The sequence below is a fragment of the Mustela erminea genome, chromosome 6 (assembly GCF_009829155.1).
Source record: "Mustela erminea isolate mMusErm1 chromosome 6, mMusErm1.Pri, whole genome shotgun sequence".
Lineage (NCBI taxonomy): Eukaryota > Metazoa > Chordata > Mammalia > Carnivora > Mustelidae > Mustela > Mustela erminea.
Window position 1 is genome coordinate 43,460,163 of NC_045619.1, and position 288,358 is coordinate 43,748,520.

A 288,358-nucleotide genomic window follows, 5' to 3' on the forward strand; every position below is an offset into this window, starting at 1 on the left:
TTAGAAAAAAGAAATAAAACTTAATGAAAAGCTGATTTAATGTTTCAACTATTCTAGTTAAGTTTTTATTGCCTCTGCTGCAGAGGACACATATTTTCGTTAGAGGGAAACTATTTTCCATTTAAAAATTATCAATAAAAACTACAGCATGGCCATTGTTTTACTATATCCCTGTTTCAGAATTTTAAATCTCTGAATTATCCAACCACATTTTTCTGGATGTCTGAATGAGATTTTGTTAACTTCATAGCATGGTTCTAATACATGTGCAGATACCAGTCAATTAATAAACAGGGGACCAGAGGAAAAGGCTCCTGAATTTTGGACAGCACTGTACTGCATTTATCAAACTGCCTTATAGACATCCTGTTAATCTAAATGTGTCTGGATTAAAGTACCAGCAATTTATTTCACCATTTCATCACTTGCGAAGTTTGCAGTTTATTTTAAATGCATAATTATTATCCTTGCTCCATGCTTTCTCACAGGACCTCTGAAGGACAGTAAAGTATTGCAATCATGTTTTTGGTACCAATTTTTTTCTCCCAATCATTCCCACAGCTGAAAATATACCATATGCAGTATATGAGAGTGCATGCAAGAGGAGGAGATCAGTTCTGAGTATTTAGATTAAATGCTTCTGTTTTATTAATATTTGCAATTAACTTCATTGGAAGTTTTCCTTCCACCTCTTTTGAGGAACCTCTATGAACCATTTCTGGTTGTGTCTTGAAGCAACATTGAGCACCTCAAGGCATGTATATCAGTGCAAACTCTGCCCTTTTCTCCCAGTATAATCCATGTAACAACTTATAACATATAGGTAAAGATTAACCTTTTAGAACTGCTCTGTATTTTAAATGAGTACCTTGCTAAGTCATTAAATAATATTAAATATCACTTTAGTTATATAGACAATATAGTAGTCCTTAAATACTTGTTTAATACACTTAAGAGAACAAACACATTGCCCACTTCTATGCTATCTTAAACATTCATTTTTTTTTAAACCTGGGGGCTAGTTATCTCTTACAATTAAAACTATGAATGAAAAGGGAAAGATCACCACTAACACCAAGGAAATAAAAACAATCATCAGAAATTATTATCAACAGTTATATGCCAGTAAGTTAAGCAACCTAGACAAAATGGATACATTCCTGGAAACCTATAAATTTCCAAAACTGAATCAGGAAGAAATTGACAACCTGAATAGACTAATATCTAGTAACAAGATTGAAGTAATGACCAAAAACCTCCCAAAAAAACAAGAGCCCAGGACCTGACAGATTCCCTGAAGAATTCTACCAAACATTCAGAGTAGAAATAATACCTATTCTCCTGAAGCTGTTTCAAAAAAATAGAAACAGAAGGAAAACTTCCAGACTCTTTTTATAAAGCCAACGTTACCCTGATCCCCAAACCAGGAAAATACCTGCCAAAAAGAAGAATTTCAGACCAATATTTCTGATGAATATGGATGCCACGATTCTCAACAAGATCCTAGTTAATAGGATCCAACAGTACATTAAAAACATTATCCACCATGACCAGGTGGGATTTATCCATGGGACGCAGGGGTGGTTCAACATTCGCAAATCAATCAATGTGATAGAACAAATCAATAAGAGAAGAGAAGAACCACATGGTCCTCTCAATTGATGCAGAAAAAGCATCTGACAAGATACAGCATCTGTTCCAATTAAAACGATTCAATGTATAGGGATAGAGGAAACATTCCTCAACTTCATAAAATCTATCTATGAAAACCCACAGCAAATATCATCCTCAATGGGAAAAAGCTAACAACCTCCCTTTTGAGATCAGGAACATGACAAGGCTGTCCACTCTCTCCACTCTTGTTCAACATAGTACTGGAAGTCCTAGCAAAAGCAATCAGACAACAAAAAGAAATAAAACGTATTCAAACTGGCAATAAAGAAGTCAAATTCTCTCTCTTCACAGATAACATGATATTTTATAAGGAAAACACAAAGACTGCACCCCGAAACTACTGAAACTCATACAGCAATTCAGTAATGTGGCAGGATACAAAATCAATGTACAGAAATCGGTTGCTTTCTTATACACTAACAATGAAAATACAGGAAGGGAAATTAGAGAATCAAATCCATTTACTACAGCACCAAGAAGCATAAGATATCTGGGAATAAACCTAACCCAAGAGGTAAAAAATCTATACTCGAGGAACTACAGAACACTTATGAAAGAAACTGAAGAAGGCACAAAAAGATGGAAGACCTTTCCATGCTCATAGATTGGAAGAATAAACACTGTAAACAAGATGGGATTGGGAGGGAGACAAACCATAAGTGACTCTTAATCTCACAAAACAAACTGAGGGTTGCTGGGGGGAGGGGGTTTGGGAGAAGGGGGTGGGATTATGGACATTGGGGAGGGTATGTGCTTTGGTGAGTGCTGTGAAGTGTGTAAACCTGGTGATTCACAGACCTGTACCCCTGGGGATAAAAATATATGTTTATAAAAAATAAAAAATTAAAAAAAAAATGTCTATACTGCCTAGAGCAATCTATACTTTCAACGTCGTCCCAATCAAAATCCCACTCGCATTTTTCAAAGAGCTGGAACAAACAATCCTAAAACTTGTATGGAACCAGGAGAGACCCCGAATTGCTAGGGAGATGTTGAAAAAGAAAAGCAAAATTGGGGGCATCATGTTGCCTGATTTCCAGCTGAGATCACCAAGACAGCATGGTACTGGCACAAAAACTGACATATAGACCAGTGGAACAGAGTGGAGAACCCAGATATGGACCCTCAACTCTATGGTCAAATAATCTTTGACAAGGCAGGAAAAAATATACAGTGGAAAAAAGACAGTCTCTTCAATAAATGGTGCTGGGAAAATTGGACAGCTATTTGAAATCCTAGTTAAAAAAAAAATATCCACTAAATTAAATTGATGCCTTGAATCAATTGGTTTTATCTTTATTTTTAAAAACATGTATGTATAAAATCCCTACTAACATCAGCAGATTAAAAACACTATAAAATAGCTCAGAAGGGAAGACTTATTAGTTTTCTTGGGATATCTAACCTTATTTATATTTTCTGTCTCTATATTGCCTAAGATTTATAGTATATACTTTAGAATGTCCTTTTCACATTATTTGTCCCAGGTCATTGTTAAGAGAAGGTTTGTTTTAATTGTGGTTTACATCCCTTTAGGAAAATGCCATATTCTTATTTGCACAGGGAAGGAGAATTACAAAACCAACCAAATAACTCAGTTTAGTATAAAAGAAGCTTTTAACAAAAATTAAATTAGATGAGCTCTTGTGTGGGGTAGAAGGTATTGATTCATCTTTTGCTTTTTGCTTCCAAACTAAGAATGTCCCTCATAAGTAATCCACTTCTCAACATTCAATATCCCTAATATAGTCCCTTTGTATTCATAATGACTTGTCTAATATCAAAGGAAAGGGAGAAAATTAAAGATGCCTCTTTTATGTATCTGTATTATAAAGGTGTGTATACTGAAGGTTGAAATGGAAAAAAGGCAAAAAATGCAACTATCACATATCTGTTAGTATAAAATCTGTATTTCTGAAAATGTCTTATTGAGATATGACTTTATTTATTTATCCTTAGACAACATATGGATATATTGAGAAGCTATGGTATCAGGCATTGTTCTAGATTCTAGAAAGTAAAACTGATAAAGTTCCTGGCTCACAGAGTTTGCTTTTCAGTGGGGGCAGATGCTGTGAAACACATGGTTCCATCCTCCAGGTGCTCACCTCCACTTCCATTCTGAAGGTACACATTCCCTAGTCCTCCATCAGTAGCTCTCTTCCCCCTACTTCACATTACATACTGACCAATCTCAATAGTAACTATCCATAGTTTAAAAATATGTTTTTAAACCTACAATTAACATCTGCACCACTCTGATATGCCTTATTTGATCATTTACTGAACAGTTGATTTGAATTTCCCATAGGTTATTGTAAGCAAAGTACAAAAGTACACATAAAGCATGAGGCAAGATTATTGGAACACGTGGATATATATATAAAATACTTCGTATTTTGTACACCTTCTCCTCTCATGTTAACCTGACTTTGTCAGTATCTTTAGCATACATGCACTTATTAAATCAACTGGTCTCTGAGTCTACCTACTCATCTGTTTTTCACCACCCTTGCTCTAGTTTTGGCCATGTCAACCAACAAAGCAAGTATAACATATAAAAAATAATAATATCATAATGTAAAAATAATATATGATACAATATAATACAAATGCAATAAATGAGCTTAACTCTAATCTCACTATAGCCTCCCACACTAAAACTAGTCCCATCCTGATTACTGAAAGAATTATCAATTGAAAATATCTATACCATAATAATACTTCTCTGCTTAAATCTTCCCATGGCTTCTGGTAAAAAGCTATATTGTTTAGCATGGCATAAAAGGCACTTCATATCTATCATCTACTTGTGTCATATTCTGCCACCTTCCTGTTTCCCTAGAAGGATACCAACAGTTTAATTTTATAGCTCTTCCATTTTCCTCATCTCTCACCTTGTTTGTCTAGAATTTTATTTCTGCATTTTTCTGAACATATTTTGTGTGTGTGTGCATGTGTGTATGTGTGTTTAGTTACTTGACTCTTTAAACAGCAATATGCTTTATAAAATTAATAATTTTTACTTTTCTTATTTTCTACAATATTTTCCTGATATATTTATTTTCTTATTCCTCCAAGAGTGTTGTTCTCAATGTGGGTCTTTGAGTGTATAATTTTCTGGGCTCTCATATATCTACCACTTAAATTAAATGCAACTGGATATATAATTCTAGGTTCAAAGTTATTTTCCATCAACCACTTTAAAATTACTACTCAATTTTTTTTTACATATCCGGTATTGCTATTGAGAATTCTGATGCCAGTCTGAGTCTTACTACCATGTAAGAGCTTTTCTGGAAGCTTTTATTTCATTTTGAGGTTATAAGGGTATATTAGTTTTTCTTTATGTAAAATGCATTGTACTCTATGAGTCATTTCCACCTGAGGTATTCAATCTTGCTTTAATTATCTGAAATTCATTGTCATTTTCTTAAATATCTCCTCCTATGAGTATGTATTTAAGCATATACCTGTGTCTGTATTTATTTTCTTTCTCTTCTTCAGTAACTTATGTTCTCTGTATAGTGCCCTCTAATTACTTTTGCTTCTATTCTATATATCTCTTATGCTTTATTTTTATATCATATATTTTTCAATCCTTTTCATTTGTCTTCTTGGAGAGTAATCTACAATGATCATCCTGCTTGCTAATTTTTCTTCTATCACATCTTTTGTTATTTTTTCAATCATTATAATGTATATAACTCGCATTTTACTTGTATATTTGAATGACTTCTTGTTCCTGTTTTGCTTTATGAGTATCCTCTCATGTCATTTTGAGAATATTTATTATAGTAAATACATTTGTCAACGTGTTCCAATAATCTTGCCTCATGCTTTATGTGTCATTCAAATAATTCTCTTTCTTTTAATGCATTTAAACTCTTATCCTGGGCCTTGCATCCTCAGATAAAAACTATTCTGGCGGCACCTGGGTGGCTCAGTTGGTTAAGCATCCAACTCTTGATCTCAGCTCAGGGTCTTGATCTCAGGGTCGTGAGTTTCAAGTCCTGAGTTGGGGTCCATGCCGGGTGTGAGGCTTACTGAAAAAACAGAACAAAAGAAACAAAACAATTGTTCTTTTTTTTTTCCCATTTTATTTTATTTTATTTTATTTCTTTTCAGCGCTCCAGCATTCATTGTTTATGCACTACACCTAGTGCTCCATGCAATATGTGCCTTCCAAAATAGTCACCATCAGGCTCACCCAACCTCCCATACCTCTCATACCTCCCCCTCCAAAACCCTCAGTTTGTTTCGCAGAGTCCACAGTCTCTCATGGTTTGCCTCCCCCTCCAATTTCAATTGTTTTTCCTGATAAGGGGTTACTGGGGAGACTACTGGGAAGGCAGTGGCAAAGAGAGATCCTCTGCTTGTATGGAACTTAAATCGTTTCTTTAAAAAAACATTTTATTGAGGAATGATAGACATATAAAAGGTATACACATTTAATGTATACAATTAAATGATGGAGGTAAATTTATATCTGTGATACCATCACCACAATCAATGCCATAAACATATAATTTGTCCTCAGAGAATGTAACCTTCAGAGAAAATTCAGAGTTTCATGCACTAGAAGTTCTGTGAGAAGGGAATGTACAAACCTAGAAGTAATATATGAAAATAATTTTCTAGTGAGATTATCTGGTGGATGACACAAATGTTACTTAGTTGTAATAAATTATTTAAATTTTAGAGACACATATTGCAGGTAAAAATAGCTAAATTCAATTATAGGTAATGTTAGGTCGTGAACATTTAGGATATTTTTGTTAAATTTTTACAAATCATATTATTCATTTCCTGGGGATTTTCAATCTCTAGTCAGTGGGAAAAGTTTTTATATAATTTTAATATATTCAGTCTGCACAAAAACCTTAATAAGAGGAATTTAGTTTATTTATTTTTCACCCTGTGTAAAACTGGGATTTTGCATGAACCTGTTAGCTTGTCACCAGACATTATTTTGATTCTTTATGGAGACTGCTTTTGAAATGGTTTGCTATTTCTAGCTGAAAATCAAACAAGGTTTAAAATGCAAGACCGAGTTAGGCAAATCTTAATAACTTCTGATGAAAAAGGATTACACCAATCTGGTAGAAAACATGCTCCTCCGCTGCTCCAGTTATAGTGAGAATTTTACTAAACGAGGTTGTAAATGTCCCTATGGGATAAAGCTGTGAGAATAACAACACCATTATTGTACAAAGGCTGCTTGGATTTTAGTCCCTTGAGAAGGTTTTGATTCTGTGTTGAAGAAGCAGCCATACAGAAAAAGATGTATCTGTCTTTTTAACAGGGAAGGCTAGGACATTGTAATACACAGGTCTCTCTCTCTCTCTCTCTCTCTCTCTCTCTCTCACACACACACACACACACACACACACAAGTAGATGTGGTGGAAATTTTTAGGTGCTGTCCAGATCCTCCAGCTGCTAGAATGTAGACATCCAAAGGCTTTTAGCTGAATCCCTTCCTGCAATTGGGAACAGCTTCGTCCAAGGTCATAACTCTTCGCTAGGAGTAGCCCACATACTATGATTGGTCCATGCTGGGGTATGAAATTGCCACCCCTTCTCTCTATTCATTACATTTCCACTGAGAACCCTTTCTGTTTCAGTGTACCCAGGGGATTGCGTGAGACTTCTGTCTCAGTTGTATCAGCGGTACAATTTCTCCAACTGCTCAATTCTTTTTCTTCTCTCCTTTCCAGGCGGTGTTCCTGAGAGCACATCCCCCCAAATTCCTGCATTCAGATTTGCATCTCATCAATTTATTTTGGAAAAACCTGACCTATATAGCACATTAAGTGATATTTCCCAGTGGAATTGTGTTTCTGCCATTGGAAATCTTAGGCTTTCTTCTGTGGTTCAATATTTCTTAGCCCTCATATCCTTCTGCAGTACCAAAGGTTATTGAAATTTATCTAACAGACAATGAGAATTACCTTCTATTACAGGAGAAAGATTACCCAGATATGTGGAATAATTTTTTAGGACTCTCCTCTCTTGATGTTTGTATTTATTACATATTGTTGTATATACTTCTCACTTTGTAACACAAATACTTTCTTCTGGCTAAAGGGATCTGTTGAACAATAATTTCACTGATTATATGGAAATTTATAGATCAATGCTCTGATACTAAAAAAGGCTTAAGAGGCCTCTGTGTGTGTGTGTGTGTGTGTGTGTGTGTGTGTGTATAAAGTGTAGTATTGCACATGTATGGTGAGATTGGTTCTTTCTCTTCATTCATTCATCTATTTTAGGACAGATTCCCTAAAAGTAGAATCAGACATGAGGAATTCTTGTACAAACAATTTATTTTGAGGGTGCTCTCTGGAAAAGGAAAGTAGGGAATCAGGTCAAAACAGGGAGAAATCTAAGCATGGTTGTAGCTGTCCTGGAGACTCACTTCAGTTTGATCCATGAGGGATCTTCAATAGCACAAACTGCACCATAGCATTAATCTTACCTTGAGGCAATTATTGCATACCTGTCAATCATTGGCCAAAGTCTGAGATTTGAAGGGCGTAGAAACAAATCAACAATTCTCAAGAGAAAGGGTAGCTAGGAAATGTTATCTGGGCCAACACTTTCAACAGTGTGAAATGGAAGCACTGTGGCATATCTTGTAAAGGAAGGCACAAAGGGAAATCACAACATCCACTGCATCATCAATCTATCATCTATCATCTATTCATCTATCCATACAAAAGATGTATTGAGTATATATCTTGCAAGTTTCTGGGAATAAAAAAAATGGGCCCTCGATCTGAAAGAACACACAGTATAGTAGAGGAGATAGATTAAAAGGCAATTAAAACTCAGAAAAATATGTTCTTTTATAGAAGTCTAACTAGGAGCTCTCTGCAAATTTGTCACTCCTTCTAATTTTTCTTGTATAAATGGGGTTATTGAAAGTTTCCTAAAAGATGTGGTTGTTAATAGTAATGACAAAAGGAGTTCATTAGTTACTAATAAGGATGAAGGAAGGTATAATGATTGGCAGAACAGAAGTTAGGTTATTCCTGCTCATTCTTGACAGGGGGAAGCCTAATCAAATTAAGTCTTTCTTTGGGCCTATTTTGTTATTTGGTGAGGAAGGGAAGTGTATGGGTATTTGTGAAGGAGTTGATACTAGATCAGAGGGTTCTTTTGTGTTCTCTTGGCTTAGAATTACTTGGTTAGACCTAAAGCTACTGAAAATGATCTTTAGGTTGATTAGCCAAGTAGGGGGAAAAAAAAACCCACATTTATTTGAAACCTAAATTCACTTTGTTAGACAAGACTTTGGGTGAAAATAATGTTGAGACTCTGTCATAAGAGGACTTACATGTCATTGTGTATATTAAAAATAGCACTGATATGATCTATCTCTCTTTTATTATAGCTCTGCATGAGGAGAGGATATAATAATATGAGGAGAGGATATAATAATATCCCTCTCTCTAAGTTAGAGAGAGGGATATTATTTAACTGTCCATTTCATTTCCATGACTGAACTCGAAATGATTCAGTTACCTTTCTATTTACAAATGGGGAGAGCAAAGTTGTTACTGCTCTGCCATCAATGGGTTTATTCCTGCCTTTTTTTTTTTTTTTTCTGTAGTGGACTCAAGTTAGTTTTGTCTTTCTATATTCCCTTTTGTTGATAAAACAACAACAACAACAACAACAACAACAACGACAAAAACACCACCAACAAAAAAAAAACACACCACACACACCAAAAAAAACAAAAAAACAAAAAAACACCTCAATTCTTTTCTCTGGGTATTCATTACTCCTTCATTCTAAATTCATGTATTGATGGTTTGGCTTGCAGGTCTGGTCAATTAGATTCTCAGTAACTGATTCAGGGATGTATGTGTGATCTGTTCCAAGCCAAGAATAATTAGCCTCAGGAATTTTGTAAGGCACTATCAGAAAAGAAACATGTTCTTTTTCTCTGAGTTTAACCAGTCACAAAATGCAAGTCTTTATTTGATATTGACTATCTTTGATACTTTGTCAGGGACAGCCTTCCCAGATTCAAGCCAATATGGAAGGAAACAGATGATGGGGAGATGTTATTTCTTAAAGACTTAGCTTTACAACCTCAATAGAACCATGTCTAAAGTCTATCTAGTCATAGAGTTTCTAGTATATGAAAATTTCTTTTGGTAAATAAGCCAGACTGAGTTGTGTTTCAGTTTCTTGTACTCAAAAGAGCTCTGATCCATAAACTTACTTTCCAATCAAAGCTCCAGACTGCCACATGTCTGTCCACATTTCTCTCAGAACATCATTGGCTTCTCATCTCTTCATTAGTAATTTTTCTTGTTTGGATGTAGTAGTATTATTTTGGGTTGATTACTTCAGCCCAAATCTGGAACTATTCGTGAGAAGTTGCACCATACAAAGTTCCATCATACAAAAGCTCCGATCATACAAAGCCATTTGAGGAATTGTCCAATTGTCTTGCAAATTCCACATCCCTCTCCAAGCTTCATTCTTGTACGAAGATGCAAAATTAGAGGAAACTCACAACAAGTTCTGTCATTAACTGATGAAGGCATGAACACAGATGATTTGAGAGTTCTTTAAGAGGCCACTGAATATTGGAAATGAAGGACAAGAGCAGAGTTTATAATGACTTTGGCCTTCTTTGGTACTTAGGTAAATAACAGTGCCATTAGGAAAAAGTCTTAGGGAAAGATAATATAATTCTGGATGTATGTCTTTTTGTCTCAGCTATCAGAAAACCAGTTTAATTTACTTCTCCATGTTTTATTACAATAATCTCATTGCTGGTTTCCTCACATCTACTCTTGTTCCCTGCCATCTAAAGGGCAGGGTGAATTTTCAAAATCCAAGTCTGGATATATAATCTGTTTTGCTTAACATGCTTTAAAGACTTTCAACACTTTCAAGGAGAAGCAAAAAAGAATCCTTAACATGAACTTCAGTTTCTAGGGAAATGCTGTTAACACTGTTCTAAAGGCACTACAGAGTTCACCATCATCAAAGAAATAAATTTAGTGACATCAAGGAAATTATGTAAATAGCAACTACCAGCACAATCTGGCACCCTCTTGCCTGTCAGCATCCTTCAGCCTACACTTTCCTCCTCTCCTAACTCACTGCTCCCAGGCAATCCCAGGTCCTCAGCACACCCAACACCCTCCATTCCTGGGCTTCTAAGCATGCCATCACTCTGCTGGAGAAACCCAGTCTCCCACATCTCATTTCCCAAGTTAATTTTACTTAGTTTCCTGACATCCCTCACTAGAGCAAATCCTCCTCTTAAACTGACTTTGTAATTTTTACTAGATCTGCAGTTCTGTGATGATTCATGTGATTATTTGATTATTAAATGCCTTTCTCACTGAACTGTGTGCTCCATGAAGGTAGAGACCATATAATTTTTAGTTTGCCATTATATTCAGTGTCTTGTTAATGTCTGGCTCATTATAAATCCCTCTTGTGTATTTATTTCTTAAAGAAATGAGTATTTTTTGAGAGGATATATATTTCTGTTAAAAACTGTTCTTCTTGGGACGCCTGGGTGGCTCAGTTGGTTAAGCAGCTGCCTTCGGCTCAGGTCATGATCCCAGCGTCCTGGGATCAAGTCCCACATCGGGCTCCTTGCTCAGCGGGGAGCCTGCTTCTCCCTCTGACTCTGCCTGCCATTCTGTCTGCCTGTGCTCGCTCTCTCCCCCTCTCTCTCTCTGGTAAATAAATAAAATCTTAAAAAAAAAAAAAAACTGTTCTTCTTGCTTGCCTTTGCATGTTTGAGTCCATACGGCTCAACATTTAAAAAATATATATTCTTCTCCCTCCTACAGCTCTGCCTTAGTTTCATTTTTATATATTACTGAGATGAATCCCTTCCTTTCTCCTTTGACAGGAAATGCTTATGCCAAATATTAGTTGGTAGGATTTTGAATCCTAAACATATTATGTAATGTTTGTGTGTAGTTCCATGGATGACATTGCTCTCAATTTAGGCAAGATTATTGATAACATTCCTTGGAAAAAGAATTAATTTTTCTCACTGCAATTTATTTACCCTGGAAATATCAGAAAACTCACTATTCAGAGGTTTCTTAATCTTTTGCCATTTAAAACGACAATTTATGTGGTAGGAATGGTGGCACAAAGGAATGTCATTTATTTCTGCAAGGTTTATGTAATGGACAGAGTGCAGACAGCAGATAAAGCTGAATATTTGTGCCTGGGATAGAGAATATTTTAATTGCAAATTCACCAGTAGAGGAATTCTTGTCACTACCTTAGAGGAGAATAAATAGATGATCTCCCTCTTACTTCCACATGCATACTTATGAACTTTATCGGAGAAATCAGGCTAGACATGACTGTGCTCTGTTTAACTATTTCTATTCCTGCAAGTGTTTTAGCTAACTTATTAGCTACAAAATATCTACTTTGGGGAGATCTCTGTAGAATTTGCTATTGATGACAGCTTTGCTAAACCAGGTTGCCCCGTTTGCACTACTGGGAAGTGATTTGAACAGAGAAAATAAACAGTGCATAAGATTATAAACACAAGCATTTCTCATGTTTTTGCTAATTGGATTTACAGGTATTCGTGTAAGATTTTTAATTTTCTAGATTATAGTGCTTATGACATTTTAGGTACTATTCCATACAAAATTAACTTAACAAATGGCCGTGAATTATTAGACATTATCATAACCCCTCAGAAAATGAAACTGAGACATAGGAAAGAGAACTTGCTTGAGGTCCAACAGCTAGTGAGTGCTGGCACCAGGACTGGATCTCAGACATCTGGTGTCAGAACCCAGGCCTTTCACCATCACCTAGCATTGCTTCTTGTTTATCATAGATTCATGTGTTTAGTTTTGCACTGATCTCTAAAATTCATGTTGGCTTCAACTCAGATTGAGAACAAAAGCCTGAAGAAAAGTACAATCCAGTTAATGTTCATTTTATCTGCATACATTTACTTTAAAAAACTACTTGAAAGTGCACTGCTTATTTCCTCTCTTTTTCTTAGTAAATCAGGCAGAGTGTATCCTCTAAAATAGTTGTAACTTACTCTCCTTTTTCATACATTCTTCATCCAATAGGATGTTGACAGTTTCTCCACGAGAATAAGTCTGATGTTGTCTCCCTTTGAGTCTGTGCTTTGGACATGTGCTTATAGTGAAAGTAACCAAAAAGAGGTCTTTAAAGATTATGTAACTTCTGCCTGTCATCCAGAGATGCCCGATCTTGGAGCCTTCACTATGTTGTGATAAAGCCCAGACCACATGAAGAGGACGCATGCCATTGTTCTGGTCTTCAACATCAGATGAGATCTCAGTCAACAGATAGCATCAGCCACAAGACATGTAGGTGAATGCTACTACATATGATTCCTGTCCCCAGTTTTTCAGTCTTTCCAGTTGAGACCTCAGCCATTGCAGGTCAGAAACAAATTATCCCTCTTGTTCTCTGTCTGACTTCTTGACTTAAAAGGTGTGGAGGATATTAAAGTTAATCATTTATGCCACTAAGGTTTTAGGTTGGTTTGTTCCTCAACAATAAATAACTGGAATAATAAAATAGGACTAATACCACTCACCTAGTATAAGGCATATAACTAATTAATATTTGAATTAGTGTAATTAGAAATTTTCATTATAGTCAAATCCTAGATGAACTTTAAAATTGCTTTAGATCAAGAACATCTAATTTTTTAAAAAAGTCAGAGTGAGAATTTAGATTTGACTTTTAGGGATAGGTTTTTTGCTTTAGCTGTATTGATTACTTGGTGTTTTTTGTATTAACTCTTCTTAAATGTTTTGTGTCTCATTATTTTTCTCTTTCAAATTCTCTGCTAAAGTCACGGTGTTTTTTATTATGATGATTACTCATAAACTTCTGCAAAGAACACTTGCTTGCATGGACAATCAAGTATATTTGAATGGTGAAGGCTTCACCATATGCTCTGATATGGCTACCAAACTCCAGTATGAAGAGGTAGATTCAAGGTCACGGGGAGCTAAGATTGAAACTAATTTTATTTCAAATATTATCACTGGAAATTGCCCTTCAATGAAGTATTTTTTCCCAGCAGTTTGGAGTATTCAATGGTAAATGTTCTGGGAGTGTGGAAGAGCAATAGTGCCAAAAGCAATTATCTGAGAGATTTTCATCTAAAAAAATCATGACAATAATGTGTGTGTGCGTGTGTGTATGTGTGTTTTGAGAGTGAATCTTCTTAAACAGAGTATCTAAATCTAAGGTTGTCCATGATTTAAAAAAATGAAATAATTCAAGCTTACTTGAGCTAAGTTTTAGTGCAATTTGTAAGGTTTTACTTGATTTATGTTAAGTACCTGATTAAGATACATGAATATTTTATTTTGATATTCTTTAAGGATGTTAAAGTTTTTCAGTGTGTTGACAATTTATGTGTTATATTCATATGCATTAATCTCTTAAATATATAAATCTCTTGACATTTTTAAAAATGTGAGATTTAAAAAAGAAAACAATCACAATATATATTTAAAGAGCTGTAATAATTTTTCTTCAATTCATCACTACAAAGTGGCAGATATCAAACATTCTAAACAAAAGCTAGCAAGAGAAAAGAAAGTGGAAGTGAGAAATGGTAAAACACATTAGGGAAAAAAAAAACTTCATTAGTGGATATGTTCAGGTAGATTTCAAAATAAATGGGTATATTAATTAAAAACCAACAACAATATAAAACAAGTAGTAATAGTTTTAAGAGAAATAGAAAATAGTATGTTTTCAGCACTTTGGTTAAACAAAGGGTACTAAATACTTACTTTGAAACAGTGATTGAGATAAACTTTGGGGACTCAAAGAGACCCTTGCCCTCAAAAAATTGAAGTTCTGGAGCACCTGGGTGGCTCAGAGGGTTAAGCCACTGCCTTCAGCTCAGGTCATGATCTCAAGGTCCTGGGACTGAGTCTCGCATGGGGCTCTCTGTTCAGCAGGGAGCCTGCTCCCCACCACCCCCCACCTGCCTCTCTGCCTACTTATGATCCGTCTCTCTGTCAAATAAATAAATAAATAATCTGAAAAAAAAATTGAAATTCTGGAGAGGGATACATTTGACACAAATGTAAGAACAACAATGATAATGACATAATGATACAATGACAATGTAAAGTGTAAGTTCACAGGTATTAACTACCATGGTGGGCACAAGTGTTCATAGACACAAAGGTTCTCTGAATGGGGATCTTCCAAACAATTCTAGAGGAAGAAGATCCTTCATGAAAACATTGAAGGTTTAATTAGAAGAGGATGGAAGAAAGAACATTCCAGAAAGAAGAAGCAGCCACATGAAATATAGTACTGACAGAATTACTTATGGAGAGATTAGAAACAATTTAGTCTGTTTGGAGCATAAAATATGAATCAGGCTGCATTGAGTGATAGTTTTGAGCCATATCAAGGATGATCCTACCATAAGGAGCTATGTCTTCTCAGACAGCATGGGGAATGAAGAGATGAGGAGAGTTCATGAGAAGGCAAGTGGTAGGATCAGATATTATTCAACAATTCTAGGTAGGTCACTGAAGCTTTGTAGAAACTGATTATAAATGAGAGATTTCTTTCAGTAAGCAAAGGCAGAGACCAAGCATCTAACTAGAGCAAGGAAGGCCAGAGGAGATCACATACTCAATAAATTTTGATTTGGTAAAGATATTATTGTTTGGTTAAAAACCTAGCAGATGGGGGATGAAAAAGAAGTAAAGAATAGCTTTCTGTTGTAAAACTTAAATTACATAAATGAAGCACAGCAGGCTTGACTGAATGGTGAAACTGAAGCCATTTAAAACAAGGTCTCATGTACCATGTAAACTATAAAACTTAAATTCCTTTTCTTAATCTCACAAAACAAACTGAGCGTTGCTGGGGGGAGGGGGGTTGGGAGAAGGGGGTGGGATTATGGACATTGGGGAGGGTATGTGCTTTGGTGAGTGCTGTGAAGTGTGTAAACCTGGTGATTCACAGACCTGTACCCCTGGGGATAAAAATATATGTTTATAAAAAATAAAAAATTAAAAAAAAAAAAAAGACCAAAAAAAAAAAAAAGAAAAGAAAAAAGGACTGTCAACCGACGGGTGAACAGAACAGCAATACACTGTATCCTGGGTGTATTTTGGTCTGTTTGTTAGAAGAAACTGCATCTTGTTGAAAAGAAAGAAGAAAAAAATTATGTATACACAAAAATAAAATTAAATACTTTGAAAGGATAGAATGAAAAAAAAAAAAAACTTAAATTCCTTTTCAATGATGGCACTCACTGAGGTAGAGAACTTAGGATGATCAATTTTGGTAAACAATTTTGTTGTTAGCAATGATAAATTAACAATTGTAAGATCAAATTTTGAGCCTCTTAGCAAGGCTCTTGTGTAAACAAAATGCAAAGTCAGAAATGCACTGAAGTTCAAGAAAGAAGAAATCAGGAATGGATATTCCAATTTTTGGAAGAGTCAACATGAAAATTTTAGTAAAATTCATTAGAATACTCATAGAAAGTGAATACAAAGAGAAAAGAAATTGTACAAATAGTAACTTTAGAGAATTTTAATAGTTTAACTCACTGATGTACTGGTAAATGTTTAACAGACTCTCTTAAAAAATGTGTCTATAAGTATATAAGGTCATTCTAAAATTTACAAAAAAGGATGTGTAACAGAGCTTTTAAATAATGATAAGATACACATTACTCATTCCTAAAAATTATAGTCAACCCATTCTCACAGAATGCTTTTGTTGATTTTTGCTGAACTCCTTGTATCCATAGCTAATCAGTGATAGCAACTGATAAAAGGTTATAGTTGCTACATAAATGCTGGTTGATACTCTCCTGAATTGATAAACTGAAAGTGGAACAATGAAGATGTATCTTAGAACTTCACTTGTGTCAATAATGTGAGAGTTCTTTGCTGAATCCGAAAGTAGTTTTTGAATATGGTAAAAATATTTTCTCCTTTTTTGTACTATTCACAATGTGATGGCTATAGACACACACACTTTTAAATTTAATATTATTAACATTTTCTCTAACACTTTTGAAAGTCTAGAAAATAAGCAAAACAAATAATCAAGACTTAATTGATAGTGGTTGCTGATTTCCACAGTTTAAGTACTCCTGTCATGCCCAGTTTCAAGAATCCCAACATACTGCCAATTAATGCAGAGCTTGGGAAAGATATGCAGTAGCACATTTTAAACATACAGATAAAATGCATGTAAATAACCCACAGAGCAAAATGGAGTAAAATCATTAGGAAGTAATGAATTGTGAGAACTTACTACATTTGTTTTTAATGTTGAAACATCCAACTGAGAAGTTAGAGGAAAGAATTCACAGAAGTCCACCTTCACCTCTGACACTAATTTTAAGTTTGAGAGGTTCAATTATTTGCAAGAAAGACTCACAGAACTCACTAAAGGCTGGTATACTTGCGGTTAAGGTTTATGAGAGGGAACAGATATAGATTAAGTCAGATAAGAGAAGAAATGCATAAGGCAGCATTTGGAAGAACAGCATATGCGGAACTTCCAGTTTTCCTCTTCTCATGGGAGTCAGGACAGCCTTCTCTCAGCACTGATGTATGAGAATACATGGCGAGTAGGGTCAAACACGAAGTTTCTACTGAGCTTAGATATCCAGGGTCTTTATAAGGGTTCTATCTAGTAGAAACAGTTAACTGCAGAAGAAACTGATCCTAATTTTCAGCCCCTCAAGGAGATCAAGATGGGTGATCCAAAGCACTCACTATCATCACATTATTGGTGTGACTCAGAACATACAGGTTAAATCACATTGGTGTGACTCAGAGCCCCCACCCTAAGTCAAACTTCCCCAAGGCAAACAAAGACATTCCCATCAGGCATGGCATTCCAAGGGCTTAGTTACCTTCCAGAAGCAAAAGGCAAAGACCAGATCTTCTTGAATAAAGTTAAAGTCTTTACTACTAAATAAATATAATTTATTTAATTGTAAGTTTATGTGACTTAATCTTTGATAATGACTATGTTTAACATCTGGTGTGCAAAATTCCTGAAAATTTTACAACAGCTCTTGTGAACTGGTATAAATTGCTTCCAGAATGGCACTAGTTAAAATGCAAACAGAAAGGAGACTCATGAAAGGAACAGAGATATAAAACAATACTAATGCAGAATATATTTGCAGGAAAAAAAAAAATTTAGAAGAGGAGATGTGATGCTTAAAAAGAACAAAATGGGTACCTGGGTGGCTCAGTCAGTTAAACATCTGGAATCAGATCATGATCCCAGGGTCCTGGAAACTAGCCCAGCATTGGGCTCTCTGCTCAGCGGAGAGCCTGCTTCTTCTTCCTCTTCCTGCCTCTCTGCCTACTTGTGCTCTCTTTCTCTGTCATATAAATAAATAAAATCTTTAACAAAAAAAGAACAAAATGATCAATAATTAAGTCCAAAAAATAAGGTCTCAAAACTGTCTTTTCTTCACAAATAATATGTTTTGTTGATCAAAGGACAAAAAGTTCATGCAAGATTGTTGTGGTAAAGGAGTGGTAGGAATAAGCTGGACATAAATGTTGCCTGTTTTTGTCTAATTTTCATAGGAAAAGTTTAATAACTTGGGCATAAGATGTATAAGAAAATCTAATGTAAATCTGACAGATGAAATGTATTGAAATCATGATTTTAAGAACTGTCCCAATGTAACTTATAAAGATCATAGGTTACCAAATGGAGGTAGTCATATTTAACTCCTTACATAAAGACATATTAAGTGATAAACTATATAATTTAAGGGGCCCAAACAGGTGCCAATGCCCACATCTCTTGTCCTCCAAGGTGAGAAATTCTTCTCTTAGGTGTTTATTCTTCTAGCATGTTTTTCTTTTTAAAGTAAGTCCTTTTCATGGGACTAACACAAGCTTTATAATGTTGACCCACAGAAGTAGAAACTATAGAAAATGAATAAAAGGAATAAAAGGAAATAGTGCCCCTGAAGGAAAAGAGAGAAAGGGACACTAAAATCAAAGTGTACTAAATGTTCTGATAAAGGATGATGGGAGTCTTCATTTGCACACCATTTTGTATACATGAAATTATTATTTTCATCATACATAAAATCAATGTGTCATACATTAGACTTTTCCCTCCATTGATTCTTGTCAAAAACCAATGAAGTCATATGCTTTTCATGTTTTGGTCTTGCTTTTACTTCATATTTTTGAACAAAATGAGTTGTTAAATAATTTGACAATTAAAAGTGCCATTTGTATTATTTATTGACAGAAATATGACCTATAGAGCCATGGAGACTAGGGTTAACAAGAGATTAAGCTTGAACTGGTGAATTACTTGATTTTGGTTATTTGATACTTCAATATACAATGAAGATATTAGGATTTGCATTATATCACTCAATATAATAATGCATATGAAAGCATTTTAACATTATTTTGACAGATACATGGCAGGTATGTGAATACATTAATGTAGAATATTATCTAGTTTTTCTATAATAATTCATTTTGTTTTCTCAGTTAGTGATTCTTCCTTCTTTGTTAATATGACAATTGAGGCACAGCTTTTTTCTATATAATTATCAAGGAATATCTGCATGTCTACAAGTGCAAACTTAGCTAAAACTACATATGGTAGGATCAGTAAAACCTCCTTTTGTAGAGTGTAGTATGGGGTCTTGTACATTTGGATATGTCCAAAGGTTTTCTTGGTAGCAATTCTTCAAATTATTTCTACTGTGAATTGATATTTAAGAGTGGAGTATATTCATTGAAGATAATGACACTGCTGTATATCCTATATACAGTCCCAGCATTGTCTAGTATATATTTAAGCATTTGGTTATCAATTAATATTTGATTTATTAAGATGAGATAGTATTTTGTAATCAGTATTTGGGAGTAAAATATATTCTATTCTATTTCTAAATTGCATGGCATGTGGCATAATGATGAATGAGGCCTCAAGTCCAGCTTGTCCCTTTAGTAGCCATAGGACATGATCTACTTACTCAGACTCTCTGGGTCACTGTTTCCTTATCTTTAGAATAGCAATAATACCTATTTCATGCAGCTATAAAGATTTATAAGAAGTTGTACATAAAAAGCTTATCACAACTCCTAACTTAAAGTTAGCTCTCAATAAATATTAATTCTCTCCTGGCCCATCATTCTTTAGAAGTTGAATTATATGCATTCACTATAAGCAAAGTAATTAATAGCTAGTGCTGCTAACATCTTAAAAGTGTTAGTTACAGGGACGTCTTATATTCTATAAATGCCAGAGGATAACAACAACATCTTTAAGGCAAATATGCTCAAATAACTTGTGACAGCAATCTTACTACCAGCAAATAAATTATAATAGTAGTAATTTCCCTATGAAATTGGAAACCTTTTCATAAGAGAACAGTTCTTTTATCTTTAACTTCATAAATCACAGTATATAATGTGCTCTCAACTTGAAAATAAAGATGTACTTTTGTAGACGTTGAAATTTATAACATTGTTACTTGCAGCACTAGAAAAAAATTCCACTTTAAGGAAATCTGACTGCAGTTTTTTTAGTGGGACTAACTATTTTTGCCTACATTAAAAAAAATGTGCAAATTATGTTATGAAATCTCTCTGGTATTTGGTTTTCAAGGAACTTTCTGACCTCAGCTGATCATTGGTGATGTCAATAGTGTTTTACTGTCTGTACATGGCATGCTTCTAAATAACTGAATAGTCCTTATGCTGTTCTTTTCATACCATTATTTCAAATAACTAGATCCCATACATGTCATTGATGCCAGAAGCTCTGTTCTGAGAATAAAATGTGCCATTGCATTCCACAGATTAAAAGGACTCTTTATTCTGGACAGGCCTCTGATAGACTGCTTATAATACTGGTCATGAATAGTGATTTTTATTTTATTTTATTTTATTTTTAAAGATTTTATTTATTCAAGAGAAGGAGAGAGAACAAGCAGGGGAGTGGCAGAGAGAGAGAGAGAGGGAATTCCAAGCAGACTCCGAGCTGAGCAGGGAGCCTGATGCAGGTCTTGATCTCCATACACCGAGATGGGGTACCTGGGTGGCTCAGTTGGTTAAGCCACTGCCTTCAGCTCAGGTCATGATCCTGGAGTCCTGGGATTGAGTCTCGCATCAGACTCTTGCTCAGCAGAGAGTCTGCTTCTCCCTCTGACCCTGCCCCCTCTTGTGCGTTCTTACTCTCTCTCTTTCAAATAAATAAATACATAAATCTTAAAAAAAAAATAAGACCCTGAGATAATGACTTAAGCCAAAGTCAGATACTTAATTAACTGAGCCATCCAGGCACCCCATGAATAGGGATTTTTAAATGATGATTTTGGAAAATATATACAATTTGAATATATTTTGAATTTCATATTTTTTTTCTATTTTACATTTTTTGGGATAACTTGAAAATGATGTTATTTGCTTGAAAGTATATTCATAAACTTTTTTTTTTAATTTGGTAGTAGTATCTTTCATATTTTAGATTATTCTATACAGTTTTGTGTCCTTATTATATATTTGTTTATAAAATTGTCCCTATTAAAACATCTCTCTTCTTATTTAACAACTTTATAAGAGAATTATTTTATTTATTTACAATGAATATTATAGAATCTAATTTTTTTCTGATCTTAAATACAGGGCATTTAGTCAGTGGTATACAAGTGCTCTTGTATATAATTTTTTTCTCAGGATAGACTTTTGTTGTACAACTGGGAAACTCTGAGTCATATTTCAAGTTCAATTTAATTCTATTTCTCCAAAAGAAAAGTATTTTCTGAATATACAAATAAAGGTGCAGCCATGGAAGTACATTGCTCAGATCTCCTGTAATGGAAACTGATGTAGTGAACTTGGGTGGAATGACAGCTTCTGCCCCTTTAGAACCACTACGGCATTTACACAGAAACCATGTTTCCCCAGGCTGCTCCTAGCCAATAACTGAGCATACTACCAGTGTTAAACGATTCTTACTCAATGTAGTATCTCTCAAATGCGCAATTTTACTAGGAGTTCTGGCTGAGACTTTTATTTTTTTAAGTATACTACAGTTTAAGGCTCTTCTTACCCATTTCTTATTTCCCTCTTTATTTTTATATCTCTCAGATCTGAGTCATGGTATAAAGACTCTGACTACTCCACCTCCCAACTGTTTATTCTTCATAAGTCTTTGCCCCAGTAAATTTCTTGTATCTTAGCATCCATTTTTCAGAGGACCCAAATAGATACAGGCCAGGAGTGGTCCAAGGAAATAGGCACTAAGACAATTGTTCTTGGTTCAAGGTGGTAGCCCAACTATTGAAAATTTCACCAGTAGTAAACTTGTTAAATAATCTGTTAGAGAGATAAACCACCCTAAGACAAAAGGAGTTCCCTGAAGTGCTGTGCCTCTCCTGGTTGCTAGGCCATTGGTAACATTAAACTTCAGCATATACCAGCGGGGGACCTCCTGGGACTAATGAGGAAATATAGAAATTACGCATCAAGGTATGCGCAAGAATTATATAGCATATACCATCAGGAGCCAGAGGACTATTCCTGGGATTGGATTTTGAGGGTGCTTGGTCAGAACATAAGATTGGAAAAGTATAAATGTGTTCAATCATGAGAACTTTCTTAGAACACAGAACTTAACAATCCATCAAGGACTTCAGGAATTGAGGCAAACTATTGTTAAGATATAGCCTATGTTGAGTGCAGGGGAAGAAGCACTGAGCAACTAAGCAGACAAAACAACTCAACCAGTTGACTTTAGCCAGTGTTCATAATAGGCCACTCTGGATCTTGCATCATGAGCACATGAATGAAGTGGCCAATGATGGCTGATAAAGAGGTCACACAAAGATTCAATATAACCGACTCCCATTCACCAAAGTCAATCAAGGCATAAATGACTAAAGGTACAATTTGCTAGCAATGGAGGTTAATGCTGAAACCCCTGGGTACTTTTCCATGAGGCGATAAATGAACTCCTCTGTCACAATTCTGCCACTTCCATCATAGAATACCAGTGGTTTGTCCTGATAGAAATATATACCTAGTATGAATTTGACTTTCCTGTCTACAGAATCTTAGCCAGCAACACAGTCTGGGAGATTACAAAATACCTTATTTATAGACATGGAATGCCTCTGCCTATTATATGGTCTGGGGATTCATTTTACAGTGAAAGGATTGTTTAAGAGTGCAACCTATGACCTGTGATAATGGGGTATGCTGGTGCTATCACAAATCACACTATCCAGAAGCAGTCAATCTCATAGATTACTGGAACGACACAGCTGAAACATTATTGTGGAGGCAATATGAAGGGATACCAGACTTCAGGAGGTAGGACATGTACTAAATCATGAACCTTTGAATGTGTTTGGTGGCCTTATTTAAAAGAATTTGTAGGTCCTGGAGTCAAAGGATGCACTATGGTCTAAATGTTTGTGTCTACCAATATTCATAAGTTGAAATCTTGAGCTTGTATCTTGTCTCTATCCCTACTGGACAAGGAGGTTCTAAGCTATCTGGTAATTAGTAATTGGCCTAACATAAAATCTAACATATATTATGTGAATAATACATGTTTGTTGAATAGAATTTTATTAAATTTATGTTCTTCACATGGCATGTCTATGTGAAATTTAGCATTTACCATACTGTACAATTATTGATAAGCCTCTCTCCAATCACACTATTAAGCTGTTAGCCATTTAGAGTAAAGATAATTCTCATTCATCTTTGTATTTCCAGCATATAAAGCCACACAGCAGAAACTAAACACTTTAAAAAGATAATTTCACTTACTTTAAGTGATAATAGCCCAAATGAAATAATATAAAATAATAGCATAAATTAATGATAAAGTGAGTATTTTATAATACTTGGGTATATATTAAATATAAAAAGCAAATAAAAAACCCAAAATAACCCAAATAACTCAATTTAAAAATGGGCAGAAGACAGGAACAGACATTTCTCCAAAGACATACAAATGGACAACAGACACATGAGAAGATGCTCAACATCATTCATCATCAGGGAAGTGCAAATCAAAACTATAATATCACCTCACAACATTCAGAATGGCTAAAATCAAAAGCACAAGAAACAATGGGTATTGGCAAGGATGTGGAGAAAATAAACCCTGGTGCACTGTTGGTGGGAATGCAAACTGGTTCAGCCACTGTGGAAAACAGTATGAAGGGTCCCCAAGAAGTTACAAATAGAACTACCATATGATCCAAGAATCATGCTATTGAGTATGTAATTGGGTATTGGTAATTCAAAGGGATACATTCACCCCTGTTTTTACTGCAACATTATTTACATTTACACTTACATTATTTACAATTGCCAAACTATGGAAGCAGCCCAAGTGTCCGTTGATACATGAATAGATAAAGAAGATGTGGTATATATATATATATATATACACAATGAAATATTATTGCTAAGCCATAAAAAAGAATGAAATTTTGCCATTTGCCAACAGAGATGGAGCTAGACAGTATAATGGTAAGCAAAACAAGTCAGAGAGATAAGTATCATATGATTTCACTCATATGTGGAGTTTATGAAACAAGAAATGAACAAAGGAAAAAGAGAGAGCAAGAAACAAACCAAGAAACAGACCCTTAAATGTAGAGAACAAACTGATGGTTACCAGAGGAGAGGTGGGTGGGGATGGGTTAAATAGGTGATGGGGATTAAGAGTATACTTATCATCACGAGCACTGAGTAATGTATAGAATTGTTGAATCAATGTATTATACACCTGAAACTAATACAACACTGTATGTTAACTATGCTGGAATTAAAATTAAAACTTAATTAAAAAACACAAGTTTTTAGAGCTTATTAAGTTGCATCTCCTGACATTTTAGGAAAAAAAAATCTTGAGAAGATAAAAAACAAGAATCCTTAATTGACTGAAATAAGAATAAAAGTACCAAAAACACATGGTTCATAAAAAAAATGGTGGTTCTTAAAAGGTTACCTATGTTCACTGGATGCACTTGAGGATTGCTTTAGGTAAAAGAAATAATTTCTTTATTGATTTAATTCATTCATCATATCCATATTGAGTATCTCCTAAATGCTAACCACTAAATTAAACACCATAATATATTCTAACAGTAGAACATAATTATTTATAATGGGTCACATTTAAACATTTATTTCTTTATTGATACTTCTTAATTTATTATATATTATTATTGAGGCTTCTTTATCATTATTTATTAATATATAGACACATATTTTGAAAAGACAATCTTTAGATGTTAACTTTACATATTAATATTTATTTTCTCTCTTTCTCTATTGGTTTCTTTTCTCATACAAACACAAAAAACAACAATAGAACAAAGAAACTAAAAAATAAAAAGGTCATAGCTCCCTTAAACAAGGACAAAATATTTTCTTTGATTTCTTTCTAACAAATTAACACCTTATTGCTCTCCTTGCTGTCACAATTAAGCTTTTTTACCTTACTGTCCTTAACTTTTCATAACTCTTTATTGATAAACTATCAATCGGGCAGCCATAATTCCACTGAAGTTGTTCTTTCGAAGATCAAAAAAAACTGCAGGGGGTAACTGGGTGGCTCAGTTGGTTAAAGGACTGCCTTCAGCTCAGGTCATGATCCTGGAGTCCCAGGATGGAGTCTGCATTGGGCTCCCTGCTCAGTGGGAACTCTGCTTCTCCCTCTGACCCTTCCCCACCCCATATACTCTTTCTCTCTCTTTTTCTGTCTCTCAAATAAATAAAATCTTAAAGTAAAAACAAAAACAAAAACAGCTTCTGGTAATTCCCAAAGAGTGTTTAGAATTTCCCAACATGAGACTCTGTGACTCAGGAACATGTGATCTATGAAGTGGGAGGAGGGAATATAATTGACTAGAGAATGTCTCAAAAAGAAGCCAAACATTTGAGAATAAAATAGACCAGGTTAAAGAAGGTAGAAAGTGAAAAAATAAGCTAAAAATGATTAAATTAGAGGATGTGACAATAGAAGCTAAGCTCTAACATCAGTATAGTAAACCCAATCCAGCTCTTACTAGACATCAATTTGAACAATAAATAAATAGAAAACATTTTTAAAAAGCGCCATCTCTGTGAGCAGGGTGTATTTAGCAGTAGTGTATAGAAACAACAAAAGCACTAGGTGTTATCCAAATACTACCTTTTCACTTCCTAGATTTGAAATGTCTCAGCTTAGTCTTTTGTCATTTTCATCACCTCTGATTAAATTCAGTACCTTTTGTGGGACATAGTTTGTTACCTTCCTAACCAGCCTTTTTGTTTCCAGATTTTTCCTCATCTAATACATTTTCAACCGTGTCATACAAGCTGACTTTCTAAATCTGATTATATTATTCCTCCTCTCAAAAATGTTCAAGTCAGTGTTTTGTTTTGTTTTTGTTTTTTTCCTTTGGGGTAAAAAATATCCAAATTCCTTAATACAGCTCTCAAGAATTGTATAATTCATTTTCAACCTGCATTTTCATCTTGACATCAGGTCATGTTTCTCTATTTTACATGCTGAGCTTGCTGTTTCTTTCCCAAATGCTCATTAATTCCTTCTCACTGTGGTTTAATCTATTCCATCTATCTGAACTCTCCTTCTTTTTCCTTGATTGTTTAGTGATCCATTACTTATCCTTCAACCACAGCTAGACTGTAGTTCCTCTGTGAAGACTATCTAGATTGATAGTATAACAGTATAACTAACTGGACTCTTGTAACCCAAGTACTGGTGGATGTTCTCAGGACCCTCAGAAGATGGTTCAAACTTAGGCTAAATGGTTATGCTTGAATCCCTTTTCCTAGCTCAGTGTCTGACAGAATTAACAATCAATGAATACGTATTAAGTTTTATTGAATACGTAGGTCTTTGTCTCATAAGACTATCTGTGGTTATCAACATCTGAGTATAGATTAATAAAATGTATAGCTTTGATTTTGTGAAACTCAAGCTGAAGACTGGGTTAAGGGAATGGTTAGAGCTACCAGAGAGGTCACATCTTTCTGTGGGGTAGGCTAACATATAAATGAGGTCTCAGGGCTGAATCTAGTAGACAAGGAAGACCACGGTCACATTCTTTCTGGAAGGTTTTTGAGCAACTATGCTTTCTATTTATACAAAGAAGTTGACCCAAACTTGCCACAAAGTGCCTACTGATATATACAGATTGGGAATGACAGAAACACAGATACCATGATTCTCATTAAGGTCAGAAAAAAAGGATCATCTCAAGAATCTTGGAGTCAATAAATGCACGGAATGGGATCCAGAAATAATGATTTTAGTCAGCAGTGAGGGTTGTAATAAAAAGAATTGTTTAATATAAGTATACAAAGGCTATTATTTCCTAAATCAGATAGGATTCAGTCAGGGAAAAAAGTCTTAACTGCATCTGTCCTGTATTCTCTAGGGTTTTATGTGTCCATTTGTCCATTGGGATTACTTAAGGGACACATGACAAATTCTAATGAAACACACGTAATGAAAACTAAGAAAACATTATATCTATTTGAAATAAGAGCTTTCTTCCTTTCTCCCGACCAGAAAAGTTAACCATTTTCAAAAACTTTAAATGATTAACATGATTTTTCTAAATGATTTTTATTTACTATTTATAAAAATAGTACAATCAACTTTTTCTTAAAGATAAAAGGTTAATGAACACCATATAAACTCATATAATTTAGAGAACAGAGTAACTTTAGAAATGGTTAAGTTTAACCCTCTCATTTTATAGTTATGAAAATTTTGCTAACTAGGGAAGATATTTTCCCTGGGCAGCTAGTATCAGAGATGGGTCTGGAACCCATGCTTTTTGTTCTCTTTCCATAACATAATTACATCAATTTTAATACCTTTTATTACTATCTAATGCAGGGGTTGGCAAGCTATAGACCATGAGCCAAATCTGGCTTGCTGCCTGATTTGGTAAAGTTTACTGGAACAAAGCTATGCTCATGTGTTTACATATTGTCTGTGGGTATTTCCATGTGACGACACAATTAAATGGTAACACAGAGACCATATAACCCTGGGAACCTAAAATATTTATTCTCTGGCTCTTTACCGAGAAAATTTGCCAACCTCTGATCTAAACCATTAGCCCTTTTGTGAGAACCTTACCTACTTTCCTCATTCCTCTCCCAGTTTATTTTCCTTGCAACTACCCACTCTCCAGCAGCATCCGCACTCTGTTATGGGACATGCACATGGGAAGGAAAGAAAGACCTTTATACTCCAGCAAAGATTGCCCACTTTTTAACCCAAACTAAATTTTCCTAAAGGAGATCGTTTTCAATACCTTGTTAATATTATTAATAAACATGATATACACTCTAAGTTGGACAATGGGTAGACATTGTAGACATCATTGCTATTGGCCTTAGTAGACACAAGCGGTGGCAAGAATAATTGATAATTTGAGCTCTGCTGCAAGAACTGGCTTTAAAGATTTTGTTAAAGGTCTGCAAACTAAGGCATATATATATAAGATTAGATAATTTTTTTGAATAATTTTATACGGATATCTTTTTGAATTATTTTTGGGATGACAATTTACAACCACAATTCTCTTGTGATGAGAATTCTGCTTGAGAGTCCTTTCTTGATGATCCATTCACCATCTGAGTTGATAATGGTGAACACATTGACTAAGACCAAAACAATGGCTTCACTGACCACCACCTCCTCCCAATCCCTCCCACCCCCCAGAAATAATGCTTGAATGGTACTTTGAAAGAAGAGAGTAATACTTGGTAGTGAACATTCAACTGGATAAGGAATGGGAGACTAAAATGAAATATGATGTTCAGATAGCAAGAAATGGGGTAATGAAGAAGGTAAGCTTCTTAGATTGTAGAGATAAAGATGATGGTAAGGAAAAGAGAAATAACACGGGAAAGACTAACCAGAATTATATGATAGCAGGAACTGAAAAAGATCATATTTATCTGAACCTCAAACCCTGTTGACAGTAGACAGAAAATGGTGAATTCAACCATAGCCTTGAGAGTGGGGAAAGCACTTGATGCTCAGTAGTGCTCTCTACTGTTCACCTGTTATTGAGGATATTACTGGCAATTCATGCTGTGCTCCCTTTTAAGCTACTGAGATTGAGGAATAGAAGAATATCAGGGTGTATATGCACCTACAAGGAAATTATTCCTGAGAGTCTGAACTTTGACCAGAGTATAAGAGGCTCACAGGTGCTTCCTCTTAATATTTTTTCAATAAGTGATTCAGTAGAGCAGGACGAAAGACCATTCACAGGACTATGGTCAAGAAATGCCATTGGGCTCCTGGGTGGCTCAGTCAGTTAAGTATCTGCCTTTGGCTCAGGTCATGATCCCAAGGTCCTAGGATCAAGCCCTGCATTGGGCTCCCTGCTTGGTAAGAACCTGCTTCTCCCTCCTCCTCTGGCCCTCTGTTCATGCTCTCTTTCTCTCTCTCTCAAATAAATAAATAAAATCTTGAAAAAAAAAAAAAAAGAAAGAAAGAAATGCCACAAAATTCTTTCAGCTGACAAAAGGCCAATGATAGCAATACATTTTATCAAGAATATCCAAATTGTTGGAGCTGGGAATCTAGACAAGTTCCACCAAGTTACTGCTCAAAGTCAGTGAAAGGCTTCTCAGAATCAGCACTGTAAAAAAGGCCCAGGTGATTCTGACTGATCAGCCAAGGTCTGTGAATCACTGAACACAGAGTTTAGATCAGTGAAAAATTCCAGTTTTTAGAGCTCTTAAATAATCTACAACTTACTTGATATGTCTAAGAAATGGCTTTTATATTTTATTTTACGTTAAAATTAACATGCTATTTGAATTCACTTAGAAATAACATCTTATCTAGACCCTTATATACAATGTTCTGAAGCCTGGGTTGGATCCAGCATGTCTCTGCATTAAGCTTCCCTTTTTTTATTCATACAGTGGGGACTGGCACATCTGGATCGCTTCATACTTTCAGAAAGCATTTCTTTTCTTTCACGAAAAGCTACAGATGTTTTCCTTGTTCCTCCTCATTTATTTCCTAAAATGATTTAAGAAGTTTCAACCCCTCTGTTCATGATCCTTACACAAGCTCACAAAGAGATTTTTGCAAGGTTACTGTCTCCTGGATTTATCTTTCTGCTTAGTTTCTATATTAACACAATTATCATTTTAAATTTAGATAGATGAGTTTATATCTAAGCACATTTGAGTAACTTATCAGTCTATATATAGTTTGGAACAGAGAAATTAAGGGTAAAATAAAATGATAAAGTGGAAACAGCAAGGAACTAATGCAGGAGTTAATCTTTTCTGAATGTTCAAAATAGGAAGGCACACTTGCTTTAAAAACTCTATTACATTGCCAATGGAAAGCGAATCTTATATCTGATTAATAATATACAATGTAAAAACAAAGAGCTTTAAGTTCTTAAAAAATATTATAGAAGCATTTAGTATTTAACCCCCTGCCTTTTAGTTATACAGTGAAATGGTTTTCTATCAACTAAATTTAAGTTGTGAGTGCTTCTTTTGGAACTTAGGTTTTTGTGGCTATTGCAACATGTGGTGTAGTGAACCTCTAGCTCCATAAGGTGGCATCAACCCACCAGAGTGAGCAAGGACATCACAGATCGTATTTCAGGTGACCTTGGACCTTCAGCTTGCATTTTTTCCTAAAGTTGTTTTATTCAAAAAAAAAAAAAAAAAAAAAAAGAGAGAAATTCAAGATATTTTAAAAGGTTCCTTCTGATCTATTATCCATTGACTTACAAAAAGAAAATCTCAAATGAATCCAAATCTGTGTTCGTCTTAAGAGCCTAAAGTTCAAGTGTACAGTTGAAGCTTATCTCAATCTCTAGTCTTCCCCAACTGGCATACTTGGGCTTGAAATCCTCCAGGAACTCTCTGCTTCTGGGATTTCTGACATTTCAACCTTCGGGTTATAGTCAAACATATAGTCACACATACCAAGTAGATAATGATTTTCTTAGTTATCTAATGCAGCAAGGAAATGTGGGATAGAGAAACATGTAAGATAGTTAGGATTTGATTTTTTTTTTTTGACTTTTTGCAGATTGAACTAAATCTTATTTAAAAATAAAAATAAATGGTGTTCTTTGAATTGTTTCTGTAGCAATATAAATGACTCAAAAATACAGAATTAAAATAATCAAATAAAAATGCAATTGAGCTGCATAATCCTCATGTGATAAAGGGGAGGATATAAACTAGCTTACTTATGATAAATGAAAGGGAGAAAGAAAAAAATACATTTGCTTCAACAATTGCTTATTAGTGAATGCTAATATTGTAATTTATTGTTGAACATTAACCAGCTCACATAACTAGAAAAACAAGTGATTATATTCCATATATCATTAAAATACCATGCACTACATTATGCCAATACAAATGCATTTACATACCCAGTTATTTCTAAAGGTCATTTTAGAGAACATTGTTACAATTAAAGATGAAGAAACCTGTTTGCTTCTCAACTTCTAGTACCAGTTATCTCTGAAGAGGTTCTTATAATATGAAAAATAAGGACCTAATATTGCACTAAGGGCAAGCCCTAAGCAGTTTTCTCAACTCTGCTTTTTACCAGTTTGGTGACATATAAGTCATTCAATCTCCCTACATGTAGATTCAGAACTGACTCCCCGTTCTTACTTTACAGCAATGTTAGGAGGATTAATTGGATAATGAATCTAAAGGCTCTAGGCTCAGTAAAGGGAGACACAAATGCAATGTATTATTTGCCAGTGAAAGAAGACAATGAGGAAGCACTTTCCTTACTAATCAAAAGTATTCCTGAGAAGAGAGTGAAAGTTAGCAAGTAAATCAAGACTATTTTTGATAAAGTTTCTAGTCTTAGATATCCTAGGGCAGCAAGCAGGGAGAGCAAACATGGCTCTCAGATAATTTAAATATATTTCTTCTATTAAGAAAATGGGGCCACTTCAAAGACAATAAAAAAGATTTCATAAAGCCATCAAAGCACAAACTTTGTGATAGTTGGACTAGACCTAAATAAAAGACATATGTTCAATAAATTAAAATAAACAGTAATTCAAATGAAGACGTTTTCTTGTATTCTTTTCCTGCTGTCTTCTTAGAACAAAGACCACACCATGGTGAATGATTTAAAAAATTAAGTAATAAAAATCAATCCTAGATGGTAGCAGCACAAAATATTATTCCCAGAATTCATGATAAATGTGAATACCGTTGAGTGTCTGTAAGAATTCAGAAATCAAGGAGTTGTTTAAATAGAACTGGATTGGGAATAAGATTACCCGAGACTGCCCTTTTTTGATGCTGTCTCCTTAGGATATTTTGCCCTTAAATTAAATTTTTGCAGTGAGAAGTCTGCATTATATCTAAGTTATTTTCCAGCTGAAAGATAAAGCAGTTACAAGTTTCATCTGTGTTTAAATCTCAGTAAGAGTTATTTTCCTGACTAATAAAAATAAAAGCAACTGATTTTGGTCCAGGTGTGGAATCTCCCAGCATGCCAGGTTTCCCTAAATTGAGAATGATGAGGATTAATAAATCCACCACTATATCAGAGTCATATCCACTCAGACTTGGTTTGAATAGCCATCTTCAGGTATGAAAACAGATTTGTGGCAGTATTTCTGATATTTGTTCTATGAAACCAAAAACTTATCTGGACAATCTTTTCACAATAGTTTGTGAAAATGGCTAGTGCATACAGAGAAGAGTTCTTAATACCCAATGCTATCTAACATTATCTTCAAATAGATCACCTAGTTTATGAATTTGAAGTGTTAGCAATCATTTGTCAACTTTCTTCCATCACTATGATCGATGACATTGTGGTTACCCTGTGTTCTTGTTTTGTTATTGGATTGTAGCAATTATCTTGGTCTTTTAATTATAAGTCCCAATCAAAAGATCTCATTTCTTCTGAGGAAACTCAAAGCCTTTTCTAGACAAGTAATTAATTTAGTTTTAGAACATACTAGATATACACTCAGAAAGCTGATGAACTGTGGTCATTAAGACAAAAAAAAATATGAACATACATATTGCAAATACTCTAATAAATTGTTATTTATCAACTAATAAATCTATATGAATAGTAATCAAATTAGCTAATAAACCAACCATGTATCATGTAGTTCATTATAATTGTGTATTTTAAAAACTGATGGTAAACTGTAATTTGTCTTACAATACATGTAATTTCTTATTATATTAATAGTTGTTCAGCAGCTATATCTAATTTAAAGTTTTCAGAAAGTAACCAATGAAATAGAGAAAGGTTTTGAATTAATTTCATGATATCACATACATTTTTGGGGGATTGAGATAATACTTTCCTTATTTTTTCCCAAGTTTAAGGTGTCAAACTATTTGTGGAAATAATAGGAAAAAAAGATTTATCATAAATTCTAATTTTAAATAAGATGATATTTTTTAGATCTCTACTGAACTCACTGAAAATTTATCTGTTTTTTATATGTAAATTATTATTCTTAAGAAGGTGGGAAACCCATTAATTCTTTGAAGACTGAATTATGTTACTTTGAAAAAGCTACCACAAGGTGGCAAGCCAAGAGAAGTTTTAAAACTGTAATCTTGGAACATAACTTGTGGGGTGAGAGCTCCAAGTCAGGTTCATTTGAGGAGTCACCATACACCTGACATGTCAGTAGCCAAATCAGTACATAAAAGTTGATGTACGCTCCAATTAAAAAAGCATGATTATCCATAAAGGAAAGGCAGCAGGCTATGAAGCCAAATGCTCTGGCATTGAGCCAGAGATCTTAGCTCTATCTTGGCTCTAACAGTGTAAGGACTGGCAATCACATTAACTCTTTGTGTCAAGACATTTTATTTCTTCGTGCCAACCTAGCAGTGATTTTGTATATAGTAATGAAAAATAGCTGTCTGTAGCATTTCAGTTCCAGCTACCTCCAGGAGTCTAGGGGAATAACCAATGCTAAAAGGAGCTTTCAGTTTAAAGCAATTCAATTCAATTTACCTCACCTAAACTCCACTCTCAGAGATCAGCCTGATAAGAACGTTGTGCTGGACACACTGAGGTATACACAGATAAACAAAATGCACATCTTTGGCCTCACGGAAACAAACAAAAGCACAGGATGCAAGGGAAAGCAATTTACAGAAATTTCATCACTAATAAAATTGAAAATGTACGCACATAAATACATAGAAATATCCAAATCTATTAGACTAGTTAATAAGTAACCTTTAACATTCATATATCTTGCATTTAATACAGACAAATTTAGTTTGGTAATAATTTATTAAAAAGTCCATAATATTGATATATTATCTATCATCTTTATTATAGCTTCCTCATTCAATGAAAACAGGACAGTATATATTTCTTTCTTTTACAGTTAGGGTTTTTTTTTTTTTTTATTTTTTTTTTTTTTATTTTTTTTTTTATTTTTTTTTTATTTTTTTTTATTTTTTTTTTATTTTTTTTTTTATTTATTTTTTTTTTTTTTATTTTTTATTTTATTTATTTATTTGACAGAGAGAGATCACAAGTAGGCAGAGAGGCAGGCAGAGAGAGAGAGAGGAGGAAGCAGGCTCCCTGCTGAGCAGAGAGCCCGATGCGGGACTCGATCCCAGGACCCTGAGATCATGACCTGAGCCGAAGGCAGCGGCTTAACCACTGAGCCACCCAGGCGCCCTAGGGTTTTTTTTTTAAATACTAAAGCCAATCTCAAAATTTTTGCTTGGAAAGTAAATTAATCCAGAACTAAACTTTAAACTCTGGTCTTCAACATACTGAAGGACAATGGTTTATTTGAAAACAAAGGTCACTTCTTCCATGTATGTATGTATGTATGTATGTATGTATGTATGTATTTCCAGTGTCCTGCAAATAGTGGGGGCCTGCTCAATGTTGCTTTTTATGCTTATGTCCTCTAGAGGGATTTAGTAATATGGATCAATAACTGGACAACTAGTGCACAGCTTTATGAGTTATTTCTATTACTTTAGGTGATTTCTGTTACTAATTTAGTAAGCCTCATTGCATTTTCTCAAGGAATAATTAAAAAAATATACATTTGAAATTCTCATTTGTAAGTTAAATGCCAAATTTTTAATCAGATTAATAGCTAAGAACTTTGCTTGTTTTATGTGTGCTAGAAACTGCAGTAGGGGCGCCTGGGTGGCTTTGTTGGGTAAGTGTCTGCCTTAGGCTCAGGTCATGATCCCAGGATCCTGGCATTGAGTCCTGTGTCAAACTCCTTGCTCAGTGGGGAGCCTGCTTCTCCCTCTCCCTCTCCTTGCTACTCTGCCTGCTTGTGCTCTCTCTCTCTGTGTCAAATAAATAAAAATTCTTAAAAAAGAAAAAGAAACTGCAGTAAATGTATGTTCAACATTTACTCAAACAACATCTCTTGTATCTGATAAATTCGTTTTTTTTTGCATACTCAAGTTATCCTTTTGTTATCTCTTTATCTCCTTTCTCATTTATAATTTATAATTGATCAAATGGACCCTATTTTGAAATCAGTTTTTATAGTAATGCAGACTTTCTTAGCTGTGGTTTGGTGATGTTATCTTTAGAAATTCTTAAGCAGGGACAATTTTGCAACGCAGGAGACATTCAGCAATGTCTGGAGACATTTTTATTGTCATTGTAGGGGAGGGAATTGCTCTTGGCATTTAGTAAATAGAAGCTGGAATGCTACAAAATAAAACATCCTACAATACACTAGACAGCCCCACACAACAAAGAATGTCAACAGTATTGAATTGAGAGATCCTGTCATTTTAAACCTTACAGTCAAAGTTGATATATGTACATGTACTTGCACTCTTTAAATGAAGAAAATCTATGGCTTTCGTCTATTATTAGAAGGATTCCTGAGATCAAAAACTACATTGAAAAGTTACACATGATTTTACTACGCAATTTATATTCTATTCAGTTTAGTTTTAAAACTGGCATTTATTGAGTCTCTTTGCTTAGCAATTAATAAGTCATAATTTTTGCACTGAGTTAATAAACAAGAAAATTATAACAAAAATGGCACAATAAAGCAATATATTAGTGATAATGGCAACTTTATACAAAAGGAGTGGGGGCATAAAGAGCTCTATATTTTCTGCTCATTTCTGTATATTGAAAACCGCTCTAAAAAAAAGCCTACTAATTAAAAAAAAAATGCAATGTGATATATGCAACAATAGCAATGAGACAAACAAGGACAAAACAGGAGGTGACCCCTGAGCACTTGAGCAGGCACAATTTGAAAGAGAGGCACTTCCAGACAGAGAAAAAAGATCACAAACATGTTCCCGTAATATAAATTATTCCTGTGAAACAGAACATTTTCTGGGGATTTTTCAACTGGTACAATTAATAGATACTTTAAGTCTGAGGCTTCTGGGTACTCACACACCCTGTTTTCCTTTCCAATTTCTGCCGCTGGATGGATCTTATATTTTTTTTCCTATGCATATTTGTGGTTCCTATACTGCCTTACTATATATCCTTTCCTTTGATAACAAATTCATCACTCTTTTTAAAAATTTTTTTGTTATTCTAACAAGACTTCCTATTTCTCTTGTTTCTTCCACCACCAACTCCATTTATAATGGTGGTTTGGATGGATGGAACTAGAGCGTATCATGCTTAGCGAAATAAGTCAAGCGGAGAAAGACAACTATCATATGATCTCCCTGATATGAAGAAGTGGTGATGTAACATGGGAGCTTAAGTGGGTAGAAGAATAAACGAAACAAGATGGGATCGGGAGGGAGACAAACCATAAGTGACTCTTAATCTCACAGAACAAACTGAGGGTTGCTGGGGGGAGGGGATTTGGGAGAAGGGGGTGGGGTTATGGACATTGGGGAGGGTATGTGCTTTGGTGAGTGCTGTGAAGTGTGTAAACCTGGCGATTCACAGACCTGTACCCCTGGGGATAAAAATATATGTTTATAAAAAATAAAAAATTAAAAAAAATAATAATGTTGGTTTGGAATATTCTCATTCCAGGAGTGGATAAAGGAGAATTTCAAAGGACCTATAAAAATCCAGTTACATTCTTCTCTCACTTCAAGAAATTTTTAAAAAATATTAGAATCATTCTTTGAATGATCTTCTTACTTTATAATACTCAAGATAGGCCCAGAACAAGAAATTTAAATCTGGCTTTAGCTTCTAGCCATTGCTCTTGTAGACTTGTATATCTTCTTTTCATTGTTGTTGATGTATTTAGGATTAACTTTTTTCTATTAATGAAGTACAAACATTTATGATTGTGGCTTTGGGTTTCCAGAAGAAAAGCAGGCAAAGCAGGCTTTGGCCTGTATTTATTCTTATCAATTCACCCTTTTACTCTAGAAAAAAGTAGTCCTACTTATACCCAGGTTCACTCCATGGATTTTAACACTGGAGTTTGGGGAGAAGTCTCAGATAGAGATGCAAGCCATCCTTGCCTTGCATTTCCTCCTAAAGATATTGTTGGAAACATAGAATTAAAAACAAAAACTCCCAACCCAGAAAAACTCTCCACAAAGGTAGAAGAGAAAAAAAAAAATTATTGAATAGGAATTCAAGCAGATGCAATGCACATCACAGACAATCTGTTAAAGAAATTTGAAATACAGAAAGAAATCTTACCTTTTACATAGCCAAGCAAATACAATTCATTGCAAACATATTTTCAAAATAATCAATAAACAAATAAACTAATCTTCAAGTAAGGGAATTGACATCACCTTTTGTCATATGTAGTTCAACCTAAATTCATTTCTTAATTGGGGCAGTCTCCTCTGTTTCCTAATTGCCTATATTTAAAAAATCTTATATCCTTATCAGCCCACAGGTAAGTTATCAATTTGGAGCCAAGACCTGGCTGAAGTCAGGCCCCCACACCCTCTGAAAAGTGGGAGATAAGGGTGATTCCTTCCTTGATTACATTTCAAAGAGATGGTTTCAATCCTCAGGAAATATTCCTGGTTTGCAAAACTGGCAAAAAGCTTATTAGCCTTTAAAAACATTTATATAGGAGCACCTAGGTGGCTCAAGGGTTAAAGCCTCTGCCTTTGGTTCAGGTCATGATCCCAGGATCCTGGAGTGGAGCCCCACATGGGGCTCTCTGCTCAGCAGGGAGCCTGCCTCCTTCCTCTCTCTCTCTGCCTGCCTCTCTGCCTACTTGTGATCTCTGTCAAATGAATAAATAAAATTAAAAAAAAAAAAAAAGAAAACGGTATATGCCTGTGTGTGTATGGGGGGGGGGCAGTGTGTGTGTCTCTTTTGCACCAAGGAAAATTAAACTTTTTCTATTTCGATTTGTACTTGACTTACAGCCTATGAATCACCTCTGATTTGAAAGTATACAGTATTCTATTGTGGGATTAACAGCTGATTCAAATTTTATTTTAGTATACAAATATGTGCTCACACATTTATGTTTATTTGTAATTATTAATCATGTCCAAATTTGATAAGTCTTACACCTGTTTATAAAAATTTCTGTAAGTTTTGTTATGTTTCTTAACTTCACATACTATAAAGAACCATTACCTACATGTTTGTAATAAAATTTATGTTAAACTCTCCGGATAGAGGGGCACCTGGGTGGCTCAGTGGGTTAAAGCCTCTGCTTTCTGCTCAGGTCATGATCCCAGGGTCCTGGGATCGAGCCCCATATCGGGCTCTCTGCTCAGCACGGAGCCTGCTTCCCCCCTCTCCTGCCTGTCTCTCTGCCTACTTGTGATCTCTCTCTGTCAAATAAATAAATAAAATCTTAAAAAAAAAAAAAAAACTCTCTGGATAGAAAAAAACCCCACTAAATTGTATTTCTTAAACTGAAAAATTAAAGAAGGGAAGAGTCAAAACAGATTTAAATGAAAAATTAGATCTTGCTTCCATACATAAATTGTTTTAAATGTATTTTTTTTCTTGTATTGGTATTGCCTGGAATACTGATGTTAGAATGAGAATCTCAGCATCTACTCCTAGTGTACTGATTCTAAATATAATTTTTAACAGGACTTCTACTTATACTTAAAAGTCCAAATCAAAAAGAAAAGAAAAAAGAAAGAAAAATCATGTCTGTTCCCTACATAATGTATTTAATCCCATGTACGATGAAAATCCACCCTACAGCTATGTATGATGGAAATCCAGTACTGAGAGTCCCAAAGTATCATTAATTGTTTCAAATCTCTGGGTGATATTCATTTCTCTTATTTAATCATCTCATTTTCATATTCCATAATGTATAAATTACATTTTAATACTAATTACTAACTCCTTATATAAAACAGAAGGGATAAGTAAAGGAAGAAGATAGCTAATATTAAGTATGCACACAAGTATGTGTGCATACACAGGAAAGAATAAGAAAGAAAGGTAAGTATATAATATCCTCTTTTTTGAATTAATTTGAAGGCCATGGGTCTTATTTATAATTTCCTTCCTTCAGTACTCCTTCCATATTCACTTTATTCCCATTCAGCATCTCAGATGGATGCTATTCTTTTCTTGAAATGATTCAAATTTTAATTCCTGGAGATTCTAACCCTTTGGTGATCCTGATCTTAGCCACATTCTTTTTCTGCAGTGTTTCATTAAATTTACCACCAGATATAATAATACTCTGAAGTGCTCCAGAGGATCTTCTGGGACCCAGGGATACAGGGGAACATCTATCTGCCTCCACTATTTAGCAGCAAACCTATTTCTCTTACCAGCTGGGATTATTTGCCACAATCATTTTGCTCTTGGTAAAGTAGCAATAAGAAGTCTTAAGTGATGAGATGGCAATGCAAATTCTTATTTAGTGAATAAAGACTAGGAGCATTCCTTTTTAAGAAATAAAGACTTCCACACCAGAAGAAACTAAAGAAATGGGACTTGGAAACTAGATTATTCTCAAGTAGGTCCCTTGTTTCCTAGACCCCTGTATCCCGGTTAGAAGAGAAACAAGGCTATAGGTTGACCACTGTTCCAAAGATATATCATGTGCTATAAGGCAATATCCTAATGTCCTAAGGTATCATTTACGAGCTAGTGCTGTAACTAAATTCTCTTTGTTTTTCTAAATCCAAAAACTAAGTTTTCAATAAGCCATTATAAAATTGTGCCTAGGCTGAAGTGTACATCTCAAGCACAATGAATCCAACAAATCCTCATTTGTTTTTCTATAAAGTTCATTTTTTTGGACAAGATGTAATGTGTAAATTATAGGATGTTAAATTAAGCATGCGTAACTCCAAGAAATTCCAATTCTTAAAGAAGTATTATATTCAGGACAGACAAATTTCAATCACTCTTTCAAATCACAACCCACTCCTTATTAGTAGGATGAGACTATTTTAATGAACTAAGCATCAGGTAACAAGAGCTAATCTTCATGATGGGCACTTTGGATACACAACAGTGACTACAGCCAGGTCTTCCTTGGAGAAGCAAAGTTTACCATTTCGAGACATTTGTTAATAATTTTCCCTATAAACACGGCTTTTTTCTCTGTGAGTCTCTTCCTTAATCCTAATATGTGCCATGTCCAATTTCCTTTTGACTTCAGCTCTGCTCAAATAATGTTACTTCAAACTGATAATGGGATGTTACTGCACATTGCTCAGCCTATGGCTGGAAAAATCAATAAATACCTGATTCATAAGTAGTTAAGATCTTGTAGTGACTGATGTCCCACTGAGTGGTGCCTCTGACCAAGACCCAGTAACAACCTAGGGTTTGCTGTTGAAAAGAAGAGTTCATTTTAATGGTGGATATGGAGGTACTCAAATTCTAGGGGCCTGCTCTGTGATTCTCTGATTGCGTTATTATAGGCAAAAGAAAACTCAAAGTAAAGGGAAAGTCAGAATTTTTTTGATTCTAAAAATTAATGCTGAAGATATGTATACAAAGATAAATGCTCATGAGGACATATACCCTAAGACTTCCTTTGTGTTCAATACCCTCCCACCATCCTGTTTTTAACCACTACTAAATTATCTATCATGTCAGGATGTAATAATTTCTTATTTTTTTCCTGTATGTAGCACTATACTTGGAGGGCAAAGATTATATCTTTATCTTCTTAAATCATTAGTGTCCAGCTGAGTGGTTGACAAATAGCATGTAATGACTAAATGAATTAATGAGTCACTTCTCATTCTATACCCCTGAAGAAACTCCAGGAAAAAAAAGGATTAAAAAAGAATTGAGGTGGTCCCTTGTAATCTTGGACAATTTTCTCAATTCTGGAGTTTATATCTGGAATTTAGTCTTGGATAGAAAACAATTCTTTGATGAATTTTACACACACTGTCTTCATACCTCACATGATTTTCCATCTTTCCATGTTTAAGTCATCTGAAATAGCAAACAAACAAACAAAAAACAAACAAACAAAAGCCCCAAAACCCAAACCTTCAGATTTGTGTGAATTTAGAGAATCCCAGGATGTAGCCACTTATCAAATTCTCTGGATGTCTGGAGATTTGGGTATCATTCTGACGACCAACTTTGTAAAGTTTTGAGATTGCTTTTTTTTTTTCTAAAATCTGAAAAAAGGTGAGTGAGCTCATGAGATTATGAGCTTTTGTAATTGTCAAAGAATAAGAAGTATTTATTTTTTGCTGGTGATAAGAGGTAGTCCAGCTAAAATTTTTCATCTCAGATTCAAACAGTCAAGAAATCAATATAACTCACATGATTCTTGCGTTTGAAATAAAGCTCAGTGAATATGTTAAATGGGTATTTGAAAGCTTTATGTTTACATTTCTAGCAAACTCCTTGCATCACAATGTATGGTCTATTTAAAAAATACTCCTTTCAAATGTAGAAACAAATATTTCTCTTTTGCTGCTTTAATTTTTTTTTTTTTCAAAAAAGTCTCAGGAAAGAAGTTTCAATAGGTTATAAAATTTCAGTCTCAACTAGGATCAAATTTGAGGCCATTATATTAGGATTCTACTTGATAAATGTTCAGGCGTCATCATGGTATGAAATGGATGACCATATATATATATTTTTAAAATATTTTATTTATTTATTTGATACAGAGAGAGACATAATACGTAGGCAGAGAGGCAGGCAGAGAGAGAGGGGGAAGCAGGCTCCCCGCTGAGCAGAGAGCCCGATGCGGGGCTCGATCCCAGGATCCTGAGATCATGACCTGAGTCGAAGGCAGAGGCTTAACCCACTGAGCCACCCAGACACCCCGGATGACCATATTTGAACCATATTGGAGAAGCTGGTATTTTTGGACATCACTCCCTATAAGTAAATGTAAATTAAAGCATTTGTTTCATATTAAATCAGTTAAAATATTTCACTGATGTAGGGAAAACTACATCAATATATTTTTCATAAAATTTATAAATATAAATTTAGACTTCTGTTTAAGCAGGTTACCACTGTTTACTTGCCCAACTCTTAGATCTCTGCACATTTGAAAGATTCTCTTTAGATTAAAAAATACTGTGCCTATTCCTATAAAACTTCATCATACAGATTAAGTGAAGGCTTCTTTTTAAAAGTTCATTGTATAAAGTATAACCTGAACATCTATTATAGGGTATTAGGTCTACTATAAATTTTGGCATCAATTTAGATTTCAAAATTCAATCAAATCTAATAATTCAGAAATTCCATTCCTGTAGTGAGGTATGAAAATTCCTCATTACATACCACTTCTCTGTATGTGATAATTTGAGAAATTGGCCCCAACTTTTCACTGTTCCTTCTCATACTGTTTGCCATGTGACATTGTATTCCTTTCAGGAAGTGGGGAAGAATATATTTTCCTACTACTTTCCTTTGGGTTCTGACATATATTTCACATGGGCCAATATCAGGAAATAGAAGTGACAAGTACCAATTCCCTTAAGAGACCATGTGTATTTCCACTTGTTACCTTGCACTCCTGCCACCACCATAAGAGGAACTTCCCCGGTAGCTACTATTTCCTCTGGCTTGATCCTAGAATAAATAGATAGAAGAGACATGACACTAAATCTCAGTGAGGAGAGTAGTCATGCTCAAATAAACCCATAGCTTGAAGCAAAACTATCCCCCAGTTAAATGCAACCAAGATCAGCTTGCTTCCAAAGCTGAGCTAATTAAATGCTTATTGTTGTATGCCACTGACATTGTGTAGCAATTGTATATGCAATATTACTCCTCCATGTACAGTTGAATATGTTTTATGATCTGAAATTACATATATCTTCATCTATTCCAGACTGGAACTATATCATTTTATTTGTCATCAACTGAATCAGAAATTAGGACTCGTAGTCCATAAAACTGACATTGTCTCCTTTCTTCAAGCTGCACTGATATAAGATGACATGGGTTTTAATAGGAAGGGAGTCTTTTGATAATCAACATCAAAGGAGACTTGTACATAGTTCCTAGATGAGTGATGGCTTTATAGTTGAAGGTGTGAAGTAGTGGCAAATAAGTCACGTTTTACTAGAAAGAAAAAGTATGGTACCACCACAAGATCAGTGTTTATATTTTAATTCAGTACAACATTGTCTGTAAAATGTTATGTAAAACAAAGTTCAGAATGATTAAAAAATTCAAGTGATTTGTTTGTGTATGTGTGTGTACTGCTGAGGGATAGGGAAGAAGATGAAAAAGTAGGAAATAGCTTCTTTGTAACCTCAAAATTCCATTCCTCTGGTACCACTTTCAGTGCCAGAATCTGTATTAGTCTGGTTTCTCTAGAGAAATAAAACTAATAGAATATATAAATAGATAGATTAAAAGAGATTATGATGGATTGGCTCACATGATTATGAAGGCTAAGAAGTATGTGCTTTCTGTAACCTGGAGGCTCAGGGAAACCAGCGGTGTAATTCTAGTCCAAACTCAAAGGCCTAAGAAGCCGGGAAGGCTTGAGGACATTAAAAGATGGATGTCCAGTTTAAGCAGAGAGAGTAAATTTGCCTTTCTACTGTCCTTTTTGTTCTCCCCATCCAAGGTTTACTGAGATATAATTGACCTATAATATTGTCTAAGATTAAAAAATCTAATGTGAGAACATTCAACATCTATTCTCTTAGCAACACTTAAGTATATAAAAAAGTATTGTTAACTATAGTCACCTTGCTGTATGTTAGATCCCTAGTCAGTGAACAGCTTTCCATTTTTTTCGGATCAGTCATTGGAGCTTTATAGTTTCCTTTGGTGATATACTTGTTTATTCATGATTCTTGTGGCCCTGCATTGGTTTCTGTGCCGTAGAAACTTTCTGAAGTTGTAGGCACATTTTCTAGACTTTGTAGATTGGCTTTGGCAGGGGGAGCCCTTTAGCCATCAGCAGAAAGGGTTTACACTGCACCCTGCCATTGACAACCACTCTCTAATCTGAATGGAAACATAGGTATAAAACAATGGGAAAAAATCATATTTAGAACTTACTTAAGATATTCAGTGGTAATTAAATTGAAAATGTCACATCTTGCACACTGAAAACAAGGATGATGGTGATTAGGTTGGCAAATAATCCAAAAGATAAGAAAAAAGCTATTGCCAGGATATTCATGGGATTATCATGTTTACTTTTTTTCTAAGAGAGAATTAAATTTATCAGGTGGGGAATTTTGTCTTTAGAAAAGTACAATGCTCTAAAATTATCATGTTGATTTCAGAAGAATAGTCTTGGAACTTTAAAAACTACATACTCTTCAGTAAATTCAATTGTTTTACTGGAAAAATAAGCTCTACTTTATATGTGCTAAGGCATGTAAATCTAAGACACCATAGTAAACATCCAGTAAATATTAATTGAGTAAAACTATTAGTATTAATTATGCCAATTCTAAAGGATATTACAGTGTGCAATATTGAGCATGTGTTTCCAAACTGTGCTAGACTTATTAAATGATAATATAATGTGTATAATTTTTAAGCTTTAAAATAAAATTTTTCATGCAATTAGGAATTACATGGTTTCAACAGTTTTAGCTACAGGAGTGAAGAGGCTGTATCTTTCAAAGAGAATTTATTAGTAATAAAAGAAAAAGCTTGTAAGATTACATGAACAGCAAATTCTAGTATTACAAGAATATCAATGTAATGGATGATTTTCCATATTTTTTAAATTTTATATTTAAAATAAAGACCCTTTTCACTTTCCTTTCTAAATGAAGAAGAATCTTAGGACACCTCCCACTCTGGGCAACTCAAACACAATTTCCGAAGAAGGGACCAGTAATCCCTTAGTAACAAGATAGAAACTGAGTTGGGTATCCAGGGGGCTTGTGAAGTAGAGAAAATTAGCTAGCTTCAAACTGACTCTTTTGTGATAAATTTCTGGATAGGAGAGGATATTGGGAATTGTGATACCATTTTGATAAGAGAAAATATGTTTACTGAGTTGAAAATATTTTTTCAAAAATTTATGTTTCTTACCCAGATTTGGTCAAGTTTAACCTTAAGAGTACAAAACTATTATGGGTTGAGGGAGATTTTATTAAAGATGGAGCAAAATAGTTATGTATGCAGTTATACTCTTAAAAATTATGTATTCAACTTCTATAATTTTTGTTTTCATACATTTTAAACAGGCATAATAGGACTAGGTAGGTTAGGAACTTTAATCAATAAACTAGAGAGAAAACTGAGAATTAAAATTAAGTATAATCAGATATATTAGAATAAAAGGAGTTATTTACTGGTGGTGTTAATTTGAATGAGAAAAATATTTTTTATCACTGAAATAATTACTGAGATTTAAATTTTGGAAATAATAGTATTTGCACTCAAATAGTAATGAAGGAATTTAAACAAGATTATTAAAATGAAAAGATTGTTTTTATCTAATTATCTGTATTTTCTATGAAAATGTATATGATTTTGTTAAGGGTAACAGGATATTTATAGGAAAGCTATTGGTGAGTATCTGATATATTGAAATTTAGCTGGACTATGTTTTCCTCATTCAATCAGTAAATAGGAGAATATAATATCTATATTTCTGATGTTCTTATATAATGGCTTTTTTAGCTTGACTTTAGCTATCATTTATGGTCTTTCAGGTTCAAGATAATATGTAGTCTGAAGGATATATGGACTTGAAGAGATTAAGCTTTAACTATTTGGGTAAGGAAAGTCCAACTGCAATTATCTTAATTCTTTCTTTTGAAATTTTAAATTACCTATCTAAAAAATTAAATTCAGAGGTAAGACTTCAATGGAAATTTTATTAGAAATTTTCTAGAGACATTCTAAACCTTTATTACTGTTTTTATCTAGGCTACTTTATCATCTCACAAAAACAAGAACTTTGGTCTGAGGCTGTCAGGATTGAGGACATACTTTTTTATAGTTGAGAAAAACTGGGTAGAACCTTTGGTATAGGGAAAGGATCACAGGGTAAAACAGTCACAGACAAATCAGATACGAAAAAAGGATGTGAATGGGGCATGTTTAGAAGATGGTAGGATAAAAGGAAATGAGAAAGATGATAAATAGTGAGATTGCAAAGAAGTAGTGGAACATTTTGGCTGATGTGGAAAGAGAAGTGCTGGTACAGAATTTTCAATATTCTAAAACTATTATCTCTGGTTTCCTTTAAAAAAGTTGATCTATATCGAATACATGGGGGCTTCAAGATGTGATGATGCTGGGAGTTTCACATATGTGTTCCACAATAGCTTTTCTCCACATTAAAAAAAAAAAAAAAAGATGCACTTGCACTTGCTTTGTTAATTTGACTTTTGCTTTCTGGCTGTAAGTGTTTTTACATCTGTATAACGTTATAAGTGGGATCACCAATCTTGAATATGATGCAATTAATTTTTAAGTATTTGTGGCAGGGTTAAAAGAAAAAAAAAAGAATATAAAATCACCATTCTGTTCTAATGCTTATGAATACTGTATACTTTATTTTTAGATAATTGTGAATCATGTTATCCTCCCCTGACGCTATACTAGGTTGGTAAGAAATAATACAGGTTGGGGATTTTGGAGGTTTCAACATAAAAAACACCAGACTTATGAGAGAAAAGAAATATTTTTATATATGAAACCAAAATACTTAATCTCTTCATTTTGGCAGTTACCTAACGAACAAAAGTGACTAAATGAGTTAATGAATAAAGAATGAGGAGTTGTTAAAGGAGATTGGAGGAATTGAAAGTGAATGAATCAAACATAAAACAACACAATGGATGACCACAAAACTCCAAGAAGAAAGGGCAAGTGGTAAGCTCCTCAACATCAGTCTTGGCAATGGTTTTTTGAATTTGACATCAAAAGCAAAGGTAAAAAAAGTGAAAATAAGCAAGTGGGACTACATCAAACTAAAAAGCTTCTGCATGGCAAAGGAAACCATCAACAAAATGAGAAAACAACCCATGGAATAGGAGAAAATATTTACAAAACATATATAAGGAGTTAATATCCAAAATATTTAAGAATTCATACAACCTGATAACAAACAAAGAGCCCCCACAACAATCTGAGGATTGTTGGGTAGAGGATCTGAATAGAAATTTTTCCAAAGAAGACATACAGATAGCTAATAGGTACACGAAAAATGCTTAACATCACTAATTACCAGGTAAATGCAAATCGAAACCACAATGACATATCACCTCACACCTGTTGATTGACTATTATCAAAGAGAAACAACAAGTGTTGGTGAGGATGTAGAGAAAAGGGAACCCTTGTTTACTGCTGGTGGAAATATAAAATGGCAGAGCTACTATGGAAAACAATATGAAGGTTTCTCAAAAAATTAAAAATAGAATTACCATATGATCCAGCAACTCTAATTCTGGTTATTTATGCAAAGAAATCAAAGGTACTAACTCAAAAAAATATATTCATCCCACTTTGCTGAAGTATTTACAATAGCCAAGATATGGGAACAACCTACCTGTCCAGCGAATGAATGAATGGATAAGGAAGATGTGGAAAATACAAAATGGAATATTATTTAGCCATTAAAAAAGAATGAAGTCTTGTCATTTGCTACAACCTGGATGGGCCCAGAGGGCATTATGCCAAATGAAATAGGCCAGACAGAGAAAGACAAATACTGTATTAATTCACTTATATATAGAATCCATTAAAAAAAAAAAAAAGCCACAGTTACAGAAAAAAATTGGTGGTTGGCAGAAGGGGGGCAATTGGGGTGGGTGTGGAGGGAAAAATGGGTGAAAGGAGTCAGAAGGTTCAAACTTTGAGTTATAAAATAAATAAAAGAGTTATAATGCATAGGATGGTAAGTATAGTTTATAATACAGTAGTATATATTTGAAAGCTCTTAGGAGAGTAAATCATAAAAATTCTCATAATAAGAAAAAATTCTGTAACTGTATGGTGACAGATGTTAACTAGACATGCTGTGGTGATCCTTTTGTTATATATACAAATATTGAATGTTGTATACCTGAAACTAATATAATTGTATGTCAATTATACCTCAATTAAAAAAAGAGGACAATTAAAAAAAAGTTTTTTTTTACTTTCTCCCATTTTTAGAAGAAGTAACTCCAATTTTCAGCTAAGTGCAAAATACCAAGTAATGAAATTGTTGAGCTATAAATTTACTAAAATAATTCTAATTACATGGCTTGGTTCTAACTTTACATATGGTATAAGATATTAAATAATATTATTAAATTATAAGTTTATAAAAAATATATCTAGATGATTTGGGTTTTATACTTTCTTTTGTGCATTTCTATAATGACTAAAACACCAGGACAAACACTGTCTAAACATGTTGGTTATTGCTGTCTTCATTTACAGTGAGACTGAACCAAGTAACTTGTTTAAGATGATATCTCAGGTAGGTTGGATGGCTAAAATCAAGGATTATAGGACCTCAAACCACTGTTTTTCCTATGCTACAATGGTCTCCTAGAGTTCAGTCAGGGAGGAGAGCTATGCTTGAAACATGCACACTACATTTATTTTATTACTGAACATGAGGATGGGAGTATAGAAGTGATATCGTTAGGTATTGTATTTGAGGGTGATTAGGGAGAGCCCTCTTGGATGAAGTAATGATGTAAGAGATCTAGGATAAATAAACCTTCCCTGAATATAAAGAGGGTAAAGAGGGGAACATTACCGGCAGAAAGAAGAAATATAAATGTCTTAAAGTGGAGGCTTGCTTGGTATGCCCAACTACATGCAAGGATGTCATTGTGGATGGATCTCAGTTATCAAGTATCCATGCCTGTATAAAACCAAGTGACAGTAGTTCAGGAAAAGGTTGGGCTGAGAAAATATTTTAAGGTATCAACATATCAATAATATTCAAAGGTATGGGAAAAGAGTAGATCACTAACAAAGTAAGGTAGCTGACAAGTGAGGAGGTCCAAAGACTGTACTTTGGAGCACTCCAAAATTTAAAAGTACAAAATAAAAATAGGGTCTGGAAAAAGAGTCTGAAAGGGGAGAAGCATAAAAATAAAACAAAACAAAACAAAAAAACAAAACAAAACATCAGGAAGTGTGTTGTTCCAGAGGAAAAGAGAAAAATATTACAAAAAAGGAGTGACCAGTTCTGTGGAATGCTGGTATTATAAGATGTTGGATAATTATTGATCATTGAGTTCGGCAATATAGAGCTCTCAGTGATAGAATGAAATTTGAATACAGTAGTGGAGATTGAAAATCTGTTTAGAGTGGACTTAGAAGAAAAATGAGGCAGTAGTATTACAGAGCAACGGAAAATCATTTTAGGTGCTTTGCAGAAAAGGAGAGTAGAGGTAAAGGTTACAGTTGCAGGAGGAATGTGTTACTATGTTGCATGATATATATCATATGTATTTATATTTATGTGTGCGTGTGTGCGTGTGTGTGTGCGTGTGTGTGTGTGTGTGTGTGTGTGTGTGTGTGTGTGTTTAAGTCCATAAGAGAAAAATTCTGATGAAGGAAAAGGGGGAAGTAAGGAATATTCTGAGCAAACTCCTCAGTCAGGTAAGAGGGCTGCTATTCAGTGCACGTGTATAGTTCTTTTAATTTGCTTTCTCCTTAAAGGAGAGCAAAGACAAAAGTTGACTCTATATAGTTTGTTTAGATGTTTCCTGTAAGCAAAAGTAAGTCAATAAACAGAACAGAATGGGAAAAAGGAAAAGCCAATAAAGGTTGCATTATTGCAGATTTCAGAGAGACCTCAGAGAAGAATACAAAATCCATGTAGAACTTCCTCTTCATTTTAGTCTACTATGTTCACAAATCCCACTCTTAGAGGGTTATCCTCAGGGACATTCATGATGATGATGATAACAGTATTTTTATACATAGAGTTGGACACAGCCTAGACTTGTAACTGATGAATTAATTCAATCACTGATGTAAAATAAATTTTCCTTCCGAAAGGAATTACCATGACATTGGCAACTCCATCCAGTTGCTGAAAATATTGAGCAGGATAGAAGAAGAGACATTTTTGTTTGGATGGAGGTGCCCATAGGGGCTCCATATATTTAGCAATTAAAAGAAACTTTTACTTCGTTGCACCTCTCTTGAAAATGACTTGGAATTAGGCTAGCCTGTTTCTGGATATACTTTACAAGAAAGAAAAAGCCTACATATTTCTATATCTAATAGGAGTAATTTCAAATTGTTAGTGTAAGAAGTATATTTATGGCCCTGTGTGTGGGCTCTTTAATAATGCCCATTTTCTTTGGTAGAGGCACACAGATATTGACTCATTCTGAATTAGTTAGCACCATTAGTCATAGAATCTCACAGTATGTCTATAGATTTGCTTTTGTCCTCACTTTTACTGAAGTACAAGGAGGTTAAGTGACTTGCCAATGAGCATCAAACATGTTGGTAAAGAAGCCAAGAATAGAACCTTAAGATCCTGACTCCAAGTTATTTGTCACTGTATTTATTGACTTTACTTTCTGCTTATCTTTTCTTTCATTTCTTGGGCACATTTACGATAAATATAATGAAAAGTGACACTCCAATGTTTTAAATAGAGGCTGTACTTTATACCCATGGCAGGATGGAAACAGAGTAAGTCTGTGAGACTTGTGCAGTGGGTTTTTTAATTCAAGTCTCATAATAACCCATTGGACCATCCATTTAATTTCCTAAGGCTGTAGTTTCCACAGTTTCCATATCTGTAATATTGATATAGTTCTTTCTTAAGTTCTTTTTAAGTCCCACATTCTATTTTTCTAGGAAATAATAATGGAGGATTTGGTCATTTTAACTTCATCTGTATGTTGAGTGACTTTACCATGTCAGACTCCTTAGTCTTCCTGATCTATTTTCAAGAATCCTTAAAGTACAATTCTTAGGGATTTTGCCGTTACAAGACTCCACTGAGCAGTCCATAGTTAGCCATGTCTTTTTTTTTTTTTTTAAGAATGTTAGCCAATTTTAATTTCTTTTTTTTTTAATTTTTTTAAACATTTTTATTTATTTATTTGACAGACAGAGATCACAGTAGGCAGAGAGGCAGGCAGAGAGAGAGAGAGGAGGAAGCAGGCTCCCCGCCAAGTAGAGAGCCTGATGCGGGGCTCAATCCCAGGACTCTGGGATCATGACCTGAGCCGAAGGCAGAGGCTTTAACCCACTGAGCCACCCAGGCGCCCCGCCAATTTTAATTTCTTAACATAGAATCAAAATAGTAGCTTCCCATTACTTCTGAAAAAAAAAAAAAAAAAAAGGAAAGAAAACATATGCCTGCTAGTTGACATGTGTCTACATATCTATCAAATGCTCTCTGAGAATTAAATCTCATGAAAATCCTGTTTTGCTCCCTACTATATTTATCTATAGCTACTGAGATAGTGTTTAGCACAAAGTAACTCAATAAAGACTTGTTTTATAAATGAATTTATTAGGTAAGAAAAGCTAGAATTCTGCCTCACAAAGTCTTAGAAATACCACTGACATAATGCCCATGGTAAAATTATAAAGCAAATTAATAGTTATTAAGTGACAACAAATATTTCTCATTGTACTCCTTTCACATCAAGTCCCAATCTTCAGGGTCTTTTTTTTTTTTTTTTTTTAGTTCCTATGAATGTTACAATTCTAATTAAAATGCATTGACTTCTTATTTTTGATGTCAGTTTCTATGCTTTGAAAAATTGGAAAATTGGTTCACTTACACTAGTTTGTACAACTGTATACTTTTCAGTTTTTTTATGACACTAAATTTTTAAGTTTTTTTCTCTGCTTATTTCCATTTATTCTTAAATCTGGATTTCTTGTTATTCCAAATTTAAATAGCTTTTTTTCCTTATCTTTGTTTCCTAAAATGAGGAAATTAATAACCTAATACTGCCCTTTGGCCCTTCTTGTTCTCTACACCCAGAGTTTTCTTAGCTATGTCATTCATTATAAAATATCCAGGTATGCAAGTTCTTTGTTGTGACTCAGCTCCACTTCTACACTCCTGAATATTTCTTTTATTAAAGTGAGATTCTAGTTATATTCTGCAATTGGAGGCAATTAATGGAAGGAGGAAGCAGTAAGATGTATTTTTCTACTTCTGGTAGTCTGCATGGTATACTTTTTTTCTAAGTGAGACTGATGTGAGGCTCAATCCCAGGACCCCAGAATCATGACCTGAGCCGAAGGCAGATGCTTAACAACTGAGCCACCCATGTGTCCCTTTTGTGGATATTTTCTTTTTCTACATCTTCATATATAGTGGGCTTCTATTCTGTGCTATCTAATCTGATGTTGAGTCCATTCAGTGGATCTTCGCTTGAGATACTGTAATTTCCATGTCTGGAATTCCATTTAGGTCTTTTTATAACTTCCATTTTTTACTCAGCTTGTTCATGTTTTCCTTTAAATAACTGTACTTAGTGATAGATCTTTTAATATCCTTGGCTCTCAATTCTATCATCCCTCTCCTTTCTAGGTCTGTTTTTTTTGACAATTTTTTCTTTGTCACATTTTTCTCCTCCTTGTTATAGATAGCATTCTTTTAAATTATGTGCTAAAGATTATGACTCTGTGTCTGTACTTTGTTTACTTTAAAGAATTTGGGGCTTTAAACATGTAGGCAATTAAATTACTAGTGATTCCATTTGCTACTTTGAGACTTGTTTTTAAAGTAGTTAGTGGTAGTGGTAGTAGTAGTAGTGGTGGACTTTTGGTAGCCTTTACTATGTAAACAATTTAGTTCCATTACTAAGGTGTGTTCTTTCTGTGGTCCCTACTGAATATCCCTAGTGGTCAATAAAGACTCTCCTCTCCGGTTGATTGGAATTTGAGTACTTCCATGTGTGGACTCTGGTTCAGCTCACAGTCCTTTGGTTGGTTCCTTAACCTTGTGGAGTTTCACCCATGCATATGCACTTAAGTAGTTGTGATGGTTAAGCTAATGGTTAAGTTATGTATTTATTTATTTATTCATTATTAATTAATTTATTTAAGCAGCACTAATTTAAATTTTGCTGTGAAAGTATTTTGTAGATGCAGGTAATATCTACAATCAGTTGACTTTAAGTAAAAACAAAAACAAAAACAAAAAGCTATAATTGATTACATAGGTGGGCCTCACCCAACTAAGTAGAGGCCTTAAGACCAAAGTCCAAGTCTTCTGGAGAAGAAGAAATTCTGCCTCAGGACAACAGCATCAACTCCAGCTTTAGATTACAACCTACAGTCTACCTTATAGTTTTCAGACTTGCCAGCCCCCAGAATTATGTGAGCTGATTCTTTGTAGTGTCTGTTTATCTTTATCTATCATCTATCTATCTATATATCTATCATCTATTTATCTATCATCTACCATCTATCATCATCTATTTCCTATTGATTATGCCTCTTTGGAGACCCCTGACTAATAGAGTAAACAATAAAGACTCAAGGGGCTGGGGCATGGGAATTTCTGGAACTTTTTTCATATACAACTCTCTCATCTCTGGAATTCAGGCCTGAAATTTATAGCTTCATCAGCACCCATGAAATCCAACCTCTGGCTTTTCAATTAATTAAGATAGCATGTTCTGCTTGCATTCTCTCTGTTCCTCAGTGTGTCCAGACAGAATTCTGGGGCAATCATAAAGTTCACTTCATTTATTTCTCTTCTTCCAGTGATCATGGTCCTGCTCTACAAGTTGTCCAGTGACTGAAAAATGTTTCACACACTTTGTCCATTTTTCTGTTTGTTTCCAATAAGGAGGTTAAATCCAGTCTTTCTCATTCCATAGTGACCAGAGCTTGTCCCTTGACTTTCTATATTAGTAAGGTAAGAATTCAATCAATTAGGAATTTCCATTAAAAAATTATATTGGAAGAAATTTATATTCATAAGGAAATATACATTCATTGTTCTGTTTTCAGTGAACTAGAAATACAGAAGTTTCATACATAGGCACTCTTCTTAGATGTTTGCATTGCAATTTATTTTCACACTGAGGTAGACTTCCATTTTGATCTCAGCAAGTGTATAATCAATCTTTTCCCTGTTTGAATACTGTTCTCATATGGAGTCTGAATAAATCATGGGTCCACTGAAAGGTCACAATAGGTTATTTGTTTAATATGTTATTTTATTTTTGTTTAGAATCATGATCTTTGGGAATTCTTGACAGATATAATAGACCTCTCTGCACTATGACTATGACTAGTCAGTTACCTCTTTTATAGATTTCTTTTATTGCTTTAGGGTATCAAGTTGCTATAAGAGTGAAAAAAAAATCCCATCTCTGAGCCTAGCAGTATAATTTCCATTCCCTCCTTTTCTTACCACTTTTCTGGGCTAATGAGTTTATTCAGAACTTTTTCTCCTGTGTTCACATACTGCTGCTTCTTTTCTTCCTTTATTGATTCATTTCAGGTCTGGTATAACTGGAAAATTACTCCTTTTACAGCATTAAATTTCTGTATTATTTTTTCCATTCCAGTAAAAATATGATGGATATAAGACTTAGTTTCCTTTCATATGTAATAATGATTGAGTTGCATATAATGGACAGATAGAAAATGTTTTATATAAAATGGCCTAATGGAAGCACTTTTCCTTGTTTAAAAAACACAGTATCTTCCATTTTTATGTCTATTTGAAGCTATTTCTCAACTCTCAATTTAGCTTTCCCTGGTGGGAGTCATCATTACTTGCTCTTGGCAAGCAGAAAGATTGCAACAAAGTCATTTAGTTTTCCCATTTCCTTTATCCCATATTTTTTAAGTCGCCCCTGTAATGAGATGGTTGTAAAGCTATTTTGTTTGCATTCTTTGAATATGTTTTTTTCTTTTTCTGAAGTATTATCCTTTGTACCTTATACTCCATTTGAATCCCAGGTTAAAACTCTGTGTGTGTGTGTGTGTTAGCCTTATGTACTCTCTGTCAGTCATGAGTAGCACAGTTATATTTTGACTAATATTTATGGGTCTTGAAGAATGTGGTTATTGTGACCATAATTTTTGTGACATTAATAATTTTGATAATTATGTTAATATTCCTACAGCATAAATAAACGAATCCATGGGATTGGATGTCATTATTATCTAATGTATTGTTTACTGTTTACTTTTAGTTTTGTGGTTATCTTATTAGACAAAATAAATTAGCAGAGAAAACTCAAAGTATATTACACGGATAATGTTTGTCCTTTTGTTCCCTTGTAGTATTAGCAATTAGTATTAGCAATCAATGAGATCATTTAAAACATTTTTAATAGTACGTTACAAATAGTTTGTTGTGATTTTAGCATACCATCATATTAACTAATAAATATTTTATAGTTAGAATTGTGGCATCCTCATGTTTTTTTCTCCTTTATAACCTATTTTACTTGGCTGACATTCTTTTTTTACACAAAATGTGGGACCATTTCTCTCTGAAACTTGTCAACATTAAATCTAGGAGTTTTACATATATTGCCTAAAATAAATACCTCACTTTTATAGGTATGTTCATTTTAATACGTGAGTTTTATTTTGAATCTTTTTGGTTTAAATCTTGCAATGATTGTATCATTTTAATAATATTTCAAATTATTTGGTAAAGAAATAATTGATTTTGATATTATTTACATAGCAGTATCTGAAATTACTGTTTAAACAGTTAAAATTCCAATTTTCTTCTTAATGCTGATTTTATAAGCATTTTTCTTCTGTGTTAAAAACTTCCTATAACCCTTTTCTGTTTTCCAAAGATGAAGAAAGCAAGGGCAGATAAGGAAGTGAGATCTGAAAAGATAAAATATCTAAAGAATGTCACCTTAGTCAAAGTTTTAAGAGAAATTTTCATATTATATTCTTCACCTTAAAAATATATTGAAATAGGGAGCCTCCATTAGCTTTTGATATGCTATGATTATTCCACACCTGTTATCTCATCTCTCACTTCCATAATTTCATATAAATCATACTTACTAAAAATCAAGAACAAATGCAGATATCAGTGGACCTTTGGAATTAATAATAAGACCACAATCTGAAGTGCCATCTTTGACTCAATAGAATTAACTATTATGTATATCATATAAAGGTAAATATTTGTAGCTGGGTTTGAAAAATTTCTGAAATCTGAAGAACAAAATGCAAATTAATACACTGCTTTCTGTTTATTTTTGAAGCATTTATTATATCAGTGTAAATATTAATTTCTACGTTAGTTTGTACTGTCAATATATAAAAACACTGATATATATCACTATTGTGAAATGCAAGAGTGGAAATGCCATTTACTTTACTTTGTTAATTCCCCTGGGCAAAATATTTCAAAACAAAACAGACTCAAGTGGAACATTTTGGCCATCTTCCTTACCTCATTTTACATTTTTTTGTCTTTCCTTATATGTTCCTATTGCTTATTTATCTTATGAATAACCGTTTATACTACTACTATTGCTACTGTTGCTAACAATACATATCATTAAGCACCTACATCCCAGTGCATTTTTAAAGAAACTTTAGGAAGTGGGTCTTGGTGTACTATTATTAACCTTTTTTGTATATGAGGGAAGTGAAAAACAGGGGAGATTATGTGATTTCACCAAGATCTTGCAGCCAGTAGAGGCAGCACTGGTTTATAAACAGTAATATGGTTGCAGAGCCCATGTTCTCTAGCATAATTTTGTAATTCTCAGACCACTATAACTCCAACTATACTATCATCTGTTCCAGTCTCACTTGTAGAATCAGTCCTAACAGAGCTTTAGCAAATACTGTGCTCTGTACAAAAGCAAGAGCACTTGACCTGGATTTCGACATATCTATGAGCAAAGTACAAATCCATCCTCCCCTCTGTGTCTTCAGGAGACCAGTGAGCTTGTCTGAGGCTTACTCTCCCCATGTGACCAAAGGAAATAATAAAATCAAATCTATCTAGGCCACAGCCTTAACTCAAAAGAAGAATGAGATAATTAATATAAGTTTTTGTAAATCAGTATATAAATTTAAGCAAGTATAAGGTATCTCATCTGCAATAACATTTGCTGTTATAATGCAAAGGAAGAGCTGGGCTAAATACAAGCTGGAGACAATTTATAACCTTGTGACCACTGGTTATCTTCTCAACCTCAATTTCATCAGGTGTAAAATGGAAATAAAAATTACTAACTTAAAAAAACTTCTAACTTTATAAGTTAAAGTATTTTAGGTTTTTATGAGAGGACATATGTATGGTGGGAGGCATATGTTAATTCTTCAATAAATGTGAATTCTCTCATGACTTTCTTAACTGCCCTAAGTAGAATTCAGTAACCCAAGACATGACTTCTGGCTGCTTTTTCCTGTTTATTTTTCCCAATTCTTTTCTTTTTTTTAGGCCCTGAATCCTGGATCTTTTGGCCAAGTTACAGTTTCTCTTTACCAATTTTGGTATAACTAAACTGGACTGATTTTTTACATGGTTCTTACTGCTTTGCTCTTCCTGATTACATAGCCCAGCTTTATCAGTTGTCTTTTGGGATATGATTCAACCCTGAATCTTTGCCCATTTCCTAGGGGCTCTGCATGCTCTTTTGCTTGCATGTGAGTATGTATGCCAATTTTAAATAGATGTTTATTTTTTTAGGACATGAATTTTACTTATTTTTAGCTTGCATGTAGTGCTGATCGAGTACATTTATGCCGTTGCTCTCCATTTACATAGTTTAAACATTCAGAGTACTACCAAATATCATTTTCCAAAATTGCCACTAACCTGGCTTGTTTGCTTATTAAGCTCTTTCAACAATGGCTAGAAAGTGGTTGCTACCTTTTTCATTTATTCTTCCATCATTGCAATATTAGTTCCAGAAGAAACAAACTTGGATGAAGATGAGCCATTTCCTGGGAGAGCATGGCATATTCGTCAATGCATGCCCTTTTCACTCTGGCATAGCTTTAGGGTATTGATGTTGCAGAGCTTCTCCAATTCTGCTCATGAAAACATTTTCTTTTTTAGGAATATGATTTGTCACCTACCTAATTAATTACTTTATTGGAATGGCCAAGAATTTTTGTCCTCTTTGTTGACCAAGTCTTGAAGTTTCTCATATTCCTCTGTATACTTTGCTGTGAAGGCACAGGATTTCAGGCAAAGGTGATTTGTGACTCTCTGCATGTCTGTTTGTCTCTTCCATTTGGGGACAGCAGTTTGTCATGTTATCTGAATACTAGTTGATTTTCACCTTATTCAGCATTTTTTCTTATTGTGAGGATGGGCATGATGACTTCCAAGCCCCATGTACTCCAGAAAGACAGTTTATTCCATTTCACTGGTAACTAGAATTCTGTGGTATAGATATACCACATCCTATTCAGCCATTCACCAGATGAATGACATCTGGGCTGTTTCTTGTTTGGGGCTATTATAAATAAACATGCTATAAATATTCATGCACAGGTTTTTGTGTGAATATAAGTTTTCATTTCTCTGGGACAAATGCCCAAGGAATGCAATTACTGGGTATTACTGTAGTTGCATATTTAATATTAAAACAAAAACACAAAAATAAAAAAAAAAATCCCTGCATACCATTTCTAAGAATAGTTGTGCTATTTTACATCTTTATCAGCAAAGTATGAGGGATTCAGTCTCTCCATATCCTCACCAATATTTGTTGTTTTCACTAATTTTTTTTAGCCATTCTGCAAGATGTTTAGGGATACTGTAGTGTGGCTTTGCTTTGCATTTTCCTAATGGCTAATGATATTAACATATTTTAATGTATTGATCTTTCATCTGTATAATCTCTTCAATGAAATGTTCTTCATGTCTTTAGCCCATTTGGTCATTATATTGTTTGTTTTTACATTGTTTACTTTGAGAGTTCTTTATATACTGTAGATACTAGTTCTTTGTCAAATATATGTTTACAAATCTCATTTGTATCTCTTTTATTTTTTAATTTTTAAAAATTTATTTGACACAGAGAAAGACAACAAGATCAGAAACATAAGCAGGGGGAATGGGAGAGGGAGAAACAGGCTTACCACCAAGCAGGGAGCATGATCTGGGGTTAGATCCCAGGACCCCGGGACCATGATCTGATCTGAAGGCAGACACTTAACTACTGAGACACCCAGGCTTCCCTGTACCTTGTCTTTTTATCCTCTTGACAGGGTCTTTGCAGAGCAAAAGCTTTCAATTATGAGAAAGTCCAATTCATCAATTGTCTTCCATTGGATTGTGTTTTTATTGTCAGGTCTCTGAACACTTTGCCTAGACCAAAACTCCCAAATTTTCTATTTCTGAGTTCTCAGTTCTTATCTACTGACATGCATCTATCCCTCTGTTGTACTGTAGTGACTTGATTACTTAAGCTATATAGTAAGACTTGGTATCAGGTAGAGTGATTCTGTCTACTTTATTCTTCTTTTGTCAAGATTGTTTATAATCTTTTTTTCAGTTACAAAAGTAACATTATGAAGGCACACTTGTAAAATTTTTTAAATGACATGTGTTTCATGTGTTTCTCAAAAGTGTATTTTGGTAACTTTTGGAGAAAAATCTCCCTTTTGAATCGCAGAGGTTATTGGTTTCCCAAATGTGCATTCTTCCTGATGGGCTTAAGACTAATGCTTCTAGCTATACATAATGGCTCAAAGGTCTAATGCTTTATGTCTTTTAGCAAAATATGGCCCTGGGTGAATTCTCACAATGTAGTGGTAGATATTGATAGGATCATGTTGCTTTGCTTTCATCACAGCAACTCAAGATGGCTGGAGGCCTAATCTTTTGTGTGGTATGACTAGAGAGAAGCTTGGAGCAATTTTGAAAAAGCAGCCTTGTATGCAATGTTATTCCCAGAGAGTTAGAGAGAGGATTAGCCTTATCCCCATATGCTTAGTTTCCCTGGTGTCAGAAAGGCTCATTTTAAGCTGATGTTGTCCACACAAATTTGGAGATAAAGTGATTAAGCAGAAATGTCTATGAGCTATTACTTCCAGAACTACATCAAATTATTCTACACAGGAAATTCCTGGTGCTAGGAAATAGGGCATCTGTCTCGAGCTGATTTCAAGCTGGAAGTGTGTCTTACTGCCTAAAGGGGATTAAAATGACCCTCTTCTGGTTTATATTCAGAACGTTTTGGCAGGAGGATTGCTTTAAGAGGTGTTGCATCCTAGAGTAGGGATCATTTTGTATAGTGGATGTTGGAGGAAAGCAGTCCTTTTATAGTAGTAATTTGGGCAGATTTTGTCGAAAAATACTGTTTTAGTAAAAGTCCAAATATATTTTCTCTGTTACATCATTTGGCTTGACAAATAGCATATGGAAAGACAAGAAAATACCTATTAGAGTAGAAAATGATGTAAAGGTAATATCAAAAGACTTAAATGTTAATTTTTTCTGCTATGTAATCTGTAGATAGAAAGAGGCTTGAGGAAGTTTGACTCCTGTTATCCAAAGTGGAATATTAGTGGAAAGATACCAATAGAATAGAATATAATTAACTTTATCATTTTGCTACCCTAAAATCCTCCTTCCACCACCCATTTCATTTAGGAGGATACTTCTCCCCTCATTCAAATCATGGAGTTCTGGTGAGGCTGATCACAATGCTCTTTCCCTTTATAGGTGGCCATGTGATCCACTTAGGCCAAGCACAGATTTTAAGTGCCTCGCCATAGCAATTGTTTCTATTATGGGCACATGTTCCAAACTAGTTTGATCAGATTTATTTTCTAGAATTTCTAGCTGACACTGATAGATGTCTGACAGGTAAGCATAAATACTTGGGAGTCAGTATGTTAGGTTCTAAGGGAATGTAAGCTTGAAAAAATGGTGAACAGAAATGAGATTTTTGGACCCATTTTCCCCTGAGTTCAGTCATAACTTGTTTTTTCTTCAGTTTGGTTAGTTGAGCTAATAAATGTTTACAAATATGCTTGTGTCTTTATCTTTTTTTTTTTTTTTCATTCTTTAAAAGTTTTGAGTTTACAACAAAATTGAGAGGAAGGTACAAAGATTTCTCATATACTCCTTGGACCCACACATTTCCCCCACTATCAACATTATTCACCAGAATGGTACATTTTCTCTAAGGATGAACTTACATTGACACATCTTAACAACCCAAAATCCATAATTTGCCTTAGGGTTCCATCCTGGTGTTGTATGTTCTAAGGGCTTGGGCAAATGTATAATGACATATATTAGTTATAATATTGCACTGAGTATTTTCACTGCCCTAATAATCCTCTGTGTTTTGCCTGTTTATCCCCCTCCCATCCTATAATCACTGATTTTTTTTTTTAATTATCTCCAGGTTTTGCACTTTCCGGAATGTCAAATAGTTGGAATTAGCAATATGCATTTAAGCTTCCTCCATGTCTTCTCATAGCTCAATAGCTGATTTATTCTTAGTGCTGGAAAATATCCCCATAGTCTTTTTGTACCACAGTGTATATAACCATTCACTTGCTGAAGAACATCTTGTTTGCTTCCAAGTTTTGGGAATTATACATAAAACAGCTATAAATAAGTATGTAAGTCTTTGTGTGCACTTAAGTTTTTAACTCTTATGGGTAAATACCAAGAAGTTTAGTTTTGTAAGAAATTGTCAAACTGTCTTCCAAAGTGGTTATAGAATTTTCTGTTCCCACCAGCAATGTATGAGTAGCTCTTGTTATTTCATGTCCTCATGAGGATTGTTGTTCTCAGTGTTCCAGATTTTGGACAACCTAGTAGGTGTGTAGTGGCATCTCATTGTTGTATTTCCCAGATGACATACAATATATAGGCTCTTTTTCATGTTGTTATTTTCCATCTGTGTATATTCTTTGGTGCGGTGTCTGGAATCTTTCACCCAATTTTTCATGGATTGTATTCTTAAGGTTGAGTTTGAAGAGCTCTTTGCATATTTTGGGAATTCTGTTGTTTACCAGACATGTCTTTTGAAAATATTTTCTTCTAGTCTGAGTTTGTCTTCAAATTATTTTGAACATTGTTTTGCACAGAGCAGAAGTTTTTAATTTTAATGAATTCCAGCTTATCAATTATTTCTTTCATTCATCATGACTTTGGTGTTGTATCTAAAATGTCATCTAAGTTTTCTCTTATATTATTTTCTAGGAGTTTTATAGTTTTGCCTTTTGTACTTACATCTATTATCCATTTTGAGTTAATTTTGGTGAAGAGTATAAGGTCTGTGTCTAGATTAAGTTTTTGTGTGTGGATGTTTAGTTGTTCCAGCACCATTTTTTTGCAGAGACTATCTTTCCTCTGCTGCACTGCATTTGCTCCTTTGTCAAAGATCAGTTGATTATATTTATGGGGGTATATTTCTTGGCTCCTTATTCTATTCTATTTATCTGTCTCTTCTTTCACCAATACTGCAGTGTCTTAATTACTGTAGCCTTACAGTGAGTCTTGAAATCAGGTAGCATCAGTCTTCTAAATTTGTTCTTCTTGAATACTGTTTGGTTATTCTGGCCTTTTGGCCCTTCATATAAATTTTAGAATCAGTTTATTGATATTCATATAATAAGTTACCGGAATTTTTATTGAGATTGTATCAAATTTGTAGATAAATTTGAGAAGAACTGACATCTTAACAATAGTGAGTCTTCCTCTCCATGAACATGGAATATGTATTATTTAGTTCTCCTTTGATTTCATTCATCAAAGTTTTGTAGTTTTCTTCATATAGATCTTATAAATATTTTTATGAGATTTCTACCTAAATGTTTCTCTTTGGGGGTGCTAATTAAAATGGTATTGTATTTCTAATTTCAAATTCCATTTGTTCACCATGGAAAGCAGTGGACTTCTGTCTATTATCCAAGTAACCTTGTTACCTTGCTATAGTCATGTATTAGTGACAGCAATTTTTTTTTTAAATTCTTTGGATTTTCTACATAGATGATAAATCATCTGTGAACAAAGAAAGCTTTATGAATTTCTTTCCAATCTGTTTTTTAATTGCATTTTCTTTCTTTTTTTTTTTTTTTTGCTTTTATGCAGTAGCAAGGACTCCCAGTATGATGTTGAAAAAGAGCAGTGAGAGAAGACACCCATGCATGTACACCATGATCTTAGTAGGGAAGTTTTGAATTCCTCACTATTAAGTATGATGTTTTCTGCAGGTTTTTCCTAAATAGTCTTTATCAAGTTGAGAGATTTCCCTCCTATTCCTAATTTTACTGATAGTTCTTAACCATGAATGGATGTTGCACTTTATCAAAAGCTTTTTCTGTGTCAATTGATGTGACCTTTCATTTGGCCTTTCATTTTAAATCTATTATAATAAATTACATTAGTTAATTTTCAAATGTAGAATCAGCCTTGCATACTGGGATAAATTTCATTTAATCATTGTGTATATTTCATTTTATACATTTTTGGATTTGGTTTGCTAATATTTTGTTGAGGATTTTAGCATCTATGTTCATAAAAGATATTAGTCTATAGTTTTCTTACAATGTCTTTGTCTAGTTTTGGTATTAGGGTAATGTTGACCTCATATAATGAGATAGGAAGTATTCCCCTTACTAACTTCTTCTGAAAGAGATCATAAAGAATTGGTATAATTTCTTAAATGTTTGGTAGAAATAGCCATTGAATCAATCTAGGTCTGATGCTCTGTTTGGAAATTTATTAATTATTGATTCAACTTCTTTAGTAGATACTGACTTATTCAGACCATTTCTTCTACTACGAGTTCTGGCAGGTTGTCTTTCAAGGAATTGGTTCATTTCATTTAAGTTATCAAATTTGTAGGCATAGTATTTCCTACAAAGATACTGTTTATTCCTAGTATTTTCATATTATACTGTTAATTTCTATGGCATCTGTAGTGATGCTTCTCTTTCATTTTTAGTGTTGGTAATTTGTGTCCACTCTCTTTTTTCTTAGTTAGCTGGCTAGAGAGTCATAAATTTTATTGATCTTTCAAAGAGTCAGCTTTTGCTGATTTTCTGTTTTTAATTTCATTGGTTTCTACTGTAATTCTTATTATTTCTCTTTTATATGCTTAATTGAATTTACTTTGCTGTTCCATTTCTAGTTTCCTAAGGTGACTAGAGCAAACCAATTCATCGTGCCTGACATATTTCTTGGACTAAGACAAGTTAAACATTGAAAGAGCAAGAAATTATTACAAATATAAAGGACAAAAGAAATGACATACCCATATGTGCATGTGTATGTACACACACATTTAGTGACTATTAAAAGATTTCCATTCCAAAATCAAAACTATTTTCTATTCTCCTTTGAAATGAGAATGTAAGAAATTCATGGAAGTATTTTTAAAAAGGGGGGAATTACTGGCAAAAATCAAAAAACAAAACAAAACAAAAAAGAGGTGGGGGTTGGTGGTGGGATTTCTGATTGCTCCCTTCAGTCCAGACCTCCTTGTTTAAAATTTGTCTAACCATATCTATTCTCAACTTCTGGTTTTCTTCTAATAGACAGATGTTGGAATTTTCAAGTCTGCTAACCAAGTGCTACTTTTATCATTCTATTATTATTTAGCACACTACTTTGGAATAATGCCTACATTGGATTTCACAGCCATTTAACTCACTACTCAAAAGAGTAGTATACAAAATTCATTTAATCTATTAAGATTTTTATTATGATTATTACTATTATTATTAATAGTTAATAGTTTTGTTTTATTTTCAGCTATCAAGCTTTATAATTCTATAAGGTTAACTTATTTATATACTCTTCCATATCTTTAAAAATATAAATTATGCTTATTCATTTTACTGACTTTTCCACATATTTTGTCATTTCTGTAGGTATGCTTGCATTGTTCACACCAGTTCCGGTATTTGAAAGGACCAGTCTCCACAAAGTGTGTTCTCATAGGCTTTTTTTTTTACTTAAAGATAAAAGATAGTAGAGTGAGAAAAAGAGAATGGCAGGTAGGTATCCGAGATCAAAGAGACATTCCATAAGTCCCTTTTTTAATACATGCATGGACCATGCTGAGTTTCTGGCCTGAACTGCAAATTCTTGTTTTAGGGAGTGCTCCTCAAAAAACTCTCACAATCCCTTTAAATAATCAAGCCACACTTGTCAAACAGGTTGGGCTTGTTGCTAACCAGCTGTCAAGACTGATCCTGTGGGTCACCAGGGAAGTTTCAGATTTAAACATCACATCATAAATCCCACTACTCTCAACTCTCCACAAGTCAAAAACCAGACATCCAGGAGTCCCAAGATATAAAGGCTGAACTTTCTCAGTCCAGCTGTTAATCAACTCTGGTTACACATCACTAATATTTTATTTTGAAAGGCTTTATCCAGTTTGTGCCTGTCATATCATTTTATGACAAACTATCTCTAGATCTTATAGAGAAAATGTGGAATGGACTACTGGACAGTGTATTTCAGTGTTAATTTTCTGGGTATAAGTCTTCCAATTTGTTTTCTCTTCCTTGACATTTAGAGCACTGTTCAGCATCTTAAATCTAGTAATCCACCTATACTATTTTACGTGGAAGTAGACAATATTTGTCTGTGGTCAGTATTTGCCTCAAGAAGCAGGGAACCAGGCTAGAGATGAGAGTGGTTGAGATTGGGACGAAGTTTATCTACCAAGCAGATACTAGTGTAACTTTACTGCCATGTTTTTTGCTCCTTATGCCAGCACATCAAGGCTCATAAACTTTATAACCTGAAGTTTCCCAACTTTACATCAGCTCTTTCATGAACAGATCTTAAAATACATTTTCTTTCTCTGGATTTGTCTCTGTCTTCATTGTTCCTCAGAATCCTTGGTCCAACTTGGTAACATTTTTGTTTACCATTCTTTTTCCTACTTTGGGATTTTTTTTTTCTTTTACAAATACATATTTGGAGTTCCAAAAGGTAAAAAAATGAAGGGAGGAAAGACAGTAATTCAAGAATTTTCTATTTTCTAGAATGGATTTTTTTAAATGAAATATGGTTGACATACAATGTTCTGTTAGTTTCAGATGTTCAACACAGTTAACAGTGCTATATATTAATCTATGCTCACCACAAGTGTAGTTACTATCTGTCACCATATAACATTATTACAGTATTATTCAGGATGTTCCATATGCTATACTTTTGTATCCACATGACTTATTTCATTTATTATAATACTGTCTATGTCCATTCATGTTTTTGTGAATGGCAAAATCTTATTCTTTTTTATGGCCAAATATTCATATATATATATATATATATATATGTGTGTGTGTGTGTGTGTGTGTGTGTGTGTGTAATATTCTTTATCCATTCATGTATTGATGGACACTTAAGTTGCTTCCATCCCTTTGCTATTGTAAATAATGCTGCAATAAACAGGGGTGCATATAGCTTTTTGAATTAGTTTTTTTTTTTTTTTTCTATTTTCTCAGGGTAAATAGCCAGTAGTGGAACTACAGAATCATATAGTATTTTTATTTTTAATTTTTCTCCAAATTCTTTCCACTACTTCATGTTTCTTTTCTTTTTTGATACTAGTCATTCTGATAAGTGTAAGGTGTAATATCTCATTGTGGGTTTTGATTTGCTTTTCCTTGATGATTAGTGATGTTAAGTATTTTTCATGTGTCTGTGGCTGTTTGTATGTCTTTTTGGAATACCTATTTTGGAAAAATGTCTAGTCAAGGTCTTCTGCCCATTTTCAAATCAGATTATTTATTCTTCTCATGTTGAATTATGCATTGTGTATAAGTTCTTCATATATTTTGGATATTATCCCCTTACTAGATATACCATTTGCAAATATCCTGCCCATTCACAGGTTGCTTTTTCATTTTGCTGATCATTTCCTTTGCTGTGCAAAGGCTTTTTTATTTTGGTGTAGTCAGTGCTTTGGGATTTTATATTTCTTATTATCTTTACCTTGGGTATGTCTTTTTAGACATCATTTTAACCTAGCTATGGCCTTATAGTTATTCACATCTTCTGGGGAAATCTTCCCTGATTCTTCACTCTGTGTTGGCTTACTTTTTTTTATTATCATATAGAACCTGAACGTAGCCTTCAAGAGTTAAAAAATTTCTTTCTCCTCTAGAGGATTTGTAGAGGAATCCATAATTCAATGTATTGTATCTGGTTTGGAAAATTCTCCAGTTTACCTCAAATATAGCTTTTGTCCCTCTTTCACTTTGGAGAGATTCCAGTTATACATATATTTTCATATTTTTTTCAATTGCCTCTTGCATTCTTTTTCTTTATTTTGCATCTCTTTCCCAATATGCACTTCAAAATTAATATTTCATACTCAAATTTCCAATTATGTCTGTTTTTTTATTGTGTCCAATATGCCACTGTTCATTATCCCAGAGACTTACCTCTAGGATTGTGTGCATTTTAAAAAATTGTTTTATTACATTCTAGTACTGCAAAATGCTGTAGACTCATCTTGTATATTTCCTGTGCCAGTCCTACAAATGGCCACTCCTTCAAGGGTCTTGGCTCCTTTTACTGGTTAATGGTATTAGACACCAAAAATTGGGTGGGAGGTGTGCTTATTGCTATGGAGGTCATAGACATCAGGAAAGAGATTGTTGCTTCCAAAGGATATAAGTCTTAATGGAAAGGCCAATGTTAACATTTCAGATATGTTGCATTATAAGGTATCAGTTGGAAAGTAATGTTTTAAAAACATGTAGTCAATCAATAGGGAAGAAAAAAATTAATTTGCTTTCTGGCTTCTTGATGAAATGATTCTAAGCGATGAGACATTGAAGGACATGTGATATTTGGGCTTATGGGACCCATTACAGGAAATTTCCCCAATTGTTTACTTTTGTTGTGATCTGAAAGGAGCATCAGTTTTTGTTCCCATTTGGCTTCTCTACTTCTATAGATTCTCTAAATTATCCATGAACAGTTCTCAATCAGTTTGGGGCTACAGTGTGTTAAATTTGAATTGCCTGATCTGTGAAATCTGATAATTTTGAGGTAGCACAAACTCTCATTGGAGCATTCTAGTTTTTGTGTTGAAACTGTACCTTAAAAACCTTGGAATATACAATCTTTTAAAGTTGAGTTTCACTTTACTTATTAAGAACAATAAAAAAGGTTATCTAACTTGTGATGTTGAAATTTAACAGAAGACATATAACATATTTCAGAAGGAAATTAATTGTTTTAGTTTTATCTTTTTATTTTTATTTTTTTAAATATTTTATTTGTTTATTTGACAGCTAGAGAGATAGCACAAGTAAGCAGAGTGGCAGGGAGAGGGGCAGAGAGAGAAGCAGGCTCTCTGCTGAGAGCCTGATGCGGGGCTCGATCCCAGGACCCTGGAATCATGACCCGAGCCGAAGGCAGCCGCTTAACCAACTGAGCCACCCGGGCGCCCCAGTTTTATCTTTTTAAAGAAATATATAAATGGAAAATCTAGAGATGCCTGAATAGCCCAGTCAGTTAAGTATCTGCCTTCGGCTCAGGTCATGATCCCAGGGTCCTGAGATTGAGTCCCATGTTGGGCCCTCTGCTCAGCGGGGAGCCTGTTTCTCCCTCTCCCTCTGCTGTTTGCCCTGCTTGTGCATGCGCTCCTTCTGGCAAATAAATAAATAATCTTTAAAAAAAAGTAAATTAAAAAAGAAAAAAGCAATCAAACAAAATCTGAACGCTTGGATACAAAGGATGGAGTGGTGGTTGCCAGAAGTAGGGGAAGGAAAAAAAGAAAGTGGGCAAAATGGGTGAAGTGAGTTAAAAATTAAAAGCATCCAGTTATAAAATAATGAAGTTATGGAATGTGATGTACAACATGGTGACTATAGTTAGTAATACAGTATTGCATATTTGCAAGCTTCAGCACAAGAAAAAAATGTATGTAATTGTGTATGGTAATGGATGTTAACTAGAATTGTTATGATCCTTCAAAAATACATACACATATCAAATAATATGCTTTGCTCTTGAAACTAATATAATGCCATGTCAATTACAGTTAAATTTTTGAAAACAGATAAAATAAAAATTAAAATGGGCTCCATTCATCTGTTGATGGACATCTAGGTTCTTTCCATAGTTTGGCTATTGTGGACATTGCTGAGAGACTATGGACTCTGAAAAACAATCTGAGGGTTTTGAAGGGACGGGGGGTGGGAGGTTGGGGTACCAGGTGGTGGGTATTATAGAGGGCACGGATTGCATGGAGCACGGGGTGTGGTGCAAAAATAATGAATACTGTTATGCTGGAAATAAAAAAAAAATAGTAAGATTAAAAAAAAAATTAAAATGGGCTAAATCAAAGTTGATAGAACAAGGAGATATATTTCTATATACTTACTTGTATATATACACAAATGTAACTATATTCTTTTATTTGTAACCATCTATGTATATTAATCAAAATGAGTTCATACTAATGACTCTGACTCTTCAGTCATTACCACATGGATCATTCTTGCCTCCTTCCATTGCCTATGTAAACTCTCCAAACCAGTAGAAAGAATTTCAGCTATCAACATATGCAATAATTTACTTAATTGATCAATTTCAGTGTTCAAACATCCTGGTTTCAGAATTGTTAACCATACCCCTGTGAAAAGTACTTTATCAACAACAGTACAGTGCTTATACAGTTTCTTTTGCTGCTATTCTTAACAAATTCCACTCAATTTCAGATTTAGTCAGCACCTTATTTCCCATCCATTGAGAAATTTTCTTTCATGAATTTTTAGTGTGCTTAGATTCTTTATCACTTTCTGGATTTCATCCTGGGAACTTCTAAGTCCTAAATAATGTTTGATAAATTTTCACACGTTAAGTTAACCCTTTTTGCTGTAAGCGTGAGTTCTGTGAAATGCTTAACATCTAATATTTAACATTACAATATCCTACAGAATAGTTTAACCTTCCTAAGAAGTCTCTGGTGTTTCAGGTACTCAGCATCACCCTCCCTGAACCCTTCCGTTGTTTTCTGTCTTTAAATAACTGTTTTTTCTAGAATGTCATATAATTGCAATCATATAGAATGTAGTTATTTTTGACTGGCTTTTTTCAATTAACGATAGGCATTTAAGATTCATCTTTGTTGTTTTGTGGTTTGACGCAGCTCATTTCTTTTTGCTCACAAATACATTCCATCATATGGATATACTGCAGCTTATTTTATCCATTCTATTGATAAACAGAGACTATTGGAACAGTCTCATTGCTTCTAGTTTGGGGCAATTATGAATGAAGGTATTATAAACATTCACATATGAATGATTTGTGTGGACATTTATTTTTAAATCAGTTGGGTCAGTACATGATTGCTGGATCTAATGGTAAAATTATGTTTAGTTTTGGAATAAACTACCAAAGTGTCTTACAAAGTGGCTTTACCATTTTGAATTACAACTAGCAATGGATTAAAGCTCCTGTTGCTCTGTACCTTTGTCAGCAGTTGGTACTGTCATGATTTTTTCTGTTTGGCTTTGGTTTTGGTTTTTTAGCCATTCTAATGGTTATATAGTGATATCTTATTGTGTGAATTTAAAATATTTTAATAACTCAAATGTTATTTGAGTTGAGCACCTTTTCATCTGCTGAAGCCACCTGGACATCCTTTCTGGTGAAACATGTGTTCAGATATTTTGCCTCTTTTAAATTGATCACTTTGTTCTCTTATTGCTATTTTAAAAGTTCTTTGTATATTTGGAACATAAGAATCTCTTCATTAGATAATGTGTTCTGCAAACTTTTTTTCCCCCAAGTCTGTGGCTTATCTTCTCATATTCTTAGGAGTCTCTTCTGCAGAGCAGAAGTTTTAATAAAGTTAATAAATTTCAGTTAACTGGTTTTTTCTTTCCTGAACTGTGCTATCAGTGTTGTATTCAGAAACTCATCATAAACCCACATCATACATTTTCTGTTTTCTTCAGAAATTTTATAGTTCGTATTTCACATTTAGTCCTGTTGTCAGTTCTGACTCAATTTTATGAAAGGTACAAGGGTTGTGTTTAAGTTAATTTTTTGTATATAAGCATCCAATTGTTCTGGCAGCATTTGCTGTAAAGATTTCCATTTCTCTATTGAATTGCCTTTTCTCCTTTTTCAAAAAGATAAGTTGACTATACCGGTTTGTGTGTGTTTCTAGGCTCTCTTCTGTTCTCTTGATCTGTGTGTGCATTCTTGCCCTCATAACACAACTACACAACTGTTTTGATTACTGTAATCTTACAACAAGTTTTAAAGTTAGGTAGTATTAGTGCTCTAACTTTTCTTCTTTACTATTGCATTGTATATTGTAGGTCTTTTGTCTTTTTATATCAACTTTAAAATTAGTTTGTTAATATCCACAAAATAACTTGCTGAAATTTTGATGGGGATTGCACTGAATCTATATGGGAAGAGTTCCTGTATTAACAATTTTGAGTTTTCTAATCTGTAGATACAGACTTTCCATTTACTTGGATCTTCTTTGATTTCTTTCATCATCGTAATATAGTTTTCTTTCATCAGTGTAATATAGTTTTGCTCTAGTAATCCCTCACGTTTTGTCAGATTTATATCTTTCTTTCCCTTTTTTTCTCCTCCCCCTCCCTCCCTCCTTCCTTTCTTCCTGCCTGCCTTCCTTCCTTCCCTTCTGCCTTCCTTGTTTGCATTGTTCATGGTATTGCTTTTCTGTATATTTCTAATTTCAGTTGTAAATCATTGGCATATAAAGAAACGATTGACTTTTATATGTTAACCTTGTGTTCAGTGACTCTGCTATAATTGTTTACCAATTGTAGGATTTTGTTATTGAAATTCTCTACCATCATGTGATATGTGTATAGAGATAGTCTTATTCCTTCTCCTCTCAATTTATATATCTGTACTTAATATCCTTGTATTGTAGTAATTCAAGTAAAACATTGAATAGGATTGGTGAGAAAGACCATCCTTGCCTTGTTCCTGACTCAAGGACAAAGACGTCTACTTTCTCATTATTGAGTATGATGTTTACTATATTTTTTTTCATGGTGTTTTCTGTCAAGATGAGGAAGTTTCTCTCTATACTTAGTTTCCTGAGTTTTCATCATCAACGAGGATTTGATTTTGTCAAATGCTTTTTCTGCATCTATTGATATGGTCACATAACCTTTCTTTAGCTTGTTGGAATAGTGGATTGCAATTATTAATTTTCAAGCATTGAAAATGTAGTTTTCTTTTTCTGTAATATCTTTATCTGGTATTGATGTTAGGGTAATTCTGGTAATTCTAGTTAGGAAGTATTCTGTCTGTCTCTATTTTTTTTTTTAGATGAGATTGTGGAGAACTGTGGCCATTTCTTTCTTACGTGTCTGCCACAGTCTACTAGTTAATTCATCTGAGCCTAGTAAGCTTTACTTAATGTTATTAATTACTCATTCAAATTCTTTAATATTTAAAAATCTTTTCTAATGATCTCTTTCTCCTTATTTGAGTTTTGACAGTTTGTTTCTTTTAAGGAATCAGTCAATTTCATCTAAATTATCTTATCATGGTGCTTAGTGTTATTATTTCTTTAATGCCCATGGGATAAGCAGTGATGAGCCCTTCTTCAATTTTAACATTTGCAGTTTTTCTTTTCTTTCCTGTTACCATAGTTAGACTTGTAAAGTCTATTAATCTGTTGATCTTTTTAAAGAATCAGCATTTGTTTCATTGATTTTTCTCTATTGTTTTTCTGTTTTCAGTTCATTAACTTGTGATGTAATTTTTGTTATTTCCTTTCTTCTGCTTCTTTTAGGCTTAAATTGTTCCTCTTCCTATAGTTTCCTCAAGATATTGATTTTCATCCTTTTTTTGTTCTAATAGATGCATTTCATGTGTACATTTCTCTCAAAATACTGTTTTTGCTGTATTCCACAATTTTTGATAATGTGTTTTCCCTTCATTAAATACACAATGTTTTTTTTACTTTGGAACTTCTTTGATTCTAATGGTATTTAGTGTTTGTTATTTTATTTCTAAAATTTATAGGTTTTCAGTTATCTTTTTGTTAGTTTTTTTCTAGCTTAATTCTGTTGTGATCTAAGAACATATTTTGTATGAGTTTTGTTCTAAATTTTGTGAGATATATTTTCTGGCCATAGAGCAGTCTGTCTTGGGGAACAATTTCAAGGATGTTTGAGAAGAATGTTAATTCTGGTGTTGCTGGATAGAGTATTCTGAAAATGTCAATCAACCCAGTTGATGGATAGTGTTGTTAAGGTCATCATATTCTTACTGAGTTTTCTCCTTACTTGATCTATCAACTACTAATGGAAGGGATTAAATGTTCAACCACAATAGTAGACTTGTCTATCTCTCTTCTCAGGTATATCAGTTTTTGCCTCATACATTTTGATGTGCAGTTGTTAAGGGCATACATATTTAGTTTTATTATGTTTTATAGGAGAATTTTTACTTTACTAGTATAGTGCCTCTACATCCCTGATAATTTTCATTTAAAAGTCAACTTTATTTAAGATTAATATAACTATTCACTTTTCTTTTGACTAGTGTTTATATGGCTTATCTTTACACATCCCTTTACTTTTAATCTATCTGTCATTAAACATAAAATAAATTTCTTTTTTTTTTTTTTTTCTTTTTTCAAATAAATTTCTTATAGACAACATATGTTATGGGACTTTTTAAAAATCTACTCTGACAATCTTTCTTTTATTTGGTGCATTTTGACCACTCACATGTAGTGATTATTGATTCAGTTCGGTTAATATCTGCAATGTTTATAACTGTTTATCCTTTCAATTCATTCTTTGTAATTTTTAATCTTCTTCTTCTGCTGTTTATGGTTTTAACTGAGCATTTTATGATTCCATTTCCTCTCCTCTCTTAGCATGGCAATTGTACTTCTGTTTTAAAAATTTTAGTGGCTGTTCTAGAATTTGCAGTACACATTTATAACTTGTCTAAATGCACTTTCAAATAACACTGCACTGCTTCATACATAGCATAGTTACTGTATAGCAAAGTATTCCCTGTTCCTTCCTCTAATCTCTTATGAGTTGTCTGTCATTCATTTTACCTATCTATATATGCTGTAATAACCCAGTTCATACTAACTACTATTAAAGTTATCTTTTATATTAAAGAAGAGTAATAGCAATAAAATATTTTGTTTAACTTTCATTTATTCCTTCTCTGCTGCTCCTTTTTAAAACAGATCCACATTCTGACCTATATAATTTTTCCTTCTTCCTTTAAAACTTTTGAAATTTCTTGCATGGTAGGTCTGCTGACAACAAATTCCTTGAGTTATTGCTTGTCTGAAAAGGTCTTTATTTGTTCACTTTGGAAATAAACTTTGGTGGGTATTTAATCCAAGGTTGATGTTTATTTTTTCCTTTCAAACTTTATTTTACTCCACTCTCTTCCTACATGAATGATTTCTCACAAGAAGACTACTATAATTCTTACTCTAGTTCCCCTATAGGTAAGATGGTTACTTCCTTGACTGCTTTCCAGATTTTGTCTTAATCTGTGTTTATACATGATATGCCTAGATATATTTTATTTTGTTCTATGTTGTTTGGATGTTTATCCTAACATTACAGCCCTTAATCACAGTTTTAAATTCCTTGTTTAAATTCCTAGATTTGTGGCGTTTCAGTCTGCTTCTGATGTTTGCTTTATGTCTTCAGACTTTTTTGTTTTGTTTTGTTTTGTTTTGCTTCACTTTGCCTTTTTGTACTTTTATGTCACTTTTTTGTTGTTGTTGCTGAAACCTGGACATTTGTCAGGTGACAAAGCTGAGGTAAATAGGCCTTGTGAGATTTTGTTAATGTGGCTCAGAGTTGGTCTGTGTTTAATATTTTCATAACTGCATTTGTGTGAGGTTTCAAATTACTTTAGTGTCCTTATTTGTGTATCCCCTTTGACTTTGGGTTTCTTTAAGTACTCCACCTAGGAAAAATTCTAAATCTTGTGAGTCTTTCAGCTGTAATCCACTATTAACCATAACTAAGCCCTGCTGGTATGGTAGAAAGGTGTGGGAAGGGGAAGTATTCTATAATCTTTTGATTAAATCTCTGTATTTTTGTGAGCTTGTGCCTCTGGGTTTTGACCTTCATAAGTGTTTCTCTAGTGTTATAGCTTTTTTATCTCCCTTCAATGAGATAGGCTAGTTAGAGGAGAGTGGAGTCTGAGTAAGTCACTCCCAGCAGCTGGGATAAGGGTATGATAATATTTTTTTTCCTTTCCTTCTGAGAATAGGCAGTATTTATGAAGAAAATTCTGGAAGTATTTGACAATAATTACACTTCCCCTTTACCTTTAAGAGGCACAACAGGATCATTCTAAAATATTTATCCTGAAAACAGTGGACTTGAAAAACATGGGGCTCTTTCTAAGACTACAGTCACCAGGGTTTTCTTTTTGTCATGCTAGTCCACACTGAGCTTCCAGCAATTCATCAAAATCACCATATAAGTATTCTTACACATTTATGGTTCCTGTGGCTCCTGCTCCAAGCAAGCAGTTCTTGACTGTGACTCTCTTGATTTGCCTGTCTCTCTGAATTTCAGGGTGGCAATTTGCCCTGTAATCTCAGTTATCTGATGGATTCAATAAAAGCCATTGATTTTCTTTTTTGTTCTGCTTTCCCTTGTTTTAAGGATAAGAGTGACAACTTTAAAGCTCTTCTATACATGTTGCAGCTGAAATCAGAAGTAGCAGCCATTGGGTCTTTAACACCTAGAATGTTAACCTGACTTCTTTTAAGAATTTGATGTTTATACTAATAGTCTTCATTTTTTTTCTATTCTTAGCAACACATTAACAATATATATTTTAAAGTTACTATCTGATTACTGTAGTATCTAAATAATCTATTTTTTCTTGTTTTTTGGTCATTGTTTTTGTTAAAGCATGCCTTTTAATTTTTAAATTTAATGCTAGATATTGTGTATGAAAAGTAAGAGAAGCTCTGAATGATGTCTTCTTCCTCTAAGGTGATTAAATACTTTTTTTCTCAAGGGCAAATAGAGGTTAGGGTGATTTCCTTGATTCCATGGGGAATTCATTTTAGTCTTTTTTTTTTTTTTTTCTTTCAAGCAGAACATGTTTGACTGTGGCTTTACTTCTAGATCATAGCCCTTATCTGTTGGCCGTGTTCCTCTGTGGTCTAACTATAACCTAGCAGTGTCTCCTAGTGTCCTTCATCTTGGCAGGTCTTGAACTCCCAATTCTGTCTCTAGTACTACACTGCTGATGAACTCTCTCAGCAGCTCTTTAGCTTCCCAGCTGCTAATTTCTGTATAAATCATTGCAGTAGCTCTCTGAGCATGTTCATCTGAGAAGCTCACAAATATCTTAAGGGAAATGGCATACTTGGGTTTACTTTTTGTGGTTCTCTCTTCCCTGAGACTTTTTTTTTTTTTTAAGATTTTTATTTATTTATTTGACAGAGAGAGGGAGAGAGATCACAAGTAGACAGAGAGGCAGGCAGAGAGAGAGGGGGAAGTAGGCTCCTTGCTGGGCAGAGAGCCTGAGGTGGGGCTTGATCCTAGGACCCTGGGATTACAACTGGAGCCAAAGGCAAAGGCTTAATCCACTGAGCCACCTAGGCACCTCTTCTCTGAGATTTTGTCCAACAAGTCCAATCACTTTGAAATTTACACAATCCAATCTCTGAATTATAAATATCAATTACATTAACTAGAGTCCTAAATGTCTCCATTATTTTTCATTGTCCTGAACTATATCAGTATACATCTATATTTTGAAATATATTCAACCAAATTGAGTAATTTTGGGGGGGTTTAAAAAACTTCATATCCAGGATGTTGAAAGTATAATTCAGTCTACACAAAAGTAATCAAGAGAAATATTTGCTTTCAAGTTTTATAATTTTTGAAGCATTTAAAATAAGAAATAAAGGATATCATCATTTATAAATAAATCCAACGACCTCGTGCTCTGTATTAATTCGGATTTACTTCAATCTTATACTATTTTGAGGATTTAATTTTTTTTTAAATGTAGTCATGGTAAACTGAGAAAATTGCCCTAAAAATATTGTAGGTATAGCAGCTATGAAATATAGACTATAAATCGAGAATTTTAAAACACTAATTTGCTTTACCATTTCTCATGTGAGATTATACAGTTATGTGTAGTGAAATGGCATACAATATGAAGGTAGCTGAGTGAAGAACAATGATAGTGCAACATTACTGATAATTACGTAGTTGTTCACATATTAAATGCATTTTCTTTCATTTAATTCCCCCAAAAGAAAAAAAAAAGCAGAATACATGAATCTGTTTTATATTTGGTTAACATTACATATTAAGCTTAATTTAGAACCCAATTTAAATTGTATCTCTAGTAATAAGACAAATTTAGTTGAGAAAGAATACACTTATTTCAATGGTTATCTAGTTTATTATAAATATATGAGTAGGGAGGAATGGAGGAAGGGGAAGAGAGAAGGGGAGCCAGGAGAGATAGAGAGAGAGAAGGAGAATGCATTTAGAAAGTGTGATTTAGCCACAACAACATGGCTAAAAAAAATCTGTTTTACCTAAAATAAATTCTTAGATTATATCTTCTCCATGGATAAAGTAAATTAAATCTCTTAAAATTTAGTGCTTGGAACCTGATTAATCTTTTCCTTAATTTCAAGATTTTATCTGCAAAAGGTATAGTACTGTTTATATACCTTATGTTGCCATGAAATTTAAACCAAATCACTTATTTAAAGCACTGGAGTCTAATAATCAGAAACAAAAAAGTCTTTACACATCCATGGCCAATTTGTCCAGATATTTATTTTAAATAAATGTTAGTCTAAATTTCTGATTTTATAGGTCTACAATGATTAGCTAATCCAAAAACTGCTACAATTTATTATTGAATGTTTTTACATACACAAAAGCACTCATGTGGACACACACATGCATAGACTTGAATTACTGCTTTTTTTTTTTTTTTTTTTTTTTTTTTTTGGTAACTGGGACACTTTCTGAAACAAAGAAGGCCAATATTTTGCCATAATTAGACTTTGTGAAGAGGAGTCTTAGATTTTTGCAATTTTAGCAGGCATGCTTTTTTGTTTCTTACTAGTTAATTGGAGATAATTGAAGAAAACAAAGAAATGTCCCTGGTGAGTGTTTTTGGTAGTACTGCTTTGTGAGAACGAAACTATAACTAGGGCAACATGAAACCTGCAAAAGAACAATGGTAAAAAAATTAAAGAATATTCTTTAGGAGTTCTAAGTGGAAACTAAAACGGCTAGAAACTAACACTCTGACGTGTCTGGAAATATTTCTTAGCTCACTTTGGTAATAACAAACTTAAAAAGAAGCTTAATTAAGGGCTTATCAGAGGTATTCTCTCTCTTTTTTCTTTTATTATAATTATTATTTTCTCTGTATTTTTTAAGTACTATATTCCAAAGCATAAAATTTACAAATAGAAAACTCACTTGACAGTGAGGGATTTTCACACAGACCTAAACACACACATATACACACAGAAAAATACAATGGACATCTTTGTACTCACCAACCAGAACCAACAACTTTATCATTATCATATTTGGTTCTTATGATATTTTTGCCTTGTTTTACTTAAAAATATAAAACATTCTATATGGTTAATTCTATTTGAATAATGTCTCCATTAAATGTATCTTAGGTACTATTTTGCTCCTGACTCCCTACAGGCAATAGATAACATGAACCTAGTATTTGCTTTCAATCTAATTTTGTTAATTTTTAAAAAATGATAGATTAGATTTCTATGTTCGATTTTTTGTAAATATAACAGAGTGTATCATTCCTCAGTTTATTATTTTACCAGACAATATATCTACCTGTATTCAGAGAGGGAATGAGAAAGAGAGAAAGAAAGATAGAGAGGCAGAGTTCTCTCTAGTTTTTCTGGTTATATAGTTTCTACTTTTATATTTCTAATCTACATTTATTATGTTGTGTTCTACGGATCCTGCTTTAACAGAATACAGCTGGAATTTATTTCATTAAAAATTTTGACTTAACAGGTTTTAGTTGGTGAGTAAATACGGTTTGCAAGATTACTTATTTCTTTCTTTTTAAATTTCCATGCTATCTGAGTTTTGGTTACAACATATTTCCTTTTGTTCATTTTCTTTTTCTACCTTTTAGCAAATTGGTTAAGTACGCTTTAGTTCATTTATTTTCTCTCTGTATTAGGAGCTAATTTATTCTATGCTTTCTCATTAAAGGCCTATGATGAAATATGTAATGTGTATTTTATACATGCATATATATATTTTTAAGTTAATTAATATTTAGCCTCTTTCTGGACACTTCAGGGACTTTACTATTGCCTAAATTTTCTAAAACTGTCTTCTACATTTTTATTAATCTCTTTTAGTTCTGTTTCTAAATTTAAAAATAAAAAGTTATTATTATGTATTCTACTCTGGCTACAATTATTTACTTACTTCTTTGCTCATCATTACAATTTGAATCCCAATTCCTTTCCCTAGGTACTTTTTTCCCTTGCCAAGGCCTTTATTTTCTCTGCATACTTAGACTTTAGTTTGGTATTGAATATTTGATTGACACTATTTTTAAAATACGCTTTGAAGGTATTGTTCTGTTTTCTTCATGTTATCTTATGCTTAGAAATATGCTTAATTTTGATTGTGTATACCTTTGGATGTACTTAGATTTCTAATCTGACAGCTTTTCACTTTTCTTTAAAAACTTTGAGTTTCCACAGTTTCATAAAAAATATACTTAGTATTTAATTTTAATTTTTTAATTTTTTTTTTAAAAAAGATTTTATCTACTTATTTGAGAAAGACAGAGAAAGAATTTGTGAGAGAGAGCATGATCATGGGCAGGGGCAGAGGGACAAGCAGACTCCCCACTGAGCAGTGAGCTCAATGCTGGGCTTGATCCTAGGATCCTGGGATCCTGATGTGAACTGAAGGCAGATGCTTAACAGACTGAGCTACCCAGGTGCCCCTAATATTTAATTTTTAATTCTAAAGTTTTAATATTTCCTTAGTTTTGGGAAATTCTCAGCTATCATTTCATTAAATAGTGCCTCTTTCACATTCTCTCATTCCATTTTTCTGCTCTTCTATTCACTATTCTGTGAATCCAAATAGATCTATATTGGATCTTTTACATCTACCGTGCTATTTACCTCTGAAAATTGATCAAGTCAGTTTACTTATTGAGGCATATTATATTATAATTTGCATTATTTTGCATTTTTTTCTTCGTTTGGTTCTCTTCAAATCTGCCTTTCTTGTTTCAAAATCTTTATCCTTTTTTGCAACGCATCTCTTATTTTACCTGTTTGAACATTTGGAACATACCAAATACTTAAGTTTCTTTAAAAATTTCCACTTCCTTGGCTTACAGTTCTCCCATTGTGGATCTGCCAGCAGTCTTCTTCCTTTGGACTTCATTGTGAATCTTACAATTTCATTTTGTAGACCATCCTCGAGGGTATATATCTGGACTCCTAAGAGTTCCAAGAATTTAAAGACTACTCTGTGGGACAGTTTTTTGGTACTACTACTATGTACTTATAGATTACACCAGCTTAGGACAAATCTTACAACAGTTTACATGCTTAGGGTCCTGGCCCTGAATAGCTTGTGTAAATATAGCCTTAAACTTACCATATGCAACCTTGGACACATGTCTGTCTGTTTCTGCACAGAGTCTGCTGCAGATAGCTTAAGTCTTACAGTAATGTGAAGCAAGCAGGTAAAAATATTTTGTTGCCATACTAAATGTTAGTGACTCTATATGTGGAGTCCAGGTGGCTCCTTTCTATCCTTACAGAAAGCTCCTTTCTATCAAGTACAAATTCTTCCACCACCAAATCCATGATTTATATCCCTTCAACCACTTTTGGTGCCAAAACCTATGGATAATTAGTTACATATGTCTGAACTGAAAGGAAGAATCATTATCAACCCAACCTGACAATTAAACAGAAGGTTCATAAAAATTTACTTTTTATATATTTTTTAAAGATTTTATTTATTTGAGAGAGAAAGAGGAATAGTGAGCACAAGTTGGGGAGTGAAGTTGGGGAGTAGAGCGGGAGACTCAGCAGGCAGTTTGACATGGGGCTCCATCCTGGGACTCTGGGATAATGACCTGAACAGACACTTAACTGACTGAGCCACCAGACGGCCCTACTTTTTATGTTTTCATTTGAACTAAATCTTTAGATGCTTAACTGACTGAGCCACCAGACGGCCCTACTTTTTATGTTTTCATTTGAACTAAATCTTTAGATTAAAAAAATTGCTTGGAAATATTTCTGTTCACAATGAACATATGTATTTCAGTTATATTTCAATCTCTGTATATATTATATAGATGCACTTTCAGAAGGTATTTTGGTAAAGAAAACTTATTTTTCCTTGAAATTCATATAGCATAAAAATAAATGTGGAAAGAAACTTAATGAGGACCTATGTTGAAAACCAAATTTACTCGTTTACTTATAACTTAGTATTTTAGATTTATTTCTATAATCAATGAGATAAAAAATGTTACTGTTATTTGAAAACTGGTTCTTGGATTAATAAGCCCATTTAAACCATGGAAACTAAGTCTGTTTGCTTCAGGGTCAGCCACATACATAATCTATCTTTGAACAAAAAGAAATATTGACTTTCTCATAGTAGTTATGATGAGAAGGATCATACTAAGCTCATTATTATCATGACATAGATGAAAAATCAGAGAAATCAATTCATTATATCTGTCCATAAATTAAATTTTAGTCAATTTTCACTATATAAAAGTATACATACTATGCCATGTGTTCATACCATTTCCCAATGTAAACTTAATCAATAGACTTAAAAGGTAAATTTAGTTAATTTTGTCTTTCAACATCATATTGAAAAGAGGAGAAAACCAAGTTTGGAAAAGTGTTTTGTTGTTAATATAGCTCACTTTGAACAGACCCTTTTTGAATTTTCAAATTTAGTTTCATGATTCACTGCAATGACCTTAAGGCATTGGTTCCGAAATAAACTACATATCATTTTTTTTTTGTAACAGTTGGGCAATTAGCATAGCTTAAGGATAAAAACAATCATGAAACATAATTCACACCGTAAGAATGCAGGAGATAAATAAATTTTCTATGTCCAAAACTTTTAAGAGTTAACAACTTTAAAGAATGTGTTGTTTTATACTATATTAACTTCATACATTTAAAACATTATACTTCCCCCATGTATATTAAATAAGTGATAAGATACTAATTACATATTATTTTGAATTCTCTTAAATACTTAAGGATTGAATTAAAAAGTTAAACCAATCAGGGCAGTAGACAAATATTTTTTGAGGAACTAGGATGTATGAGGTATATGTTATTAATTAGATATATAAATTTTTTTTAAAGATTTTATTTATTTATTTGACAGAGAGAGATCACAAGTAGGCAGAGAGGCAGGCAGAGAGATAGGAGGAAGCAGGCTCCCTGCCGAGCAGAGAGCCCGATGTGGGACTCGATCCCAGGACCCTGAGATCATGACCTGAGCCGAAGGCAGCGGCTTAATCCACTGAGCCACCCAGGCGCCCTAGATATATAAATTTTTAAGACATAATTCCTACCATCAATGAAATTAAACCTACTAGAAAGGAGCTCTCTGAGGAAGTATTAATAAATACGTATCATGAGCTTAAGTAAATAATTACTAGAATAAAATGAAGATATAAAAATACTAGTAATGAGATGACATGGGAAATGTGACTGTCTGTACAGGGGCATATGGATTGAGGAGGAATGAAGAAAAGGGAAAGAAGTATATATATTTTTTTTTAAGTTAAATTTTAGGTAGTGAACATACAGTGAAATATTGGTTTCTGGAGTAGAACGCAGTGATTCATTACTTCCATACTACACCAAGTGCTCATGATAACAAGTGCCCTCCTTAATAACTATTGCCCTTCTAGACCATCTTCCACCAACGTCCCTCCAACAAGCATCAGTTTGTTCTCTATTGTTAAGAGTCTCTTATAGCTTGGGAAAAGAAATATATAATTAAGAAAATGGGAAATGAAACTAAATAAAATAGAAATGAGACAAGGTACAGGGTAATAAAAAACAAATGAACAAACAATAAAAATGAAGAAAATGAGCCAGGCTTTTGGAACAGTCATTTATTCATTGAATTTTTTATTTTATTTATAATCTGAAGAATCCTTCTAATATGAGGATATCCTTAGCAAATTCATAAAGTACATTTTACTAATATTTTGGTAGAAAGAAATCATTATTATTTTGCAATACAACAGTCCATTTAGCATTGAGAATATTTGATGTACTATACTTTTATAGATGTAAAACTCTTCACAAATAGTACTATTTCTTTTGTCTTTCATAAAGGTTTTAATTCATAGTTGTAATTTGGGAGTAGCATATATATATTTTAAAAAAGCCATCTTTACATAAAAGCCTCCCCAAAAAAACCAAAACCAAAACCAAAACCAAAACAAAACAAAACAAAAAAAAACAACCAAAGAAAGTTAAGATATCTCAATAATCTGAGTTATGGGTTGGTTTTTGTTTTTGTTTTTTTGGAATCTGATAAAAATTATCAATCACAAACTTTTATTTCCTATGATAAAATATAGAACAATTTTCTCAAATCTTTTCTTGAAGACAATATTAAAGAATGAATAAAATATATGATAAAAAGCCACTGAAGAGAAAACATCTTAAAATATCAAAGAACTATCAAGACAGTGAATAAATTAAGTCCAAATTTAAGAGATGCTATGTAAGACTACAGAGAAGAGGTCCAGAACTCAAAATGCTTTCTCTAAGACATAAAAGTTTCTGATTTTTTTTACATACCATGTGCAGCAAGTGGTCAAAAATAAGAGCAAACAAGAAAAGACTAAGATAGCAAAACCAGGACAGAATTAGAAACAGATCTACAAAGACTTCAGTTTTAGATTTATCATCTACAGAGTAAACACACACACACACACACACACATTTTATCATACTCTTGGAGACTGAAAAAGATTTAAAGATTTAACAGGAAACCAGAAACTATAAAATGTGTCACAGATTTGTATATGAGCCAAATAGAAATTCTTGAAAAAAAAAAAAATCTATACATTAACCAGTAGTAAGAGCAAAAAGAAGATACTGCTAAGTAGTTTCCAAAAGCAGATTTTCTATCTAAGAGCAGGTTAGAAATACCTGGAGAACCAGCCAACTGGAAAATAGATCTGAAAAAGCACTTAAAATACAGCATTGAGAGATAAGAAGACTCAAATTAAAGAATAGGGGATAAGAAAACAGCAAATACAGTGAGACATTCTAAAATCCATATCACTAGAGTCTCAGAGGAAGTGGAGAGAAGGAATAGTTCAAAAGCAATATTTGAAGATAATGGTTGAGGATTTTCCAGAACTAATGAAGTCAACAGTCCAGAGTCAAGAAGCCCAGTAAACCATTAACATGAAAAATAAGATAAATACACTGGGAAAACTGTTTAGTATCTTCTCAAACTGAACATAAGCATACTCTATGGCCTACTGATTTTGTTACTAGTTTATACCACAAACATAAATGTATATGTATATAAAAATGTATAAAATATCTACATAAAATATGTATCAACCTTATTTATATTAGCCTTAAATTGGCAACAAACCAAATGTCTATCACAGGATGAGATAAGCATTGTATAGTTTTCAATGAATGGAAAATAGAAAATTATGCAGTGATGAGAAGGAACAAATTGCTGCTACCAGCAATAGCATAGGTATTATCTCATATAATGTTCTATAAGAGATGATGATCAGATGGGGTTATACACTGCAAGATTCCATTTACACAAATTTTAAAACCAGGAAAAAGAAAAAAAATGTGTTAGAAGTCAGAATAATTATGTTTTGGGGATGTTGAGAGGGAAGATACGAGAAATTTCTAGTGTGTCTAAGTTTTGATCTGGGTGATTAGATAGATAAACTTGTTTGGAAGATTTTATAAAGCTATATACTAAACATTTGTCCATTTTTTTACAAGTATGCTGTATTTCATCAAATAAACCTTCTTATTAAAAATGTTAAAGCTAGGGGCGTCTGGGTGGCTCAGTGCGTTAAGCCGCTGCCATCGGCTCAGGTCATGATCTCAGGGTCCTGGGATCGAGCCCCGCATCAGGCTCTCTGCTCAGCAGGGAGCCTGCTTCCCTCTCTGTCTCTCTCTGCCTGCCTCTCCATCTATTTGTGATTTCTCTCTGTAAAATAAATAAATAAAATCTTTAAAAAAAATGTTAAAGCTAGGGGGCCTGGGTGGCTCAGTGGGTTAAGCCACTGCCTTCGGCTCGGGTCATGATCTAAGGGTCCTGGGATCAAGCCCCACATCGGGTCTCTGCTCCGTGTGGAGCCTGCTTCCTCCTCTCTCTCTGCCTGTCTCTCTGCCTACTTGTGATCTCTGTCTGTCAAATAAATAAATTAAAAAAAATGTTAAAGCTATTGAGAAGAGGAAAAAAATAATATGTAACATCTTCATCAAGAGTGTGGATATGAAAAGCTTTCTTTCTTTTTTTTTTTTATTTGAATTTTATTTAATTTTTTTTCAGTGTTCCAGAATTCATTGTTTATGCACCATACCCAGTGCTCCATGCAATACATGCCCTCCATAATACCCACCACCAGGCTCACCCAACCCTCCCAACATCCTCTCCTCCAAAACCCTCCGTTTGTTTCTCAGAGCCTGAGTTATGGAAAGGTTTTTTAAGAAACATTAAGTACTAGGGTGCCTGGGTGGCTCAGTCAGTTAAGCAGCCAACTCTTGATTTCAGCTCAGGTCATGATCTCAAGGTCCTGGTATCAAGCCATGAGTAGGGCTTCCTGCTCAGTGGGAGTCTGCTTATCCCTTTGTCCCTCCCATCGCTAATGCACTCTCTCTCACTCAAATAAATTAAAATCTTAAAAAAAAAAAAAAAGAAATGTGAACACTTATGATGTAGAAAGAAACTGATAAACTGATAAATAAATAGGGAGCTTCTTTTCATCCAAAGTGATTGGTGAGCAATTCATATCCAGAATATATAAAATTCTACTTATCAATAAAGAAAAAATACCCAAAAACTCATTGAAAAAATTGGCAAAACTCTTGAATAAGAACTTCAAAACAAGAAAAAAATACAAATTACAATATCAGCATCATACAGAAAGGTGGGAAACATCTTTAATAACCATACAGAAAATCTAGCTACTCCATGTGTTGGAAAACTTATGGAACAATGGCAGTTTCCATACACTACTGGTTTGTGTATAAATTCTGATGCCATTTTGTAAAGCTGGAATTATCTGTTGTAGTTAAAAATACACACAACCAATGAACAAACAATTCTACTCTTGGAAGAACTGTAAGAGGCACACCAGGGCCCATGCATAGGGATGCTTGTAGCAGCTTTGATCATAATTGTCCTAAACTAGAAATGACTAGTCATTTCTTTTTTTCTTTTTTCATCTGCTATATTATACATCAAATACAGTTAATTTTTTATGTTTTCTATTACTGCCACTCTTCAGATACTTATAGTCTATTAATATTTTTCCTATTTCCAAAGCAGTGTCACATTTCTTCCCCCAGAACTTTATTCTGTTCAATGTAGATCTCTGTTGACACAAATATCAGTCCCACCATTTAGGCATACAACAACTGTAACAATTTCTGTGAAAAACAGGATGAAACAGCCAACTTGAGTTTTGCCTATATATTTCTATTAAAATGGGAGGGAACTCCAAAATGACTTCAGTCTAAGACTACCATAAATTTCTTAGAAAAAACTCTGGATTTATCAAGTGGGAGTTTGAAGGGAAAAAAAAGGTAAAATTTCTGGGGGCCTTTAATTTCACAGAGAACAGTGTAAATATCCAGTGTCTCCTTTACATGTTTTGATTCTTTTTCTCTTCCTCTCACTCTTCTTGCATGCTCACATTGGGTACCTAGCCCCACCTACACACACACTTCATGGAGAGAGTATAGAATTCAGGCCTTCAATTAGATTTTTAAACAGGAAAAGTATTCCATTTCCTTCTTTAACACACTTGAAGTTTTACTGCTTATAAAAAAAAGGAAAGATGACTAGCTTTACTCTCTACAAAATATACCTACGTTCTCTCTCAAGCAAAGCATTTGTAGAACATGAAAAGAAAGCATATTGTTGGGCACCTGGGTAGACCAGTCAGTTAAGCATCCAACTCCTGATTTTGACTCAGGGCATTATCTCAGGGTCCGTAGATCAGGTCTCTGTGCTCAGAAGGAAGTCTGCTTCAGATTCTCTCCCTCTGCCTCGGTCCCTCTCCCATGCATGCACTTCTTCTCTCACACTCTATATCCAAAATAAAATTATGGTTCATCGTCATAGTGCTTCATCAACTCTTCTTCCAAATGTCGAGTCCCAGAGAGTGAAAGGCTCTTAATTTTCAAAACCCCAGTAAGTACGGACTTCTGTTAAGTGCATTTGAAAGTGAAGTATGTAAAGGCAAACTACGGGAGAATTCTAGAAAAGGCCTGACGTAATTCAGTTTCCATCCAATGAAGATCTCTCCCCTGGCTCTGATGGGACGAGACTGTATGGTCAGCCATTTTGAAGGCATTTTTAACAACGCCTAGAAATGACTAGTCATTTCTAAATTAATTGTGTTGTATTTAAAAAATGTAACACTCCCGATCAAAGAAGCTAAAGAAACTAAGCTAAATCCAACACCACTGGTGAATCTTAAAAGAACAAAACAAAACCCAATATTGAGCAAAATAAACACACTAAATAATATGTTCAGGATGATTTTATTGCTAGAAGCTACATAAACAGGATAGACTGTTCTGCTGTGATGCATACATAAGAGGTAAAACTAGAAAGAAAATCATGGAAGTGATTATCATTAAAGTCGAGATAATATTAACCTCAAGTGCGGAGAGAGGAAATGTAATTGTCCAGAGACAGATGGAGTTGATAGAAATGTTACCTATATTAACCCAGATGCTCGTTACATTGGTGGTCATCTTATGATTATTCTATATCTGTATATTTATGTAGTTTTGCATATCTGACATTTTTCTCTTTCATAATAAAGTAAAAAGACCACAAACTCATATACATAATCAGTGACTGCAACTATCTGATGAACATTTGTACTGCCTAATTAATAAACTAAACCCAGTGGACAAAAGCTAAATTCTGTGTCATTATAACAACTGCCTCAACCTGACTATAGTAGTGAATCTAATTGTGCTGTTAATCAAGAAACATTTTGATTCTAAAATCATTTGACATAAACAAAAGCTGATTCAATTTCTTTGGTAAGATTTCAAAGTGCAGGCATGAAAAGAAAAGTCTTTCCAATTTAATTAGGTAAAGATTATGATTCTTGTGCTAAATATAAATATATACATTTTATTTGAAAAAGAAAAGCTACACACATAAAGCAGAATTAATTCAGAGAGAAAATACTCATTTTAGTCTCATTTTCTCTAAATTATTTACTTTGAACTCTGTTTCTAATTTTTTAACTACTCAAAATCTCTAATTAGGTTTACATTAAAAAAAGGCCTTCACCATTTGCAATATCAAGTATTTCTTCATTATATACACCCTGAATCTCTACCCTATGAACACTTTGGTATCTGTATTATTTTTTTTTAGGATTTTATTTATTTATTTGAGATAATAACAGTAAGAGAGAGGAGGTCTCTGGGATCATGATCTGAACCAAAGGTAGACGCTTAACCAACTGAGCCACCCAGGTGCCCCACATAGTTTTGACGTTATCAGTCGTCTGGAGGAGTTTGGGAAAAACCTGAGGGCCATCAAACCATATTCTGATAACCACTGTAGTATAATAATAGCTCTTTTGAAATGAATATCCTCATTCTCCTCTGATTTTTATATTCTTCAAGCAAGAAAGAAGATTTAAAATGTGGAAATATGAGAGAAATTTTTAGGATTATGAGAATATTCTAAAGCTGAATTATGGTGATGATTCCACAACTGTAAATTTACCAAAAATTCATTCAATTAAAAACCTACACTTGGTTAATGTTACAGTATGTAGATTATGCCTTAATAAGCCTGTAAAAATTGTGGAATATAATCTCATCTTTCCTTTGTAAAATCATCATGCAGTGATCTTGCTTTGTGATTTCACATTTATTGTAACTTGTGACTTATTTAAATGTTTTATTTTAGAAGAGGCAGGACAGTGTAGAGATTATAAAAACATGCTCTTGCTTGACCTTGAATTCACAGATTTAATTCCAAATACCTCTCTAGGTATTTTGTTTGTTTTCTTTTATTCTAAGTATTAACTGAGCTAATGTGTCTAGATGAATATAAAGTAGGGTCATTACCTGATAATCACTGTATAAGTGTTAGCGATTACGCTATATGCTAAATTAAGGAGCCATTTAAATGGTGAAATTAAAAATACAGAAGTAAAATAATAAAACTGATAGAGAAAATAGGAGAGAAGGGAAATAAAAAGGAATGTGTTAATCCTCTTAAAGTAAATAAAGCTTATCCTTGAGACAACACATAAGTAAGCAATGATTAAATTAATTCAAGTGTATTTGTAAGTGGTGGACTGCTGAATGATGATGTCAATAATTAGCAAGATGAAAGAAATTCGATTATTTTGGCTATATCTGTTATTGTTTTATAGTAAGTAAAATAATTTTAAGGAAAAGATGACCTGAAGTAATAAAGGTTGAAGAGTTTGAGATTATTAAAGACTTGCATAGGTACTGATGAGAAATGGAGACAGATGTTAAATAAGAATACCTAAAAGCAAAACCAAATGTAATTGGAATCTAGCTGAAGTTGTAGACTGTAACTTTAGAAAAAAAAATTTTTTTTAAAGATCTCATTTTTAAGTAATCTCTGCATCCAATGTGGGCTAGAACTTATAGCCTTGAAATCAAGGGTCATGTGCTTTACCAAATGGGTCAGCCAGGTGCCCCTAATTTTTTTCAATGTTAATGGCTGCATATTACTTTTACAATCTCAAGAGACAAAATGATGAAAGTACTTTACTAAAACTGATCCCCTTCTAAGTATTAAAATCAATTTTAGAGTGTACAATAACCATTATGATTAATAGTCATCTATTCTCTGTGAAATAATTGTTCTAAGTCAACCATGATAATTTCTTCAACCTTGCCAGTGTTTAGTTTAGAGATGGCCAAGTTTAACAACATTAGGAAATGAAATGCAAATGAATGTTCACTTTGGACTTTTAAGGAACTGAATTCAGCCTTTGCTGTGGGATATGAAAAAAGATACTTGTTTACCAGTTCTTGTTAGCAAACATTTTATGTTCATAAGAACCATCCTCAAGATGAATCTAGTTTGTGGTAGTAGAGCAGAGACAAAGAAATAACCTTGAGGTCTTTATAAAATCTGGTAAAAACCACATGAAATATCTCAGAAGACTGGCCTAAATCTAGATTGCCTATTATGTAAGTTCACATATTTTCTCATTTCTAAATACAATTTAAGTTGTGGTTTCCATTACTTAAACTGAAATAATTCAACCTAATACAAAAGAGGTATTTGGAAATACTCTTCAGACATTCATCATAAAGTATAATTAAGAAGGAAACTAAGAAGAAAAGATGCTATTTAATTAAAATAGGATTAATATTGTATTTACATATGTAATTGAATTTACATTTAATCCTCATTGTGTAATAATTTTATCTGGAAATCATGGTTTCCTCCCAAACTGAATATCCCAAAGGAGCTTCTTAGATATTAAACCTGTGGAATTCAAGCAACTGAGAAAAAATCAATTGTACAAGTTCATGTTTGACCAAAAGTAGTTCTTAGCATGTATATAGATCATAAAAGTGATGTAACTGAAACAATCTTACAAATAAAGGAATTAAAAATTTAGAAAGTATATTTGATAATGTGATAAGAAATTTGTATTTGCTTCTGTCCTATTTTTAGCATTGTTATCTAATAGAAATCCACCAAATAAAGCATTCAATTTGACTGTATTAGTATGAATTGTTGCAATGATATTATAAATGGCTTACAAATTACAGGAGAAGGTTTACATTCTCTTAACTGCATTTTATTTCTTTTATTTTTCTCTTGACTTATAGGCAATCTTCTTAGCATACTTCATTACATTATTCTCAGAGTACATTAATCTCACTACTTTTAAAAAATAAACACAGGCCAGACTTCTCACATTGATTGTACCTGAAGCAACTCTGCTGAAATTGTCCCTTTAAACATTTATTCTTGGGTAGGAGAAGAATAAATGAAACAAGATGGGATTGGGAGGGAGACAAACCATAAGTGACTCTTAATCTCACAAAACAAACTGAGGGTTGCTGGGGGGAGGGGGTTTGGGAGAAGGGGGTGGGATTATGGACATTGGGGAGGGTATGTGCTTTGGTGAGTGCTGTGAAGTGTGTAAACCTGGTGATTCACAGACCTGTACCCCTGGGGATAAAAATATATGTTTATAAAAAATAAAAAATTAATTAAAAAAAAAAAAGAAGAAAGAAAAAGTGAACGTAAAGCTAAATTCAGTTCTTATATTTTAATATAACAATCTCCAAGTACTCTAACATAAGTGTCCTTTAATTTCTTCTTAAATAAGTGATAAAAACTATACTAGAGCATATCAAATCTTTGCCAGCCAAATCTTTCATCCTCCCCTAAATATGTGCATGGGCTAGAAACATATTTATTAAATTCAGAACCCATCATAATGTTATTCCCTTAGAGAATGGAAAGGTGAAGTCTCACTCAGCAGTTCTACTAAGCTAAAAAAAAGAGAAAAAAAAAACATTAAATGCAATTTCTTCCAAAATCATATGATGCTCTTTCATTCTAGGAAATCATTCAGGCTTGACAGCAAGAAAACACTTCTAAATTGGAAAAGCTTTTAGTTTTCAAACTTTTCCTCTGGTTCTTATTTCCCTTTTACATTCTGAGGTCAGTAATGTTCCACTCAAGTACACTCCTCAGAGTTTTTGCACACCATTCTCCAGTGCTTATTTCCCACTTGAGTGCCATCTAGAAGGAACTGTTAATCTATCTCTACTTTAAAAAAACAAAATTTCCCCCTGATTGATACAAATTATTAGATTGAACTACATGAATTTGTCAACATTCATCCATTTTGATTTACAAAAACAGTATTTTCAGATGGACCAAACTAATATAATCAAAACACTGAGAATTTCAACACATCAGAAAAAGGTGATCTAATGCAATCAATAATAGAAGTTGATTTTCTTTCTAATTTGTAATGTTTCTGTAATTTTAACTTCCCAAGATTTAGACTTCTCTGCTGTATAGGATGAAGACTCATTACTTTGCACTCATATTGTTTCCCTCTTTGCTCATTTCAGGGACTATTTTAATCTGAATTTGGTTATGAAAATAGTACTATGAGGAGAGGAGTTTTAATATGAGGATTTAAGCTTATATATTTCTGACAGAAACTGGGGGAGTAAAAATAGATAAACCTAGAGCAAGAGCACTGGAAAAATTTATTAATGATGTTGGCTGAAGCATAGGCTAAGGAGGATGGGAAAGAAACCAAGGACCACAGGGACTTTTGACAAGCTTTCTTCTGTTTTCCCCAGAACTGAGAGTCAGAAAGGTGCTACTTTATGTCTGCATCTGTACCCATTATGTCTGACCTGTACTATGTTAGTGACAGTCACTTCACTTCTACTTTCCTAATTTTACTCAGCTTCCTCTTAATGAGAAACACTGACTTATGCTAAAAGAGTGAAGGGGATTCCATTGAAAGCATGTCTTAGCTTAGAAGGTAGTCATAGTAATTCCAAGATGTGGCTAATGATAATTTACCACAGATGTAGAGGCCTCAGATTCACGTAAGTGATCACTCAAAGATTTTCATATCCAGGGGACTACTACTTTTCCCTGAAAAAAAAAAAAAACCCTAATAATATAAACTTACCACTGTGATAATATGATATCCACAATATCTCTTTCCTTCTTTCTCTCCCTCTCCTTACCCCCACCCCCCGAACTCAAAGATTTTTCCAATAAATTAAGTGGAAATGCTTTTCCAAGATCTTTAGAACATATTGACCCTTTTTGGCTCACAGCCATAATTAGTTATCCATAGGAGCTAAAGCATATGGCAGGCTTAATAATAGAACATCTCTCTTGCACTCTGAAAGAAAGTTGGTCTACCTGATCAGCTTCTACATGAGTAATACACCTCTTATCCCTCTGTTCATTTGTGAGGTCCTCTACCCTTATTAGAAGATTAGGGAAGTATCCATGCATTAAATCTGTCCTCCATTAGAAAAGTCACCTAATCACCATTAATGTAAGTAAATACAAATGACTACGGAATTTAAAAAAAAAAAAAAAAAGGTTTTTTTCCAATGGAAACGTTCTTTCCAAAGAGCCAAGATCTTGTTTACAAAGTGGTTGACTATAATTTTTATACCAATTAGTTCTTATCACTTATAGAAAACTGGCTATTTGGGAAATGCATGAGAAATGTGTGAAATAAAAGTGTTCCTTATTGCGATTTCAAATATTTAAGGATAATAGTTTATTTCTTTAGAATTTTGTTTAAAAATAAGCTTGTCACCAATTTTTATATACCACGTATTATTTTCCTAGTGGATATCTTTTTTCTCTATTTCACAACCTTCAACAATAATTGTAGCTAATGGTAATCAGGGTTAAAGTGAAAGAATTGTGAATCTTGTAAATGTACCATCACTTGAGAAACAGGAAACCACAATACAGTAGAGAACTAATAGTGCCCATGAATGTAGTACTCATTCTAAATGTTAAAGATGTCTAACATTTTAATGTTACTGCAATATTACATGAAAAACATGAGAAAATGAGTTTGAGAAAAAGAGTAATTATCACCAGGCTGTGAGGGATGAGAATGATATTCAGATAGACAACAGAGATTGGGCAGGTAAGAAGATGGTATTGGAGGTAAAGGAAGGATCTTAGAACCTTGAAAACTGGCAAATAAATACAATGTCCTAGTTATTAAAGAAGGAAATGAGTTGATGGCTTTGAGGAACAGAGTCAAAGTTAAAGATAAAAGCTTATTTTTGCAATTCTACCTCAAACCCTTTTCATGTGTTTTTTCTGAGTACCTTTGTTTGCTAAAGTAGAAAAAGTAGAAAAGGAATACTTTGTCTATTTTATCTTTTTCATGTGAGAAAACTTGTTGGATTCCTTGAAATTTAAATTAACAAGATTTATTCCATAATGACTAATTTTGATTTTATAATTCTAACCAGAGACGGGTGTCCTTATAATAAGGAATTTCATCAGTTCCTAATAAGAGAATATATAATTTTTCATTTTCATTAAAATGGACTTACTTTAAAATATCTCAAGGTACTTTGATCTAAATGACAGTTTCTGTCAGTCTTGAAATAGAGAACTAGGTAGCTTACACTGTATTTAAAATTATAAATACCTGTACTTGAACATTTTTATTTTAGAATAGATTTAGATTTACAGAAAAGTTGCAGAGCTAATAAGTTGCTATATATTCTATACTGTTTCTCTTATTATTACTATTATATATTCATATATTTGTCATAATTAATAAACTGATGAGGATATATTACTATTAAATGGAGTCTATACTTTATTCATACTTTATTCCTATTGCATTGACCTAATCTTTTTCTTTTCCAGGATCCCATCTGAAATACTACATTACACTGAGTCATCATGTCTACCTAGGCTCCACTTGGCTTGTCACAGTTTCTTAGATGTTCTTTGTTTTTGATCGCATTGAAAGTTTTAAAGATTACTGGTCAGGTATTTTGTAGAATGTCCTTTAGTTTGGAATTGTTTGATGTTTTTCTCATGCAAAGACTAGGGTAGCATGTACTTGAATATTATACAGAAATAAATTTTAAAATTATCACTCGAAAATCATTATAATCTAGGAAATAAATGTAAATGTGTAGAGAAAGGAATGGAAAATTATATATATCAATATATACTATATAATAAATATCCAGTATCAAAATGTAGAGTCCAAAGAGCAGATTTTCAAACTTTTTGAAACCTTAATCCATAATACATATACTTTACTTTGTGCCTCAGGAAATATACACACACATAAAATTTTAAAAAAAAGGTCATATAGGTCATATAGTCATATTTTATTGTAATCCATTAAAATAATTATATAATCCACCAGTATACTATGACTTGTAGTTTAATAGATTGAGGAAATCAAATAGGGCCTTCTTTCTCATCTTTCTCCTTCCTAGCTTTAGAAAGCATTTGACTGAATGCTACCAAAGACAGAGGGAAAAAATGAGAAAAACAATATTAGAGAGATGATATAACATCTAACAATATAAAGTTCCCTAAAGAATTTCTTTACATATGTTGGTAACACAAAAAGGTAAGTGAGAAGAAAATAAATACATGTTTTGGTGATTTTCATAATGGCCATTATAGTTAAATTAGGTGAATCAAGAATAAAAAAGTTAATTGCATGGATAAAAGTTGTACAGTAAGTCAGCAGTAAAGAGGGAAATAAAAACCAGGCATCTGCTCCCTGCCGTCAGTATCACACACGTCCTGCAAACAGTTGATTTAGCAGTAGATTGCAATCTCTTTAATGCTTCTTATTACATAGGTCTGTGTTTTCACTATAAAAAAGAAAGTGAGTATAGGGAATTCAAAGCTATGTACAAATGATTTTGGTTCTCAATTTTACTTCTCTACTGAATATGAAAAAACTGCAGGAATCATGTAAAAATGTCCTGTTTCAAGTGACTTGCCCTATTGTAGTCCCCACGGCACATTCACACTCTTGAGCTAAAAGGTAATATTACAGGGATCATTTCTAAATGGGGATAAAATAAGAGAAGAATCTTTCATTCTGAGTCCCATGAGGAAGTGAGGCTCAGAAGCATGTTTTCTTACCACTTCTGATCGCATAAAGAGGTGGATACACATCTATGCAGCATTTTCAGAAATGGCTTATGTGGCAGGGGTGCAGTTAGTGGGTGGAGGATGGTCTAGACATGTGAGGAATTCTAATACGGGTATTTGGGGAATCTTATGAATTCAATTCTTGTTTAGGAGCCAAAAGAGTAGCTTGTTAGTAACATTTTTTAATGCCAGGGTTCAGTTCCCAGTGTCAGTAGCTACTTCTTCAGGCTATTTGGCACACATCATGTAGTAGGGGTTGCCTGAAAAAAGAAAACAAAAAAAAGCAAGAGGCCAGGAAGTATGACATATTGCTCATCAACAATTCGGCTAGTCAAGAAATGATCTGCATGTTGATGGGCCCTCTGATTAGCTATTCATGATGAAATGTACTGTTATAGTGCATGTATATGCATAAGGCAATAAGGGGTAAAGTTAAATGTAGGAAATAGATGGGCACAAACGCCCTTTGTACTTGGCCATTTCTAGGTAAACAAAGGGTGATTTATCTTGTCTAAATGCAGAGAAGAAATAATTACAGTTATTTTAAGCCACTAAATTATCTACTCTCTATTTGTTTAAACAAAATAAAGTCCTAATAAAAAACAACTTGGTTTGTTGACTTTTGCTTGGCTAATTTTTAAAAATGTTCTTTGGTTTAGTTATTACACTTTATTTTAAATTTACAGTGTTGGTAGCTTTAGATGTGACCTTGTATTCCTTCTAATGGTGATGACATTTCAATTTTTAAAAACATCTTGATGGTATTTTTCCACATTAAAACAAGCTTGTCAGAACAAAGTACTAGAATCTTTAAATGAGCCTTTATTATATTTATAAGCAACGTAAGAGCAAACAACAAGAGCATAAAAGGAAATTTTCAATAAAGCATGGCAGCATTCTGACCCATGACTAAAAGTGTGCTAGAGTCTGTGGTTTATAATTGTGATTTATTTATTTATTTATCTATCTATCTATTTATTTAATTAATTTTTTAAAGGTTTTATCAGGCTCGCTACTAAGCAGAGAACCTGATGTGGGACCTCAGGACCCTGAGATCATGATCTGAGCTGAAGGATTAACACACTGAAGCCCCCAAGTGCCCCAATATAATTGTGATTTAATAAATCCTTAAAGGAGACCTAAAGTTAAGTGCAAACTTGGACTAAATATGTATTTGTGCATTTTTTTCCTGCAGTAAAGGTACCTACTTCTTTTTATAACGTTTTTAAAGCTAAATGGATCATAACCAAAAGTAGCCAAATTTCCCCCTCCCTCCAAAGATGGTAGGTTCATGAGTCTTGCCAAACTTTAAAAAAACTAGATCATCTATATATTATGCAAATTGTTTCAGAAAATTAATATGAAGGAAACATATCCAACTTATTTAGGATGCCAATTTAAACTTGATACTATAATCAAATAAAGAGGGCATACATGAAAAGATAATTATAGACTAAGATTTCTTTAGATTCAATATCTAAAACAAAAGATCTCATCCTACAGTTCAATAGTATATAAATCAATATAATATTAACTTCTGTAATATTAGCTTCTATAATAGATAAAACCCCAAATCTCAGTTGTGTAACAGAGATTAATTAATTAATTGACTGATTATTTAAATTTATTTCTCTGATAAAGGTAGTGGTAGTGATAGAAGGTAGAGTGGTATTCTGTACAAGCAGTCATTAAGAGCCCAGGTCCTGCTATCAATAGGTAGCTTCTTCTAATGTCCTGGTGGGTGTGACTTCCAGCCAACATAAGGTGAAAATGAGAGTTTATAATTCAGTGGGGAAAGAGGGAAGTTGTTCAATGAATGATATTACAAAAATTTTTTATTAGTATGGAAAAATGAAATTCAATCCCTACAGACTACCTAAAGCAAAATCAATGATTAAGAGAATATTAGGAGTCTTTTAAATTAGATCACAGTTTCTTAACGTCTGAGTCGGGAAACTGGCACAGAAACCACTTCTACTGTATTCTATTGGTCAAGTGATCACAGAGACAAGATTCAAAAGCAAGGAGTACAGATCACTCACCTGGATGAAAGAAATGTCAGAGAATTTTGGCCCATATCTAAAAACTGCTACCAGTGTCTCCTGACATCTTGGGTTAAATTTTACTGTTTACAGGGAGGAACAGTACTTAAATGAGGGGAGACAGAAGAAAGCAACAAAAGAGTAAAGGTAAGGGTGTAGTATACAAAAAATGCAAACCTCATACTAATAACTATCTTCATCAAAACTTTTTTTGAAACTGTTTCCATATTTTACCTTTGAGAAAGATTTGAAATATTAGTCATACGTAGAACAGTATTGGCAAATCAGTCTAATGTACTTTGATAGAGTAATTTTTCACTTCTGATTGCTATGTTTTGTTTAAGATAAGTCACTTCAGCAAGAGTTCCACCAGTATGAATTCATAACAATATTTTTTTACCATTACAGATTAAATAAACAGATAATGAATTAATTTACATTTGAAACATGAAGTATATTAAACAGAGAATGTACCTTTTGTTACCCTGGGCAACATCTACCCTCTGCTTAGTTATTTATTTAGATTTGACAGCTACTTCAAATCAGAAACTTGATTTGAATATACACATGGAAGACAAAATATAGAGGAAAACTATTTCCTTATTTACCATTATATGCATGCTAAAGTAAGCATGCAAAACATTTTTAAAAAGAACAAAACAAAACAAAACAGCAGGCCACCCTTTGGTAAAACATTCTGAGCTGAAGAGATGGTCAATTGCATACTTATTCACAATGTACATAAAAATCTTAAGAATATGTAGATTCTAGTTTGCCTATAAAAAATAATTTATTTTCTGATAGAAAGGGGCATTGAAAAAATTTTGATTAATGACAGTGCTGAAAGAGAATTAAGCACTATTTTTCCCCCTGAGAAGTCATCTGAGTTTTATCTGTGTTATATAGGTACTATTTTTAACTAGGTTTTATCATCTATTCAAAAACTCATATAATCATTTATTAGACTTGTAAGTTGTCTGTTGAAAGTTTATGTGAGCTTCATAAATGATCTCCCACTTTTCTCCTGCATATTGAAATAGTTTGTGTACGGGTGTGTTTAAATTTTGGTAAAATTTGCCAGTGATGTCATCTGGTCATGAAATTAGCTTTGTGGGAATATTCTTAATTATTGATTCAAATTCTCTAATAATAAAAGTGTTCTGAAGTGTTTTGAAATGTTGAAGTGTTCCATGAATTTTCCCATTTCATTTCAATCTACAAATTTTTAGAAATAAAGTTGGTATAATATCCTTTCATTCCTTTTATAGTGCTTACAAAGTGTAATACCTATATGTAGCATTCATATATAGTATTGAATACTTGTGCTTTATATCTCTTTTCTCTTGATCAGCTTCACCAGCTGTTTACCAATTGTCAGAGAACCACCTTCTGACAATTTTAAGACCTTTAATCTTAAATTTCTCAGTCACAAAGCAGACAGGAGGGATCAGGATAAATATCTCTTTTAAGACTCAAAGACTCAAAATAATATGCTAAATTTGGGGTAGGCATATCTTAATCAAGTTCCATATTTTGGGTGAAATTTCCAAGATTTTTGTCCTCAATTGTACTCCAGACTTCTATTCTATTTTATTGTACACTGTGTAGATGGATTTTCACTGTTTGGGTTCATTTCTCTAGAGTTGGATGAATCTGCCTTTTAACTGTTTTCCGAATGCCACTTTAGAACATAGCCTAAGCACTTTTTACCCACAAAGATAATTTGTTTGGGGCAGCAGAATATGGTATCCAGAGAATATGTGACAAAAGACAGACACAGGTAAGTGGTTAGTATCCGACTTTACAAGAGGGATATCAGTGCATCACCAATAGTCAGGCCAATGGAGTGCAGTGATGAACAATATAGGAGCTGTCACTATTCAGAGATCCAGATAGATAAGCTAAAACAAAACAAACAAAAGGACATGAAGTAGCAGGGTGACAAACATTAGGAAACTAAATGCAGTCTCCAGAAGCTGGGAGTATAGGGACTGACAAGAGAGAAAAGTGCAGTTCAGGCTTGAGGGACTGGAGAATTTCTAAGACAGTTTAAGCAGGGACATTGGCACAGGAGACCAGGGACAATCTCCTGTTACAGAGCCATTCCCAGAAACAAAGCTGAAGCATAATTTCTTGATTTGGCCTGTATGGTCAGAGCCAGATTGGTAGTAATAACAACTTGTTGCTGACCATCTGGCAGTGAATTAAATCCTTGCTGGCAAGAAAGAGTTTTGGGTTTAGAAACAAGGTCAGGGTTGAACTTAATGCCAGGAAGTCTGGCAAAAGGGAGGTAGCAAGATTCTGATACCATGGACAGTTGGACTCTTTCATACATATTTCTTTTACTTGTTTTTAACTCTGTTTTAAATTAGGGACATTAGAACTTTCTAATAATAGATCTCCTATTATTAAGAATAACATATTATATGTAAAATACTCTGTTCCTTACCAAGCATTATTAACAATAAATTAAACCTAAGGCAATTTTGATTTCTCAAAGCTTATAATGTCTACCTCACAGGAAATTGCTACTAAAATGTTTATCCCAGTCATTTCAAATTGGGGGTCATATCTTCCAAATCAAGAAACCAAATTATCTTTAAACCTTGAAATATTGCTATTACTCAAACTTCATATTTAAAATGCTTCATTTATGGGGAAAAAAGAAACCTGTCAAAATTTGTTAAATATTATTTTCAAGAAATGTCATATTTCTCACTCCTTTACAGAGACCCTATTATTATTAAATCAGTCTGCCAAAGCACATTTCTACTTATTTTATTGTCTATTCCCAAATTAGTACAGATGTTGATGTCAACCCTTTCTTATACAACTCTATCTTCTGAGAAATTTTGGTAATTATTTCATAAATACTAATTTTAAAGTGTACACTATTCTTTTTTTATAATCTAGAATGCAAAACAGAGTGTTGGATAGGATGGGGGTAGTGACCAGAATATCATTTCTATTTCTATTCCTCAAAGCTCCTATTCCAAATAAGATGCTGCTTGTCTCTTTCAGTTTTTGTATGAGCCTGTTGACTTTGCAATCTGAAAGCTCTTGATCTTTAATGATCTGTAACACATCTGTATGCATAATACTGCCTTCCAAACTCCTCAACAATACAAAAACATTAGGCACGTATCATGGAGCTCTTTTAATACATTTTCCATGCAACAGTGCTTTTCCAAAATGCAGCCCATTTTTGCATAAAAAATAAGATTTTACTGTGTGAAGATAATCAGGTAGTTATGCTGAACTAATGAGCTTTTTCTCTTTCTGACAGTCCTCAGATATAGTAATTGGGGAATTTAGTCATTCGTTAGATCCAGGAATGATGAGTTTTCTATCTTTGGCCATCATGGAAGATTTCCTTACACTAGAATATCCTGGCCAGGCATTAACAAAGCAACACTCCAATCCATTGATTGCATTATATGAAATAATAGGTTGTCTGTCTATTCATTCATATAAAATCATTTGTTAAAACTGAGTCACTTTGCATATAATGTAAATTGATTGTGCCTACTTGCTACTGTTCTTTTATTACATTATGTATCTGAAAAGATATGTTATTTTTCTTCTTTACTATATAAAGCAAAATTTAAAAATTAAAAAAGATGAACACAGGGAAGTGATGATGTATTAGCTGGGATAACTTCACTTTATTTTGTTAGAGGAAATATGTTTTCTCTAATTTGGAACCATATTTTAAGAATTCTATTGTCATAATTTTTAGACATTCCATCTTTTTCTGTTTATCTCATATCCTGACTATGTTCCAGAATTCACTCTTGATGCTTCATAATCATACAAATCCCCTTTCTGCATTACGAAAGGAACATTCAATTCAAAAAGAGAGGAACAGCATATTTATTTAGCACCAAAGGGCAACATTCTCATTATGAAAATATGTTTTTTTTTCCCCCCAATATGACAAACAAGCTAGTGAGAAAGTGGCAAATCTTCTACCTTTGGCTATTTTTCTCTGAAGCTGTGTCCTATTTCTTACACTGTTGTGGAAATAGCCATCGCTTTCCCATTTCTTTCCCTCACTCAATTTCACTTCTTTCCATAGTTCTCTATATTCATGATCAAACAAATGAAAGCTTGAGGGTTTCCTGTGTGTACCCAACGTCAGAAATGCAAGGAAATGACTATGTCTTAAGGAGAGCATAAGCCTTGCCTTCAAATCTATGGTTATGAGATTTAAAAATTATTATTTTTAGGTATTTCTAATTCTGATAGAAGCATACTTGAAAAACAAAACAAAACACACAAAACTGTTGTGCCTTGTTTCTTATTCTCTCCATTGTCTGGCATGCTTGGTGCTCGCAGAAAATAAGATTAAACTGATAAAAAGCTTGGAGGAGGCAAGATTAACTTAAAGAGAAAAATTAACAAATGAAAACAGTGGTCTGCCTGTTTAGCAAGAGCCAACAAAAAAATCCAATGACCAAAAAAAGAAAGAAGAAAGTGTATCTAAAACATGTTTTCTGTAAGCTAAGTGTGCAAAAGGATAGCTTTTTAACAGCTATTGAATTCACTCTGGGACTGAACCATTAAATCATTCTAACCCCATCTGTCAGACAATCAGGAAATCTTTACATTTTAGCTGGATCTTTAACACAGGGATCTAGGTATTCACAGGTTGCTTTCTTGTAGTATAAAGTTTAATGTACTGTATAGCACATCGTTGAAAACTGGCCAAGACTGACACGGACTTGGCAGATACTTTCTGGGGCTCCTGGTGCCAACAAGATGTCTTTGCTAGGTGAAAACAAATGAGAACCAATTTTTTTTTCCAGCCTGCAGAGATAAAAGGTTCCTGGGAATTGCTGAGTGTTATATTGCTGTCCTAAAACCCTTCATTTTGTGCTCTTGTTCTGAGTTGTGTTTTTGTTGTAATTGGCTCCCTGCCTAGGGACTTGCTGTGCCTTGCTGGCTTAACCATGATGGGCAGGTGGTATGAGGAACCACCAGTAGCCCAGTGGAGTTTTGCATTACCTTTACCACAAGAAGGTAGTATAAATATTTGGAAGGCAAGATGGTATTTTATCCCCATCCCCTACTCTCTCTCCCCCACCTTGCTTCCCTGCTAAATTGATCTCTGTCTTCTCAGCTTTTCACTTCTCATCTTTCTGTACATACACATCCAAATGTAATTCTGTAAGCTTACTCTGCTGTGGCACTTTATCAGCTTCAAACATGTCAAAACAATCAACACAACCGTCCTGGGCAGGGCTGTTCACCAGAAGTTCAAGTCTTTATTGACCCTTTGGCAAACATTTAGAAAAGGTCTCCTTAAATCCCGTAGATAAGGCTATGGAATGTTTTATTAGCATTCAAGAGCTATGAAATGAAGGAAAAGGGATTAGCCAAAAGTAACTATTTATTCACAAATATATGTCATTAGAACTTGCAAGAATACTGTTATTTCATTTATAAATATTCTGTTGTGGAGATTTTTATTGAATCTCCACTATATCCCAAGCACTAAGGGTACAGCAGTGAACCAGAGACAAAGCCCTATTGTCATGGAACTAACAGTCTACGGCCATACCACCCTGAACGCGCCCGATCTCGTCTGTCATGGAACTAACAGATGAGTGGGAAAGATGAAAACTGAGTGAATTTATATATAATATAATTATAAGTATTAAGAAGGAATATAAATCAGGTTAAAGAGACATTCGGGGAAGAGGGTGGTGCTATTTAGGTAAGGTGATTAAGGCCCATCTGAATCAAATACAGAAGTGAGTTTATATAAATTGAATGGTGTCTATCCATTCATTCAACAAATATTGACTGCATAGAATAATGCAAAGCAATTGTTTTATTTAGTATCTATGCTATATTGTGCACATACTTCAGGCATTACTTGTTGCCATTCTGGCGTAACATAGAGATTAAGATTTTAGGTTACCTATGTTTCCATCTTACTGTAGTATGATATGTAATGGGAAATTAACTTCTCTAAATCTCAGTTTTCTCATGTATAAAATAACATCCATCCCAGTGACTTGCTATATGTATAATTGAAAAAGCAAAAGAGAAGGACCTAGCATAGTTCTTAAAACACAACTTGTAATTATTGGATACAGTTATTAAAATTGTTAAAAGCAATGCTTGGTCATATCTTTCAAGTTAAAAATAAAATATTGATTATATAACCATGGGAGCACTTATTTTACTAAAGCCTTCTGCTTATTTTAACGGCAGCATTTTAAAAATGAATAAAGTATGATACAAGAAAAATTATAGCAGCCATTACTTTTTTACAAATGAAAACAATTTAATTAAAAGGCCCCATTTTCAAACATTAGTTCAAAGTAACTCAATTACTTTCAGAATTCTCTCTCTATACCTCTTTCTACAGGTGACCTATGTTTAAGAGCAAGTCAGAATGCTATAGATCACCCTGCCACGAGGAAAGGGAAATTAGCATTCTGCCATTTTTGGTCACCAAGGTTCTCAGACTGAGTCCCTCTTGTCTCAGCTTTGGATACTCTTGATACTTTTGACCCCACCTTAGGCTAGACTGAAGCCTTCATCTGCTTTCCTTGCACTACCCAGGACTCTTTCCCAAACAGCTATCTTTAAATCATTCCTATCTTAAAATCACTTTTAGCTTAGACCAGTGGTTCTCAAGCATGCATTAAAATCACCTGGAGGGTTTATTAAGCCATAGATTGCAGAGTTCTATCCCTGGAGTTTCTGATTCAGTGGGTCCCAATGGAGCCTGATAACTTGCATTTCTCTTAAGTTTCCAGGTGATGTTGATGTTGTTGTTCCAGGACTGTACTTGGGAACCTACTGACCCAGATGAATACTTAATTCTTTTTGGGCTAGAAGATCATCATGTTGAATTTTCCATTCTTTATGTTTTATAATATAAATTGTATTTCTCAGTCTTTCAAAATTCACCCTCAACATTTAAGGCTGAACTTTTGGGATTCTAGAAAAACCTTTTTAGCTCTCATCAAAGTCTGGTTCTTACAAATCAAAAGTACTTTGTCTTTCAGGACGATGGTTTTCCTCTTCCTTAGTATATTTTGTATTTATTTCAAACTAAGATTAATGAAATAAAATACCAGGAAGAAGACCAGATTTTTTTTTTCCTAATTTCAAATGTATTTTTCAGTGGAAAAAACAGTGAATCTGCATATTTAAACAGTATCTACTGTTTAAGTATTCTCCATTTTAGCCTTCTGATTGCTAAATATGATTGAGTCACATAACAGTCTTCCAAACTCTGGAGGTATCATACTGTTACACAATTATGTTCTGTTAAATAACGCTTATGCAGATTACAAGTACTTAGCTAAGTTAATATGAGCAACCGTTTACAATCTGTTATATTTTGCTTATGGTAATTTTTAAGAGATTACGTTGGATGCACAAATAAGCTAGCTGAACCTGCTAAATGAAAGTGCATGCACTTAATCCTTTTTCTCTTACTGAATTTAAATTAGACCATAAGAATTGCTTTTTTAAAAGCATATCTTTTAGAGGTGAAATAAACACTTTGGCCATTGAGGAGAGTATGAATTGTAAATGCAATATACATATATACATGCACAAAGATACATATGTAAACACCTACATATTTTGGTAAACTGTGATAGGACAAAACCAAATATAGTACACAAGAGCTGGCTAATGTAATCTGAATAAAACAATGTATCATCACCTTCAATTTTTCTAGCTTTTGGACACAATTTATTGCCAAGCACTCTGTTAATGTGTTAATGTGTTAAGCTGGCTAGAGGATACACTTATTCTAAATTTTTAATCATCTTTTTTTTTTTTTGAGTACCCTCAAATTAACTGTGATTTGATTACAAGGTCTCTATTTCGATTGGATTGGGCATGAAATCTGGGGTGTTAGTTTTTTGTATGTATGTGTGTGGTTGTTTTGCAGATAGACTCGCTCTATCATAAACGCATGGGATGTGCTTCCACATGGGTATGCCCCACAATTTGCAATGTCCCTTGGTTTTAGTATGGCATTTACACCTATAAGGTATATGAAGATAGTTAATATAATTTAATATTTGAAACTATGAATATTTAATATTTGAAACTTGAATATATGAAGCTAAAAGGGCCAATACATTTTCTGAGGAAGAAATTATGAAAGCTGTCCTTTGTTTTTAGCAGGTGAGGTTGCTACTTTCAGAGTATGCCTTTGTATTTGGGGCTCTATCTCTGTCTATTAGTCTCTGTAATATAGATCTGAACAGATTTTTTTCCCCCAAATGATATCGGCCTATCTCTGTTTCCTCCCTGCCAGCTGCCTGTTCCTATTTCTGTTTATTTCAAGCAATCAACAACTCTTTTACATTTCTACAGGCTGAGTTTCTGTGGTCCAGTCTTTCTTTTGGCTGGAAAATATCCTAGCTTCATTTGACAGCAGGTCTAGCAAGCCTGGTTATAATACCAAGTGATGCATTCTGGTCCAGGATTTTGATAATTTCAACTCCATTTTGCTAATTGAAGACAACATTAACACAGTGCTTGCCAATAAATTGTGTCCAAATACTGAATAAAGGGAGTGACAGTGTTCAAGGACACTAAGCTCTGTGCATGCATTATTATTCTTAGACTCCATGTTAATCTTCATTGCCTCCCATGGGTACCATTTATACTGGAGAGCTATTATTTTGCCTGCCACAAATACTTCCCTTTCATTTGGTAAAAGCACCTTGCCTTTCTTTTGGAAGAGAAGTCTTTCCTCAATAGTCTTAATCCATGTGATTTGAGGGAGGCCGATTCAACCTTGAACATTAGCAATACATGTGACCCAGATGTGGTCATTTAGGGCACTTCAGTTTCCTCACTAAACTCATAACGTTGGCTGGAACAGCGAGGCCCTTACATGTGGATTTTACTGTCCACAGAAAAAGAAGTATTTTGTTTATTTGTTTGTTTTCAAGAAGGTGTCTAAAGTGATAAACGATCATCTTGATATCAGTGGTTATCACTTGGCACTACTTGTGGCTGAATACAGCTGCTAAAATAAAGTCAATAAAGATAAAAGCAAAGCAGTGATGAAGAGTTACCTTTACAGAACTCTTCTTGAATACCTCATTTGAACACCTATATCAACCCAAATCTAAAGCTGTTTCCACTCTTAGACTTCTCCTTACACCAAACACTCCATTTTTTGCTTGCATCAACCAGAATTGGGTTCTACCACCGAGAACTAAACCATATTATAAAGCTCATTGATTAACAGTATCCCTAATTCCAAACACTGGCATCAAAAACAAAAATACTATAGAACCACAAAATTTAGGACAGAGCCAATGATTTATCCTATGATAAATTAGTAAGCACTCTGTTTTATTAGCATTAACACCTAACATTTCATCTATAGGGCTACCAAGAAGCCATTTGATGTGATATGTATGTGTACTCAAATTTGAGAATTGCTTGTTCTTTCCTACTTTATTTTCATTTTCGGTTCTCTCCTTCGTTTGATACCCAAGTATCATAAGGTTGCTTTGGCTTTATAATACATAGTGATATTTCCTCTTTATTTATTTATTTATTTTTAAAGATTTTTTTTTTTAATTTTTTATTTGTCAGAGAGCACACAAGCAGGGGGAGCACCAGGCAGAGGGAGAAACAGGCTCCCCACTGACCAGGAAACCTGATGTGGGACTCGACTACAGGACCGTGGGATCATGACCTGAGCCGAAGGCATATGCTTAATAACTGACCCACCCAGGCATACTGATATTTCCTCTTTAATTAAGCTGTCCTCTTTAATAGGGAGGTGGTATATAAACACTGTAGTGGAGACTAATGATAAGCTATGGAGGGAAGAGATTACAGTGACAGCTCTGAGCCCTGTAGGTCAGGAGAGAGTTGCTGCCAGTGTAGGATTTGTCCAGCAACTCCTTTATTTTCAGGATGATTGTCATTTCATTGTATTATATTGAGCTTTTAAACAATCCATAATTTATTGCTTGTCTTCTCAAATGTGTGCTTCCAGGGCAGAGTAAGCAATGTGGAGACTTTCCCAAACAACTTTATCAAGGTCTTCTATGTATGCCTGTGAATCCCAACAGAAGAGTTTCCTTTGGTGTCCAAACTCCAGATGGTGGGCTTTTGTTTCATAAGTGATCAGTGTGGAAGATGAGGGCTTGCAAGAGTCATTTTTATCTCAATAACTTTGACTTCATTAATGTACTCAGGAACTGATACTTTCGCTAACTAGAATATATCCCTAATATGTGGAGACCGTTTTTAAGATCTGAGAGTCCTCTAAATTATGATAAATGTAATTCTAAATTTGGCTCCTGGGCTTACTATCTGGGAGTCCTTGGGATTTAGTTTCCTCTCATGGAAACTAGAATAATCTTTTGTTTTTTAAACTAGAATAATCTTAATAGATGATTTTATTGGGTGTTAGTCATTATTAAATTGGATAATGTTGATTAGTTTGAAAAATGTGATTTATTAGTACAGTATGAGCATTATAGTCCAATGTAAAAATAATCATCAAAAATGAGTCCAATTCTCTGGCAAAGTTTTTTTAGTAATAATTTCTAAGATGTGTGATTCATTAAAAACATATTCTCCGACTCATACATGTTATATCATGAAATTATTTGCCTGAGGTTACCACTTGATTTATATGTTCTATCTGACCACTTCCCCTCTTTTTCCTATGTGAATACATCACAAGCAAATTACTGGCCATATGTTTCTACTTGTACTCAGTGCCCAGAGTGTGCACATACATAAAACGGTTCCCATGAGGGAAGAAAAATAAAGACCCTTGAGATGAATGAATCTCCTAGAGCAAAGGAAAGATGCTCTTCTCTGGAATTCAACATAGTCATGGAATCAGAGCACACAAGAAGTGATCTCTCAGTACCGCCTCAAGGTCACAATTTCCAATTCAGAGAATCACCCAAGGGAGAGTTTCAGAATTAGTAAGTGCTTCTGGGACTGCAGCATAAAGCAGTTCAGGAAGAAGCACCATTTATAAAAGTGAAGAAGCTACAGTGAATACTAATTTTTTTTTCTCCTTTCTGGGCAAATGACAGAATAGGATTACCACAGAAAAAGGGAAGTGATAGCAATTATGACTTAGGAGAGGCGTTTAAAATCATTATTGGTGGTGATGGTGATAAACAAACAGAGTTGTTTGGGCAGGAGGGAAAGTTAAAACAAAAATTCTGAAAGAACATAAGAGAAAAAGGTGCAAAACAAACGAGTTCTTTTCTTAAAGACAAATGGGAAAAAGAGAAATTAATGAAACCTAGGTGAGATAAAAGATTAAAATTTTAGTATTCAGGATTTTGGAAGTCGGTCAACTTTTATAAAAACATATTTAAGTACTCTCACTAGAACAAAGATTTCTATCTATTTGGAACATAATTTTGTTTATAAATAAATAACATTAAATAATGACACTATAATGATATGTTACTTTTATAAAAGGCTTTAATGATATGTTACCTTTATAAAAGGCTTTTTTTTTTTTTAAATAAAATCCTAATGCCATCATATTAGTCAGTCTGGGAGAGAACAAGAGAGAACACAAAGCAAATGGATTAGAACTGGAACAAGAATTTATATTTTCTAAATGCTCAAAGCTTCTCCTACTATATTATACCTGCTCAAACAGGTTTTTACCAATTTCATAAACATTTAGTATGGAGACTTCCATCTCATTAGGCCTTGTTGGTACATGTAGTACTATCAATTTCCTAAATTCAGGGTATATTCCTCAAAAACCAACTAGTAATTATTTTGGTTTTTTGTCTCCTTAGGGACAAACTGATACCAAGTGTATTCTAAGGATAATTTCTTATTATTCTTACCTGGCAAAGCAAAAATTTTTTAAATTAGAAATAGCATGGCTTAATTTATGGTAAGAGTGTGTGATATACCCAGGATATTAGAATCCTGTTTCATTTAGTCAAAACAGTCAGCTGTGGATCTTTGGTTTGGTAAGTTTTACTGCATCTTGAGGGCAAAACAAGAATTGCCATGTTGCTTTGAGACTGAGACTTAGAAGAAAAGTTGCAAGAGTGTGGTCAGAGAGAAAACTTTGAGATGGATAGTTGAAATTAATCTACAAGATTGGAGATATGCAGGGAATGCCATCTTTTAAACACAAAACTAACAGCTACCTCCACGCTAATTATAAATGCCAGATTTTATGTGCTAAAATTGCTACTATGTCCTGAAAGTGGCTAACTTTATAAAATCTCCATTAAGCTTATAGATAGAATTTTATTGTCTAGCTAAATGGTAGTATAATGTTTCTCTCCTTTTCCAACTGTTCAACTTAGGGAACTTAGAATACAGTTATCCCTCACTGTTGAGATACTGTTCAGTTTATCAACAAATACACTAAAATAGTATTCTCCATAATTACTTCAAATGTATCTTATCAATTTTTTACTGCTATGTATTTTTCTTCTTCAAATGCATTATTGTATTATTCTTTCCATTAAAACTCATCTCTTTCTCATATGAATATTTTCCCCAGCTGTCCAGATCCATCTGTATTTTTGATCAAGCTGATTTATTATCTCTAGCTTCCAGCATTTTATTATTACAGATTTGGATGTGTGCTCGTTTACATTTTCCACTGACTGCTTAATGAATATGTTGAATAATACCAATGCACATTCTGATCCCCGGGGACCTTCACTGATACTTCTAGCCTTCAATGAGGCATAAAATAAGTGAAGTTTTCTATTTGCTGAGCTAATTTGTATATTCTTATTATACCATTATTTGCATGCAATAAAACCTTAAGTAATGAAACCCTCAATTAACTAGATTTTTTTTTCAACTTAACTTTTAGAATAAAGAAGAAATTAATAGCAAAATAGTAGCTAGCAGGTATTTTTTACAAAACCACCACTTTGCAGATTTCTAGCTCAATTTTGCTTTAGATCAGTTTCTTCTATCTTCTATAGCTATAGTGAGAAAGTTTTAAATAATTAAGACTTGGGTACAGCAATATCCTCAGGCAATTTATTAAGAAAATATGCCACAGACCCTACAGTAAACTGAAGAGAACTGGACCTGCTGACTTCATGTAGAGGATACTATTTCAGATAAAATCCCATCCCCCACCTGCAGGTGTATACACGTATATAACCAGAGAGAATCTTTCAGACAAACAAAAAAATTATGGAGACCCTGATCCCCTTCTCTTTATGATCAGATAAGGTGAGTTTTCTTGCTTAACTTAAAACAAGCTAACTAATCCCCGATTCATAAATTTCAGTTTTCAAATACAAATTTTTATACACATTTTTGCTGGTATATATATATATATATATATATATATATATATATATATATATATATCATAATACACATCGGCACACAGTCCTTTTCAACTTACACTTTAACAAGTTCTACCTCAATCAACTTCATGATGGTATGGCTGTGTATAATTCTAAAGCGATCTTCAGAATAAAGCACTTAGCTAAAAGTGAGTCTTTTGACATTATGATGGCAGGGCTCAATATCACCCTGGAGTCTTCGCTTCCTCCTCTGGTATAGAGGTTGTTGCTTCTTATGTACTGCTTTACCTCCCTAAGTAAACACAAAGGCAGTGTCCCAACTTTGCAGTCTCTGATCTTGGACCTTCATCTTTATTGCCTATTCCCAAACAAGCTTTCTCTTTTAGCTATGATTGAGGTGGGGGGGTTAGGTGAGCCTGGTGATGGGTATTAAGGAGGGCATATACTGCATGGAGCATAGGGTGTGGTGCATAAACAAAGAATCTTGGAACACAGAAAAAATAAAATTAAATTAAAAAATTTAGAATTAAATAAAAGGGAAGATGTTAAAAAGATGCCTAAATTTTCAATTATAACCTGCTCTATTATAAATTATCTTGGTCAAATCATATGAGAATCAGTTCCCTGTTATGTCATTTAAAAAATGGCAATTATAAATCTTGAATTGTTCCTAGGGTTTAAATGCAAAAATATATATAAAATCCCTGTCAAAGTGGCTTGTTCATAATAGGTAAGTTGTCCATAAATTTTAGCTACATACTCCTTCTTGTTGCAGGGGAATCTTTAGTGGCTATATCTACAAATATTTAAATAAATTAAAGCATGATATGAGGAAAGCTTGATGAATGGACAGAGGGACATAGATTCCAAAGAACTAGAAACACAATGGTTAAATCTAAAATCACCAGAGAGAAAATCTATAGTATGCTAATTCATTGAACCCTGCATTAGTGTAGTAGAAACATGGTAACAGATATCTAACAAAATCATGTTTTGCCAGTCATGGTATAACACTAGCTAATACAAGTTGCTATGGGGATACCTTACTTTTAGTTTATTTAAGAAACAACTGTTTATTTACTTATTTACTTACTTATATTTTAAGTTCTTTGAAATGGTGAGATCTTCTAAAATTGTCATAGGCCAGGCAGTGGAAGGTTTCTTGGGCATGGGGAATCCTGGCTGTTATTTCTGGGCCATGATTGGATGATCATAAAATTTCAGATCAACAGAGTATTTCAGAACCTCTTGAGAAGAAAACATAGTTTCTCATTGTTACCTACAAATATTGTGTAGTCTTTTGGAAAGTTAAAGAGAGCAAAAAATTATGTCTGCAGACCATAAATAAATGGTATGGAAAAATATCTTGGAGACAAAAGTAAAGAACTTTTTAGAGGAATTATACATCATTGTATCACCAATACTTTTAATGTCAGGGGATGTTATTCTGAAGCAAAATAAGGAGACTGACAACTCTGAAACTCAAAAGATCCAGACTCTGAATGGAAAACTTTTTAGGAATATCTTATTCAAATTATTTTTCAAAAAATTATTTCTCTTACATTCTCTTTTTTTTTAATTTATTTAAAAAAATTTTTTTTATAAACATATATTTTTATCCCCAGGGGTACAGGTCTGTGAATCACCAGGTTTACACACTTCACAGCACTCACCAAAGCACATACCCTCCCCAATGTCCATAATCCCACCCCCTTCTCCCAAACCCCCTCCCCCCAGCAACCCTCAGTTTGTTTTGTGAGATTAAGAGTCACTTATGGTTTGTCTCCCTCCCAATCCCATCTTGTTTCATTTATTCTTCTCCTACCCACTTAAGCCCCCATGTTGCATCACCACTTCCTCATATCAGGGAGATCATATGATAGTTGTCTTACATTCTCTTTTTAATGTGTACATATAAGTGATACACAAAATAGTAATCTAAGTTGAGTGAAAAAGATATTTTTTCCAGGGGTGCCTGTGTGGCTCATTTAGTTAGGCATCCAATTCTAGGTTCCAGCTAGGTCATAATTTCAGGATCCTGGGGTGGAGCCCAGTATGGGCTCCATGCTCAGTGGGGAGTCTGTTTGAGATTTTTTCCTCTCACCCTCTGATTCTGCTCTGCTCCTTCCCACCCACGCTCGCTCTCTCAAATAAATAAATAAAATCTTAAAAAAAAAAAAAGATTTTTCCATAAGGACAAAATTTTAAAAGTTTTAATTGGTAATGTTCTTTTATTGTTCTTTCTTTATGGTGATTAGCATAAAGATGTATCACACAATTAGCTATGTCTTAGATTTAATGGAATATAGTGGCTGTTCAGATGCTATAAAATAGTGACCTAAAATGTATCCTAAAATGAGCATATTTATGGAAACATTATGTTTCCATATTAGCTGTCTGCTATCCTATACCTATAGTTTAGGTATAGCAGACAGCAGAATACCACTGTGAATGCAACAGAATTACAAGTCTTAGCATTTTTTTGACATAATAGGGGAAACAATAGAGAACACATTAAAAAAAAAATAGGATGCAATGTAAGAGGACTCATCTTTTTACACTGGCATTTAGAGCACTTAGATTACTCATAGAAGAGTAATTGTGGGATTATCCAGATCCATTTTCTTACATACATACATACATACTTAAATACTTTTGCTATTTTATTGCCATATCCCATATAGTGGTCTGCTCTGTGGAAAGCATGACTGGTTTAGGTCTATTTGTACAAATAAAAATGTACAAGTGTTCTCTTTTGTAATGTGGGGAAATGCAAAGTTACCTCAAAGATGAGGATATTTTTATTTAAAAAAATACACTGTAGTAATCTCACTTTTAAAAACTTCTAAAGTAATACAAAATAAGCCTGCTAGGCAAAGAGAAAGCGGAAAAAAAATCAGAAGAAAATGATTTATATGGCCAAGCATATAGATTAAATGAAAATACAGAGATACTTATGTCCAAATTTTCTCAATTGTGGCCTCTATTTTGCACCTGCAGTGTGTGGGCACAATTCAAACAAGATAACATCTGGCATAGTGTAAATGCAGTAATCAACAATTGCAGAAGCATTTAAATTGTGGCTGCACTTATGGGAAAGAGAGAAAAGGCAATTAGGAAGATGTGAGTCTAAGATAGGTTTAAACTCACAATTTCCACAGAACTCATTCTTTAGACAAAAGACCAAAAGCAAGGCTGTACAAGATTTCAGAGGGAACGTGAGGTCACAAGCTCAAGTAGTTCAGTCATGGAGTGATGGAGGGATTTGGAGATGATTAGATCTGGTTCTTCATTCCCACCTCAGCATTTCCTAGGCTTGGGTAGTTGAAACAATTACTTAAACTCTGCATCACATGTCTCGCATTTGTAAAATTAAAATAATAGAATAGAAAGAATGTGGGTTTATAGTGAGAATTATAGTAGAATGCTGTAAAGTAGGAAGAATTAAGAATGGTAGTTTGCATTCTCACCCTTCTTTGCATTTTCTCATTTCTGTCCCTCTATTTTATACATAATAATGATAACTTTTATGTATTTAACTTGACTAAGTGTGCTTCAATTTCACTTATAAATTCATCTACTTTGTACCCTGAAGACCTGAAAATCATTTATTCATTCTAAATCATGTATCAATAGCCTTTTATGCACAAATTAATATGCTGGGTGATGGAATTGCAATTGTGAGCTTGAAAAGACAAGGGCCCTTATTTCATATAATCTACTGAATGAGACAGACATTAATCAGATGTACATAATAAATAAAGTGACATTACAGATGTGATAATCACCATGAATAAAGAATATTTCTTATAACATGAATGGGTCCAAAAGCCAAGAAAGTCAGGAAAATACTTAGTAAACTGAAGGAAGAACAACTATCTAAGCAAAAGGCAAGTGAAGAACATGCAGGCAACAACAACAAAAAACAACATGAGATAGGCATTTTTGACAAAAAAGAGCTCTTTAATACCAACCATATTTTCTTGATTTAATACAAATTAAAGACCCGAAAAACTTATAGAGGTCTTTATCAGGTTATGTGGAAAGACTAAGAGGGTTTTCTACAGATGATTAAAGTCATGAGTAATGTTCAAAAATGTGTTTTTGATTTTATAACAATGTAAATATTCCTTAAAATTGGCCAATTGTGCCAATGGACAATTTAAGGGCAATCAGATGACTTTAATTCACAATGACATGTCCAAGGTCTAAATTTGGGGGAGAGATAAAAACAAAGCAGGAGTAGGAGCAACTGAGTTTGGCATGACAGATGTTCACATATACACACTTCCTCCTCTTGATCATTCCTACTTTTTTTTTTAAGATTTTATTTATTTATTTGACAGACAGAGATCACACGTAGTCAGAGAGGCAGGCAGAGAGAGAGGAGGAAGCAGGCTCCCTGCTGAGCAGAGAGCCCGATGTGGGTGGGACTGGATCTCAGGACTCTGGGATCATGACCTGAGCCGAAGGCAGAAGATTTAATCCACTGAGCCACCAAGGTGCCCCGATCATGCCTACTTTTTCCTTTACTTAGAGAATAGGAAAAAATTGTTTAAATTCTAAGCTGGATTGAACCATCATTTCTGAAGGAGTGTGCACAAATACAGTAGTACAGTTTATATATGTATGTGTGTAGTTTGCGTACTTTATTCATGGTGTGTACTGATGTGAGGGAAATACAACTATTAAAAAGCTGTCCAAAATCTGCGCTAGAGTATGGGTATTTCACAAGGTTACCAATTATAATTATAAGAGTAATTGTACCTTAGACCTCTGAGACGGACACCATAAATTAATATCCTTTATTTTTAATCTTTTATGTAATTATCCATCCACTTATCCATTCATTCTATTGTTGATAGCATATCATGCATGAGAAAGTCTCTCAGTCATGAAGATGCATCAATACACAAAGTAATCACATCCTTAGACCCCATAGAGCATATAGTTTTTCATGGAACATAGACAATTACACCAGCAATTACCATAGTTAAGGTAGGAAGCAAAGAATGCAAGATCAGAAAGTTGGGCATAATAATCTAGTGTTGAAGGAGGAAAACAGTGAGAAAAACTTCTCAGATGCAGTAATTATAAGTCCAGTCCTTACCAAGGAATGGGAAATGGCCAAAATTTGGAGGATAGGTAGCAGAACACAGCATGAAAGGGAATACTATGCAGAGGGGAAGCCTGTAGGCTACACAAAGAAGTTCAATATGATGGAATATAAAAGTACAAGATGGATTGTGAAAAGCTATGAGGGCAGAGAGGAAAGGAAGAGCTAGAAGATAGAGATTCTCATGCAGCAAATTAAGAAGTTGGATGTATCCTCAAAGCAATAGTTTGTTTTGTAATTGGGAAATGGTTCAGCAAAGGAGCATAATGATCAGAGTCACATTTTTGTTTGTATGTTTTAAAGATCCTTTTACAGAAATTTTATATGGATAAAATTTTAGGAAAGAAGAAACAAGGGACATAGAGATATCAGCTGGTTTTAGTGGTATTGGAGAAAACAAAATGATCAGGAGATATGTTTAAGTCATTGTCTGCAAGTCAGCATAATTGATTTGGTATGGGGTTGGAAAGGATGATTTCCAAGTGTTTGGCTGTAGTAACCAAAGATGATATAGTACTGATTACAGAGTAAGGGAACAATTACCAAAGAGATAATTAGGAGAAGGCATAATAAGCTTTGTGCAGTGGAGTTTGAGCTGTCTATCAGACACCAAACAGAAATTTCTAGTGACTATTTAAATATATAGGATCTGGAATTGAGGAGAAAAATCTGGTATGGAGTTAAAATATAGAGAAAAATAACCATTACAGACATAGTGTTTGCAGCCTTTCCTCTGCATGATGCAGCTTCGAGATGGCTTCCTAATTCTAAATCCCAGAATTAGATCAATCCTGTCTGTGGCAAATATTGCAGATTGTTTCAATGAGCTTCTCTTCCTCTAACCTAGAGGGTGGAAAGGTAAAATTTCATTTCTCACACTCTTAAAGCTAAGTTTTTAAAACTGACAATCTTTCACCAAGCAGGTTCCCATGTACAGCTTGGGAACCGGGAACCAGAACTAAAATTACAGGGCAGAGGCCATGTGGCTTCTTTGTCAAGCAAAATCAGGGGGAAAAAAAATCCCTTTTCCTTCTCTCTTTTCAATTTTCCCTTCCTCTTCACCCTCTCCTACCTTCTCTTCCATTTCTTCTACCTCTTCTTTTTCTTTGGTGGGGGGCTCACACTTTCTGATTTTATTTTATTTATTTAATTTTTGAAATTTAAATTCAATTAATTAATATAAAATGTATGTTTCAGAGGTAGAGGTCAGTGATTCATCAGTCTTATATAACACCCAGTGCTCATTATATCGCATGCCTTCCTTAATGCCCATCACCCATCTACCCCATTCCCCCACTTGCTTCCCCTCCAACAACCCTCAGTTTGTTTTCCATGATGAAGAGTCTCTTATGCTTTGTCTCCCTCTCTGATTTAATCTCCTCCTCCTCTTCTTCATTGTAGTCTTCTTTTTTAATAACAACTATATAAGGTCTGTGATCTCAAGCCTATGCAGCATTTCAAATGGATTATTTCTGTTGTGTGGTTGGATAGTTCTCCTACTTACAATGCTTCTGGAAGTTCAGCATATAAATTTAGTGTCTAAACAACTATCTTTAAATATATTCTTTCTTTTTTCTTTTACTTTAATTAGGAGTAGATGGTATTGTCAGCCATTAAAAATACTTTCCTAGTTAGAACTAATTAGGTTTTGCTGGAGTCATTACTGGTACATATTTTGCAAGGCCCAGTACAAAATAAAAATGTGAGACCCTTATTCAAAAAATTACAAAGAATTTCAAGATGTCAACCATAGAGCACTAAATCAAACAGCAGGAGTTTCTTAGCCCATAACCCTATTCATCTGCACAGTCCACACCCCCTTGAAATCAATCTCAACTACAATTTTTAAAAAACATTTGGGTTGATGTGGGCAGAAAGTCCATTCTAGAAGCAGGTATTCTCAGGATCCACTACCTCAAAGCTTTACCAACTACAACAGTTGTTAGTTGCTGGGTCAGCAAAAAAGAGATAAGATAATTATTCATCAGCTAATCACTGGCGCACCTACAAGTGTCACATGCTATTTCACCTTATATGCCATTGGTCTAAATTGACACAGGCTCCCTCCTAACTGAAAGAGTGCTGGAAAATATCAGGAAATAATTTTAAGTTCACCATGGTGGGCTTTATTGTATTTGCTAAAAATCCTAATGTACACCTGCACAAGCCACAGGAAGTCCTGGAAATCCCCAGGACTCCTAAAGCCAGACTAGTTACTTCTTTCAAACTTATCACAAGGACATGCCTTCTGCCATCAGAAAGATACCAAAAAAGTGAAGGCAGGGAGGAAAGAGTTGAGCTATGTAAGCCTGGAACCCTTCCCTAACTCCATAATCTGATAATTTATTCCTTCTTTTAAAGGAGAGGGAGGGACATGAAGATTGAGATAGGCCTGGAATATTATTCTATGGGAAACCCATTCATATGGAAATTAAATGACACTGGAAATGAGGTTCATGTCAAAAACCCCTTCTCCTTCATGATCCTTCTATTAGACTATTCATGGAGGTTTCCAAGAAAGCATGGATATCAACATTTGTATATAGCTGATGTTCAGGTATCTTCAGTAAAATGCCTGTGTGCTCAGAACACTGAACATTCAGGAAGAGGAAGGGAGATGGGCTCCTTAACATGTTCTGGTATCTTAAACTTTTATTTTCAAATGCCCTTCCTGGAAGAAACCTTTCAAAACTATTTGGCTTTTGTTTGCTCATTTTCCATGAAGAGTTGCTGGCATGGAGAAGGCTGAAATTTACCAATTACTGTAGATTTTAATTTAATATTTTACATTTTGCTGATATAATCTAAGCTCATCCTAACAGTAGTTAAAACACGTTTAATAACAGAAAGCTATTTTAGAGAAAAATATAGAATTTCAGTGTGTAACAATACCATCAATAATTCATTATTATTTGATGTTTCAGAATCTCTACACGATTCTTATCATTATGATTCATGACCACAGTCATTATGTTTATGTGAAATTATAACAAACAAACAGAATATGAAGGCTAAATCAACAGATCGAAAGTATAGATTGCCGTTAAGCATTTGTAGTATTTTAAAAATATCTTTAAAATAATAATCCTTTCTATATATAATTATCTCATAATCCAGATCTATATAATTTTAACAAATAAGCATAAAAATGAGGAATGAGGTCTATCAGCAAGTATTATAATTAAAAATACCCTAATGTTCTCTAGTGCACATGGAACATTCTCCAGAATAGATCACATTCTGGGTCCTATATCAGGTCTCAACCGGTATCAAAAGATTGGGATTATTCCCTGCATATTTTCAGACCACAATGCTCTGAAGCTAGAACTCAAATCACAAGAGGAAATTTGGAAAGAACCCAAATACACGGAGACTAAACAGCATCCTTCTAAAGAATGAATGGGTCAACCAGGAAATTAAAGAAGAATTGAAAAAATTCATGGAAACAAATCATAATGAAAACACAAAAGTTCAAAATCTGTGGGACACAACAAAGGCAGTCCCGAGAGGAAAATATATAGTGGTACAAGACTTTCTCAAGAAACAAGAAAGGTCTCAAGTACACAACCTAACCCTACACCTAAAGGAGCTGGAGCAAGAACAAGAAGGAAACCCTAAACCCAGCAGGAGAAGAGAAATCATAAAGATCAGAGCAGAAATCAATGAAATAGAAACCAAAAAAAAACAATAGAACAAATCAACGAAACTAGGAGCTGGTTCTTTGAAAAAATAAGATTGATAACCCCCTGGCCAGACTTATCAAAAAGAAAAGAGAAAGGACCCAAATAAATTAAACCATGAATGAAAGAGGAGAGATCACAACTAACACCAAAGAAATAGAAACAATTATAAGAACATACTATGAGCAACTCTACGCCAACAAATTTGACAATCTGGAAGAAAGGGATGCATTCATAGAGACATATAAACTACGACAACTGAACCAGGAAGAAATAGAAAACCTGAACAGATCCATAACCACTAAGGAGATTGAAACAGTCATCAAAAATCTCCAAACAAACAAAAGCCAGATGGCTTCCCGGGGGAATTCTACCAAACATTTAAAGAAGAACTAATTCCTATTCTCCTGAAACTGTTCCAAAAAATAGAAATGGAAGGAAAACTTCCAAACTCATTTTGTGAAGCCAGCATCACCTTGATCCCAAAACCAGACAAGGATCCCATAAAAAAAAACAAAAACAAAAACAAAAAACAAAACAAAAACAAACAAACAAAAAAAACCAAAAGAGCTATAGACCAATATCTTTGAGGAACACAGATGTGAAAATTCTCACCAAAATACTAGCCAATAAGATTCAACAGTACATTAAAAGAATCATTCACCACGACCAAGTGGGATTTATTCCAGGACTGCAAGGTTGGTTCAACATCCGCAAATCAATCAATGTGATACAACACATCAATAAAAGAAAGAACAAGAACCATATGAACCTCTTAACAGATGCTGAAAAAGCATTTGAAAAGTACAGCATCCCTTCCTGATCAAAACTCTTCAAAGAGTAGGGATAGAGGGCATATACCTGAATATTATCAAAGCCATCTATGAAAAGCCCACCACCAAATATCATTCTCAATGGAGAAAAACTGAAAGCTTTTCCGCTAAGGTCAGGAACACAGCAGGGATGTCCATTATTACCACTGCTATTCAACATAGTACTAGAGGTCCTAGCCTCAGCAATCAGGAAACAAAAGGAAATTAAAGGCATCCAAATCAGCAAAGAAGAAGTCAAATTATCACTCTTCGCAGATGATATGATACTATATGTGGAAAACCCAAAAGACTCCACTCCAAAACTGCTAGAACTTGTACAGGAATTCAGTAAAGTGTCAGGATATAAAATCAATGCACAGAAATCAGTTGCATTTCTCTACATCAACAACAAGACAGAAGAAAGAGAAATTAAGGAGTCAATCCCATTTACAGTTGCACCCAAAACCATAAGATACCTAGGAATAAACCTAACCAAAGAGGCACAGAATCTATACTCAGAAAACTATAAAGTACTCATGAAAGAAATTGAGGAAGACATAAAGAAAAGGAAAAATGTTCCATGCTCCTGGATTAGAAGAATAAATATTGTGAAAATGTCTATGCTACCTAAAGCAATCTACACATTTAATGCAATTCCTATCAAAATACCATCCATCTTTTTCAAAGAAATGGAACAAATAATTCTAAAATTTATATGGAACCAGAAAAGACCTCAAATAGCCAAAGGGATATTGAAAAAGAAAGCCAACATTGGTGGCATCACAATTCTGGACTTCAAGCTCTATTACAAAGCTGTCATCATCAAGACAGCATGGTACTGGCACAAAAACAGACACATAGATCAATGGAACAGAATAGAGAGCCCAGAAATAGACCCTCAACTCTACAGTCAACTAATCTTCGACAAAGCAGGAAAGAATGTCCAATGGAAAAAAGACAGCCTCTTCAATAAATGGTGCTGGGAAAATTGGACAGCCACATGCAGAAAAATGAAATTGGACCATTTCCTTACACCACACACGAAAATAGACTCAAAATGGATGAAGGGCCTCAACGTGCAAAAGGAATCCATCAAAATCCTTGAGGAGAACACAGGCAGCAACCTCTTCGACCTCAGCCGCAGCAACATCTTCCTAGGAACATCGCCAAAGGCAAGGGAAGCAAGGGCAAAAATGAACTATTGGGATTTCATCAAGATCAAAAGCTTTTGTACAGCAAAGGAAACAGTTAACAAAATCAAAAGACAACTGACAGAATGGGAGAAGATATTTGCAAATGACATATCAGATAAAGGACTAGTGTCCAAAATCTATAAAGAACTTAGCAAACTCAACACCCAAAGGACAAATAATCCAATCAAGAAATGGGCAGAGGACATGAACAGACATTTCTGCAAAGAAGACATCCAGATGGCCAACAGACACATGAAAAAGTGCTCCATATCACTCGGCATCAGGGAAATACAAATCAAAACCACAATGAGATATCACCTCACACCAGTGGGAATGGCTAAAATCAACAAGTCAGGAAATGACAGATGCTGGCGAGGATGCGGAGAAAAGGGAACCCTCCTACACTGTTGGTGGGAATGCAAGCTGGTGCAACCACTCTGGAAAACAGCATGGAGGTTCCTCAAAATGTTGAAAATAGAACTGCCCTATGACCCAGCAATTGCACTATTGGGCATTTACCCTAAAGATACAAACGTAGTGATCCAAAGGGGCACGTGCACCCGAATGTTTATAGCAGCAATGTCCACAATAGCCAAACTATGGAAAGAACCTAGATGTCCATCAACAGATGAATGGATCAAGAAGATGTGGTATATATACACAATGGAATACTATGCAGCCATCAAAAGGAATGAAATCTTGCCATTTGCGACAACATGGATGGAACTAGAGCGTATCATGCTTAGCAAAATAAGTCAAGCAGAGAAAGACAACTCTCATATGATCTCCCTGATATGAGGAAGTGGTGATGCAACATGGGGGCTTAAGTGGGTAGGAGAAGAATCAATGAAACAAGATGGAATTGGGAGGGAGACAAACCATAAGTGACTCTTAATCTCACAAAACAAACAGGGTTGCTGGGGGGAGGGGGGGTTGAGAGGAGGGGTGGGATTATGGACATTGGGGAGGGTATGTGCTTTGGTGAGTGCTGTGAAGTGTGTAAACCTGGTGATTCACAGACCTGTACCCCTGGGGATAAAAATATATGTTTATAAAAAATTAAAAATTAAAAAAAAACTTCAATGATTTTTTTACATCTATAAAATATTTCCTTTTATTCTTTAATATTACTATATATATATTTTTTAAGATTTTATTTATTTATATGAGAGAGAGAGTGAGAGAGAGCAAGCATGATGGGGCTGTGGGAGGCAGGCGGAGCAAGAGAAGGGAGAGGGAAAAGCAGGCTCCATCCCAGGACCCCTGAGATCATGACCTGAGACCAAGGCAGATGTTTAACTGACTGAACCACCCAGGCACCCCATCTTACTGCATTCTTAATAAACTGTAAACCTTAAACTCTGCCTCTTTTGAGGTTTTGTCATTTTTTTCTCACTAAAGTGAATTTAGTTTGACTGAATTTCTCATGATAATATATATTTGTAATGCTGGTGAGTAAGGGACAGGAAGAGCTAGGAAGGGAGAGATGCCGGCTATGGGCAGGATCTGGCTCACAAAAATCTCAAAAATGTGGAGGTGTAAGGAAACAGAAATAGACCAAACCAGACCACCCTGCCCTAGGTGTCAGAGGTGGGTCTTGTTATAACAGCTATTTGTGACCAACAAAAATTAAATAGGAAGTAAGCTATTAAGGGTGTTATCACTAAAATAAATAAAGGTGTTATCACTAATCTTTACACAGTGGTGCTATCAATAGAGATGTTAGCACTGAAAGCTAACAAGGGAATTTAAAACCCCTCAGGGGCCACTCTGTCTGGAACTCTCTCACTCCTGAAAGCTTTTTCTGTATTCTCACAATCGCTTTACACTCTCCTTTGTTCAAGAGATTCATTCTTTGACTCCACGAGACAAGAACCTTGCTTTCCCTGCTTCATTGGTTTTAAATAGCTTTTCTGCCTCCTATATTGACAGTCAGTTTGGGGTTGATATTTTCATTCATTTGCAAAATACTGACTTGATATGCTTATCTTTAAAACAAATTTAGATGAATGGGTACGATACCAATATTGGGGGATGCCTTCTTCAGTCAGCTATTTGCCTTATCTAGACAATGTGTATGGCATTTCAATCTGGCCAGTGACCTGTCTAAAACCAGAGCAGCTGTTTAATCATTCATAGTCACCTTCTATGAACTGCCAACTGCCACCACTCCTTTAATAGTTCTGGAACATGTGATACTTTATTCTAAGTAGATTGTTGTGCAATAAGGAATACTAGTCAGGTTCTGTAACATCAACACAGAAAATGTTTGAATGTATGAACAAAAGGGCCTACCGTGTGTTTTCTTATGTTCTCATTTAAAATTCTTAGCAGCTGCTTGGGATTATTAGCCTCGTTTTACAGATGTGAAAACTCAAGTTGAGAGGTTGGGAAAATCATTGCCTATCAAAGAAGCAGATAATTAAGTGCTCTCATTGGTCTGATTCTAGGTCAAACTCAAAGGTAATGGAAAGATGTAAAGTCTCTTAAATAAACAGTGAGAAGAGAGAACAACAACAACAAAAAATGTTGTCTTCACATTTCTGGGTAATAAAATCAATGGTTTCTCAACTTGTTTCCAGTATTGTAGTAAAAGATTTACTCATGATTCTCAAGCAATTTCAATGAAAGCCCAACTGGTTAAAAAAAAAAAAAAAATTTTTTTTTTTTTTTTCCCCAGAGTTAAATAACAAAAGTCCTAAAAAGCAATTTTAGAATTGGAGTGATATAGTAATGGCATCATTATGTTTACAGGGTGATAGGGTCTGAAACTAGGTATTTTTAAGGATAGCAATACTTTTCACCAATCGCATGAAACTAATCATCGGTTGTTAAGTTAACCTGGGAACTCATCCAGACATCTGCCATGTAAAAAGGAAAAAGGCACAAATCAAGGAAAAATTGGGGGTGAGTTAGTAACAGATTTATCTTTGAATTGTCTAATTTAGTTGAGTTACACCTTCACTATACTTCTCAGCAATATAGCTTTTTGAAGTGAATTTCCTCTTTGGCCAAGAAGAAATAAATGAGTAGATGAATAAAGGAAAAATGAGGTACAGGAAATAAATGAAAACTTTCTCATATATCTCCCATCTACCAGGAACAGCATAGTTACTTATGTAGTTAACTATTCTCTGAATCTTTAAAGTCATGGCAAGATTTATTGTTGAATACTGAAGATGAAATAATACTTGACGTTACGCAAAATATCATATATTACTGTCATTTAAATAAACTGTAAATCAGCCTTCTTAGTCCTTGGCAGAGATTTAGCTGCTGTAAATCACTAGGATCTTCCTGCTTTTCCAGCAAACCATTATTGTCTTTTATATTCTAACAATTATCATGTGACTCCTCTTTAAAATAATAAGGAACAGGGAATCACTGCTATAGAGAATATCCTTTGGGGATTTCTCACCAAAGTATTTCTATTTTTCTTTTCTAAGGCCACATAACGATTCTTCATAGCACAAGTCAGTGAGCTTTTCCTTAAATAGCTAGGTAGTAAATATTTTAGGATTTTGCCAGTCATAGGGCTCTGTTACAACTATGAAATCCTACCACTGTAGCTGGAATGCAGCTACAAACATTAACTAAAAAATGGTATAGGTGGAATCCAATAAAATTTTATTTATAAGAACAGGACAGAATTTACCCATTGATTTGGTGACTTCTGTCATGGAGAATAGCTTCATCATACCACTTGGCCAGAGTACCCCACTGAAAGATTTTCTCACTATCTCCAAATTTGCTGGCTGCCTGTAATTTGCTTTTGTCCTTCCTCTCCTTTTGGTATGAAATTCCTTTCTATATCCTAGCCATTCTTCAATTCTTATCTCAAATCTACCTCATCAAAGACCTCCAGTAAGCATGATATTATGTATATAACAGGATATTATAAACTATCCCATTCATTAGGCAATCTCTTCTCTTGATGACTTGTAACAGTGTTATTATTTTTGCACATAGAATCCTTTTTTTAGGAACTCAAGAAAAAAAAATCTGAATTTTTTAAATGGGCAAAGGAAGTAAATAGATATTTTTCCAAAGAAGACATACAAATGGCCAACAGGTACATGATAAGATGCTCAGTATCACTAATAATCAAGGAAATGCTGATCAAAACCATAATGAGATATCACCTCACACTTGTTAGAATGACTATTATCAAAAAAGATAAACAACAGTTATTGGCGAGGCTTTGGAGAAAAGAAAACCCTTGTGCACTGTTGACAGAAATGTGAATTGATGTAGCCATTATGGAAAACAGTATGGAAGGTCCTCAAAAGAAAAAAAAAAAAAAGAAAGAAAGAAAACAAAAAACTACCATATGATCCAGGAATCCCATTTCCGTGTGTATATCTAAAGGAAATGAAATCACTATCGTGGAGAGATATCTTCATTGCAGCATTATTCACAACAGCCAAGATGTGGAAACAACCTAAGTGTGCATCAACAGAAGAACAGATAAATCTGTGATTGATATATATGCATATATGTATATGTGTGTGTATACATATATACATATACAAATATATATATAATTCAGTAATAATAAAGAAGGAAACTTTGTCTTTTTGTGACAACATGGATGAACATAAAGGGCATTACTTTAAGTGAAATAAGTCAGATAGAGAAAGGCAAATACTATATGTTCTCACTTATATGTGCAATCTAGAAAAGCAAAACTCATAGAAGCAGTAAAATGGTTGTTGCCAGAGGCTGAGGGGTGGGGGAAATGGGAAGATGCTGGTAAAAGGATATAAACTCCCAACTATAATATAAATAAGATCTGAGGATCTAATGGACAGCATGGTGACTATAATTAACAGTACTATATTATATACTTGAAAGCTGTTAAGAGATCTTATCACTACATATACACAGAAATCTTAATTATGTGAGGGACTGACATGTTACTTAATCTTACTGTCATAATCATTTTGCAATATATACATGTCTAACAACCATATTGTATACCTTAAACTCATGTTATATGTAAATATATACGTCTAATAACCATATTGTACACCTTAAGCTCATATATGTTATATGTAAATAATATCTAATAGAGCTTGGGGGGATTAGAAGGAACCCAATCATACCTTATGATCCTCTCATTTGGGAAACATAAAAACCATAGAGGCTAAGTAGTCTTCCATGATCAAATGAGAACAAAGGAATCGGAAAGCCCAGCTCTCTTAAATCCTACTTTAGTGATCTTTATTAAGCCTGTAAAAATCTTAGCATTACATAAGAATTCCTAAGAGGATGTAACTCAACATTCCATCAAGTACAAAATGGCCCTCTATCAGTTCACTAGAAATTAATATCCATTTCTAATATTTCCAATTATAGGGAAATCACTACTGACAAGCTTCTGCTTAAAAATAAGTTAGTTTCTAAAAGGACCTTTGTGAGTCCATTTCCTATTAAACCAAAATGACACACTTAAATTCTTTGCTAATGTGTGCAGAGTTGATGAAATGGTGATCTGGTGAGAGTCTTTGTTCTTATTAATAAAAATTGTGAGTAGAAAGTAAAATGGGAAGCTTCATTACCTCCTGTGGAGATGTCTATGGTTGGACAGGTGTAATTGTAATTTCTCATACTGAGTAAAACTATCCTTGTTATAATATTTACTCACTTGCTTTTGCTCTACAGATTTTACTTTCAGAGTCTTATCTCACTTTCACATGGCAAATATTCACACATTTGAGAAATACTGTCATGCATCCTCTAAGAATATTTTTTCAGATTAAACAGAATCAAAACTTTATCTGATATGTCGTTTGCAAATATCTTCTCCCATTCTGTCAGTTGTCTTTTGATTTTGCTAACTGTTTCCTTTGCTGTACAAAAGCTTTTGATCTTGATGAAATCCCAATAGTTCATTTTTGTCCTTGATTCCCTTGCCTTTGGCGTTGTTCCTAGGAAGATGTTGCTGCGGCTGAGGTCGAAGAGGTTGCTGCCTGTGTTCTCCTCAAGGATTTTGATGGATTCCTTTTGCACATTGAGGTCCTTCATCCATTTTGAGTCTATTTTCGTGTGTGGTGTAAGGAAATGGTCCAATTTCATTTTTCTGCATGTGGCTGTCCAATTTTCCCAGCACCATTTATTGAAGAGGCTGTCTTTTTTCCATTGGACATTCTTTCCTGCTTTGTCGAAGATTAGTTGACTGTAGAGTTGAGGGTCTATTTCTAGGCTCTCTATTCTGTTCCATTGATCTATGTGTCTGTTTTTGTGCCAGTACCATGCTGTCTTGATGATGACAGCTTTGTAATAGAGCTTGAAGTCCGGAATTGTGATGCCACGTCAGAATGGCTAAAATCAACAAGTCAGGAAATGACAGATGCTGGCGAGGATGCGGAGAAAGGGGAACCCTCCTACACTGTTGGTGGGAATGCAAGCTGGTGCAACCACTCTGGAAAACAGCATAGAGGTTCCTCAAAATGTTGAAAATAGAACTGCCCTATGACCCAGCAATTGCACTATTGGGCATTTACCCTAAAGATACAAACGTAGTGATCCAAAGGGGCACGTGCACCCGAATGTTTATAGCAGCAATGTCCACAATAGCCAAACTATGGAAAGAACCTAGATGTCCATCAACAGATGAATGGATCAAGAAGATGTGGTATATATACACAATGGAATACTATGCAGCCATCAAAAGGAATGAAATCTTGCCATTTGCGACAACATGGATGGAACTAGAGCGTATCATGCTTAGCAAAATAAGTCAAGCAGAGAAAGACAACTCTCATATGATCTCCCTGATATGAGGAAGTGGTGATGCAACATGGGGGCTTAAGTGGGTAGGAGAAGAATCAATGAAACAAGATGGGATTGGGAGGAAGACAAACCATAAGTGACTCTTAATCTCACAAAACAAACTGAGGGTTGCTGGGGGGAGGGGGTTTGGGAGAAGGAGGTGGGATTATGGACATGGGTATGTGCTTTGGTGAGTGCTGTGAAGTGTGTAAACCTGGTGATTCACAGACCTGTACCCCTGGGGATAAAAATATATGTTTATAAAAAATAAAAAATTAAAAAAAAAAACAGAACCAAAACTTTCATTTTTCCATACAATACCAAGTACATGTCTAACAACTCACATGTATGTATGTCATTTTTTTTTAAAGATTTTATTTACTTATTTGTCATAGAGAAGCGAGAGCGAGCACAGGCAGACAGAGGCAGAGGGAGAAGCAGGCTCCCCACCAAGCAAGGAGCCCAATGTGGAACTCGATCCCAGGATGCTGGGATCATGACCTGAGCCGAAGGCAGCCACTTAACCAAGTGAGCCACCCAGGCATCCCTGTGTATCATTCTTAAAAAGACAGTGGTTTCCACAGTGGCAAGTGGTCTGACCAGCACAGAATACATTGAGCCTCTTGCCTTCCAGGATTTGAAAAAGCTGAAATTCTCTTAATACAGATTGATTGCATTTAAAGATACATTCCTTTGGATTAATCTGTTGGTAGTCTGCATATATTCCTTACTCTGTAAATTTATTTCAGCAAGTTAAAATCAGAAATAACTCAGTTATATTTCAACAAATTCTTACATAAACAATTTCATCTTATTTCATCAATTGTGTTTTCAATAGATCCTTGAAATTCATACTATAATGTGGAATACTAAGTTTTATGACTTAGCCTCATATGCTGTCACTGATAATGCTACATGATTGGAGGTCTTTGGGCTTAATTTCCTAAATCAGTGGACCACTCTTCAATAAAGAAAAATTCTTTTATGAGTGTTAAAGTCCCTGAAAAAGAAAGTTCAAAAACAAATGTTCTTTTTGAAGGCTTGACAGTAATTTTAAAAACAGGACAAAGCATTGTCCATTCAGATTTATATTTCAAGTGCTTTTGCTAGGATAAGCATTCTCTGTAAGGAACTCTTAAGAGTGCTGAAGGTTGAAACTGCTCTGTGCTTGTTTTTACACACAGTCATGGGCTGAATCTCACCATTTGTGATCTAAAGTTCTGAGAACAATCTCCAAGGCTGATGATCAGCAGTGAAAGAAAGCTTAAATGTATTAGTAAGTCTCTACCTGAGCTCCATCTAATTTATTACATATAAAGTCAGCATTTTGCTGAGTTTACTTAGTTTTAATCTATTTAATCTAAGTAGCTTCCTCTTTATAAATAGTATTTTTAAAATACCATTTTGAGAGAACAAAAGAAGACAATTATATGTGACAGATATGTGTTTAGGCAAAATCTAAAATACAAAAACACAACAGAACATGGGAAAATATCTCATTCTATCAATGCCACAGGACTTTCTCATCAAGCTATTTCACTGGTGATCTAAAAATAAGCATGGGGTTTTCTAAGCCTTCTAAATTAGTGTGATGCATGCTAGAGCCCCTGCATCAAGGCTCTTATCTATAGTACCAGCAGGTTAAACTCATTTGCAAGTGTCACCTCTGCCCTCCTATACTCATCTTGAGTGGTTCATTAGATTGTTTTGAGTAGTAGCACCCAGGTGTCAATGGGATGGCTAAAGGCTCCCCCCATGAACTTAGATTTCATAATGGATATGACTGAAGCAATGGCTGTTATTTTCATACAGTAGCAATTCTGTAATTTTGGATTCTGAAATTTGATGACCTCAATTGTACTTTACTTATCTACTTCTTTACAACAGAGACTGGTAGGCTGGCCTATCTACACTATAATTTGTGTGAGAGTGGGAGAAGAGTAAGAACTCATGATAAGGGGTAGTGGGTAATAGTGTAAGGAACACATTCTTAATTTATGTTGGCTTGAGAAAATACCTCATTTGGGCTCTCTATTCTAGTTTATATACTATTACATAAATATGGTACTTGAGGTATTGCATATTTTAATGGACAACTTTTTGGACTCCAAAAAAAAAAATGATGCTAATAATCTACATGGTATCACTTAATGCACACACACACACACACACACACACACTCACTCACTCCAACAATTATTTAAAGTATAGAAAGACCCATAAATAAAAATTTTAAAAAATATTGAAACATAATTCCAAGACCTAACTCTTAGAGTCTTTTTACTATATATATTTTATAGGAACAGTGTATTAAACATATTACGAGGTATATGTGTGTGTGTGTGTGTGTGTGTGTGTGTGTGTAGACATATACATTTTAATGTAACTGAAACAACCCATTGTCTTTCCAGATTTAAATAAAAATTTATTGAAACCCAGTGTGTGGCAATTTTTATATAACTACAAATTCTCTGACATTGCTATCTTTGCCTTGAATATAGGCTGATCTTAATACATCATTATGATCAATTCCATGTGTTAACTTGGGCAGGTTACTTGTTCAAACACGAATTTAGGTATCTTGTAAGTCCAAATTCAGTTGACTTTAACAAGAGATTATCGGGGCACCTGGGTGGCTCAGATGGTTAAGCATCTGCCTTGGGCTTGGGTCATGATCTCTGGGCCCTGGGATCGAGACCCACATTGAGCTCCCTGGTTGCTCAGCCAGGAGTCTGAGTCTGAGTCTCCCTTACCCTCTCCCTCTGCCTCTCTCCCTGCTTGTGTACTTTTTCCATCCTCTCTCTCGGATGAATAAAATCTTAAAAACAAAACGAAACAGAAAAAAAAGAAAAGGAAAAGGAAAAAGAAAATATTATCCTAGATGAACTGGGTAAACCTAATTCAATCCAGTGGGAAGTTGTAAGAGCACAGCTGAGGCTTCTCAAAGTTCTGCCTATAGATAACTGCTTCAGAAATGTCCAAGAGTTTCAGCTTGCTTTTCCTGATGGCCTGCCCTATAGTTTCCAAATTTGCCTATCCAGTCCCTAAAATTATGTAAGCCAATTCCTTTCGACTGGCACTTGCCTATTTGTCTATCTTTTCAAACTTCAGTATAGTGATTTGCCATATAACCATAATATACTGATAGGTGCATGAAAATCTTTTGGTATTCTGTTTTTATCTTTTTTTTCCTTCTTCTTGTTGCAAGGTTGAGAATCACTTCCAAGCTGCATTTTTAAAGTGAAACTAGAACTTTCTAAGTGCTACATCCATGAGAATGTCAGTTGGAGGATGGTGGCACAGTGTTCAGGAAAATATGATCATTAAAATAGCATACATTTATTTATTATTGTTTTCCCCTTTATATAAAAAATATGAAAACTTAAGCAAGTGGGATGCATATACATGTCTTGATTAGGGTTCTATTATTTTTAAAGAGTTGGTTCTAAATATTTGGTTATAAAATGCCAAGGAATGGATATTTCTTACAATTTCTACCTAGGCTTTACAGTTTGATAAGGAGATGCAAAGGGACTGTGAAATAGGTAATCTGACCGTACTTGGAATATTTGCAGGATGCTCCATATATTCATAGAGTCAGATAAGAGGATGAATGCCTGGCATGAAGACCATAGTGACTGGCCCAGACTCTCATTTCGTGTCCCTGCTTCTATTCTTGCCAAACTAAAAAAGGATTATGAACCAGTAAACGACAAAGAAGACCATTGTTAATAGCAGCTAACTTTTATTATGTGGCACAAAGATGACTTTTTTTTCCCCCTGAAAAGTCTTTCCTTCCTTCCAAACTCATTGCTGTGTAGCCTAAAAAAACAGCTGAATTGCTCTGGGCATCTGTTTGAAAGCGAGGGTTAAAAGTAGAGTGTGCCTTTACTTAACAATAACAATTAGAATTTTCTTTCTCAAATAACCTCACAAACACGGTGGTTCACAACTGGCATGCTGTGACCTAGTTTCAGTTGGTTTTATAAGAATATTCATTATAATAATGCAGTAACCAAAACTCAGCATGCTGAGCAGCTAGAAACCAATTTCTCAGGCTTCTACAATTCCCATCTATCTATTTCAGGGGATTGTTGTTCTACAGGTACTCAACTACATGTAGATATTCTTACACTTTTTTATACTTATATTTTTCTTTGTTCCCTTCCTCCTTATGAAGAAAGATTTCCAAAATGAAATCTGGTGTAAAATTCAAGTGCTTATTAGCTGAGAATACATTTTCCCAACTAATTTCTTCTAGGGACATGGGGAAAAATCCTAAAGAAAGAACAATTGATTTTTAATGTATTTTTAAATCACAGATAACAGTAAAATTCTGTGGCTCTCTAAAAAGTGAAGGGACGGGGGGTGGGAGGTTGGGGTACCAGGTGGTGGGTATTATAGAGGGCACGAATTGCATGGAGCACGGGGTGTGGTGCAAAAATAATGAATACTGTTATGCTGGAAATAAAAAAAAAATAATAAAAAATAAAAAAAAATATATATAAAAAGTGGATAAGTAAAAAGAATACTTCATATAGAGTGTATAATATTTCTGGAGAATGTATATCATAAATTCAAAGCAATTCTAGTTTTGTTACTATAAATATTCTACTATAATTTATGCTTTCTTAATTTGTTAAAGAAGCAAATAGCAAAAATTTTTTTGGGATAAGGTATTAAAATATAGAGTATTATATGCAACATTTCAATATCCTTATTCCATTATTTTTATTCCTTGAAATTTCATCAATATTATTTCAAACTATACGCCTGCTTTCTCCATATACATATTCATACATACATATATATCCATATCCATAGATCTATATATATATATCCATATATCTCCTGTTACTCAGCTTTGTTTTTCCAATTCTTTAATTAGAAAATTAGCTACTCTATACCTAGCTGGATACCAAAATGTCTCTAAATTTCTGCTGATGTTTTAATCATACAGAAATTTCAACTAGAAGTTATGCTTTTTACTGCTATCTTAATAAATTAAAAGTATATCTTCCATTTCCATGCAAGGAATATAGACAGTCATGTAACCAAGAACTATTTTTGAACTGAATAAAGGATATTGGATAACCATTTTGGGAGATGCTGTAGTGATTAATGAGCTTGAAGGATTACTGAGTAAAGTTTGTTTTTTTTTCCAACAAATACATTGGCATATTTATTTTTATAGATTTGTTTTATATCATAGAAACATTTATTCTGAAGGTTCTTTCACTGTTGACAAAAGTGATAGAATGTTTCTTTTGAAATTGTCCTTAGACACCATGTTCTATCCATTAATGTTATGGATTCTATCAGTGCTAGGCACTATTGTTAGACTCAGGAGCATCAGGTCTAGAAAGTATGCAGCTTACATTTTTCCTTTTCTTGGCCTTTGAGTCTTGATAACTAAAAGGCATGACCTCCCTTTATGCATCATACACTTGTTCTAAAGAATCCATTACATAAAATTACAGGGAGAATTAAATTTATGAGGGATAGTTTCCTAATGAAGCAATTTAACATTTTTGAAGTCAAAACAGGAATAAATTTTTCCTTTTTAAAAAACAGCTTTGTTAGTCATCTGTTACTCCTCTAGATCAACTGGTTACATTCTAGAATGCTTTAGAAAACAGAAAAAAAAAAATCAATGCAGATGGTATGTCTTTTTTAGTTCTAAGTTAATATGGCATACATATATGGAAAAATTGTTATACGATTATTCAATCATTCAACAAATATTCAGTGATAGCCTACAATGCACTAGACACTGAGCCTTGTGCTAGATTATCTATTGTGAATATACAGATTAGTAGTTCTATAGGGGTATCCTGTTTCTCTTATGAAGTCTATTTAGTATTTCTATGAATCATAACATTTCCTGCTGTGTTGTAGGTAGAGAGGGGTGAAAATAGATTGTTGCAAAAAAATGTAAATATCATAGTAAGAGTAGTAAAGAATGACTAGAAATGTCAAATAGGTGTGACCAGGTAGAAAGAAGGCCTGACATTGAACTTCAAGATAATGTAGGGGTCACAGCCCCATAATTGAATTAATATCCTAAACCTGGTACTACCAATCCTACCTTGGGGGAAAGGAATGATCTGTGTGGAACCAGAATAATTTTAGTATGATACACTAAATACTGTAAAAGTGCTGAAATGATTGGTAAACTTGAGACAATGAACTGGACTTGACAGATGTGGGCGAAAAGGCAGATAGCAGGAGAGGAATTAATAATAAAGGAGAGAAGAGGCAGAGGCATTTATGGCAGATCTGCTCTTTTATCTTTGACTGTCAACCATAATAAGAATAACCTTGAGAGGAGTCTTCTCAGATGGTAAGAAAGAAGTCTCTGGTACGTGTCTTCTGAATTGTTACTGAAAACAGTCCCTTCCTCACTTCCTTCACCAAATGTCCATTGAGCACTTCTCATATGACAAGATATTAGATATGCTCTGGGATATAGCAGATCATCCTTATAGAGCTTATATTGTTATGTAGAATTTGCTTGGGAGCTATTAATTTGGAATCTTATACATTATTTGATTTGTGATTACTGACTCAAGTTAAAGTCAGAGGGCCAGTAATTACCTACTTTAAAACTAAAGTCATTTATTTTTATAATTTGTATTATAAACAGCAATCTATCAAAACAGTTAACTCATTTGATTACCACGTATAATTAGAACAAATGATTTTAACTGGTTCCCCAGGAAGGTACTTTGCTCAAAGAAGAACATTTCCTCATTTTTTGGCTAAAGTCAATTAGATTACACTGGCTATAAAAATATTCCTCAATAAAAATAACCATATTTATATATAATATATATGCCTATATTTAGGGCAAGCTCTGTTGCTTTACTTTTTATATACACATAAAAGTACATATATTTTGTTATTACATTCATATGTATATAATGTCTATATGAACGCAATCAAGTATGGTGTAACTTAATACATGATAAAATGCCTTTAGACTATCTTATAATAAAACCAAATTTGTGTACATAAAATATAAAAAATATTTAGATTACTCTAGCTCAAATACTTTAAAAAGGTGTTTACTTCTAAAAAAAATAATTGTTTTATGTATCTAGCCAAAAATGTGTTAGTCATCTTGATCTTTTCCCTCTACTCTTCGTGTAAAAGCAAAATTTAGGCTAATGTCTGATGTAAGTAGTAAGTGAACAAAGGTTTGAAATGGACTAAGTAGATGTGATGCTCTAAGCATTTCTAATCCTGATGCAAATATGCCATTGGTAAATTCTATAATATATAAAAGGTGAGAATTTTTTCTCAGCAGGGAAAAAAATAATATGAAATAAGTTGATGTAAGCTGGTCTAATTTTCCACTCCGTTCCACATGTTGATGGTCCTCATAATTCATACCTGAGGGAAAGTACAAGCAAGGCAGAAGACGTCTGAAACCAGATAAGCCCTACTGTATAAGGGAAAGTGCCAATTAAAGAACATGTATTATCAACAAGAAATCATGAGTGCATTAGTGCATAGTTGAGAAGGAAAATAATTTGGCTTAAGAGGATTAGAAATCCCCACTTCCTAGTTACAAGTAATTCAACCACATAGTAAAATAAACAAATTCAATAATATTTGAAGTTTATGAACAAAGACAGTCAAAAAGGGAGAAGTGACAATATGATGATACATGCAAAGCTTTGTTCTTATTGCTTCTGAAAAATCTATGTTTCAGTAAGGTCTTACTATGAGGAGAAAAACAAAGCTTGCTGTTAAATCCTTGGGGCTAAACTACAGCTTTGCATTGATTTTTATGTGTTCTTTTCTCTTAAAAAATCACATTATTTATTAAAATTGCAACACTGCAATAATTGATACACAGTTAAAGTGTTCTAAAAAATAAACATGCAAGAGTTATGATTCATTTATCTCTGATTTCACTGGTTTTGTTTGGGTTATTTGTACATTAATGTTCAATATAGTTTAATTTACTCTATGCCCATGTGTTATTCATAAACTGTGCTAAGTTCCACCAGTGACAACAAATCTATTGAGACAAAAATAAGAAAGAAAGCTATTCATCTTTCCTCTGATGATGTGGCCTTTCCTAACATCCCCCATGCAAAAATAAAGATAATAATTTATCTCTATTTCAAATAATTGTTCTGAAGATTGAACAATTTAAAAACAATTTAAGAGATAATGCTTTACCATTACATGGCATTTTGAAAAATCCATTAGTTTTTTATTAATATAATAATTATCATTAATAAGAATGCCTTTTTTTGGACATGTAAAAATGAAATGGGGCAATTATAGGTAAGTATGAGAAATGATGGGAAAAAAGGCTGACGCAACCACCCAAGAGTTAACTAGACCTGTGTCACATTTCAGTCTCAAAAATAAATAAATAAATAAAATTAGATTTTGCTCAAGGGTCATTATTAGCCTTCAGTACCTACCAAGTAGCAAAAAAACCAGGAAGACATCCTCAATAAACCTCTCCCCCACCCACTTATACTACATTATCATACCTTTCATTTTTTAGGACTGTGGAATGTGACTTTGTCTCAGTAATTGAGACAAAGTAATTTGTTGCTGCCACAAACTTGCAAATATGGATATGCTCTTTTCTTTCCCTGTCTCCTCCCACCAGCATGCAGGTGGGAGGAGATAGGGAAGAGGAAGAACAATTTTAAAATTCAGTAAATTTCTGACTAGTAAATAATTAAATTCAGAGTAAAGTAGATGATCCTTATATTTACACAGGATGTCCCTAAGTGGATTCTACATAGAAAATCAGAGACTAGATACTTGGTTTGGACAGACAAACCAAAATGTCACCATTTTAAATGTATGATCTTAAGCAAGTTTCTCAAATACTGGCCCTCAAAATAAAATGTGAAAATAGGCAAAATACTTAGTATATTGTAGGTATACAATTGATATCAAGTAACCACATCATGATGATGATGTCAGACATCAAATATATCCTAAAAGTCATTAGTACAGTTATCTATAATTTGGCATTATTTATCCACCAATGTAAATCTTATGATTTTATAGAATATTCTCCTTTCATTTTGAAAAAAATTAGAGTTAATTAGAATGAATATCCTAATGCTAGACTTACTGAGAACAAGTCAAACTTAATAAATGGCATGTTCAAACCAGACTTTAATAAATCAAGCATTTCTTTCTTTTGTGAATTAATCAATATTTGCATATTGCATGTTTATCAATTTGAATATCAACTATTTACATGAAATGCAGTAGAGATGAATGAACATAATTAAATTATGTCAGTTAAATTTGTATTAAGCCCAGATTATTCTCAGGATTTTTAAAATAAATTTCTGCTATTAGTATTTTTGTTATTTATGAATTAATCCTAAAATTAAAAGGTAGGAAGGGTCACCTGGGTGGCTCACTCAGTTAAGCATCTAGCTCTTGATTTCGGCTCAGGTCATCATCTCCAGGTCGTAAGATTGAACCCTGCCTTGGGCTTCTTGCTGGGTATGAAGCCTACTTGGGATTCTCTTCTCCCTCTCTCTCTGCACCCCCAAATACTTGTTAGATCACATGCATTTGCTCTCTCTCATAAAAGAAAAATTAAAATGGAGGAAAATTGTTATGGGTCCAATTGATTATTGTGACCATTACTTGCTCATTATTTCATTAATCTGATAATTATATTATTATCAATAATACTCTTGCCTAGTTTTTTTAATAATTACTTTTTAAATCTTAAAATTATAAAGTGCAACATGTAGCATTTTTCTGATGGTTTCTGTAAACAAAACAAAACAAGAACTAAGAATAATATCTTGCTTTTTTAAAAAATCTTTTCACATTTCTCATGTACTTTTTTTTTAAATGGCATGGAGCCCAACATGGAGCTTGAACTCATGACTCTGAGATAAAGAGAGGTGAGCTTAAGAGTCTGACACTTAACCAACTGAGTCACCGAGGTGCCCCCATATATTTTAATAGGTCCCTATATATATGGCTGAGCTATAACAAAAATATTACTAAATTAATATAAATCTTCAAATAGCTATACTTTGTTAATGTATCTTTCTAGTTCATGAAGAATACGTTACATTTCATGACTTTTAACACTGCAAAGCAACGACTTTCTCAAAGTCAGAAATTTAAATATATCATGATTTTTTGATATGTTGTAATAGCACCTGCAAGACAAAATTTGGGGTCTCTCTCTACCTTGGGTTAATTTGCTTAATTCAATCAGAAATACTGAATTTAACAGAGTCCCTGCTACATTTGTAATGCTCAATGAATACGATTTTCCATTCTATCTCTGTTGCCTTGCATTAACTTTTTAGACCCTCTCTTCAATTAGACATGCTCTTTACCTCATGTTCAAAATCATGCTTACACTGCAGGTTTTCTAAGTCCTTCTCTAACTGAATAATCTTATTTGGGTTATTACTTTTCTATGAATCATCCTAGACCCATGTTTTTAATGCATAGTTTAAACTTTCATGGTTTGTCACAGTTCATGTTACTTTACTTGCCCCACTTATGTTGCTCTATTATTCAGATGCCCTAAAAATAAAAATACAACACTATACTATAAATATTGCTCATTATATATTAGTTTAATAGTTGAATTTTATATTAAGTGTTCATTTAGTTTTTAGAGTAAATAAAATTCATATTTTCATTATGTCATTTCTAATGTTGATGTTAGCCAGTCATTGGAGCTGAAATTGTTTTCAGATAAGAAAAGCAAAGATATGTCATTTTAAATTGTTTGCATTTATAAAGCCCATAGTTTGACATAATTATTGTACTCTAATGATGGATTAAAATCTGATAAGTACTTAAACTCCATGGATTAATCCACAGATGCAAATTTATGTAAACCAAAGTACTCAGAATTTATGCTACTTAAAAGATACTATAATGTGATGAGCTAAAACTTCTGATAAAAATGCGGGTAAAAAGTTACTCTTAGAATTGCCATTATGACCATGGTCTATTTGTATTTGCTCCCCTCTATGCTGAACATTTTGATCTGTGATCTATGAAAGACACTTCTGTTGCTGTCTTGAAAATGCTGTTTCTCATGAGTAATCTATTTGAGAAGTTCTTTGGTCTTGTTTTGTAAGTGAAGGACAAGTGGAGGTTGCGAATAAAGGAAAACACAAGTAGTTGGGGCCCGAGTTTGACAATAGAAGGAGTTAAAATCTTACATGGCTCTGAGAAAAACAGCTCTGTTAAGTAATAAAAAACAAAAGTTAAAACAACAACAACAAAAAGCACCAGAAAAAGGATCTTGAGATCTTTTTATGTGGTTTCAGATTGTATGTAGTATACGTCCCTCATCCAGAACACATGGGGTTCTCTAAGAATTAGATATGAAGCACAACTAAAATGTTGCCTTGATTCCTCCTGTTTCCCATGTGACTCAAAATCTTAACTGACTTTCATAGTCCAGTGTAAATGCCACATCCATCATGAATATTTACCTAAACATTTCAATATTTGTGATCTATTTCTTCAAATCCATACAGCATCTATTTCTTGCATTATACAATTTGGTGTTAATTACTACTTCATAATAGTTAAGCAATATTTTAAGACTATGTATTTATATTACCTTTCCCTAATCCCTCAAAGTATTATTATATGCTCTTGTAATTCATAGACTGTGATTCACATTTCACTTTTTTTGAAAGAGAGTGTGTGACTGAGTTGGGGGAAGAGGGGCCAAGGGAGAAGGAGAGAGAGAACTCTAAGCAGGCTACATGCCCAGCAAGAAGCCTGACATGGGGCTCAATTTCATAACCCTGAGATTAACACCTGAGCTGAAATCAAGTGTTGGAAGCTCAATGAATTCAGCCATCCAGGTGCCCCCACATTTCACTTTTATGTGTCTGGTACTAATATAACTGTAAACATGACAGACCTTATTTTTTGAGCTGTGACTTCAGTGTCAGAAACTTGACTTTGTCACTTACTAGCTGCATGATCTTGAGCAAGTCAACTCATATTTCTAAAACTATTTTTTACTATGAATAAGATACTCTAATAATATTGAATTCATATGGTTATAAGAATAAAATGAAATAAATAGTACTGGAACCATTATATACTAGAAAAATTGGTTACAGTGACAAAAATTATGTCTAAATGGACAAAAAGCGCTTATTTATAAAAGTGCTTATATAATTTACTTAGGACTTGGTATGAGGAACTTTGAGCAGACATACCATACTTTAATAATCATTCATCTCAACTGTTTTCTACATCAAAATTAAAAACAAAATAAATTCTTCAGCATTCAGCACCTTTATTGTTAGAGATGTTTTACTGTTTCTCATACAGACATTACGGTTTATTCTTTTCCCATTTCTCAAGAAAAGATACAAAACCAGGATACATTTATCCTGACATAAAGTGCCCTAATTTCTTAGACTTGTAGGAATCTTCATGAAGAAGACTTCATGACCAAAAACCCATATTCCATGCTTCTCAGTATGACTTTTATTGATATTACTTTAATAGGGAATCTAGTGAATTACAGCTTATTTACTATATTATATATTTACTACAGTTGATATGCAGTAAACTGAAGACTGCTGGAGAAAGACATCTGCCTATGGGGCCCAACGTATTCTTCTGGGGAAGGAACTATAAAACAGTGAAATTTCCTTTTATTTAATTAAAGGAAGGGAGGTGGCAACTTCTCCCCCTCCACACCCTAGGATGTCTTCACTTTGCAATCTCTCCTGGACTGTCTGCATACATGTAATGATATGCATAAAAAATAATTATCTTCCTCTTATTTATTGATGCAAATTCTTTATTTTGTCTTTAGGGGGGCACGATTTCCTATTTTCCCAACAGAACTGTATCTCAATCATTTCTAAAAGAGGTTCAGAGTTATTGTAATCAAGAAGATTCTAATTAAAGCTTAGAGGAAAAGAAGGAATAAGGGCAAACTCTAAGTAGGAAAAAAGGGGTAGAAATTATTTGGTTTACACTATTTCTTGGTTCACTGTTGTAGATATCCTAATCTTGACACATTCATCAAAATCTGTGAAAAGCAGAGATCCTGCATCGTAACAGGAGTTTAGTCAGCAGCCTGACCCCAAGCTCCAGTGACTGGTCAGTAATCTGGAGAGCAGAGACTCATATTTTACTTATTACTGAGTTTGGTGGTTACTGAAGGTTGCTTTTTCTGGAGCAAGGAGATTCTGGAGATGACTGTAAAGTGTTATAGGCTCTTTGAGGGACATCTAAGTCTCCATATTTAGAGAGATGCATGCACTTACTCTTTTTTTTTTTTTTAAGATTTTATTTATTTTAGAGAGGGAGCTTGGGGGAGCATGTGTGGGGGAAGGGCAGAGGAAGAGGTAGAAGCTGGCTACCCCCTACACAGGGAGCCTCATGTGGGGCTGGATCCCAGGACCTAGGATCAGACCTGAGCCAAAGGCAGATGCTTAACCAACTGTGCCACCCAGGTGCCCCATTTACTCTTTTAACAATAAGTAACAGTGCAAAGACTAGGATATAACAGGAGAGGCACCAATGATACAAAGTTAACATACTCTTTGATCTTCTGATCCTGTGCAGGAATAAGAGCTGGGATACTAAGAATATGACTTCAAACAGGAAGCCCTATTTCATATACTTTATCCAATTATAATTAATTAAACATAATAATCCCTTGAAAACTTCCTATTTTTATTTACTTTTTATTTTTAAGATTTATTTGATGGAGAGAGCACAAGCAGGCAGAGGGAGAGGAAGAAGAAGCAGGCTCTCTGCTGAGCAGGGAGCCCAACACGGGGCTTGATGTCAGGACCCTGGGATCATGACCTGAGCCAAAGGCAGACACCCAACCTACTAAGCCACCTAGGTGCTCCCTAAACTTCCTATTTTTAAGGGAAACATTTTTTTATATTTGTTAGTTAAAACAATGTTTGGTAATTTGTAAGGATGTGATTCTTACATTGCTGGACTAAACTATAAAGCTTATACCACAAGAAATTTCTCATTTAATGCTCATCAAATTCTTATATATTTTTCATTTGTGAATTATTCATATTTACTAATCAAGTAATGCTATGAAAATTATATAATAAGGAAGAAAAATTGCTTCCAGATCCTGAAGGTAGATGTCTTAATGTATGGAATAAGTACACAGGAGAGAAAAATACAGTGAATCATTAAAATATATTTCTTGTTTTCTATTTCTATATGGCTTCTATTAAGTATTAGCAAATTACATAACAGACAAATATTTATAAACCAATTTGTCTAGCACATTATTTTCAAGGTATTTACTGTTCTTTGTAATGGTACATGGGATATTGAAAAGGGTTCTGAAATGGTGTCCCAGCTTGCAAAGCAAAAATCACTAGGTGAGTTTTCATCTGCCAGTTGATGTATTTGAAGTAGCCAAAGACAAGATTTTAAAATAAAGCTTTAAACTCACAAGCTCCATCATGAATAAAATTAAAAGGCTTTATTGCCTTCATTAGTTTTCTTTACCCCAAATCTCAAGAATTTGCTTTCAATATCATCCATCAGAATCATCTGTGGAGGAAAGGTCACAGATCTAATTTTTCATTCAGGCACAGAGGACATTACCATCTAATATACAATGTGAGATATCATATATAATAATTAGGATGTAATTACTTTCATATATTTCCTCATAGATGTCTTTAGGCACTAGCTGTTCTTCTACTTCAAGAAATCACAGTGGATGCTGTTCCTATGGTTACCAAGAGGGGTGCATTTATGGAGATAGCTCAAGACCATAAAAGGAGTGAGAAACTAAGCTGTAACTGCCAGTCTGATGAAATCACTCTACCCATCAGTATTTCTCAGTTACATTGATATTAAGAATGTGCTCTTTACTAAGAACAAAGCAATAAATGAAACATTTCACATGAAAAAAACAACTTGATTAATTTTTGGTCATTTATTGATGCAGCTCTAGATTCCTGATAAAATTTGTAAAAAAAAAAAATTGGGGAAAAGAAAGAAGTCTATCATTTTAGAGGACATGGCATTTTCAAAGAAGCATTCTCTCAAATATTACTGAAGTGATCACTGGAATAGTCGACTAATACTGAAAATAATAATCCATGGGAAATAGCAATGTTCTGTACACAATTGTTAAGTTTATTTAATTGAATATGAGCCTCATCTTTTTTGTTATTTTTGTTTTGTTTTTATAATGGTCTGAAGTAAAGCTGCCCTATTTTGACAAGATGTTTGCTAAAAGAAGAAGAAAGAGATAAGGAAATTACAGCATCACAGGCTCTAAAAGGAAGTAAAGTAGAATTAGGAAGTGAAATGAAGATGGTAGTAAATTATTAATCTTCTTTAGAGGAAACTGCCATTTTTCATAAGAAATCTTTCATCTTTCGCTTTTCTTATCCATCTATTTGCATAAGAACAATACATTGGGTAAAGTACCTAAACAGTCTTACTTTTAAGATGAAAAACAACAATCTTTATTATGCTAAAGTTTGCAAGAACATAGATATTTATACCTATACATATATATTCCCTTTTATGTTCCCTTATCCAATCAAAGGTAAAATATTTAAACATTTTTATTTAGTTCATGATATTATTTGCTTTTAAAATCCAGGTTAAGGGACGCCTGGGTGGCTCAGTTGGTTAAGCAGCTGCCTTCGGCTCAGGTCATGATCCCAGCGTCCTGGGATCGAGTCCCGCATCGGGCTCCTTGCTCCGCAGGGAGCCTGCTTCTCCCTCTGACTCTGCCTTCCATTCTGTCTGCCTGTGCTCGCTCTCGCTCGCTCTCTCTCTGACAAATAAATAAATAAAATCTTTAAAAAAAAAAAAAGTAAGTTTAAAATCCAGGTTAAAAAAAAATCCCAGTTGAAGCCTATGAGAAGTACCATAATTTTTTCCAACTCTGTATTTTTGCATGTTTCTGACATTAAACATCTTAGAGAAAGCAGTGTTCATCAGTTCAGCAAGCTTGGCTGTCTGACTGCCAGAGCTGAGAAAGACTAAAAAAAAAAAAAAAGAAGGGGAAAAAAAAGCAATTTATGTGAATTTTCTAATTAAGCAAAGGGAATCCAAAGGTATTAACTTGAACCTACCATTGAGTATCCTGACATATTTTTAAACTGAATAAGATATAATTATTTGTGTATGTCAGCAAATACCCAGTGGCACATTTGAGAGCAACATCTATTAAAGAGCAGATACCCCCGTTTTCCTGGGAAGATTCCAAAATAATTAAGTTAGTAAATCATCACCTAGTCAGGACATCAAGCTCCCACAGCTACTCTCCTTGATCTTCACCTTAATTATGTACCTGTCTTGATCCCTGACTATAAAATGTACTGACATGCATGTGCCTCTGACTGCTCTATTCTGGAGATACTTCACAAGCTATTCATGATTTAATGTTTTTATTCTAACTCCCCATGTTTCTTTGACATATGTATCCAGAGAGAGGTGTCTTCCATAACTTGCAAAGTCCTATGGGGTAAGCTACTTACAATCAATTCCCATTGTTCAGTAGCCGCCAGAGTGACATCTGCAATCAGACAGTTCTTCAGTGCTTAATGGCATGATGAGAATGATTATGATAATTTTTTATTTTGATTGGAGTATAAATACATATAAAGAAGACAAAGTTAATAACATCTGTTTCAAATGTACATGTACATAGCCCCCCCACATACACAAATAAGGTAAAATATGTTACTAAAGACCTTCCTTATCTCTAAAATCTGTCAGGATCACAATTATGCTTTGAACAATTAAAGAGAATGTAATAAGATAAATTAATACCACCAACAAAAAGGAATGTAATGTTGATTATCTATTATGGTGATAGAGTAGTATAATTGTATTTTGGAAATATATCTTAGTTTTATTTCTTCTATATGTTATTTTGACTTTCCAGTATCATTAATATATATATATATATATATGTATAAATCTGTGATTTCCTGTTAGAAAAAAATAAAACATAATAATGTGTGCCTATTATTCAGTTAGAAGACAGATAAGATGAAATATTAGAAGTGAATATTCTGCCAGGGAAGTATGAATTATTCTCTATAGTGCACCTATAATATTCTCTTCAGGGAAGTGATACTGTCTATTTTAGAACCAAGAAAGAACAGGTTAATGAGAAACTAATATTATTAGAGTACTTACTACTGGATTTCCTTAAGGGATAATCGGAGGGAGGGAGCATAATACCACATCATCCAAGTCTGTGGAGTGAATGGATGAGGACATTATTCAAATAAGAAATAAGTGGCATTCCTAATCTCTGCACCATACTCATCTTTTTATTTTTTTTAAGATTTTATTATTTATTTGACATATAGAGATCACAAGTAAACAGAGAGGCAGGCAGAGAGAGAGGAGGAAGCAGGCCCCTGCCAAGCAAAGAGCTGGATGCGGGGCTCCATCCCAGCACCCTGGGATCATGACCAGAACTGAAGGCAGAGGCTTTAACCCACTGAGCCACCCAGGCGCCCCCCTTTCAACTTCTTTGAAAGAAGTTGTCTGTGTCCTCAAGGCTTATCTTATAAAGATATTAACATTTTGAAAAATACAAAGACAAAAGATAGCAAGAAAAAAATAAGCCTCAAACTTTGACTAGTGATTGATTTTTTTTCACCTGCTATTTATTACTATTTAATCCATACATGGAGAAAAAAATCAGCTGAGCTGTCCAGAAACATCTAGATGCTATGGCACCCAACAAATATAACAGCCACAGCTAATGAACCTAAAGATAGGAAGAGTATTACCTGGTTGCTGTTTCAGCCTTCAGCCAATGAATATAAATAGGCTTTCTTTGATCTTTTGTCCTACTAAAATGTAATCCAGTTTATTGAACTGGTGAATTACATTAACCATTTTGGCATCATTTCTTTATAAGCCTACCATGATGCCCTTGTTCTGTTCTTCCTCTCTCTGTATTAGAGAAACCATATAAAATATGATTTAAGCTCAGTGATTCTAATGATTGAAAAATAACATGCATAAGAAATGCTAAAAGTATATAAGTGGCCATATCTATAGTCATGCAAGATGAAAAAAAAAAAAGTAGAACTTCAACTTTCACACTTATTGTTATTTCTTCATACAAAATGGTCTGCTTCAGTTTTGTCCCTGTATAATGAGAATAATGATGGGATCTGCTTTATAGGGTTTTGTAAAGATAAAATTAAGTAATGTATATAAAGTGCTCAACACAGAGCAAGTGCTGAGGAAATGTATTCATTGATATTATTACTCTTGTGGCTATTAGCATTTTATCAGAACCTCAAATCTAGAGCTTTGTTTTATGACAACAAATTCATTCACAATTAGGAGGGAAGGCTATATAAGATTAGAAAATGTACCCAGTTTAAGTAAAGGGCTTATGAAGGTAAATGTGAAAAAACTGGCTCCTTTAGTCTGTCATTAAAGTCTAGATTTTTTCCTAAGAAGAAATGTCTCTAATGAGTACCCTGATTATTCCCCTGCCTCAACTGGCAGTCATTACTTTATATATAATTATAGATTCAAAGGTTATGTCCTGTGATCTCAGTTGCATTTTTTTTTCTTGGGCATCACATATGTACTATGGCCATTCTCATGAAATCTTTAACTTTTGCACTTCCACTGATCCAAATATGGGGAAAAGAAGACTAGTGATGCTAGAAAATTGTTTTGGGCTATGTGGAAATATGCAAGAATTGATACCAGGTTTTTAACAAGGGAAACTAGAAGTAATAATAAAAATATAATTTTAAGACAAGGAATTAACAATGAATCTAAAACTACAGTTTTCATTTAGCAGAATTACAAAACATAAAATATTTTATTATTTAAAAACTACTATTGTAAAAATATTTTTATATAACATTCAAAACCAATCAGTGACCTATCTAAAGAAAACATTCTTTTTTCTTTCTTTCCTTTTTTTTTTTTAACAGATGAGAAAACTAATTATGACAGGTCAAGTGGTTTACTAGATCTCATGTATATGTAAACAAGAGATTTGAGGCAGGGAGTAATATCTTTACCCTCTAAACAAAATTTCTTAATATTTATGTATTTCATCTTAAATATTCATTAATAAAGCAAACATTTATAAGTAAAGTTCTAGCAACTCATTTTATTATAAATATATACCAAATTTCTCTCTTACAAAATCAACATTAGTGATTTTTTATACAGGCTTAATGACTTCAAAGAAATAGCTTTGGACATCTACTCTATTTTCATTGAAGGATACTCCATAGCTAATGGAATTATACCGAAAGTTATAAAGACACAAAGTGATCGAGAAAGCTTCCAGGCAACTGGCTTAAACAACTGGGTGGTCTGTGTTATTTGCTGAGAAAGAGAAGATGTGATCAAGGTAGAATTTGGGGAAGGGGAAGGGAGAGAATCAAGAGTGCTATTTTTCACACATTTTATGTGAAGGTGCAGCTCAACATGAAAGTTCCAACATCAAGGAGACAGTTTGGTCATACAAGTTTAGAGCTCAGGGGATCTAATAGAAGCTGTAAATGGCTGTGTCATCAGCATACAGAAGTGGATGCATGCATGAATCCACTTAGACATAGGACCAAAATTGAGAGTTTGGTTCTTGAAACACTCCAACATTTAGAAACTGGGTGGGAAAGAGAAGCCAGCAAAAGAGAATAAGGCAAAACTGGACTGTAAGACAAAAATCCTTAGAAAGTGACTATAAACAAGAGAATGTTTCAAATATGCTGAATTAAAAGAAAAAAAAAAGCATGGCATAAGTAGTTTCTGAAACTTTTTTTTGGTTTGGCAGAAATAAAACTAATTTTTGGAAGGATTTCTACCAGTCTGGATATGATAAGAAAAACAGAACCAATAAGTAAATAATTTATTTTAGGAATTTGGGAACTCATTATGCTCTCCCTGTGTGGAGCTGTTGCAGAAGTCAGAAGAGTGGCCAGACTGACACTGATGGGAAAAAGCAACTCATAGGATCACTGGGAGACAAAATAATAATGGTATCCACTCATAGGTCATTGTAAAGACTCAGTAAGTTAATATTGGAATTCATGGAGAACTTATGGGTACTTAGTAAGTGCTGTGTTATTATTTAAATATTTGAATGCCTAAAGAATATAATTTAAAGAAATCTTTTTGGTTAACATACTAATGTTATAATTTCTATTATTTAAATTCTTTACAAATATTGTTTTATTACCCCATAATATTCCAGCATGCAGAATGTAATAAAATGTAAGTAACTTTTAATTTTTCCATGATGGACATTCAGGATAACCAACTGTACATTTAGAAAACTTCTAATTTCAAAGACATTATTTTTTCCTTGCTTTACATAATGCTGTGGTGAACATCTTTGAACATAAGGATATCTCTATTTACATTATTTCTGTAGAATAAACTACTAGAAATGGAATCAATGAGTCAATGATTCCCAGCATTCTTGATGTTCTTCTTTTGAATAATAAAGGAAAGTAAGTCTAAAAATTAAGTTTTGACTTTGTTTTTTAAAAAATATTATCTTAAGACTTAAAATTTCAGAGGTGCCTGGCTAGCTCCTGCACTTCACTGATTGATTGTCAATTACATTTTGATAGTATGATTTGTTACACTTCACAATTAAAACATATGGATAATTCCTTTGTACAGTAATTGTATTTGCTATTTTAATAAGGAGTGGCAAAACTGCTAAGATATTCTTATTTGTCTCTAGCAATCTAAGAGTCTTCTTTGCATTACTAATTTGACCAAAGTTGGTATCTTCCAATAAGGTTCTCCTGTTAGTATATTTGTTAATAACCATAACTATGTCTTTATTTCATGATTTTATAATCATAACTTTATAAACTATATTTATGACAAATGTCCTTAAACATCTTCTGCCTATAATTTGCAAATTTTCCCTTGGTGACCGAAAGATTATATTGTGAATAAAATAGAAGAATATATGCCTACGTGAGGAAAGAAAGGATTTTAACCTATTTAAGAGAGTTCACAAATAATGCCATAATTACTTTTATTAGGAGCTGCCTCATTTTCTTTGCGATCATCTGTCTTTGGAGTGCAAAGACAGGCTGTTCCCGAGAGACAGAGGCTAAATAAAATGCATCCCATTTTTTATTTCCACCATCAACCTGGTGTTAACATCCATAAGAAAATGGAAAAGTGCATTTCTAAATATTTCACTCTCATGGTTTCCTTGACATTGCACTTTCCTTATACCTTCTAATATTTTCTTCTTTTTCTCCTTATATCATCATAGTTACTACCAATTAGGTGTTTAAAATTTTAGAAATCACTTTTGCATACTCCAAATGCCCTCTCTCCTTTACTTTCTGAATAACATTGTTGGGTAAGTATATTATTGTAGAGAGGAAACCAACCTGCCACAAAATAACAATGCTAGTAAGAAGAGAAACAGAGAGGCATATTAAATCCAGAAGGTGTGATGACTCAACTCGAGCATTCAAACCATTATTTAAGTTCCACCCCCTTACCCCGACATCACCAGCTCCTTTCATCCACACAATCACTTAAGCAGCAGCAGGATTAAGTTTCTGTTTACTGTCATCCATTCTCTCACTTTAAACACTTTACTTCAGTGACTTCTTTCTCAGGATTTAAGATTCTACTGTAGGTTGGGGCTTCCACTGTTTGTTCACAACCTTAGACAACCTTAGAATCTACTTCTGAGCTAAAGAGTCTTATTTATCTGCCTTGGGGACTCCTGGAACCAAGGTGTTCCACAAGAAACTGTCTCATATATCTATAATTAATTACATAATTTCCCTGGCTTCATTCCTTCCCTGCCAACTGGTCTTTATCTTGAATTTTCTATCTCTGTGAATGCTCAAACATTCATGAGATCCTTAAGAAGTCCCCTTAAGAATTCACAGGTCCTTAAGAGTCTTTAAGAAATCTCTTTCCCATTCTACATTTCAATCAATCAACCAAGTCCAACTCATTCCAATTATTATAACTATGAATTCATCTTCATTGTGTATCCTTACTGCCAGTAGCACACTATTTCTCTCCTTCATTTTCCTTATAACAGAATAACTTGTCTTTCTCTTCCATCTTAAATCCACCCTTCAGGTGAGCTAAAAGTGATCTTTTAAAAATGCAATCCCTATCAAAATACCACCAACTTTTTCCAAAGAAATGGAGCAAATAATCCTAAAATTTATATGGAACCAGAAAAGACCCCAGGTAGCCAGAGGAATGTTGAAAAAGAAAACCAAAGTTGGTGGCATCCCAAATCCAGACTTCAAGCTCTATTACAAAGCTGTAATCATCGAGACAGTATGGTACTGACACCAAAACAGACACATAGATCAATGGAACAGAATAGAGAGCCCAGAAATGGACCCTCAAACCTATGGTCCACTAATCTTTGACAAAGCAGGAAAGATTGTCCAATGCTAAGCAATCTCTTCAACCAGTGGTCTTGGGAAAATTGGTCAGCCACATGCAGAGGAATGAAACTGGACCATTTCCTCACACCACACACAAAACTCAACTCAAAATGGGTGAAAGACCTCAGTGGGAGACAGAAATCCATCCAAATCCTTGAGGAGAACACAGGCAGCAACCACTTTTACCTCAGCCTCAGGCAGTTCTTCCTAGAAACATTGACACAGGCAAGGGAAGCAAGGGCAAAAATGAACTATTGGGACTTCATCAAGATGAAAAGCTTTTGCACAGCAATGGAAACAGTCAACAAAACCAAAAGACAACTGACAGAATGGGAGAAGATATTTGCAAATGATATATCAGATAAAGGGCTAGTATCCAAAATCTAAAAGAACTTATCAAACACAACACCCAAAGAATAAATAATCCAATCAAGAAATGGGCAGAAGACATGAACAGACATTTCTGCAAAGAAGACATCCAGATGGCCAACAGATGCATGAATAAGTGCTCAACATCACTGAGCATCACGGAAATGCAAATCAAAACCAGAGTGAGATACCACCTCACACCCCTCAGAATGGCTGAAATCAATAATATAAGAAACAATAGGTGCTGGTAAGGATGTGGGAAAAAGAGAACGTTCTTGCACTGTTGCTGAGAATGCAAGGTGTAGCCACTCTGGAAGACAGTTTGGAGGCTCCTCAAAAAGTTAAAAATAGAACTACCATATGATACAGCAAATGCACTACTGGATATTTACCCAAGGAATACAAAAATACTAATTCAAAGGGATACATGTACCCTGATGTTTATAGCAGCATTATCTATAATAGCCAAGTTATGGAAATAGCCCAAGTGTCCATAGGCTGATGGATGGATAAAGAAGATGTGGTATATGTGTTATAGAAAGGGTATATGTGGTATATATGTGTATATACAATGGAATATTAGTCATAAAAAAGAATGAAATCTTGTCATTTGCAAGGATATGGATGGAGCCAGAGAGCATTATGATGAGCAAAATAAGTCAGTCAAAGACAAATACCATACGATTTCACTCATATGTGGAATTTAAGAAAAAAAAAAGAAAACAAGCACAGAAAGGAAAAATAAAACAAGGAAGTTAACTAAGAAACAGACTCTTACCTATAGAGAATTAATGGTTACCAGAGGGGAGGTAACTAGGAGGATGGGTAAAATAGGTGGTGGGGCTTATGCAGTGCACGTCCAGTGATGGCACCAGGTGCTACATGGAAATGTTGAGTCACTATACTGCACACCTGAAACTAATATTACATTGTATGTCAACTAACTGGAATGTAAATGAACTTTTTTTTTTTTTTTAAAAGAACCAAACACAGAATGACTTTGTCCTGATTTTGATCCCAACTGATTTCGAAAGTCTTTCACGAACTTTGCTTACTTCACCATCAATAGCCTGGTGACATTGTGACTAAGCTGCCCTAAGTATCTTTTATTCTGTCTTGCTTCCATTACATCATCCTAGTTTGTCTTCATTTATGCTTTTTCACTATTAAATTAAATACTTTTTTCACAGTAATAAAGTTAGAACTTTTAGAAACTATAGCATCCCATCAGTAAATATACTTGAAATTTAACTGAATTAAGAAATTTCTACTGAAATAAGAAAAAGTGCTTCTATCATAATCTTTAAAATATCCCTTTGTAGAATTTGTAACATTTACATTTTATAGATATATTGGTTTAAGAATGTTTTGCTGAGTGTTGTATGACAAACTTTTCAGGAAATTATGTTAATTAACTTAATCTTGGAACATTTTGGAAATACACTGTCTATTGACAACTACAGATATTATTTAGTTAAATTGATTCTCTAACTAGTGATTTGCTAAATAATATATTACACATTACAACAACATAACAAAGTAAGAATAAAAAGAATAATGTAAGTGCTATATCCGAGTGTTTGTATTCTTCTGTTAATTCACATATTGGAATTCTAACATGGAGTATAATTGTTCTAGGAGGTGGGGCCATTGGAAGGCAATTGGCTCATGAGGACAGGGCCCTCTTCAATGAGATTATCACACTTATAAAAGGGATTCCAAGGCTCCTTAGCTCTTTCCAGCAAGTGATGATACAGAGAGAAGTCTGTGACTGGGAAGAGGGCTCTTACTTGATCATGCTGAACCCTGATCTTGGACTTCCAGCCTCCAGAACTATGAGAATAAATGTTTGTTGTTTACAAGCTCTCCAGTCCATGATATTTTTGTTATAACAGCCTGAAAAGACTAAGGTTAACATTTTTATTAATCTTTTATTTATTCTAGATATTATATCTGGCACTGTAGGTAGTATTTACTTCCTACCTCCTAGCAAGTAGATATATCCTTATAAAAGTTGTTCTAAAGATAGGAAAACTAAGGCTTACAGTGTATATGTGTCTTGCCCAAAGTCCAAGTGTTGTAGCTGGAATTTAAAGTCAAGAGTTCTGATGTTAAGACTCAATTCATAATTATTAAGACAAAAAATTATTATGTACAAAGTAACAATCTATAAAAATACTGGTTAATACTGTTGTGGAATCTTTTGTTTCCTGAAATTCATCAGACCTCTCTTAGATGACATTTGTGCACCATGTAAATTTCAAAGGAAGACCGACATCTAAAATGCATGACTATTCCCATCAGCAGTTTTCAAGAACTATATTAGTAAATCATCTGGGAAACATGGTGTATTAATGGTTATTTATCATGAGTCACTCTCATCTTTCACATCTGCTGAAAGATGTGAATTTTAATTTACTACAGTGGCTACATGAACTACCACAAGATAATGACCAAAAAGAAAGAAAAAGAAAGAAATCCTAGATGGAGGAAAAGTATGATATATATTAGCATGAAGCTCTGTGTAGGGTCTGTTTCTTTTAAAATCTCTTTCTTTTTCAGACTATATGTTTTTCTCCTGTAACCGATATGACATCCTTTATGGCCCTATATATTTTAAGGACTTACAACTATGCTGACTAATATGACATAAAATCATTCACTTTGACTTCGAATAAAAATTCTGAAATATTGTTTTTCAAGTCTGCTAACTGATGCTTTTACAAACACGAAATAGCTGAGCTTCTCATAATTTTCTTGAATGGCAACTGTGATTTTGGAGACCTCTGGAAACTCTAATTCTATATTTGCTTTCTTGCTCTTAGAATAGAAAAATAATTCACAAAAATGTGATGAATTCACAAAATTCGACCTAACACTAAAATAAAGACAAGGAAAAAAAAAAAACAGAAAAAAAAAAACAAACAAAAAACAGCTGTATGTTCTGACAGCTGTCTTTGCCAATTGTCACCTTTATTTGCCAGCGACTTAAGTTATGAAGCTAAAGAACACGTCATTAAAAATGTATAGGGAATACATCTGGTATGCTTGAAATCAGATAATTAGCCAGAACTTGTTATTCTAACCTCTTATTTAATGCCATTTTTTATAGAATATGAGGGATTTATGTAGTACGTATGAATGTGACAATGATAGCACAATATTGAATCTGCTCTGTAAATTGTCAAAATCAAGAACAATTATTTTATCTTTTAAAATATTTATTTATTTATTTTAGGGTGTGTGTGTGATTGGGGGGAGGGGCAGAGGGAGTGGGAGAGAGAGAATTCCAAGCAGATGCTCAGCTGAGTGCAAATCCTGATTGTGGGTCTCTATCCCAGGATGCTGAGATCATGACCAGAACTGAAATCAAGAGTCAGACCCTTAACTGACTGAGCCACCCATCTTCTTCAAGAGCAATTATTTCCTATTTTTATATATAAAATGCAAATAAAAATCAAATTCAATATAAATGATCTCTCCATACATATGTGTGTGTGTGTGTGTATAAAAACTATACCTAACTTGAACTTTAACAACAAAATCTGAAACTCAGAAGTAGAGGAATATTTGTGATGTCTTTTTTTTAAGATTTTATTTATTTATTTTAGAGAGAGCAGGAGTGTGGAGAGAAGCAGAGGAAGAGGGAGAGAGAATCTGAAGAAGACTGCCCTGAGTGTGAAGCTCAACATGGGGCTCGATCTCATGAACTCGAGATCACAACCTGAGCAGAAACCAAGAGTGAGATGTTTAACTGAGCCATCTCGGTGCCCTGTGATCTCTTAATCATTATCCTATTGAAGCCTCAAACATGCACTCTCTTTCTCCCCATTTCACAGATGATTAAATTGAGATTCCCAGAGTCTAAGGTAAATATTTGTCCAAAGTCATTTTATACCTATAAATGGCAGAAATCTTGTTCTCCAGTATCCAAGCTTAGTGTTCCTTTTCCAAACATCAAGTTAATAATGTTAGAGAAAATGATAAAGAAAGTTGAAAAGATAATAACAGAATTCAAAGCATGTATTAGTTAAGTCAGCACTATTGTGCTATTTAACTTTATAATTTGGGTTCACACTATTATGTAGAAATAATTTATGTCTTTAAATGTTCAATAATTGGAGTTTTGAATAATTTTGGATTGAAAAAAAGTAGATAAATTTTACCTCTAATTTCTCTTTTCCTTCTTATGCTATCAGTTTTCATTTTTCACCTCTTTTATCACTCCCTGATCCCCCCAAACTGTTTACAAAAACAAAGCATAGTTTAGGGGCACCTGGGTGGCTCAGTGGGTTAAACCTCTGCCTTCAGCTCAGGTCATGATCTAAGGGTCCTGGGATCAAGCCCCGTATTGGGCTGTCTGGTCGGCAGGGAGCCTACTTTTCCCCCCTTCCCGCCTGCCTCTCTGCCTCCTTGTGATCTCTCTCTCTGTCAAATAAATAAATGAATTTTTTTTGAAAAGCATAGTTTATTTGTTGTTATGGTTTATTTAAATGTGGAAACATACTTTGTAAATAAAATTAAAAACTTGTAAAACGGTCTTAGACCTTTATTTTATTTTTTGAGTATTTTCTCTTTTTTAAATTTTTTATTTATTTTCAGCATAACAGTATTCATTATTTTTTCACCACACCCACTGCTCCATGCAATCCGTGCCCTCTATAATACCTACCACCTGGTACCCCGATCTTCCACCCCCCGCCCCTTCAAAACCCTCAGATTGTTTTTCAGAGTCCATAGTCTTGCATGGTTCACCTCCCCTTCCAATTTCCCCTAACTCCCTTCTCCTCTCTAACTCCCCATGTCCTCCATGCTATTGTTATGCTCCACAAATAAGTGAAACCATATGATAATTGACTCTCTCTGCTTGACTTATTTCACTCAGCATAATCTCTTCCAGTCCCGTCTATGTTGCTACAAAAGCTGGGTATTCGTCCTTTCTGATGGAGGCATAATATTCCATAGTGTATATGGACCACATCTTCCTTATCCATTCATCCGTTGAAGGGCATCTTGGTTCTTTCCACAGTTTGATGACTGTGGCCATTGCTGCTATAAACATTGGGGTACAGATGGCCCTTCTTTCACGACATCTGTATCTTTGGGGTAAATACCCAGGAGTGCAATTGCAGAGTCATAGGGAAGTTCTATTTTTAATTTCTTGAGGAATCTCCACACTGTTCTCCAAAGAGGCTGCACCAACTTGCATTCCCACCAACAGTGTAAGAGGGCTCCCCTTTTTCCACATCCCCTCCAACACACATTGTTTCCTGTCTTGCTAATGTTGGCCATTCTAACTGGTGTAAGGTGGTATCTCAATGTGGTTTTAATTTGAATCTCCCTGAGGGCTAGTGATAATGAACATTTTTTCATGTGTCTGATAGCCATTTGTATGTCTTCATTGGAGAAGTGTCTGTTCATATCTTCTGCTCATTTTCTGATATGATTGTCTTTTTTGTGTGTGTCGAGTTTCAGGAGTTCTTTATAGATCCTGGATATCAACCTTTTGTCTATACTGTCATTTGCAAATATCTTCTCCCATTCCGTGGGTTGCCTCTGTTTTCTTGACTGTTTCCTTTGCTGTGCAGAAGCTTTTGATTTTGATGAAGTCCCAGAAGTTTATTTTCACTTTTGTTTCCTTTGCCTTTGGAGACATATCCTGAAAGAAGTTGCTGTGGCTCATATCGAAGAGATTACTGCCTATGTTCTCCTCTAGGATTCTGGTGGATTCCTGTCTCACATTGAGGTCTTTTATCCATTTTGAGTTTATCTTTGTGTACAGTGTAAGAGAATGGCCGAGTTTCATTCTTCTACATATAGCTGCCTAGTTTTCCCAGCACGATTTATTGAAGAGACTATCTTTTTTCCACTGTATACTTTTTCCTGTTTTGTCGAAGATTATTTGCCCATGGAGTTGGGGGTCCATATCTGGGCTCTCTACTCTGTTCCACCGGTCTACTCTGTTCCACTGTTTTTATGCCAGTACCATGCTGTCTTGGTTATCACAGCTTTGTAGTAAAGCTTGAAATCAGATAACGTGATACCCCCCCCCCCTTTTATTTTTGTTTTTCAACATTTCCTTAGCAATTCAGGGTCTCTTCTGATTCCATACAAATTTTAGGATTATTTGCTCCAGCTCTTTGAAGAATACTGGTAGAATTTTGATCGGAATGGCTTTAAAAGTATAGATTGCTCTAGACAGTATAGACGTTTTAACAATGTTTATTCTTCCGATCCAAGAGCATGGAATGGTCTTCCAGCTTTTTGTGTCTTCTTCAATTTCTTTCATGAGTGTTCTGTAGCTCCTCGAATACAGATCCTTTACCTCTTTGGTTAGGTTTATTCCCAGGTATCTTACGGTTCTTGGTGCTATAGTAAATGGAATCGATTCTCTAATTTCCCTTTCTGTATTTTCGTTGTTAGTGCATAAGAAAGCCACTGATTTCTGTACATTGACTTTGTATCCTGCCACGTTGCTGAATTGTTGTATGAGTTCTAGTAGTTTGGGGGTGGAGTCTTTTGGGTTTTCCATATAAAGAATCATGTCATCTGCGAAGAGAGAGAGTTTGACTTCTTCATTGCCAATTTGGATACCTTTTATTTCTCTTTGTTGTCTGATTGCTGTTGGTAGGACTTCTAATACTATGTTGAACAAGAGTGGTGAGAGTGGGCATCCTTGTCGTGTTCCTGATCTCAACGGGAAGGCTGCAAGCTTTTTCCCATTGAGCATGATATTTGCTATGGGTCTTTCATAGATAGATTTGATGAAGTTCAGGAATGTTCCCTCTATCCCTATACTTTGAAGCGTTTTAATCAGGAACGGATGCTGGATTTTGTCAAATGCTTTTTCTGCATCGATTGAGAGGACCATGTGGTTCTTCTCTCTTCTCATATTAATTTGTTCTATCACATTGATTGATTTGCGAATGTTAAACCATCCTTGTAGCCCAGGGATGAATCCCACCGGGTCATGATGGATAATCTTTTTAATATGCTGTTGGATCTTGTTTGCTAGGATCTTGTTCAGAATCTTAGCATCCATATTCATCAGTAATATTGGTCTGAAATTCTCCTTTTTGGTAGGGTCTTTGTCTGGTTTGGGGATCAGGGTAATGCTGTCTTCATAGAAAGCCTGGAAGTTTTTCTTCTGCTTCAATTTTTTGAAATAGCTTCAGGAGAATAGATGTTATTTCTTCTTTGAAAGTTTGGTAGAATTCCCCAGGGAATCCGTCAGGTCCTGGGCTCTTGTTTTTTGGGAGGTTTTTGATCACTGCTTCAATCTCATTAACTAGATATCGGTCTATTCAAGTTGTCAATTTCTTCCTGGTTCAATTTTGGGAGTTTATAGTTTTCCAGAAATGCATCCATTTCCTCTAGGTTGCTTAGCTTATTAGCATATAACTGTTGATAATAACTTCTGATGATTGTTTCTACTTCCTTGGTGTGAGTTGTGATCTCTCCCTTTTTTTTTTTTTAATTTTTTATTTTTTATAAACATATGTTTTTATCCCCAGGGGTACAGGTCTGTGAATCACCAGGTTTACACACTTCACAGCACTCACCAAAGCACATACCCTCCCCAATGTCCATAATCCCACCCCCTTCTCCCAAACCCCCTCCCCCCAGCAACCCTCAGTTTGTTTTGTGAGATTAAGAGTCACTTATGGTTTGTCTCCCTCCCAATCCCATCTTGTTTCATTGATTCTTCTCCTACCCACTTAAGCCCCCATGTTGCATCACCACTTCCTCATATCAGGGAGATCATATGATAGTTGTCTTTCTCTGCTTGACTTATTTCGCTAAGCATGATACAGCATGGAGGTTCCTCAAAATGTTGAAAATAGAACTGCCCTATGACCCAGCAATTGCACTATTGGGTATTTACCCTAAAGATACAAACATAGTGATCCAAAGGGGCACGTGCACCCGAATGTTTATAGCAGCAATGTCCACAATAGCCAAACTATGGAAAGAACCTAGATGTCCATCAACAGATGAATGGATCAAGAAGATGTGGTATATATACACACTGGAATACTATGCAGCCATCAAAAGAAATGAAATCTTGCCATTTGCGACAACATGGATGGAACTAGAGTGATCTCTCCCTTTTCATTCATGATTTTACGAATTTGGGCTTTCTCTCTTTTCTTTTGGATTAGTGTGGCCAATGGTTTATCGGTCTTATTGATTCTTTCAAAAAACCAGCTTCTAGTTTCATTGATACGTTCTACTGTATCTCTGGTTTCTACCTCATTGATCTCAGCCCTAATCTTGATGATTTCCTTTCTTATGTGTGGAGTTGGTTTGATTTGTTGTTGATTCTCCAGTTCTTTAAGGTGTAGAGACAGCTGCTGTGTTCTGGATTTTTCAATTTTTTTGAGGGATGTTTGGATGGCTATGTATTTCTCCCTTAGGACCGCCTTTGCTGTATCCCATAGGTTTTGGACTGAAGTGTCTTCATTCTCATTGTTTTCCATGAATTGTTTCAGTTCTTCTTTGATCTCCTGGTTGATCCAAGCATTCTTAAGCAAGGTGGTCTTTAGCTTCCAGGTGTTTGAGTTCCTTCGAAACTTTTCCTTGTGATTGAGCTCCAGTTTCAAAGCATTGTGATCTGAGAATATGTAGGGAATAATCTCAGTCTTTTGGTATCAGTTGAGTCCTGATTTGTGACCCAGTATGTTGTCTATTCTTGAGAAGGTTCCATGTGCACTTGAGGAGAATGAGTATTCTGTTGTTTTAGGGTGGAATGTTCTGTATATATCTATGAGGTCCATCTGGTCCAATGTGTCATTCAATGCTCTTGTTTCTTTTCTGCTTCGATGATCTATTTCTGAGGGAGGTGTGTTAAGATCTCCTACTATTAGTGTATTCATATCAATATGACTCTTTATCTTGATTAACAGTTTTCTTATGTAATTGGCTGCTCCCATATTAGCGGTATAGATATTTACAATTGCTAGATCATCTTGGTGGATAGTCCCTTTAAGAATTATGTACTGTCCTTCTGTATCTCTGACTACAGTCTTTAGTTTAAAATCTAATTTATCTGATATGAGAATTGCTACCCCAGCGTTCTTTTGAGGCCCACTGGCATGAAAGATGCTTCTCCATCCCTTCACTTTCAGTCTGGGTGTATCTTTAGGTTCAAAATGGGTCTCTTTAGACAACACATGGATGGGTCTTGTTGTTTTATCCAATCTGCAACCCTGTGCCATTTTATGGGCACATTTAGGCCATTCACATTGAGAGTGATTATTGATAGATATGTTTTTATTGACATCGTGTTACCTTTGAAGTCTTTTCTTTCTGTGGATTGTCTCTTTATTTCTGTTCAATGCTATTTTTAGTATTTTTCCTCTTTTACAGAACCCCCCTTAATATTTCCTGCAGTGTCGGCTTGGTGGTTGCATAGTCTTTTAAGCCTTGCAGGTCTTGGAAACTCTTTATCTCTCCATCCATTTTGAATGTCAGTCTTACTGGATAAAGTATTCTTGGCTGCATGTTCTTCTCATTTAATGCCCTGACTATATATTGCCAGCCCTTTCTGGCTTGCCAGGTCTCTGTAGACAGGTCTGACGTTATTCTGATGGGCTTTCCTCTGTAGGTAAGGAGCCTCTTTGTCCTAGCGGCTTTCAAGAGATTATACCTACAATTATGATTCCTCAATTTGACTATCAGGTGCCTTGGTGTCTTTTTGGTGGAGACCTTTTGGCCTGTAGTACATGAACGCTGGTTCCATCCGAGAGATTGGGAAAATTTTCATGAAGAACTTGTTCCACTATATCTTCTAGACTTCTTTCTTTCTCCTCCCCTTCAGGGATTCGAATAATTCTGACACTGGAACGTTTCATGGCATCATTTATTTCCCTGATTCTGTTTTCGTGGTTTCTAAGCTGTTTGTTCCAGGCTTCCTCCTGATCCTTTCTCTCTATCTGTTTGTCCTCCAGATCACTAATTCTATCTTCTGTCTCAGTTACTCTAGCTTTGAGAGAATTTAGATTAGATTGGAACTCATTGAGAGCATTGTGAACCTCAGCCCTGGTAGCTTTTAACTCCGCCCTAACATTTTGAACATCATCTCTGGTCGCTTTCAGCTCGGCCCTAATCAATTCCGTTTGGTCATCCATGGCTTTCTCCAACCTAGCTATTGCCTGGATAATTGTTAGCCTGAATTCTCTTTCCAACATATTGTCTATGTTGATAGCCATTAGGTCTGTTTCTGAAGGTCCATCCTCTGCATTTTTCTTCTGTTGAGCATTTCTCCTCCTAGTCATTTTGGTGAGAGATGACTGAACAGACGTAACTGGATGTATCGACCATGGGGCAGTCAAAGTGCACCCTGGAACACTTTTGAGTAATCAGGATTCCCCACCCATACGAGAGACAAAACAAAAGAAAAAGAAAAAAAGAAAAAAAAAAGAGAGAGAGAGACAGGAAAGAAAGGGAAAATGAAAGAGAAGGTTCAGCCCAAATGGGCCCCAAGGTAAGATTTATGAAGTATACAAACAAAAACAGACAAACACAAAGACTGATAAAAGTATATGACATGAGAAAAATATATATATATATGCAAATAAAGGATGAACCTCATCAAAAAGAACCCCAAGTTTAAGATTTATACACTATTGGGACAAAAACAAAAACACAGAAACACTGGTGGAAGAAAAAGATGGGAGAGTGGTTATAAATTCTCAGTGTGGGAGAGGAAGGTTGTTTTGATTCTTCCTGGATGTATCTTGATGTCTTTGTTAAATGACTCAACTTTCCTAAGATAAAGGGGGATTAAAAATTGGTTTACCTATGGGGTAGTATTGATTGGGGGAAGGGGATTACTTTAAAGTTTAACTCTATATAAATATTAGAAAATAAAAAACAAAAAGGAATAAACTAGACTAAACTAAAATTTAAAAAAAAATTCAAAAAATAGAAATGCAAAAGAAAAACACAGGTGTATGTATCAAAAACTTCAGGTTAGAAGTTTATTATGGAATTTGATGTACTGGACATCTCACTGTGATGGTAAATAGGTTAAAAATTATCTATATAAAAAAAAAAAAGAACCAGAATAGTGGGAACGAGTTAAAAATAAAAGTTGTCCTATGAAGTAGTGGTGGCTGTTCTCTTGTACTTTTTTTTTTTTCCCTTTCTTGGTTGGTTTTCTGGGGGAGGGGTCTTCCCTGTGGATTTTCAGTCAATGATGTTTCCTAAGTCCCCCTACTCCCCTCAAGGGGGTGGGCTCTGAGGAAACTGGTTTTTTTCAGGCTTTTGTTCTCTGGCTGTTTTTATGTTTGTTCACTTTTTTTTTCCTCTCACCTTGACCACTTTTGAAGGTTTTTGTAGTTTTAGAGGAAAGCAAACTGCACCCTGACCTCCCTCTCAGAGAGAAGCCTCAGTCTGGCTGCAGAGCCCAAATGAGTTCCCCCGTGGCCCCTGGCAGAGCAGGTTCTGAGTCACGGTCCCTGGGAATGCAGAATCTTTTGCTTGTACCTAAAACCATGGCAGCGGCAGCTGTCTGGGCAGCTCCAGACCACCAGAGAGGTTCCAAGCAGTGATTGCACACTGAGATTTTCCCGCTGGCCCAGACTGGGAGTGCCTGGTCTTTCTGGGTCTAAAGCGCCCGGCTTGCATGCACCTCTTTCAGGGGAGGCTGTGGGTCGCGCATGCATTTCAGGCTCTGAGAACGGGGCGCAGGTCTGAAAGCACCAGGCTGGGCCTTCGTGCACCTCTTTCAGGGGAGAGTTTGGGGCGCGTGACTTAGGCTCTGAAACATAGGTGCGGGTCAAAGAGCGCCGTCCTGGTCTTTGTGTACCTCTTTCAGGGGAGAATGAAGGGCGCACGCATCTCAGGCTGTATAGCAGGGCTCGCGCGTTCTGTCCTCTGGTGAGGCTCCCAGCCCCTCAAAGGAGCCAGACCCCACGCATTCTCGGGCGCGCTGGCGGCTTAGGGACCAAGACCTGGTTTCTCCACTGCACTCTCTCTGGCTCAGCACCAGGGGAGGCTGTCCTGGGACCAGGGACTTAAGCCCCTGTCCCTAGCTGCCCCGATTCCCACAATTTCCCCCCGCTATCCTTTGCTCTTTTGAAGTGCTTTCAAACAGTCTCCAAGTTAATGCTGGTCCCCAGACGCAGGGCACTCTCACTCGTATTAGGGGTATTGCTTTCAAACCGGTCGCCTCTGGTTGCTCCCTCCCCCTTTTATCTTCCAATATCAGTTCACCGTTCCCACTCTGCTTTACCTGCCCACTGGTGTCTTCTGCCCCTGTAGAGATCCAGACGTGTATAGTTCTGATCTCAGGCTGATTTCATGGGTGATCGGAGTTCTTTGGTTAGTAATCAGCTCACTTTAGGGTACAGGTTTAAAAGGCACCTCCTCCTACTTCCCCGCCATCTTGTCCTCCCCCAGTCTTAGACCTTTATAATAGGACTTTAATAATAAGAATATAGCCTTAGAAAAAATGTCTAACTAGGTTTGCATTTGATGTTTATCTCAAGTATTTGAACTACTATTTATTTATTTATTCATTCATTATTACTTTTTAAAGATTTTATTTATTTGAGAGAGAGAGAGGGAGCTAGAGGAGGAGAATGAGCACAAGTGTGGGCAAAAAGAGAGGGAGAAGCAGACTTCCTGCTGAGCAGGGAGCTCAAAGAGCGGTTCTATCCCAGGACCCAGAGATGATAACTGAGGCTGAAGGCAGATGCTTAAGCAACTTAGCCACCCAGGTGTCAACATATGGGGTGTTTTTTAGACATTGTTTTCAATTACTTCAGGTAAATACCTAGTAGAGAAATTCCTGGGCCATATGGAAGTGTATTTTAACTTTTCAAGAAATCACTAAAGAGTTTTCAAGAGTGTTTGCCCATTTAAATTCCTAGTAAAAGGAAGGTCCAGTTGTTCCATGTCCTACCCAACATATGGTTTTGTCAGCCTTTAAAACTTAGCTATTTTAGTGGGTGATGAGTGGTATCTCAGTGGGATTTTATTTTTCTTTCCTGAAGCAAATGATGGTGGGTATCTCCTCATGTCCACTTGAATATCTTTTTGGTGAAGTGTCCAATTTTTTGTCCATTTTTTAAAAATTGGGTTTTTGTCAAAAGAGACTGTTTTATATTCTAATTATAAGACTTTTGTCACATATACTTATCGTGCGTCATTTTTCACAATTTGTGACCTGCCTTTTCATTTGTTTATTAGTGTCTTTAAAGTAACATAATTTTTTGTTTATGAAACCTCATTTGTTAGTTATCTATTGCTGTATAACTTACAGACTTTTCTTGATTTAGTAGCTTAAATCAACAACACTTATCATCTTACACAGTTGCAAGGATTAGTAATCTATGAGCAGCTAGGTAGATGTTTCAGGAGCAGGATCTCTCATGAGATTGCAGAAAAGCTACTGGTTTTTGCTGGCTCTGAAGAATGTATTTCTGATCTCACTCACATGGCTATTGTTTCTAGTTCCTTCTATGTGGACTCTTCCATAGGGTTGCTTATAGCAAGGAAACTCAATTTTCTGAAATTAGGGAGAGAGATATAGAGAGAGAAAGAACAGAAAACAAAGAGGGCAAGAGTATGAAACCAAATTAGCAAGATGGAAATTATAGTATCTGATATAACTTAGTCTCAGAAAACGGCCTTTTTCTTTTAGCAGTAAGAATCCTTTATTTATTATCTTTTTAGTTTTATATTAACAGATATTATTTTTTCCCAGGAGTACAGATCTGTGAATCATCAGGCTTATACATTCCGCAGCACTCACCATAGCACATACCCTCCCCAATGTCCATAACCCAGCCACCCTATCCCTACCCTCCATACCCCAGCAACCCTCCATTTGTTTCTTGAGATTAAGAGTCTTGTATGGTTTGTCTCCCTCCTGATCCCACCTTGTTTCATTTTTTCCACCCCAACCTCCCATGAACCCATGCCCTGCCTCTCAAATTCCTCATATCAGAGAGATAATATAATTTTCTTGATTGCCTTATTTAACTTAGCATAATACCCTCCAGTTCCATCCATGTCATTGCAAATGGCAAGGTTTCTTTTAAAAAATTTTTGATGGCTGCATAGTATTCCACTATGCATATATACCACCTATCTTTATCCATTCATCTGTTGATGGACAACTATGTTCTTTCCATAGTTTGGCTATTGTGGACATTGTTGCTATAAACATTCGGGTGCACGTGTCCCTTCAGATTACTACCTTTGTATCTTTAGGGCTATTACCCAGTAGTGGAATTGCTGGGTCATATAGGAGCTCTATTTCCAACTTTTTGAGGAAGCTCCATACTGTTTTCCAGAGTGGCTTCACCAGCTTGCATTTCTACCAACAGCATAAGAGGGTTCCCCTTTCTCTGTATCCTTGCCAACATCTGTCTTTTCCTGACTTGTTAATTTTAGCCATTCTGAGGGGTGTGAGGTGGTATCTCACTCTGGTTTTGATTTGCATTTCCGTGATGCTCAGTGATGTTGAGCACTTATTCATGCATCTGTTGGCCATCTGGATGTCTTCTTTGCAGAAATGTCTGTTCATGTCTTCTGCCCATTTCTTGATTGGATTATTTATTCTTTGGGTGTTGTGTTTGATAAGTTCTTTTAGATTTTGGATACTAGCCCTTTATCTGATATATCATTTGCAAATATCTTCTCCCATTCTGTCAGTTGTCTTTTGGTTTTGTTGACTGTTTCCTTTGCTGTGCAAAAGCTTTTCATCTTGATGAAGTCCCAATAGTTCATTTTTGCCCTTGCTTCCCTTGCCTGTGTCAATGTTTCTAGGAAGAAGTTCCTGAGGCTGAGGTAAAAGTGGTTGCTGCCTGTGTTCTCCTCAAGGATTTGGATGGATTTCTGTCTCCCACTGAGGTCTTTCACCCATTTTGAGTTGAATTTTGTGTGTGGTGTGAGGAAATGATCCAGTTTCATTCCTCTGCATGTGGCTGACCAATTTTCCCAAGACCACTGGTTGAAGAGACTGTTTAGTATTGGACAATCTTTCCTGCTTTGTCAAAGATTAGTGGACCATAGGGTTGAGGGTCCATTTCTGGGCTCTCTATTCTGTTCCATTGATCTATGTGTCTGTTTTGGTGTCAGTACCATACTGTCTCGATGATTACAGCTTTGTAATAGAGCTTGAAGTCTGGATTTGGGATGCCACCAACTTTGGTTTTCTTTTTCAGCATTCCTCTGGCTACCTGGGGTCTTTTCTGGTTCCATATAAATTTTAGGATTATTTGCTCCATTTCTTTGGAAAAAGTTGGTGGTATTTTGATAGGGATTGCATTAAATATGTAGATTGCCTTAGGTAGCATAGACATTTTCACAATATTTGTTCTTCCAATCCAGGAGCATGGAACATTTTTCCATTTCTTTGTGTCTTCCTCAGTTTCTTTCATGAGTACTTTATAGTTTTCTGAGTACAAATTCTTTGTCTCTTTGGTTAGGTTTATTCCTAGGTACCTTATGATTTTGGGTGCAGTTATAAATGGGATCTACTCCTTAATTTCTCTTTCTGTTGCCTTGCTGTTGGTGTATAGAAATGCAACTGATTTCTGTGCATTGATATTGTATCTTGACACTTTACTGAATTCCTGTATAGTTCCAGCAGTTTTGGAGTGGAGTCGTTGGGTTGTCCACATAAAGTATTATATCATCTGCAAAGAGTGAGAGTTAAACTTCTTTACTGATTCAGATGCCTTTTATTTTTTTTGTTGTTGTTGTCTGACTGCTGAGGCTAGGACTTCTAGTACTATGCTGAGTATAAGTGGTGATAGTTGACAGCCCTGCCATGTTCCTGACCTTAGGGGAAAAGCTCTCAGTTTTTCCCCATTGAGAATGATATTTGCTGTGGGTTTTTCATAGATGGCTTTGATGATATTGACATATGTACTCTTTATCCCTACACTTTGAAGAGTTCTGATCAAGAAAGAATGGTGTATTTTGTCAAATGCTTTTTCAGCATCTATTGAGAGTTTTTTTCTTTCTTTTATTAATGTATCGTATCACATTGATCGGTTTGCAGATGTTGAGTTAACCTTGCAGCCCAGGAGTAAACTGCACTTGGTCGTGATGAATAATCCTTTTAGTGTACTGCTGGATGCTATTGGCTAGTATTTTGGTGAGAATTTTCACATCCATGTTCATCAAGGATATTGGTCCGTAATTCTCCTTTTTGATGGGGTCTTTGTCTGGTTTGGGGATCAAGGTAATGCTGGCCTCATAAAATGAGTTTGGAAGTTTTCCTTCCATTTCTATTTTTTGCAACAGTTTCAGTAGAATTGGTATTAATTCTTTTTTAAATGTTTGGAAGAATTCCTCTGGGAAGCCATCTGGCCCTGGACTCCTCTTCTTTGTTGGGAGATTTTTAATGACTTCTTCAATCTCCTTACTGGTTATGGGTCTGTTCAGGTTTTCTATTTCTTCCTGGTTCAGTTTTGGTAGTAGTTTATATCTATCTATTGTCTCTAGGAATGCACCCATTTCTTCCAGATTGTCAAATTTCCCGGTGTATAATTGCTCATAATATTTTCTTATAATTTTTTTGTATTTCTTTGGTATTGGTTGTGATCTCTCCTCTTTTATTCATGATTTTATTAATTTGGGTACTTTCTCTTTTATTTCTTATAAGTCTGGCTAAGGGTTTATCAATCTTATTAATTATTTCAAAGAACCAGAAAATGACTTTTGATCACTTCTGTCATAACCTATTGGTCTAATATATCAACATCAGTACAATGTAAGAGATCTTACATAAGATTGTGACTATCAGGAAATACCAGATGATAACTAGGACTTTCTTGGACACTAGCTAGTACATATTTATAAAATTCTTATATTTTCTTTAATGGTATTTCTTTTTTATAATGACCTTTATCTATCCTAACATCATGAGGATTATCCCCTTTGATTCTTTACATAAATTTTAAGTTTTAAGCATCTGTGTTCAGGATGAATACCTGTTTCAAGATAATTTTTTTGTATGGTGTGATTAAAGGGTTTATTCCATAGAGATTTTTAATAGAGATTTTTAATGGTTCTAAGAAAATATTAAAATTTCCCCATATGAATTACACTAGCACAAGTTTCAAAAATTATTTGATAAGATTTCTATTTTCATTAAAATTGAATAAACACCTAGTATTTTATGCCTTTCTGCAGTAAACATCCACTATTACATGCCTTTCCACAGATAAGAACTACAATCTTTGGAGAAAATAAAAGGAGATGTAGGCACTCATGAATAAATCTAAGTAAGATGATTCTGAAAGGAGAGTTAAAACATGGAAGGTGTAGGGTGATCTTCCTTTTCAACAACTTCTAGCAGGAGGATAGATTGAACTCACTTCCATGCTTTCAACCATTTGATCAATACCAAACAAATTTGAGGTAATTTAAGACAATGCATAACATATGTTTAAGAGGAGTAGTGGAAGGTGAAGAGAGAAAATGAATAGAAAATATATTTCAATATGTTAAAATATAAAAACCAATTTTTTTTTTTCAAAGATACAGATAGGTCTGTTGGTTTAAGAAACTCAGTGAACAAGATCCATATGAAGAAAACCATGTTGGGGCTCCTGGGTGGCTCAGTGGATTAAGCCTCTGCCTTCAGCTCAGGTCATGATCTCAGGGTCCTGGGATCAAGCCCCATGTTGGGCTCTCTGCTCAGCAGGGAGCCTGCTTCCCCCTCTATCTCTGTTTGCTTCTCTGCCTACTTGTGATCTTTCTCTCTCTGTCAAATAAATAGATAGAATCTTAAAAAAAAAAAAAAAAAGAAAACCATGGTATGCATAAGTAATCAAAGTGACAGAAAGAAATATAAGGAGACTATCTTAAAAGTAGCCAAAAATGATAGATTTCATACAGGGGAACAATCACTTGAATGACTGCTGACTTCTTGTCAAAAAAATATGGAGGCCAGTACACTTGAAAATACTGGGAAAAAATAATCAACCTTTCCATATCCTGTGAAAACACTCTAAGAATAAAGGCAAAATAAAAACATTTTCAGACAAAATAAAGATGACAGAATTGGTCATTGGCACACCTGAAACACAAGAGGTAACGAAGAAGGTTCTCAAGGCTGAAGGAAGATGATAACAAAAATGACCTGGATCACCAGGAAAGAAGAAAAAAAAAAAGCATCAAATAATAATGCGTATTAAAGAGTCAACTCAGCCAGAAGTAGTAAATGTAAATGAATGTGTAAATATGTATATGAAGCAGAATTTGAGAGAGTTAAAGGAAAAATAAACAATTTTATACTCACAGTTATAGGAATTTAAACCTATCTTTCAGGATTCAATTTTAAAAATTGGTAATGACATAAATTATCTGAAAAACACTATTGACATATTGACTTAGTTGATATTTATACAATACTAGGTACTACAATTGCAGCATGAAAATTATCAAATCTACACAGTTTAACCAAGATAGACCATATGCTAAGCCATGTAAGTCTCAACACATTTCAAAGGACTGAAATAACTTCTAAATAATACATAAGTGGAAAAGAAAAATTCCTAGAAACACCGAAGATATTTCAAACTTCATGAAATTAAAAAGAACATATTCAAATACATGGATGTTTGGAAATTCCCCAAGCATTTAAACCCTAATAAGTCAAGTCTAAATCCACAGGCCAAAATAAAAATCAAAACCTTGGAAAATATTTCGAACCGAAGTTAAAATGAAAACACATGTCAAAAACTGTGTTAGCTGTTAAAGTTATTATGTAAAGGAGGCTGAGGTGGCATTAATGTTTTGGTAGCCTTGGTAAGCAAACAGAAGGAAGCCAGAATAAAGTCCTTTAAACACACTTGTATCCCAAAAAACAAAACTTAAGAACAAACCGCAGTGGCCAACTATTCCTTCCTAAATAAGCCAACCACTTAAGCTATAGCCAATCAAATAATTTCCTTGCTTTAGTTCTGCATTTGGTCTGTAAAAGCCTTGGCCCAGCTCCTGCCCAAGGAGCGCTGCTAACCACTTTCGGTTTGGTGCAGCCCCACAAACAGAAGTTCCATCAAATAAACTTCTAAAAATTTTAACGTGCCTCAGAAAATATTTTAACACAGCTAAAGCAGTACTTGGTATTTTATTTTATTTATTTTATTTTTTTAAAGAATTTTTTTTTATTTATTTGACAAAGATCGCAAGTAGGCAGAGAGGCAGGCAGAGAGAAAGGAGCAAGCAGGCTCCCCGCTGAGCAGAGAGTCTGATGCAGGGTTCAATCCCAGGACCCTGGGATCATGACCTGAGCTGAAGGCAGAGGCTTTAACCTTACACTGAGCCACCCAGGCACACCAGTACTTGGTATTTTGTAGCATGGAATGCATATTTAAGAAATGAAGAAAGGTCTCAAAACAAATGACTTCAACTTTCACCTTAAACAAGCAAAAGATCAAAGTCATAAGAATTAGAATAAGTTAAATAATAAAGACTATGGTGAAATCGATGACACAGAAAATGAAAACAATAGAAACTATGAAATGAAAAGGTGGCTCTTAGAGATGATCAATAAAATTGACAAATTCTAGCCAGCATGATCCAGAAAAAGAAGACTCAAATTGACAACATCTGTAATGAGAGAGGTTACATCACCCTAGATTTTACAGATATTAAAAAGGATGTTAAAGGGATATTAATAATTATTTCAGCCAGTTGACAACTTAGATGAAATGAACAAATTTCTTTAAAGACAGAAATACCACAGCTCACTAGAGAAGTTACAGAAAATCTGAATAGCCCTGTCTTAAGGAAAGTGAATCTGTAGTGAAATTATTAACCCTCAAAGAAAACTTCCCAACTAGTTTCTTAACTATTAAATAGTATCAAATATTTGCAGAATTAATAGTGATCCTACAGAAACTCTTAGACATAATTTAGGAAGAGGGAATACTTCTCAATTTATATTATGGAACCAGAATTACCCGAAAACCAAACCAGTCAAATATATTACAAAGTACAGAACAATCTCCTTCATGAATGTAGATCCAAAATTATATACAAACTTTTAGCCAGTGGAGTCCAACAATAAAAATAGTAAATTATTATCAAATAGGTTTTATCCCCAGAAATACAAGGTATATTTAGCATTCATAAGTCAATTGATACAATTCACCATATAACAAACTAAAAATGAACAAAAATCAACTTAATAAACAGAAACCCTTTTAACAATATCCAAGAAACATTCCTGACAAAACCCCTCAAATCAGGAAGACAGGAATATTCACCCTATCTTATATAGAGCATTGACTCTTGTTTTTTTCTCATCAATCATATTTTTCCCTCTGTACAGCTATTTTACATACATATTTAATCATTTATATTTCATATTTTATATTTTAACAATCTCTGGAAACTTAAAGAACCCAGAACCTTTCTAAGAATATTAATAAACCTTGGGAACATTCCCAGGGTTCCAGAACCTTTCTGGGAACAAGATGGAAGGTAGTTTTAAATTAAGTTTGTTTGGGTAGGACAGCTGCACACAAGGGTGCTGCGCTCAAACCCGACACACTTACCCGGGGTCCTCGGTATGACCAGAATGAAGAACTCAAAAGGGGTCAGCCGCGGGCACCTCCCGGGTCAGTCTCCTCCTCCCGTTAGCAGGCAGCCTCAGATCCCATTCCTCCTGGTCAAAAACTTAAAAAAAAAAAAAAAGAAAAAAGACTAAAAAATGCATTTTGATGATAGAAACCAATCTTATCTAAGACTTCTGGAAGCGGACAGTCTCCTTTCAGAGACCCACAGTATGGGGCAGAAGGCAAGAAGCTTTTCTACCACAATAAAGAGCAAAGAAGAGAAAATGGAAAATACTGTAAGGACTAGGGCTCCACAGTCCCTTGTTTGGGGTGAGAAGGCCCGGAGCTGACTTGGCGTTGGGCGTTTGCGGATTGGCGGGCTTGGATATCCTGCCGCTGGGGTCCAGCGGGATATTTGCAGAACTGAGTTCCGGTTTGTTGAGGTGGCACGCGGGCAGCCGGCATGCCAACGCGCTCTTGGGCCTGCAAATTTATATTTCAACGAGTGTGAGGGAAAGGTGTGCCGCTGCCACGGCGGTGGGAGAGAAGTTTGCTGGCTTTCCTGGTCCACGGGTGCCTCTGCTTTACAAGGTAAGAGTGTGGGTATGGCAGTCAGTACTCAGTAAATAGTTGCCAAATGAATATACTGTAATAACAAATGGACAGTCCTCGATTAATGCCATAGGTATTTATGGGGAATATGTTCTCCTTCTGTCTAGACCCTAGAACGTGACCTAGGAAAATAACCTGTTTTCTATGGATCTGAGATTCTGGTATGGAAATAAGCCAAACCCACAAGAGCAAAGTAAGTACATTCGATGGTGGTAATGCTATGTGAGAAGAAAGGTTAAGAGGATCAGTGTTGTTATTTCAAAGAGGCTGATCTGGGAGGCATAACCAAAATGTAAATATTTGTAATAAAAACCTAAGAATAGGGAGAAAGCAAGATATTCATGTTTCTGAGGAAAGATACTTCCAGGTTGAATAAACTGTTTCTGTGTGGATGCCTAGCTAGCATGTTCAAGGATTAGCAGTGAGGCTAAGTGTTTCTAGACCAGTCAGCAAGGGAGGGAGTGAGAGATCCAGGGCTGTATACAGCATTAAGGGCCACTGTAAATAACTGGGATTTTACTCCGAAGGAAGTAGAAATCCACTGGTCAGTTTTAGGCAGAGATGTGATTTTTGTTTTAGAAGGAGATATCTACCTGCTTTGTTAGCACTGGACCTTTGGGTATGGAAGTAAGAACAAGGGCAGGGAACCATCGGGTTGGTAGCCAGTAGATGCAGTGGATGCAGAAGAAAACAGTTGTTGGGACAAGGAGGGTAACAGAGGCGGTGGCAAAACATGGCCAGATTCTGGTACATTTTTAATGTAAAATCAGTAAGTTTTACTGTATATTGGATGTGGGATGTGAGGAGTTAAAAATAACGTCAAAGTTTTTGGCCTGAGCAACTGAAAGAATGATGATATAATTTATTGAGCTTGGGAAGAACAGTGAGGTAAATTAAGATAGAAAGGATGCATGGATTTTGTTTTTCTCCTCGAGTATGGTTTCGTAATTCATAGATAATTTTATAGTGTTCAAAGACATTTTAATTTTCTGATATACCTTTAGAATTAATATACCATCATGCTTAGAACAGAACTTTTATTTCTAAATCTTCCCTTTTATATGTTTGACTTTTTACAATTCATGTGTTGATAGATTCTGTATTGTCACTCCCACACCATGTTTTGTGTGCAAGTTTGGACTTTTGTACTTTCATCATGCTGTCAGAGAGCTGAAATTGCCATTATTGCAGTGTCATCATCTTTCTATGTATAACAGTATTTGTGATTTGTGCAATTAGTTGGCTATTTTATTGAATCTTCCCTTATTTTATATAAATTACTGGAAAATGGAAAAGTGAAAGTGCTGATACTAGATATAAAAAGATGTGTCATAAACATAATGCAATTGTGACAAAGATGGAATTCATTAAGGATGCTGAATGAAGGAACACTAGTTTCAGTTCTGTGATCCTTAGGCTTAATCTGATTCTTTCTGTGTGAACTGTGAGGGGGCAAAAAACAGAATTAAAGAACATGTATGGGATGCTAGAGAACATTGTCATACTTAAGACCTCCATAAAAGAGAACAATTAATGCAATGTCAATCTGTTCTTCAACTTCAAAAATAATATTTAACTTTCATAGCTATTTTTATAAACATTTGATGTATATAAGGGGAAACTACAGATAGTGATGTCTAATCACCCCAGACTAGGCCACTCCGGATGAGGCTGCTCCGGACGAGGCCACTCCATGACGAGGCCGCTCCCCGGAATGACACTGCTCTGGCGAGGCCGTTCCTCTGTGGTGGCGAGGCTGCTGGCGGCTAGGCGGTTCTCCACGGCGTGGCTGTGCAGGGCCACGGTTCCGAGTGGCGGGGCTGCTGGCGTCAGGGCGGCTGGCGGCGGCTCTTACAGCTCAGACAAGAGCTCGTACAGCTCTTAGGAGAGCTCTAACAGCTCTCCTTCTTCTCTCTCGGATGACTCTCCTTCTTCTGCTTTCTTCTTCCTTCTTCTTCCTTGGACAGTTCTCCTTCTTCTGCTTGCAGACCAATCTTTATGGGGGTGGTTGAGCCCCGCCCATACACAGGTGACCAATTGAATTTCAGTTCACCCTAGTGCATATATGCGCGCCCCACTGATTGGATATCTTCATCGGCCTGCCCCGCCCCTACATCCGGGGTTTACAAGTAAGTTCCTCTGGGAGGGGCAGGCCCTTATAATCTTACAATTGATATGTTTATATCTATGATTATGTGATTTTTAATTTCCCTGTTAATGTCTAAATATTTCTATATCTGCTCTAAGTTTACTTTGTAAATGATACAAAATTGGGAAGAATTTTAGTTTTGTTTGGATGATTTTTTTGCCATCTCATACCATACCTAAAAATAAATTCATAAAAGCTTTAATTTTAAATATAAAAATTAAAAATTAGCAAATGTATGAGAAAAGCAGGATAACTAACAAACAATTTAAGACAGGTTACATGGGCATGGACTGACTGTATAGGAAAAATTTTCTTTTTTTTTTAAAGTTAAAGGCCAATTGTTTGGAAGTTCTACAAAGCAGGTAAAGGATACACCAAAAATATAAGGGATTCTTGAAACAGTACAATAAAGGTGAAATACTTAGTGTAAAAATGGGCAAAATATGAAAACAGATAGAATATGTCTATAAAATCAAGCTTTAATGTGGAAACAGTCTCCATGACCATTGTCAGAAGAATAGGTAAAGAAAATATAGTATATACATATAATGGAAGTTTGTTGAGCCTTTAAAGAGATGGAAATTCTGCACTATGGTACACAGGAGGAAACTTGAAGACATTATGCTTAGTGAAATTAGACAAATATTACATGATTCTACTTACATGAAGTATCTAAATCAGTCAAATTCATAGAATCGAGGAGTGGAGTGGTGTTCACCAGGTCTGGGGAAATGGGAAATGGGGTTGCTACTAATCAACCAGTATAATGTTTCAGTCAAACAAGATGAATAAACTTTAGAGATCTGTGTACAACCTTGTATCTATAGTCAGCAGCAATACTTAATACCCTTAAGAAGATAGATTTGTTTTAAGTGTTCTTTCCACAATAAAATTAAAAAAAAAAAATCAAGCTTTACCCTAGTAATCAAACAACAGGAAGTTATCATTTAGGAAATGAGATGACCAAAAAATGCAACGGGCATGAGTCATAATGTTCTATGATGATAAGAGTTTAGGGAAATGTCTCAGTAACAGACCCCAAATATCTGGTTTTAAAACTTAAAGTTTTTCTTTGTTTTCATTTTTTTTAGCAGTAAGACTATATTACATATGTCAACAAAAAAAGAATTATGAAAAACTTAAAAGATTTATGAGAAATTTAAGTTTATAAGCAGTTGAATAATTACAGAAAATAGGAGAGGACATAAGTATAAATTGAGGAACAATGTACTAATACATATCAAGTCCTTCCCTGCCCCCACATCATTAGCCCTAAAATTGGACATAAAGTAAAAAAGAAAGAAAGAAAGAGAAAGAGAAATGTTTTATAAGTTTTAGCTAAGGTCATTATAGCACAGTTTATAATATTTAAAAAAGAAATAGTCTATCTAAAAACAATGAATTTAATTATAGTAAAATGATTGTTATAGCCATTTAATAGATTGCAGTATACATTTTAATTATCTTTTAGCTACCTATTTATTATATGTAAAAATTATTTGCTATAATGTTTAAATAAATATTGTGTGACACAAAAAAATATAAAAGGCCATTTTGTCATATAAAATAAAATTATAGATATCCAGATATTTTGTATATACTGTATGTTTTATAAAGTATAGATGTTTTGTAGATTGAAACCCCAGAAGCCCTTCTCATTGTCAGATCTCAATCATGATCTTTGAAAAGTAAACACTATTCTACTTTTTAGGCAATTATTTCCCTGTGTATTTTTACTTTTTTCATTATCTAAATATGTATCTTGGAGCACCTGGGTGGCTCAGTTGATTAAGTGTTCGACTCTTGATTTTTGCTCATGTCATGATCTCAGTGTCCTGAGACTGAGCCCATGTTGGGTTCTACAGTGGTGTCTACACTTATGAGTCTCTCCCTCTGCCCCTCCCCCCACCCTCCTAACCTTTGAGCACATAGTCTCTCCATCTCTAAAAAAAAATCCCTAGACAACATAGTTTGATATTACCCTATTTCTTAAAATTTGGCATGTCAATGAAACCTCTTAATTTACAAGTGCCTTCTCTACCTCTTTCCCTTGCAGCAAGCCTATCAAGTTGAAAAACACAAGTCTTTTTTAAATTGCAAATTTCCCATGTTTGGATTTTGTTGAATACATTCATTTTGCAATTCATATGCCACTGCCCTGTGTATTTTCTCTAACTTGGAAGAAAGTAGACTTAGGTTAGATTTTTATTTATTATTTTTTTTTAATTTTTAAATTTTTCCATTTTTTATTTTTTTAAATTTATTTGACAGAGAGAGATCACAGGTAGGCAGAGAGGCAGGAAGAGAGAGAGGGGGAAGCAGGCTCCATGCTGAGCAGAGAGCCTGATGTGGGGCTTAATTCCAGGACCCTTAAATCATGACTTGAGCTGAAGGCAGAGGCTTAACCCACTGAGCCACCCAGGTGCCCCTATTTTTTTTAATTTTTTAATTTTTTTAATTTTTTGGCAAGATCACACGTGATTTCGGTTATTTCTAGTTTGCCTCTTCTGTTATGCTTAATGCCTATATCCATTAATTCATTGATAATTGAATCTCAACATTTCTTTTTAAGTTATTGCCAGGGGTACTTAATGTTAGTTTTACTTTTCCTCCTCTGTTGACTATTAATAGTCTTTATTTGTTGTATTAATAAAACTTTCATACTCTTACTTATCACATCACTTAAAGTATTAATAACATCAGTACTTTATGTAGAAAAAAAGATAAATGTTCAGTTTTTCTTTTTTATAGATTTCCAGATAATCAATTTTTTCCCTCTCATGTCCTGAAAGTAGCAAGATTGTTGTCAAAGTATCATTAGAAACTCATGTATTTAAGCGTATTTGATGGATTTCAAACTTCTAATATAAAATCAGTCCATCTTAAAGCTCAAATCTTTAAGTATAGCCCTTCCTCACATTGAATTCCATCTCCTTCTGATGTGATCCTGGTAGTATTTGCAGTGACAAGTTACTCCAGGTTCACTTTGTGCATTTCCAGCCTCAGACCTGGAATCAGTCATTTCTCCAAGAAGCCCTCATGTTCTTCAGCAGGAAAAGATCTTTTCAGTTTACAACCTGGATTACAGCAGTATAATTTTTACCTGATATTTTTCTATATAATTTTGTGGAAGAAAGTAAACATTGGATAGAACAATTAATTGGTCAATAGATGAATCAAACGCTTAATGAGTTCATCCTGATTTCCAATTTAACTTCAGGCTGCAGTACTATTCAACCTTTTCTACTTTATATTTCTTTTACCTTCAGAATTCTGTTTTCAGGTACAGAGAGGGGTGACCAGATTAGTGTTCAGTAATTACTCATTTGCCTTATTCCAAATCACACCCGCATTGGTGTCCACATAATAATGCAAATACCTCAAAACCTGAAATGATTACCAAACACACTTAAAAGATTTCAAATGTATTATTTTTTGTCCTCAGTTAGTTCTAACTTAACTCTATCTACTTTGTCCTATATATATATGTATGTGTGTGTGTGTATATATATATATGCTATATAGAATTGCTATGTATATTACATATAATACATATATTATATGCAATATAAATGTTATATATGCAATATAAATGCTGTATATAATTCTTTTCATTAATCTTAGTTCTATATAGATAGCTATATATCCAAGACTTATTATATGAAAATCTGATACAAGTTTTCTGAATTTTTGAAAGCTTGTTTCAGAATAGGTCTTCCAACTTCACAGAGCTCTCACATCTGTTTTTTTTTTTTTTAATTAGTATTTAAAAATAGATTCATCTGGCTCAGTTCTCCTCACCCACTTTAATCTAGACTTTTTCTTTTCTTCGTTTGTGTTGCTTTTGTCATAGTAAGTTTTAATTCAGTAATTTGGTTCTCAGTGTTTTTTTGTTTTTGTTTTTTGTTTTGGGGGCTTTTTTTGTTTGTTTCCTCTCTCTCGGTGTGGAACTCTGTTCTGGATGGGAGCCATGCTTAATCAGTTTCAAGAATTAAAGAGGGGTTGGGCTGCAGTTGTCCAGTTTCACTGACCAGTTGTGGATTAGACAAAACTCCTGCTACTTTAGCAGTTTTCAAATTGGCCCATGGCAACTATACCATCCTCAAATCTCAGGACCTATGATTGTTACCTATGTTCCCACTGTTCTAACGACAGATAACATAGGGCATATAGCTATCATGTTTCCTCACTGTGTTTTGGGTTTGGGAAAATATCTTAAAACATAATTTTATTGTAAATAAGGTCCATCAATTTTGGTTTACTATTTAATTGTTCTGTCTGTTTTTATAAGGATGTTTGAGGAGATTAAATATCATGTTACTTTCTTATTTTCCCAGAAACCCTTGTTCTTATTTTGAAACCAATTTTTCATGTTGGAGGAATATGTCCTTAAATAAAAATAACTTCCCTCTCCTTTCAGTGTTCCTATTTCAACGGATTAGAAGTCTAATAACTGCATTTTGTGTGTAAAATAGAACAAATTTTGGCAGCACCTGTGCCAACCAATTAAAGTAAAAGCATAAACCAGAGCTGAACACAGTGCACCAGAAATTGTGTTAACATCAGGCAAGTATCTTTTGGCTCTTTCCACAAAAATCTGCACTGTAGATAAATTGCAATAAACGAGACTGGCAGTTATTCAGTATTGGTCTGTTTAACTTCATTTGAAGAGCCAAAGCCTGAGATTTTTCTTCAACAACAAAATTAGTTGTAATAGTCAAATCCTTTTTGTTTAATGCAGTTTTGTATCAATTATTTTTTAGAATTACTAACTGTTATTTGAGAAATCAGTCTGCAGTTATCCCTGCTATCCATCCCTTTTGGCTTCACTACTTCTATCCGTGAACTCTGCCTTTGGGAATATAAACATATGGTGCATTTTGCAAAAATTTATTCCAATGCTTATAAAGTCATATTTTATTAGACTCTGTGGTTACATTTATTTACCACTGGACTATTGCATCAGAAGAATAAGTCATATATTGTGGAGAGCCATGCAGCAGGAGCAAGGAGTCACGTACTAAGCAAGGCATGAGGGGCCAGGGCTGTAGATAGATTGCCTAAGGAATGCGAGCAGATGCAGGGAGTCACGTACTAAGCGAGGCCTGAAGAGTGGGAGGAGTGAGAGATTAACCCAAGGACTGTGAGTGCATTCGCGGGTGACGTTTGATAGATACCAGGAGTCAAGGGAAAGGCGCATGATCTGTAGAACAAAGAAAACCTATGGAGTCACCTACGTGCTCACGAGCACGATGCATGCACATAGATAGTCCTTCTGATTGGTAGTTTTGTTAGTCGTGGTATACTCTGATTGGATATAGTTCGCACTTGGTGGATATATACTTGGGGGTCTTAGACTGGGGGGGGTCCCCGGCTGAAGATTGTGAATAAAGAAGTTTGCCACTCACCTCGCCTACGGGTCGTTCTTGCGGGTCGAGAGCGACAATATATAACCTTGTATAAGCTACGATTTTATGACAACAATTAGTTGGAACAACTATGCTAGGAAAAGGTAGCTCATTTGTAAAGTGGTGGTAAAAGTGTTCTGCTCTTAAACTTCTACTTTGAAAGTTTCAACTGTTAAGCAGTTTAAAAAATTTCAGGAGTACAAAACTATTTCTGTGTACATTAAATAAGCTTTCTAGGAAGTCCTAAAGAGTTTCTTCAGTTTTTACACATGCCTAAAAATGCATCATTGTCTTTTAGATTTGAGTTTTTGAACAAAATGCAGTTGAGAGAATATACTACACACAATAACACTTGGGTTTTGAGGACTACAGACCCAAGTCTTCACTGTGATTTTGCTATATGCTAGGTGTATGACCTTGAAGAAATACATCTATATGTACCGCAACTTCCTCCTCTAAAAATTGAAACAGTAATAATATTAAATTAATGAGATTGTTGTGGAAATTAAAGTTTATAATAAATACAAACCAACTTTTACTCTGGTGTATAGTCGTAAAAACTTTGAACATAGAAAGCATCACAAATTTTACATGTCCAAACTATAACACTTTTTTCCGCCATTTAACATCCCTACTAAGGCTTTTGATATGACTTACTGCCTTTCTTCCTTCAATTCTTTGTTCAAAGATGATAATGAATATTAAATGTTAAGGATACTATTCATTTACTAATGGTGCCACAGTAGAGTAAACCATTCTTCAGTACTCTGTAGAAGTTTTAAACATGTTTATGTCTGAATAGGTGGATACTAATTACTAAATCTGATTTTTTTTAAAAGATTAGCAATCAAAAATTGATATATCTGATTTTAGATTAAGGCCTCATTTTATAACAACTTTATTTTCAAAAAGTTCTGTTTTCTTTTATGTAAGCCATGCACTAATTTATAGATTAACATGTTTTATCAACATTAGAAAATAGCTCTTTTATGAAATTTCCTACTATCTTTGGACTAAAATGTTAAATTATTCAGCTTTTTCCAATGAATAAAGTATAAATGTAGAGAAAGATTTTCTTATATTTTATCTATTTCCGATGTTTAATGAAAAACAATCTGAGGGTTTTGAAGGGACGGGGGGTGGGAGGTTGGGGTACCAGGTGGTGGGTATTATAGAGGGCACGGATTGCATGGAGCACGGGGTGTGGTGCAAAAATAATGAATACTGTTATGCTGGAAATAAAAAAAAAATAAGAAATAAAATAAAATAAAATAAAATAAAATAAAAAGAATTGTGGAGTAGTTTATACTTAAGTTAGTGGAATGAATCTTTTTCCTTTAATAAGGATATTTGTCATTTAGATATACATTTTCAAATATAAATTTGAAAACACTGGCTTTTGCTAAGATCTCTTTCATTCATGGTGACAGAGGAACCTAAATCCCATTTGTATTACACACTTTGGCATACTCTAAAAAACGAAAGGTCAATGTGCTTGCAGTATAGAAAGTAAGAGGAGAATAATAGGTAATAAAATGATGTTGGGGCACCTGTGTGGCTCAGTGGGTTAAGCCTCTGCCTTTGGCTCAGTTAATGATCTCAGGGTCCTGGGATTGAGCCCCGCATCTGGCTCTCTGCTCAGCAGGGAGCCAGCTTCCTCCTCTCTCTCTCTGCCTGCCTCTCTGCCTACTCTCTCTCTGTCAAATAAATAAAATCTTAAAAAAAAAAAAAAGATGTTACTAGTCCACGCAGAGTTTCACATACTATTTATATACATATTTTTCGATATGTTAAAGTTTGTATGTGTGCATAAATTTTAATTGCTGTAATATAACCGAAAAGATTAGGTTTACTTTTAATATTAGCATTTCCCCACTTTTGTAATTTCTGCAAAGATGTTTAGGCCTATAATCTTCTTAGTTGCAGATTTTTTTATGTTCTAACTTTAATGTTTAAATTTTAGCGCCTAAAGCAAACTTTGCCTTTGTAACCCCACTCCTCCTAGCATTAGCTTTACAAAAGCCTGCGCTTACTGAGAGAAGAAAAAATAGAGTGCTTTTAGTGGTAGTGGTAATGGTCAGATTTATTTCTAATTTATTTTTATAAATAATGGGATATTTCTTAAACACTAAGATAGTAAAGTAATATTCAGATATTACATTAAAGTAACTTAAAACATGACTTTAAAATACAATGAAAAGGGGCACCTGGGTGGCTCAGATGCTTAAGCATCTGCCTTAGGCTCAGGTCATGATCCCAGGGTCCTAGGATCAAGCCCCGCTTTGGCCCTGCATCAGCCCCGCATCAGTTCTGCATCAGCCCCGCATCAGGTCTGCATCAGCTCCGCATCACCCAGTTTAGACCCCTACTGGGCTCCCTGTTTGGCAGGACGCCTGCTTTCCCTCTCCCACTCCTTCTGCTTGTGTTCCTGCTCTCTGTCGCTCTCTCTGTCACATAAATGTAAAAAATAAATTAAAAAAAAAATGCAATGAAAATCTAGTAGGAGGTTATGCAGGTGAGTTACATCACCTAAAGCTATTTTTAAAAGACTATTTAAGAATATTTAAATCTTCATAGGAAAAAAATTAGGATAATTAGAGAGGCTGGTTAAAAGATTATTACAGTAAAAACAACAGAGGATACATGTAATTTTTGACCATGGTCATGACAGAATTCTTATATTTAAAGTATATTTTTGATCTATGATGAAGGTAGGGAAATGTCAAAACTGACTTCCATCTTTACATCTAAAGAGACTGAATATAGATGGTGCCACTACCCAGGACAGTAAGATCATGAAGTAATAGTGTTGGTGAATTTCTGATATTACATGGAAAACTGTTAAGTGGGCATTTGTACGTATAAGTTAGGAGCTCAGAAATGTATCCTAGAATGAGAACTATGAATCATGCCTTTCATTCATGGAATGATCATTTTTAAAAGCTGAATGTACAAAGTACAAGACATGGTCGCTGTATTGGTCGCTATTTAGGATACAAGAATATTACGAATTTTTCTCTAAAACATATGTTGTGTTTTTAAAAAGATTTTATTTATTTATTTGACAGACAGAGATCACAAGTAGGGAGAGAGAGAGAGAGAGAGGGAAGTGGCTCGCTGCTGAGCTGAGAGCCTGATGCGGGGCTCGATCCCTGGACCCTGAAATCATGACCTGAACTGAAGGCAGAGGCTTTAACTCACTGAGCCACCCAGGTGACCCTCTAAAAAATATGTTAAGAGCTAGGTTTCATTAGCTTTTCTTTGGTTCTCCTGTCATATTGATCTCAACAAAAAGGATATTCTCAGATATTTGAGGGCTTTGAAAAAAATCACATCATGACTCCTCAGTGAAAATTTAATCAAGATGTAATTTAAGTAACCAGGAGACAGGTTGAAATAAATCCAGATTTGGAAGCCATGGTGTAATAGAACCGACAGGAAAAATGACACCAGTAAAACATGAAGTTAAGAGCAGTAAGGCATGCACATAAAGAACTAAAATAAAATGTACAAAGTAGTGTGCCCCCTGTGAAATAATGTACAAATAAAGTTCAATTTAGTATAGGAAACTGGAAATTTTTTCCATAACAAAAGATCACAGATGCCTGAGATAGGAGGTGACTGTAGAACTGGGTGTTTCGGGTAATTGGGATTTGAATAGGGAAGGATAGGAGATAAATGATTAGGTGCTTCAAAAACCAGCAGGAGCAGGTACAAGAAGCTGGACAAGATACATAGGCTCCTCCCTGTGAAAGTAGCAGGCGTAGCAAGTAGAGCACTGGGTGACTCAGCAGGACAGCTAGTTTAGACCAAACGGAGCGTGGCTTTCAATTTATATGTCATTTCACTGTCCATTAAATGGACAATCATTATTTATAGGTCCAACCCAATAATTTTTAATTATCCTAATAGAAATAAATGAAATCTTGCTTAAGGACTTCTCTTTAGGAGTTCAGTTGTAACTGACATTCAAAATAAATTGTTCATTCTGAGGTAGGATTTCTTAAGCATTAGATCTAATGTTTATGCAATATCTTAAAAGAAAAGATACAGACAAGTAGGGAAATTAACAAAGCAAGAAGGAAACAAAACTTTTCAATTTAATTTTTTCAGTATTAAAGATATCATTTAAAAATATTGTAAGTCATAGACTACCTGTCAATGCTGATTGACTATAAAGAACTATAATTAAAGAGAATTCTTAAAATGCTTCTGTACTTAGAAAATGTGAAAATTTGCCAAAGGAGTTTTACCTTGGTGAACAGAATGTTATTTTAGCAAACAGATTAACTTTATTTTATTTTTTTAATTTTTTTAAAGATTTTATTTATTATTTGACAGATAGAGATCACAAGTAGGCAGAGAAGCAGGCAGAGAGAGAGGAGGAAGCAGGCTCCCCGCTGAGCAGAGAGCCTGATGAGGGCTGGATCCCAGGACTCTGGGGTCATGACCAGAACTGAAGGCGGAGGCTTTAACCCACTGAGCCACCCAGGTGCCCCCAGATTGGTTTTAAAATGTATTATTCTTCAAAATAAGATTTGATGAGTAAATTACTAGATACAAAGTTGTTCCACATATTTGCAGTATGATGTATTCTGTATATGAATGTGAGACTCTTAGAATACATATAATTTTATAAATCTTTTACTTATTTCAGGTTCATTCTTGCAGCAATGTAAATATTAAATTCCTAAATACACAAAACAAGTAATTCAACAAATACTTAAAATAAGAGAAATTTTCTGTTTTTAAATCATAATTGTTTTTAAAAAATAGCCTTATTGTTAGCTTATTTTCCATGAGCCTTCTATTTCCTAATGTAATCAAATACTTCCTCTCTGACCTTTTTTCCCCTTTTTTACATGTCTTAGAATGGTAACACAGACTGTAAATTATTGTAAGCACATAGAAATCTATAGAACATTTAAACAGAACTAAAGAAAATTGGGCAAAACAAAAAAAATAAAGATTGCAGCAAAAATGATGCCTATAAAAAACTGTTTTCATTTCTCTTTCTTGTCTCATCACTATCTATACTTGGCATAGTCTTTTTCCACTTTTGTTCATTGAAACTGAACTCAGATGGCATTTTCTCAATAATCTTTCTTTTCTCTTCTCCCAGAATGTGAGATAAAAGTCAGGTTATATACTTGAAATCTGTCATCAGATAAACCTAATTTGTGTCTAATCCTTGCACTCCTTACTTTGAGAATTTAAAGTTACTATTCTTTCCTAAGGAGACAGAGAGAGATAAATCCCTGTCTGAGGAATTTCTATGAGGATTTAACAAACTTCTATATGTAAAGAGTTTAGAATTATTACATGTTATATAATATTTTCATGTTGTACTGTAAATGCTTCTGCTCTCATCCTTATTCTCTGATTTTTCCTTGAATTCATTCTGATGTAATTCTGCATCCAAAACACTGAAAATCAATGACTAACCACCATGACAATAAATCCAATTTTATTTCTTAATTCTCATCAAATCATAGCACTGTTGGGCTGAATCAATTGATCACTGCCTTCCCAGGAGTATATTTTAGTGTTTGACACTCAGGCCCACTCCCCACTGTTGTTTTTCCTCTTCAGTCATCAGCTAGTCCTTCTCAGTCCCATTTGCTGATTGCTCATATCCTCAGTCTCTTAAAGTTGGCGAGACCCAAGTCCCATGGCCTTTCTGATGCATACTCACTGCCATGATAATCTCATGCAGCCCATATGCTGAAGTCTCTTATATATGTATCTACTATGAATGCAATATCTGTCTATACAGTAGCTACTTAATGTCTCCATTTAGTTATCTAAGAAACATCCAAACTTGATCTCCTTTGCAGTTCCCCCATCCCATCCTGCTCTTGTATCAGTCTTCCACATGTCTCAGTTGATGGCAGCGCTGTCCTATTTGCATAGTCTCAAACCCAGGTGTCTTGTTTCTCTCTTTTTCTCATATTCTCTCTCATATTCTCTCTCATATACCACATCAAATCCATTCATTGGCTAAATATTAAAATACATAATATATAGAATTAGACATTTTCTTACCTGTCTAGTCCTCTTTTTCTGTTCCAAGTCTAGATTATAATAATAATAATAATAATAATAATAATAATAAACCCTCCCTCTTTACATTATCTGTTCCTCTAGAGTATGTTTTTAATACAAAGCCTGAATGAGCCTTCATAAAACATACTTAGATCATGTTCATTCTTTTCTCAAAAAATTTGCAATGCCTCCCCATATCATTTAGCACACACACACAAACACACACAAACAAACCCAGTGTATTTGGAGTGTCCTAAAAATTTCCACAGATTTCTTCCTTATGTCTTTCATGTCCACCAAAGCCAATGGCTTCCTTTCTGAATGTTGAGCTTGTCAGTTAAACTTTTACTTCAGGATCCTTGCACTTACTCTTCTTTCTGCCCATGATGTTCCTTGTTCACATATCTGAAGGCTAGCTCCCTCATCAACTTTAGCCCTTCACTCAAATACAATTTCTAAATAAAGAGGTTCCTCATGGCTGCTCTATCTTTTAACTTGCACGCAACACTCCTTATCTTCCTTCTTTGCTTTAGTTTTCCCAATAGCATATATAACTGACTTTACCTGTACTTTGTCTTACATCATTAGAAAGTCATCACTGTGGAAGTGACTACTCCTCTCCCCCACCCAATAGTTAAGTGATAAACCTAAAACCTAATAATCTAGAAAAATAGCTGGTGAATAATTGACCTGTAATAGATATTTGATTAATTTAATTGAGTTGAATTGATTCCTTTCTTTGGCTTTTGTGTTCATCTGCTTGGGCTGCCATTAACAACAACAACAGCAGCAGCTGCAACAATAACAAAAACATAGGCAGGCTGGCTTGATAGAAATTTATGTTCTTTAGAGTGCTGGAGGCTAGAAGTCCACGCTCAAGGTTCGGGCCAATTATGTTTCTGGTGATGACTCTTTCTTGGTTGTTGACAGCCACCTTCTCACTTTGCCCTCAATGGTCTTTCCTTAGTGCATGCATTTGGAGAGAGAGAGAGAGAAAGAAGTTCTCTGATGCCTCTTCTTATTAGGACACTAACCTAATAAGGGCTCAACTTCTAGGACCTCATGTAACCATAATTACTTTTTAGGAGTTCCCATTCCTAAATCAGTCCTTTTGAGGGGAAGGGGGGCCAGGGATTCAACCTATGAATTTTGGGGGAATACACTCAGTATTTCTTACATATCAACTTTACAATTGAGGTTGTGAACTTTTAGATATAGAGTCAATGTTGTCCATGTTTCTATGTGTAATATCCAACCAATAAAAAATATTTATTGGTTTACCTAAAGATAGGTGATATGCATTGTCAAATTTTAAAAATCTACTTAAACATGTATAGAACATTTACTATTTTATCATAAATGTATAGAGAAATTTTTAAATTAGTCATGTTTCTTTAAAAAGCACATGACTTTCCCTATTTTTTAATATTGTTGTTTTGGAAAGATTTAGAAAGCCTATAACTTGAAAATTGAATTTATACTTGCATTATTACTGAATGAGTTCTACATAATAATTCTAATAGGAATCAGTAGCAAACATAATATTTTAGTTATATGTGCTGCCGAAGCTATCACAGTAACAAACATCATAAAAATGAGAATGCTTTGATAATGGTGAAAATATTCCCCCAATTTAAGTCCCCTTCCTTACTTGTTTCTTACACAATACTGTTTTTTCCCTGCATCTAAAGTAAAGAATTATCTTTATTCATAAAATAAAAAATATTTTAATCTTTTTTTCTTTTTTGCCTCCTGAGGTATATGCCAATTTCATTTTTGGTTTTTATGTTATAAAACAAATCCCCCTGTCTTCCCAAATATGTTGTGGTTTGTTTAAATATAACACTAATAATTCATATGCAATTGTTCTTAAGTGAAATGTTTAATTTAAGAATAACCTGTCTTTCAAGTTCAACAGTGTCTTCAGAAACACCTGATAAACATCAAGCAGATTGTTATGAGCTATTTATTTAAAGTAAATAGTAATTTTCTATTTTTTGTTAAATGTTTATGGATAATTAATGAAATAAAAATGTTTCAAGGAATTCCAGGTAATGCACAGTGTTATAGTAGGTTTTGGGGCTCAGTCAGTTCCAGGATTTAGTACCTTCACCTCTAGAATTAGGATTGTATGCTAACATACCAACTACACAGAAAGACTGACTTATAAAAATAGAAATCCTTAATCAACAGAGTGGAATAAAACAAGAAGGAAGAACATAAAAGACATGATTAACTGAAAGAATAAAAAAGGTTCTAAAACTATGCAAGTATGATAGAATAAAAGCTTAGGAACAAAATTAAAAAATGATTTTGATTTAGCCAATTTCTATAGAAAATAACTCAAATATATAGATTCCCACTTTTAGTCTAGAGTCTTTTTTTTTCCCTAGTTTAGAGCATTCTTAAAGTAATACCTCCAAAACAAATTGAGTAATACTCATCCTGTTTGGGAGATACATCAAAAAATGAGGTTATTAAGTTTCTTTGACAAACATTTCACATATGTCTAATTTATTTTAATTTTGTCAGCAAATATTTTCTTATGCCATGTATCAGAAAGATATTTTTTTTCTCCTGAGGAATACACACTGAATCACCATATTTATATATTTTTCATAAATACAGCAAAAAACCTTATATAGGAAAATCATTTTCAAACTCTTTTGGCATGACACATAACTTTGGTCTATTTATTGCTCTTCAAGAATAACATTTAATTTAAACAATTTATTCTGCAATAGTGACAAATCTAAGATTTTCTGTTAGGAAGTCACATCCTATTCACCTCCTGTAGTTTAGCTCAATGAACTCTAAAAATAAAATTTCAAATAATAGTAGATATACATTGAGTTACTCCTAAATAATACTTCAGAACACAACAGGCCTTCTAGTAAATCTGAATGTAGGAATGATTGCCTACAGATACCAGAGACCCACCATAGCCATTGTATTATTAGTTACACCAGGAAGCCTTGTCACAGTGCGTGACTGCTGAACCTGGAAATACTCTGAAATGTCACAGACCAAATATCCATTGCTATACAGAATCTACAGAGACCTATAAAGGTGTTTTAAGTTGGATTGACATTTCTGCTTCCTTAAAAACTTCAGCTTTCAAGAAGCTAATGTTATCTGGGTCTATTGTTTTCTTCTTTCTATATTGTATGCATACCATTTCTTGGTAAAACTCTTAAATAGCTATAAATTGTGTTTGATTCAAGGAGTTTATGGATTACATATAAATATAGAAGACTAAATTAGGTATTGAAGAATTTAGAGAAAAAAAATTCACATTTTTCAAGATGTTTAAATATGCACAGATCCTAAGCACTAACAACAAAAATACATTATTTATTTTATAAAATAGGTGTTTAATATGATAATAATGAAAAAATTCATTATGTTAAACTACAGAAATAGTATTATAAATGTTAAAAAACTTTTCATTTACACATTATCAGAATTGCTAATCAGGTAAAAATGTAAAATTTAATCACATTAAAAAGAAAACTAGAACTGTGCTTTAAACTTTAAAGTATGAATTGGACAATAGAGGCAATAATCTAGATAAGAAATTAAACCAAAAAGCTTTCATGATCATTTCCAAATTTTTAAGCATTTTTTTTAAAGTAGGTTCCACATGGATCTGGTGTGGAGCCCAACATGGGTTTGAACTCATGACCCCGAGATCAAGACCTGAGCTGAGATCAAGAGTTGGACACTTAACTGACTGAGCCACGCTGGCACCCCATTTTTAATGACAAACATTTTTGCTTGATTATTGGGATAATTTTTGTAAATTCTCTACTGTGTATAGGCACAGCTTTAAAATCAGTAAGAAAATGGGGCAAAAAAGCTATTGTACATTTGGGAAATAATAGTTTATTAAAATCACTGATTTAATGCTTACTTGTGTTTATAATAATGATGTCTATGTTACTTTAATACCAAACGAATTTTTATTTGTAAAAAAATTGTTTAAGCTCTTCTATCCTGTTAGGCGTTAGTTGAACAGTTAGGCAGTCAGGAATAGGGTCCCCAAAAAGAAAATATGGAGTCAGGACAGCTAAAATAACACTGACCTCCTATTTTGCAGCTTAGGCAGGACCACACTCTTTCTGCTTTGCAGCCTTTGCAGAAATGGCTTCTGCAAAATGTCCTAAAATAAAACAATTAACCACAAGAGCACTAGTCAATATCACAGGCAAGGGGCAGTTAAGACCTAAGCCCCCAGGTGTCAACAAAAGAATGGATTCTCAGTATATAGACATTAACCTAATAGGTAGGTAGATAATGTGACCAAAGCCCTAATTGCTTAAGATAGTTCTGCTAAAGAACTCATAAAACCCCTAAACTTAGAAACAATAGCAACCCACTCAGATCCCAATCCCTCTCTGGGACCTTTGTACTCTTGCTCAATAAACTTTGCTACACACCACTATTGGTCTGGTCTACCTCTTCATTCTTCAAAGTGCTGTGACCAAGAATTGCGGGGACTAAGGGAACACAAAATCCTGTAATACCAAGTATATCTAGAAAATGATTTCCTTAGTTAGATTTCTAAAAGTGTTTGGAATTTTGTAGATTCTTGTTGTTTTATTGTGTCTCAGAATTTGCACTGTGTTATAAAATGATTTCATGGAGGACCTAGCCTCTGAGGAGATCCCTTTGGAGTAGGTACAGGGAAAATGCTAATACCTGTCCATCATCAGCATTCTATTTCAACTGGCATTGAAGGAGCAGGAGGCTGGCTGACACAAAGCAAAAGCTGGCGCCTTGCACCCCCCCCTTCATCCGCTCCCCTCCATATGTGTGGCATTCCTCAGGCACCCCGGACTGCCATAAAATAATAAATGGTTATCTTGCAGAGACCAGAGTCCTGCAAGGTAGGAGTCTCCTTTGGTTTGCAAATGTCCTTGAGATTTAGAACAAAGAAGTTACCTTATCAATAGCCCTAATGTCACCCTCCCCTCCAAGAGAAACGGAAGGAGGCGGAGATAGAAGGAAAAGTAAATAAAGTTGAATTTCTTCTAAACCTAAATCTCATTAACAAGGATGCTTGATAGCAGGAATGTGACATTCCACCAGGAGACTCCCAATTGTCTTTACTTGATAAGTAACCAGGCCTTCAATATCCTGGTAGTGCTTTTTTCGCATGCGTGGGCTAACCGGCCAGTTCTGCTTCTGTTAAGATTGCTTTGTCTGCTTTTCGCCCGGGGTCCCCTGACCCAATCCACTGACGCCAAGTATGCCTGTTCAAACTATCAATCAATCAGCTCAGCCCCACCCGAAACTTGTTTGTATCTGTCTATAAAAATCCTGCGCCAACCCAGCTCTGGACCTCTCGGCGTTATCGGCAACGAGCGGCGCAGAGGTCCAGGTTCGAACCTGCAATAAACGACCCTTGCTGATTGGCTTTGACTCACGTCTCTGGTGGTCTTTTAAGGTGGGGGTAATATTCAATTGGCATTACATTTGGAGGTCCCACCGAGATCTCCCCTTCAAGGCCACCAGACAACTGGTCAACGGGTCGCTGCAACCTATCGGTAAGAAAGCCGGCTTTGTCTTTTGTCTCTGTTTTTTGTATGCTTCATTCTTCTGTCCTGGTTGTGTGTTTTGTGTGTCTTGTCCTTTCTGTATTCCTGGGTTAGAGTCCCAGGGCGGTGACTGGCAAATACGCCCTGGCGGATGCGCTATAGGGTTGCCAGCGGGCCGACGGAGAATGTTGGCTTTCTCATGGGCCATATTGTGGTCCATTTTGAAGCCACCCTCTTAAGATATACATAGTGCACAGTCCATATCCTGACTTGACAGCAAAACTAGGTTAAAGCAGTAAAAACTTGTATACCCAGGCCTACTTCATTTTCCTCTCTCCTTACCACACTGTTCGTGGTTCCTTCAGTAAACCACCACTCTTCAAAATTCCTCAGAAAGAATACCGACAGGAAGCTTCAAGTGGATACATAGTCCCAAGCTACCGAGGACAAATGTCAATTTCTTAAGACTATTCCCCTCCCATGGCAGTTCTGGGGTGGATCTAAGAGTTTTTGCCGTTTTGATACATCTAACCCAAAATTATCTATGTCAGCTCTTTTCTTTAGTAAAAGTCCCTAGTGTTTCTGAGAATGCGCTCCCTTCAGTTACTTTAGTGAGCTATCCCTCAGCACCAACAGGCTCATTTTCTTCCTTTAAGTTCTCCATTTTCTGCTTATATGGCTGGATTGGTGGGAATTAAGGTTGAAACACTAGTTTGGATAACCTCCAAACAAGTAGGTGGAGTCCAGGGTAGGTTCAGGGTAGAATTTGAGCAGCTTCGTAATTGTTTTATAATGTTAGTGGACATGTTGTTTATTGTATTCAAAATTGAAAAGAGAAAAAGACCAGTTTTACATATTGTAATATATTTCAGCTAGTCCACTGATATAACTAGAACTTTCCTATAATACATGAATGAAAGGGGGGTGAGCTGTGAAGAAGAAACACTACAAACATTACAAAAGGGAAATAAAAATCCTTTAATGTGTATAAAGAGTATATTCTGTGAACATATAGCCATAAAGTGGTATGCTAATATTAATATAAAATTGGAGATATATTTTGTGTGATTATGAATAAACACAATGGTCAGTAAATTAGCTCTGAGTAAAAGAGCTTTGATGGTCAGTATATTAGCTCTGAGTAAAACCTGACTGCCCGTAATCTTTCATGAATATTTCACTTCACTTATTCTGTAATACACTTGGGGATGTGTATTATTTTTGTCTTCCATTTTCCCTGCCCTCAACCAAGCATATACCTCATATGTTTGCAATGAAGGGTTAAATAAAATTTATTACCTAACACAGCAGAGTAATTATTAAGAATTTAAAGTGGCAAATTAACCTACTGAGAAATTAACTGTCTAGTTTTGTTTCATTTTTTTCTGTGATAGCACAACAAAATGGAAAAATGTTATTCTGTTCCACCCTCCTTTTGTAGCAGGGAGCTCTCTTTTTGTGTCCTTGGATTCTGAGTTTCTTTATTTCCTGAGTAAAGGTGTGGAGAGAGTTTTCTTATGTGTTAATGGGCAATGGAGAGAAGTTTTTGGGCAGAATATAAAAATAATATATATTAAAAAGTAAAATCCCCTATGTTTCCCTATACCCATTCCAATCTTTTGAGCATACTTAGTTCACTTGACTGACAGGGACTGTAGCATCTGTGCACTTTGTCACTTAAAATTCTGTGGTTCTCCAAGGACTCTTGTTTCTCTAGTCTCTCTATGGATGTCTTTCGTTAATTATGACAATTCCAAACTTTCTAGACATCACTTATTCCTTCTGGCATGGTCTCAGAATTTCAGGAGATATACAAAATTCTAATTCTCTCAGTAGAAACCAAAAGAAACACACACACACACACACACACACACACACACACACACACACACACTAACATCTTTCCCTTTTTTTGTTGTTTTAACAAATCTATGAAAATGTATCTGTGCTTTCCAATATGGCAGTTACCAGCCATGTATTGCTTTTGAACACTTAAAATGTGTCCAGTACACTGAAGAACTAAATTCTAACTTTCATATAATTTTAATTAGCTTAAAATTAAATTTAGTTAGTTAATGTAGCTTGTGGATACCACAAGACAGTGGGATTCTATAGGAAAAGTCATTTTATTTTGTGAAGCGTTATGTGAAGAAACATTTTAGAGGAAGTATACACATTTTCATGGCAGTTACAGACATGTGGAAACTTCTGTTTTGTTTGTGAGAAAAAATTAAAAATGGGAAAATGGCAGTTAAAGCTAAAAACTTGTACTGATTGCTTAGAAAGAAACAATGAGCCACATAATTTTCTGATACAAAGAGGTTAAGGGAAAGTAAAAGATTTCATAATATGTAGATGATTAAGGGTTTTACAATACCAGTCTTTTTAGAGATGTTATAAAATTATGAAAAGAAAACCTCACTCTAACATTTGTGTCTTCATAAAACTGATCACGTGATAGTCAATGTGAGTGACTAAATTATCTTAGAATCTGAAATTTCACAAGGTGCAAGTACATGAAAAGTACATGAAATTTTCAATCTTAAATATAAGGCAGTATGTTTTCTCTTTGAGCTGTCTGTGAAAACCCTGTGTATTCTACAAGTTAGGTAGACAGCAGAAGTCATGGAAAGGGGGATTCTGTTTTTCAGTTAGCACATAATCTGAAGCTGATAATCAGACTTCAATACTTTTATTGAGATTACAGTTTTGTTTTCCTTCAACATCATAAATTTAGCAAAGGATTATTGGAAATAAAGACAAAATCACAATGTAGCTGTTAAATTGTTCTGCTTTCTTGAAGACTTTCTGAAAATTTATATTAATATGAATACATGTAACATTTTATAATTATGCTAAGATGTGTACAGAAAAATAACCTGTGAAGTTCTCATTGATCTAGTAGGGAGTTTATACTTCTTTAGTAAAGTTACATCTATAATTTTTTTGCTTCACTTCACATTTAAGTAATTACCAATGAGTTTAAGATAGCCAAAAAGGTCAGTGTGTTTTATGTTTAAAATTATAGACATAACTATCTGAAATGAAGCTAGCTAATAGTGATATTAAGAACTTTTTGTGTTTTCTGGAAATTATCCACTAATGTTCATTTATATTAAATATAAGTTAATAAAATTTCTAGTCATGAACTTTGAAAGTTCACTAAAAGATATTGAAGATGAATAACTAAGTATTTTATCATACTTGAATATTTATGTCAGTATTTCATTTGGGAAAATGTTTTCCTGTAGAACAATGTTGTGTATTTCACTATATACTATATTTGTCTCCAGGACTAGTTAGCAAGAGTTATGGAGTAAACCCTCTCTGATATAATATATCAATTACATTTCCCTTATGCACCAGTATCTCCTTTTGTCCTTTGTTTAGATATAGTTGTCACATGTGCACGCATGTGGGTGTATCTGTGTGTTTTCATGAAAGAATAATCCATGTGAAGGCTAGTGAAGGGAATATTATGTTTTCTGTTAATTCAATGACAGTTTCAAAACTAAGCATTCATGGGGTGCCTGGTGGCTCAGTCATTTAAGTGTCTGATTCTTGATTTAGGCTCAGGTCATGATCTCATGGTTTGTGTGATCAAGCTCTGCATCAGGTTCTACACTCAGTGGGGAGTTTACTTGAAGATTCTCTCCCTCTGCCTGTCAGCCCACTTATACAAGTGTGTCTGTGCATGCTTTTGCTCTCTAAAATAAGTAAATAAATCTTAAAAAGACCTAAGTGCTAATGGAGAAGTTAGGGAAAGTATAGACAGAGCCTTTTTTTTTTTGCATTGTGTATGATATGAATAAAAATTAAATCATTCACTTTCTATTGGGTTTGTCCATAATGACATAATATATTCCAAGAAGGTCATACACAATCCTAACTAAGCCAACTTTCTGAAAAGAATATTATTTATCTCATTTGCTCTCTTGCAAATAATATTTTTGCTGTCACACATTATTCTTTTAAAGTGTATCTTCCATGATTATTAAGAAGAGAATCATGTAGCACATAATTCTATATCAATTTAATAGTCAGTACTCTCATGCTTCTGTAGATAGTCAAAATAAACAGAATGTCAAGAACAGTTACATCAGCACTGACTCCATTCTTGTCCAAATATACCACATCCTACTCTAGTATCTTTATAAATATTATTTATTTATTTATTTGACAGAGAGAGGGACAGTGAGAGAGGGAACACAAGCAGGGGGAGTGGGAGAAGGAGAAGCAGGCCTCCTGTGGAGCAGGGAGCCAGATAAGGGGCTTGATCCCAGGACCCTGGGATCATGACCTGAGCTGAAGGCAGACACTTAACGACTGAGTCACCTAGGTGCCCCTCTAGTATCATTATAAAGTGTGAAACATGCTTGTGCCGACCCTTTCATGACTTTTAAAACATTTTAATAATTTACAATCTATTCCAACCCCTGCTTAGTACTTTACTTTTATGAGGAAATTGGAATTCTTTTTTACCATGGACCTGCCAATGTGGGCTGTGTTTGCATCAAAACTGTGAAGAAAGAGGTCCAGGTCATCATTGAGAAGTACTACACATGCCTGGGCAACAACTTACACACCAAGTGTGTGTGTGAGGAGTTTGCTGCTATTCTCAGCAAGAAACTGCAACAAGATAGCCGGCTATGTCACACATATGAAGTGGATGCAGAAATGCCCCGTGAGAGGTATCTCAATCAATCTGTAGGAGGAGGAGAGAGAAAGGGGAGATAATTATGTTCCAGAGGTCTCAGCCTTGGATCAGGAGATCATTGAAGTAGATCCTAACACTAAGGAAATGTTGAAATTCTTGGGCTTTGTCCAGCCTACAGGTCACTCAGCCTACAGTTGGGTTGAGTTTCATTTTGAAACTCAAAATGCCATGTGGAGCCCCTTGAATCCTTCTACTGTTCTATAATTTCTTCAATAAATCTTGGAAAACAACAGCAGCAGCAGCAACAACAAAAGAAATTGTGATAAAGTTCCCTATTCTAAAATCATTTCCACATTTTAGGGGATTTCACTGTACACATTTCATATACATGCACATACTCCAGCTTTCAATTACATAATGGGTAATAATGCTAAATAAACTTACATATTTCCTTTGGTATTCTGTATTCTGATAATCTATTATTATGTATGTTACATAGAAAAATATCATTTTAACAATTTTCTTTGCTGAGGTTGTTTCATAGCAGTGCAGTTGTCATCATTTTTCCTGTTATTTTTATCACATGCATAATTTTTAAAGATACAGTTCCTTATAATGACTTTGAAGAAATTACTGCCTTTAAGAATTCCACTATATTATTAGTATGTTACTCAATAGGTACTTTTCAGACATCCTCACTAAAATAAGCAATATCATTTCCTCTATCATTTTCCTCCATCCCTTTGTACTTGTTTCATAAGAAAATTTGAGCATGTGAATAAAATATTATAAACAGAATATATTTTCAAATTAAGAAAGAAACAAACATATGTAAGATGATTTTCTGGGGCACCTGGGTGGCTCACTTGGTTAGGCGACTGCCTTCGGCTCAGGTCATGATCCTGGGGTCCCCACATTGGGCTCCCTGCTCAGTAGGGGATTGAGCCCTGCATTGGGCTCCCTGCTCAGTAGGGGAGCCTGCTTTTCCCTCTTCCTCTGCTGTTCTGCCTGCTTGTGCTCTCTCGCTCTCTGTGTCAAATAAATAAGTAAAATCTTTAAAAAGAAAAAGATGAGGGGCGCCTGGGTGGCTCAGTGGGTTAAGCCGCTGCCTTCGGGTCAGGTCATGATCTCGGGGTCCTGGGATCGAGTCCCGCATCGGGCTCTCTTCTCAGCAGGGAGCCTGCTTCCTCCTCTCTCTCTCTCTCTGCCTGCCTCTCTGCCTGCTTGTGATCTCTCTCTGTCAAATGGATGAATAGAAAATCTTTAAAAAAAAAAAAAAGATGATTTTCTAATGATTTCATAGTAAAGTTCTAACTATATTAATAACAATTGTTATAAAGGTACATATTTCTCTAATATATGTTTATCATGTATCTAACATGTGTTTATATCATAAAGATACTATAAAATAAAATATTCAGGATGGGGGAATTTTCTGAATTTTAAAGTAATGGAAGAACTCCCAAAGAAGAATGTCAGTAGACATTCATCATAAAATACCACAACTTCTCAATATAAAAAAAACTGCAATTAAAAGACAAATAGCTATGGATCAAAATATTAAAATAAACATGTTTAAATGCTTCAGACAGATAAGGAAATACTAATGTGAAAATAAGTGAGCACACTTTGAATTGACAATTCAGAAGAGAAGAATTTTGATATTTGCTATAAATATTCAAAACCCATCTGAACATGAAGCAGCTGATAAAATTACATTTTAAGAGAAAATTTTCATTACTAATTCCCTAATTCAGTCCTACAGGGAAGATATGAACTCTGGGGTTCAAGATATATATGTATATTTTTGTGATCACATCTTAGTAGCTCTTCAAAAATTTAGACTCTACAACATAACAAAATCTAACTTTTTCTCCTCTATGTGTACCTGGTGTTCTTTTTGATCCTTTCATGCTCTGCTTTTCAGTGGTGTCCTTAAGAAGGTCTTATTCTTGGATTTCAGTATAACCTTACCATCTCTGCTATTAATTAACCTTTCTTCCTCTGAACTGGTTACACATTCAGTGTGCATGTTTGCCTTTCTTTGTTCTATTTGAGCAGTCTGTGAAATGTAGAAGAGAAACCAAGGTTCTCTCAGCAAAAGGGCACCAACTTTTTTTACAGCTACTCCTTGGTTCACGGATTCTCAGCGGTCAGTTTGAGATCATAATTGTGCTCGTGTGTCACCAAAGACTGTTCCCAGGGGCCTACCCTCAATTCCTTATTCCCTTACAGAATCCTAAATACCATTTCCAGTCCCTTTACCATTTAAGCTTTCAACTAAACAACTTCAAGATACAATTCTCAAGGGAGAACTGGAGGAGGGAAAAAAAAAGCACAGTTGAAAACTAGCTTCTGTTGTGTGTGTATTCAGATAACCAGTGGCCAAACTGCAGAAATTTCTCCTGGCAAAACATATTTCTGAAAGAAGGGGAAGGTGATTCAGATAACTATCACAAGCCCAGCAAGTCTCATTGCTATAAATCTTAAGTGGGGGGGTGGGGTGGTTATTGTTTTTCAATCAGAGTAACCATAGTGTAGCACTTGATTATTCAGTGCATACTAAAAATGGCTTAACATTCTACAGAAAAAGATCACTCTTGTCATTTGTCTAACAAGTACTGTTGTGTTCTGGTTTAATTTGTTTTAAAGAAACAATCATGGTATTTAAATATAAGGAGTTTTTAGAAGTTAGTTCTATCAATGAAGTGATACTGATATTGAATTTTCTTTAAATATAATTTGGGTAACAGAGATAAGGGATCAGCAGTATACTATTTCATGTGACTTTGGGTCAAGTTAACTATGTCTTAACTAACTTCATTTTTAGCACTTAGGGTAAAGTACAATCATTCTGCCTTGACCAGGCAAACCCAAAATTAGGAACAGGTGAGGCAATTTTGTTAGAAGCTCCTTCTCCATCAGTTAAACATGGGGGGTCATGGAAGTTATGTTCATGGTATAATGGAAGGCAGAACAGTGGATGGGAATTTGACTATGAAAGATCCTTTTAATATGGAAGACCCTTCACCACTCAATAAACAAAATGGTGTGGGAGCAGGTATCACACCAACTGTAGCATTAACCTTCAGACTGGATTCCTGACAGTCATTGATGATTCTCTGGTATGTGATTTCAGTCAGCATCCAAGTTCCTTGGAGGCAAAGTAGTGTGCCTTATACCTTAAAGAGTTTGTGGAAACTCTTTGATCCATCCAGAAGAGTCTGTCACCAGAAGCTGAATTACTAAACAAGGGTTAGGAAACTTTACCTCACATTGAAAGACAGACTATAATTGAGTTGAAGATCTTGGCCTGAGTCAATCTGAGTGGTCTGGAATTTTCAAAATAATGAGAACAACAAAAACAGGCAGTCCAATTTTTTTTAAAGGAAGATTTATGAAAGTTCACTAAAAATGGACTTTGTTGAGAAGTTTTTTGCTTTTGTTTTGTTTTCCTATATGTCAGGCAAGTCTTTCTCTGCTGAGAGGATGACTAAGTGAATATACTACTTTATTGTTTCTGTTACCTCGGACTTCTGATCCCTCAATTGCAATCCCAAGTCTGACTTTGATTTTCTGGACTACCACTTAAAAAAGAACATCAGACTGATGGAATAAACTGGCTTACAGACTTTTTCTTACTTTAGGGTTCCATCCGTTTTATTCTGAGTCACTATGTTACAGATTTTTCAAAACCAGAGTGCTGCTAATTTGCTCTGGCCATGCAGTTCATGGTGATCTTGATGTATGCTACAAATATACCTCAAAAAATTAGGAAATCAGGGTGAAAGTGGCCATAAAGTTAAATCAAGAAGGAAGGAGAATTGGGAATTGGTATCTGGGATTTCAGAGATCGCCTCAATTATATAGAGAGACATGCCTGGGAGAGATTGAGGAGTTATTTTATATGTCTTAGTAAACATGGTCAACTAAGAACTCACTTATTGTCCCATCAAATACAACCAATCTCTTTCAAGGCTAGGAACCAGGGCCTCCTCCTTAGTTAAAACTGAATACTTGCTGAAACAGAGAAGTGGTAAAATGGGCATTCTTTTCTATGCATTTAGAAGAGAAATGCAGCTATCTATACAGACATAAACAATAAGACATCTCAATTTCCATGTTATTTGAATTATGTGAAAGCATAAGAAAAGTTGTAAAACTTTTCAACTTATTTTAAGACAGTCATCAACTGTATAAACACATATCTAAGTTTAAAAATCCCAGTACAATAAAATCCTAAATAAAGTATTCATAAATATAATTTACTAGTGTTTCAAACAACAAATATCGTGACAAAAGTAACATTTAATCCTAAAAAGGCAATATGTATTTAATATCATTAGGTTTATATTATCAGTGATCATCTTAATAGTTTTCAAAAATCTGTGGCACATTGAATTAAAGCATACATTTATTTAAAAATATGTAAAATTCTCAATATGCTAGAACTAACATACCATCATTGAAGATAACTCTTTTTAGAAAAGAGAATTAAGAAATTTATCAATGAGTGACACATGTATAAACAGTTCCATCAGAGAGTTAATTTCCCCATGGCCTGGTGGTGATTGCTCTAATTGCACAGTGCATGGTAAATAATCCAGCCAAATGTGGTATATACTCCATGTTGTAAGAAAATAGACATTTAATTGGCAGAAATTTATCAATAAGTGACAATTGTATAAATAGTTCCATCTAGGTGAGCTGTTTCATTAATTGCACAGTGTATGGTAAATAATCCAGTAAAATATAGTATATACTCCATGTTGTAAGAAAACAAACAAACATTTAATTACCCTGGGCAGACAGGATAGACATACTTATGTATTTTTCCCTATACCTTTACCTAAGTTCAATTAAAACCCAGACATACATTATCTACAAAATGAACATTCTGAAAGGTGAAGCAAAAAAGCAGAAAGACTAAGGATCTTGAGATCTGAGGAAAGACACACTGATGACTTTCCTACATTTTCTTTTTGTCTCATATATCCCAAACTTAGAGCTGGAGAAGACAGCAATCTAGAATAACACAGTTGCAGACAAAAATAAAAGTCCCAATAAATGCCTGCTGTTTCCAACCCAAAGACAGGAAATTGGCTGTATAGTAAGAAAGAAAATTTTATATAGCAAATACTTTATTGTTAAACAAAACAAGAGAAAAAAAAACTGTATGAAAAACCATGACCACCCCTAACCCACCCAGCAAAAGCAGAGTGGGGAGTCTAGGTTTTCACTGTTTCCAAGTTGTAGCAATGTGCACCAGCTTTCTCCACTACCACAGAGAAGTGTCAGAGAAGGATAACTTGGGAGCCAATACATTCATTTCTTCTAGGTGGTAACAAGGACTCGGCGTGTTATTAATAGTGACCATGAAGTAATAAGGCAGTGTTCCTCCTCCACTCCTCCTGGGAAAGCATTAGAGGGCTCTTAGAGAGTCAAGACTTTCATTGCCAGCAGTAACAAGGATATCCTCCCCAACGTGGTGTAAGTGGAAAGCATGTAAGATGCTGGAAAAAAAAAAAAAAAAAAAGGCAGAGCTTAGCCCTCGTAGATAGGAAGCTATTAATACAGGGATAGGAGGGATCCAGAACTACTGTATCACAATAATAATGACTACCTCCTAATCTTGGGTATCAATACAGGCCAAGTGGGGAATTTGGACTTCTACTTTTCTGGTAGTAATGATGTTGCACTTTGCCCTTTCTTTGCCAGAGGAGGGTCAGAACAAGCCAGCTAAAACAGGTTTAAATGAGATCCAGATTTTCATAATCTCAAAATGTCCATTTCAGTATCAAATTATTCACCTACCAAGAATCAGAAGGATCTCAAATGGAATAAAAAAGGCAATCAATAGATGCCAATACTAAAATAACAGAGGTGTTGGAATTATCAGACAAAGACTTTAAAACAATCACCACAACAGTGTTTAAATGAGCACTTATGAACATATTTGAACAAATGAAAAATAGAAAGTTACTGCAAGGATACAGAAATTCTCAGCAAAGAGACTGAAACTATAAAGAGGAACCAAATGGAAATGATGGAACTGAAAAATCTGGTATCTAAGATAACTCAGTAGATGGACTCAAGAGCAAAATGGATGGAATAAAGGAGAAAATTAATGAACCTAAAGACTCAGTGATAAAAATCCAATGAGAACAACAGAGGGAAAATAAACTGGCCCCAAAAAAAAAAAAAAAAGAAAAAAAAGGAACAGAAACACAGGCATTGGCATGGGTGAAAGAAAAATTTCACATTGGAATAATTGGGAGTCCAAGAAGGAAATTAAAAAAAAAAAAAAAAAAAGGTAAGGCTGAAAGAGTACTTGAAGAAAGAATGGCTGAAGAATCCTCTAATTTGACAAAAGGGAAACCCACAATTTTAAGGTGAGCAAATCTGAAACAAAATAAAACCAAAATATCAACACCAAAAGACATCATACTCACATTCCGAATACTAATGGCAAAGAAAAATCTTGGAAATTTTATTGAGAAACAACATTTTTAACTATCAGGCAAAAATAATTTTCATGACAGCAGGTTTCCCACAGAAACCATGAAGGCCAGGAAGAAAGAACTGTCAGCCCAGAATCCTATATTGAAGGAAAATATTCTTCAGGAATGAGGGGGAAATCAAGACATCCTAGAAGAAAGAAATTACAGTGAATAAGAACTGATAAAAGAGAATATCCAAATCTTCAAAAGTCATATGGAACATATTCAACAGCATTTTTCAGCAGGTAAATACAAATTAACTCCTCTGTGATACACTATGTTGCACCAACCAGGATACCTATAATTAAATAGATTTATAATATTAATTACTGATAAAGATGTGAAGGATCTAGAACTCTCATTCGCTGTTGGTGGTGGTTAAACTGGCTATAAGACTTTGGAAAACTGTATTATTAAAGCTAAACATATGCCAACATTATGACTCAGCAAATCCACTGCTGCTATCTACCCAAAAGGCATGTATGTATTTATTCTCAAAATCACATACAAAAGAATGCTTACAATAGCTTTATTCATAATATTTACAAACTAGAAAGAACTAAGAAATCTTTCTACAGGAAAATGGATGAGCTGTTCTAGTCAGATAATAAAATACTATACACCTATGAAAGGATAAAATTCTGATATGCAGAATAATATGGATTTACAGACATTATATTGAGCAAAAGAAGCAGACACAAATGAGATTGTATCCTATAAATTCATTTGTATGAATTTTAAGTACTAACAACACATCAATGATTATAAAGGTCAAAATAATTTAAAAATTCTGAGGGTATTAATTAGGAGAATGATTGAAATTTATAGATCTGGGATCTAATATCGGGCATTAACTATGTATCTGTATCTGATATTGGTTATTGTATATGTGAATAGTCTTTGAGATCTACATTTAAGTTTTGTGTATAGGCGCAGTTGAGTTAAACTGGCTTAAGTATGTTTCCTAACTCTGAAAGTTAAGTTGCTCATTATTTGAACTTGAGGTTTTCAAATTTCAGAGTCCATCGTAATCTCCATTATGTCATATTGCCCTCCTAAGATAAATAGTGCCATCTAGATCTAATTCTACAGCTCAGCGGCCCTAGAAAGTAGAAGAGAATTTATCCTGATTAAGAACACTGAAGAAAGAATACTAATATAGGGGCAACAATTCAATATGATTCACTTGATATTCTGCATAGAATATCACTTTAAATGGAAGACCACTTATGATTAAAAATTGTAATTTCTCTTCTCATATTGAGTAGAAAGTAAAAGAATAGTTCTTTTGTTACCCTCATAGATGCAGATTCAATAGTAATACCAATGAACTATTCAAAAGTAGGTTTTTTTTCAACAAATATATAAATTGTTTTGGTAACACTAGAAGACTAAGTTTTTAGTCTAAACTTACTTTAAAAGGTAACTATCATATATAGGGAAATAGGATATTAAAATAATATCTAATATTATTGCAGTTAGATATAATATTCCTTAGGGTCCTTTCAGATTAAGGTGTTCTCTCTGAGTCTTTCCCAACCCATTGCTCATATGGTTATCTAATCCTCTCACATTTTTAGTTATCTCCTTTATGCTGAAAATTGTCAATATTAAGGCAGCCTTCTCCTCTGCTCTCCCTTTACTATTCGGACATTTAATGGATGCTTCCAGAACAAAATGTCCTATAATAAGCTCATTAATCTCTTCTGTAAACCTAATTTTGTATTCTCAGCATTATATTGCAGTGCCACAGTTAACCCACTCCTCCAGCTAAGAATATTGTGTCATACTTGGTCTCTTCAATTTCATAATTGCCCATTTCCATTCCCTTTATGTCTTGGATTATATGCTCAGTAGTTCTCTACACACAACAAACTGTGATTTCTTAGCTCTCTGATTATTAGTATTTTTAAATCAATTTTTTAGAAGAAACTCACCCTCGTACCCTTTCTTATACTCTGTACATATTACACTTATTTCCACTTGGCTAATTAGGTATTTAATTTACCTATCTTTTCTATTGAACTGTAACTGCAAGGACTATGCTTCTAGTCTCTTCCCATCAAAACTATCCCATAAAGGAGAGTTCTCAGGTAAAGAAGATGGTAATAAAAACTCTTAGTACGGGGCCCCTGGGTGGCTCGGTGGGTTAAAGCCTCTGCCTTTGGGCTCAGATCATGGTCACAGGGTCTTTGGATCGAGCCCCGCACTGGGCTCTCTGCTCCACAAGGGGGTCTCCTTCCCCCTCTCTCTCTGCCTGCCTCTCTGCCTACTTGTGATTTTTTTCTATCGAATAAATAAATAAAATCTTAAAAAAAAAAAAACCACAACTTAGTACTATTCATTGCACACCAAAATCAGTGTACCCCTTATGAAAGCAGATTACATATCTGAATTAAGAAAGAATATGTCTACAAAATTTGAGACTTTCTTTGTTTAGAAATCAAGCTGCTAGGTTGCTTTTCTTATTTCTATATAATGAATTGAGAGAAGCCATTCTTTTCTTATTTCAAATGAGATCTGAAATTTATTACTTGAGATCACACTTATTCACAATTTCTGCTCTCAAAAATTAAGAAGAGTGTCAGAACACTTCCTCAGACTATTGGTAAGGATGACCAATTAAATTCACAGATATTTGGCTTTAGCTGTGGAAAATCTTTCTGCCAGACTCATTTTTTTTTTTAAAGATTTTATTTATTTATTTGACAGAGAGAAATCACAAGTAGATGGAGAGGCAGGCAGAGAGAGAGAGAGAGGGAAGCAGGCCCTCCGCTGAGCAGAGAGCCCGATGCGGGACTCGATCCCAGGACTCTGAGATCATGACCTGAGCTGAAGGCAGCGGCTTAACCCACTGAGCCACCCAGGCGCCCCTGCCAGACTCATTCTTAACTAAAGGAGCCACACTTCATTTTCTTTGTCGTAAGACCAATGGGATACTTGAAGAAGGTAGAAGCAATGGGTAATAGCTGTACCATACTTGGGAGTGTATTTGGTAGAGTAAAAGGAAATAGAGTCTTTTGGTGTTTTACAATTATTTTTAAAATTTTGATGAAAGTACTATCTAGCCCATAGAGTGGCAGGAGCCCCAGTTTGACTGACGTGAACTCACAGAGTTGTTTTACTTTTGGTTTTCTAAATAAAGAATATATAAATAAGAAACCAAATATAAAATGTTTATCTTTTGAATTATAACCCTTTAAATTTTCGTTTTGAAAGGGAATAGTAAGCGCTTGACCAAGAACCATGTTTTCCCAAAGTTGATTTGCTGAATCTTGATTTGAGCAGCTGCTTAATAGGATTCGAATGATAGAAAGACTTATATGATCAAACACATTTGAGAAATAAATAAGCAAAGTTAAATATGTTGCTTCTCTTTCTGAGTTAGAGCATTGGGTATGCAAATATGCCTTAAAAACTGTTAGCATATGTAGATTTTCCACATGTGTTTGAACATTGTACTTTTCTCACGGATTCTCAGAATAAAAGAATTTTATAGAATTAATGTTACATGAAGTATGTCTTGCAAAATACTACCAGAAACTAACCATATCTATCTTTCCATTTCTTCCTAATATTTCTACCTTTTTATAAGAATGTTCCTTTTTCGTTCTTTTGTTCTTGTTTGTTTAGTTTTCTGACCTTACTAAGCATCCACTGAGCATGGCAAAACAGGTGGTAGAAGCTATTTATTGCTGTGACAACTTGGGTAACCTGAAAGTGTAAGGGCATAAGAAGAAATAGAAGATGTTATTCTAAAAAAAATCTTTTTTTTTTTTTTTTTCTGGTCTGCTACATACTTTGTACACCCATTTCATTATAATATAAATGACTACATAGAATGTCAACCTAAAGTACATCTTGGCCCCAAAGCCCTTTTGGGTAGCCATATAAACTATTCAGGGATTTTATAAACCTCTAAACTGTCATAATCCATGTAGTAGCATTTAGATACTTGAGTTTAACTAAAATATAAAGTCTCTTTAAAAAAAATCACAAAAGCGGTTAAAAATGCCATGAAACTGCACTAGAGTTAATGGTAAATGGCTTCTCTCCCATCAGTATCTTTCTGTCCCACCTTTCAATGATATCATGCTGGATTAATACTCAATGATTATGTCTTTACTTAGCTTCTTTCCATAATAAGAAAGTTCACTAGTTAGTCATAATGGATAATGATCCCGAGATGATTTATTTAAATATTCAGCCTGATATTACCTATTACTCTTTTATATCATAGAATTAATAAGTGGCATTTCCAAAATTCAGTATTTATAATAAATGAGATTGCTCTGATATGAAATAATTTCCCATAAATTGGTTAATCATTTAAAGTAAAGCACAGCATCCTGCAATGACCTTTTCCTCTCTAAACTGTGATTGTTTAAGTCAGGCTAAATCCTGCTGTGCTGTATTTTATATATATGTTCTGAGACCTACTGGGATCCTGAATCTTAACTGTTTTCTACCCTAAGCAAAGCTCATGTGGAAGCTTTTTGTTCTTTTTGTGTGTGCATTTTATTTTATCCCCCACACAATTAGTACAAGGCTTTGGCCTTAAACTCTCATGTAGAACGTATAGTCATGGTGTCTTGGGTAGGATGATTTTTGAGTGTAATTATTCCTTTAATGCTTGTAGCCCCAAACTGACTAGAATAATTAAAATAACTTCTTGCACTTTTTATTTATGCTTATCTTATGTATCTTCTAGCATTTTTTTTCCTGCTTTCCCCCATATCTTTAGCATATTGTTTTTTTGCTTTACTTTGTTTTGTTTTGTGACTTTGACCATTTGGCTCTTTTTTTTTTTTTTTTTTGGGAGGAGGCTCATCTGATTGGTTCATCAATGATTGCTGTCAGGCAATTGCATCATTTTCTTGTCAGAATATATTACATTTTAAAAAATCTGAGTATATAAACCTTTATAACTTCTTTTGCAAAATCATTTCAATTTTTCTTTTTTCTCAAAAAATTGAGAAAAATTTTTCTCAAAAATTAATTTTTCCAAAATAGAATTTCTTTTTTTTTTTTTAAAGATTTTATTTATTATTTATTTGACAGAGAGAAATCACAAGTAGTCAGAGAGGCAGGCATAGAGAGAGAGAGAGGGAAGCAGGCTCCCTGCTGAGCAGAGAGCCCGATGAGGGACTCGATTCCAGGACCCTGAGATCATGACCTGAGCCGAAGGCAGCGGCTTAACCCACTGAGCCACCCAGGCGCCCCAAAATAGAATTTCTTATAAGAGATTTAAAATAAGACCTCTAGTCTACTTCATATAGAGAAGAATTATCATTATTTTATAGAGTAACAGAAATATGAAAAGTGTAATTAACTTTTCCAATGATATTTATCTAGCTTATGGAATAGACAAAATATGTTAACAATAGGCTGTATGTTAAGCTTTCATCCAGTGGTGTTAAGTTTAAGGGAAATGCATGTTCTTTGTTCTTCAAGGAGATGCAAGGTCCTGGTACCATCAAAGAATTGAATCATTTGTTTTGGTTTTATTTATAGTTTGAATCTGTTTGTTTTGTTCTTCATTTGTGAATGTGGATCAATTCAAGTGCATCTGAACACATTCATATCTTAATTTCTAAGTAACTATCTGCTAAAGACCAATCAGATTTCAACTCTTCCTTAGCTGTGGATTGAGCTGGCCTTATGGCTGAAGTCAGATTTCTCTAGTATCCTTATGCTTACCAAATGGTTATTTAGCAAACTAGGATATTTCTTTGTTTCTAGGAAATACGAGGATATCTCTGTTATCAAACTAATTTTGGAAATGTTTGCTCTTGATAAAACTTCATTTTGCCTCTTTGCTCTGTTATTTAAATAACAGTCTGCATAGTCAGAATTACATCCAGAATTACAAACTATGTTTTTGTTGAATAGAGTAAATGGGGAAGTTTTTCTCTTAAGTCTATGCTCAATTATTAGCCACTGTTCTCAAAGGATTCTGATCTAATGAAACAAAATCATTAGTCTCTAGATCCAAGGAAAGCCTGCCATTGAGTTGCATTTAAATGGTGGATGATGTGTATTTGAAATCCACAGAAAGAACTGGGAGACCAGAGTGCCGTATTGCCTGAAATTAAATTGTATTAACAAATATCATTGTATAACAAAAATTAAAATGGCTCTTTTCATTAACAGTCTTAACATATACTCTCCTCTGTCCCTTCTATATGCTAACCCGTTTACTCTAGGAAGTGGCATTGCTCCATGAACATGAAGCCAAAGGTTATAGGTACAGTTTGTTTATATGCAAATCTCAGTCCCCAAACAGTATTCTCCTTTCCCTCACCCATGTTTCTCAGAGAGACTGCTTCCACTACCACACACTTCACATGAATCTTATAGGCTTGATAATTTCTTAACCTTCTAACGTTCAGATAATAATCCACGAGATTCACCTATTATCCTAGAGACAAGCTTGGTGGACATAGAGAAGGTAAAATTCAGTAAAGGCTTCTTTTGTACCTCTAAATTATTTTTTGTCAAGAGCTTTTAGGTTTTATTTAAATTGATTGTAAGAAATAAAAATGAAGTTAGTTACAGATTCGGATTATATGCCAGAAGGGATGGTATTATATTCATCATAGACTCCTGGGTATGAAAATCTCCTGATAGTCATTAAACTGAATCAGTGTAATATATTTTTACATAGTTCTTTTTAATTTTCAACTTGACTGTTTTCCACTGTATTATCCTTGAGTCTTCTAAGGACCAAAGAAACACAGTACGCAGACATTGATATTCTCATTTTACATATAATATTAGCAAATTTATACGTTTGGTATGTTCTTATTTAGTATGTGTTTAGTATGTGCCTGTTCAAAGTATGTTATGTTGATAAATTCATTTAATTTTCACAACTTCAACTCTAAGATGACATTCTATTATTATTTCCCTTTTACAATTGATGAGGAAATCGCAACATTCCACAGCTAGACTGGTAGAACTAGAATACAACCAGGCAACTGGCTCTGTAGATGTCCATTATAGTCTTTATATTGTACTGACTCTCACTGCACAAGTAAGGAAATTAGGACTTCATGAAAGGGTGATTTTTTTCTACATTGTTATATAAGCATTAATATAATGAGTCTGTTCTAGAGCTCTTGTATTCTGATTCAAATTTATGAGAGATTACAAAGCTTAATAAACATATTGCAAAGTTCTTAGTAAAAATCAGATTAGTGTTTTTCTCAGATTCAAAAAAATGTTTTAATTTCTTTTTTTTTAAGATTTTATTTATTTATTTGACAGACATCACAAGTAGGCAGAGAGGCAGGCAGAGAGAGAGGGGGAAGCAGGCTCCCTGCTGAGCAGGGAGTCCGATGCGGGGCTAGATCCAAGGACCCTGGGATCATGACCTGAGCCGAAGGCAGAGGCCTTAACCTACTGAGCCACTCAGGCTCCCCAAAATGTTTTAATTTCTAACTGGGTGTCATTCTTTTGATCAAGAAAATGCTGTTTGGGATATTAGGACACAAAAAGTAGCAAATTTTTGCAATGGTAGAGTGTGTGTTTGTGGATATAAGTTATGTATAAGTAAAACTATAAAGACTAAATCCTAATTAAAAGGACTGAATTGATTCATTTATTTAACAAAGATATACTGAACAGTACTCACCAAGCACTGTCCTAAGTTGTTAAGCTATGTCATTAGAAAAAAAAAACAGATCCTCCTTTGTGCAGTCTACAAATTAACTAATGGAAAGATAAACAGAACAAAACAAAGCAAAAACAAAAACAAATAAAAATAAGCCAATAGTAAGTAATAAAATTATTAGCAGAAATTGTGGAAACAAGAAAGTATGAAGTATAGTAATAAGGAATCTGAAATTCAGTGTGGTTGATGCTGGTAGAATGGCTATAGTTTTTTTTTTTTAATAATTTTTTTATTTTTTATAAACATATATTTTTATCCCCAGGGGTATAGGTATGTGAATCGCCAGATTTACACACTTCACAGCACTCACTAAAGCACACACCCTCCCCATGTCCATAACCCCACCCCCCTTCTCCCAATCCCCCTCCACCCAGCAACCCTCAGTTTGTTTTGTGAGATTAAGAGTCACTTATGGTTTGTCTCCCTCCCAATCCCATCTTGTTTCATTCATTCTTCTCCTACCCACTTAAGCCTCCATGTTGCATCACCTCTTCTTCATATCAGGGAGATCATATGATAGTTGTCTTTCTCTGCTTGACTTATTTCGTTAAGCATGATACGCTCTAGTTCCATCCATGTTGTCGCAAATGGAAAGATTTCATTTCTTTTGATGGCTGCATAGTATTCCATTGTGTATATATACCACATCTTCTTTTTTTTTTTTTTTAATTTTATTTATTTATTTGTCAGAGAGAGAGCGAGCGAGAGTGAGCACAGGCAGACAGAGTGGAAGGCAGAGTCAGAGGGAGAAGCAGGCTCCCTGTGGAGCAAGGAGCCCGATGCGGGACTCGATCCCAGGACGCTGGGATCATGACCTGAGCCGAAGGCAGCTGCTTAACCAACTGAGCCACCCAGGCGTCCCTATATACCACATCTTCTTGATGATTCATCTGTTGATGGACATCTAGGTTCTTTCCATAGTTTGGCTATTGTGGACATTGCTGCTATAAACATTTGGGTGCACGTGCCCTTTTGGATCACTACGTTTGTATCTTTAGGGTAAATACCCAGTAGTGCAATGGCTATAGTTTTTAACAGAGTCTTCAGATTAGGTTTGACATTTGAGTAAAAATTGTAAAGAGGTGAGAAATGTAGTTACTTCCAGGGGAACAACTTTCTAGGAAGTAGGAACAACCAACACAGAGGTTTTAAGATAGGGATGATTGGCATATTCAAGAAGTACTAAAATGGCCAGCAAGACTAATTATGTAATTTACATAATGTAAAAATGTTAAAAAATTATTAAAAGTCCAAAGATGGTGACTAGGGAGTATTGAACAAAATGGGGAGCCCATTTGAGCAAAAGGCCTTTATGATGGCATAGGTTGTACATTCATGAAACTGGCGGCAGAATGAATAAAAAAGATGAGAAAGAGGAAGGGATACCAGATCTTGTGTTGTAGTTTTGGGCATAGATGTGGTTTTGCTTTACTCGGAGCAAAATAGGGAACTACTTAATGGTTTCCTTCCCTCTAATGTTACTGTTTTGAGAACAGAATATAGATTGGCAAGGGCAGAGGCAAGGAAATATTGCATTAATAAGTAATAATTGTTTGGATTGGATGATACTACTTTAAGAAACCAGATATTTCTTTGCAATGAATTTGATAGCTTTAACTTAGTGTGTGAATGAATGTATATCTTGTGGTATAAATGTATATTAAAGGACTGGTTCAAATGAAAAGAGAACTATTTGGCTTTATATAAACTGATTATAAAAGATAAAAAATGAAGTTAGTTATAGAAAAGGGTAAGAGAGAAGGGATGGCATTATATTTAGTATAAACTTGCAGAAATGGAAATCTCATTAGATTTTAACTATGTCTGTAATGTTGAGTGTACAGTTAAAAACATCTAATGAGTAGGGCATATGAGTCATCATTGAAAGCAATCACAAACAAGATAATCATATGGAAAGATTTTTAGAGAGTGTATCGTTTGAAGGAAGGTATGCTTTTGACTCTCAAAGGTATTTCTGAACAGAAACACTTGCCTTAGCCCCTACTTTATGCATCCTGAACGATATGTTTATCATAACAATTACTGCTAATTTTAAACTGAACATTTTTGTATATATGTATACCTTATGGGCTTTAGAAATCAAATTAGATTTACAGGAAGTCAAATGTTAAACATAAAAATTAAAAACATAATGAATTCATCCTTTAAGTATTTTTGGCAATTTTATATGGCACAGAATCTTGAAATTCTATTTGTGTTTATTATGAAGTGATAGAAATAGCCCAAGTTAATTACTATAATCTACACTATAAATAAAAGTTGAAGGTTATTATTCCCAAAAGCAATAAAAAGATGGCAACATACAAATAGTCCACTATCTTTAAGAATTTACTATAAAAAATAGGTCAGTTTGGGATTCTGGAAAGACGAACAGAATGGTTTGATAGTTTGTGAATGTCCCCCAATTTCCTAATTAAAGAAAAAGAAAAAAAACAGATAGAGCAAAACGAAAAGTCCCATGAAAAATACATAAAATCAAGTGACATAATGGTTTCATACCTAAAAGAGAAGTGTGTCAAACCTGCAAGACCTACATGGAGTCAAAAACTGCCCAAGGGAAAGTAGAGGGGAAGCAACTTGCCTCTGACTGCCTAGGACTTGAGAAATTCAGGTCACCAATGATACTTGCTATCACCAAAGATATTCACTGTCAAGTATCCCAGTTCAAACTGAGCAGAGCATTTAAAACTTAGAGAGAATTTTAGGCCTAAACTTACGGGCAAATGAGAGGAGATCCTTAAAAAGAAAAGATAGAAATGGTATGAACTCTATGACATCTAAGAAACCAACACTCATATCAAGAAGACCCTACATTGAGGAGAAAGTGTGGGGAGTATGATAAAAAAAAAAAAAAAACAGGACTGAGACTAAGGGCAGAAAAAAAAAAAAAAAAGAGGAGCAATATCTCAGAATACAAGTGAATGCATGCCTGATCATTTTATGAACAAAAGAAGAAAATAACTCCAGAGTAATAGAGTTAGCAACAATATGAAGGCCCATAATTACCTTCTAAAAAATACAAAAACACTAATGTCCCTTAAGAATGAGCAATCAATAAAGAATTGTGATTGACTGGGAAGCCTGGGTGGCTCAGTTGGTTAAGCAGCTGCCTTTGTCTCAGGTCATGATCCCAGCGTCCTGGGATGGAGTCCCACATCGGGCTCCTTGCTTGGCAGGGAGCTTGCTTCGCCCTCTGTCTCTGCCTGCCATTCTGTCTGCCTGTGATCGCTCTCTCCTCCTCTCTCTCTCTGATAAATAAATAAAATCTTAAAAAAAAAAAAAAAGAATTGTGATTGACTTCCGTAGAAATCAGTATAGAGATATGAAAGAAGAAATAGCAGAATTACATCCCTGAAAAAATGAATGTGTAACAGAAATATCTATTTACACACAAAAAATTAGAAATATAACCTAATATTTGTAATTGAGCTAAAATTAATCCAAAAATAATAGAAGCTCTGAAAGAACATCTTAAATCTGAAATAGACAAAAACCAAGAAATGAAGTTGAAAAAGAATGTATGACAGGAATTAATTACAAAAATTTTAAGAAGTCATCTCAGAAATAGAATTGGAAGAAACACAACACAGAAATAATCATGAAAAATGTCATCTGAAATATGATATACTGAAAAATTGGTATTCACATTTTTTTAAATAAGTGAAGAAACAAATCAAATGGATTTGAGCAATAGGACTAGATACATAGAATAAGCCAGAGCAAACCAACATAATTAAAATAGGAATCCCTGGGGTGCCTGGGTGGCTCAGTTGTTAAGCATCTGCCTTCAGCTCAGGTCATGATCCTAGGGTTCTGGGATTGAAACCCGCATCAGGCTCCTTGCTCAATGGGGAGTCTGCCTCTCCCTCAGCCTACTTGTGCTCTGTCAAGTAAATAAATTAAAAAAAAAAATTAAGATAGGAATCCCCACATTGAAAACCAAGCAATTCAATAGAAATATAATTTTTAAAAATTGAAAAAACATAAACTAGAAACACAGATTTTACAGTTTATACATGAGAAAATCAACATAGGATGACCCACAGATTGACACATACTAGCAAAGTATTGGCTTTGAATAGAAAGAAAAAGAAAAGTCTGTTTGGGTATTTAGGCAGACAGGTTATACAATCTATAAGAAAAAGAAAAACAGTTTGTTCATCATGCTTTTGGACAGTAATAACGTATTTAAGGTATTTGAGCAAAGAAAATTAAGCCAGTATCTTCTATTTACCCAAACTGGTCTGAGGTAACTGTTAAGATCATAGAAAAACAGGAATATTTTTGTTCCCATGAGTTCACCTTTAGAAATATAGGATGAAAAATTTCCTACAATCAATGAAGAGGTCATTTATGTATCTTAATAAGTAATGGTTTTATCAAATTGTAATAGTATTTGGATTTCTTGTATACATTTCAATAGTGCTCTAATACAGGGCTATCACAATGAAATATACATCATTTGCAATAAGTTTTAATAAAAATACTAGATGTCTTCCTTAATTTTGCAGAAGAACAAATATTTAATGATTACTTAAAGTTTTGAAAAAAAATATTTATTTATTTGTCTATTTGAGAGAGAGAATGAGAGACAGAGAGAGAGGCATGAGAAGAGGGAAGGTTAGAGGGAGAAGCAGATTCCCTGCCAAGCAGGGAGCATAATGTGGGACTTGATCTCAGGATTCTGAAGGCAGTCGCTCAACCAACTGAGCCACGCAGGCACCCCTTGTAATTTTTTAAAAATTATTTTCCTAAGTGGAAAGTGGATTAGAGTAGAGTAGTGAATTAAATAATGTCAATATGTTTAAAATTGAAGAAAGTAGTTAAACTGTAGGTTGTTTGCAGTTATCTAAGTAGAAGGCAGTGGAACCTCTGGTAGTCATGGAGAAGGATCATACTTGAGCTTATTTTAAAGAATTAGGAGGATTCAGTTACATAAAGAACATTAAAAACTTGACCAAGTTTAAAATATGACCAAGTTTTCTAGATGAGGAATCTAGAAAGTCACTTGGAAAAACCTTACTGACAGAACTGGGTTAGCTGGAAAGCAAATATATGTTGGAGGATGATATGGAGGAGTTAAATTTTCTATATAGCAGTTTGAAGTGACAATCAACAAAACATTTTATATAGACAATAAGTTAGTGGTAAAGGCTATAAGTGTGGGATATTTTTAGAGAAATGCATGATGATGATGTAAAATTAAATTTTACAGGATTCTGAAAGATTAAGTGAAGAAAATAGAGCAAATTCCTAAGATTAAATAGGTTCCTATATTTTACAGTTAGTTGCATTTTCCCCAGTGGTAAGGATTTGCCGAAATATAGGATGATGCCAGAGGATATAGATTTAAGATATCTTCATCTTAGATTACTAAGTGTCTAAGTAAGTCATTCTAAACAAATGAAATTTTCATGATGGTAGCTGTGGGCATATCCTATGAACACCCAGATCTCAATTACATTTTAACTTCTCGACTTACAATACAGTTATCATGGGGTAGGTTGTGTCATGTATAAATAGTAGGAGAGAAATGTATCCAAGTATGTAAAATACTTTATCTTTCTATGTAAAACTAAAATACTAGCTGTATTTGGTATTGCAGCATTGTCTTTTATATAAGAAAAAGTAAGAAAACAGCCTCAGGCTGTGTCAAACCAATGTCAAAACAAATCTATAAATTCAGTATGAGAACAGCAAAATTATATGCTTATTTTAAATAATTATACTTAGATTTTCATATGTTTTTCTGATTCTTAGCTGTACTTCTAATGTGCTAACATACCTTAGTTAATAATATAAAATCTTTTCTCATTAATTTACATGTATATATCAAACATTGCAGCATTTTAAACATATTGTTCTGGGTAGGTTCTATGTTCAGTTTTTTGATTATTTGAAATATTCAGACAGTTATATGATATGACAGCCTTTTTTTTAAGGTCTGTATGCAACTGAGTTTTAGTTATGACAATATCATCACCAGTTGGAATATTTCTATTTTTTTTAAACTAAATCATATTACTTAAGGATTTGACCAAAAAGTAGATTGCAAATTTCTAAAGCAAGTTAATCCATAGGGTTTTATGTAGCTTGCTTTGTAGATGCTAAAATCTTCCCCTCCATAGTCAAAGTGAAATAGAATTTCAATTACTAAAAAAAAGTGAAATAGAATTTCAATTACTAAAATTATTATCAGACTGAATCATTTGTAAATTATAATATATTAAATTGGGGAAATAAGAAAGAGGAACTTAGTTACACATTTTATGGGACTGATAACATTTAATTTCTTCATTTTTCATATTTTACTGGTTCAACTTTATTGTTACTTAGTAGATGGTAAGTTAAATCAAGATAGCATAAACCAGGATATCAGAAAGACACGAGTTAGCATTTGCTCTAGTAACAAGAAAGATGAGGAAAATTAACTTCCTTCCAGAGAAAATAACATGACTTGGCTACATCAAATTTATCTATCTGTCTACCTATCTACTCTGTATCTACCTATCTACCTATTTATCTATCTAAAGTCTATTGTGCCTGTCTACTTATGTAACCAATATAACTGTGCATTAAAGGCAAAAAGAAAGAAAGAAAAAAAAAGCTTAAATATTGGAAAATAAGTAACGAAATTGTCCCTAATTTTGGACATAATTGTTTTTGTGGAAAGTTCTACAAAATTTGTAAAACACTACTAAAACTTATATACAAATTAGCATAAATGATAGAAAGTGATTCAACCATCATTTGTAATTCTGTATACTAGCCAAACAATGAGAAAATTAGAAATTTTATTTTATTTTTTTTTAAAGATTTTATTTATTTGGCAGAGAGATAGATCACAAGTAGGCAGAGAGTCAGGCAGAGAGAGGGGGAAGCAGACTCCCCGACGAGCAGAGAGCCCGATGTGGGGCTTGATCCCAGAACCCTGAGATCATGTCCTGAGCCTGAGCCGAAGGCAGCGGCTTAATCCACTGAGCCACCCAGGCGCCCCCCAAATTCGAAATTTTTAAAAAGCCACTTGAAAACACCTAAAATAAAGTTTAAGAAGAAACTACAACACATTGGATGTTCACTACACCAGAAACAATGAAACTGTTGAAGGTAATGAAGACCAAAATAAAGTGCTTTACATATTCAGGAATGGGAAGATTTGATATTGTAAAGATGTCAGTTCTCAACAAATCAGTTTATAGATTCAGTGCATTTTTTCCCATTGTGGCTATATTGAAATATAATGCACATACAGTAAATTCCCTCTTTTAGTATACAGGTCTGTGGTTCTTACTGCTGGGGAAAAATAATGAGACTGCTGAGAAACCAAGAGACACTCAGAGAAGTAGGAGAACTCGGGCTTATTTTTCTCTGGTGGACCCAGATGAGCTTGCATTGGAAATTCTGGGCCCCAGGGTAGTGGGATTATAGGCCTTTTTATAGGGGAGTGCAGGAGGTCAGGTTCCAAGGGCTATGCTGACTGCTCGTAGATAGGTTTAAGCCTGGGGGAGAGAGGAGCTGCTTCAGGCAAGGAGCCTGTGGCTGGAAGCCTGTTTAAGGTAGCAGAAAGGGCTGGCTGGTTATCCCTTGGCGCCCAGCGGGGCTTCTGGTTATCTGCTGCTCTACTGATTGAGCTAGTTAACTTTCTATCTATTGGGGTCTGCCTGCTTGAGCCTGCTCTGGGTAATTTTCCTCTCCATTCCTATAGTTTTAGTGTTGGCGCTATCCACACAAGGTAATTTTAGAAAAGCTTTAGTGCGAAAGGAAACCTTACACCAAGTAGCAGCCACATCCTCTCACCCATAGGCTCTGGCAACACATAATCTACTCTCTGTCTCTATGGATTTGCCTCTTCTGGACATTTCACATAATTGCAGTCATACAATACGTGGCACTTTGTAAATGCCCCCTTTCAAACTGCAAAATATTTAAAGATTCACGCATGTTGTAATATGTGTAAGTGCTCCATTCTTTTTCATTGCTAAATATCCAACTCTATGGGTATTCCACATTTTGTTTTTCCATTTATCATTCATCAGGTAATGAATATTTAGGTGTTTCTGTTTTTTAGCTACAAAGAATAATGCTGCTGTGAACTTCCATGTACCATTTCCATGTACCATCCATGTTCCACTTTTTTTTTTTTTCATTTCTTTTCAAAATATATCTAGAGTTTGGAATTGCTGGGTTATATGGAAACTCTATGTTTAAGATTTTGAGGAACTGCCAGTCTATTTTCCATTGTGGCTGTACCATTTAACATTCCTACCAGCAGGGAATGAAGCTTCACATTTTCTACCTCCTCATGAACACATTATTACTGTCCTTTTTATTTTAGCATCCTGACACATGTGAAATAATAGTATTTTGTTGTGGTTAAAATTTGCATGTTCCTAGTTACTTATGATATTCAAAAATATTTTCATGTACTTACTGGCTATATATATACCTTCTTTAGAGAAATGTCTATTAAAATTCTTTTTGCGTCTCTGGGTGGCTGAGTGGGTTAAACATCTGCCTTCAGCTTAGGTCATGATCCCAGGGTCCTGGGATCAAGCCCTGCTCAGCAGGGAGTCTGCTTTTTAATCTTCCCCTCCCCCAGCACGTGTTCTCTCTCTCTCAAATAAATAAAAAAAACTTTAAAAAAAATAAATAAAATCAAACCCTTTTCAATACTTTAAGTTGGTTATTTACCTTTTCATTGTTGAACTGTGAAGGTTTTTATATACTCTGAATATGTCTCATGCAAACTATGTAGTTTGTAAATGTTTTCTCCTATTACCATTGATTTTTTTATTTTCTTTTTATTATCTATTTTCTTTTTAGTGTCATTTTATTTTTTTGGTGGTATCTCTTGAAGCAGAAACGTTTTGAGTTTGATTAGTCTGATTTATCTGTTATTGTTTGTGCTTTTTGTTATTATAGCTGGGAATCCATTGCTTACTCTAAAGATACAGAGATTTATGCCTATTTTTTCTTTTAAGACTTTTATAGTTTTAGCCACTTAGGTCTATAATACATTTAAAGTTAATTTTTTTATGTGCTGTGAGGTTGACATTCAACCTCATTCTTTTGCAAATGGTTATTCAGTTGTCCTAGTACTGTTAAGTTTCTTTCTTCAGTAGTGAAATACCTGGCCCATACTATCCTCAGTATATTCAATTTGTTAAATAATAGAATATACATAAGTAATTTTTGGCTTTTTAAACCTGTATTTCTACAATAACAAGTTAACTAATTAGAATTATATTTGTTTGTAGGTTTTATTTCTTTATGTAACCATATGTAACTTTTTAGGTAAAAGTTTCATATGGTAAAATGTACATAACTTTAATATACAGTTCTGTGTCTCCCATGACCTACATACCTGTCAAAGTAAAGAACATTTCCATAATCCCAGGATGTTTCCTCAGATCCTGTCTATACTTTTAGTACCGAAAGGTAACATTTGTTATAAACGTGGAAATGGAGAAGAGCACAAGTAAGCAATTTAAGTCCAGATTTCAGTTTCTGAACACCAGTTTCCACTAACAGAAACTAAGATTCCCTCAAGGGATGGATGATTCCTACGCTAGGACAGGGAAATAGAAGTTGAGCCAGGGACATCCTGTTGTGTCAGAAAGAAGTGAAGTATCAAGAATCCTGGAGACTTGTCAGAGGTTTCAGGAATCAGCATGACAGAGTTCACACTGGCCAATCTGGAACTACTTAAGCACCAAAATAATTATTTACTGATTTATGTCTTATTAAATGGAAGAAAATAGTTATCACACTGACATAAAAATAAATGAATATGTAAATGAATAAATGCAAAAAAGGGAAGGGATTTTTCCCAAAACAGTAACAGAAAATTTATGTAGAAGAAATAAAGGGTTAGAAAATTATCAGTAGGTACTAAAAATAATAGATAAATTTTGCTGGTGATACTTCTAGTTTCATCTATGACATGTAGAAAGTTTGAAAGTTGTTATTTTCATCTTTATAACAAGAAAAACCTGAACGGGCTGAAAATAAACAATTTATATTGGATATACCAGAAAACTGACATGGCAGGACAGACTTCTACCCCCAGATCTGCAGACAGTCAGATCCAAGGAGATATAGCTAAGCTCTGCTTAATTGCAGCAGAAGCAATGATCTGGTAGGATCTCAGAAGAAATGGTATTTTTGGTAAATCGCTGGAGTCTGAGAGTGAGAAATTCCTGGAGACTGGGATTTTAAGGGGGACCTATCACATTCATTGGATTTACTCACAGAAACCTCACTAGATTCTCACCAAGAATATCCAGGAAAAATACCCTTCTGAATGTGACAGAGGGAGAGGGAGAATAATTACTGAAATAAAACCCAGAGTCTTCTCCACAACAAGGCCTAGTGTCTCAAGGATGGAGATTTAATCAGAAGACTATATAGACTACTTTCTTTTCTCTTCTTACTACCACCACCATAAGGCTCTACTATAGTAACTGGATTATTATTAGAAAAGCAGCAAGGTATTTATTCTCTCTGATGAAGATATTTAGGGAAACCTAAAATCAAAAGGAGAGATATAAACATGGACAATAGAATAATTTGAAGCCTCTAGAATCTCTAGGTGCAAAAAATATTAATGGAGCCCATTCCTGATGAGATTAACATACGTCTTCACATACCAGGTCTGTTTGCCTCAATTCCCTATCAATGGATACTTGCTTGCCTTTCAACAACAACAACAAAAAAATAACAAGGTAAGTAGGCAAGGAAAAAAGCCCAGCCTGAAAAGACAAAACAGTTATCAGGAGTAAAATCAGGTATGAGACAGATTTTTGGAATTAGAGAATTTAAAATGACTGTGATTAATTTGCTTAGAGTTTTAATAGAAAAGTAATTATGTAAGAACAAATGACAAATTTAAGAAGGATCAAAATAAAACATTGGAAGTCAAAAACAATAAAAAATAACACAACAAAATAAAATAAAAATTCTTAGGATGTTATGATATTCTTTGGTAAACTTGATGCAGCTAAGAAGAGGATCAGTAAACTTGTAGACAGAGTAGATAGATCATTGGAAACTACCAAAACTGGATTACCAGGAAGGGAGCAAAGAGAAAAAAATAGCAGAAAAAAATATTTGAAGTAATAATAGTCAAGAACTTTTCAAAATTAATGACAGATACCAAACCACAAATCTAGGATGCTCAGAGAATACCAAGTAGGACAAATACTGTCTTCCCTCACTAACCCACCCAAAATATCTTGGTTTATATTATTCAAACAAAAGAAAACCAAAAAATAGAGAAAATCTTGAATGAAGCCAGAGATGAGAGGAAACAAGTATAGAGGACATTAGATAAAAATAATAGTGGACTTGTCAGAAACCACATAAGAAGAAAGTGTAGTAAAATAAAATGTTGAAAGAAAGCAAGCACCCACATAAAATGTTTTATATACCATTAAAGCAAATGAGGAAAATATAAACAATTGGAAGCTCTGAGTAAAGAGTTTATGAGAGTTCTTTGTATTATTTTTGTACCTTTTGACATAAAATTATATCACAGAATTTAAAACTAAATACAAAGTGTTACCTCAGAATAAAACCATCTTTCCAACTCACAACCCTGTAGAATTAGGCAAAAAGGAATGGAGAGATCTAACTTTTTTCAGGAGATTTCCCTGAAGTAAGGAATTAAAAAATGTGAGTTAAATAATAATGTATGGTGAAGGCACTGTGGAGGTGAGAAGCACCTTGGTCAGAATTATGGAAAGGTGGAAAAGAGGTGCAATATGTTTGATACTGGCCTATCTTTTTCTTGCCACCGATAGTCTTGATGTATAGACATATCCCAGAATATTGTAGGAACAAAATCAGAGTAGTGCTTTATTTAAAATTCATATCATTCTATTCTGACAAAAAAAGGGGAAAATGTGAAGTGTTAGTAAAGAAATTAGGTAGTTTCTCTGACTACAAGTTCACTCAGCATAACATAAAGGACTAATATAGGATTAACCTGCATATCTGAGCAAAAATGTTAGTAAATTTACATTTCACAAGGGGTAAGGAATTAATTTGCCTATTTCATAAGCACATAATAAGGAGTAAATGTTTAATCTAAAAATAAAATACAAATTATATTACCATATTTAGTTTAGATAACTATTTTTATGCATGGTCAAAATCCAAGTAATCCAAGAGTGTTTTTCAGGCAAAAATAAGTTTTAAACTTGTGAACATTTTAAAAGTTTTTCATGGAAAAAACTTCCTGTAAGTGACAATTCCTATTTTCAACTCATTTTGTAACTGGTTACATAATCATAAAACCTGTTGATGCGAGCCAGAGGAATAGTTTATTCATGCAATATAAATTATTTCTAAGCCACTCCATGCTTCTTCCTCTGCCATCCCTATTAGAGATAATTGATGTAATTCATGTATAACTGGGAATCCTATGAGCCTACAAATAACATTGCAATTATCACTTCACATTTCAAAAAAACTTATCAACTCTGACAACCTCCCACAACTCTGATTCTAGGTTGATCATCTTTATTGTGATCGGCAAGGAGAATATGGTTAACTGTAAGACTATGATTCGTTCATTAATTTCTTATTATTTTTCTCAAATCAATGGTCTTTACATATATGGTTAGTAAGGAATATCAGCTGAAGATATCAGTGTCTCTCCAAGCAGATATCTAGGATCACCTCTATGAAGAAAGCTAGCATGCTGTTTATTTATGGAGTAGTAGTACATTGATGAACATGAATATATCATTTTTCCCTCAAGAAATCTTCATACTGGACTGTGACCTTTACCAAAAAAGGGATGATTTTTTAAAAATTCATCTTTGTATTTCCTGCCTTTAGTACAATGTTTGGTGTAGCACAGTGTACCTTGTGGACAACATAATGAAAGGACAGAAGAGATAAGAAAAAGGAATGGGAAAAGGAGGAAGGGAAGTTGCTTAGATGGGAGGGTAGGTCTTCCAAGGACAGGTAAACTAAATCTCATTTTTGTGGTAGTATTTTGAATGGGAATAGTGTAAATATTCCCAGGAATACTTAAATAGAATTCTTTAACTGAGGATAAAACCAAGAAGCTTGGTGACCTTGAGGCTTTATCATAGTTTGAATCATTTGAGCAAAATATTTATTTTGTTTTTGCAGTTTAATATTAAATTTAAAGTATGTCTGGTATAATAGGTACAGGAGCTCCAGGAAATCTGGAGAGAGGGGCTCTCACTGTTTTCCTTTGTACAATTTTTGTCTGTTCTTGGGAGGCAGTAAAGTATAGAGGGCAAGAGTGTGAGTTTGTGAACCAGCCCATTTTCATCCATTCCCTGACACTTGTCATTGTGAGGTAAGATCTTAATGCCTCTGTTTCAGCATGTATAGAATGAAAGTAATCCATTTTCACACCCGAATCATTTGTGGGTCAAAGCTTTTAAAATTTTTCGCTGATCTGTTTGATTTTTCACAATACCTCCTTGAGATTTTCATTTGTATTTAGCTGAAGTCAATGAGATGAAGTATATTTTTCTTTCATTACTGAAATTTAAGTTTCATTCTTTATTAAGCTTCCATTAAGGTCTTTTGTCTTTTTCATGTAGCTTTTTTTTTCTGTTTGTTGTTGTTGTTGTTTGTTTGTTTGTTTTTTGTTTTAATATTTTATTTATTTGAGAGAGAAAGAGAATGTGAGTTGGGGGGAAGAGCTGAGGGAGAGAGACAATCTGAAGCCAGCTCCACACTGAGCATGGATCCTGATGTGGAGCTTGATCTCATGATCCTGAATCATGATCTGAGCTGAAATGGAGTCGGATGCTGAACTGACTGAACCACCAGGTGCCCCCTTTTTAAATTTCAATTTAAATTGATTATCTGCTTTTTTTTAAAAATTTGGGGTTCTAAAGTTGACCACTTAGCTCAATTATATTCAAACTTTTATTTTTTTCTTAAAAAATAAATATGAATTACTTTTAGAGTACCATTATTACAAATAATTTAATTGTACTCAAGTTTTTTTTTGTTTGTTTTGTTTTGTTTTGTTTAAGATTCTATTTATTTGACACAGCTAGAGAGGGAACACAAGCAGGTGGAGTGGGAGAGGGAGAAGCAGGCTTCCCATGGAGCAGAGAGCCTGATGCGGAGTTCGATTCCAGGACCTGGGTCCTAACCTGAGCGGAAGGCAGATGCTTAATGACTGAGCCACCCAGGTTGCCCCTGCACTCAAGTTCTAAATGATTTTCAGTTTCCATAATAATTCCTTGATGAACTTATTTAATATTTAGGTAGTTTTCAAATATTTTGGAATACAGTCTTGATGGTCTTAATGATCTGAGTTTTTGACCTATATCCTCTTTCTTCTTTCTTGAAAGGCAAGCTTACTAGCCATAAATTCCCTCAATTTTTTTTCATAAATTCCTTCTATTTTTGTTTGTATGGGAAAGTATTTCTCCTTCACTTTTGAAGGATACTTTGGTAGGGTACAGAATTCTAGATTTTAGTCTTGTCACTCAACACTTTAAATACTTCAGGCCAGGGCGCGTGGGTGGCTCAGTGGGTTAAGCTGCTGCCTTCGGCTCGGGTCATGATCTCAGGGTCCTGGGATCGAGTCCCGCATCGGGCTCTCTGCTCAGCAGGGAGCCTGCTTCCTCCTCTCTCTCTCTGCCTGCCTCTCTGCCTACTTGTAATCTGTCTCTGTCGAATAAATAAATAAAATCTTTAAAAAAAAAATAAAAAAAAATACTTCAGGCCATTCTCTTCATGTTTGTGTGGTTTCTGAAAAAAGGTCAGATGTAGTTCTTATCTTTGTTCCTCCATAGATAAGTTCCTATTTTATTTTTTCTCTCTCTGACTTCTTTCAAGATCTTTTCTTTATTTTTTATTTTCTGCAGTTTAAATATAGTGTGCCCAGTTTTGCATATAAAATGCCTATTTTTATTTTGGCACTTATTTTAGTAAGTGTTCTGAGCTTTCAGGAATTGTGATTTGGTTTGTGGCACTAATTTGAAGAAATTTTCAGCTATTCTTACTTCAAATATTTCTTATATTCTTTTCTCTCTTTCTTCTAATATTTCCATTACACACATGTTTCATGTTTTGTAATTGTGCCAAAGTTCTTGGATAGTCTGTGTCTTTTTTCCTTTTTTTTTTTTTTTCCGGTCCCCTCCCTCCCTCCCTTCCTTCCTTCCTTCTTGAATTTGATTTATTTATTTGACACAGAGGAAGAGAGAGCTAGAGAGCACAATCAGGGGGGAGGGCAGAGGGAGAGGGAGAAGCAGACTTTCTGTTGAGCAGGGAGCCTGATGCAGTGCTTGATCCGAAGACCCTGGAATCGTGATCTGAGCCAAAGGCAGATGCTTAACTGACCACGCCACCTCGGTGTCCGTCCTTCTTTCTTTACTTGTTTTATTTTGAATATTTGTATTGACATATCCTCAATCTCAGAGACTTTTCCCTTAGTGGATTCAATCTACTAATGAGCCCATCAAAGACATTCTTCATTTCTGTTATAGTTTTTTTTTTTTTTTTTTAACTTCTAGCATTTATGTTTTATTTTTTCTTAGAATTTCCTCTCTCTTTTTACATCTGTTCTTGCATGGTGTTTACTTTACCTACTAGGGCCTTTAGCATTATTGGTCATACTTGTTTTAAATTCCTGGTTTGAGAATTCCAACATCCTTGCCATTGGTACTTGCTATGTCTCTTCAAATTGCGTTTTTGCCATTTGGTATGCCTTGTAATTTTTTTCCTGATAGCTGAACGTGGGGGGCTGGGTAAAAAGAACTGTAGGAAATCAAGCTTTAGTAATGTGATAAGGTGTGAAGGAAGAGGATTGTTCTTTAGTCCTATGATTTGGTCTCAGTCTTCAGTTAGCCTCTGCTGCTGGACTGTGAACTTCAGAAGTGTTTCTCTGTCCCCTGCTATGCCCCACTTGAGTGGGCCAGGATGGCTAGACATGGCCAGAGTTGGGTATTTGCCTTTGCCTTCTCCCATATGCTGAAGCTGGCTGAAATTGGATAGTTATCTTCCTTCGGGTTAATTACCCTTAAAAATTTTTTTTTTTTCTCTTGAGGTCAGATCTTGTTAAGAACAGAATACTCTGATGTATTTCAAAATAGTTACCTTCCCCTCTCTCTTCTGGAATGGTGATGGCATTTTTGTGTGACCTTCACTGTAAGAATGTGGTCCAACTCTTGCAGGCAAAACATGAAATTGCACAAACACTCTTATGATTAGTTTCCCCTGGAGTTTTAAACTCTCAGACTTGTCCACACTGAGCCCTCAACTGTTTGTCAGTTACAGGTTAGGTTTTCCTACCCCTGCATTCGTTCCAACAGGTTTCTGAGCACTTGTTTATGCTCCAGTAAATTGTGATTCCTTTTATTCACCTGTCTCTCCAATCTTGGGAGCAGTTGTTTGCCCAGTGAATTCACATCTTTGTCAGATCCAGGAAGAGTTGTTGATGCTCAGATTTTTTTTTTAGTTGTTAGTATGGAGTGAGGACTTACAGGCTCCTTACACGCCAAACCAGAAATGAGAAATCTTTCTTTAAAAATCTTAGTAGAATTACCATTTGTATTCTTTCATTTGTTCTCCAAATGCATATTGTACATTGGTTGTGTTCCAGGTGCTATGTTAAGTGTAATAGAGGAAGGCATAAATGCATGTGGCTCTTAACCTCTATTATTATCTTTTATATAAATATATTTTGGTAAAATACATTATCTTTTAACAGATGTTTTGAAGAACAATATCACAGGTTACTAAAAAGTTTTGAAATGGTTTCTATGCCACCTTTAAAAATTTGAAGTACGTATAGTTGATCAAGTAAATTAAAGATGTAACAGAGTTATGATAATTTTTTTTAAAGATTTTATTTATTTATTTGACAGACAGAGGTCACAAGTAGGCAGAGAGGCAGGCAGAGAGAGAGGGGAGGACACAGGCTCCCAGCGGAGCAGAGAGCCCAACATGGGGCTCGATCCCAGGACCCTGGGACCATGACCTGAGCTGAAGGCAGAGGCTTTAACCCACTGAGCCACCCAGGTGCCCCATTATGTTCATTTGATATATAGAAAGTATAACTGTCACTTTGATATCCTAATTTGGGATATACATACATGTAAATAATGGTATGATTTTATATATATATGTGTGTGTGTGTGTGTGTGTGTATACACATATATATGTATAATGTATATACACATTGTTATCACTGTGTATACGTTATTATGTATTTTATAGCATATATATACTTCTACATATGCATATATGCTTTTTTCCCTTTATAAAAAATTTTATTTTATTTTTTCAATGTTCCAAGATTCATTGTTTATGTACCACACCCAGCACTCCATGCAATGTGTGCCCTTTTTAATACCCACCACCAAACTCATATATTTTTATAATTAAAGTTTTATACAATTTTTTAAAGACTTTATTTATCATGAGAGAGAGTGAGCATGAGCAAGAGGGAGAGAGAATCTCAGGCAGACTCTGTGCTGAGCATGATCTGAGCTGAAACCAAGAGTTGGATGCTCAACTGACTGCACCACTTAGGTGCCCCAGTTTCATGCAATCCCAGAAACTATAACTCATATTTGATCTAACAACATTCTGTTTAATTTGTTAATATCATAATGCATAAATCTCATGGCATTCATAAAAATTGCAGTTACTCACTCATAAATTTGATACTCCTTGCTTATGATAGCCTTGATAGCTTCAAATTCTGGAATTCTTCATGGACTAGAGATTTCTTTGAAAATCAGAGAGAAAATGAAAACAAAAAAGAGGGAATAAATTTTGGTGTTTTGCAAGCCCCAGGAATCCCTAAGGCAATTTTAGTTAAGATATTATATATTGTATTAACTGTTACAAATTTTTGCTGCTTTTTAAAATAGATTTATGTTACTTACTAATAGATAATAACTTTTATTTAAGTCCTCATATGACTCTGGTTTTCTCTATTTAAAGAGATGTACTTAATTAGAATTTATATAATACTGACAATTATTGCTTTAAAATATGGTATGTTTAAGAACCATTTTCTCCTTTTTTTAATAGGATCTTTTTTCAGTCCCAATGCACAACCATCTTGCCTGGCACATGTCATTTTATACCTATTACAGAGATACAGCAGAAGTTTGTGTGAGTTCTGTTTTAAAAAATTCCTCCAAATAAATGTATATCCCTAAATAAAGAAATGAGAGACTTGTGTCTCACATCTTGACAAATTTGCTATATCATTTATTTTCATTGTCTCATGATGAAGTGGTCATTTTAGAACTTGATACATTTTTCTCTTTGAAGGCGAAGTGTCTCTTTTTGAATTATTCTTTCAGTAGAATATATGTATATATACTTAATTATTTCCATTTATCAGTCTTTGATAGTAATATATGAAAGAGGAAAAAATTGGAATATCTGAAAGTGGTATCTCACAAGTGAATTTTCTAAATTAGGATATTCTCCCAATAGACACACCACATTCCTTTTTTTTTTTTTTTCTGCTCTAGATTATTGTGGGAAATGCATGGTTGATTTCTTTTATCATTGCAGTTTCTGTTCTTTTCTATAATTTTAAGTCTGACAGGTAAGATTGGAAAAGTAGAAAATACCAGCCTGAAGAATGGCTAGATGTCTCGAAAAGACAAAAGCCTTATAAACATTTTAAATGATACAAAGATGAGTTGGGGTGAAAATAAATACCGATTAGAAAATTTGACATATTTATTTTTAGGTATAGTAATTGTTGGCTGTAAGTATTAATAAAATATATATAGTGCAAGAGTGGAAAACGCTGCATTTTATGAACTAATATAGAATACACTGCAAAGCTAAGGCCAATTACTACCAATTTAAATGTATTTTTACCTTTTCTATTGTTTGTAACTTCAGTTCAGAGAACTCGAAATTACCTTTGGAGCTTATAACAAGTACTTTGTTATGAGACATAGATGACACCAGTGGACTGCATCACATATACTGAAAATATATTATGCATCCAATTTTTAAAAATTTGTTATTTTGTTTTTGTGTAATTCTTGTTTCCTATTCTTAGTAATCGACAAATAAATACTAAGCCTTGAAATATGTCTATGAAGTTAATAAACTACAATAACTTAGGTAGTATTTGTTTTTAATTAAAAATATTCATCCTTTAATTCCGGCCAGTTCTGCAGTTAATGGCAAGCAATTGAAAGTCTGATGTTAAGTGTAGCTGTTCCAGATGTAAGTAAATTCAACACAATCCACATAGAGCACAGTTTGAATAAAGGTTATTAGTCTTATGATTGAAACACAAGCAGTAGGAAACATAAGCAGTATGGGTTAATTCTGTACTCCCAATCCCTGAATATTGTTCTGTTTTATAAAGCTTGGAGAGGAAAGAAAGATTTGTGAGGAGATAATTTCTGTTTTTCAAAAGATACCATGTGTCATGTTAATATTCAGGACTCTTCAAATGATTTTTATTTTTCCTTCAAAATTTTATTAACTGCCTGATACATTCAAAATATAGTCTAGATTCTGAGGATATTGAATGGGCAAATTTTGGTCCATATTCTCAAGGAATTAAGAGACTAGTAATGGAAAAAGAGTAATCACAAAATAATTTCTAAATGCTGAAAGATTCCAAATACAAAGTGGAGGAAGGACAAAAAAGTGATCAGGTTGACCTAGGTAGATTTGGGGTTGAAAGAAAGATGTCACCAGAGATCATTATAGAACCAGAGATATAGCATATTACCATGAAGTACAGTTTTTTTGTTTTGTTTTGTTTTTATTTTGTTTTGGAGAGGTTGTATATTTAAGGGTAAAAAGATTTGATTTGTCACTCTTTTTCATTAGATTTCAGTGTTCTGTTCCTACTGCCTTAGAGAAGCACAGATTATACTAGTAGTTACTAGTAGTTACACAAGACACACACAAAAAATACATAAAAATCATTCCCTACCATTTCATTTCCACAGTGAAACTACTTAGCAGATGACATGCTAATGTTTGGAAAGCCACGTATCAATAAAATCTCCCTGAAAAGAGAAATGGTAATTACTAATTGGCTGGCTACACTTTGTTTTCTTGTTCATTGATACAGAAGGTTTAGAATGAGCATAAGCACTACAAAGTTTGTTTATTTCAGTGTGTAAACTCTTCCTTTGGTAGTGTATGTAGCAAAGGTGGCAGTATACTCATCAATAATGTTTGATTTTAAGGCATCAGACATCTGAATGTTTTAAAGGTAGATTCTGCTAATGCGTACTCTTCTTTGTTCTAGATAGGTTAATTGAATTTCAAAGACTGTTTCCTAAACTGATTAGATTATAAATTTTATGCTCAGTTTTGCTGAATAATATTTTTTCAGTGAATTAATTCCCTAGGAACTAATTGAAGCAGTAGCGATATTTTGGATAGCATCTTTACTTCCTTGATTGCATATTTTTATGTGAGTAAATTGCTTGTGAAACTGGACATTTCTATTTCCAAAACCATAAAAAAAAAAAACAGGGTAATTTCCATTGTTCGATAGAGTAAGATATTATCTATATCTCACTTTTAAAAATTAAGCCCATAAAGGTTTATTAATTAATATATTTGTATATGTTTTGTAAAATTCTTTGGAAGATTAAATTAGTGTTTTATATATTTTTCTAATCTAGTGCATTTTCCTAAACTAAAAGAAAATTTTTTCCATGAAATAATTTATTAATCAGTTATAATTTGGAGATCAGGAAAATGGCAAGCCTTCTTGACATGGATTTTGAGGCACAGTCAGAACTTGGGTTGGGAGTAGGGGCAGAAATAGGATTGGTATAATTAAATAGCAATGCCATTTATTCAAAAAAGAGTAGAGGCACGTATTATGCTATATATTTGCATTTGTGGACTGAAGTGATGTACAAATTGAGTTCCATAACAAGTAGGGTTATCTTGTTGTTTCAGCAAGACATTTGAGCCTTTTTTTTCCGGTAGAAATGTCTGCCATCTAGCTCTAAGACACTTGAAGTCAGTAGTAATTACTAAATAACTTCAAATTCTTGGCCCAGTTGTTCTCTCTGTAGAAAGAAAATCAATTAATACTACTTAAATGAGGGGCGCCTGGGTGGCTCAGTGGGTTAAGGCCGTGGCCTTCGGCTCAGGTCATGATCTCAGGGTCCTGGGATAGAGCCCCGCATTGGGCTCTCTGCTCAGCGGGGAGCCTGCTTCCTCCTCTCTCTTTGCCTGCTTGTGATCTCTCTCTGTCAAATAGATAAATAAAATCTTTAAAAAAAAAATACTACTTAAATGATAACTATAACTACTCGGATAATTGTTCTTTATCCATATAATTTTCATTTCCTATTTTTTTGTCACATTAGGGTTTATTTAGCTGGGACTAGTTTAAAAACATAAAATTTGAATCTGAAGGTGCCTTTGATTTCTCTTTTCATAATGTGTTGCCTCTGTCACTTATCAAGGTCAGTATACACTAGTAGTTCTTAAGCTTTATTGTGTACAATAATTACCTTCAGACTTGTTATGTGTGACTAATTCTTGTGCTTCATTCATAATTACTGATTGGAATCATAAGGCATTGTCTAGGAATCCGCTTCGTAATTCCATAGGAAATTCCAATTCAGGTTATTGGGAAAGCACCCCAGCCTTATTTGTACTTTCAGTTGAAATCTAACATCACCCCATTTGTACTTTTAGTTGAAATCTACCCATTTAGAAGTATCATAAATCACACAAAGAAAAAATATATATCTTTAGTATGAATCATCGTGTGCATTAAACATTTTAAATTTATATCTTTGTCCTTTCCTATTGTGATCCCAGTAAGCTGTAGTCACTTCCATCGTCTATTTTCTAGCTAACATCTGTGTGAAAATCTGCTTCCCACTCTAGCAGCTTGTATGCCAGCCAGTCACAGAACTACCAAGTTTGGAGTGCTATTCTTATGTAATTGCTGCCTGTGGAAGATAGTACCGCTGTGCAGAATGCTAGTTCATTAGTTATGGGTTAGATGGAACTTGGGAATCGAAACAAGAAACTCTTCATTTCCTTCAATTCAACCAGAGCCTCCACTGCTCTTCTTATATAGGGGGCTGATTCCAATTGCAAAATCAGGTGAGCACACCCACACAGAGTGCATCATTCACTAGCAGCAGGTCATCTCCTTTTCTCCCTCCAGCTTAGCTCCATGGGACTGCCAGCTGCAGAGCAAATGTAGTATAGCCCCCTTGCATAGAAAACTGATTTCTACTGAGTGGGAAATTGATGAAGATTGTGTGATTCTAGTCAATTTCACTCACAATGGGTAAGAAGCGCCTGTGCACAAGCTGGTGTGACACTTCCAGAGCAGCTGCTGCCCTTTACCTGAGCCTAGGAAAGATGCAGGAAAGAAAGTGGAGCAGATAAAGAAACAAGGAGACAAAGAGGCAAGCCTATCTTATTTTCTGGCTTTTCACATTTAGCATTTCACATTTGGTCATAGTTTTACCTGAAGTAAACATCCACATAGTTCGTAAAGTTTCAAACAACACAGGATTTACTTTCAGTATACTACACAAGAGGACACAAAATTATTTATTTTTTATTATTTTTAAAAATTTGTTTTCAGAATGACAGACCACCAGTGAATCATGAACTTTTGTAAAGATTGTACATAAAAGTTTACTTTAGTGCAAACACTGTTAGAAATTGGCAGAGTTAAATGTCTAACTTGATGATGTCACCTCAGATTTATAAGAAAGATAATAAAATTATAAAGTATGGTTTCTGCAATTCTCTGCCGGCCCTCCATATCTTCTTTAACTAACACACTTACCTACCTACAAAGAGGGTAAGTCAATTATACAAAGTCCCAGGAAAGGAAGTGTCCCTCAGGCCCCTCCCTTTTACCTAGGTATCTGCCATCTCTTCTGCATCTGCATCTTTATTCATGATACTTGCCCTTCCCCTAGAATATAAATGTGCTCAAGTCTTTTTTGTGACAATACACATACACACAGATTCAGACTTTCCTCTCCAGCTATAGCTCGCTTGCTCACTCTCTCCATTTTCCAACTAAATTCTTTGAGAGTCTTTTGGTATAGTGTCTTAACCTATTAACATCTATATGTATCCTCCTGACTCTACTAAAATTTCTCTGGAAAAGCAATTCACTGGTAAAGTCAACATTTCTAAGAACGAACAATAGACTTATTGTACTCTGATTCACTTCATTCAATATTGTTAACCATATTTTTCTTCTTAAATAATTTTCTGATGAAAAATGTGATACTATTTATCCTGCATTCTCCATTTAGACATTTCTAAATGAGTGCTACCAAACTACTCCCTCATTTTCCTTTATTCTTCTTTTTCTATTAAATTTTGATACTTCATGGAGTTTTTACTTTTGCTTTCTTCTTTGTAATGGCTCTTATGGTTTTACTATAAGTACTACCTTATGGGCTATGAATATGCTATATCAACAAATTCCCCATTTGTAGAATACAAAACTGGGCCTATCCCACCTTTTCCATTTGACCCCATTTCAAATGTGCCCCCCCATTTTTTCAGTTACTCAGAAGATATCAGGACTGTCCTTTCAATCACCAAACCTAGAAATCTAACAGCGATCTTGATTTCTATCTTTCCCTCAACTACTATGTTTAATGATAAAAATCTGCCAATTTGGTCTTAATGTTTTATTGACTCTCTTGCTCTCTCTTCCTGTTTCAGCTGTGGTCCTTTAAGCCCTGGTTATCTGTTACATTGCCTTGGTACAAACTCTTCTTTGCCTAAGAATTGGATTCAGATTCCTTAGCATTTTTTTTAAATTTATTTTCAGCATAACAGAATTCATTGTTTTTTGCATGACACCCAGTGCTCCATGCAATATATGCCCTCCATAATACCCACCACCTGGCTCCCACAACCTCACACACCCCGCCCCTTCAAAACCCCCAGGTTGTTTTTCAGAGTCCATAGTCTCTCATGGTTCACCTCCCCTTCCAATTTCCCCCAACTCCCTCCCTTCTCCTCTCCATCTCCCCATGTCCTCCATGTTATTTGTTATGCTATGCAAATAAGTGAAACCATATGATAATTGACTCTCTCTGCTTGACCTATTTCCCTCAGCATAATCTCTTCTAGTCCTGTCCATGTTGATACAAAAGTTGGGTATTCATCCTTTCTGATGGAGGCATAATACTCCATAGTGTATATGGACCACATCTTCCTTATCCATTCGTCCGTTGAAGGGCATCTTGGTTCTTTCCACAGTTTGGCGACCATGACAATTGCTGCTGTAAACATTGAAGTACAGATGGCCCTTCTTTTCATGACATCTGTATCTTTGGGGTAAATACCCAGGAGTGCAATTACAGGGTCATAGGGAAGCTCTATTTTAAATTTCTTAAGGAATCTCCACACTGTTCTCCAAAGAGGCTGCACCAACTTGCATTCCCACCAACAGTGTAAGAGGGTTCCCCTTTCTCCACATCCTCTCCAACACACATTGTTTCCTGTCTTGCTAATTTTGGCCATTCTAACTGGTGTAAGGTGGTATCTCAATGTGGTTTTAATTTGAATCTCCCTGATAGCTAGTGATGATGAACATTTTTTCATGTGTTTGGTAGCCATTTGTATGTCTTCATTGGAGAAGTGTTTGTTCATATCTTCTGCCCATTTTTTGGTATGATTATGTTTTGTCTGTGTTGCATTTGAGAAGTTCTTATAGATCCTGGATATCAACCTTTTGTCTGTACTGTCATTTGCAAATATCTTCTCCGATTCCGTGGGTTGCATTTTTCTTAAAGCTTTCATGACAGATCCCTGACTATACTCTTTTCCTGCCTGTCTAACTATTTCATACTCTAATTGGAAGAAATCTTTTGTTGTTTTTAGGAAACATCACGTTTTTTCTTGCTTTTAAAGTATATTCATTTTTCTTTTTCCTTCTTCAGTGGTAAAGCATTCTTTCCACATAGAGTATCATTAGTCTTTTTTAGTTAGTTATTCCCAGCTTTTTAGCTGTTCATCTGCAGGAAAATTTCCTGGGTCCTAAGCTAGATTCTGGAATTCTTACTTTGTGACTAACAAAGATGGATAACATTATGGATCTTTTTGCCCAAGAAACTCAAAGTGCTTTACAAAAATAATCATAGTTTGATGAAACATGTAAAGTCATGTAACAGTCATCTATGTTCATCTTCTGTGGACTGGGATGGGGCTATGGATCTGGAAGAAAAAAATAAGCTACATGAGTCTGTTTTCCAACAACTGAAACAACTTAGTAGAAGATCTGCAGCATATGACCATTTCACTTATAACAACCATTAGAGAAGCAGGATTCATTGGTCAATTGACTATTGTTAAATTAAGAAAATAATTAATTTTATTGTCTATTTAAAAAAAATCTTTGTACATCAGAGTATTTTCAATGAAGTATTTGATAACCACTAAATGGGTTTTTTTTCCCACTATGATCCATAACCACAATATGATTCCATAAATTGGAAAATTGAAAACTCTATAAAGGAGACTTCTAGTATTAGATCTTATATGTAAAGAACTTGACAGTCATGATTCCTGTCCTTATAACAAGAAGAGGGACAAACTTAGAATCAATGAATCCACTTGGGCCCACCAGAGACCAAACTACCACACCAAAATCCATAGAGGTGTGCTCATCCAAAGACACATGGTCAAGATTTGCTTACCTGGAAAAAAAAGCTGGAACAATAAGCTGATGAGAAAAATTTAAAGAAAGCATGTCTTAAAAGGAATAAGTGAAGTTAAATTCTTATCTTTTATCTTTAAGATATTGCTTAGTATAATGACAGTAAAAATATATTTAATAATAGCATATGGGTAAATGAGATGAATAACAATAATATAATAAAGGTATGAAAAAGATTCGGAAACACTCTGCATTAAGTACCTGTCCTACATATGAAGCAATATAGGGTAATTTGAAGCTGGACTTAGATTAATTAAAATATGTAATAAATTATAAGGTAATAACAAAAAAACAGTTTTAAAAACTATAGATTCTGGTCTCATTTCTAATATGTAAAGAGATTGGAAGTTATGATTCATCCTTGCAACAAGAAAAACTGAACAAATCAGAAATTAATGAACAAATTGGAAATAAATTAAGAGACAAAGTTCTGTTAAAAGGATCAGAAAATTGGAATCACAGAAGAAAATCTCCATCCCCATAATCTAGAAATACATAGGAAAATCAGAGTTGCTAGGTAGAGCTGCTAACCTGCTAACCTGGAGCATATACCCATGGAGCCAAATACTGGTAAGAACATTGAAAAGGTTATACTGATTACTTGCGAAAAGATGAATGTGGAGTAGTGTGAGTGAGAATTTCTTGGGGGCCACAGTCTTATAGGGATCCCTATAATTATACCTCAGAAAATGCCTCTAGGTTCTCATAGTGAAGAGCTGAGAAAGATCTTTTTGTGTCACTGATAGGGGTATAGAAACAGTAATCATTGTGAAATATACTCAAAGCCTTCTTCATAGCAAAGGCATTATCTCTAGGGAAGTGCTTTCCTAGAGATTTATCCTAGCCTGGGGAATAATCATTCTACTTGAGTGCCCTCTAACCTTTGAGTTTACCTAAAGATGAAGAGAAATGCTATTGTATTTGCAAAACACTTTTAAGGGTCACAACTAGAGACAACGGTCAGCCAATAAATCAGAGTTTTAGTCTTAAGATTCAAGCCTCTTCACATGTATCTATAGTTACCTAGATGGCTCCAGAATAGAAAGAGTGGATCACAATAGCAAGAGCCATAAATCAGTCTCTTTCTTCCAAAGTCAGAGTCAAGAGAGGAGCTGAAAGCAAGGACACTGAAAGAAGTTTGAAGCTTCTGGTACTTTTAGGTAGAGCAAACATTCTGCAGAATCCAGCTCATAGCCAGAATCACATAAATCCTCACACTAAAGATCTATTTAATTCAGTTCCCATATGCTTAATACTACATGTCCAAAGTAGAAGAAATCTCTGAAATAAGAGTGTCTGAAAATTTTTCCAAATGAATGAAAGAAACTCACAGATTAAGGAAGTTCACTGAGCATCAAGCAGGATAAATACAAGCAAATGCCAATAAAAAATAGAAGAGAAATGTATTTAAACAGCAAGAAATCAAAAACAAAGGGAAGATATTGAAAGAGTAGTGGAGGGAAACCTTACCTAAGGAGGAACAAGGATAAGAAAGTAGATTTCACACAAGCAAAGAGACTGAAGTGAAATTTTTGAAGTGTTGGAAGAAAGGCTAGCAATCTAGATGTCTATACCAGAGAAATTTGCATTTTAAAATGAAGGAGAAAGAAAACTTTTCTGACCAAGAAAAACTGATGATATTCATCTCCAGAAGTCTTGACTTACCAAAAAAAATATTAAAAGAAGTTCTTTAGGTAGAGGGAAAATACGTCAGCTACATCAATCCATATAAAGAAAAAGAAAATCATTGTATAAAGAATGTATGAAATAAAAATATTTTAATTTTTATTCTTAAGGAGTGTGAAGATTAACTGGATATTTGAAACAATGACAGTAATGATGTGTTGGACATTTAAAGCATAGAGATAAGTGAGTCAAATGACAAGAGTGTCACAAGGAATGGGAGAGTGGAATCAAGAATGGTCTGTTATAAGGTATCTGTACTATCCACAAACTATTTTTTTTTAAGATTTTTTTTTATTTATTTGATAGAGAGAAATCACAAGTAGATGGAGAGGCAGGCAGAGGAAGAGAGAGAGAGAGAGAGGGAAGCAGGCTCCCTGCCGAGCAGAGAGCCGGATGCGGGACTCGATCCCAGGACCCTGAGATCATGACCTGAGCTGAAGGCAGTGGCTTAACCCACTGAGCCACCCAGGCACCCTATCCACAAACTATTATAATGTTGTTTGAAAGTTGATTGTGTTAGTTTTATTGTTTAATAGAAATTCTAGGGCAACCACTAAGATATTTTTTAAAAAGTATGGAATAATATAATAATATATAAAATTCTCAGTTAAACCTAGAGCAGGGAACTATGGCAAAATAAAAGAAACAAAAAATAAGTGCAAACTAGAGAACAGTTGCAAGCATGGTAGCTATTAACTGAAGTATAACACTTATCACATTAAAGGTTAGTGATCAGAGTATATCCACTAAAACACAGAGACTGACACAATGAATACAAAACTAAAGCCAAGCATATGTTGAATACAAAAAAATGTACCCAAAATATAAAGATTCAGATTGGTTCAATGTGAATATATGAAGAGAAGTATACCATGCTAACAACAATCAAAGGACTTGTAATAACTATATTAAATTAAGAAAGAAGCCTAATTCATATCATAAAAATTGTCAGAGATAAGAAGGGCATTACATAATTAGATAGGACTCTTTTTTTTAAGAAATCATAACAGTCCAAATGTATCTGCACATAACAAAAGTATCTAAGCATACAACACGCAAATTGATGGAACTGAAAAGAAAAACAAATAAATGGTTATATTACATATAATATATTTATATAACTTATATTAAAATATATAATTGGTGACGTCAATGCCCTATTTCAGTAAGTTATAGATTAAACAAAAAAATATCTAGTAAGGATGTAGAACTGAATATGCCAATAATTAATTTGGCCTAATTGACCTTTATGCAATACTGTTTCACAACAGAATACATTCTCTACAAGTTAACATGGAACATTTGCTAAAATATACTAAACTCTGGCCTATAAAACACACTAAAAATTTTAAATGGGGGCGCCTGGGTGGTGCAGCTGGTTAATCATCCAACTCTTGGTTTCAGTTCAGGTCAATATCTCAGGGTCCTGAGACTGATCCCCACGTCAGGCTCTGTGATCAGCATGGAGTCTGCTTCAGTTTCTCTCTCCTCTCCCTCTGCTCCTCCCTCCACCTGTCCCCCTGCTTCCCCACCTCTCTCACTCTCTCCCTATCTCTTCTAATAAATAAATCCTTAAAGAAATGTAAATGGTTGGACATTGTACAAAATATGTTTTAGAGCAAAATGGAATTAAACTAGAAATCAATAACAAAAAGAAATTCTCAAATATTTAGACATTAAACAATATACTTTGAACATATGGGTCAAAGATGAATTCTAAGAATAAATTAAAAAGTATTTGAACTAATTGAAGATTAAACTAGTACACACTTATCATCACTGAATTGTACACTTAAATAAAAATGATTAAAATGGTAAATTTTATGTTATGTATATATTACCACAATTTGAAAAGTCATAGGAAAATATAACTTTTAAAAAGGAGACAAAATTACTGATTAAAAAAATAGGAGTAAAGAGAAGTCCTCTATCTTGCAAAGACTCAATAGCAAATGTAATATAAACTCAATGTTCTTTTTCATACAACAAGTTGTAAAAAAGAGAAAACAATGAAAATATGTATTTACAGAACTGTATTCATGGAGGAAGTATTATGTAGTAACCACATAATTCAGAGTCACATATATTTGTGTGGATAATCTAAAAAAGCTAACATTAACTTGAATAATTAATTTTCAAAGCACAATGTTGATTGACAGAAACAAGTGGCTGAATTATGTGAACTGAAGGGTATCATTTATACATTGTATCATTAAAAATGTGCAGTGATTTTATTGATATGTCACTATAAACTAAACTAAATAAAATTAAACTAAAATAAACTAAATAAACTAATAAACTAAATAAACTAATATTTAAACTAAATAAACTAATAAACTAAAACTAATAAACTAAATATATAGTTTATGTAATACATAAACTATATAAATAAAATAAGATGTAAAGCAAATATAACAACAATGATTAGAAATGTGAATATAGCTTTATAAATAAAGGAGAATGGAGAGAAATATGAAATCTATTATATTCATATGTATAATGTTTTGCTTATACCTATTTTTTAAAAGGATGAATATGAATAGCAGACCATTAGAATTTGAAAGAACTGAGGGACCAGTAAATTGGTATTTGCCATATTAGATGAGCTAATCTCTATGTTTGGGACATTTCATCAAATAATAAAAATAACTTAAAAAGGATTGGTAGCCACAAACAGGATAACAAAATACACACAAAGAGACCAAAACCAAGCCACTGACACTACTAAAATCCATGGGAGAAATATAGCTTTTCTATTAACAAAAATTAGAAGAAATTTCTGTCTTCACAAAATTAATAAATAGAATTCCAAAAATTATATTTAAATATCCCTGTTACAGTATATGTTACAAAAAGTTTTGTTTCCCCCAAAATGTAACTTTAACCTTGAGTAAAGAATTTGACAATATCTTAAGTTTGAACATGTTGTTTTGATAGTTTCTTAATAACAGGTTATAAGACCACAAAAATCCCTGGATAGCCAAATCAATCTTGAGTAAGAGGAACAGAAGTAGAGACATCATACTTCTTGATTTCAATCTATATTACAAAGTTATAGTACTCAAACAATATGATATTGACATAAAAATAGACAGATAGGTGGAACAGAAGTAACCCCACACATTTGTGGTTAATTTACATCAAAGGAGCTAGGGAATATACAATGGCGAAAGTCTCATAAATAAACAGTGTTAGGAAAACTGGACAGCCACATGCAAAAGAATGAAGCTGGAAACCTATTTTACACCATAAACAAAAATCACCTCAAAGTGGGTCAAAAACTTGGATGTAAGTCCCCAAACCATGAAACTCCTAGAAGACAACATAGGAGGTAATCTTGACAAGGATCTTAGCAATGATTTTTCTGCATATAATTTTCAAAATTGCAAAATAAATTGCACAATTTATTTTGCTATAAATAAAAGCAAAGGCAACAAAGGTAGAAATAAACAAGTGGAACTGTCTTGTACTAAAAACCTCTGTACAACAAAAGAAACCATCAACAAAATGAAAAGGCTACCAAATAGAAACCTACCAAATAGAAAATATTTGCAAATTATATATCTGATAAGGGGTTAACATCCAAAATATATAAGAAATGCATGTAACTTAATAGCAGAAAATGAAAGTCAAAGCCACAGTGATACCACCTCATACCTGTTAGGATGTCTGCTATCAAGAAGGGAAGTGATAGGGGCGCCTGAATGGCTCCGTGGGTTAAGCCTCTGCCTTCAGCTCAGGTCATGATCCCAGGGTCCTGGGTGGCTTAGTCAGTTAAGCATCCACTTTTTGCTCAGGTCATGACCTGAGAGTCCTGGGATGGAGTTCCACATCAGGTTCCTTGCTCAGTGGGGAGCCTGCTTGTGCTTTCTTTTTCCTCCTTCTTATAAATAAATAAAAAAATAAAAGGGGAGTAATAACAAATGCTGGTGAGAATGTAGAGAAAAGGGAAGTCTTATACACTATTGGTAAACCTGTAAATTGGTGTAGCCACAATACAATACAAAAATTAAAAATAAAAATAATAGGTTAATAAGCAAAAATGGAAATTTTGCGTCTAGAGAGAATTATTAAATCAAATGTGCCAGATGAAGTCATGATTAAAGTGATAAAAAGTGATAAAAGTAATCACTTTTTGGAAATCTAATAAAGTGATAAAAAAGTATTTTTATCCTTAAATAGGATTTCATTTAATTTTGCATAAATCTTTACACAAGTCTTTAATAAGTTGAGGAAGTGATAAACTTTTCTAAGAGTTTATTGTTTGTATATAACTTGTCAATTACAATTCTTTAGCAATTTGCTCTAAAAGTAACTCTTAGTTTTCATTATGTATTAAGGATTTTTCAAATCTCTTATATAGTTTCACAATGTTTGAAATTGTTTGAATTGTTTGAAATCCTCTTAGCTCATGTTGAAATACCAATTATTTTCTTTTTTTTCCCTTGTAGATATCTGCAGAAAATTAATTTGAATTATTTATTGAGAATTAGTAACAGTTACATGACGGTTGAATATCTTGGACAATAAAAATTCAGCCATTTGGCGATGTGCCTGGAATTTTATTATTATGGATTATTTTTTACTAAGTTATTTTGCCATTGCCCCAGATATCTTATTTAATATTTATTCATTAAGTTTTAATATTCTCATACTATGTACCATACCTGTTAATAACCATTATTATGGATTCATCTGAAAAGGTACTTTATTATCAGTATAAATTCTATTTTATTGAGAACTTTTGTGTGCATCACTTAATGGAATAAAGAGCATAAAGTTAGTAAAGTTGTTATTGCCTAGTAGGTCCTTAGTAAACAGAGGATTAAGCATGGGGTGCCTGGGTAGCTCAGTGGGTTAAAGCCTCTACCTTCGGCTCGGGTCATGATCTCAGGGTCCTGGAATCGAGCCCCACATTGTACTTTCTGCTCAGTGGGGAGCCTGCTTCCCTTCCTCTCTCTCTCTGCCTCTCTGCCTACTTGTGATCTCTATCTGTCTACTTGTGATCTCTGTCTGTCAAATAAATAAACAATAAATAAATAAATAAATAAAATATTCTTTTTTTTTTTTTTAAAGATTTTATTTATTTATTTGACAGGCAGAGATTACAAGTAGGCTGAGAGGCAGGCAGAGAGAAAGGAGGAAGCAGGCTCCCTGCTGAGCAGAGAGCCCGATGCGGGGCTCGATCCCAGGACCCTGGGATCATGACCTGAGCCGAAGGCAGAGGCTTTAACCCACTGAGCCACCCAGGCGCCCCTAAATAAAATATCCTTGAGGAAAAAAAAAAAACACACGATTAAGCAGCCCATAGGGAGGTATCACAAATGTACTTCCATTTTAAGGAATAATGAGTGCTGACTTACTAGTTTATATTATTGAATTATAAGTGGCAAATTTTAAATATAAGTAACAAACCTATATTATTATTAATGATAATATAACTTAAATATTATATTATTTATATTATATTATATTATATTAAAATATAAATGACAAATTTAAAATTAGTTTGGCTTTTTACATGGCTGTCTGCAGAATTTTTTTTTTTATTATGTCATTCTCCTGCAGTAAGAAAATTTAATGGCGAAATCCATATGAAGTTGTGGGTGAAGCTCACCAGGATTTAAACATCAAAAATATTATGCCAATCATTTCTCCATTTAGCAGGATATTATCTAATGTCTCCAGTTTACAAAGATGTTTCTATGTTATTTTCTAAGCTTATTGTGGATCCAAGTATTTGAATATGGGGGATGAAAACAGTCCAACTGAGAATTCTGTTTGCAAACTTCTGAATTATGTACCAGGATAATGGGTAATTATTTAAAATGCTACAAAATGTAATTATTTAGACTGTATTTCATTGTCTCTTTTTTTTAAAGATTTTATTTATTTATTTGAGAGAGAGCGAGAGAGCATGAGAAGGGAGAGGTCAGAGGGAGAAGCCGACTCCCTGTTGAGCAGGGAGACTGATGTGGGACTCGATCCTGGGACTCCAGGATCATGACCTAAGCCAAAAGCAGTTGCTTAACCAACTGAGCCACCCAGACGCCCTCATTGTCTTTTTTTATTTGGAGACTGGAATAGAGTGAGATCTCCTATAAATTTTGAATATATTGCTTAATTTGAAATTGCTTAATTGATTAAAAATATCTATGAACTACAATTCACCACACAGAGGTTCAAAAGAAGGATGGAAAAGTCACCTGAAAGAGCCTAGCCCCTAGACCCAGGGGCTTCAGAACAGATGAAAGAACTAAATGTGAGACAGGAAACCATCAGAATCCTAGAGGAGAATACAGGCAGCAACCCCTTTGACCTTGGCCATCGCAGTGTTGAACTGGACACATCTTGGGAGGCAAGGGAAACAAAAGCAAAAAAGAACCATTGGGACATCATCAAGATAAAAATCTTCTGCACAGCAGAGGAAACACTCAACAAAACTAAAAACAGCCTATGGAATGGAAGACCGTATTTGCAAATGGTGTCTCTGATAAAAGGCTAGTATCCATAACCTATAAAAAACTTAACAAACTGAACACACAAAGAACAAATAATCCAATCAAGAAATGGGCAGAAGACAGGAACAGATTTTTTCCAAAGAAAATTTACAGATGACTAACAGACACATGAAAAGATTCTCGCCATCACTCATCGTCAGGGAAATAGAAACCAAAACCATTTTCACTCATATACGGAATTTAATAAACAAAACAGATGAACATAAGGGAAGGTGGAAAAAAGAGGGAAGCAAACCATAAGACACTCTTAACTGTAAGAAACAAACAGGGTTGCTGGAAGGGAGATTGTGGAGATGGGCTAGGTAGGTGATGGGTATTAAGGAGGGTACTTATGAGCACTGGGTGTTAAATATTTAAGTGATGAATCACTGAATTCTACTCTTGAAAACAATATTACACTATGTTAAGTAACTAGAATTAAATGAAAACTTAAAATATCTAATTCCAAATGACGACATGCGAAGACACAGTCAGATACCTGCCAGTATGATATAGGCTGTGGATGGAGTTGGTTCTTCTTGCACAGGGTTTTTAGTTTTTTCTTCTCATTTAAATATTATTTAGGAGTTGGGAGGAGGCTGAATTAATTCCAAAGATGTATTTTGTTGGAATTTCAAAGAATTCTAAGACTTTTTTGTATTTTAATTTAAATTATTTGATACTGTCTGGCTCATAGGAGTCTCAACCATACTGTGCCGTCTTGTAACTGACCAGCTGAACTATTAATCGTTTTTTGTTGCTTTAGAGGAAGATAATTCTTATAGTAAGAGAACTGAACCATTTATTTAACTTTCTTAACTCTTCTCATAATGTTCTTATCTTTGCCAAATGATTTTCCAATTCCTCTCTGCAGGAACAGTCTGTGCTGAACATGTGTACTCAGGTTTCTAGTCTCTGTAAAAGACTATTGTAAGTTATTCCCAATTTTGATTTTGCATCCCTACATAGGTATGCTTGGGTACAGAGAATTTCTTGATTTTCTAGACTTCAATTTTCCTGAAGTGGAGAATTTCTGTTCTTTTAATAGGTATATCCTGGAAATGGATACATAGGTATTCTAGTGTAACTTTTTTTTTTTTTTTTTTTCCCACTACTAAGGATTGTTCTTTTAGGGACAAGTCATGTCTGGACAAGTCAAGAAAGAATGCTTACCTAAGTTCTCAAAAAAAAAAAGCCAGATATAAATCTTGGATACCTTAGAATTGGTACTGCCACCTTGCCAGCTTTTGCAACTGTGGCATTGTTTCCTTGTTTTTATTCTGAATTTGCTATAATTTGTAATAACTTCAGGAAAGAGAACTGTTGGATATGGAAAAGGTCATTGTATCTGAAAGGTCTGCAGAGCCAAGATAGGGAATAAGTTACACTCTAAATGGGCTCTTCTGCATACCTAGTCACCTCTGACTAAGGCCCATTTCTCTCTTTCTCTCTCATATATGTATATGTGTGTGTATATTATATATATACACACACACATACACATATATACATATATATATTCTATATAGTAAATTTAAGTGAAAACAAGAATTGTAGCTTCTATTTCTCAAGGCTGATGTTTAAATAACTGTATTAGCAACCTCTGGTATTTAAAAAGAGTGCTATGAGAAAACACATGGGATATAGGCAGAAAAAATATGGTAACTACAAATAAAAGCAGTAAACAAAATTAAATGTTTCTTCTCTTAATAATTTCTTTAGGAACAGGCCCTCTATTTTCCTGAGTGTTGGTCCAGTCAAACACAATTTGGAAATCCCTGTTTTGAATGAAATGTATTTCAACCACAAGAACTTTCAGTTACTGAGTGTTGGTGAGATCAATTTTGGTTGCTTCACCAAAGGATGTAATACAGTGAACCAATGGTCCTTGTTTGTATCAAAATTATTATTGGTAGAGAGAAGTTACTTCAGGTTGATTTTAGTACAGTATAAATTCAAGCATCTTTTCTCTTGATTAAATTTCTTATATGCAGGAAAAACAGAAGATTACAAAAAAGTAAAAACATTTATGTTTTAATACTGGCTGGTTTTGAATATAAATTCTTCAGGAAAATATTTTCTATTGTAGTTAATCTTTCCTCAGCAGTACTGATGATCTTTAGCAGAAAATTATCTTACTTGCCTTACAATTAAAAATGAGACTATCAAGTGAAAAAGGGATGTACCATATAAATCATAATAATTTTTAATTTTTATTAGAATATTGAAGAGAATTAGGAAAACTCTGATGTTTTTCACTTCCAATATGAAAGGAGGGAATTTAGGGACATAATTAACATAAGTCTGAAGAGATTCAGCAGCATTTCCCTCAACGAGATCCTCTTCTTTGACTAAGAACACACATATTTTAGTAAGGGAGATGTCAGAAGAATCAGTATTGAGCTAAGTAATCACAGAATATCTATTTTGAGAAAGATTCTGTAAAAGTAAGAATAAAAGTAAAGTTATTCATTAAGATAGTCATCAATTAAAAATATTTATTGAAAATTTTATGTAAAAGGTTATGAGCTGGGCATATCTTGTGTTATTTAAAATTAGGATGGGGTGCCTGGGTGGTTCAGTCAGTTGAGTGTCAGACTCTAGATTTTTGTTTCAGGTCATGAACTCAGGGTCTTGGAATAGAGCCAACCTTTGTGCTCCAAGCTTAGCAGGGAGTCTGCTTGAAAATTCTCTCCCTCTGCCCCTACCCCCACTCAAGCATGCACATGCATGCATTCTCTCTCTCTAATAAATAAATAAAACCTTCAATAAATAAAATTAGGTCAAAATGTATTTTTCCATGGCAGTCTATTCAATAAACTTTTATTGAGTACCTATTTAAGTATTTTCCTAAAGTACCTTGTTATATTGAGGTTATAAATAAAGATTAGACCATTTTTAAGATCCCCAAGATTTATTCATAATATTTTTAAAAAGACTTTATTTTTTAGAGCAGATATAGATTTACAACAAAATTGAAAGACAGGTACAGAGATTTCACATATTCCCTGCCCATCCATATGTATAGCTTTCCCCATTATTAGCATTACTAAACAGAATGGTACTTTCATTTTTTCCTACCAGGAGTGAACCTACATTAACAATCATTATTACTAAAGGTCCATAGTTTAACATTACAGTTTACTTCTGGTGTTGTACACTCTATGGGTGTGGACAAATGTAAAATAATAAATATCATTGTTATAGAATCTTACAGAGCATTTTTACTGTCCTTAAAAATCTTCTGTGCTCAAAAATAAAACAAGACAATGTCAGAGAGTGAGACAAACGATAGGAGACTCTTGTTCATAGGAAACAAAATGAGGGTTGCTGGTGGGGAAGGAGGTGGGTGGTGGGGTAACTGGGTGGTGGACATTAAGGAGGGCTTGTGATGTAATGAACACTAGATATTATATAAGACTGATGAGTCACTGACCTCTACCTCTACTAATAATACATTATGTGTTAGTTAATTGAATTTAAATTAAAAAGATAAATTTAAAAAATCTTCTGTGCCCTGTGTATTCATATCTCCCCACCAATCCCCATCCCACCTACGACCCTGTTCTTTTTATTGTTTTTATAGTTTAGCTTTTTTCAGAGTGCAGAATTGTTGGAATCATATAGCATTTAACATTTCCAGATTGGTTTCGTTTCTTTTCTTTTCTTTTTTTTTTTTTTCCGAGTGGGAAGAGAGAATCTTAAGCAGGCTCCATACCCAGTGCAGAGCCAGATGCGGGGCTTAATCTTAGGACCCTAAAATCATGATCTGAGCCTAAATTAGGAGTTGGACACTTAACTGACTTAGCTATTCAGGTGCTCCAGGTTGGTTTCTTTCACTTGCTAATGTGCGTTTAAGTTTCCTACTGTTCTTTCCTGTCTCAGATTTCATTGTTTTTGTTAGCACTGAATAATATTCTGTTATCTGGATATACCACAGTATCATCATTATCTAATACCATTCTCTAATAAAATGAATCAGAGCCTCTTTGAGAAATGTCTGAATCTGTAACTAAGAAAAAAGAATTACAAAATGAACCAGAAGCATCTTATAGCACCAGAAAATAAGAAAATGCTCAGAGGTAAAACACCAAGTAGCATATTGATGGGGTTGTGTTCAAAAGGGGTATGTGAGCCAAATGAAAGAGTTCACAGTGGCCAAATCTGGAACAATTTGAAGAACAGAAGGAACAAAATAGTACAAATCTCATGTGAAAAGGAATTCCAAATAATTGGCATAGAGATATTACTCTTGAAGAAAGGAGCATAATTTAAATTTAATCAGTGCATCATGAAATACTCAATAGTGCAGTGTGAAAAGAAGAAAAGGAAAGGATATTGATTGTGTATAATCTTAGTATGAATATGACAAAAAAAATTTTCATTTTTGTGCTCTTCCTACCAAAGGCCTATAACCTTTAAACAGACAAATTTCAAGCATCCTACAAAGAACTGATCAGTACTCCTCAAAACTCTCAAGGTCATCAAAAATAAGAATATCTTAGAAACTCTTATAGATAAAGGGGAGCTTTATTAGTTTGCTACAGCTGTCATAACAAAGTGACTCAAATTGGTGACATAAACAACAGAAATCTCTTGTCTCAGCTCTGGAGGCTAGAAGTCAAGATCAAGATGTCTGCAGGGTTGATTCCTTTGGAGGGCTATGAAGAAAAGTCAGTCCATGGTTCTCCCCTGGTTTCTTGACAATCTTTGGCATTCCTTGGCTTGTAGAAGTATCACCTTAATTCTTCCCTTTTTTATAAGTACAATAGTCATAATGGGCTAGGGCCCACTCTAATGAGTTCTATTTTAATTTGATAACCTCTGTAAAGACCCTAACTACAAGTAAAGTCACATTCTGAGGTAAGGGTGTTAGGATGTAACGGTCTTGGGAAGGGGGTAACATTTCATCTGACTTTAGGAAACTAAGGATAAACAGCAATTAAGGTAATAACAGTTGAGGGGGTACAATTCAACTCTTTATAGGAAACTAAGGATAAGTGACAACTAAGTTAATATAATACCCTGGATGAGATCCTGGAACATAAAATGGATGTTAGATTAAAAAAAACAAAAAACAAAAAACAAAAAACAAAAAACCTAAAGAAATCTGTATGACTACAGAGATAACTATAGTATGACTAGTAAGACCTCAGTAGTACATTATGTTAATTGTACATTAATTGTAACAAACATACTAATGTAAGATGTTAGTTATGGGGAAAAATCTGTATGGAACAGATGAAAACTGTACTATCTTTTCAGTTTTGGGGATATCTAAAACTCCTGGGTAAAGTATCCTTTTAAAAATATGTGAATGAGATACAAAAATCCTAAGTGATCTCAATTATTCTTTTGTCTCAAATATTACAAATAAGGCTGATATTAAGTACCGATCCAGAAACTAAAGTCAAGTTCAGTAGAACTGTTTGTTTAGATTAAAAATGCCTAAGCTTAATCACTGATGACTAGAATAAAACTAAAGGATTTATCTACCATTACTCCAAATTTATAGCATTTCCTAATTTAACGATGTGTTAAAAACTTGGTAAGAAATCTAAGAATGGGATATCTTAGGGATGCTAACCATTTTAGAGTTCTAATTTCAGAAATGACAATTTGGACCTCAAAGGACAGTTTCTTTTGATGCACTGCATGTAACAATTACAACTCATCAAGAATGTTATAAATTTACTTAGCAGAAGATAATTTCTATTTATTTTTTATAAGTCTTACATTTATGTAATAAAATGATATAAATTTTATAGTTATATGCAATTAAAATGTTATAAAATTGAGATATTACATGAATATTTTATATAATCTATATAAATATAAATAAATTCTATTTATTTTTATATGAAGATGAGTGGAAAAGAGCAAAATACTGGTAAACATTAAGGTTTAAATGAGGACTAAAGTAAGATATAAGCCAGCTAATACAGAGAATGAATTCAATGGAAATTACCTACATTTATTATATAGGTATGAGTCTCCTCATTTTGTGTTTGAGGAAGCTGAAAATTATGTTAACTTGCTTAGGAGTTTAGTACACTTTCAAGTTTCAATATTCACACTCTAATGATAATGTATGTCCTTCAAAGAGGTGATTTTAAAAAGTTCAAATAAAATGGTTTGGAAATACTCAAATCTATAAAACATTTTTAGATACAGAAAAGTAAAATAATTAAGAATATAAAACAGAACATTTAATCTGCATGACATGAGGTTTGTGCTGGTTTCTATATTGACAAAATATAATGGAAAATTGGATAGTCTTTAATATTAAGTTTGGAATTGACTAAAAGGCTGTGATAGAAAAAGTAGCCCTTGACTCCTACACTAACAGTTATGTCATGGGCATGTTGAACAGGACTATTTTTTCTGGAAACCAATGTCAAATAAAGCCACTTTGATCATGGTGAATCAGTGAACCAAAAAACAGGGCCATTTCTTAATCTTGTTTGAGTACACACAAAAACAACCATAGACAGGAACAACAGCATTGTCTAGACCACAAAAATGATTAAACATACTCTCTCTCAGGTAGCTTGACTGACAATCAATCATTCCTATATCATTTAAAGAATTAACACTTCTTTTTATTCCTCCTATTTCTAGATTTATATATATATATATTTATATATATATATAGAGAGAGAGAGAGAGAGAACTAGGTTTGTAAATGGGCTTGAGCCAAATACATCATCAGCTAGAAGCTCCCAACTGAAAACTCTCTCCATTATCTATAAAAACTCATTTGCATAGCAGTCTTTTGTTTGCCTTTATCTGAGGTTTTTTCTGTAACTAGGACTAGCATTTGTTTATTTCATTAAATTCTAAGTCACTCTGTGTCATTAGGAGTACTTCTCTGACATAGTTCCCAACTAGATGAATATAGGTTGTTTTTCCCCCAGCAGGTAGGAAGGAATTTTCCAAGCTTTGACCCATTCTACAAATCATGCTTAAATTCCTGAACATAGTATCTCAACTAGAAATATATTTTAGGCACATCAGAGGAGATATTTTAGAAATATAGTTGTCACATCCTCACAAACTATAATTGTGTATGTCAAGGGGAGTGCTCCCTCATTTGTACAGATCTCCACAGGATCAAGTTCCATTTCATTGAAATATGTCCATACCAATCATTAAAGTGAATATAAGTATATTTTGTAGAGTTTTATTTGGTTATAATATTGCATTCTTTGATAAAGCACTTCCACTGTCTAAGTTGCTTCACAAAAGAAAGATTTTCAAGTACTATGTTTTCTGCCCCAGTGAACGAAGTCTAATTTAAGAAAAGAAAAAATACTGTCCTTGAAGGGTTAAAATAGCTATTTAATAGAAAGCAACTTCTATATCTGTGTGGGTTATTAAGTATCTAACAGCAACTGGAGAGACACACATTTAAAAGTATTCTTGAACACAATTTATGTAATTGAGCTATGGCTTAAATTGCATAATTTGCTTTTAGGAGGAAGCTCTTAAAATAAGAATTGCAACTGTTAACCTTTTGCAGATTTCTTTTAACATTCTTTTTTTGTCCACCTGAGTAATAATAATACATGCTAACAGAGTGACATTATTTTTTCTTGTGGTATTAGGTAATAAATAATAAATAGATTATAATTATAAAGTGCTTAGTGATACTTTGTTAAAGTATTCCTGGGACTTCTGCATTATTAATTCAGCTTAAACTAGGATCTGTAAATTATGGTGAAGTATTTTAAGAATGTTCAGAGTGGGGGCACCTTGGTGGCTAAGTCAGTTAAGCATATGCCTTGGGCTCAGGTCATGATCCCAGGGTCCTAGGAGCAAGTCCTGCATTGGGCTCCTTGCTCAGCAGGGATACTAGTTCTCTCTCTGCTTTCTCTGCCTGCCACTCCCTTTGCCTGTGCGTGTTCAAGCCCTCTCTCTCCCACTCTCTCTCTGACACTTAAATAAATAAAATCTTAAAAAATAATGTTCAGAGTTTTTCAGAATTTTTCATATAGGACTACTTTTTTTTTTTTTTAAGATTTATTTATTTAATTATGGGAGGGAGGGATAGGGAAAGGGGAGAGATAATCTCTGTGCTGAGTGTTGAGCCTGATGCCAGGCTTGATCTCAGGACATTGAGATCACCACCCGAGCTGAAACCAAGAGTTAGTTGTTCATTTTTTAGCATGCACAGGTCTAGTTGTTCTAGCACCATTTTTTAAAAGAGATATTTATTTATTTATTTGACAGAGAGAGATCACAAGTAGGCAGAGAGGCAGGCAGAGAGAGAGGAAGGGAAGCAGGCTCCCTGCTGAGCAGAGAGCCTGACTCGGGGCTAGAGCCCGACTCGGGGCTCGATTCCAGGACCCTGGGATCATGACCCGAACCGAAGGCAGAGGCTTTAACCCACTGAGCCATTCAGGTGCCCCTCTAGCACCATTTTTGAGAAGACTGTCTTTGTTCCATTGTATTGCCTGTGTTCTTTTACCCATTTGAGTTGACTTCATTTATATGAATCTACTTCTTGGCTCTCTATGCTGTTTCATTAATCTGTTTGTTTATTCTTTTGCCAATGTGTTGGTTATGCAGCTTAATAGTAAATCTTGATATCTGGTAGCATCAGTCTTCCATCTTTATATTTCTCCTTCAAAACTATTGGCTATTCTGGGTCTTTTGTCTCTCCATATACACTTTAGAATCAGTTTGTTCATATGCGAAAATAACTTGCTGGAATTTTATTGGGTATATAGACCACGTAGGGAAGAACTGCTGTCTTCATACTATAGAGTCTTCATTCCTATCCATAAATATGGAATAGATATCTCTCCATTTCCTTACCAATTCATTGATTGGCTTTTTCAGAGCCATGTATTTTCTTTTTACATGTAGATCTTATTCTTATTTTGTTAGATTTATACCTAAGTATTTCATTTTGGTATTAGTATAAATGGTATCATCTTGCTAATATGTTATTTTTAAGTAATCTCTGCACTCAACATGGGGCTTGAACCCACAACCTCAAGATCAAGAGTTGTATACTCTACTGAGCCATCCAGGCACCCTTAAATGGTATTGTGATTTTAATTTCAAATCCCACTTGTTTATGCTGGTTTAAAGGAAAGCTGTTGACTTTTGTATATTAACCTTGTATCATGAAAACTTGTTATAACTGCTTAATCCAGGAATTTTCTTGTCAATTCTTTTGGATTTTCTACATAGATGATTATGTCATCTGTGAGCAAAGACAGTTTTACTTCCTTCACACTTCCCAATCCATATACTTTTTACATCCAGCATAGTGTTTAAAAGGATTACTGAGAAGGGATAAACTTTTTATCTCTTGTTAGTGAGAAAGCTGCAAATTTCCCAGTGCTAAGTATGATGTTAGCTATAGGTTCTTTGTAGGTATTATTTATCAAGTAGAGAAGTTCCCTTCTGTGTCTAGTTTACTGAGAATTTGTAATCATGAATAGATTTTGGATTTTGTCAAATATCTTTTTCTGCAATTATTGATATGATTGTGGTTTTTGTTGTTATTACTGTTGTTTGGGATTTTTTAGCTTTGTTGCTGTGATGGATTATGTTAAATGATTTTCTTTTTTTTTTTAATTTAGTTTTATTTTTTCAGTGTTCTAAGATTCATTGTTTATGCACCACACCCAGTGTTCCATGTACTACATGCCCTCCTTAATACTGACCACCAGGCTCACCCATGCCCCCACCCCCATCCCTTCCAAAACCCTCAGTTTTTTTCTCAAGGTCCACAGTCTCTCATGGTTTGTCTCCCCCTCTGATTTCCACTAATTCACTTTTTTCTTTCATTCTTCTAATGTCCTCCATGCAATCCCTTATGCTTCACAAGTAAGTGAAGCCATATGATAATTGACTTTCTCTGCTTGGCTTATTTCATTCAGCATAATCTCCTCCAGTCCCGTCCATGTTGATACAAAAGTTGGGTATTCATCCTTTCTGTTGGAGGTGTAATATTCCATTGTATATATGGACCATATCTTCTTCTTTTTTTTTAAATTAATTTATTTTTTTCAACGTAACAGTGTTCATTGTTTTTGCACCACACCCAGTGCTCCATGCAATCAGTGCCCTCTCTAATACCCACCACCTGGTTCCCCCAACCTCCCACCCCTTGCCCCTTCAAAACCCTCAGATTGTTTTTCAGAGCCCATAGTCTCTCATGGCTCACCTCCCTTTCCAATTTCCCTCAACTGCCTTATCCTCTCCATCTCCCCTTGTCCTCCATGCTATTTGCTATGGACCATATCTTCTTTATCCATTCGTCTGTTGAAGGACATTTTGGCTCTTTCCACAGTTTGGCAATTGTGGCCATTGCTGCTGTAAACATTGGGGTACAGATGACCTTTTTTTCCACTACATCTGTGGGGTAAATACCTAGTAGTGCAATTTCAGGGTCATAAGGTAGCTCTATTTTTAATTTCTTAAGGAATCTCCACACTGTTTTCCAAAGTGGCTGCATCAACTTGCATTCCCACCAACAGTGTAAGAGGGTTCCCCTTTCTCCACATCCTCTCCAACATTTGTTGTTTCCTGGCTTGTTAATTTTTTCTGACTGGTGTCAGTTGGTATCTCAATGTGGTTTTGATTTGACTTTCCCTGGTGGCTAATGATGATGAATATTTTTTCATGTGTCTGTTAGACATTTGTATGTCTTTTTTGGAGAAGTGTCTGTTCATGTCTTTTGCCCATTGTTTCATGTGATTATTTGTTTTTTGGGTGTTGTATTTGAGGAGTTCTTTATAGATCTTGGATATAAGCCCTTTGTCTGTAGTGTCTTTTGTGAATATCTTCTCCCATTCCGTGGGTGGCCTTTTAATTTTGTTGACTGTTTCCTTTGCTGTGCAGAAGCTTTTGATCTTGATAAAATCCCAAAAGTTCATTTTTGCTTTTGTTTCCTTTGCCTTTGGAGACATGTCTTGAAAGAAGTTGCTGTGGCCGATGTCGAAAAAGTTACTATGTTCTTTTCTAGGATTTTGATAGATTCCTGCCTCACATTGAGGTCTTTTATCCATTTCGAGTTTAACTTTGTGTATGGTGTAAGAATGGTCAAGTTCCATTCTCCTACACTTAGCTGTCCAATTTTCCCAGCACCATTTAGTGAAGATACTTTTTCCCACTGGATATTTTTTCCTGCTTTGTTGAAGATTATTTGGTCACAGAGTTGTAGGTCCATGTATGGACTCTCTACTCTGTTCCACTGGTCTATGTGTCTGTTATTGTGCCAATACCATGCTGTCTTTGTGATCACAGCTCTATACTAAAGCTTGAAATCAAGCAATGGGATGCCCCCAGCTTTTTCTTTTTCAACATTTTTTTAGCAATTCAGGGTCTCTTCTGGTTCAATACAAATTTTAGGATTGTTTGTCCCAGCACTTTGAAAAATGCCAGTGGGATTTTAATCAGGATGGCATTGAAAGTATAGATTTCTCTGGACAGTATAGACATTTTAACAATGTTTATTCTTCCAAACCATGAACATGGAATGCTTTTCCATCTTTTTGTGTCTTCTTCAATTTTTTTCATGAGTGTTCTGTAGTTCCTCAAGTACAGATCCCTTACCTCTTTGGTTAGGTTTATTCCAAGGCATCTTATTGTTCTAGGTGCTATAGTAAATGGAATAAATTCTCTAATTTCCCCTTCTATATTTTCATTTTATTTTTTAAAGATTTTATTTACTTATTTGACAGACAGAGATCACAGTAGACAGAGAGGCAGGCAGAGAGAGAGAGGAGGAAGCAGGCTCCCTGCTGAGCAGAGAGCCTGATTCGGGGCTCGATCCCAGGACCCTGAGATCATGCCCCGAGCCGAAGGCAGAGGCTTAACCCACTGAGCCACCCAGGCGCCCCTATATTTTCATTTTTAGTGTATAAAAAAAACAACTGATTTCTGTGCATTGATTTTGTATCCTTCCATATTACTGAATTGCTGTATGAGTTCTAGAGTTTGGGGGTGGAGTCCTTAGGGTTTTCTGTATAAAGTATCATGTCATCTTCAAAGAGAGAGAGTTTGATTTCCTCTTTGCCAATTTGAATACCTTTCATTTCTTTTTTTATCTGATTGCTGTTGCTAGGACTTCTAATAGTGTGTTGAACAACAGTGATGAGAGTAGGCATCCTTGTAGTGTTTCTGATCTCAAAGGGAAGGCTGTCAGCTTTTCCCCATTGAGATTAAATGATTTTCACATGCTGAATCAGCCTTTTATAAATCTCACTTGATTGTAGTATATAATGTATACATTGTTGGATTGTATTTAATAATGTCGTGTTGAGAATTTCATATCTATGAACATGAGAGATATTAGTGTGTGGTTTTCTTGTAAGGTCTTTGATTTTGGTATTAAAGTAATTCTGGCCACATAGAACGATTTTGAAAGTATTTCCCTAGTTTTATCTCTTTGAAGAGACTATAGAGCATTGGTATAATTTCTTCCTTAAATATTTGTAGAATTTATTGTTTAAGTTATCTAGGTCTAGTGCTTTCTGTTTTTTGGGAAGTTATTATTAATTGTTGATTCATTTTGTTTTAATACATATAGGCCTATTCAGATTGTCTATTGATTTTTGTATGAGTTTTGGCAGATTTTCTCTTTCAAGAAATTGGTCCATTTCATCTTGGTTATCAAATTCGGAGGCATAGAGTTGTTCATAATATCCTTTTGCTATCTTTTAATTTTATGTTTATTTTATTTACTTTTATTTATTTTATTTTATTTCATTTTAGATTTTATTTATTCATTTAACTGGGAGAGCGATTGAGAGAGAGAGAGAAAGCAAAGCAGGGAAAGGGGCAAAAGAAGAGGGAGAATCAGGATCCCTGCCAAGCAGGGAGCCTGAAGAAGGACTGGATCCCGAGTCCTGGGATCATGACCTGAGTTGAAGGCAGAAGCTCAACTGACATAAACACCCAGGCACACCCCTTAACTATGTTTTTAATGTCCATGCAATTGCAGTCATGCTCCCTCTTTCATCTATCATATTAGTAATCTCTGTACTTTCTGTTTTTTTCTTAATTAGCCTGGCTGAGGGCCTGCTGATTTTGTTAATCTTTTCAAAAACCACTTTTTAAAAGATTATTTATTTATTTATTTGACAGAGAGAGAGAGAGGGGGATCACAAGTAGGCAGAGAGGCAGGCAGAGAGAAAGGGGGAAGCAGGCTCCCAGCTGAGCAGAGAGCCCAATGTGGAGCTCAATCCCAGGACCCTGAGACCATGACCTGAGCTGAAGGCAGAGGCTTAACCCACTGAGCCACCCAGGTGCCCCCATTTTTGGTTTTCTTGACCTTTTAACTAGAACTACTGGTTTTAATTTATTTGATTTTTAGTCTAATTTTTATTATTTCTTGCCTTAGATTTAGTTTGCTCTTTTGCTTGCTTTGGATGTAATTTGGTCTTCTTTTTCTAGTTTTCCAAAGTGAAAGCTCAGGTGGTTGATTTTATATCTTTTTTTCTTCTCTAATATATGCATTTATTGTTATAAATTTTCCTCTAACAATGGTTTTACTGCATCCTACAAATTTTCATAAGGTGTGCTTTATTTTCTTTTAATTCAAAATATTTTAAAATTTTTCTTAAGATATGTTCTATGACTCATATTTTGTTTAGGAGTATGTTGTTTAATCTCCAAGTATTTTGTGATTTTCCAAATATCTTTATGTTATTAAGATCTAATTTAACTTCACTGTGGTCTAAGAGCAAACATGACCTGATTCCCATTCTTTTAAATGTGTTATAGAGTGTTTTATGGCCCAGAATGTGGTCTTTCCTGGTGACTGTTGCATTGAAAATATGTACTCTGCTTTTTTTAGATAGAGTCACTGATAAATATCATTATATCCAGTTGATTCTTATTGCTGCTAAGTTGAAGTATGTTCTTAACTGATTTTCTGCCTACTGGATCTGTTCTTTTCCAGTAGGGGAGTATTGAAGTTTCCAAGTATATTGTATTCATGTATTTCTTCTTATAATTTTCTAAGTTTTTACCTCACATATATATGCTCTTTAATTAGGAATATGCACATTAAGTATTGTTCTTTTCTTGGAGAATTAACCCCTTTAACATTATATAATGCCCCTTTATTTTTATATTTTTTATACTTTCCTTGAATTAAGCTCTATCTGAAATTGACATATCTACTCTTACTTTTTTTTAAATTAATACAAGTATGATAGCTCTTTCTCTATCTTTGCTTTTAAGCTTATTTGTTTTTACATTTAACATGGGTTTCTTATAGACTATACATAGACTCCATATTAATAGTATAAGTGGCAAGAACAAATGCAAGGAAAATCAGCCTCAACTCATCTATTAATAATTTCCAGAATTTAACATCTGCTAAATAGAATTAATCATCAAAAATTGAAAATCATCAGAAGATAAAATAATCACCAGGTGTCAGCAGAGACATTAATCAGAAGAATTAGGACTGAGTATTCAGTTATAGAAATGTCCGATTTATAAAATGAATGCAGTCTATTTCAGATGCTTTAAGTGATTAAAGAATTAATTGATAACACACACAATTATAAAAATGACCAAGTAGATTTTATAATAACATAAATTTAAAATCTAGATAATTAAAATATAAAAAGTTTTAAATGAATTAGTTAAATTACATATTCCACCCAGCTAAAGTAGGATTCATGACTGGAATTTGGGGAAATTACTTATAATGTTGTAAAATGAGATAAATTTTTGGAATAAAAGGTAACAAAGATAGAGACATGAGGTGGATAGAAGGAAGTATAACATAAAGATAAATCACTTCTTGGTCTTTTGACTAAGATCAAGTGAAACATAAAGATAATCAAATGATTTAATTAAGTACAAAAGGATAAAGAAAAGTAAGTAGAGAAGAGACAATGCAATAGGAAGTAATAGCTTCGAATTTCAAAGAATTGATGACAAACATGAAATCTCACATAGCCAACAGTATAAGATCCCAAAACAAGCTAGAATGTTGGGTTGCTAATCTTCTTTGTTGATGAAAGAAGAGAATGAAACAGAAGAAATTAGAGCAAGACAGTTTATTACAAAAAGACCATAGAGGGGTGTCTGGGTAGTTCAGTGGGTTAAAGCCTCTGCCTTCAGCTCAGGTCATAATCCCAGGGTTCTGGGATTGAGCCCCACATCGGGCTCTCTGCTCAGAGGGGAGCCTGCTCCCCCTCCTCTCTCTCTGCCTGCCTCTCTGCCTACTTGTGATCTCTGTCTGTCATAAATAAATAAAATCTTCAAAAAAAAATACCATAGAAGCTTCAGTATCTTTATAATAGTTTTGTGTCTTATAAGTACCAGTTGCGGGCTATGCAGTTAATGAATTGAACCACAGTTGAGGAACACAAGGCAAAAGGCTCAGAACTTTTGGTAGCTGATAATGAAGAGCCAAACCTCCTTCCCCATGGAGCAGAAAGTTACATAGCAGTCATCTATGGTCACCTTGATCTACTTAATTGCCTATGAAATCAGTTACAGAAATAGCTCAGCATCAGTAGACAGATAGGCCTTGAAGTTTGGACCTCTCTGCAAGGATATGCAGGATGCTCAGGGCCCGTGGATGACTGCCTCTCCCAGCATGGGAAGCCAGGGAATTGATCTAATACGAATTATTGTGCAGCAAATAATGTAATCTATAAGACAGTGGAATGGTCTATTGATACAGTAGGGGGAGAAAAAGGTGTAAGTTTAGAATTACAAACCCAGGAGAACATCTTTCAAGAATAAGAGCCAAATAACATTTTTAGATAAATTAAAATACACATGTTTCATTACTACATAATTTCATTTGGTAACATTCTAAAAGTTGAGCTCCAATGAGAATAAGTAAGCTAAGAAATATAAGAAATAGTACCAAGGAAGAAAATTAGTAGATTTTTGTTTAAGCCAAATGTATATTGATATAAAGCAACAACAATAATATACAATATTTGTGTTAAATATATGGAGTAATTATGAAATAGCAATATATAAGAGAAGGAGAATGTTTAGAATTAAAATGTGATAAAGACCTGTGTAGTTTAGAAGACAGAAAGATTTTAACTAACATTAGAATTCCAGTGTATCTATTAAAATTTAAGTAAACCCCTAAAAGTATAGATTAGGGAAGGAAGAATAAAATAGTGTAAAACTAAAACAATGCAAAAGAACACATAAAAAAAGAAAAAAAATCACAGATAAAGCACAGTAATGTAAAGTATAAGGATGATAAAGACATCTTTACTATCCATTAATCACAAAATATAATATCACAAAATATATCAGAAAATATTCTATTTAAATGGTAGAACACTATTGGATTATATTAAATTGCAAGGTTATAGTGTAGTACAGAAATTGAGCAATAAAAAGGCTTTATGCACAAACAATAAACAATAAAACATATGTATCTGTATTAATAGAAAACAAAATACAGTTCCAAGTCAAAACCATTATGAATATGCAATTCTCAAATACATTGCTAAAATATTTAATTCACCAGGTACATATAGCAATTTTAAAGACAAAGGAATCTGATGACATGGACACAAAATATACAAAATCTGATTTGACAGAATTACAAGGAGTGTTTGACAAATCTTTTATCAAAAGGGTGACTTTAAACACACCTGTTTGGGGAAATTAATGAAGTAGATAGAAGTCTTGTCTGCCTAGTGTATATTAGTATTTACTGAAAAGATGGTTGTGTGTGTGTGTGTGTGTGTGTGTGTATGGTGACAAAATTTACATAAATCAAGCAACTATATATGTGGAGTTTTGGGTTTAGACTTTTACTGAGGTTAAATGGTCTATTCACTAATCCTTGTACCATTCGGTAGTTACTAACTGCTTATCAATTATAGTAATTAATATACTACATTGGTGGGAAAACTGTTCATATGGAAATAAAGCAAAAGCTAACCTCTACCTCATCATACCAATGCAAATAGCACTTTCAGGTGGATTGTGAACTAAAGGTAAAAAAGAAAGTAGTGCAGTTATTAAAAAGGTAGGAAAATGATTATGGGATTTGGGTGGAAACCTATTTGATAAACAGGAAAAAATAATATGAAATACAAAGTAACACATATAATTATATAAACATTTTGTAACATATTCTGTTCATTAAAACACTATTGGAAAAATAAAAGGCAAACTACAACATAAAAGAAGATATTTGCATTGACAAATGTCTCATATTTAAATTATACAAAATACACAAAAACATCAGAAGAAAAATGGGCAAGGATTTGGATAGGAAGGAAGGAAAGAAGGAAGGAAAGAGAGAAGGAAGGAAGGACTGATAAGGAAATGGAAACTGCTGCAACCAAAGATGAAGAGAAAAATCTTGAAAAATGCAAAAGAATGAAGTTAAACCACATTCAGATAAGTCACAATTAAATGGCAACTACCTTTTTCATCATAAACAGGAAAAAAAAAACACATAAGGGAAGAAAAAAATAAGATAATATCTACAGATTGCCAAGAAAAAGCAGCAGCTTTTCAAAAATTCTATACCCATGGGAACTATTCATCAAAGTTTTATGTGAAATAAAGATGTTGGGATAAACAAATACACAGTCTCAAAGAAAATACTAAAGAGTGTTCTTTAGGCAAAATGAAACTTCTCTATGATGGAAGATTAGAGATGCAAGAAATAGAGCACAATAAACGTGCCAAATATACTTGTTATACTGACTGTATAAAACAAAAGTAATAGTGTTTGTAAGACTTAAAATGTTTATAAACATACATAAAAAATAGCATTTGGCCACACGTAGCAGTAAATGTAGTTAAGATATACTAAATTCCCTAGAGTATCTGTGGCTGGGCAGCAGAGTAAAATAAGCAAATGTTAGAAGATTTTGATAAGTCAAAGTTACATGTTGTAAATTAGAATAATCACTATGAACAGTAGTATAAAATAACCACTAAAAATGGTTTATTTTCAAGAACTACAGAGAGGAAATTTCTAGTAAATTATTTTAAAAATACAAATTAAGTAAAGGAAATAGAATAAAATGAACATAAAAAGTGAGGAAAATGTGAATATATGGTAAGATATTTATCTTTGATTTTTATGCAATGATATTACTATTGCACAAATTGGATTGGACCTCATAATTAATATGTGAAGGGGTTTAATAGAAATAGACAACATATATAAACATATGGATATATAAATAGGAGAAACTCTAAGAATCCAAAAGAAATGTAGAAATAAATGAAACATACTGTAACATAAATGAAGAATGTCTTTGATGGTCTCATCAGTAGACTGGACACAGCTGAGGAAACAAACAGTGAGCTTGAAGATAATGTCCATACACATTTTTCAAGTTGAAATTCAAAGAGGAAAAAAAAACAAAAACATGAGAAACATGAGAAAAAGAGGACAGAACACCCACAAACTATGGGACAGTTTGGAAATGTGAAACATACGGAATAAAAGAAAAAGAGATAATGGAGCAGAAGAAGTATTTGAAGTAATAATAGCCAAGAATTTTCCAAAATTAATGAACAGATATCAAAAAAACACAGGAAGCACAAAGAAGACCAGACAATAAATACCAAAATCTATACCTAGACATAACAAGGTCAAATTGCAGAAAACCAAAGACAAAGAGAACATATTGGAAGGAGCCAGAAGGACAGTCATAGAGGAACAAAGGTAAAGAATTACTGTGGACTTTTCATTTTAAACCATCCACATTAGAAGAGAGTAGAGTGAAAATTTTCAAGCATTGAAAGCAAAAAATAATTGAACTAAAATTCTACATTCTGTAAAAATATCCTTTTGAAGTAGAGGAGAAATAAAGTCTTTCTCAGAAAAACAAAATCTGAGAAAATTTATAGACAGCTGATATGCAAAAAATGTTCCTCCTTCAGTAAGAAGGAAATGGTATTCAGAAACTTGTATTATTAAATAAAGAATGAAAAAGCATTGGAGAAGGAATAGATCAAGATAAAGTAAAATCTTTTATTTAAAAAAAATAATAACCTATTAGGTTAATAATAGTAATAATGTATTGGATGATTATAGTATCAGTGGAATGAATTACAGCAAATTCATAAGTGATGGAAAGGAGTGGTGAATTACCTTAGTAGGTAGCTCTACCACATATGCTGTGGTATAGTGTTGTTTGAAAGTGGTTTCAAATTAGTTGTAAATGTACAAACCTAGGGAAACCAATAAAAACCTTTTTAAAAAATATAATTAATATATACAGGAGATAAAATGGAACAACATAAAAAGTTCAATTAAATTTAAAAAAATAGACTGTTTTTGTTTGTTTGTTTTAGATACAACACACACATACAATGAGAAACAAAAATGAAGACCTGACTTCATGTTGTCTTTAAGAAACCTACTAAACATATAAAACACAGATAAGTTTAAAGGACAAGGGCAAAGATAAACCATGCAAACCCTAATCAAAAGAAAAAGCTGGAGTATTAGTATTCATTTCAGAAAGAAGCAGGTAGAGAACAACAACAGAAGTATCACTGATAAAGCAAGATGTTACATTGTGATAACTTGCTCAATTCTCTAAAAAGAATTAGCATATATGCACCTAACAACAGAGCATCAAACTATATAAGCCAAAGACTAATAGATCTTCATGGAAAAGCAGACAAAAGCACTATTATAGTTGGAGACTTCATCACCCCTCTATAATTAATAGACACAGCAGAGAAAAAATCAATGAAGATATAGTTAATCTAAATACAGTTATCAAATCTCATTGACATTTATAGAACACTCCATTTAACAATAGTAGAATGTATATTCTTCTCTTCCTCACATAAACCATTCATCAGTACAGACCAGAAAATCATACTATGGCAAAAAAAAGCAAATAAGCAAAAATCACCTAAAAAATGAAAGCTTATGCAATGATATTAATAGAAAAACATTACCTGAAATAGAAAAACTATAACTAGAGTTTAAAAGGATACTTTGTAACAAAAAAATGTCAGTTCACAAGAAGACAAAACAGTTTTAAATGTGTATACAGCAAACCATAGCCTCTCTCAAAATGTACAAAACCCAAATAAGTGAAATTAAAAGGAAAAGCAAATAAATCCACAATTATATTAGGGAATTTTTATACAGTTCTTTCAGCAACTGAAAGATCAATGATGTAGTATCAGTGACAATTAAGAATATTTAGGGAACACAGTTAACAGTTATCTAATTGTACATAAAACACTGCACTTAAAAAGTATACAATATATTTTTGAGAAAACAGAAACATAGGCATATTGACAACATGCGGGAATTTGGGGGAATAAAATTTGTAGGTTCAAGTACATGCTTTAGGAAACTAAGACTGAAGAGAAAGCAATATGGATACAAATAAAATAAAAGTGAAAGAAATGAAAAGCAATAGATGATTTAAAATGCTGAATTAGACAACAATTATACTACGGAAAGTCTCATGAAGACACATTTTGTTAATTTTAAAAGGCTGATAAAATTTATCAACCCCTTAGGACCCTGATCAATGATCAAGAAAAAAAGAAAATGTACAAATAATTTTTAGAATGTAAAAGGAAACACTTTTGCACACTGAAAATATTAATAATGTAGCAAAAGTAACAAAGGCTTTATAAAATATATCAGGCTATATAGTGAAATGAACAAATTGTTAGAAAATACCTTTTACTGGAGCAAAAAAAAGTAGAAAATGGAAATCATTTATTATTTTATAAATGCTAAAATGTCAGATTTTGCTTCAAAAATACTATATAACAAATAACTGCCTGGTATCAATGACTTAAAACATCAAACATTTTATTTTTCATTCACAGTTGTGCAAGTCAGTTCTGAATCTGCTGGGTTAAATTTACACTATGTATTAGGTATCTTCTGTGCATATATTCCCATATATTCCCATTCTAGGACCAGTGGCTTTATGGAGCATATTGTTCAGATGAATGATGGTTCTAGTGCAAGATAGCAGTCCAAACAATGCTAGCATATTTAAAGCTCCTACTCCATCTTGTCTGCCAGCATTCCACTGTATGACTATACAATAATATATCCATTTGTGACCATGCGAGTTGATCCATTTTTTTGAAATAAAGCTGCATTGAACATTTTTATGTGTCTTCAGTGCTGAAAAGTACCTCACAGTAAAGAAGAATTTTTTTTTTGTCTTCCAGAAAACTCCACCTAATCTAGCTTATGTTGTGTGAGTGTATGTGCATACTCACATACACATATGCATTGATAGCTACATACATTCTTGGATTTTGGAACTGGTAAAAAGTACAGAAGCATATGATATAATATAAAGCAGCACACGCAAATGCAAAACAGGTGTTTATTGTTAGCATTTACTCTCATTATCATAAATCATTTCTTTCTTTCTTTCTTTAAGATTTTACTTATTTATTTGACAGAGATCACAAGTAGGCTGAGAGGCACGCAGAAAGAGAGAGGAGGAAGCAGGCTCCCCGCTGAGCAGAGAACCAGATGCAGGGCTCAATCCCAGGACCCTGGGATCATGACCTGAGCTGAAGGCAGAGGCTTTAACCCATTGAGCCTCCCAGGGGCCCCTATCCTAAATCATTTCAACCAGCTTTAACACTGCTTTATTACTTAAGATTCATATATAACATTCCCAACTCAACTTGGATATACAGTTGTTCAAGTTCACATTATAGCAGGGAGTTAATGTAGATTCGGCCACTTGCCTATGGGTAAGTGGCTCAGAAACTAAATTAACATGCTACATGGATAAAAATAGAACTCTTGTTTTACTCTCAGAGATGAAAGTCAAGAATTTGGAGACATGAAAGATGTCCTCTCAGGCCTAAAAAAAAAAAAAAAAAAAGTGTCTTAGTACTGACAGATTAATAGAATGCCAACATCTCCTTTTTGTTTTAGTATCTAAAGAACAGTTGATGGGCAGCTGGGTGGCTGTCATTAAGCAGTTGCCTTTGGCTCAGGTCATGATCCCAGGATCCTGGGATCGAGCCCCAAATTGGGCTCCCTGCTCAGCAGGAACCATGTTTCTCCCTCTCCCACTCCCCCTGCTTGTGTTCTCTCTCTCACTGTGTCTCTCCCTGTCAAATAAATAAATAAAATCTAAAAAAAAAATAAAAGAGCAGTTGAAATCTCTCTTGGAATAGAGGGAATATTAGAAAATCAAGCTTATTATTCTTCATTGTCTTAAAAATCTTTATTAAAAACTGAATTTACTGATTTATAGTAAAATACCTTTATTATAAATCTGTATTTATGATTAGAAAGCTATAATATTTTAATTTCACTTACTACCAAATAATATATGGTCATATATATATATTTTTAAAGGGTTATCAGTTGGCTCATGTCGGTGCCCGAGCGGCTTGTAGCGCATGCGCGGTGATGCTTTTGGGCTTCACCGTGCCCGCTCGTTGCCTCGGCCGCCGCTGCCTCAAGCCGTCGCCGCCACCAGGTGGCGATGATGCGGAGCTGCTCCGGCTGGGCCCGTGGGGGCCCCGGGAGCCGCATGACTTTTTCGGTGCCCGAAAGTAAACACGCCATTAAGATGGCGGCTGGATGCGAGCCAGTAGGCGGAACTTAAGATTTTGTATCTATGTGGCTGCGAGTGATTGGTTGTGCAACCTTGGTATATATAGACATGCGCGGGCGGGGGAGAGGGAGAGATCCCAACAGCTACCCAGAAATAAAGCTTGCTTCGCTGAGGTCTCCTGGTCGTTCTTGCTGGCGAGAGCTTCAAGTGGTGCCGGCACCCGGGAAACCTGAAACCTACACCGAGGAGTGCTCAGTGAATGTAACGATCCGGTAAGTGTGCACAAAATTTCAGATAAGAAAGTTCCTAAGTATAGGACGAGAAGTGAGAAAGTTCCTAAGTATAGGACGAGAAGTAAAAGGGTTCCTAGGCATAGGATAAGAAATAATGGGATCAAAGTTTACTAAGATGGGAGGATTACTGACAGAGGTGCTTAAGGCTGACGGCACTCCGCTAGACTCTAACCATAAAACGGTTAAAAATGTTATCGAGGAGCAGGTCAGAGAAGCCTCTAAGGCAGGATCTAGCAGAGGGGGAGAAAATTCAGAGGAGAGCTCCTCTGAAGATGAGCTTGGCGAAGCCATGACACACTTAAAATTAAAAGAGGAAGTCCCTAATGAACCTTTAAAGGGAAAGACATACAAAGAAGCCAGGAAAAAATATGACTCCCTAGTGCCCTCTGTCAGAGAGCTACTAGTAGTGCTCCTAGTGCTCCAAAGATTTTCAGACACTCCCCTAAACATTATTTCTGATAGTCAATATGTGGTAAATGCAACAAAAAATATTGAAACAGCCATCCTCTCCTTAAGTGATTCACCTATTCCATGGATCTTAAGGCAACTACAAGAGGTTGTGCAACTGCGCACTGCACCATTTTTTATAGATCACATCAGAGCCCATATGAGCCTACCAGGACCATTATCCGAGGGCAATGCTCTAGCAGACCACAATAGTCGTTTCCAACTCATTTGCCCTACCTTAGAACAGGCGAAACTGTTCCATAGCAAATGGCATGTGAATTCTAATACCTTAAGATATAGATTCCATATCACCAAAGAACAGGCAAGAGATATAGTAAGGACCTGTGGGAATTGTGCCACATTACTCCCTCAGCCTTTCTTAGGGGTAAATCCCAAAGGCCTTCAAGCTAATCACCTATGGCAAATGGATGTCACACATGTACCTGAATTCGGGCAACAAAAGTACATACATATATCAGTGGACACTTATTCGGGTATCATAATGGCTACCCCCCTCACAGGGGAGAATTCAAAACAAGTCATCACACACTGCCTACGATGCTTCGCAGATTGGGGTATCCCAAAACAAATAAAGACAGATAATGGACCTGCATATACATCAAAATCTATCAAAATCTATCAAAATCTATCCATCAATTCCTAAGTCAATTTGGTATAGTCCATACTACAGGTATACCTTACAATCCACAAGGTCAAGGAATAATTGAACGCGCCAATGGCACCTTCAAACGATACTTACAAAAAATAAGAAAAGGGGGAATAGGGGATGACTACAAGTCACCCCGTGATCTTACATCTCTCACCCTTTACATTTTAAATTTTTTGTCCTTGGACCATAATGGTACATCTGCAGCAGACAGGCATGCGGCGGTTACCGAACGCACTCTAGCCCAGGCAAAGTGGAAGGATATACTCACAGGCCAATGGAGAGGCCCTGACCTGGTCCTAAGATGGCACCGAGGTTCTGTTTGTCTTTTTCCACAGGATGCCCAAGTGCCTATCTAGGTCCCGGAGCGACTGATTAGAAGAATCGATCAACAAGGCCCGCCCCGTCCTGATGCTTGGCCTGATAGCGATCCTGGCGCCACCAGCATCCCTTCAACAGATGCACCAATGGGCAATAGTGAAAGCCTGGCCGTTCCCCATGCCACTGACGAATGAGTCCGCCATCCTCCCTCCTGTATACCTACTTTCATTCCCATACCCGTTTCTGTAAATCCTAACAATTCGCCTGTATTGCTCTCAAGACATAAAAGAGACTTTGGGATTACTGCAGCCATTATTGCGGCTGTAGCAGCCTCTGCAGCTGCAGCAACGGCAGCGGCTGTAGCTCTCACCACATCTGTAACAAGTGGACATTCTCCAGAAACTATTGACGACCGGATGCATCCAATCACTTTCTGGACTTTGCATAACCTCCGTGGCCTATAATGACCTTTCTATTGCTGCTAATCCGTGGAAAGAGTTAAGCAGATAAGATTGACATAGCTCCATTACGGGATTGGGTATCTGTTGTAAATCCTTATGTTCGGCCGTTTTGCATCATTACGTAAACAACAATGTAGGCAACAGTTGGCGCTAGTACAAGCTTGCATGGCACTGGAAGCTGGTACATTTCCCCAAATCTGGCTGGCAGCGCTAGATCGGTGGTCAATGACTGGTAAGATTGGCTGCATGCACATAGCAACCTAAGCCAGGAGTTCTCCAACCAGGGGGAATTATCCGATGATGGGTAAGCATGTTCATGGCAGCTGACAACCTAAGACAGGCACGATCTCCTGCCTTGCATGTCTAATATAAAAGAAAAGGGGGAGATGTCGGTGCCCGAGCGGCTTGTAGCGCATGCGCGGTGATGCTTTTGGGCTCCGCCGTGCCCGCTCGTTGCCTCAGCTGCCGCTGCCTCAAGCCGTCGCCGCCGCCAGGTGGCGACGATGCGGAGCTGCTCCGGCTGGGCCCGTGGGGGCCTCGGGCACCGCATGACTTTTTCGGTGCCCGAAAGTAAACATGCCATTAAGATGGCGGCTGGATGCAAGCCAGTAGGCGGAACTTAAGATTTTGTATCTATGTGGCTGCGAGTGATTGGTTGTGCAACCTTGGTACATATAGATATGCACGGGCGGGGGAGAGGGAGAGATCCCAACAGCTACCCAGAAATAAAGCTTGCTTCGCTGAGGTCTCCTGGTCGTTCTTGCTGGCGAGAGCGACAGGCTCAAATTTCATTATTTTATTATCTCTATCATTTTAACTAAATGAAATTATACATTTTAATGTAATGTTTATTTTTATATTGAATAATGGAATAATCTATTTCAGCAGCAGTATATATTTCCAATATCATTGTCATTTAGTAATCCTATTCTATAATAGCATTGTATGTATTAGTCTATCTTTTTACACTTTCCAAAGGAAGATAAGGAAAAAAAAATATAATCAGCTAGAATCAGCTTATCATCTTCCTAGGATATAAGTAAACCATTGAGTGTCTAATAAGTGTTGGTAAAGAAATGAAAAACTCATCCTCAACTGAGTTAGTATAAAACTCCTTTTAATTTCATCTTTTGGCTATTAAGAACCTCATTTTAAGATAAACTAGTTATACCAAATCTGTGGCTCTAAAAGAATAGAATGTTTACTTATTTCTCAGTCTAAGCCCATTTGTGATTTAGGGAGATAGGAGGATTAATTCATGAAATAACCCAGGGATGCAGATTTTGTATTTGACTTCCCAAATCCAAGTTTGAACAATATAACCACCTTCATGTTACAGCCTATGTGAAGCTGGAGGGGCATTCAATAGGAACAGTCAAGTCCCTTTTAAGCGTATTACTTAGAAATTGCATGAATCCTTTTCTCATTAGGCAGAACTTTGTCATCTGGTTATACTTAGTTACAAAAGAGCCTGGGACATGTGTTCTCTAGCTGTGCCATGTACAAGCTAAAAACACGAGGGACTCTATTACTAAAATGGTGAAAATAAAATTTGTAGACAATTAACAATCTATGTCATGTGAACATTTTAATGATGCTTAACATAACCTGACTTTTTCTTTTTTGTTGTTTTTCATTCATAAGAAACCTGAATTTTCATTGTGTATTAATTTTTTTAAAAGATTTATTTATTTATTTATTTTACAGAGAGAGATAACAAGCAGGCAGAGAGGCAGGCAGAGAGAGAGCAGGAAGCAGGCTCCCTGCTGAGCAGAGAGCCTGATGCGGGGCTCGATCCCAGGACCCTGAGATCATGACCTGAACCAAAGGCAGCGGCTTAACCCACTGAGCCACCCAGACGCCCCCATTGTGTATTAATTTATATTTCTTTTTTTTTTTTTTGAAATTTCTATAGTTTTACTTCCTAGGAAATGTTGCATTTGTTTACAGATTTTGACAACAGGGTAATAAGCCATTTTTTTCAAATATACTAATACTTTCATATATTTTCAATCCTTATATAATAGACATTTTAAGACCATAGTCCTATTTCAGTAAAACAGTACAGTTTGTTTTGATGTGCCCTACTGTAATCCATCATTACAAAAGCACAGTGTTGTGAAAGTAAACTCGTTTGCTGAAGAACTTCACAAAGTTGTAAGCCTAAGGCAAATGTGAAGGGAAAAAGGAGATGAGGATGAAAAGTCTAATGGTTAAGTATTCTGAACATCATCATATATCTCCAAACAACTATCCTGTAATTGGGAGATGAGAAATCTCCAAAAATTTTATTTCATATACTTATAAATAAAAATTATTGAGCATGTAACCCAAATATGTATATTTAGAGTACATATAATACTCTACTGATGTATTATGTGCATTATAAGGCATACACTAAATAGAACTTAAAGAGTTAAGGAAAAAAAAATAAACAGTACCTTAAATATTTACTTTATGTGGTTGTCAAAAATATTTTTGCTTCAATTATAAACTTCTTCTTATGCTGGATATTCAGTTTTTACAAATTTACTGACAACATAGAAGTCATAAGAAGCCATATTTCAAGCTGCAAATGTATTCAGGGTAAAGTTCAACATTAACCTTAGTTTCACATAGTCACAAATGAAATCTCTATTTCTTGTTAATGATGATATGTTCTTACTAGTGATGAAAACCGAATTTCTCCCTAATGAGAGGTAATGTAAACCAGAGCTGACTGCTGACGATTCTTTAGGCTTATCACTGCAAAACCAATCAGGGCAGGTGGAAGAATACACAGCTGTAAGGCAATTATCCCTCACCTCCCTAGTTACCGGTCCCTACCTTAATGTAAGCAATCCCTCAAAAAGTTCCACTTTTCCTCATTCTGTTCTTTAAATGTTCAACAAATCCCAGAACTCTAAGCTTTCTTAAAAATTCCTAACTATGGGGCACCTGGGTGGCTCAGCTGGTTTATTGATTGCCTTCAGCTAAGGTCATGATCCTGGAGTCCCAGGATGGAGTGCCACATCAGGCTCCCACCTGAGTGAGGAGTCTGCTGCTCCCTCTGCCACATACCCCACTCTTATGCTCTCTCTCATGCATTGTCTCTCAAATAAATAAATAAAATCTTTAAAAAATTTCTACCTATGTTCAAGGATTTACTTTGATGGAAATATTGGGTGTACTAATGCACTTCTCTCTTGCTGGACAAGAAACAAAATCTCTTTATCTCCAATATTTAACTGGTGGTGGTGGTTGCCATTCATGGAAAATTTCAAAAGTGTTTGGAATTATTAGCTGTATGCCCCAATTAGAATTACTTTTTTTTTTTTAAACAATGTGATGTGGTTGGAAATTAGTTTATGTAAGAAATGAGAATGATTTGGTATGTTTAAGTTACACAACCATGTTCTCTCTGCTTGCATTACTGGTATTGTTTTTATTTGGCAATCATGGGAGTTAATATAATTTAAAATGAAAATGAAGTCAACTTAATTAGACATGAATAAAGTTTGAGGGCACCGCTGTCAATCTTACCCATTGTGAAATTCCCACTCTTCTCAGGGTAACTCAGTTGCGTAAATACAGGATGTTTTAAATAAGTAAGGAGCCTTGCAAGTTGTGTAATAAATATTATTATACCCTGATATTTTTGTTATTATCTTACAGTCTTTAGTTTTAAAAATAAATATGAATAAAAGTGTTAACATTTTTGCTTATCCTTCCATAGGTTGCATACCAACTTCTTTGGAAACCAGTGATTTAAGTTAAAGTTGTTGTCTGTTAAGCATTTGGGTTTGCATGAGATTCTGTCTGTTTGAATATTTTAGTTATTAAGACTCTCAACATGGGTAAGACAGTTACACCAAGTCCCTAACTTTTAAAGGATAGATGTGCATTCTATCTCTCTAACTCTAGTAGTTAACCTGACTTAGTCATAATTTTATTTGGGAATATCAAGTCAAAAAGTTCGCTGAAATGAATTCCAAGATAGTTACAACAAGCTATCAACACTGATATTGTATGATTTAAGTCAACAGCAAAACAATCCCTGTTTATATTACTTTAGTAGGTTTTAATTTATATTGCCTCATGATAACTACTCAGTAACACATGAGAAGGTCGTTTCCATACTTAAACACAGAGACATTCAGTTCTCTCAAGTAGTGATGAAATTCTTGATCTATGTATTTGCTGAGCTTGGTTTCATGAATAGACTGTTGATGTGGTAAGTAATTCTCAGCTAAGCCTCTTTTCCTCTCTTTCTTGGCTACAACAGCCTCTGATCAGCCATCAGAACAGAGCAATTTTAGTCACTTCTGTCCCCCTGCATCTATTTCAGGGGATATCATGCACAACAAATTAGTGATCTCAAATACCAATCTGGCACAGGTGTTTGGGTCATAAGCTTTCATTTTAAACAAGTTCTTGAAAAACAATCTTTACCTGGCCAGAACAGAAATGAACTAAAATGTTTTGTCCCACATTTGTTTGTTTTCACAGAAGATTCTGTTATCACTTAGGTTATTTATCTCTTAGCCTTTGCTTATAGAATAATTTTATGTTTTGTTTTGCCCCTAATCTTTCCACTTAGGAGAAAAATAGAAGTACAACAGACTTTATCAAGATACTTATTGAAATCTTAAGGATATAAATAATGCTGTGTTCCTGATTCAGAAAATAGGAAAATAAACAGGCATGCAAAGTCCGCCTAGAAATTCTACTCACCATCAAATTCAAAATAATTATTTTAAGTTAGAAAGTTTTAAACTTTAGTTTGGTTCACAGATGCCTTTTTTTTTTAAGTGATTATACGGAAATTTGAAAAGTACATCAGTGGAAAAAAATTATAGAATAACTTTGCTTTTTGGTATGAGATTCTCAAGGATTCATTTCTATACCAAGCTTCACTTCAATATCATCTTTTACTCTTTCAAACAGGTTATTGATTTTTCATGGTTTCGTTTCTCAATCAAAGCCTAACATGAAAACTTGTTTGTTGACTTGAGCCTTGATGTAAAATTTAGTTTAACTCTTTTTCTAACAATATGTTTGTCAGTGGCATAGCAATTTTCCTGTCACTGAAACAAGTGGACCCTCTAAATGCTTTGCTCACCAGAGTATAAAATTATTGTTTTCTTCATCTTGATTGTTCTAGTCAGCAAATGCCAATTAAAAAATTTTTTAAGCTGTTTCAAACAAATACATTACATTCCACACAAGTGAAACTAATTCCTCTTCTGTTATACTAGTTCTTTCATAATTTTTTAAGCTAAGACTCTAAAGCAATGACAGGGAAAGAAACATATAAGGCTGCTTTAAGTATTGGTGTTGGCTTTGCCTCTCCCAGGAGAGAGACAAAATTCTAAGTTGTTGTCCTAGAAGGTTGTGTGTTTCTCTGCTATTTTTTATGCATCTAATAGAGGAACTAAAGTGATGCCTGAGACTGAGAAATAGCAATTTTATCCGTGAGATTTTTTTTTCAAATATGCAGTTCCCATTGAATTAATTATAACTAAGTCCCTGTACGTCAGATGACATTGTTGTTAACTAAGGGAAAGAACTGTAGGTGAAACTAATCAATTTCTGCAATAAGTTTGATGGATATAGATTTTATTAATTCACCAAACTTAGGTACTTCTCTATAAGCATGACTATTTTATTAAATGACATTTCATAAGACTTACTATTTTCTAAAATGTTTAAATGGACGCTTTGAGTTTTAAAACAATAATTGGGGAGTTTGTAAAATGCTGTATTTCATTTGATATGTAATATTCTTTATTGCATTTTTAAAAATTCTCAACTCACTGCTATAGAAACATGAAAATTAGAGGTGAACTGTTAAAATAATAGGGAAAAGGATCTCTGCTCTTTTGTGCAGTTTTAATTTTCTCGGTTTTATATAATATGATGAAATGAAGCTTTTCTTACACTACAGCTTGTCTTGTTTTGTCAAAAAAACCTTCTGATGCTATATATTGCCCATGGAGAGAGTCTTATATTTCTCCCCCTCATTTCATTCTCAGAATCTTAGTTATAGAAAAGAATTATTCTTCATACTTTGAGTTCTATGGCTGCTAGCACTTTTTTGATCGGGCTACCAGAATTTAATAAAGTTGGTAACCCCACTTATTTCTAACCAGAGGGAGCCATTAGTTTTAACGAGGCAGCCATCCTCACACACTTGAATCAGATTGGCAATCAGCTTCCTAGTAATTGGATTAGTAGAATTCTATGAGTTTCAAGTTTGTATGCAATTTGCATATTCATACAAGTCTATTTCAATCTGATTTATAACTCTTTTATATATATTTACATGACAGTCTTCCAATTTATAAGTGAATGGCCATTTAAAAAAGAATTTGATTGATTTGAGCTAGCTCATATTTACATGAATGTTTAAAATTTGTAAAGTTTAGAGAGATTGATAAATGTTATTTCTTATTTTTATATATTTATGAAAATAAAATATATTTTGTATGCACACACTACTTATTATACAAACTTTAATTCCATAGTAAATCATATTGTTCTACTATAATCTCATTTTTTAAATGTATATATTACATAAAACTATGTTTCTGTGCATTGCTGGGGAATTTTAAAAGCAGTTACTGGAATTTTCTGTAGTAAGTTATCAATTTGTAAGATTGTAGTCCATTTACTTTGAAAGGGTGGTAATCTCCCATATTCTGTGACATATCTGCACACTTTCCCCTCCTTTAATTCCCTGAGTTATTCTAAAGTAATGATTTATTTTAACAGCCAGTAGGAGAGGCAACTATAATGAATGGAAAGTGTCCTATCATGGGTATCACTTGAGCTTACTATAAGATTCATATTCTTCCTAAAAAATAGAATAATTTCCCACAGTTATTGAAAATATTAAATGAGTTAATGTATTGGGAATGTGTCATGCTTTTTATGAGTAATGTGTTTGCAACCTATTTCTACATAATAAATTATCCCCAAACTTAGCTGTTTAAAACAGACAAAAAGTCATTTTCTTAAAGATTTTATTTATTTAGTTGTTTGAGAGAAAGCGAGCAAGGGAGCACAAGCAGGAGGTGGTGGGTTGAGAGGAGAGGGAGAAACCAGACTCCCTGCTGAGCAGGGAGCCAGATCTCAGGGCCCTGAGATGGTGACCTGTGCCTAAGTTAGAGGCTTAATCGACTGAGCCACCAGGCACCTCCAAAAAGTCATTTATTACCTCACACAGTTTCTTAGGGTCAGGAACTTGGAAGTATCCTAACAGGATAGCCCTGGTTTAGAATCATTTCTGAGGTTATGATCTAGATGGGAGGTAGGGCTGTTGTCATTTGCAAAAACTTTACTAGGCTGGAGAATCCACATACAAGCTTCAGTTCACCACATGGTTTTCTCCAGAGAATTGCTCATCATATGAGCTAGTTTATACCAGAGAAAATAATCTGAGAGAGAGTACACTACCAAACTGCTCTACCAAGTCACACATTATCATTTCTGCTTCCTTCATTCTATTCTTTACAAACTGGCCACTAACTCAAGCCTACATTTAATGGGAATTAGACAAGTAACAGTGGAAAGAAAACTAGAAGCTATCTTGGGGCCTAGCTACCACAAGTTAGGTGACATTATCTACTCTATTTAACCCACTATCATGATGTGCCATAAGTATAAAACTTCTTCTACTTAAAGAATGCACTAAAAGAGAGAAAAAAAAGTTTAAAATGTGTACTTGTTATAAAATCAACATAGAATTATATAACATTAAATTAAATATAAAATACATAGTTTCATATTAAAATTTAGATAAAATAACTGAATATTAATTAGTAATATTAAACATAAAGCTATATATGTTAAAATAAATTTAATTAGCATTTGAAGTATCTAGTGTAAACTTAATTGGTTATTAATAGGGCAAAATGAGGAAAAGTTTGTCAGTGATGGGAATATATATCAAAAGTGAAAGGTTGAGTTTGGAAAATTAGTAAGTTTAGGATGGTAAAGTTAAATAATAAAGGGTGAAAGGCAAAGAAATTTCTAGACCCCTGTGGCAGCATGAAAAAAAATAGTGAAAAATAAAGGATGACTTCTTTGTAAAATTGAAAATTGTTCAGTTCTGTTGTAACACAGGAGAGAAGGATGTTCTGATTAGAGTAAGTAAGTAGAGTTAAAGACAAGGAATCAATCACGGAATACATTTAATAATGCTGTCTTAGTTGAAGATAAAAGTTTGAAAGATTTAAAGCAGAAAAGTATCAATAATAGGACAAAAAATATAAAACTAGAGACAAAGAGATGAGTCATCAAACTGTGTCAGTTGTTCACATGATTGATAATAAAGACTTGGCCAAAAGCATAGCATTGAGTATTAAAATCAGAGCAATACAAAAGAGACTTATACTTCTGGTTGTGATAGAGTATCTTATGTCAGACAGATCTTCCCTCTGGGAGCAGTTTTGAAATCTTGATAAAATTAAAAATTAAAAAGAACCAAGCAACAAGAACTAGAAGGGCCAAGATCATAAAAAAAAAAAAAAAAGGAAAGGCATGGATCTGAGTTCCATATTCTCCATGCCTTTTCTCCTTGAGGTATTAGACAATTCTTATTCTGTAAGAGCTAAATGCAAAGAGGAAAAAGAAAAAAGAGGCAACAAACAAATCAAACTAAGCTGAACTTTGAGCATGCTCACAGTATTGGAGTGATGAAAATTAGAGATTTGTGACTTGTGAAAAAGGAGAGCCCTGGTAAACATTCATCAATTTCAGTTAAAAATTATGACAAGGTGTTATCTAGGAGTAAGAGCTAATAAAAAAAGTAGACTGGAAGGTTTAACTTAGAAATTACTCATTTTCTGATTTGATCAACTTGAAGTTCCTCTATGTGAAGTACCTTCCAAAAGAAAAGTATTGACTCTTTTCAAGAACAGTTAAAACCAACATCCTGAGCTGGTACAATTTTTATATACAATTTCAGATAGTTAATCAATAATTGCTAGGTATACCTCTTAATCTGGCCAAGATGGAGAACAGAGAGTAGATTTAACCTCTTATCTAAAACATGTGAGACAAAATAAATGATTTTCAGGATATTGGAATCAGGCAGTGAAAGGTAGTGATTACTGAGATGGAAAACCAGTGAGGCAAGCCCAAAGATAACACCAATTTATTACTCTGAGAAAGTGTTCAGGTCACAGCAAAGAGAGAAGAGTGTTCAGGTGGAGCCTGGTACACATCTTAACTTGAGGAGACAGAGATGAGATGAGAGACCAGTGAAACAGAATCAGCTAGAATTCACAGGACAAAATGATGGAGACAAGAAACCTGTGCATCTACAGAATCCAGGAGACCTGCTGGAGATCTCCTTGAATATTCATAAGAGAACTGATCAATATGACATCACAGAAAACACCCTGAAGCCAAGGAAATGACATACAGAAAGATTAAAGGGAACAGGAACTAATACTCACACAGGGCTAGGATAGTGCATGTTATACCACCCAGATTGGAAAAACCGATAATTCATGGGGCATTGAATACAGTATTCAGTAAGGTATTGCCTTAGTGGTATGAGATATTTATCCCTAGACTAAATGCTGCTCTGTCACACCTAGCAAATCTTAAGACTCAAAAGGATCAAATGGATTTCATTTAACTTAATTGCATCAAAAACAAATCTCAAGAATATTTGTAGAAAACCAAAAGTGCATGCCATCAAAACATTAAAATTCACAATGGCTGGCATCCAATAAAAGATTACAAAGCATGAAAAAGAAACAAGAAGGTGAGGTCATAATGAGGAGAAACATTGATAAATAAAAACAATCACGGAACAAATACAAATGATGAAATTAGCAGATGACATTAAAATAACTACTCTAATAATACTTTTCAAAATGTTAGAGATAGGGAGGATATAGAGAAGTCCTAAATTGAACCTACAGAGAAGAAAACAATTATACCTGAAATGAAAAATACAATGGAACCAATTAAAGACTGGTAAGATATCACAAAGAAAATGTTAATAAACTTGAAAATATAACAGTAGAAACTTCAAGAATTAAATACCAGGAAAGAAATTGATCTGGGGGGGAAAAAAAAGGAAATGGACGTCTGTTAATTGTGGGATAACTTCATGTGACTCAATCCATGTATATTTGTAGTCTCCAAAAGGGTTTAGAGAAAGGAGGGATAGAGATTAAGAAAAAATATTTAAAGAAATAATGATAAAAGTATCACTCATTAGAAAAATATAACAATTCTATGGGCGCCTGGGTGGCTCAGTGAGTTAAGCCGCTGTCTTCCGCTCAGGTCATGATTCCAGGGTCCAGAGATTGAGCCCGGCATCGGGCTTTCCGCTCAGTGGGGAGCCTGCTTCCCCCTCTCTCTCTGCCTGCTTCTCTGCCTACTTGTGATCTCTTTCTCTCCCTCTGTCAAATAAATAAATAAATAAAATCTTTAAAAAAATAAAAATATAACAATTCTAAATTTTTATTTGCCAAATAACACCACCTTATAATGTACCAGAAATTTCCATTAGCTGAAAGGAGAACTACATAAGTCCAAAATAATAGCATAGTATTTATAATGCATTTTCTTATTACTGATAGAACAAATCATTAGGTATTTTTAACATGATTAACAAATGAGTTAAGTAATAAAATGTATATATTGGGATGCCTGAGTGGTTCAGTCTGTTAAGTGTCTGCTTTTGGCTCAGGTCACAGGGTCCTGATCAAGTTCTGCATCAGGCTCCTTGCTGAGTGGGGAGCCTGCTTCTCCCTCTAACTGCTGCTAACAGTGCCTGTGAGCTCAATCTCTCTCTCTGACAAATAAATAATATCTTTTCAAAAAGCATATATTGAGTATTTTTTTTAAAGATTTTATTTATTTATTTGACAGAGAGACATCACAAGCAGGCAGAAAGGCAGGCAGAGAGAGAGAGAGGAAGGGAAGCAGGCTCCCTGCTGAGCAGAGAGCCTGATGCGGGACTCGATCCCATGACCCTGAGATCATGACCTGAGCCGAAGGCAGAGGCTTAACCCACTGAGCCACCCAGGCACCCTTAATTGAGTATTTTAAATTAAGATAATCTATTTTGGAAAAATTTTAGAATTTTAAAAATTGAACACATATTACAGAAAATTCCCATAAATCTCTCAACATTTCTTCACACCCCCATAGTTTCTTCTATTATTAACATTTTTCCTTTGCTGTGCTACATTTATTATTATTAATAAAATTATATTAATACATTATTGTTAACTGAAGTTCAGCACTTATGTTAAGGTTCATGCTTTGTGTTATCCAATTTTATGGGTTTTGACACAAGATAACAGAAAATTCTAATGCTGAAATTATGTCTGTGAAATAAATTGATATGTAATTAAAAACATTTCTACAAATAAAACACCCTTCTTGACTTGTGAAACATTCCAAAAATTGTAATTAACTTTATTGAGATGTAATTCGGATACAATGAATCCATGAACTTCATGTGTAAAACTTAATAAGTTTAAGAATAGTTATATAACCATCATCACAAGTACGATACAGAAAAGGAATTGGAAAACTGTTTTATAAAGGGCAAGATAGTATTTATAATATAAACTCTGTAGGCCATGAGTCAAAATAGGGAAATTCTGTACGTATTTATATAACTGAGTAGAAAATAATTTTCCAAAAATACTTTGAATAAAGTTCAAATTATGATTATGGTGGAGTACAATAGTTTTGTACTGGGTCTTTTAATAATAAGAATGGAAATCATTCTGAAGAGAAGCTTCTCACTTAATTGGGCTTTAAAAATTATTGTTCTCACTTATCAAAAATGGTTGTAAATATTTATGCATCAATACCAAACTAATGGAATTTTATGTATTTCACCTTTGATAGTGTCTTCACATAGATTAGCACTGCCATATACTGTTATCAGTCCATTAGAATATATTTTAATTGAGCATATTCATCTCTCTTAAAGCACCATATAAAGCTGCAGTAGATACTTCTCTTATATTTTCCTTTTATCATGTCATACATTATAATTGAATCACTTCCAAATGAGGAATAGGTGGAAGCTCTTCAACTGCATTGTTGAATGGATTTTAAAATATGAAAATTACCTTTGTATTTTTATCAAGATTAAAAAAAAAACTATATTGTAGTTTGAACTCAGAAAATATAACTCTTCCAAATAGTGTGGCGGTACAGACTGCATAGGGCATATATATAAAATGATTTGACAGCATAGGGCATATATAAAATGATTTGACATTACTTGGGGGTACAAATGAAATCAATGATCATTGAAATGACTTTCCCCCACATAAGTTTTGCATATAGGCATTGTTTTGCCTTGTAATTTTAGATTGGCTAATTAACAGACATTATGAAGTATGTAATAAAATCTATTTTGCAAAGCCATTTTTTCCCTCAACTTTTTCTAAAGATTTTTTGAGTTTAGGGATTTTTTTTTTTTGCTAGTCCATAGAATTTCTGTATTGTAAGCCACGTTAGCATGCCACAAAACTGATAATGCTTAATTCTGAGAGCAAATGAAATTCATTTTTTACAGCACTGCTTTAATAACACATAATTTAAATACTATCATTAGAGTTTTTGCTGGTGAATAATATAATAAATAACCATATATTTTCAAAAACTTTTAAATTTTGTTCAAATAACTCTTTTTCTACTTGACATATATTTTCATCTTCATCCATTGTAACACATCTTAGCAGATTCTTCCTCAGGTTGTGCGGAACTCTTTTCCCTTAACTTCCTTGAAAGTATTCTTTCCTGTGACTGTTCAGGGCATACCATTGATAGAGGGTAATTTTCCAGTCACTTCAAATTCAGCATCAATTCCTTGAATAAACAACAACCCAAAAGGATCTATAACAACGATTGACTTATCAGGGTGCCTGGGTGGATCAGTGGGTTGAGCCTCAGCCTTAGGCTTGGGTCATGATCTCAGGGTCCTGGGATTGAGCCCCTCATTGGGCTCTCTGCTCCGCAGGGAGCCTGATTTTCCCCCTCTCTCTGCCTGCCTTTCTGCCTACTTGTGATCTCTCTGTCAAATAATTGAATAAAATCTTTAAACAAAAATTATTGACTTATCAAGAGCCAAGAAAAACCATTTCAAATAATTTGTCTTGATTTTTTATTATATATATTCATTAGAAAAATCAGTCATCAAATGTTCTTAAAAAATTTGCATAGCACCAAATTACTCAACAAATAAAAGTGCCCTTCTGCAAGTTTTAGTGTTTGGGTCAGCTATTTTTTTTTTTCCCCAGAAATAGTATCTGCATAAATTATCATGTTCCAATTAATTCATTGGTTATAAATAAACTCTATAAAAACTTTACAGCGAAGACCCACAAGTTGGAGCAAAACAAGATATTCAAAGTAGACAAAGACAATTCATTCTACCTCTCTAGAAATCCTTTTACTTCCAAGCCCACAGAAAATCTGTTTCTCAGGCTGCAGAATTTTTTCTTCTTTTAAAAAATGTTACCTACAGCCATTTTCTCTAATGTAATATAAAAAGTGGTGATTAATTTTAATATTCACCAAAAGACTTAAACCTATAAACTGTATGATTGAACCAATATTAAGAATGTTCCTAGACAGTTTATAGGAAAGTACACATCTATTTTAAATATCAAGATGTAAAAGTACCTTCATTAACTTCATTAATGTCAGTAAGGAGGGGAGAACAAACATTTGTATTTTTGTTGTGTTATTAGAAACATTTGATTAACAAGTCATACAAATCTGACAAGATTTTGCAATATTTTAAAAATAAAGTTCATATTTCATTCAATTAAAAGTGCTTATGTAAATAATGAGCATGTTTTCACTAACTGCGTGAGTATATATTTATATAGTCAGTTTTCGCTTTCTATTACAAGGTCATTTAATGCCCTAAGGATTTAATCATATTAGGAACACTGTGTAATCCTTTAGAAAAAAACATGCATTGGGCACATGCACACACACATACAAACAAACACACTTTTTCAGTTTCTCTTTTTGTTGTTTGTCTGTTTCAGTTTTTTACACAATAAAGAAAAGAAGCCAGGAGAGGGAAATTGATAAACAAAATAAACAAAATGTAAGTATTTGAGTATTTCAGATTTCCCTTATTGTCTATATATTTCTATCACTGTTCTGAACCTAAAAATTCTTTCCAATAATGAAAATCATTGTTCTTTTCTAAATCTTTAATCTTCAGACTAGTTTTTAACTGTTTCTTCTCAAGTAAGAAGCACAGGTATCTGAGAGCTTAAATAATGAGAGAAAGGGAAGAAATGTGAGGATTAAATCATTTTTTATTTTGCAGATGAGTAAAGTGATCTGAGAAATTAATTTGCATCTCCAAATAACCTGCATGACTATTGGTATTCACAGCTGTAATATCTGACACTTTATTAATAGAATGCATTATGAAAAGTAATTTTAAATTTGTCATTTGTTTACCTTCTAAATAGACTTTCACATGTAAGTTTCTTATATACTCATTTATAAAGCAAGTATATTAAAGAGATCTTCATATAGCTTTAAAATTTAATTTATATGCATTTGGTTATACTTAGAAGTTTTATTTTTCTGTGTAATTCTTGGATGATAAAAACCAACAATTTATGTGGGGGCTGGAAAAGAGACAAGTATAATATGCCACATTATTAAGATATATTAAAATCAAAACAAATGAAAAGATGCTGCACAAATTGAGCTTTTGATGGGATAATACAGTTTTGAGTAAAGGAAGACATACATTGATGTTTGAGAGAGACAAGTTTTGAACCATAATACAAAGAAGGAAAAAATAAAAGTGGTTTTCAAAGAATGTAGTTGGTTGGTAAGTTGATGAAAGAAGGCATTTTGGTTGAATGACATGGCATGAGCAAAACTTTTGAATGAAGTAATTGACAAAAGTTTGAGGACACCAGAATCTCAGCATTGTAAATAAGTGACTATCTGATCACAGTTTCTAGGCAAGGTGACTCTAACACTGAATATAGTATTTTTTTTAAAGATTTTATTTATTTATTATTTATTTTACAGATAGAGTTCACAAGTAGGCAGAGAGGCAGGTGGGGTTGGGATGGTAGGGGTGGGGAAGCAGGCTCCCTGCTGAGCGGAGAGCCAATGCAGGGCTCTACCCCAGGACCCTGAGATCATGGCCTGAGCCAAAGGCAGAGCCTTTAACCCACTGAGCCACCCAAGCGCCCCTGAACATAGTATGTATGTATGTAGGTATGTATGCATGTATTTATTTTTTAAAGATTTTATTTATTTATTTGACAGACAGAGATCACAAGTAGGCAGAGAGGCAGGCAGAGAGAGGAAGGGAAGTAGGCTCCCTGCTGAGCAGAGGGCCTGATGCAGGGCTCAATCCCAGGACCCTGAGACCATGACCTGAGCCAAAGGCACTGAGCCACCCAGGCGCCCCTGAACATAGTATTTAAATGACAATATGTATCTAAAAAATTTACTTTTCTTCTACCTGCTTTGACATTGTAATTCTTTGTGGCTAAATTTACCTAAAGTTCCTTTGACATGCTATAGAAGATAAGGCTATATTCTCAGATCTTTAGTTTCTGTATGGAATTGGGAATGCCATTATCAACTTAAACAGGAAGCACTCTTAAAACTTGTTTTTAATTCTTAAACTTGTTTCTGATAAGTATTTAAATAAGTTATTGTTCTTGTTTGTTGTTCTTTTACTCACATACTTTTTTATTGCGATGTTTAAATGATCTGTTAGAATTAATCATTTCCCAAGACCAATCCTGAAATGACTTACTGGTTTATAAATCTAAAATGAACTTTAAGAAGTAGACAAACTTTTGTTATCAATGCTGTAAAACTTTATAGAAAGTACATTTGTGCCAGCAAGTTATTTTATTGAAAATGAAAATTTCAAATTCAAATAATACCTCAACAAACTTGACATTCTACAATTAAGATTGTGGCAATGAAAGTCTTTAAGAACTTTGCTTAATTTAAATCAAACCCACCAGTAATGGATTCCGATTTTATCAATGATAACCCTGATTTTGAGCATTAACTTCTCTGGGCCTTTTCCTGGGCCTAAATGAGGTGATGAATACATTTTCTCTGGGTTGTGGACAAATTTAAGAATTTCCTAAAGGGCTCCTAAGTTATATGCAAAATATCACAGTAACTACAATTTAGTATTCTGGAACATTCCATAGCATGAAAGATTTTCTATAAATATTCTAGAAGACTTAAGGAAATGTATTGATAATGTAGAATTTCCCTGGAATAAAGACTTGTAGTTGGGGCAGAGGGTAGAGTTGTTGCTTAAATCTCCAGATTAATGTCTCATAATTTCACCTTTGTACTTGCAAAGCGTCTTATAATTAATCTTCCCTTTAAATTGTAACCTCTTTAGGGGTCAGAGAGGAACAAGAATGCAAAGAAAAAAAATCAGAAAGGAGAAGTACTTCTGTACCTTACTTTTCCAACTATAGAAATTTGCCTAGGGCTGTTCAGACAGTTAGGAGCTGGAGAGTAAGTAAATAACTTTAGATATGGCACTGTATGACACACTGCAAATCCAAGAGTTTTACACTCATAGAGATCTGTGTTCCTTTACCTCCTAGTAATATAACCTTTGGCAAGTTGTTTTGTTTTTGTAAGTCTCAATTTCTGCATATGAACAACAGAAAGTGTCTTTGTGGTGAATGCAATGTTCCTAACACCTAAAAGCACTCAGTTCTTGAAAATCTAGTATTACAGAGAAATGAAGTATCAAAACCAAAGTTAATGGAAAAAATTTATGAAAAGTATGGGTTTGAGATCTCCTGTAAAATATGTTTAGAAGTCAATAAAGGTGAGATATTTATTCAGATAATGATATTCACTTATTAGACAAATCCTAAAATAACCTCAGTTATACACTCTAGTGTATCTAGTCACAACTCTTATATTACTAAATGACTTTTAAGAAAATATAAAGTAACCAAATGTATTTGTATGTATTACTTTTAAAATGTTCAGTTTTATTTTAGTTATATAAGATATTATTTTATGAATTTACATAAAAGTTATATAGTCATATAGTTACAAAGTATGTATGTATATGTGCATATATGTATTTTTACCTTTGTTTTCTTAGATACCCCTTTAGTCAGGAATTTGAATATAATAAGGACTGACATTTATTCATTTGTTTTTGTTTTGTTTTTTTGTAAATATTCAGGGATCTTAGCAGCAGTAAGCTCTCTCTATATGCTTAACTGGGTGAGCATACATATGTTCATTCTATGAGCATACGCATAAAAAGCTTTTACTCAAATGATTAACATACCAATTGGCTACTGAGCCAAATTTTAAACATTGCTTAATTTCAAATGATCAAACAATTGAATGGTACCTTAAAACTTGCGAGATTTGAGAAAATTTTGTGACTTCCACCTAAAACAAATACAAAAAATAAAAGTAGAAAAAAATGGGTAAAATGCAAATCTGTATTTTACAAAAGGAAGAGGACTAGATTGAAAACTTGGGAGAATTGGGTTGAAATTTTGACTCATACTTATAAGCATGTCAACTTAGGATACATTTGTTAGTTTTGCCCTGTGAGCCTCATGATTAGCTACCTGTTGTCACTGAAGGAGAGTTGTTAGAACAAATTAAATAATGTCTGTAAAACTATATTTTATAATGGAGAGTGCATTACAAACATGAATATAAAATGATCTTAAATTTAAAACAAGATATAATTATTTCATGATATTGTTTTTTTCTGAAGTCTTATATGCATATAAAGGAGAGAAGAGATCAACTGTAGTACTAGTACTTTTACTCAGAAAGTGCAAAAATAGGAAGAATGAGACTTGGAGTCTTAGGGAATAAGAAACAGTACATTTCATGACTCTCCAGAATTACAGGGAATGCTACTCTGAAAACTTATGATGGATCTATGAGTTTTGAAATATAGTGTCTTGTCAGCCTCCAAGTAGAATGAAAGTCTATAAAATGGAACTTTTTTACCTTCTGCTCTTTTTTACTAGTTAAGTTAGTAATAAATATAATTTATCTCAGGTGAGGAAGAAACTAAGCCTCCTAAATTATGGTGATTATTATGTTCCAGTCCCCTGAAGAAGTCATGGCATGGGTGATTGTTCTTGTGTGTGTGTGTGTGTGTGTTTTACTGTATGCTAGATGCAAAATAATGTATATAATAATGTAATAATGTATATAATAATATATAATATATAAATAATATATAAATATACATAAATATAATAATGTATAATGTATATATAATAAGTGTAGATTCTGTTCACAAAATTATAACTAATTCAGAACAGAAAATTGGCTCATGAAAATAAGAAATGCTATAGTGAAAACAATGTAGGATTAGGATTGATTTTTTAAAATATTTTATTTATTTATTTGACAGACAAAGATCAAAAGTAGGCAGAGAGAGGGAGGAAGCAGGTTCTCTGCTTGGCAGGGAGCCAGATGCGGGGCTCAATCCCAGGACCCTGAGACCATGACCATAGCTGAAGGCAGAGGCTTTAACCCACTGAGCCAGCCAGGCACCCATGTAGGATTGATTCTTAACCAGCCTAAAACATTGAATTCCTAAGAGATTCATATTAACTGACACAGATAACAGTGTCTTTACATCTGCAATCAATGGATTGGAATTACACTACTAAAGAAGTGCCTTACAAAATTCAGAGTATTAACCTTAACCTTCTTTCTGTTGAAAAAGTAAATTATTTCCACTTAGTGCGGCAGACATATGATACACATAAAAATATAGGTTTGTGTTATTTTATTAACTAAACATTGATATTAATAGCTAACTTATGCTGTCAGCTTTTTTTTTTTTAACCTAATTTACCTTGTTTACTTTTTTTACAATGACATACACATATGGTAGGATCAAGGTAGAAAATTAAGCAGTATGACTCTGAAGAAAACACATTATAAGCATTAACTAGTTACTAATTTGAT

The 288,358-nt window shown here is 34.4% G+C and overlaps 3 long non-coding RNA genes and 1 pseudogene across 3 annotated transcripts; 2 read left to right on the forward strand and 2 right to left on the reverse strand.

Moving 5' to 3' along the window:
• Positions 1-29,976: 29,976 nt before the first annotated feature.
• On the reverse strand, positions 29,977-172,603 carry LOC116593123. The gene is made up of 5 exons (XR_004286761.1): positions 172,493-172,603; positions 172,198-172,318; positions 42,637-42,701; positions 40,385-40,472; positions 29,977-30,733 (listed from the first exon to the last, which is right to left on the reverse strand). It is a non-coding gene; the product is annotated as an uncharacterized LOC116593123 (long non-coding RNA).
• On the forward strand, positions 52,440-61,347 carry LOC116593126. The gene is made up of 3 exons (XR_004286764.1): positions 52,440-52,450; positions 54,394-54,395; positions 61,274-61,347. It is a non-coding gene; the product is annotated as an uncharacterized LOC116593126 (long non-coding RNA).
• On the reverse strand, positions 95,179-124,217 carry LOC116593124. Its single transcript, XR_004286762.1, has 3 exons — positions 124,125-124,217; positions 112,395-112,548; positions 95,179-95,684 (listed from the first exon to the last, which is right to left on the reverse strand). It is a non-coding gene; the product is annotated as an uncharacterized LOC116593124 (long non-coding RNA).
• Positions 172,604-172,611: 8 nt separating the features above from the next.
• Positions 172,612-197,005, forward strand: LOC116593466 (annotated as a pseudogene).
• The last annotated feature ends 91,353 nt before the right edge of the window (positions 197,006-288,358 follow it).